At 33.8% G+C, this 230,837-nt stretch overlaps 1 protein-coding gene across 3 annotated transcripts; it reads left to right on the forward strand.

Moving 5' to 3' along the window:
- The first annotated feature begins 40,221 nt into the window (after positions 1 to 40,221).
- Positions 40,222 to 200,298, forward strand: LOC118196402 (cytochrome b5 reductase 4). 3 transcript variants are annotated; one of them, XM_035367853.2, is made up of 17 exons: positions 40,222 to 40,767; positions 52,803 to 52,956; positions 57,822 to 57,986; positions 65,432 to 65,532; positions 74,873 to 74,951; positions 75,034 to 75,105; positions 75,337 to 75,448; positions 82,961 to 83,094; positions 93,329 to 93,361; positions 104,079 to 104,204; positions 104,347 to 104,484; positions 126,115 to 126,258; positions 134,711 to 134,861; positions 148,511 to 148,597; positions 154,673 to 154,837; positions 168,323 to 168,419; positions 199,545 to 200,298. In XM_035367853.2, the coding sequence occupies exons 2-16, from the start codon at positions 52,896 to 52,898 to the stop codon at positions 168,378 to 168,380; spliced, it is 1,626 nt and encodes a 541-aa protein (XP_035223744.1). In that variant the 5' UTR covers positions 40,222 to 40,767; positions 52,803 to 52,895; the 3' UTR covers positions 168,381 to 168,419; positions 199,545 to 200,298. The 3 variants fall into 3 exon arrangements, with proteins under 3 accessions (XP_035223744.1, XP_035223745.1, XP_035223743.1); XM_035367852.2 differs by lacking the exon at positions 199,545 to 200,298 and adding an exon at positions 173,006 to 177,693 and having other exon boundaries at positions 40,223 to 40,767; XM_035367854.2 differs by lacking the exons at positions 93,329 to 93,361; positions 199,545 to 200,298 and adding an exon at positions 173,006 to 177,693.
- Positions 200,299 to 230,837: the final 30,539 nt, after the last annotated feature.

Below are 230,837 nucleotides of genomic sequence, written 5' to 3' on the forward strand. Positions count from 1 at the left end.
CCGGCGAAGCATACGTAAAGATGGGTCTAATAATAGCAGTGTATACATGTCTCTTCCTCAGGAGATCCAGTTTGGAGTATTTCCCTATCAACGGAAATAAATTTTTCATCGTGGAGATAGCTCTGCCTCGAACCTTATTAATGTGGTCGCTCCATGTGAATTTACTGTTAAGAGTGACACCCAAGTAGTTTGTTTTTTGCACTATGGGGGAACATCAACATCGAAAAGTTTAAGTCTGGCACTGGCGGGGGTTCTTTTGGCCTTTTCCTGAATGATTAGAAGCTGAGACTTCTGTGCATTAATAGAGATTCTGCACACTGTGCACTAATGTTCTATCTGTGGAGTAATGCACTGCAATTTATTTACGGCTAGGGCCGTATCATCAGCATAGCAACCTACAAAGCCATTTAAATCATTGAAAACACGCGGAAAATCCGCCACGTAGAAAATATATAAGATTGGACCCAAAATGGACCCCTGAGCTACTCCTGCGTTTAGCCTTTTCTGAACAGAATAATCTTTGCCTATATTTACAAAGAACTTCCGATTTTTGATAAAAGAATAAATGAGTAGCATAATATCTCTGATAAAATCTAAGCAGATTAATTTGAATATCAGCCCCTCATGCCAGACGCGGTCGAAGGCTTTCGCCACGTCTAGCATGAGTAAGGCTAACTTCTGATGATTGTGAAACGCTGATCCAATAAATTCATTAAGGCGGACAAGCTGCTTTGTCGTGGAGAGTGGTTTTCTAAACCCGAACTGTTCGGGTGGTAATTTGGCCAGATAAGGATCTATTTTTCTTAAAATAATTCTTTCGTAGATTTTGCCTAAATCAGGCAAAAGACTAATAGGGCGAAAATCCTCAGGTTTAGTTATATCTTTACCTGGCTTAGGAAGGAGAATGGCTTTAGCGACTTTCCAACTCTTAGGAAAATAGTTATTCACAATGCAGGCATTTACGATTACGATTTTGCGATGGTATTTAAGGGCAGATTTTTGATGGCAATATTCATTATTTCGTCATAACCTGGCGCTTTTCTGTTCTTTAATTTTCTAATAACATTTTTAACTTCATTTAGAGTAGTCAGATCAGGTTTGCTTCTCGGACTTGGACTATTGACTCAGTCATGTATAAAATACCTTATGTCATAGGAAAACGTAAAGTCGCAAGGATCCATGTTTGGCATGAACTGCTTTTCCAGATGGTCTACCACAATATTTACTTTATCTTTATTAGTCACAACAACTGCATTAGCACCGTAAAGTGGCTTATTTACAGTGGGCCTATTCTTTAGATTCCTAGCAAACTACCAAAAGGCATTATTTGGCTCGTTGAAGCTGGCGATTTTATCTTTCCATCTCTCGTTTCTATAGTTATAAGTATTCTTCTTGATTGTCCTATTAAGTTTATTTAACTCTCTTTTGATATTAGTGTCCTATGAGATGCGCCACCTTTTCCTGAGCTTATTTCGATCCTTAATCTGGTTGCGAATAAACCAAGGGAGCCTTTCAGCATTCTGTTCAACAGGGAATTTTTTGTAGCTCTGTTATAAGCTGTGAGAATATTATTCGTAAGCGTCTCTGTGGCTAAATCGCTATCACTGATATTTCTCAGATTTTCGAAGTTCGGAAGGGCGTTATTAAGATGGTAATCATAATAAATTTCCCAATCCGTAAATTTTCTGTATTTGGTGTCATTGCACTGATTCGTTCCTAGCGTGGCAATAATAGGGACATGGTCAGACGTAAGCTCCACTTTAACCTCCAGATACATGGGTATTGATGCGGTGGCTAATATGATATCTAAAATATCTCCTCGTCTAGAGTTATCTGGCAAGTAAGTGTATTCTGTATTCTGCAGGAGCGAAAAAATAGATTGGATAATTATTAATAAAATCATAAAGCTGCAGTCCATTTTTGTTCGATTTTCGACAACCCTATTCGACATTTTTTGCATTTAAATCACCTCCTACTATAGTTTGTTTATCAGTGGGTAGAATTTCAGCAAGTAAGTTCTCATCGAGTGGGTTATTTGGCGGATTATACATGGAACTAAAATCAACTACTCCAAAATGAGGGAGTAGCGCAGAGACTGTGACTATTTCGCAGCCGTTCCTTCTATCTTCGCTGATTAGACAAGCTTTACAAAAATTGCGACCCCCCACCTCTGTAACTCAATCTATCACACCTAAATCATTTATAATTTGGAATGTTCAAGTTATTACTGGGACAGGCATGGGTCTCAGTAATCAGAGCGATGTCGATATCGTAGGTTAGAAGAAAGTTTTGAAGCTCGGGAATTTTATTTAATACGCTGTGCGCATTCCAAATCATGAGCTGAATTGGAGCTTTTAAGATTGTGTTGGCCCATTATTTGAACTATTATTTGTGTTGTTCTCCTGACTAATTTGATTCATTTCTTTGATTTGTTGCTTAAATTGTAAAATGCCTGTGGTTTTTATCACTAACTCTGCTAAGTCACTGAAAATTTTGCGGGCCTCATTAATAGTGTCGAATAAATACCTGTGGAAAGGAATTGGGAGAAAGATTTATCTTCCACAATTCTGCTGGAATAAGTTTGCTGCTTCTCAGCCTTTTTTCTTTGGAAATTTTTCACACACCTTATAACTTGAGGTGTGAGATTGGCCACAGTTCGCATACACTGGTGGTTTCTCCTTATTTCCCCTGTAAGAGCAATCTTAGAAAAAATGCTCTCCTCCGCATCTTACACATTTTGGTTTATAGTGACAGCCTGCCTGGGTGTGACTAAAACTCTGACAGCGGAAACATTGGATAGATTCCTGTCTGCCTTTATACTCGACAACATTTATTCTGAGATCGCAAAGATATTTTTCATAATAAATTGCCTTAGAGGCCTCATTCTTTGGTAACGTAACTAAGTATAAGGAAAGTTTAATAGCTTCACCTTCTCTCCTTCTTGACATGTGTTTAATCTCTAGTACTTTATATTTTAAGTCCTCAAGTTCGCTTTTTATTTCCTCTATTTCAGTGCTGAGAAGCAGTCCTTTCAACACTACTTTGAGATTTTTGTCTTCTGGAAGAATGTATGAGTAGTGCTCAACACCTAATTCTTTTAATAATTTAACAATCCCTCTGTAACTGTCAGAGTTATTCGCAATTACTTTCACACCATCTCTAATATTTATCCCGATAAAGTCAAATTTGTGTTGATGAAATATTTGTTTAAGTTTACTACATGTATATCTCTTTTCTTTAAGAATAATTGGAGGTAATCTGGTGGGTTTGGTAATTCCAGTATTAACTGCAGGAGCAGTATTACCTATGTCCGATTGTACATCCTCACATTGAGTTGTGTCCATGATTACATTATCAGCAACTGCGGCATTATCCTGCGCATTACTAGTGGTTTCATTGATAGTATTACTAGTGTTACTATTTGTCGTGATTATTGGTGAAATAATCTGTGTTTGCGAGGTAAGCTTAACTTTCTTAGCCATCTGGCGGGGAATTTTATTTCGGACTGTCTGATCACCACGTCTACGTTTGGGAATATCATCGTCTGAGCTAATGTCCTTATCTAGCGTGAATTCCTCATCAGCGCTAGCTGTGGTACCTGAGTGTAAATTAATCAGTCTTCTAGCTCTTTTATTTTCAGCATAACTTTGGCTTGTACTAGTAATAGGTGTGACTTGATCCTTTTTAACATCATCCTGCTTAGCATTATTATTTTCAGATTGCTTTTGTAAAGCCTGTATCATTTCTAGTGAGCTTATAAAAAAATTGTAGAATTTTATTTCCACATCAGTGAGTGAACCATTCCTATCCCTGGTGCATTCTAGTTCTGAAATCTGGTTATGATAGTGTTCAACAAGCTTCTCCATTGAGGGGAGGGGCTAAGTGGGATTAAGTAGATACAGTGAGAAATGCTTTGCAGTAAAAGGATCGGGGAATGATAAAAATATGAGAGCCTTAACAACTATTGCACAAATTTTAGTAGGGTGTTAAAAAACTTTTTTAACCATTTTATAGAATTTTTAAGAGTGGAGAAGTATCATCCTAACTACCTATTTAAATGCAATAAGATCGCACCCGGCCTTTTTCTGTTTGAGATATCCTGAATATCATAATTCATGTTAAGAATAGAAACATTATTCACTTTTTCTATGTTCCTAAAGAATTTCTTTGCGATTTTTGCAATGCAAACACTGATTTTTTCTACATCTAATTCTCTGCGTGTGGCCTCGTTCCTAATATACCATTGGCAGTTCGCCATTTGTCTTAACGTCACGTTTTGCATTTGCTGGATTTTCAGCATTCTCGTGTCACAGATGTATCCCCAGACAGGACATGCATATGTTATGATGGGACGCAAAATGAATTTATACACCAAAACTTTATTATCTATAGATAAACCAGAATTTCGGGAAATTAAGGGGTTGAGTAAAGCTTTAACACCCCGAAATTTGCTTAAGATATATGTGACGTGTAGGGCCCAAGTGAGTTTTTGGTCTAAATGATACCAAGGTATTTGACTTGCTTGGTCCAGGGGATACTTTGATTGTACATATTCAGAGTGATGTCCAGGTCGATGTTGACTTTATTGGTGAAATACACCGCTTCTGAATTTTCAACGTTAGTTTTATTTTTCCACTTAACTATCCAGGACTCTAATGCATGGATGTGTTCTTGTAATGCTTGTACAACTGCCGCCATAGACGCGTTTTGGTGAAGGATTGCAGTGTCGTCTGCGTATAATGCTAGTATAGTGAGGGGGTTGTGCGGAATGTCGTTCGTATAAAGTGAAAAAGGGTAGGCGAGAGTAAGCTCCCTTGAGGCAAGCCTGCAAGGATTTCTCTGCGTGTAGAGTATTCTTGTTTATATCGAACGACAAAATATTTTTCGTACAGATAGTAATTAATGATATTTATGATGTGGTCTGGGAATTCCAGAGTGATTAATTTGTATGTGAGACCCTGTAACCATACACACTCGAAAGCTTTTGAAATATTGAGAAAGAGACCTCGAGTGATCCGTCTGTTTTTGAGTCCATTAGCAATTAACTCCGTAACACGGTACAATTGATTGGCGGTGGAATGTTTTTGCCTGAAACCGTATTGCTGTGGGATCAGGATATTGTTTTCCCTCGATGAAGTTTTGTATCCTTTTGAGAATCATCGCTTCTGCTATTTTGCTGAGCGTTGATAATAAGCTTACTGGCCTGTAGGAGGTGGGTAGGGCGGTGTCTTTGCCCGGTTTCAGGATCGGCGCAATTACTGCAGTCTTCCAATTGGTTGGAAAGTGCTGAAACTTCAACATAGCATTTATGATTTTGGTAAACTTACACAGCATTTTTGGTCCCATCTCCTTAATCATTTTATTACTAACTTTGTCCAATCCAGGGTTTTTTTCGATTTTTGCTCTTCTCGTTATAACTACTAACTTCCGATGGCATAATTAAGGGAATGTTGTTAGTGCATGTTCTTGTTTGGTATTGTGTAATGAGGGAGGAAACTAAGTGTTCTGTATGTGGGTGAGAAACGTTGTGAGTGGGAAATTGAGTAGCATAACTGTCTGCAATAGACTCTGCTTTCTCAAAATCAGTGTAAGCAATCCCAGAAGGGCCGTTTAAGGGCGGAATAGTGGTGTTGCGCTTTTTAAACTTAATCACCGCGTTCCACACAGAGTTATCATCTGGTGAAAGCGATTCCAAGTATCTGGCCCAGTCGAGTTGTGCATGTTTTCGAATAAGAGTCTTGACTTCTTGGTTAAGTCGGTTTATGAGGGTTTTATCGGCTGGACATCTGGATCGTTGGGGTTGTTTACGAGCATAGTTCCTTTTTCTGATGAGATCTCGTATTGCACTGTTTTTATATCTTTTGCTCTTCTTAACTTCCTTGCTATTTAACAGTGCGTTGTGTAGTTCATCAGTAAATTCATTTGTAAATGCGTCTAACTCATCTCTCGTACGTATCGTGTTGATCGGGTACTGGGTGTTGTCTAGAGCTTTGGCGTATTCCGCTCAGTTAGTAATAAGGGCTCTTTTGTCTGGTGTACTGTAGGTATTGGTATTGATTTCCATTGTAACTGGGTTATGATCTGAAGAAATCTCAGTTAAGCTTTCGATGTAATCAGGAGAATTGATGTTTTTCAAAATAAAGAAATCAATAACAGATGGTTTACCAATACCACAGTGTGTTGGTTTAACTGGGAATGCTAGGTTGACATTGGCAGCTTGGGCAAATTTGTGTATAATGCGTCCGAGTTGGTTAATATCCCAGCAGTTCCATTCTCGGTGTTGTGCGTTAAAATCTCCACCTATAATGACTCGATTGTAAGTACTTAACAGTGTTCTCAAATCTGTATCTACAGAGTTTGCTGGGGTATGTATGGGAAAATAGGTGGAGATAATAGTGAGTGGTCATGATGTATTGGGAGTGAGTGTAATAGCTAAGGCTTCGATGGCTAAAAGCTGTGGCAATGGTGTGATATGATGAGATATGGAGCGCTTTATTAAAATTAGCAAGTCTCCTCGTGCATTTTCTCTTGGAGCGTATCTGCCTACTGTAGGTCGATCCCATCGATGTGTAACATAGTTACAAGCTCTGAATGAATCTAGTGGACCAAGCATGTGTTTTTGTATGAGAACAATATCGGGACAGAATTCGTGTAAGAATTCCTTAAGCTAGAAGGCTTTAGGAAGCAATCCATTTGCGTTCCATGTAATAAGTGTTAATGATTGGCATTAATTACTCTGATACATTATTTGCAATTTCATTCATAATTTCAAAGAACAAGAACATTTTATCCATAGGTTCAGAAAGTTCGCTTAATTTAAGCATGTATTTTCTAAAAACACTATTCATAACTGTGATATTTTTCATGCCAAACATGTTATTTAAGTTAGAAATATGCTTGATAAAAGTTTCAAATTCAGAAACTTGACTTTTGTCAGAAACATTGGACATAATATTTTTTCTATTATTATTACTTCTGCCATTAGTACTATTCATATGCATATTATCCTGATTCTTATCATAATTATTTACATCACTAAATATTTCTTTTACACTAGTATTCTAGGAATCCAAGTGATTCCTCGTACCGCGATAACACAAGCGCCGGCACCGTTTGTTACGCACGTGACTTATAACATGGCAAAAATGCCTAAACGCCATGATTTAAGCCTGAAAGAAAAGGATAAATTGGTGAAACGTCATTTTACGTTTGCTAAATGCGGCCAAAGAAGCAGCATTTAAAATGGAAAATTTCTGAAACAGCGTTGTGCAATTTATTTAAACAAAGAAGTAAAACTGATAAAGAACTAGAAAAAAAATGCAAATGTTTCAAGGGAGCACAAAAGGTATGGAAAATTGAAAAATGTCTAAACCACACTTATAGAATGATTTCAAGCTATAAAACTGAAAAATGTTTCAATTTGTAAGGCTCTTTTGACTACAAAAACCAAGAGGGCAAACCCTCGTTCGGCTAAGAACTGGATTAAACACTTTTTTAACAAATGAAAGTGGTCTGTTTTACAGAGCATTACTAGAGCATACGTTAATGTTTAAAAGTGAAACAGCAGCTGATTTTAAGAAAGTAGTTACCGATTATTAGCGAGCAGTATGGATGCAACAATTAAGACGCCTTTAGTTATTGAAAAACGTCGAAAACCTCGATCTTAAAAAGGAGTGTAAGAATTTAACTTGCCATAATCACAAGAACTCGTGGATGATAAGCAGTCTTTTTAGTGATTTTCTTTTGAAATATGACAGACGACTTAAAAACGAGAAAATACCTTTACTGTAAGATAATTGTGCTGCACATCCCTTTGTTATCGTTTTGAAGAACATTAAATTAGTATTTCTTTTTGAAAATACGACTTCTATCCTTCAACGTTTAGACTAAGGTATTATAAAAGATTTCCAATATCATTACAGAAAAAATATCCAGAAAAAGATTTGCAAGCTCTTTTTTATATTTCGAACTCCAGTGAGGGAAAATATGAAGATATCTTTTCAGAATACGTTGCAATTTATGCTAACATTGAGAAAGCTTGCGAAAACACTGATACAGAAACACTGAACATGCGAAAACACTGATATTACAGAAAGTGGTTAAGGTATCCGACCTTGTTCGGGTACCATTTTTTAAGAAATAGTTTTTATTTTAACTATAAACGTATTAATTTGAAGATAAGCATACTAATGAGTGAAAACAGCTTAAAAATTAGTGCTAAGTAATTTTAATTTTGAAAAATAATGAAAAAAAGGATAATTTTTGCTTAAATTTTGTCATTACGGCAACAACCACGGTGAACAATGCATACATAAATATACAGTTTTTTTTAATTTGTATTTATGTTTACACTTATTTTGTATTCAATGAAGCAAAATAATTAAGAAATATTCATATGTTCTTGAGATATGTCAAAATATATAGTATTAACTGCGTATTTTCCTATTATTGCATCCAAAATCTAAGAATAAAAAATAACAATTCAACTTCTAATTAATATTTCTAAAATCTTCTGCTTCAGAGCATGCATCAGATTATATGAAACATGCATAGAAAGTATCATTTAGTTTTATTCATAAAATTGTGAGTTATGGCTGTTACCATTGGCAATATTTACTGAAAAACACATTTTTCAGAAAACAAGTTTAAAGTTTCCATAAAACAATTTCTTAGTGAAAAATGCATCCCTGATAATTAAAATCCCCTTGTTTTTAATTGACACCTTGTTTGTTGTTCACAAACATTGCGCTTTTTCTTTCGAACAAAGCGTAATTTTTTTCTTTGGGTTTTTGTAAAACTTGCGGAATGGCGCCAAGAGTCATGATTTTGCACTTTATCAAGTTTTAGAATTCCCTGCTCAGTGTAAACACAGCTAACCTTGAACACACAGCTAACCTTGAAATTGCTTCAAGCAAACCTATAAATCCATCATTAAATAACATTAAATAACAACACTTGTTATTTAATGTTATTTAATGATTGCTCCAAACATTAATGTTCGCGAGGATCAATTTGCAATAAAATGCCATTAAAACGTTCTTTGATATTTTGAGTTTTGCCATGTATGCACTTTTCTAATAAGTCTTGTTTATGCAGTCAACTCCATATATGTAGGTTTAATTAAATTCAAAATATATGTTGATATACCAGAGGGTTTTGGCTGATTTTTTTCTTTTCTGCAATAGCACATTGATAGTTGCACCAACTCGGTGATTGAGAATGGCATTGGCTTCGAAGAAGAGCTACAATGGAACAAGCAGCTAGTACGGCCTGCTGCATCTCAATTAAGTTTCCAACATTACTTCTAATTGCAATCCCTAATTCTGTAGTTTATCAATAAAAGAACCAATCAGTTTACCTTTCCCTTTCAATACAGGAGTGGAGTTTTTTATTTTTCGTAGTGCACTACTAACCCTTTTCTGTACATGTCCAATGCATTCCAGTTTCTTGACCGAATCTTTACCATATATATTTTTCACAATTAAAAACCCCTTAGAATCTCCATCCTCATAATACTCCGTGTACTTCAGCTTTCGTAATTTAATAGATCATTCAAAAAGCGAATAAACACCAACAGCTTCCATACCCGAAGCTGCTTCTTTATAATTTGCAGAATAATTATGTTACGCTATATATATTATGAACTATATGTCGTGCTGAAGATTGCATTCCATTTTGTTTAGTTTGTTGCAAATGATGCAAAAATGTGACATAGCCTTCAAATCAAGACTGTCAACGCTAATAGACAAAGCAGTAACACATCCATTCAACGTCGAATACCCTCTGCGCCAAACTAAATACGAAATTAAGGGAAAAAACTACCGCCAGATTCTTAAAATGTATTATAAAATATCTAAACTTAGTACGATGGTTTATAATTTACAAAATCTTGATGATAAATAAAGTTTCTAAATAAGTATGTCTATTTAAACGCTCACTTCCGGTCCAGAATATTGGAACTTCCGGTTTATTCCGTTACAGAAAAATGCTTATAACTTCAGTTCTAATTAACATATCAACAAGCAAAAACTTGTATTTGATAGCTAAAGATGTATTCTTTAAGATAATGTAATAAAGTAAAAATCGAAATTTTGTCCGAAAATCGTCTTTTGTACGAGGTCGGATACCTTAAAAGAGCTGCAGAAACTGAAATTCCCAGCGAAAGTGATACGAAAAAAATGATTACATGCCAACCTCAGCTGAATCGACAAAAGAGGTGCAAACTCTAAGATCTCTTGAACTGAAAGGTGGACATCAGAAAAGCTCCCAACAGTTTTACGAAATTGAAAGTACAATTGAAAGGCTGTTGACGAGCAATACTGGTAGAACACTTCTTTGTAAAAGTTTAAAATTTCATCAGGTATGTTATTATAAAAAATTTCCCAAATAGTTTAATTTTGGCATTAATTTTTAATTAATAGTTTAGGCATTAATTTTTAGATTAACTGTTAGTTACTATCCTACTAAATAAGTTCAAAGTTAATACCATGATTTCTAATATTCAAATCGCCGTTTATTAAACTCAGCCGCTTAATAAACTCAAATATATTTGGAACGGAAGTGATTTTAATAATCATCGGGTACCAGTGCCCACCGCTTATTCAGTTCACTGGTTTATAAACTCCGCAGCTTATTACGTTCATCTTTTGGAAAGAAAGTAAGTCCATACTAATCAACAGAAAAACCACCTTTATTAAACTTATCTCGGCCACTTATAAAACTCAGATTGGCAAGACAGATTTTTCAGTACCAAAATATCCCATTTGTACCTATCAAAGCTTTTCTTGAGCTTACTTGACCTGCTAAATAAATACAAGCCACATGAAATTTATAATAAAGACAAAACTGAATTGCGTTACAGAACATTAACTGAAATGCATATTAAATGTATAAAAGTGAAATAGCAGCTGCTTTATCAACCTGAAAGAGCGATTTACTGTGATATGGACGTGGAATATGGATCCAACAATTAAGAAAACAGCACTAGTTACTGACAAAAGTAAAAACCTTCGATGTTTGAAAAGAGTCAAGAAGCGGAAGCGGGGCTGCAAGGCTTTCTTCGCAGGCGGGCCCCCACCAAAAGAGCGGCGTCGACCAGCCGACGACACAGAGCTCTTTTGATGTTTTTGTTGTTTTAATGCAAAAGAATCTGCAATAAAAAAATAATGTACCTTGAATGCTATGCAGAACAGGCACCATGGGCGTTTGCGCCCCTCCCCTTTCCTCTCCAGCCCACAAAAGTACCTTGCCACTACACACAGAGACATTGTGCACTACTCAAAATAACCCATCTGCGTACCTAATGATCATTTTCCATGTGTCTAGAAAGCCACGTGTTTTGTATCATCTACACATTCCTTCTTGGTATTTATTGAGTGGTTGGCGGAGAAACAATTCAGCCGATCCCGGGTAGTTTTCCTCGCTCTGTCATACGTGAAGGTTCTTTCAACAAGAATCTCGGTTTTGCTGACTTAATTTTATTCTCTGATTTAGTTGCTAGCACATAAAAGGTTGCTCACCGGTCTTAAGTGACCAAAGAGTTGTAAAAAGGCCTTAGTGCGTTCTACTGAATATCATTCTGAACTGTGACAGCGAGCGTGAAGGTCGCAGGTCGCTCTTTGGATAAGCTCTGTTACTTTGTTTCGAGTTGACCCAGTTCCGCAGGCGGTCAGCGAATAAATACCGTATTTAACGGCATATAAGACGCCCCCTTATTTAGACGGCCACACACAAGGAAAAAAGTTTCAACAGCGTGGTTTCTTTTAGTTTTCACGTTTCGTAAAAGCCAAATAAACAATTATTGAATGCAATTACCTTCACGTATAAGACTGTGTCCTTCACGTATAAGACGCAGGTAAGTTTTTTGAGACCAAATTTAGGAAAAAAGTGCGTCTTATATGCCGTCAAATACGGTAGTTACCCTCAGTATAGTAATCCGTCCTCTGCGACGATTTCACACTTCGATGAGCACAGCCACGTGCTAGGCTTAGTGGATGCTCGGTTCGACTCAACGCTATAGAATTGCTTTTATAACGCCGTTTGCTCTAAAACGCCTGATTGCTTATCAGTGTTGGTTTAGAATTGATTTGTTTTATTTGATTTTTGCTCACTTTGTTACTCCCTAGCTTTCGCAGTCACGCTTTAGTCAGGAGCCTAGTGAGTTTTCCGCTTGCCCATCTGTCTGCCGGGACGCCGTCGAGCGGGCCCGGTTCCAGAGCGCAGGCTTTTATGAGCGTATTTGGGTGCTGCGATCTTCTTTTTCTTTTGGATCATGGACAGAGTAAGGTTAGTTTTTCAGCAGCTTTTAGCTGAATTGGATGAGGTGCGTAGCGTTACTGGTACGCTTGCGAGCGATAAGGAACGCGATTATAAATTTTATCAACAAATGCTAGCATGTATTGATAATTACATTTCAGAATCAGATAGAGACACAAATAGCGTTATTACACATAACACTGATGCAGATAAAGATGACATGAATGCTACACACAGGGACAACGATCGTTCCTGTAGCCCTATAAAGTTGAATGAAAACTCTCCGGTTAATTCCGATCATGAAATAACATTAGATCAAGATGTAAGCTCCGATGAGGAATATTATAGGAAAAGGCGAGGCGATCAAACTGTACGTACTCGTAGTGTTAGGGCAACGGTGAAGAAATCAAAACAAAAGCACAAAGCACTTGATATAAGTGACCTACCTCCCTTAACTAAACCCGATATTGCACCCGCTAAAAGCAACACACAGAGTATGACTAAAAATAAAAATATGACCAAATCTCCTTCTAAGGTTCTAAGGATCTTAAGTTTTACTAACGTTTATTTTATTTTAAATCTTTACTATCACTTTTATTTTCTACTTCCGGCCAGAATTATAAGCGTTAACGTATTTATGCAAAGTTTGTCTGGCGAACGCCAAGTACTTAAGTTGTGGCTTTTTGCCAAGCGAGAGAGAGGAAGCAGTTAGTCGAGGCAGGCCGCTTACCTTAGAAGTTTTACTCAGTTGCTGGTTGCCTTCCAGGCCAGAGGTTTAATCCTCTTGATAACTTTAAACGTATTGTAGTGTTCACAGTTCTCTGTACTACATACGGCTTCCTGTTAATATAAGGCCAATCTTCCACGTTTATTATTTTAAAGTAAAATTAGAGTTTAGTTTTATTTTTATATTTTTACGTTTAGACCACAAGTAGTGGGTCTTTGTATTCCGAAGTACGGAAGTTATTGTAAATAGAGAAAAATAAAGGGTTTTGTTTACCCTTCTTGTGTATCCTGTCTACTTCCCACAGTTATTGAACATAGCTTTAGTAAGCTCTCTGTTCCGAGTCAGGTCCTTGAATGTTCCCGAAGAAAGTAAGACGGAACATTGAACCTGATAGTGGCGCCCAACGAAGAAGAATAACCATGGCCGAGTTTCAAGAAGAACCTGTGCTGCCTGCAGAAGCGGCTCAGAATCCAGAAATGCCAGCTGCCGCCCTGGAAGGTTTTTGGTTACATCGTCCAGACCATGCGCGCTTCGATGAAACCAGAAGCAACAATTAATGGAAACTCACCGGTAACCAGTTTTTTGGAAAAATTGGATGACCACTTCATGCTCTACCCCGTGCACGAATTTCAAAAAGTTACCTTAGCTACCAGCGCTTTGAGGGGCCAAGCGCTTAACTGGTTCAAGTGTATAGGCAGAAGTCTCTTGGGTCAAGCAGGAAGTCCCACCTATACTTACGAGAATTTCAAGACTGCCCTACTAAAAGCCTTCCCTGTTGTAAGGGATCGTGCGAAATTAGAAACGGAACTTTTTATTATATATCAGCAAAGAATCGAAAATCTCTCAAGCTTTATTTTAAGAAAAATTCACGTCTTCAAACTCTTGTATGGAAACCGTCCGGATCCTGAGATAATTCAAGTGATTTTGCCGAGATTACTGCCCCAAGTGCAAGACTTTATTGAATTAAGAAATCCGACTACACTGGAAAAGTTATTTGAGCTAGCAATCCAGTTTGAAAGTAGAAGAATGGCGGACATTGAAAGAAGACTCCAATATCAACAGCGAAACCAATTTGGTGCGCCAAGACTACAGCAAACTCAAGCACACGGCTACGGAAGCAAAGCGAATCAGTGAAGAAGGAAACCCGAGCATTCAAAAACAGCCGGCGAACGTCGACAGTTCAATAGCAATCCAGGAAAAAAGTCTCAAGGCCAGTGGAAAAAGAAGGAAAGCACGGAAATGAAAAATAATTTAAACTAAAACGGATTTCTGCTGACGGGAGGGTGCGGAAATCCGAAGACCACGAAAACCCCTCTTCCTTCAAGTTAAATATAGTAATGGTGAAAAATTTGACTCTTCCGAAGATTGAAGTGTTGGTGAATAATATCCCAGCCACCGCACTCCTGGATACAGGCGCGCAGTGTTCCTGTGTGGCAGGAGATTTTTTTAGGAAGTATTTTCGTAAATATCGTATATATAATTCGGATAATACGACAGTGTTAGCGGCGCAAGGAGAAAAATGTAAGTGTATAGGTAAATTACCGCTGTATGTCCGTATCAAGGACGAACAAGTAAAGGTTATGTTTTTCATAGTAAAGAATCTGCAAGCACATATTATTTTAGGAATAGATTTTCTTTCAGAGGCACAAGCAACGCTGGATTTTAATGAAGCGTCCCTTAAGCTGACGATGAAACCAGTTCGTGGAGAAAAGGCTGAACCGCCGATGTTAAATCTTGACCACCTGCCTAATGACGAGCAACAATGAATCCGACAAGTGGTAAGTGAATTTGTTTCGTTATTTAGTGATATTCCAGGATTTACTCTGGTTACTAACCATAGTATTGACACCGGAGATTCAATGCCAATTCGCCACAAAGCATACCGGTATGATAAGAATAAGGAAAAAATTATAGAATGGCATATCACCGATATGCTACGTAAAAAGATCCTAACGCCCATCTCAAGTAGTTATGCTAGACCGGTGGTTTTATGTAAGAAAAATAATGACTATCCTTTGACACATCCAAAAAGGTGGAGATTCGCAATTGACTACCGTAAATTAAACTCCATAACTAAATATCCTGTATATCCGTTACCTATTATTGAAGAAATTCTAAGGAACATAACATCCACCAAATATATGACGACTTTAGACTTAACGACTGGTTATTTTCAAATAGGGGTTAGACCTGAGGACGTGCCTAAGACTGCTTTTATAACCAAGTCTGGCACTTATGCATTTTTGCGTATGCCGTTTGGCCTTTCAGGGGCAGCGGCAACATTTCAGCGATGTATGGACATTGTGTTAAGGCCTGTTCTTGGAAAGTCCACATTTATCTATTTAGACGATATCATTATTACTAGTGATAATCTCGACCAACATGTACAGGATTTAAGACAGGTGTTTTCTTTATTAAATGAGGCCGGTCTAAAAGTTAATGTCGGAAAGTGCAAATTTGCAGCCCCTGAATTAAAATATTTAGGTTACAAAATATCTCAGAAAGGAATCGGGACAGACGAATCAAAAATAATCGCTGTACAAAAGTATCCGACTCCGAACACGGCAAAGAAGCTCTCTTCTTTTCTAGGACTTTGTTCATATTATAGGTCCTTTATAAAAGATTTTGCAGCTATTGCTGAGCCATTGTTAAAATTAAAAAGGAAAAAGGCAAGATTCTCGTGGACGGCCGAAGCCAATAATGCTTTCGAAAAATTAAAACAAGCATTAACGCAAGCCCCTGTGTTGAAATTTCCTGAAAAGGATGAGAATTTAGAAATTTCAGCGGATGCTTCGGATTATGCGGTAGGAGCGGTACTTTCGCAAAATCAACAGCCCGTGGCATTTTTTAGCCGAACCTTAAATCAAACACAAAGAAACTATTCCGCGACCGAGAGAGAGGCACTTGCAGTTCTGTTAGCAGTGCAAAAGTTCCGAGTCTATTTTGGAAAGGCGCCAATAACAGTGTACTCTGATCATGCGGCGGTAACTAGATTGTACTCAGGGAAATACTTATCCCCAAGGTTAATAAGATGGGCACTCAAGCTACAAGAATATAATCTGGTAATCAAGCATACCCCCGGAAAGGAAAATATCGTAGCAGATGCCCTATCCAGAATTAAAATAGATGAAGAAGGTAATACTGTAAAGGAGCAATGCTCACAGCATGTACAATAAATTTCCGAGAAACTGTAATAACCGAACTGGGTAAGGATCCTGAGTTTGGAAGCATTTATGAGTATTTAAAGGATCCTGAAAATTTTAGCCACCAAGATATTGTGGCGATAAGAAATAGGGCGGCCCATTACGAACTAATAGATGGTCTATTATTTTATACAAAAATTACAAATTCCAACAACGAATTTCGACCTATTATCCCAGCTAGTCTTGGATTAAATATCCTGCAGGAGTTGCATGACAGCCCTTTAGATTCTCATGCTGGTATTCGAAAAACTATCCAACGCGTACGCAAGGCAGTCTATTTTCCTGAACTTGAACTGCAAAAGTTAACAAGGGCATATGCCCAGTCCTGCCCAACATGTCAAGCAGTTAATTATATTAATTTCCGCCCGGCCGGGTTTCTAAATAGTATTAAATCCGAATTTCCAAATGAAATAATTGGCATCGATTTATTGGGCCCTTTCCCAAAAAGTCAGTTAAATAAAAGTCGCTATCTCCTTGTTATGGTTGATCATTTTAGTAAGTGGACCGAAATTGTTCCCTTAAAACGAGCCTCCGCGAAATTAGTTACTGATTCTATTTTAAATAAATATATTTTAAAATACGGGGCGCCCCTAAAAGTTATATCGGATAATGGTCCTCAATTTGTAAGTAATGTATTTGAAGACATGTGCCAAAAACTGGGCATACGTCATTTAAAAATGGTCCCGTATCGGTCGCAATCAAATATAGCGGAACGGGTCAATAGAAATATAGTGAAAATTATCCGTAGTTATGTTAAAAATTTTCATAAAAGCTGGGATAACTATGTCAATGAATTTGCTTTCGCCCTTAGGACCGCAAAACATGATACAACGGGCAAAACTCCTGCTGAGTTATTTTTAGGCAGAAAGATTATAACGCCGTTAGATAAATTATTTTATGTGCAACAAAGAGCCCCAGAATTTAAAATGGGTGATATAGAAAAACTAATTAAAGAAGCAAAAAAGAATACTGAAGTAGCACAGAGAAAACAAAAGCTATATTATGACTTGAAACGACGGGGAGTAACTTATAAAGTAGGGAATGAAGTATTAAAAATTAAGCATTCACTTTCTTCAGCACCAGAAGATAAAACTGCCAAATTTTTTCCACGATTTGAAGGACCATATGTCATAGAAAAAATAACTCACGCTGTAGTAGTGTTAAAAGATAGAAATGGTGAAACCTGCTCCGCAAACATTGATCAAATCAAACCCTACAATGATCGTAATAAAATGCAAATATTTACAGATCTTTTGCAGGATCCGGCACAGCAGACACCGCAGGCACAAGCTCCAGAGGTGGAACAACGAGAAGTACAAGGGCAAGCCATTAAGAGGCAGGAGCAAGTGAAAAGAAAGTTTCCCCGCGGGAAAATTGAAGGTAGCAAGAAAAAGAAGCCGTTCCACCGTCCAGAAAAGAGAGCTCACGAACACCCCCAGAATGAAGAAGGGAGAAGGACGACGTATGCAAAGAGAGCCAGGAGAAATGACGGCAACTATAACCCGGCTCTAAAACGGAAGATCTACTCATCCGACAGGACTCTCCGCAGCAAATGTCGCCGAACTGTGGAAGGGCCACCAGCGGCGGAGGAAAAGTTACAAAGAAATTTTGAACGGCCAGCAACGAGGTCCAAGCAGGAACACGAAAGAAGTTTCCCGGTTCCGCCAAGACCAGCTGCCATCAAACGGCCAAGACCACAGGCAGAGGCGAATAAGAAGGTATTCAAGGGTGACTGAACTGGAAAATAAAGAAAGCTTCTAGAGGAAGGCCTGAAGGGCGAGCCCGCACACGAAGGAGTATAAATCAAACAAGAATCTACGCTACTTTCCAGGACTGGGCTCAGAAAAGAATGTCCGAATATCACAAAGATAAGTAAAATTTTATGTTACTTTGCAAACTTAAGTTAATCTTTCATTCTTACTGCAAGTGGCAGATTTCAAGAAGTTTTACCTCATGCGACGTCTACTTTTATCGCCAAAAGGGCGAGAAATGAGGTGTTACCGATTTTGGTATTATGTTTTTCAATTACTCGCGCGTAAAACTAAAGTTGATGTATAATAGCGATGTGTAAATACTTAAATATTGTAAAAGTTATTGTATAAATTTTATTTAAAACATTCTGGCAAGAAAGAAGTTTTAGTCTGAAAGACTTTTTGAAATGTAGTATTTCAATGTAGAAAGAATTGGCACTTGCTTTGAAAAGAATAGAAGTTAACAATGTACTACTAATGTATGTTGTCAAATGCGTAAAATTAACGGCATGTTAATATGTTCTTATATACAATGTGAACTGTTATTTCAAATGTTAAGAAATACCGTGATATGGTAAAAGTGAAAGTAATGTTAAAAATTTGTTATTCGTGTGACTGTAAAGATTAAATCATGGCGAATATGTGGTAAAGGTTGAATGATGTAGTTAGGCTCTCTGACGCTACACTTTAGAGTTAGCCACTTTTAGAATAGTACCTCAGGGTTTAGAGTTGAAATTAGGGTGTGTTAAGAGGTCTCGTTATGTTGAATTTTAACACGTTAGTGTTTTGATTGTAGGAGGAAGTGTGGCACACGTAGACAGAAACACATTCGTGTTTGGTGTTCTTTTACAACACATGTCAGAGAGCACGGGGAGAGATAATTAAAATAGTCATGAATGAAATAAGAATGTTAAGAGCAGTATAATTCTATATGTTACTTGCCATGACATTGTGTAACATTTCATTAAACTAGTTTTCCTTCCAGATCTCTGGAAGGAACCAGAATTGAATAAAAGCTCCTGGTTAGATGCAGTACAGATGAAAAAAAAGGCTGTTGTATATCCTGGGAGCTGCTATTGTAACAAATTTCTTTCTCTTAAATTTTCTAGTTTCTAACGAAGTTATGTTTGTAAAAGGTTGGCCTCGCGTTAGATTCTAGAGCTAAAAGTTTTCAACAAGGTCGTTTTAGACCTCAGTTTCAAACTAATTAACTCTGGCGGGAAGTATGTAAGGATCTTAAGTTTTACTAACGTTTATTTTATTTTAAATCTTTACTATCACTTCTTATTTTCTACTTCCGGCCAGAATTATAAGCGTGAAGGTTTTTATGCAAAGTTTGTCTGGCGAACGCCAAGTACTTAAGTTGTGGCTTTTTGCCAAGCGAGAGAGAGGAAGCAGTTAGTCGAGGCAGGCCGCTTACCTTAGAAGTTTTACTCAGTTGCTGGTTGCCTTCCAGGCCAGAGGTTTAATCCTCTTGATAACTTTAAACGTATTGTAGTGTTCACAGTTCTCTGTACTACATACGGCTTCCTGTTAATATAAGGCCAATCTTCCACGTTTATTATTTTAAAGTTAAATTAGAGTTTAGTTTTATTTTTATATTTTTACGTTTAGACCACAAGTAGTGGGTCTTTGTATTCCGAAGTACGGAAGTTATTGTAAATAGAGAAAAATAAAGGGTTTTGTATACCCTTCTTGTGTATCCTGTCTACTTCCCACAGTTATTGAACATAGCTTTAGTAAGCTCTCTGTTCCGAGTCAGGTCCTTGCATGTTCCCGAAGAAAGTAAGACGGAACATTGAACCTGATAAGGTGACCAATAATGACGAAAATAAAATGAATAACGCTAAAAATTCTGATATTGAAGAGAATGCAGGAAATGCAAAGACAGCTGATAACGAAATAATGGATACTTCCTCCGCTGCTAAAGAGCAGATTAACACTTCAAAATAGACACTACCACGCAAAATGAAGACTTTGAAGCGGAATTTGTTAAGAAAAGTAGAGTTCCGCCCATTATTATCAGAATTAGTAATAAAAGTTTTCAAAATCTAAGAAACACATTCATTGAGAGAAACATAGATGTCATGAGTAAAAATACGCCTAAGGTATTACAATTTTTGCAAAGTATGCTAATGACTACAAAGTCATTGTTAGACCACTTCGTGCTGCCAATATTAAACACCACTCATTTATACTCCCTCAGGATAGAGACCTAAAGGTTGTAATCCGGGGTTTACTAATTCATACTGAAATCAATGACATACAAGCCGCACTCGAAGCTAAGAACTTTACTGTTAAATATGTTAAACAGATGACCCGTCGGCGTAACGGTGAAGTTATAAAGTTACCATTATTCTTAATTACACTTCTTAAAAAAGATGAATCGGAGGAAATTCATAATATCACTAATTTATGTGGAGTTGGCACCAAAATTGAGGATTACCGCGGTCGAGCTGGGCGTCTGCAATGTTACCGTTGCCAGGGGTTTCATCACACCGAGGCCAGTTGCTACTTTACCCCCAAGTGTGTGAGATGCGCGGAAGAACATTATTCTTATGAATGCCCAAATAAAAGTAAGAAGAAGCCCCCGAAGTGCGCGAACTGTTATTTAGAACACACTTCGAACTTCAGAGGGTGTGAAAAGTTTCCTAAAAAGAAACAAGACAAGGTTAAAACCTTCCCAAGCCGCGTAATCGAAAATAAAACATTTGCTCGGGCTTTATCCGTTGGCCTCTACACGGACACTATCAATGAAGCAAAAAAGGTTTTCGAGGATTTCTTCTTACTTACAAGCATTCAAAACAATTACAACAGGCCAAAAATTTAATTGATGAAACTCTCAAATCCGGCGAACATAATGGCCAGTTACACCATTACTAAGGCTCCGATCAGATTAGTGTATTGGTATGCGCACAGCATTCAAAATAAATTAACGGAGCTAGAAAATTTTCTATTTGATCATGAAGTTGACATCGACCTGATTACGGAGACCTACGCTACTCCGGGTAGAAGCATAAGGATCAACAATTTTCGTGCATATCGTTGTGACAGGCTGAGTCACAGAGGGGGAGATGTTGCGGTATACGTTCGAAACTCTCTTCAGTCATGCTTAATCGCCAAGGATAGAAACAACTCCCATGAGTTAGTTACAGTTTCAGTTTTATTACTCTTTCTGGGTACCATCTACGAGTATTTTAGTACCTTCTACAATCCAAGTGAACAGAACCAGTTTATCTTAGCAGGCGATTTCAATGCTAAGCACAGAGAATGGGGTTGTCATTCTACAAATAAAAACGGAAAAACCCTGTATAACTTTTTGAACAATTACCCAATTACATTGGAAGCGCCTGCAGAATTTACATATCGTCCTGATAATCCTCATCAGGCAGATATCCTCGACCTGCTACTTACTAACACCTCAATTTCGATGTTCACTGAAGTTGTACATGAACTGACTCCTGATCATTTGCCGATCCTCGTTACACTTGGTATGGCCAAAGAAAGAAAATTAATCTTACTGATTGGAACCTTTCCAAAGACATGCTGCACGTGAACCCCCCGAATATTGGAAGTCTAAGGACCAGAAATGATATAGATTCAGCCATTGATATTTTGACAGACAGCATAAACACTGCAGTTAATAACGCCTCTCGTCAGATTAATAAGGAGCAATTTGCCGGTAGGCTGCCGAAGAGCATTAGGGACTTAATTAAAGATAGAAACCGACTAAGGAAAAGATGGAATTTGACTTGGAGTCCTCTGGTTAAGAGAGAGTTTAAATCAATTAAACATGCTCATTAAAAAGAAAATTACTGAGCATAGAAATGAGGTTTGAGAAGAAAGGATCCTTAATTTAAACCCAGAGGACGGTTCGCTATGGAAGTTTATTAAAAACCTTAAAGGTACTGCTACTTGCAACAGGCCTATTTATACTGACAACAACATTGCCACTACTAACAACGCAAAAGCACATGTACTGGCGGAGCACCTAGAACAGCAGTTTATGCCAAACCGCATCCCACGTAATATTGAGTTTACCTACGATGTTTGCTATTATTTACGCCAGTGGTGCGGAAACTAGGGGTCGCCAGAAGTTTTTCGGGGGTCGCCAAATTTTTATGAAATGCATTATGCCTGCATGCTGCATACTATACAGTGTACATATAAAGAGTGAAGCACCTTCACTCACTGTTTAATTGCAATTTCATGCTGTCCGCTCTTTCTTTGACCGTAATGCGTAATGTGTAAAGTGTGAAGACACAAGTTTTTCACTCCGGTAGATAGCTCCCTCTTCGCGGTAATTCGCCAGTTTTACTGAAAAGCGCCTATTTGACTAGACGTTAACCATGGAGGTAGGAAAGGGAGGAGGGGCCAACCCGCGCTAAAAGTGAAGCACTGCTTTGAAGCTTGGGTCACCAGATGGGGTGTTCTTTGTTTACATTCAGAAGCTCGCTTGACAAGATTCTGATAGTATTTCGACACACGACAGTTCCATAGAAATCGAAAAAGGGACACTTTCGCATGAAAGAAACATTCATAGTGTGATGGATAATAGCAATTTGTATAGTTTAGTGACATTTACGCAAAAATCACATCTTGGTTATTTTTCGATAACTAACAAGAGCGATTTTGATTATAAATTTGTTTAATAAAATTCTAAGCTGTTGCACTACAAAAATATAGATTTTAAGAAAAATGTTATGCTTAAAGAATGAAAAATACCTTACGGTACATTTAAACGAAAAATATAGTGAATGCACAGAAATTAAAGATTTGCACATGCCGGAAATGAAAAATAGGAAATATGTATGGGTATTTATGCATGTGCTTGCAAAAAGCATGTATCTGCCTTTGACAAAATACTTAAATATTCATTAAATTATTTATAAATGTATTTGAAATGAAGAATTTATTCACTTATAAACAACTGTGAAAGTACTGTGAAGAAATCTAATTATTAAATGTATCTAATTTATAATGATTATAAATGTTATCTAAATATATAATAAACTTAATATTGAATTGTAAACATAAATCCTGTTGACAAACATCCTGTTGACAAATATAAAACTATTTAAGCAAGAATTGTTCGTATTGGAAAGCAATCTGTTAAAAGGTATTGTAAAGCAAATGCTATGAGATGCGCACATAAGAACGTAATAAAGAGTTTTGGAATATGTATTGTTGAAATGAAGGGTAAAAAAAAAATCTGATAAGTATAATTAAAAGAATTATTCCCCTTACATTTTATAATAACTCAGTTACAAGTTTTAAATAATACTTAAAAAAAAAAAAAAAAAAACTTATTTTATTCCCTTTCAGAAATGTTCAGAGAAAGTCAAGTACTATTTAAATTATTTCGCTAATTCCTAATAATTCTCTAATTTAAAATTAACCGAATAGAGCATTAATTATAAATTGACTTACATTTTTCGATTTAAAAGATGCCTCAGAAGCCAAAAAATCATGTCATATTTAAGAAAGTATTTTAGGAAGAAGCTTTATAAATAGAAAAGAAATAATGCATAATTTTAATATTAATAATACAGTAAACTTTGATCTTAATTTTTGTACCTTTACCGAATAAAATCGAATTACCTTAAATTTTTTTTCCTAATGTAATTAACGAAAACTTGTGAAAATATTTCATTCAAATTAAACCATTCTGAGAAAACTGTCCTCTGAAAAGTATAGCATTTAATTCCGTTCAGAATGAAATGTTGTTTAAAAATATGTTGTTTTCACATACTTAGGACTCTGAAGTGTTGTAGAAAAAGAAAATATATACATTTATATGTATATTTACGACGTAATTACAAAATATTTACATCCGAACGCGTCAAATCCCATAGAACTCAATGGTAAATGACCCAATGTGTTTTCACACAATATGTTGTTTTCACATACTTAGGACTCTGAAGTGTTGTAGAAAAAGAAAATATATACATTTATATGTATATTTACGACGTAATTACAAAATATTTACATCCGAACGCGTCAAATCCCATAGAACTCAATGGTAAATGACCCAATGTTTTGGTCACCACGTAGGGATCGCCGGTGCTTCAAAGCAGGGTACGGGAGAAACTTGTTTAGGGTAAGGCTCCTATATTTAGAGGAGCCTTAGTTTAGGGCGACTCCATCTTACTTCCTACCTCCATGACGTTAACCGCAGGGAAAGCGGAAAAATTCGCTTCCGTGATCAGCCAATCAGATGACGAGGTACGCGGTGTATCTGATAGTCAGAGTGAAGACGTGAAGTGTGCGCATGAAGTTGTAGCATGTAGCAGTTGTCCTGCAATTGTTTTAGTTCATCCTCGAGTTTTATCATGTGACGTTGTGTAATTATGATTTTTTATATTTTTATCGAGCTTTGCTACTCTTTGTTATCAGGTATGTACTATCATTAGAGAAAAATCTCTGTTAATTTTATTGAATTTCTCGAAAAAAAAAAAAAAAAAAAAAAAAAGATAAAATTTTAAATGTTATTTGTTTTAGTTTAAATAATTTAACCCCTATCTTCATAATGGATAAATGGGTAATACGTATACCAGGTACATCTTCAGCTAACAAATGAACAAATACTGATGAGGAGTCGCAAAATACTGAACTAAATGCCCGATCTAAGAAAATGCAATGAGGAATTTATTAAGTATGGTTTTACATTTTGTATTGGTGATGATGAAGAACGCCCGATATGTGTCATTTGCAACGAAAAATTAGCAAATGAGAGCATAAAACCAGCTAAATTAAAAAGGCACTTGGAAACTAAACATAAAGAACTTCAAACTAAACTTTTTTTCAAAGACGAACGGAAAATCTGAAAATTCAAAGTGCGCATTTAAAGAAATTTACGACAATGCCTCAGAAAGCATTACGAGCTTCTTTAGAAGTTTCTTATCTAATAGGTGTGTGTGTATTTAATTATGGCAAAGCACACTAGGGCTATCTGCCTAAGGGGAGGGATGCCTTCGTGGAGGTCTTTCTAATGGAAACTGGCTCGTATATACGTTACACATGGGGAAAACCACGAAAACACCCATGCAGCCAGCCCGTTCGCGGGATTCGAACCTTGGACCGAACTACCAGTGTTCAGCGACTTTACCGCTCGGCCGCACTTATCTAATAGGAAAAACAATGAAACCCCATACAATTGGAGAATCCCTTATCCTTCCTGCAGCAACTAAGATGACAATTGCCATGCCAAAAATTATTCATGGCAATAAATATGGAAATGAACTAAAAACAATACCATTATCAAGAGATACCGTGTCTCGGCGGATTTCCGAAATGTCACGAAATATCGAGTCAGAAGTCATAAAACGCATACAAAATTCATCTGTATTTGCTTTACATCTGGACGAGACTACTGATATAACTAAAATGTCACAACTAATTATTTACGTTAGGTTTATTTTTAATGAAGATATAACAGAAACATTTTTATGTTGCAAAAGTTTGGAAGGAAAAACAACTGGAGAAAAAATATTCGAAGTAATAAATGAATATTTTGAAACAAAGTCCCTTACCTCGGCAACTGTGTTGCGGTTTGTACTGATGGTGCTGCAGCATTAACAGGTTCGAATAAAGGGCTCAGAGGTTTAATTCAGAAGGTGGCGCCTCATATGGTATTTAATCACTGTATGATTCATCGGCAAGCTCTTGTTGCAAAAGATATGGATGAAGAGTTGCACAACATATTACAAGACGCTGTTAGTTCAATTAACTACATTAAATGCAACAGCCACAACAGCCGTCTCTTTTCAATACTTTGCAATGAGATGGGCTCAACGTATGAGAGATTACTGTTACACACCGAAGTCAGATGGCTTTCACGTGGGAAAATACTACGACGGATGTTTGATTTGAGAAATGAAGTGTACATGTTTTTAATCGAAAAGAAACATAGATTGGCAAGTTATTATATAAATGAAGTTTGGCTAGGGAAGCTGAGCTATTTAGTTGATATTTTCGAAAAACTTAACGACTTAAATTTGAGCTTGCAGAGTGAGAATTCAACTATCATAGCTTCAGCCAGTAAAATTCAAGCTTTTAAGAATAAGCTTAGTCTCTGGCAAACTGAACTGAATAAAAACAACACCGACATGTTCCCTTGCTTTAACGATTTTATCATGGAAAATAATATAGATATATTTACATTTAAAAACATCATTTCCAATCACATTGAAAAGTTAAAGGAAAAATTTAAAAATTTTTCGAGAACATTCGAGGATTTTCCTGAAAACGATCTTGGTTGGATTCGTGATCCATTTTCCTTTGACATATGCAGTTCAACTCTTCAAATTAGTGAGAAAGAGCAATTGATAGATCTAATTAGTGATTATACTCTTCAAAATCAATTTAAGACTCAGCCTTGCCAAAAAGTTTGGCTATCCGTGGAAAAACAATACCCCGTTTTATGCAAGAATGCCATCAGAGTGTTAATACAATTTACATGAACGTATTTATGTGAAACTGGATTTAGCAAACTAGTTTCAATAAAAACTAAATACCGTTCGCGTTTAAACCCTGAAGATGATATGCGAATTGCAGTTAGCAACATACATCCAAACATCGATGAGATAATTAGAAACTTACAGCCACATACATCTCATTAAAGGGCAATTTACTGATTTTTGTGTTATATAAAAAGTATTTTCTTAAAATTATAAATAAAATTAATATGAGTCAGATATCATGATGTTTTTATTCGATGAAACGAAAGAAATGCGCGAAATATACATCGTATTTGTGAACACTAATCTCTAGGGATCGCCAAAAATTTTCTCTTTACAAAAGATGTCGCAGTCGAAAAAAGTTTGCGCACCACTGATCTACGCGACCGGCTAAACGCGCCGACAATCAGAAATTTCCCAAAATTTGCATCGCCCTCTGAGGTCCAGGATATTATTAAGAAATTAAAGAGAAGAAAGGCACCTGGCTATGACACGATTAATAACACGGCTATTAGAAATCTGCCCGTCAATTGCATTACGATGTATACTAGCATCATAAATTCAAGTTTAAATTTAAGTTACTTTCCCGTCAAATGGAAGCATGCGAAGGTCATACTTCTTCCAAAGCCCGGCAAAGATAAAACGAAACCTGATGGATACAGGCCTATCAGTTTGCTTTCAAGCTTCGGTAAGATTTACGAAAGAGTTATATTTGACACATTAAAGCCTTATTTAAACATCCTTCCCCCGGAGTAGTTCGGGTTTCGAAGCAAGTTGTCCACCACAAAGCAGTTAGTAAAGCTTACAGAGTTTTGCGGTGACGCACTTCATAAGAAACAGAATGTGGCAATCCTCATGCTAGACGTGGCGAAAGCTTTCGACCGCGTCTGGCATGAAGGATTTATCTACAAATTAATTCATTATAATATATAGAGATAGCTAATTCAGCTCATTGTGTCCTTCATCCAAGATAGAACTTTTACGGTGGCTATTGGAAAAGATAACTCCAGCGTCAGGCCAATAAATGCAGGGGTCCCTCAGGGAACCATTTTAGGTCCAATTTTGTATCTATTATTTGTAGCAGATTTTCCTTATGTCGCAGCTAGATAACAATTTCTTTCTGGGATGTTACGCGGACGACACGGCCTTGGACGTTAAGTCCGCAAATGCAAATTTTGCTATTCGTAAGCTGCAGAACATCATGCCTAGCATTTAGAACTGGTGCACAAATTGGAGAATATCCATAAACTAACTTGCTCATAGTGCGACGAAAACACACCAAGACGCCTGTGCAGGAGAATATTACATTATTTAATAAAGTAGTCCCAAAAGTTCGAAAAGCCACCTATCTTGGTATAGTAATTAATGAACAACTTACCTGGAAGGACCACATCACACATGTTCGCAAAAAGGCGTTCCATGTTATTAATAGCTTTAAGCCCCTTCTAGGGAAATTTTCAAGTCTTGACCTAAGAAGAAAGCGTTTATTTACCTCACTACTATTAGGCCAGTCATCACATATGCATCGCCTGCCTGGTCGATGATACGTAAAAATGATATTAAAAGGATGCAACTAATACAGAATAGAGTGCTTCGTACTATTACTAACGCGCATATGTAACTTAACTCTTCACCATGACTTGCGGCTGGATACACTTGAGGAGCACATACGCAAACTTAATAGGCATTTTTATGATATGCACTTAAGTGTGATCACATGAACATTTTCCAGACTTCAACTACGTCATATTAATGGAGGATAAAGACCTACGTCCATTCGCGGCCCACCTCTGTAACTCAAACTTCCCCACTTGATAAATTTCGTATATATTTGTAGATAGTTTGTATTTCATTATATGACAACGTCTCCACCTCTGTCCATGATCCTTGGCTCTCCTGACCGAATGATGCCGGTCCCCTCTTTTTGCCACTTCCTATTTACTGTATTTACGTGACAATTGACTTACCGTGATGTCGCCATTGTGGCTAGCTTGATAGAGCCGGATACGCAGTTCACAGGACTGCATTGGCGGCAATAACCTGCCAGTCAGTCAGTCAGTCAGATAGTCAGAAAATTTTCAATGTACAAAAACCGTACTACTGTTGAAAACGAAAAATCCATTTGAAGAAGTACGTACTTATTTAATTTTACTCAATACAATTTCTACTTATCCTTATTTAATCGATTTTATTATATTTTTATTTAAAATGTGTACAGTGAAATACGGCTTTTTTTTCTAGAATTTTTTTTGAGGGTGGAAAAGAGGGGAACCGATTAGCCCTTTCTATAGAAGGCAAATTTGTCATTTTCCCATATGTAAGAATGAACACAGGCGCCAACGTTTCATTTTCTTCACGGGAGTTGGAGAGGGGGCACGATTTGCATGGACTAATTAAAAGTCGTAGAGAGGATTTAGTTTCCTCTTTTGTGGGAAAGCGGGTTGCAGGGCTTATAGTCTTAAGTCCAAATTCTCAACTTTTGTACAATTTATTTAATGACTAGATTCCCCAATTAAGCATCTTGGCGTGTTCGCGCACTTGTTTGTACAGAGAGGTAAAAGCTATATAAAAAGCCACTTGAGGAACTTACCCATTAGGCACGTAGGCAAAGAGGCCCGAGGTGAAGAACTGAAGTTTTATATTCAGTTACTTTCGTAAAACGTTAAGAATCTTTATTAGATTTTTAATATTAAGTTGGCTTCTGGGGTTTCGCCCCGTACCCTGGTGGGAAATACTACATCGGATCTTCTGAGGACCTTGACCTTCTCGTTAACGGTTGAAATTTCAAAATTTGATTAATTCCTTCGAGCTAAAAACATAACTGTCTACATTGGTTATTTAAGCTTGGTTTACAACCCACAGTAGAATTCATACCAGTTGTAAACATATATTTTTTGTATATTAGCAAAACATTTTGCACTTTCCTCCTCTGAAATATCTCGATTACGTGCCTGGTACGCATTGTCCAACCACCCTTTCGTTCTTTGGAGAAAATCTGAATCCTCTCAACTAAAAGGCATTCCAAATGTTGAATTTAATTTTAGGGGTATTTTCAATGGTTATTTCTTCAAAATGTAAGAATAGTATTTACGTAGAAAATTGAACTTCAAAATACCACACGAGGGTGGTTCTATCTGTCACTAAGATTTTAGAGGTTGTATTTCTCCATCGGGGGAAATCGAACCGTTTGTTGCCGCCCTTCCGCAGCAACATCTATTGATTCCATTTTTTATGGGAATTTTGGAGAAGTGAAGCTTGACTGTGGACGGTCTATTTTTAGATATTCTCCGTGAATTACATGTCCAAACATCAGCGGTTTTGTCTGCGATGCCTTTTGAAATCTGGCTTTTGTTGACAGGTGATATATTAAAACAAATAACAACAATACAATAAAACATTGGAAACATTTATAAGATTGAGGATAGTAATAAACAAAAATCAACATTAGAATTTCACAATAGTTCAATTATAAAAGGTAATACAATAGTACAGCGCGATATCATAAAGAGAGATATGTACAGGAGAACGACATCTTCACATAAAGCTGCTGAATGTGCTGGGGGGATATTTACATGGGGCATTATTATGTGGTTACGTTCGCCGTGAGCTGGTATCTGTTTTGTTTTCGGTGGTGTCGGGCTGGTGTATAAACGGATTGAGATAAGACTTAGCTGGTGTTTGAGGAGAGAAGTTTCGAGGTCATTGTACACCGGATCCCTTGGCAAGCATTTCCTTATCGTTTGTTAGAAAGATGCTAATTCTTCACCAGCTGCTCTAAAAAGTTATGATAAAGGTTTTTGTTTTAGTTTTTCATTAGCTTCAATTTTTTAAAACTTTTCATCTTTATTTTCTATTTAGCAGATATCATGGTTTCTTTTAAAAGAAAGCTTATATATTTAATATTTAGAATTGAATTTAAATTTAAATTTCAATCTGAAATTTTGATAATATGGAAACAAAGAAGAAACCATCTCGTGCGTAGAATTATAAACGCAAAGCTGAGAAAGGAGAAGCAGGTAGACGCAATATCTCATTTCATAAAGAAGATGAAGACTGCTTCTGACTTAAATGATGTTCACATTGAATCGATTACAAAAGAACAGACATCATCCAGCTAAAGAACATCAGCTACATTGGATGAAGTTATTGAAAGGACTGATGAAACTCCAAAGGAAGGGAATGATGATCCAAGCATGGAATTAAATTAATCGAAAGTTAAAGATTATCCAGATAATTCAATGGAAGAGACTGGCATAAATGAAAATTCCTTCCTTCATATTGATTTTGATGATCCTGCAAAATGGCCAACTCTTAGCTACAAAGTGAGAGTGACTTTGTCTGAAATGGGGGGGGGCTATTCAAAAGAAAGGTTTAATGTATCTGAAAAGTAATAATGGATTAAAATTTAGTGACACAATATTACAACAGAAGAATGGAAAAGGAAAATTAGTCCCCGTACATGGCTATTATTTTCCATGAGTAAAAATTCTGTTGCAAAATATTTTCACCGATTGACACTAGCAGCCTCGTGAAAAGCTATTATATTTGGACAAATGTATCTAAATCCTTGCATAGGCATGAGACTAGTAGAGCACATATGAAATATTTCTTAAAGTACAACCATATGCGCCGTCTTCCCACTATGTGATCTCAGCCGTTTATTAAATGAATACATAAATTACATAATACATAAATAATACATTATACATAAATACATAATTTGGAATGAATACATAAAGATATTATGCTTGACAGAGATATTTGTTTTCGACGGAGTGATCTACATTTAACTTGTTGGATGACATAAATCTTTGTTCCACCAGTTAATGGCTTGTAACTTTTTGGTATGACGTTGTGAAAGATGTGCTTTGCAAGTATCTTCATAAGTTTGTAAGAAGCTATTTGTAAAAGTTATTAAGATCCTCTGTTGTTTCACACGATTGAGGTGTGGTACTATACTGGAGAGGTGTCCTCGTATACTCTCTGTAAATATTTGCATTTTCTTGCCAGGCGACTTATGTCTTTTGATTATTACGGTAGATGAAACTTGTGCGATTTGGAAGGTTATATATTTATGATATGAAAGACTATATTCAGACTATATTCATCAGAGACTGTCCATTTTTGAATATATAGTGCTAAGGATTGATTCGATATTGTTAAGTCAGGCAACCCTATTGCAAAAATATGGTCAAAAGAAGGGGGAGAGTCTGTGCTATTGTGAATTATAAGATTTTTTGAGGCGATATAGTCTTCTAATTAGAGGCCTTTAGTATCTGTTGTATTGTAACCCGAAATGGTATAATGACAATAAGCTGATGAGTTGAAGTTTGAGAACTTAGAATGGAATCTAAAACTTGCATATCTCCATTAAATGAAGCAGTAGGGGATGAGTAGATTGAAATTAGAGCAATTGAAAGCCCAGTTACTTCTAGGAAAATCCTACATATCTTTCTATCTTCAAGATTGACGGGGTCCAGTCAGAGTTACAAATAACTAGGACAGCACGCGGAGGTTGCTCTAAATGAGCTTTTTACTCCATTGCAATGGCAGACCAATTATTATTCCATCTCTAGTAAACGGCTCCTGAAGAAATTTGATATCAACTTGATAATGAAGAACTATGATATCAGCTTGCAACAGGAGAAGCCGTTGTAAATATTCTTTCAAGAGAAACAAACCATAATTTATCAGAATTCAAACCCTTATTTAAACTTCGAGATCGAAATAATACAATTAAATGGATTATCGAATGTACACCTATTACTTTTCATAAATGTATTTCTTTGAAAACAATCCAGTATGGCTGGCATACTTGCTATACCTCCGAATTTATAGGTGCCAGACGATGTGCCAACTGTCAAACTTTTGACCATAAAACGAATAATTGCCCATATCATTGTCATTGCGCTTATTGTGACGAAAATCACAGAGAAGTTGAATATCCTGCCAATAAACCAAATTGTATAAACTGCATCATAAATAATAAATATTCTCGTACGCATTATTATTGTGATCATCCTGCATATGCTCCGCATTGTCCATCTTACCAAGAAGAAGTAACAAAAATCCGTACTAGAACCCAATATCAAAATTAAATAGAATATTTCTCTACCTCTGATTCTACAGGTAACGGCCTAAGCAGTAACAGTAACGGAAATGTTGAAAATGTGGAATATTCCCCTTGATGATATGAGAGGCCAAGGATATGACAACGGCTCAAATATGAAAGGGAAGAAAAATGATCTTAAACATAATGTCTTAAAAATAAATCCTCGTGCATTTCATGTTCCTTGTGCCGCTCATAGTTTCAGTATAATGAATAAAGATGCAGCAAAGGTGAATGTAGACACATTTTTTTTCCTTTTAGCAATTCAAGAGTTATACAATGTATTTTCTTCTTCTTCTAATCAATAGTCAGTTCTTTTGAAAAGCATTTCCTATTTAACCTTAAAACCCCTTTCAAACACTCGATGGAAAAGCAAAATTGAAGCCATTCGGCCTATAAGATATCACCTAGGAGTGATCTATGACGCTCTTTTTGAAATATCCGAAGGTGAATGCTTTTCAGAAGTGCAACATGAAGCACGAAGTCTATGTGCCAAAATCAAAGATTATAAATTTATTTGTTCCTTGATACTTTGGCAGGATTTGCTTAACAGAATTAATCATTCAGCAAAGAACTGCAAGAAAAGGGTTTGAATGTTACACTAGACGTAAAGGCAATAATTAACTTAAAAGCATTCATTGAAGAAGAAGTGAAGTTTGAATATAGAAGTGACATAAATTACAAAAGTAGTCTTCAGAAAGCCAAAGAACTCAGGGAAGAAGCGGATGGCGAGCCACAGTTTAAAACTGTTGAAGAAGTCTAACGAAGGAAAAACAAATGTCACTTCGAACATGTTGATGAATTTCCTCAATCTCCAGAAGAGAAGTTTAGGATAAATGTCTTTTTTAGAATTTTGGATATTGCTTGACATCATTATATGAAAGATTTCATGCAATGAAAAATCACCGCTATAATTTTAGTTTCCTGGGCAATTTAGCAGAAATCGATAATGAAAATTTGAAAATAAAATGCAGTTATTTAGAAAAATTGTTACAGTGGGATGACAATAAAGATATTAACGCATAAGACCTTTATAAGGAAATAGTGGCTTCAAAGGACATTTTTACAGTCGGTATGAATGACCCATTTGACACTCTGAACTTAATTGCACAAACATTGCGTCAAACAATTTATGCTTCCCGAACTTGAAGATCATATTGAGAATACAACTTAGCATTCCTATTAGTGTTGCTAGTAGCGAAAGATCATTCTCCAAATTAAAATTGATCAAGACATATTTACGGTCAAGTATATCGCAGGAAAGACACATAAATCTAGTTCTGATTGCCACTGAAAATGAAATCTGTTAAGAGATAGATGCAAAAGAAATTATAGAAAAATTTGTAAATATGAAATGCAGAAAAATAAATTATTGTCGAAAAACTGTTAAAAAAATCAGTAAATGCTTTTTTCAAAACTTCCTTCTTCTACACAAAAATTTTAAAAAGGCGGGGGGCGTGACTTCAGCTATTTTGCAAGCGGGTGCCGGATAACCTTGTGCCGGCGCTGCACGCACTACTGTGATCTCTTTCTGAAGAACATTAGTGTCCCCTCCTGAAAGTACGATTTCTAACATTCAGCTTTTAGGCCAGGTAAGTATAAAAGCTTAACCCTTAAATGCATGAATTTTTATTTTTTTTATTTTTTTTTTTTTTAATTTAAGTCCAAAATACATTCGATTTGATATCAAATAAAATAGAAAAAATATTTAAAAAAATCTAAACTAAGTTTTCAAAAGGTTTGAAAAAATATTATTGTTGCCAAATGGCTACATTATGCAAATGTGTAATAACAATTTTATGTAGTAATACATATCTTATAAACTTGTTCGGACAATTTTAAAACTTTGAATACATCAAAATAACAATAAACACAAAATCAAAAATTCGTAACGCAAGAATTCTTAAACACACACCCTACACATCAACTCACACCATTAGTGTTACACTAAAAACTTTCAAAACTGTGTAAACAGTATGTATCTAATTGGTTACACTATGCAGTAAGCTAAAATTTATGTTTTAATTTGATTAACAGGACTAAATAGGAGTATGTTGCCATAAGGCAACTACCGGTCGTGGACACTTAGCCGACAGGACACGTAACCGACACCAGTTAGCCGACAAGACATTTAGCCGACAGGGACACTTAGCCGACATGAACACTTAGCCGACACGGACACTTAGCCGACAGGACATTTAGCCGACAGGGACACTTAACCGACAGGACATTTAACCGACACGGACACTTAGCCAACACGGACACTTAGTCGACAGGACATTTAGCCGACACGGACACTTAACCGACAGGTCATTTAGCCGACACGGACAGTTAGCCGACAAGACGCTTAGCCGACAAAGACACTTAGCCGAAAGGACATTAGCTACAGGACATTTTGCTGACACAGCAGAGAGTTAGCCGTCAAAGCTACGGGAAACTAAACTATCAACACATTTAGTCGACAGGACACAAAGCCGACAGTAACGTTTAGCTGACACGTACCCAATAATTATTCAAACTTACTATCAATTACAAAATTTCTCGACTTCTCCGTAAGTTAATATTTATTCACTATCAGTAAAATTCATTTTTCGATTCTTAAAGATCTCATATATACTTTTAATTATTATGTTAATTTATCATTGTTTGAACTGTATCCATGGACCTTATAAGAAATAGATCAACCCAAATTTGTTTTCTCCCTTGCCTTGGCGTATTGCTGGATGTCACCTTGACCACATCCGGAGGAGTAGGGACGACTTGCAGAAACTTAACAATAGTTGGCTACTGCAGCGCGTACAATTTTCAAGAAAAAGCTGGTGATAGCGCCTCATTTCACAAATTAGAATTTTTAGATATTTTTATTTTTGAAACCGAGATTGATTTTTAAAAATTTAGCATGTTTATCAAGCACAATTAATGTTCTAAATAATTATAAAGCTCAATCCATGCTTTCAGGTCTGGATATTTTTTTAGCTTTTACTATGCTGTAAGGAAATTTGTATCTCCTCCTTTTAAAAAATAATATTTTAAATCTGAACTAATAGAAAAATTCAAACAAACAATTTTCTCGCACTGTGAAAAAAACAACAGAATTTAGAACCATCAAATTTTGAATAACGTAATCCTCCACCCGAACATGGGCACCTGGACGGCCTAATTTCGAATTTGTTTTAATCCATTTCATATTTTGTAAGTTTAATGCAGTTTTTATTAAGAAACTCAGCGTTTTCAAAGCAAGCAGTGGCAACCCTGTACAGAAAATAACATTTTTATCTCCAGCGCGGAAATTCTAAAGATATGTCATTTTCAAATATTTTGTGATATTGTTCTTGAATTGAATTTTATGTGGTTTACTTGCGAAGAACATGATGTTTAATAAACAAAGGTAACACGCAAAACGTTACAAAAACGCTCCTTTGGGCGTAATATTAAATTGTATTCCTGAGTGCTTCCAGAGTTTATCTTTTTTTCCCCTCATTACACTCAAAAAAGTGTAGACTCCGAATTTTATGAATTACTAAAATAAATAATCATCTTGTAATGTTAATAATTAATGATCATATAATCAAATAAATGATCGTCTTGTTATATTATAATAATTTTAAGAACTACTGCCTGAAAATGCTCATAAAATCAAAGAAAATTATCAGATCTTGTTTAATTTTACCTTATTTGTTTCAAAGCATCATATGCTATGAGTATTATTTAATTTTACTTTGTTTGTATACAAAAATAAGTTCATAAGTTTTGCGTTTAGAATTTTTACCGTTTTACTAAAGTAAAGGATTGGATTATTTAATTATGGCAAAGCACACGAGGGCTATCTGCCTAAAGGCAGGGATGCCTTCGTGGGGAACTTTCTAAGGGAAACTGGCTCGTATACACGTTACACATGGGGAAAACCACGAAAACGCCCATGCAGCCAGCCCGTTCGCGGGATTCGAACCTCAGACCAAACTACCAGTGTTCAGCGTCTTTACCGCAGACTTTTCTCTCCTTTCACTGAGATACATACTGATAATAAATGAATAAGTCTATATAAAGGAAAAGGAACATGTCGACACATCGCATTAAGAAAAGGAAGAAAGTCTAGATTTGCGGAGATTTTTATATAAAATCCAAGATGTTTTACATACTAATGTTTTAAATTTTTATATAAAATCTGCGCCTATCTAACTTTTTTTTGGATTAATTTAGCAAACTTATAAATAATTGTTTATATTATAAACTGACAGACAAAATAATTGATAAACGTACAGAAAAGATATTACATTAATATATAGTACTCTGTGTTTTATTCAGCTTACGAACATGATTTATGCAATAATATACAAGTAATAAATAAGAACTTTTATTAATGTTAATGACACATTTGTTAAATATAAAACATATTTATCATAAACTCCATAACGAAAACTATTTGAATATACGATTTTTGTAGAAAATATGTAAAGTTTTTTCTGTCTTAAAAATCCTTTTGGTACACCAAACTACTTAAATACATGACTTTTGTAAAAAAATATGAATACTAAAGTTTTTTCCTGTTTCCTTTTAATTTTCTCTCAGCCTGCTGTTCTCTAATTCCCAGCCCCTCAATAAGTGTAATTATAACACTGGTGGCCAAAATTAATCATAAAGAAAAAAATCCTTCTTTATTAAAATTTGCGTCTCCTAACCTTCATTTCCGGAAAATTATTTATCAATACCTGGGCGTCCATTTTCTCAGCCATCTCAGCTTCAACGCTCAATAGCGATAGGTTTAACAACCGATCTTGTATCATAGTGTTTCTTAAATATGTTTATATAATTGAAAATGACGTCTCGCTCGTGGCTGTGATTACAGGTAATGATAAATACAATATAAGTGAATTGCACACTCCCGAATAACTGCTTGTTATGTCATAGTATTTTACCATTGCTAATTCAGCTAAATCCTTAACGGATTTCAAATTTTGGATTTCGGTTCTGAAAGTATTTATAAATAATATAAGTTGTACTTCCAGTGCATTAACAAAGTCTTCTTTATATGTTTTTTGTATTTTTGAAACATTATTAATAATTTCCGTATTTGTTAACGGTGACAGTGTTTTAGATTCCAAAAATGAAAATATCATTGTGATTTTTGTCATTTCTGTTATTCTGTACTTTAACTGAGTATTTAAAATATCGAGAGCAGAATAAAAAAACTGTTACTTTAAAAGGCATTTCGGAATTTTCAAGTCTGTTATCCTCACATAACTCATCAAATTTTTTTGTCTTTATTTTTCTTTTATTTTTCAAACTAAGTTTCTATGCCTCATTTATTTGCAATAAACTCAGCTTCTTTCATAATGTCTTCAAACATTTTTCACATATCTTGCATATCCCTCTGAGTTATGCAGCGGCGACAAAGAATGCAACCAAGGAGACAGGATGTGATTCCAGACATCCAACACTGCCGGTTACAGCAAAACCCAAAGCTGTAACCCCAGCAGTCACATCAGCAGAGAGTGCCGACTCGGACGATATTTTCGCCTCGACTCTAAAATGCTTGATTGACATCTCCCGCGACCCAGTGGTAGATAAGCATATTTTGCTACTTGCTTTCAAAAAAGACCTGTCACAAAAAACTCACTTTCCATTTGCACTTGAAACGCAAACGGTATTTATAAAAAGATCCATGAAGTGAGAGATTTCATTGCAGAGCACGATCTTAATGTACTTTTGGTCCAAGAGACCCATTTTATCCCAGGGCGAACTCCAAAAATTGGGAACTATGACATTTACTTGACTGACAGGGTGTCATATGGCAGACACGCAAGTGGTGGCACCTGTATCTATGTGAAACATTCGATTAAGCATCACATGATACCTCCCCCTGATTTGGAACATTTGGAAGCGACTATAATTAAAATTTTCATGCAAAATTCTCCTCCCCTTACTATTGTTTCGGCATACCTTTCCCCACAAGGAGCTGCTCGTGAGAGGAATGTTTTTCCTGTCAGTGATTTTGATAAACTTTTGGCAATTTCAAACCACCTAATCATTGCTGGCGATCTAAACTCACGCCATACCGCATGGTTTTGTCCTAATAGGAGCAGGTTTGGCATTAATCTAAATTCATCGGCTCAGAGCTCCCATGTGACTGCAGTTCTTCGAAGAACCAATTCCCTGGCTTCCTACTTATAAGTATCTAGGAGTGATACTTGATTCAAAATTAACTTGGCAACTTTACATCCAAAAAACGATTTCCAATGCGAAGGTTGGAAATCGTTTTTTGGATGTAAAGCGGGAAATTGACACTTTTGCCAATATTCCTAATTCTGGTCATGTATGAAAGCATTGTGGAGTCGTGGAACCACGAATTCATTAATTCAAATAAAGGGAGCTTAACAAAGAGATTTTCCCCTTCTATCAAAATGAGATGGTCATGTCATCACTTTTTCACAGACTATAAATTTCTTACTCGCCATGGAAATTTCAAAAGTTATTTGAATAGATTTAAGTTGAGCTCTGAGTCTCTCTGTGATTGTAGCCTCGGTGGAGAGGAGAATGTTGAACATGTGCTTCTTCTATGTCCTAAATATAAGAACGAAAGAAAAGTCTTGAAACTGGAACTGAAAAACTTAAATATTAACTGGCCTCCAGAATTTTATGAATTTATTTCCGAGAGAAGTGCTTTTAACACTTTTTGTCAATTTATTGTGAAACTTTGTAATCATCCTTAATTTTATTTCAGTTTTTTTTCTGTTTATTTTGTATTGTGTTTCATACTTACTTCTGTAAGCCCTATGTGATACTATGTGGTACATGGGGAACTTATTGGGTTTCTTTAATTAAAAAAAAAAAAAAAAAAATTCGAAGGTCGTCAAAACCCAATTACTGCCTTTTTTCGCTAGAAATAGTGACCTGTCCACGAAAAACAGGATTTTTCTCTATAAATCAATGATAAGCCCAATTCTGACCATATGCTAGTCTTGTAGCCACTGCGAGTCTTGTATGAGGCGCAGCAGCAATTACTAACAGGAAACATATCCAAACTTTTCAGAATATTATGCTACGACAAATTTATAAAGCTCCTTGATTTGTTACGACCGAGGACATTCATAATGCAGCCAAAATTCTCCCTGTGAATCGCTTTATACAGCGACTTTCGGCTAATTTTTTTCAAAAGATTCCTTCGATCGGGAACCCCGTACTCCACTGTCTGCCTATTTATCATCTGGGAATTGCATCATCAAGAAAGAGACCCAGAGCTACTTTGGAGAACGCATATAATGCGCTTCCTTTTCCCAAGAGGCGTTGCTATGGAAACGAGGCGCCTCGAAGGTTTCACTACACTCGTTCGCGTGCCCCCCCCGCCTGAGTGAATTCGCTGATCTTTCAGCTTCCCTCAGAGTCACTCTCTCTTTATCCCGTAATCAGGCAATCTTATTTCTTTCAAACGTAAGCGGTTGTCAACTGACTTTAAGCACGCTTTTGTTCCCTTCTTAAAAGGGTTCTAGTGCATTGAGTATTATTTTTATTTAATTTTAACTTAATCTCACTATGAGAATTGATACTATTTTTCATTAGTTGACATAACACTTAAAGCTGAAGTAATCATTTTATATTTATAAAAGTTTCTCCTGAGAGGCATTGCTGGCCGTGTCTCTTTAAATCAAACTCGCCTAACGAGTTCCCGCTTCTCCTCCCCTCCCAGACTTGAAGCACTTGCGACATGAAATTTTTCGCGAGTGTTTCCGCTCTCGTGTTGTTAACACCACATGACCATTTATCAAGGAAACGTCGATGCTTGTCAAAATTCATAATGTAACCCCCTCAAAATTGATTCTGACCCTATTTCGACACAAAAAGTTTACTAAATTAAGTCCTTCAGTGTTTTTACTTTTTTCTTTACTGTGGAAGGCAGTTACTCTTTTGTTAAATTTAACATTTGACACTAAATTTTACCTCTTTGCGGAACCTTCTTTTTGGCGATAAAAATAATTCTTTGATGATGTGAGTATCACAGCTTTGGTGGGGATAAAGGCAATAAGCCTATGTGCCTCGTAATAGAACCCTTCCTTGGTCCTTGGCTAGTGATTGGTTGTGATAAATTAGCGTAAGAAGTTTGGTTTAAAACATGGCGCTGGTTTGTTTAGCTGTGTAAAATGCATTACAGAGAAAACTCTGTCACTCAGGTGTTGTGGAGTATAGCAAGATGAGTCTACGGTTATTTCTTATTTTTTGAATTTATTCTGTTGCATAGTTTGAAGAAATACCATTTCACTTATCGAAAGTAAGTATGTTGTTTAATATTTACTCGGTAATTACTGTAATTTACAATTAAAATTACAAATGTGTATTTTATATGAGATTTAAACGGTTTCGTTTGATTACTTGATTATGGTAAAACACGTGAAGCAAATCATTTTCGGGAAAAATGCCATTGAAGAAGAATTTCTATGTTTATATTTACCTTTCGCATACCGATGGTTGCAACAGTGGCTGAACTCCAGACCTAATCTATCATGCCTTTACAGTGAAGTTGTACTTTCCTATTGATTTGTAAGGAAATGTTGGGTGCTCTGGGATTATCAACTCTCTAGGCAGCCAAGGGTTTGGCCCCTGTATCGAGTAAATGTTAATTTCTTGATTAATCCCAAAACACCCTCCCACTTTGTACCTTAACTACTTCTCCTTTACTCTAACATTTTTTTTTGGTTATATTTCTAGTAAAGTATAACTGTAATTAGAATTTGTTTTATTGAAAACGGGGCCTTTATTAACAAGGTAAATTTTTTTAAACTCTTTTCATTGTAGGTAGCATTATTAATCTTATCAACACCTCTTATGAATAATATCAGTTGAGCAGTATCATTTACATAACTGCTTTCATCCATAGCTATGGAGCAGAATTTAAACTTTCCAATCTTTGATTCTAACTGTGATGCCAGATTTTCGTTGATGGCTTTGATTTTAGAAGTCACTGTTTGGAACTACTCTTATACACACCCTTGGTTGGCGATAAATTTCACCCAAAAGTGTTTGCCTAGAAACTCCAGGGTGCTATATTACTATCTAAATTGTTTGTCTGTATTTCAAACTTTAAGTTTAAAATGTCTGCAAAATGCACAGTAAAAGTATATTTTAGGGTACCCCTTGGCGAAACTTGTCGATTTTTGATGATACATGGATACCAAGTTTGTGCAGTTCTTTGACTTATTATTTTGGCCGCTACACAAAGTCCAAATAACAAGACAAAGAATTGCACAAACTGCGACTAGACGCGTATCCTTCCTACATACAGGACACTTATAATTGCTACTAAGTAAACCTTCATTTACACATCGGTCAATTAACACTCTTTTTCCCTTTCATTCCAAATCGTACAGAAACTTCAAATTAATCTTACTACATTCAGCCATTCTACCGTCTAAACAATAAAACCAACACACACCACAAAAGCGCTTACAAAACATCCCGGTTGATCTTTGGATTATGGTAACTTGGCGATTTTTTAGCGAAAATTTGGCGACCAACTCTCCTACAGCAACCCTCTATTTTTTTTTTCCCGCCGCCATTTTGTCTTCACGAAGTAAAGACATGTTTCTTTTCTTTTTATCTACTGAACACTTCTTCCAACAATCTACTAGCCGAATTACACTTATGCTAGAAATTTTATCTAACAAAACTGCTTAATCATGACAAATATTAACTGCAAAATTGGGAAAAAGTGCACAATCGCAAACTCCTTGCGTGTTTTTCAGAATAGCACATACACATAAACCATTTACACGTCGACTTATTTTTACTTAAAAAAACATCCCAGAATTGCACAAAAATGGCATTGCACACACTCTTAACTTTATCCATCTACACTACTATTTTCTCATAAATTACAAAAATTTGCACGAAAATGCAAAAAAATTCTGTGAATCTTTAAACTCGGTAAAAAGCACATATATGAAATTACCTGATCGTGAAAAAGTATATACCCTTTGCAAGGATGAACATTTCCACGTATAAAATAAATAAAATATCCAAAAACTTTTACCTCTAAATTATCTATTATATTATAAACGTCACCAATGAATTCATACCGCAAACATTACAAATGGTTACAAATACTTAGTGTCAAATATTTAAATTACTTCAATGCACGTTTACTTCAACTGAAACGTATACCAAATTCCTACAAACATAAAATTCACAAAATAACTATCATTTAATTAAAATATCACTAAACCATGTACACGTCGACTTATTTTTACTTAAAAAAACATCCCAGAATTGCACAAAAATGGCATTGCGCACACTCTTCACTATATCCATGTACACTGCTTTTTTCTCATAAATTAGAAAAATTTCACGAAAATGCATGACAATTTTCTGAATCTTTAAACCCGTTAAAAAGAACATATATGAAATTACCTAATAACGAAAAAGTGTGTACCCTTTCCAAATATGAACATTTCCACGTATAAAATAAATAAAATATCCAAAAACTTTTACCTCTAAATTACCTATTATATTATAAACGTTATCAACGAATTCATACAGCAAACATTACAAATACTTAGTGTCAAATATTTAAATTATTTCCATGCACGTTTACTTCAACTAAAATGTATACCAAATTCCTACAAACATAAAATTCACAAAATAAGTATCATTTAATTAAAATGTAATTAAATTCAAAAACACCACTTAAAATATAAAGAAGCACATACATTAAATTATAAAAATTAGCTTACAATCCTAATTACTTTAAACTAAATCATTGCTAATAACAATTTTCCCAATAATACCAAATTACTTTACTTCCACCTTACATTTAGAACAATGCATAAAAATAATATCCTCAAATAATTAAAAATACTAACTTACCTAATCTTCTTGAGAATCTTGATTACGTGTCCGATAAACTTTTCTTATTTCTGTTTCAGGATCTTTAAAATCATGCTTATAGTTCACAGCAAGGTACCAGGTAAAATAAATAACTTAATAAAACATCTTTACTTCTATCTCGCACAACCTTAAACAAACACTTATTACTACCCCTTTCAATCCCACTAAATACCCATTTCGAATTCACTTTAGTTAGGGCCATGGGATCCAAAAATTAACGAACACTGTTTCACACAACACAGAATAAAGCCAAATACAAAATTTCCAGATTTTTTCCCGATTTCCCCCGTTTTCCGATTAAAGAACCGTAATTCGTCCATTAATATCACATGACATATCCCATGATCTCTCAATTCCCTCACACAAAATAATGCGTAATTGGAACTGAGTACTGCTCACATTATTACCAAAGTCCCAGGTACTTTATCGCCTCCAAAATGTTGCCAAACTACCAGTTACCACATTCAAAAGATCAGCCGAAATTTTATGTAACAAAACTGCCTAATCATGACAAATATTAACTGCAAAATTGGGAAAAAGTGCACAATCGCAAACTCCTTGCGCGTTTTTCAGAATAGCACATACACATAAACATTTTACACGTCGACTTATTTTTACTTTGAAAAAAATCCCAGAATCGCACAAAAATGCCATTGCACACACTCTTAACTTTATCCATCTACACTGCTATTTTCTAATAAATTACAAAAATTTGCACGAAAATGCAAAAAAATTCTGTGAATCTTTAAACTCGGTAAAAAGCACATATATGAAATTACCTGATCGTGAAAAAGTATATATCCTTTCCAAGGATGAACATTTCCACGTATAAAATAAATAAAATATCCAAAAACTTTTACCTCTAAATTATCTATTATATTATAAACGTCACCAACGAATTCATACCGCAAACATTACAAATGGTTACAAATACTTAGTGTCAAATATTTAAATTATTTCCATACACGTTTACTTCAACTGAAATGTATACCAAATTCCTACAAACATAAAATTCACAAAATAACTATCATTTAATTAAAATATCACTAAACCATGTACACGTCGACTTATTTTTCCTTAAAAAAAACATCCCAGAATTGCACAAAAGTGGCTGTGTGCACACTCTTCACTATATCCATGTACACTGCTTTTTACTCATAAATTAGAAAAAGTTCATGAAAATGCATGAAAATTTTGTGAATCTTTAAATCCGGTAAAAGGAACATATATGAAATTACCTTATCGCAAAAGTATATACCCTTTCCAAAGATGAACATTTCCAGGTATAAAATAAATAAAATATCCAAAAACTTTTACCTCTAAATTATCTATTATATTATAAACGTCACCAACGAATTCATACCGCAAACATTACAAATGGTTACAAATACTTAGTGTGAAATATTTAAATTACTTCCATGCACGTTTACTTCAAATGAAACGCATACCAAATTCCTACAAACATAAAATTCACAAAATAACTATCATTTAATTAAAATATCACTAAACCATGTACACGTCGACTTATTTTTACTTAAAAAAAAAACCCAGAATTGCACAAAAATGGCATTGCGCACACTCTTCACTATATCCATGTACACTGCTTTTTTCTCATAAATTAGAAAAATTTCACGAAAATGCATGAAAATACTTAACGTATTCTATTGAAACCTATTCCAAAATACTACAAACATATAACTCACAAAATCACGATCATTAAATTAAAATATAATTAAATTAAAAAACACTACTTAAAATATAAATAAGCACATACATTAAATTAATAAAAATTAGATTACAATCCTAATTACTTTAAACTAAATCATTGCTAATAACAATTTTCCAATAATACCATATTAATTTATTTACTCCTTACATTTAGAACAATGCATAAAAATAATCTCCTCAAATGATTAAAAATACTAACTTACCTAATCTTCAGAATCTTCACTACGTGGCACGCACACTTCCACTATTTCACGCAACACACAATGAAGCTTAATACAAAATAATATAGTACTACAGTTTTCCAAATTCCCCCCTTTTTCCGATTAAAGAACTGTAATTCATCCATTAATGTCACATGACATATCTCATGATCTCTCATTTCCCTCACACAAAATAATGCGTAATCGGGACTGAGTACTTCTCACAATATTACCAAAGTCCTAGGTAGTAACCTTTATCGCCTCCAAAATGTCGCCAAACTACCAGTTACCATATTCCAAAGATCAGCCAACATCCCATGATTCAAAATTTCCCAGAATCATGCATCCGATTACAGCACAATAGGGTTTCCATAACATTCAACTACTCAAGCTACCATAAATGAAACAAGAACTTCGCCATAATACAATGGGTGTGCAAAAATCACGTTTTGAACATAAGTTATGCCAAAAAATCTGAAACCAAAAATTTAGATAGCAAAAATGTAAAGTTTCTAACCAAAAATATTTGTTAGGAATCTATGTATACAGTGATCTGTTTTAACTTATGATAACATCAGAGAATTAAACAATCTATTCATCTCAGGAATCTAAGAATTACGCACACTTCACTAAAATAAACTAATATAACAACAAATTTCAAACAAATAACATGCATGCAGCATTCTTTAGCTGATCTTTGGAATATGGTAACTGGTAGTTTGGCGACGTTTTGGAGGCGATAAAGGTTACTACCTAGGACTTTGGTAACAATGTGAGAAGTACTTAGTTCCGATTAAGCATTATTTTGTGTGAGGGAAATGAGAGATCATGAGATATGTCATGTGACATTAATGGACGAATTACAGTTCTTTATTCGGAAAAGGGGGGAATTTGGAAAACTGTAGTACTATATTATTTTGTATTAAGCTTCATTGTGTGTTGTGTGAAATAGTGGAAGTGTGCGTGCCACGTAATGAAGATTCTGAAGATTAGGTAAGTTAGTATTTTTAATCATTTGAGGATATTATTTTTATGCATTGTTCTAAATGTAAGGAGTAAATAAATTAATATTATATTATTGGAAAATTGTTATTAGCAATGATTTAGTTTAAAGTAATTAGGATTGTAATCTAATTTTTATTAATTTAATGTATGTGCTTATTTATATTTTAAGTAGTGTTTTTTAATTTAATTATATTTTAATTTAACGATCGTGATTTTGTGAGTTATATGTTTGTAGTATTTTCGAATACGTTTGAGTAGAATACGTTGAGTATTTTCATGCATTTTCGTGAAATTTTTCTAATTTATGAGAAAAAAGCAGTGTACATGGATATAACTAAGAGTGTGTGCAATGGCATTTTTGTGCGATTCAGGGATTTTTTTTAAGTAAAAATAAGTCTACGTGTAAATGGCTTATGTGTATGTGCTATTTGAAAAACGCACAAGGTGTTTGCGATTGTGCACTTTTTCCCAATTTTGCAGTTAATATTTGTCATGATTAAGCAGTTTTGTTAGATAAAATTTCTAGCATAAGTGTAATTCGGCTAGTAGATTGTTGGAAAAAGTGTTCAGTAAATAAAAAGGAAAGAAACATATCTTTACTTCGTGAAGACAAAATGGTGGCGAAAAAAAAAAGAAATAGAGCTTTGCTGTAGCAGAGTTGGTCGCCAAATTTTCGTCAAAAAATCGCCAAGTTACCATAATCCAAAGATCAACCCTTTCTTTTTTTAACTTAAAAAGACATCAGCGAAGTGCACAATCTAGGCATGCCCACAGGCTCGGCATTGTGCACAAATCAAGGACATAAATTAAAATAAATTAGAAACAATTCAAAAAGCAGTAATAACAACAGAAGATCATATGGGGAAGAAAAAACACATTACAAAATAAGAACAACAATAAAATAAAATTCACCAACCATTCTGAATGCTCTTTAAACAGCAGAAATATCAATTTCAAACATCATCAAACCATCAATTTTCACCACTTTATACTTCCACCCTATCTTCTGATACACAAAGCATACATTCGTGAATAAAATCTGCATAAACACACCCGTGAACAAAAGACTCATTAACATCTCCAGCATCGTACTTTTTACTACTAAATTTACCTTGTATACAATCCAAAATACGCGACTGAAATTTTGCCACCATGTCTTTCATTGCAACATAAGCCATTTCAGAACACCCACCAAATGAACCAATCACTCTAGCAAAATATAGTTTCAACATCAAAAGGTTTGCTATACAAACAACATCACATCAAAACCAAAACTGTGGCCACATCGAATCCCTATAATATTTCAAAAAGTTGATAAGCAAGTTATCGAGGTACTCGCGCTTGAATTAAAAGAGCCTAGTGCTAGCGATTGGCCTTGCCGTGTTGTATACATAACAAATAAGAACAGGAATATACGATTATGTGATGTCTTAGGTTGTTAAATAAATTTACCGTACCAGACACACATCCAGTGAAACATGCAATGGAATTGTTTTATGTGAAAGTGCAATAAATCATCATATTAGACCTTACAAAGGGATTGTTAGATCCCAATTAGAGAAGAAAACAAGCATTTTATAGCATTTGTGATGCAGAAAGCCATTATCAGTGGAGAGTATTACCATTCGAAATGAAAAATATAGGAAGCATATTTAAAAAAGTAATAGAATATTAAGCTGACACAAAAAGTAATGTTGCTCATACATTGATGATTTGGCAGTTTTTTCCAAAGACTGGAAGGAGCATATGAAAGAGATTCAAAACCTTACGAAGAGTATGCCTTACTGTAAACTTAGAAAAATGAGTTTTAGAAAAAAAGAAGTGAAATTTCTTGGCCATGTGATAGATTCAAGAAAGCCTAGATCAACTACAAAAATAGAAGTATGTGATATTTTAGAACTTCTCAACTGCTGTCATGATTATTTTCTGAATTTTTCCACTTTAGTATTACGCTTGACGACACTTGACTTAGAAGAGAGTGCTCGCTAGCAAACATCCCATGGGGGCAATGAAGAAAAAATAGCTTTTCAGAAATTAAAGCAATTTTTTTTTTTTTTTTTTTTCTGATATGCCATCACTTTTCATTCTAATGCTAAATAAGCCTTTCCAACTATATACTGATGCATCAGTGACAGCTCTTGGTGCCTGTCATTCTCAAACAGATGATCAAGGGAAAGAACACCCAGTAGCATTTTTCAACAGAAATCTAACACCTAGTCAAGGTAATATCTGACAGTCTTATGTATCTAATACAAACTCAACCCCACAGAGCCAAGCGTTGGGTATTGGCTTTACGAAGTTATAATGTAAAGATTCCTTACTAAAAGAGGCAAGAGCATTGCTGTATTCAGATTACCCAACAATGACTCGGTGACTGGGTAGCATTGCAAATCAGATTAATAGAATTTCGGTAACTTTTATAGAAATGTATATATTATTGGTAATTATATTTAAAAAGGTTGTTATGTATATATCCTCTTTTATAATTATTATGAATTGCTATGGATAATCACCATGGTAACTAAATGCTACTGACTGTTCCGTATATTAATATTAAATGCTGTTATATGAATTTCTGAAATTTGTCATGTTATTGTATATGTGCTGAATATGTAATGGTTTATGTGTATGTGATCTTGTATACTCTCAATAAATGGCACATTCTAAATAAGGCTTCGCAGGTGTGTGCAGAAGAAAAGAAAAAAAAAAGTTGGGTCTGTTTTAAGAAACTTGCACATCCCTTCTGAAGTTGGGATGTGTAAGTTTTAACTGAACATGCCAAGAGCAAATATTCATCAACTTGTGGAAGCCATGGTGTGAACTGATGACATCAAAAAAGAAAAGTTGAGTTAACGAGGAGTTGGTAGATATGTGTGTAGGGATAGAAGGACAAAATACCTGCTGCTAATTTAATATGTAAAAGTTATTTATGCTTTTGTGTGCTGTGTGTCGTAAATAAAAAACATTCTTGTAAAGTATCAGCTATCTTCCTCCATTACCTTTCTTGCATTTGACCATTTTATGGTTATTTCGAGCTTATGTGACGTAATAGAAATGCCAGCAAATCCAAGTATTCTCATCAGTGATCAATTACATACTGAATTCTTCAAATTTTTATTTCTTCCCTTGGGGAGATTGTCCTTGTGTGTTTTACTGTAAGTCCAATAACCCAATCTTACTTGATATACCACTAAATACGATGATAGTACTTTCTTGTTTATACAAATCTAGAAAGAAGTGTCCTTGAATTTTTTTATATTACTTAAAATGAATAGTAGTTGCATATCTTACAGGGTTGAATGAACTTAAAATGAATAGTAGTTGCATGTCTTACAGGGGTTAATCTACATTTTAGGGTGCCCCATGGATTATCGCCAAGTTGTTTCATTTATCGCCAAATTGTTGTTTCATTTATGGTAACCTGAGTAGTTGAACGTTATAGAAACCCTATTATGATGTGATTGGTTGCTTGGAATTTGACTGATGGGAATGGGAAAATATTTGTAAGGGCTTATTTCTGTGTTGGATGTCAGGTAAGAAGTATATTATTTATTTTGTGCTGTACACTGTAAAATTGCTGTATGTGAAATTAATGTGAATTTTCTGTAGAGTTCGCAATGAGAGGGGAAAAAAGCATTTATTGACTGGTGTGTAAATAAAGGTTTACTTAATAGTCATTATAAGTGTTCTCTTTGTAAGAAGGAAATGCATATGGTCGAACATAAAGATTTTTCAGATGGCTTTGAATTGGTTTCTTGCAAGAAATGCCACCGACAGTCCGGCACTACAGAGGAAATTTTTACTCTTATTTTTGTGAATTAATGTGATAATGGCAGTGTTTTTGATTGCTGATAAGGAATTTTGTGTGTGTTATGTTGCAAACTATAATTATATTAATGTTTGTTTTAAGTTATCATTAGTATTTTTATTTGTACTCATGTATATTTTAATCTATAGGGTAGCCCAGAAGTCAAATAGAAATGCACTTTAGGTCGATCTTTTAGTGGAATGGAAAAACTGTTGAATTGAAAGCATGCTTTCAAGTGAGAGAGTTGGGAACATGAGAAATTTCCTTGATGTTAGGATACAAATAGGTTATTTTAGAAATAAATTTTCATAGTTGGTGAAAGGAGGGAAAATATTTCTGATGCCAGTTAGATGCAAACCAAAATTTATTCAAAAGTTGAAAAGCCCAAAGGGGCTGAAAATCGAAATAAGAGCTTTGAGGTGTATCAAATAATAAAATTGTTTAATGGTGTTTCTCCCTGAACCAAATGATGTATTATAACCTACATTTACAAAAAATAAAAAAGGGCCCGTTACAGGCCTCGAAAATTGAAAGTGTGTGTATGGGGAGGGGCAATTCTTTGTATCATACATGAAGCATGCTCTTTTTTTATATATTATCTAAAGCATAAAATGTAATAACTTTGAAAATGCAACATACTTTTCAGCTGAGTCATAGTGTTTCATTTTTTCAATTTTTAGTTTTCGACTGAGTTATATCTCAATTATTAACATTATATTAGTTCATTATATTATATTATATTAGTAACATTATATTAGTAACATTATATTAGTTCAGTTAACAAACAGCATGATATGGTTTACACATGCAGTGTCATATTTGCTAAATTTTTTCATAAAATAATACTATTGAATTTAAATCAGTTTCGATAGCTTTTTACCCATATTTTACATAAATATATTAGGCTGGGTTGCATCATCTCAAAGTGCATAAAAACATAAATTTTATTTTTTAAATTTTAAAAGTTTGTCTTCAGACTTGCATAACTATATTCAAGCACCCATCTCTATAGACACACATCAAAAGTACATAAAATGAATTTAAGAAACAAAAAGTAACAATTGGCAGCTACCTGGAAAAAAAAAAAATCTCTTACAGGGGCATCGGTATAACGTATATACAGCCTCTCCAAATTCAGGATTTTGCTCTAGATTTTTTAAGTCTCAATTTTGTGTTCTTAGAGTCCATAAGTTACTATTCATGCAAAATTTTACCAAAATGTAAATTATTTTATGTACCGCCTCTCAAAGGGTTAAGTGAAACTAGATCGATGTGTACATGGACAAAGGGAGTGAACAATGCAATTCTCCAATTTTTTTTAAGTGAATATATCGATGTGTACATGGACACTGAGTTTGTGCAATTCTTTGACTTGTTATTTAGGTTTTGTGTAGCAGCCATTTTGAAATTGTGTCTTGCTGGTGAATTTCCAGAAATTGCCAATTTTTGCCAAGGCCCACCCTGAAATATATTTTACAGGCATTGTTTTATAGCTATCAGTTCTTTTGCTGATGTTTGTGATGTGAAGGAATATAGTGTCCTATATTTTTCGTATAACTCTTGTAAGTCGTAGCTGTGCATGGCTCATTTATCTTTTTCTTCAGTGTCAAATTATTTTTATCTAAGTAAGCAAAAGCAGTTCAAATGCACATTTTTTTTTTTTTTTCTAGTTGGTATTGACTTAAAAGTTTTCACTAAATTCATATTCAGAATTTAAAAAATTTTAAATGACAAATGGACGTCATATTTTACTTTAAAAAAATTGCATAACAGGATCAATTTTGCTATAGTAGATACATAATACATCATTCATAAGAATGGTGAAAAACAACTTACACCAATATTTTCAAAACATGGAAGATGAAATGCGTCTTACATTGAAATATTTATTATTCTAGCCTATAAGCATAAGTGTCTGCTTTTGGAATTTTGCATGTTGTCAAAATGATAACTGTAAATCGCAGTTGGTAGATAATGACAATAATTAAAGAAATCCATTTTATTTATTCCAACATCAAAATGGGAGAATGGTTTTCTTCAATAATGCTAATCCGGTTATCTTTTGAAAGCTATATTTTTTGCTTGATTAAAAAATATTGAGCATCATAACAGTACTTTATTGAGGTGTTGTGTATCCATGTATTCTGAATTCTATACCTTCAAAATTATAACAGTATGTTACTTATAAATGGAACAAAACAACCCTTTTAGAAACGGTATGTGCTTGTTAATGCTATTTTTGTTCTTTAAGATGGAAGGATAATAATTAATAGGATCTAATTAATAGGATGCGTTTTCTTCCTTTATTCTGCAGCATCTGTGCTGTGTCTACATGAACTTGATTTAGAATTCTTTAAAATTGATATAAAGGATAAAAAAAATTCAACTGTTTCTTCTTCGTGTATGTAAATTCATTAAAACTCATTTAAAATTATTAAATTCCCAGTGGGGGGTGGAAATGGGAAAAATTCAAAGGCATAAACATGCTTGGGTACTGAAATGCCTCTTACAGATTTTTTTTAGAAGATATATGCATCTATTTTGCCAACAAACTTCTCATTTTGATTAAATAAATGGTTAAATAAACATAGTTTATTCATTTTTTTCATGTTATATATTGTGCTAAAATGTTTTTCTATAATGAATTTCGCTCATAATTTGCTTTATAATTATTTTTTAAAGCTGGGGTGTCTGCATACCAAATTTGGGGTTGATGACTTACCCCATGTTCAGAAGGAAAATTTTCAAGCGAATGAGAAATCCAGATCACCAGCTATGGAGTCCCAGTCATCTAAGCTTTCTGTTCCTATTTCATCATCTCCAGCTAATTCTTCAGGTTAGTATTTTGATCAATATCTTATAATAAACTAACAAAGTGATTTAGATTTTTGGGTAGTACTGTTAAAAATCTATTAAGAGTTAAGATGATCTATCAGAATTAATTGTACAAAAATACAATACTTGTGTGTTTTTTGTTTGTAAGAATGTTAACACTTTTTTCTAACTCAGTCCAGTTTATTCGGTTGCTTCTTTAACTGCAGATTTGGCAGTACCTTTTCCTAGAACTTTCAAAATTTCCTACAGCTAAGAAACATATGCATATCATCTATCTCCTCAAAGTTTATCATTAAATTTTTACAGAAATGAATAGTAGCTGCTGTATCTACTACCCAGTTAAATTGTTGTTACCTCCTTTATCTATAGTTGACACCTAATTTTCTACCAACATTTAACTCTTTATCTATAAACTGCCTATTTTTATTGTCAATTTTAAACTTTTGATTTTTACTTGAATTTTCTTTATACTGAGGGATTAAGTGTTCACTCTTATGACATCTATAACAAGGTCCTATCTTCATATTCCACTTTTTCCTAGATTTAGTTTTACTTTCAACTTGGCTAGTTTTCTCTGGATTTGTGCTAATAGTATTTAAATATGCTTACCTTGCTGTTTTCTAAATCCGCCTGTACCTGGCGAAGTTGACTTTCCAGTTCCTCAGCAATTTTTTCCAACATAAAATCCTCATCCTTCAACATATAAATCAGCTGTATAAACCCTCAGTATTTTTCAGTAGTAATTGCGCAAATTTTGCTACATCTACGTTGCCGTGGAAATAGCGGGATATGCAGCGAGAGTGTTAAGCTTTGTATGCTCTTGTTGAGCTCACAGTTTATCTGTTTGTTCTTAAACTCACTCCTGCACATACAACTTTAAAAAAAAATTTTTTTTTTAATTTTATTGTTAAACATAATTTTCTTCATGCTTATGCCATATAAAATTCAACAGTGAAATCACAAAATATTAAAAAACTGCATACCTTTAGAATTCTTGATACAGTCTTGTTAAGTGTTAGCATACTTTTTTTTTATCCCCAAAGGGCTGTTATTCCAAAACATCACTTTTATTTCACTTTTCAAATACGAGGGTTGGAACTTTAATAGTGGCAACACAGCTGAAAAAATGCTACGCAACAAAACCAAAGAATATTGCGTATACCACACGTCAACTACATACCTACCTTACCTCTCAGCAAAAAGACTCCTCCTGCCTACGTCACACGCATGCGGAGTGACGCGAAGAATGGATCCTTGTATTAGCTCGCGGTCTAAAGTAAGTGTTGTTAGGATGTTTTCAAAACAAGAACAACGATGTTGTATAAAAATTGAATGTGCCAGAGGTCGTACAGCACGACAGTATCATCAAGGGCTTCAAGAGTCTTGCGGGGAATCTGCATTGCCTTACAGAACCGTAGCAAGATGGGTGAAAGCATTCAATGAAGGACGCCAAAACGTCGCAGACATGCTGCGGCCAGACGTGCAAGCTGTTGCCGCACTAATGGACAGTGATCGCCGCCAAACGATTCGTCAGCTGGCTGGACAAACAGGATTAGCGCATACGACTGTGCTGAACATTCTGAAGGAACGCCTATCCATGAGAAAAATTGCTTCACGATGGGTTCCACATCAATTGGCGGAAATGCAGAAATGGCTATGATACGATGCTGCCCGAACCCACCTGGAGTGCTATGAGTGCGAAGGAGATGCTTTTTTACGCCGTATCATTATGCTGGATGAGAATTGGGCCCGATCGTACCAGCCAGAGCTGAAACGCCAATCAAACGAATGGCGTCATCACGGGTCACCACGACGTTCGAAATTTCTTCAGAACCCCAGCAATGTGAAAGTTATGGTGATTCTCGTGTACGACTGTGATGGTGTCATTTTAACGCATACCGTTCCCCCATAGCAGACCGTCTTTGCGCAGTATTACTGCTCATTTTTGGAGCACAATCTCCGACCAGCTTTGAGAAAAAAAAAACGGCAACACTTTCTACCGAACGCTCCTCTCATTTTGCATGACAATGCTCGGCCACATGCAGCGCAAGCTGTGACTGATTTGTTCAAGCGATGGGGCTGGGAAGTGCTTTACCATCCACCATACTCCCCAGATCTAAGCCCTTGTGACTATGACTTAATTCCTAAGATGAAAGAACCACTTCGTGGCACTCGCTTCCAAACTGTTCCTGAGATTCTTGCGGCAGTAGACCGGTCCATTCAAACTATCAACAAAACAGGCGCTGCTACAGGTATTCTGCGACTTCCACATCGTTGGAAACGGGTTGTACACAATGCTGGTGACTATATTGAAGGACTGTAAAACATGGTGACATGAATCACTTTTGTATTCCTTGTAAATAAATAGTTGCCACTATTAAAGTTCCAACCCTCATAATTGGGTGCTTAAAATAATGACTACAAAAAATATGTAATGCATTTAATAAACCCAGCTTTTATTTTGCTAGTCCAGCTTAAAGGAATTAATAAGAGATAGGGAACTGTCTTTATTGCTTTTAAATCGCTTAGTTAGTTAGTTAATAACAAGCAGATTAAAAAGAAAAATTAAATATTGTAAAAAGAAAAATTAAATATTGTACAATTCACAAAATGGCAAAAAATTGGTGTGCAGAAGTTAAAAAATATTTTATATCACCTATCTTTAGAATTCCCAATAAAGTGTTAAATGTTATCATACATTTTTTTATACTCACTATATTATATTTTTAAAAATAATACATGGCAATAATTTTTGGTGGCACCATCCTTTTATTTGTGTTGGCATACATATTTTTATATTCACTGTATTATTTCTTTAAAAATAATGCATAGACATAAAATTTAGTTATAACATTTCTTTGTTTGTGTTGCCATATTTCTTTTATATTTGCTTTATAATTTCTTGAGAAATAATACATGTCTATCTGGGAGGATTGTGATCTGGATATAGGCAGAATTCTGATTTCTTTAATGTATGAAATCTGAATTTGGGAAATGTAGACTCTGTAATCAATAAATCTGTAAAATCAAAATAGTTTTCAAATTTTGTTGTAGAACAAGTATATCACTCAAGATTACATAAATTAAGACCATATAAATTTCAGTGAGTAGTCAAACTTCTTGTCCAAGAAAGCTATTTTTGTCTTACACAAAAAAGTTATTATTATTGTTTGACATATGCAGAAACAGAAAAAACTGACACTGTAAAGTTTTGGGCTGAAGTATTCAGAATAAACTACTTTCAGTATTGACAAGGTTGATTAAATCTTTTTAAACATGCTTCTGTTGACTCATTTTTGAATGTTCATTTATTTATATGAGTGATATTATGTCTGAAGCGTAGATGCTATACAGACCGAAATTTATTCTTATTAGTAGTGCATATGAAACTTTTGGATCATAAAGTCTCTCTAATGACTATTTGGCAAAAGCTTTAAGAATAATTTATTGCATAACTGGGCAACTTACCCATATTCTTCCTATTCTATAAACCTGTTCTATTTTTTCTAGTAGTTTCTCATCTCCAAAACCTTTTGATATGCATATTGCAAGTTCTGATTTAATATATAAGGTGTTAAATTAAAAGCCGTAGTTTGCGTCAAAACGTTTTGCTGATCAGACCGAATTTTCAGTTGTTAGCAAAGAAAAGTATACAGCAATAGTTCCCAGAAAATGACCCTCGCCCTTTCACTGCTCAGGATTAACACAAAGACTTTCTGGCCATAAATATGATCACTGTTAGCATGCATTACTTTTTCTCACCTGCTGCTGCTTGAATAAACCATGTCTCTTGTGTCGTGATCTTTCTTTGTTATCTGAAATGTAAACTGTATATAGAAATTGTGGAGTGCATTTAGCATCTCTATTGGTACCAACTTAAATGTGTTTCTGAAGAATATTTTTCCTGTTCAAAATGAAAATATTTTAATGATCAAGCCAGTTGAGATTTTCCCTCTAGTCATTTGCACAGAAGTTCTTCTTGGCCATGACTTAAGTGAATTGGTTTCATCTTCCGCAAAAACTAAAACATCACGGTAAGTCGGTAGGATATTTAAAACCTATTACTTCTCCACTGGGGTCAGCTGCATAGGTAGTATCCATCAGATACTTCTCCACTGGTTCAGTTCAAAAAGTTCCACAAGTTCAAAAAGTAAATGAGTGAAAGGCAACCCAAAAGTTATTTATCAGCCCAGATGTGTTGATTTCAGTGCATCGTCAAATGATTTCAAAAGGAAAGAATGATTTATAGATCCATTAGGAAGCAATAGCTTTCATACACATTTACTATTGTGTATGTCAAGAAAAATGGGTCAAGATCGGTGTGCAAAAATTTTCAGATGTGTATTGCAACACTGAAGTGTGTCTGCTAAAAGCAAATCTGCTTCATTTTCTCATATAGTAATTTGTGAAATCCCTTGAGTGATAAAAATTGAAAATTGTGTATTCCACTTTAAAGTTGAAAAGCATCAATTATTTGATTTCAGTATGAAGTAATTTTAATGATTCATGATTTTGTTGATAATGTTTTAATGTTGTTTTCTATTTTGAAGTAAAAGGTTTATTGATTTGCACATTTCTAGTGCTAACATATGTGTGGAAGTGCAATTTTGTGTTCGGTTGTATTTAATTAACATAAGTAATTACAGCATTAGGCATTGGCTGCAGCATTAACTTAGCATAATTCTTCTCATTATCCTTTAATTTTATGACCAGTGTATATTCTATTAAATAGGAGAGTATAAAGTTCTTGCTGAACTGATATAGAAGTTTTTGGAAAGCTACAAGGAAACTAGTGTTGCATTGAAGTGGAAATCTTCAATAATGTATCTAGAATAATAATATGATTTCATGTTTTTTTTTTTCTAGGTAGGAGTAAGGTAGCATTAAAACCTGGACATTCATTGATGGATTGGATACGATTTACTCATTCTTGTAAGGATTTGGCTGCAACTGGTGGAAAATGCTTGGATGTATCATCTCGAGAGCTTGCAAAACATAATTCCAAGGAAGATGCGTGGATTGCCTTAAAAGGTTTAAAAGATTATTTTGTAATATTTGTAAACAAATGAGCCTAATCATAAGTTGTTTTATAAAGTGACATTGTTCAGATTAAATAAATTTGATCTGTCAAGACTACTAGTAGCTGAGAGTCTAAACCTGTTCAGTTTCAGTCGGTAATTAGTAAGTTTTGTCTTGGAATTTTTTCTTTTGATAGAATGCAATACCTTCATGTATTTTAACATCAGGAATTTACCCATGGCAGTATTATTAGGAGCATATATCTCTTAGAAATCCTTTTGAAAAAAGTTTTCGAGTGGGTAGATAATCCGTAAGTGCTTGCCATATTAACTAACCACATTTGCTAATCATTCAGAACATGAAGCCTATTTATGCTTCATTAAATTTTAGCATCTTCTAGCAGTGAATAGCAAGTGTTAAGGTTTTGATATACAGGGTTATCCAAATTAAACTTCCCCAACTCAGAGGCCTGTGCAGAGTGTTGTATGGGTCATCATGTGATGCAATTTTAAAAACGGACACTTCAGATCGAGCACTCGAGATTTATTCAGCAAACAAAATTAATACAAGAAGTTGCCGATAGGTGGTGCTGCAGATCAGCAAGACATTCTACAGATGCTCTATATGTGTGCCGTGGTTCTCCACAACTCTTTCCATTCGCAAAGCAGTGTGTTCCACAGCGGAGTGCAGTAAGTCCACATTAATTCCACGAACATGTCGAATAATTGCGTCTTTCAGATGTGCCAAGGTTGCTGGGTGTTCTCGGTAGACCCGATCCTTTAAGAATCCCCATAACCAAAAGTCGCATGGCGTGATATCAGGCGAACGGGGAGGCCAAGCTGTAGGGAAACTGCGGCTGATCACACGTGCATTGGTAAAAGTTGCCCGTAACACCTGTTGAACGCCACGAAGAATATGGGGAGGTCCACCATCCTGCATAAATATCGTGTCCTGGAGGCGGCCACGTTGTTGCAGTTCAGAGATCACAAATGTTGACAACATGTCCTGATACCGTTTTCCTGTGACAGAGCAGGTTTTGAACCCTGTTGGAGTCATCTCTTCAAAAAAATAAGGCTCAATGATGAATGTTGCAGTGAAACCGCACCATACAGTAACCTTTAGAGGGTTCAAGAGCACTTGATGGATTGCGCGCGTTTTCACTTGCCCAAATGCGGCAGTTGTGTGTATTCACTTGACCATTCAGGTGAAAACGGGCCTCATCCATCCAAAGGATGGTCCACGGCCAAGCAGCATCGACTTCCATTCTGACAAGGAACTGCAACGCAAATGTTTCCCGAACTACAGGATCTCCGTCGGACAGCTGATGACAAGTGAGGATTTTGTAAGGAAACTAACCGAGGATTTGACGCATCACACGCCAGATGGTCGTATAGGGTATATCAACAGCACGAGAAACAGTTGGCACACTGACAACAGCATGTGGCGATTGGCTAGTGGGGTCCACGACCGCCAAAGGAACGTCTTCTACGCGTGCAGATTCCACAACCTTCGTCCTCTACCTTGTAAAATTCCCAACTGTCCCGCTCTTTCGAACTTCTTCATCATGTCTCGTAGAGCGCGTCGTGTCATTGGTCCTCGGAGTAAGATCTTCAGCCGATGGAATGCTCTTATCGCAGCACAGGAGTTCTCGTCATTCTGGTAGAAAAGTTTCACTAACAGAGCTTTGTCTTTCAAAGTTGCCATTATGCATCAGCGAGCTGGAAACAACTGCCTGTGCAAGGCCTGTCTTCCACTTTTGTAGGGCTCGTCTTTTGGGTACGTTGCGCAGAAGCTTTATTTCTGCAAATCACGTTGCTGCAATATGCACATTACTAGTGTTACAGCACCACCTATCAGCAACTTTTTGTACTAATTTTTTTGTGTAATAAATCTCGAGCGCATGATCTGAAGTGTCTGTCTGTAAAATTTCATCACATTATGACCCCTACAACACTCTGCACAGGTCTCTGAGTTGGGGAAGTATAATTTGGATAATCCTGTATATAAAATATTTGGATCAGAACTTTCTGAGCCTGTGCTATGTTTGATTTCCTTGCACGTTTCCATCTTTATTAGTATTAATTTTAGCTCTTCAAAATCAGGAAGAAAAAGTTATGTGGTTTATTCCATCTCTTAGAGAAAAGCTTAAGTCTCAAAGAAAGCTTGGGAAAAATAAAGAAAGCAGACTAAAGATGCTTGGAAGCTATATAAGAAAATATACATTCTATATTTTGAAGGAGTCTGTTACAGTTATTGTTTTCAATACTGTTCTTTGTACTTGCACATATTACTATCCATGTGCACCTTGCATTTTGCTACCATAAACCAGAAATTTCTGAATCATATCCTAGAAATAGATTTGATAAAAAAAAAGCATATGCAAGGAGAATTATGTGAATCAATTACAGTATTTTACTTTTGTCAAGATCTGAAAATGCAAAGGATTTATTTGATTCTGAAAAGGACTAGATTGTAGTGTATTTTGGTAACAGCATCTCTGAAACAAAATGCCTGGTAGGCTTTCCATGTAGTGCAATGATTAGTATCCGTAAAAGCTGGTATAAAGCACTGACACTATATTGTTGGCAAAGCATAGATGCTGCATATGTCAGTGGAATGCTTAGGTTGTTTTGTCTTTTCCACAGCCCGAACGCAATATCTGAGGCTAACATTACTTGTAATTTCAGTGATGGTACTGAACTTGTTGTTTGGGAACATATAATTTTATTATTTCTTCTTAGATCTGAGTCTTTATGGCAGCAAACTGAATTATATGTCCATTTGCGCAGTTGCTTATCACACATTAGAAGTGAACATACAATTACTAACACTGGACCGTTGATGATGAGACAGTTCTAATTTTTTATTAGAACATATTAATCAGTGAGTTGGTATATCATGTTTATTCAAGAATGCCCTAAATTACTGTGGAGATATACTTAACCTGATTGAGGGAGTGTAATGATTTTATAAATATTTTTAAGCCTGCCAGCAGCCAAGCAGTAAAATTGCTGAACACTGGTGGTTTGGTCCAGAGTTCAAATCTTGGTGTACAGGCTGTCTGCATGGACATTTTCATAGTTTTTCTCATGTGTAACATGCATATGAACCAGTTTTCCACAGAAAGTCCTTCACGAAGGCATCTCTCCCCTTTAGAGCTTTTGAGTGCTTTGTGATAATTTAATAAACTAAACCAACCGCACAAAGTGTTTGGAACTTTTCTGTCGAGAAATAGCTGTGAAAGCTCATACCCACTTAAAAAGTATTGTATTATGGTGTAATATTGTAAGTTTTGGGTCCTACAATATTATCTGGTGACTCCGTAATAAGTTAAATAATTTAATTAAAATTTCTCACGATTTTTATGCAACTTGGCTTAATACTTTGTTATATGATTTTATAAATATTTTTAAGCCTGCCAGCAGCCAAGCAGTAAAATTGCTGAACACTAGTGGTTTGGTCCAGAGTTCAAATCTTGGTGTACAGGCTGTCTGCATGGACATTTTCATAGTTTTTCTCATGTGTAACATGCATATGAACCAGTTTTCCACAGAAAGTCCTTCACGAAGGCATCTCTCCCCTTTAGAGCTTTTGAGTGCTTTGTGATAAGGCTCAATGATGAATGTTGCAGTGAAACCGCACCATACAGTAACCTTTAGAGGGTTCAAGAGCACTTGATGGATTGCGCGCGTGTTTTCACTTGCCCAAATGCGGCAGTTGTGTGTATTCACTTGACCATTCAGGTGAAAACGGGCCTCATCCATCCAAAGGATGGTCCACGGCCAAGCAACATCGACTTCCATTCTGACAAGGAACTGCAACGCAAGTGTTTCCCGAACTACAGGATCCCCGTTGGACAGCTGATGACAAGTGAGGATTTTGTAAGGAAACTAACCGAGGATTTGACGCATTACATGCCAGATGGTCGTATAGGGTATATCAACAGCACGAGAAACAGTTGGCACACTGACAACAGCATGTGGCGATTGGCTAGTGGGGTCCACGACCGCCAAAGGAACGTCTTCTACGCGTGCAGATTCCACAACCTTCGCCCTCTACCTTGTAAAATTCCCAACTGTCCCGCTCTTTCAAATTTCTTCATCATGTCTCGTAGAGCGCGTGACAAAAAAAAAAAAAAAGTGCTTTTGGATGTCTGAAAGCAATTGAATTTTCTCTACATTATGTCTAAAACAAAACCTCAGATAACTTCTGCTTTATGAGTGAGAGCATTATACGTATCCCAGAAACGTTGTTTTCCAGTTCTCCAATGGGCATATATTAGCCAATGAGGACAAAGCAAATTGTTATTTGGATGTTTTTCAGTTATTTTGTTTATTTTGTTCTGAGTTGTGTGAGTGCATGTGACTTAGGGAAATAGTTTTAGAAATTATCATCTTTTGTTACATCTGCGAGAAAGGTGAAACACTCGTGTACGTTTCAAAAATCGTACACAATTGACTTTCCTTCCATTATTTCCTCAAGGAAATGTAATAAATTTGCGATGTGTACCGCCTGTCGTTGCGATTTTTCGATTTGGCATGGTGGAAGGGCGGATGTTCTCAAACATATGCGTACACAAAAACACAAGGATAACATAAGTTGTTTTTTAAAAAATGAAAAATTAAATTTTTCTTCGGAAACAAAGGACCAAAAAGTTATTAATGCAGAATGTCTGTTCTCTGCTTTTTTACTGGAGCAAAACCTGCCACTGAATGCATCGGATCACGCTGCAGCTTTATTTAGAAAAATATTTTCCGATGGTGAAATCGCTAAGAAATACTCAAGTGCAAGAATCAAAACAGGTGCATTTGTTAAAGAAATGGGTTTGAAAAATAAATCTTCAGTTATTGATTGCATTAAAACAGCTCCGTTCTGCCTCTCTACGGATGGAAGCAATAATACCGATTCAAAACTGTATCCAATTGTTGTTTCTTTTTTTAATCCAGAGTCTTCAGAAATTGAGTGCAGTTTACTTTCTGTCCCCACTTTAGAAGGACATTTGACAGGCTTTAATGTAGCACAGCTAATTATTAAAACTTTAAAAGAAAATGCAGTCTCTCTGGATAATTGCTTAGCGCTTGTTGCCGATAATGCACCAGTATTGGTAGGCTTGAAGACTGGTGGTGCAGGCATCTTAAGAAAGGAAAATTCAGATTTGCAGATTATGAGGTGCACCTGTCACCTCTTAAATTTAACAGCTGAAAAAGGGGCAGCTTCTTTACCAATAAATGTGGATGAACACATTGTTGATATTTATTATTATCTTGAAAGGAGTTCTAAAAGGAAGGAAAAATTGAAACAGTTCCAACAGGTGCATAACAGCAGTTTACAGTTAGAAAACTTGGATGAAGTTATAAAATCAGCTAGGATTGACACCCAGTGGAGTTTAATTGGGAAACTGAAAGGTGCTGATGGAATTTTAAAATATAGTGAACTGTCTAGAATTGTGTTGGCCATCTTGACAGTTTCCCATTTTACCCGTCATTGTCCCCAAGTTTGATAAATCATCATCACTGATTGATAAAATGCTCATCTTTTCTATTGGCAACCTTTTTTTTTTTGGCAATTTTAGGTTCACTCACCTAATTAGTAGCCAAATTTTTCATTTGACATAATAGCTGGGAAGGTATTTTGTCACCCAGTTCTACTTCAGTTAATAGTTTTTGAGTCCTTCAGGTTTCAGTGTCCAAGAAGGTAGAAATGAGCTTGTCTTTAATTATAATGTATTTGCAGTCTTTTGGTGGATTAATCAAAATGTCTGACATTTGTGATAATATTTCAGCTTCAGTGGAGCTGACGACATCATATTTCATTTGATCTGCTGTTATTAGAACATTTTGAAACTGTTCTGCCATATTTTTACATTACAAAAGCCATATACAAAATAGTGGAATTTAACTGCTATCCCTACTGATGACTGATGTTGAAGTATTACTTTTAATTTTATCATTGTTTGTCATTTTCGTTTAATTAAGGCTGGTGTCCAGCTGTCACCAATGAAGAAAATGTAAATTTTTCTTTTTTTAAATTTTCAACTACCTTTTAATCATTTAAATAAAATAAAGATTAGAGAACTTGATAACTGAATGAAAAAGAACATTTTCATTGTTATTATATTTAAGGTCTGAAAAGTAATGAAGTTGCCACTTCACAAAAGATAAATAGTTTTTAGAAACAGTGTAGGAGGCACTGCAACAATGGTGATGACAATGATTTGCTAGTTGTAGCTGATTACACAGATAGCAGTTCCAGCAGTGTTATAGGATTTTAGGTCTAGGGAGTAGTATTGGATAACAGAAAAATCAGGCAAGATTTAGGATAAAGGGAAGTCGAAATGAAGATGTCTTATTAGATATTGTGTAAGAATGTTGTTTCAAAATACATGAGAAGTATCGAATTTTTCTATCCTAATAACGCAAGATCATTTTCAGGTATTTCAAGATTTATTCTTAAAAGTTACACAATTCATTAAAAGCATTTAAAAATTATTAACCTTTTTTTTAGAAAAATTAATTAGAATGAATAGTGTCTAGATGAAAGAAATAAAGCTTGCAAGCAAATTGCAGTGGAAATTAAGGGAATAGTGCCATACATACCTTAACTTCCATTGCAGTTCATTCAGTGAACTTGAGAGTTGAAGGCAGTGCAGCTATCTTGCTAGGTCTGGTGACTGATTGAAGTCCATATCTTTGAGGTAGTTGATTGCAGCTCTGTATAGCCTAGCATTATAATAATTAAAAAAAAATATTACAGTAGCAAATGATCTCATGTTGATCAAGGAGTTCATACTGGTACCTCACAGCATTCAGAAATCTGGCAACAAAAAGGTCACTATAGAATCTTAAACTGGTTATAGCTGTTAGGTAGAGAGTACCTACATTCATATGTGAGCATTATTTTAGCTCCCTTAATCTCTACTTAATGTGGCTTTTTCTCTTGCAGTTGGACTGTCTCTTGTGTAAATGAGTCTGTGGAACTCGCATAAAAAGATCTGGCAAAGAGTTCTTTCACCTCCTTTGGACAGTTCAAGCAGGCATTGAACTTCTCTTTATTGCAAAATGAAAAATGATTGGCAATAAGGTGCATTTGCAGTGTTTTCCTTTTTAGAGACATAATTGCTGTGATGTAAATGCAAAATGTCAGTATCTGCTGCCTTTTTTTGAAAGAGGTTTGTGTGAATGTGAATGTAGTTAAAGGTCCACTATTCTTGAAAATTAAGTAATTGGTTTGACAAATAATTGGTGAATACCTCCGGTACATAACCGTTGTGCTCAGTTGGATGATTATGCTTCTTGTTAGTTACATTTCATATTCTTGTGAATTTTGTTTTGAATGGTGTAGAGGGGGAAAATATCTATTTCATAATTATTGGGGGGCAGTATATTTACAAATGGTAAATTAGGTTAGTGTCAACTTAATTTTTCATACTTTTAATAAAATGTCATGTTTTTTTTTAGGTAAAGTATACAACATAACCCATTATTTGGAATATCACCCTGGAGGCGAAGATGAACTTATGCGTGGAGCAGGAAGAGATGCTACAGATCTGTTCAATCAAGTGAGTACGAGGTAATGTTTTTATGCAATTATCCTAGCATATGTGAAAATCTGTGTATTAGGAAAGTAGTGATCCGGAAAGATTTTTTTTTTAAAGGAAGGAAGTGATATTTTATTGGGACTTCAAGAACTATTTTTAATACATTAATAAAAATAACTAAATGCTATGTATTGATAAATTCTTTATAATACACAACTAAAAACATTTAAAGATATTCAGATTTATGTGTGTAGTAGTCATTCTACAAAACCATGAATATGCTTGCTGTAATTAATATTTTACTTATCAGAGTTGTGTAAGCTATGGCTTATAGGCTAAATAGAACATTCTGTATTTTTCTTTTTGGCCCTGGTGGTTTAAGTTTTAAAGTGTCAAAAAAGGAGGGCCTTTCTAATTTCTTTTGTCAGAAATATAAGCAAGTAATCCAACATAAAATCTCACTTAATAGTGAGAGACTGAGGATATAATTAAAAGCCGAAGAGGGAAATGTTGGTCATTGCAACTGTCTGGTGTATGAAATGCATTCATTCACTTTCTTTGCTATTGAATTAGCAGGAGAAAGATGATTTTATTCCCATGTGCAGTGTATATTTTATTTGTTCCAGTAGTGGCCTTTGAGACTTTATTTCATGTAGAATTTTTTTTTTTTAAATTTCAAATCTTTTCAATTGGGAAATAGGGAAGCTTCTTTTGTTGTTGTGACTTATTTCACTTGATGGAAAATAACTTCACAATAAATCCATGAAACCTTAGTGGAGTGCAATATTGTTGCATTTGTCATTGGCATGGGCATCTCATAGGTGACAGTACAACTTTACTCAGCTGTGCCTTAACGTTTTAGTGGAACATTCTGGCAAGAGGACTTTTGCATGGCTATAGGCTTTAGGTCTCCCCATGCTGCAAAGATGCTATACACTTACAACATCCAACCCTTCTCTGGGATTCAAATCCAGACTTATTGATACAGCAGCCAACATCGCTAACCACTATACTGGCTAAGGCAGCTCTGCTTTAGTTTTAATTTGTAGTATTTAATCTCCAGTGTAATAGCATACTTAAAAGTGTTTGTGTATACTTAAATAATATGTATTTCATATAGAATTCTTACTATTAGCAATTTTAAACAGTTTATGGTATAAAATGTTAAAGAATTAACAATTATACTTTGTTTTGGAGCAGATTTAGGGTATAAAATGAGCAAGGCTTTAAACATCATAAATCCTGGACTGCTTGTTTTAAATTGATATTCAACAGAGACAATTCAGGTTTTATTGAATATTTTTTAATGCAGTTGTGAAATATATTTGTTCAAAGTTTTAAAAGTACTGTTAATTGAAATGGTTCTAAAGTAACTCATTTCCGTTATCAAAAGTAATTTAAAATATTTATCTGTGTTGTGTTAACAACTTTCTCCAAAACTAAGGTTTATTATTAATATTCATAGGGTAAGGTTACTAGTTTATGTATATAGAATTGGCCAGCAGGCAGTTTTTAGACCACTATGCAAGCTAAATCATCGCCACTGTAGCTTTAAAATTTATTATCAATTATTATTATTAATATCTTGATCCCATCCATGGCTGAGTTTTTAAGACAGTTGCAGATGAATTGGCTGCTGCATGGTGGTTTTCGTCGTTTCCCCATGTATAATTTTAAATAGCTGGCCAGACTGCCCCTACAAAACATTTTTTTAAAATTTTACTCATTTCATTTCAATCTCATTTTTAACTTTATTCAATTCATACCAAAATCATAGTGAAACACCTCACAGTTATTAATCTTTTAAACATGTACTCAAGAATTTAAACTCATGACAATTAAACATTAAAAAACATAACTAACCCTTTCTCAACTATTAATTACTCATAGGGAGCTGCCCGGATCCAGTTGAAACAGAAACGGTCAAAACTTCATTGTTGTCAGGGAAACCAATACTGGAGTCTGTTCAAGGCACAACGGGTGTTTTCTCATACTTCCAGCACTACTCTGTCTAGTAGTATTTTAACTCTAAAAATTGGCCTTTGGAATGTTCGTGCCGACGCAGTGGATAAAAGCAGACAAGCAGGCAAGAGGAGATGTCTACAGTCGATAATCTCAGCAATAATCTGCATCTTCTGCGTGAAATATTCGGGATTATACTTGAAAAAAAGCCACTCCTTTTATTCAGTATTATCATCACAAAATCTGTATCTTTGGCGCGAGCAATTCGGTATTATAACGGGAAGAGAAGACACTTCCTTCTTTCCATATTTTCATCAGAAAATCTGTCTCTTTCTACTAAAAACCACTGTGATGAAATCAAGACCATTATGCCGCAGGACAGGAAAAACACTTCACTGCCGTCTATCACGATAAGAGCCCGCACGAGCTCGGACAGGTCTCTGCAGCCAGAACCAAGGGGCTGCGGTAATATCCCTTAACTGCAACCCACGGTTGACCCGTGAAGGGTTGCCGTGTTTCCCTTTTTCTGCGCTCCCACCCAGAAGAGTTGGTAAGAACTCGCACAAAAACTCCGCTATTGTCCACTAATTGGTCCAGCAGCACATCACTGACCGCGGCCAACCCCAAAGGGGCCGTCGTCGAAGATGCCAAACAGCTAAGGCTCCGAAAAATCTACTAAACAAAATCTGCTTCTGCCTCTCGTGCAACGACTTAAGAAAACTTGGTTGGCACTCAAAATGAAACACCTCTAATTCACTATTGGCTTAAGTAACACTAAAATTTAAAATTAGCCAATCTTTAGCAAACTTTGAACTCCCTCTAGCCAACTAGAACAGAGGTAATAAATAACGACAAAAATTCGAAGAAATTCAGAACCCTAACAAAAATGACGTACTCTTCTTTCCTGCGCAACAGAGGAATGTTTTCAATCGTAATTCAGTTAGACTTGCGACAGCTGTGAGTAATAAACACCTTACCCAGTTCTTTACTTCAGAAAAGCCGAAATACTTTCACACCTCCACACCCTAAACATGTGGTCAACCCCTCAAAAAGAGGAAATTGCAGCTGGGCAGTCCGACCCCTGACCTCCCAAAAGAAGCCATCTCGTGAGAACGAAAGTAAGAACCTGCGTTTAGCTGTATCAAACTTTAAGCTTAACTTAAAAGAGCTTTACTATAATCAAACAAAAATTTTAAACGAAACTATATATTAAACATTAAATCTTAAATAAGAACATTACAATTTCTCTATTCACAGTGAATTAATATAATCACTAAGAATTCCCTATTCACAGTAAAATAATATGTAAGAATTGTTCATAACAAAGTAATACATAATAATTTCCGTAACAATTTATAGAAGCACCGAGCAAAAAAATTAAAGGATAAAAATATTTTTAGAATTTAGGGAAAATACTCGAATCCAAAATTTAGGGGCCACAAAAATTTAGAACTTAGTGAGGTGTTTGGTAGCAGAATTTAGGAGCCGTAGAAACTGCATCAGGCAGTAAGATATCTAGCGCTAGCCCTGGATAAGCCTTAAGTATATATGGAATTTTATTTATTCAAGATTCAGATAAGCCTTAAACATGTGCAAGAAACAGACATAAGTATAGTAAATACCTAATACAGCCAGGCCTTTAATTGTCTCAGTGTGCAACAGAAGCACGAGAAAATTTAGCTGAACAACTTGTATTTCGTTCCTAATCTCATGATACACAGCCAATAATGTATAGCAGATGCTATTAAGCTAGGCCGAAAGTATACTTTACTGATTCCAGTGAATTTCAGCCAATATAGCAAGCAGATTGCGCTGTTCCGTAACTTTCTGATTTGACCCAGTTTAAATATTTTTTGCAGGCTGTTTTTATTATAGCAGTTTGATGAAAATTAAAGTTTCAACTTTCGATCATGTCGAAAAGAGTTTCTTATTCTGGAGCTGCAACAGAATCTGCAAAGCAAAAGCATGATTTGATGTCCATTAAACAAAAAGTAGAATTGCTGAAAAAGTTGGATAATGGTGTATCCATCTCAAAATTGTGCGAGGTGTATGGCATTGGAAAGTCAACTGTATATGACATAAGAAAAAAGAAAAGGAACTTTTTGAATTTTTTTTGTATCCCGACATCCCACTCAATAACAGAAACACCCAATAACAGAAAAAGTGTTCGTTATGCTAAAAGTGACGAACATGACAAAGTGATGATTGAATGGGTCAGCTAGCGTCGAAGGGAGGGCTGCCATTGACGGGTCCAATTGCTAATGGCTCAAGCCAAAATATTTCATGAAGAAATAAACTTAAACACTGAGTGCATATACCCAACAGGTTGGTTAAACAAATTAAAAAATCGCCATGGTATAAGATATTTAAAAATTTCAGGCGAAAAAAGCTGAACAATTTGCAGATGAATTCATTGAACTCATTATTAGTGAACAATTACTGTATTTGATGGCATATAAGATGCACTGCCATATAAGACGCACCCTTATTTAGAAGGCCACACACATGTAGATGTAGAAAAGGTTTTGTGTGTCTAGACCTTTATCTGGGCTAAAAATAGCATTCAGTATTGAAAGTTAACCTGTGTCCTTCACGTATAACACGCAGGTAACTTTTTTTGAGACCAAATTTAGGGAAAAAAGTGCGTCTTATATGCTGTCAAATACGGTATCTCCAGAACAAATTTACAATTCTGCTGAAACTAGTCTTTTCTAGCAATATGTACCACCAAATATCTTGGCAACCTCTACAGAAAAGGCTTCAACTGGTATCAAAGATTCCAAAGTGAGACTAACAATTTTAGTATGCACAAATGCTGCAGAAATGCACAAGTGCAAACTTTTCATAGTCAGAAAATACGCACGACCTCCAGCATTTAAAGGAGTAACGATTTTCCCGTTATATATCGTGCAAATAAAAGAGCATGGATGACACAAGCGTTAATGAATGATTGGTTTGAAAATCATTTTATACCCAAGGCTTGGCAACATATGAATTCGGATGATTTACCTGATGACTCAAAAATAGTCCTGATTCCAGACAACTGTTCAGCTCATACTTCACTTAAAATTTTAGTGAAAGGTAATGTATCCATTCTTCCCTCCAAATTGTAAGTCTGTCATTCAGCCTATGGATATTGGAATAGTACGCACACTGAAATCATGGGACGGTAAGTCTCTTCATACTTTAAAAAATGCTTAGCATAATTTATGGCCTGCTAGCATATTTCATGGTGAGGTTGAATATGATAGCCGTGAATGTGAAGGTTTTTGGATATCGCAAACCAAATGTTAAATTTTTCAATTAATGGATTTTTAAAAGAAATGTGGAGAAGCGGTAGTAAATGAAGATGATATAACAAAAGTTTCTCATTGCAATGACAATGCCCCAATTATCAATCATTTAATGGATGATGAAATCTGCAGTATGGTTCTAAATCCAGAAAATACCACTACCGAAAGTGAAGAAAGTGACAGAGAGGTTATTGGAATCTAAAAAATTTCAATTGATAAGTTAGTTGGAATTCTCGACTTGGCAATTACAGGACTAGAACAGTGGAACTTCGTAACTGAATAAGAAATTATGTCTGTCTACAGAATTACAGAGAAAATATTAGCACAAAAAAAAAAAAAAAAAAAAAAAAAAAAAAGTGATTTAAACAACTTACATTGAAAGAAATGTTTACATAAGTAAACAAATAAATATTAAGCGCTTTTTTTTTTTAAATTTTTTTACCCTTTAGATCATAAATTCTTCATTATTTCATAAATCACGATCTCATATTTTGAATTTTATAATTTCTACATGCCATCTTACAAGTTTTAAACTGATGATCTAATATCCGGAATCACCAAAGTCCCGACGAGTCCGGATCTCAGACTTTGTACAGGAAAAATAATACATAAAAATCCAGTACTTTGTAATTACCATCATGCTGAAAAGTATTCACATGGCAATGGATCATTTTGCCAAAATGTATTTATGTGGTAACACAGGTATGTTCACATGGGGCTGACAGTACGCTATGGAAAAGAGACTCTTTGACCTGGGTTATTGAAAACCCTTAACATGGTATTAACCCTCTCAACTGCATACTTTGTTTATCAAAATAGGTTCACAAATTGTGCATTTTTTTATATTTCAAATCTACATATACTTTAGAGTTAAAATATACAAAATTTTTTTGTAAAAGAGTTTTTTTTCAATATAGAATTAGATCATAGAAAAAGATTGTCAGAATATTAAAATTGAAGAATAATGATATAAAAGGAAAATTTTGAAAATTAATATTGGTTAAATTATTTTATAAAATATAAAGGCAAAACATATATACTAATGAAAATAATTGCATAATGTAATATTTTGCATATCAGTTTTGCACCACTGTCGAAAGTTTTCAATAGAAACTGAATTTTCAGATTCATCACTATCTGCAGAGGAACCTGAGAAATTTTCATCACTTTCGCTATATCTATCTTCAATATACTTGAAATCAGAATCAGAACTACTATCAGTGTCAGAAATATCGTCAGGAATATAGGTTATATCACTCACGAAACACTTCTTGCCAGACATCTTTGAACTCTGAAAAGTGCACGGAATGCTACATTATGTATTCTTGTATATTTGGCAGAAATTTTCGGCAGCTAACACAATCTCTTAGCTCACATCTACATAAACAGTTAAACATCAAAGAAAAGCCGAAAGGAAACCTCGAACGGGGAAACCTGTGAAGTTGTGTTTCGTAAACTGTTGAATTTTATTGATCAAAATTTGTGGGCCAATGTTGAATTTATTTAGTTTTCTGATTTATTTTTTAAGCAAAAAGTAATCACTCTGCACATAAGGAAAATATCTGTGTGTGCAGTGACAAATTTGGGCAAATCATTTTTTTAAACTTAAAACAGATTATTGTGTACATATAAAGAATGACAGTGCTGAGTTTTGTAAAATGTGGAGTTCTTGCTTTTTGAAGCTAAAACAAATCTCTTTGTGCATAGGGAGAAAAATACAAAAAGATGTGAATATTTTATTAGAGGTGTTTCTTGCTTTTTAAGTCTTGTTAATTAGTTGCCGTTTTATGTAATACTTAAGTGTATCATTATTTTTGAAAATGGCTGTTGTCTCTTGCATCTTAGGTTGGTGAAAAATAGTTGCCCTCGTGTTGATGACCATTTAGGAACATGGTACAGATAATCAGAAAGCACCAGAATCCTTCAACTGATAATTCTGCAAAAGATGATAAATTCTAAGTACAAATATCAATGTGCCAAAAGCATTTATTTCTGTTAAATTTTCAATTAAAAATAAATTTAGAGCAAGAATGCCAAAATATTTTTAGATTAGTAAAAATTGTTAGTTCTTAAAGCTAAATTTTTTTTAAGTGTGTACAAATTTTATCTGATTTTAAGATATGAAATATTGTTCTTAAAGTATAATTTTATTTTGAGAATGTGTCTTAACATGATAATTTGTCGGATTTTTTTCCCTGAAAATATATCAGATATAAATCATTCAATTAAAAAAATATTCAGTTGATTTTTTAGTGTACAAATGCTGTTTGTTTATCGTGCTGATTCATTCTGATCACAATGTATCAGTATGTGAGTAACTGAACCCCTGATTCTGTGCTAGTTTACCTTAGGATCTGTTTTTGATGTCTGAATGTGCTGGTCATATATGTTTCCTGTCATTTAGTAACTTAACGCAGAAGTCAGTTATAACAAAACAATGCATACTATAGAACAAGTTACACATATTTGCAAGATCAAAGTTTTGAAGCTTAAATAGAACCACTGTCATGAAAATGAAAAACCTGGGACATGTTTACATGTTTTTGTTCCTTTCTCTTGATCGATTAGTTATATAGTATATGTTTAAAAGAAATATTGAACTTTTATGCTGTTTTTTCCCTGTCATCTCCTGCAAATGTGACTTGTGGCACTATAATCCCCTGTAATATTGTGTAGTGTGTTGAGGACCAGGTTCTAAGTGCATTAGAAGAGGCTATATTAGACATCTAGGAGCAAAGTAGATGGAAGTTATTGAACAGTCAAGCGATAGTGCCATAGCTATATCCAGGATATTCAAGGGCATACAAACTAAAGTGAGAGAAACATTTTAGTGCTGTATGTACATTGTGCTTCTCTTTCTCTCAATTTGGCAATTTTTGATGCATGTCGCATTAAAGATATTCATAATTACATAGACATAATAGTAAAATATTTTTGTCTTTTATGAACACTTCAAAATGAAATTGCAGATTTCTTAATTTACTTTCAATTTTATTCACCCATATCATCAGTTAACTGTTCTATGCGAGTCAAGTTCATCGTACTACATGCAGTATTTTTCTTCTTTTCTAATTTATATTCAGAGATTATTATATAAACAGAATTTACTTTCAAAGAAATCAGCGATATTCTTTAGCTTAAACAATATCAATGTTCTGTATCCTAAAAATTCATCAGGCCCACCAGCGGCCGAGCGGTAAAGTCGCTGAACACTGGTAGTTCGATCCAAGGTTCAAATCTTGCAAACGGGCTGGCTGCATGGGCGTTTTCGTGGTTTTCCCCATGTGTAACGTGTATACGAGCCAGTTTTCCTTAGAAAGTCCTCCATGAAGGCATCCCTCCCCTTAGGCAGATAGCCCTAGTGTGCTTTGCCGTAATCTCAATAAATCAAACCAAACCTAAAAATTCATCACCAGAGGTCCGTGGACCGAAACCACACTCTGCTACCAGTTGTTGATGATTTCTAAATCTACTTCAGAAGGAAGCATTGAAAATTAAATGTAAAAAACAGCTCTATTAAAGAACATTTACTATACCAAGAACTACAACATTCTTCAAAACCATAACATTCTTTAATGATGTCAGATACAATGACTTTTTTACAATCTTGAAAATCAATAATGTTGCCAAATATTAAGACTTAAAACTATTTTTGTAAACAAATACTATCATCTGCATAATGCAATTAGATTGTGAGTAATATTATTAAATCAAATTAGTTGTTGTGATCCAAATCCTAAAAACTGCTATTGTGGGCAACATGTTAACTTTATTGTCAAAAGGAGTCTTGTTCTTGAAACATTTGAACAGTGTTTCCTTTTCCGTAAGAAATATGATAAAAGTAAAAAAAAAAAAAAAAAAGTTGTCAACTGAACTTTGACTTAGGGATAATCTGTTTGTTTCGATCATCATTGTTGCTGTCTGAAGAATTTCAAAAAATACCTTTTTGTAATATCAAAATAACTTTTTGCCATATGTCCAAATTTGTTGTTCAGAGTTTAATGTGTGACATTGTGTTGTGAACTGCAGTTCATATAATTTATATGAAAAATATTAAGCTATATATTTATTAAGCATTGTATTATATAGCTTTATTTGCCTTTAAGGTTCATCGATGGGTTAATGCTGAATCCATGCTTCAAAAATGTTTTGTTGGTGTATTGAAGAAATCATGGTCCTTAGATGGTAATTTATTTGATTTGGGTTTGCTTTATTCATTAATTGTTCAGTTCATTTGTACAAAATGTAATTTATTTATTTATTCTAGTTCCTAGGTATTTACCTATTAGTGCTTTGAAATTAAAGTATAAAAGGCCTGCAATTGTGCCTGAGATTTTAGGTAAGAATTCATATATTTCTCATGGCTTCATTGAGTAATGCTTCTCCATCATAAATTTGCATTAATACTTTTTAAGATGTGTAATGTTTTCTTTTCTAAGGACTGTTAAAATGTGTTGCATGTAATGTATTCTGTGGCAGTATCAAAATGTATAAGTAAGAAGTTGCTTTTACTCACTCTTTAACCTACCCTGAATGTCACTTTTTTGCAAATTAATTTTTTTAAAAATAGATACACCTCCTGGTTCTCCTGGTGAAATAGACGAATTGTTTCAACCAACACGTAAAGGGAAATTCGAATGGTCTGTAACTAATGAAGCTAATATAGATGTAAATTTTGTAAGGTTTGTTATTTTTATTTTCATTTCATTCTGAATCCTTGATATCTTTCAAAGCTGTTCAAGTTTCATATTGACAGATTTCATGACTTTTTCTTATTAAGTGTAATAAATTTAATCAATTTATTTGAGAACTGGAATTTTTTTTCTGATTTTTCATCTGCATTGTGATGAATACTATAGTACTGAAGTTGTTCTATTATTTAATTTTTTGTTTGATATAGTAGTTTTTAATTAAAAATTGAGTAATTCTGTTACGTTTTGGGTAGCTTTGTGATTTTGTAGATAATTTTTATAGTAATTAAGAAACATCCTTTTCATATGATATAATTAATTTTATAATTTTTAATGTAAGGATAAATAATGTTATTCTGTGTGATGTCAAAGTATACCTAAATGAAAATTTAAATTTTGCATGATGAATTACTTTGAAGGTGTATATTATACAATCTTTGTTACAAGATTATATTTTTATTTTCATTGGCTGGGGTTTAAAAAATCCTTCTGTGTTTCACGTTGACCATTTTATAATCCCTCCCATTATCTAAAATTTAAATTATACTAGATTTATTAAAAAAGATAGTAGTGAAGCAACCTTTATCTAGAAGTGTATTCCTCTGATAGGGATAGGAAAGCAGCTTACTTTGAATACTGAATGAAAAAAATTTAATTTTTATTATATTTTAGGCTTTTAATGCACAATTTCTTTTCTCATTGCATGAAATTGTATTCTTTTCTCATCCGTGATTGAGTATTTCATTTGTTACAGCTTTTCTCAATAACTTGTGAGTACGGGTGTGGCAATCCCGAGGTACCCTAGCCCTTCAGGGGATCATCTTCTTGGTGAGACGGGTGTCACGATTCTGGAGCCCCAGTGATCTATCCTCTTTTCCGTCTCCTCTCCTCTTGGCTGGAACTTTTTCCCTTCCCTTCTCCCTTGTGGTTTCTCTCTACGGAGTTTGGGGCTCGTCACAAGAGGCTGGAACAGACCTTGTTTCTAGTTTTCGAGTGGCGAGAAAACTGCCCACGTGTTTGCCGTGCGTGGAGACCCGTGTCGCTGGAAAGGAGGGTCCTGGTAGTTGAGGGGCGAGGTACTGTCCCCAACACACTGCTTTGGCCTCTGCTTCAGCTAAACGGGAGGCACCTTAGTCGTCCTCACGGGTGTCAATCGGCTGGTCACTAGTCCTTGTGTCAGTGGCTTGGGGTCAAGCTCTCGGGAGTACCTGCTTTCGGGAAAGCCGACTGTGGGGCTTCAGTTTGCGTATAGGTCCGGCTAGCCCTAACACAGGAATCTGTGTTCCCTTGTTGGGCTCCGTGGTGGGCGGGGCCGTCGGACCCGAATCTTTATTCTTTCACTATGGCTTCTCATATCTACTTAATAAAAGATGTTGAGGTAACTCCAGTCACTCCTGTCACTCAAGTCACTCAAATCACTCCTGTCACTCAACCTAGTTCTGAAACTTCTACTCCTAAACCAGTCACTCAACCTAGTTCTGAAACATCTACTGCTAAACCAGTCATTCAACCTATTTCTGAAACGTCTACTGCTAAACCACTCACTCAACCTAGTTCTGAAAAGTCTACTGCAAAAAAATTACGTACAGATACAAATGAAAAAAATCATAACAATAGTCCCCGTTTCCTAGTCATCTCTAGTCCTTCTGGCGAAATGCATAAGATGTCTACTTTCGTAATAAACAAATACATCCAGTCCTGTATTGGTGAGCCGAGAAATATAAAGCGTCTCTGCTCCGGAGACTTGCTTATTGATACAACCTCAGCCACCCAGTCTGCTTCTTTACTTCAGATAACTAAACTTGGGCAAGCGAATGTCACTGTAACACCACATAAGTCACTCAACTATTGTCGGGGTGTAATCTCAGAATTCGACCTTCTGTATGTTTCTGAAGAAGAGATCACTTCTGAGCTCTCCGAACAAAATGTCTGCGGTGTAAGGCGGGTCAAGATGCGTAAAGAAGGTAAGTTGATAGACACGAAACACGTGATCCTTACCTTCAACACGCCTGATCTGCCTAAGAATATTAAGGCCGGATATCTAAATATTCCTGTAAGACCTTGTATTCCAAACCCTATGCGATGTTTCCAATGCCAGCGTTTCGGCCATTCTAAGACGTCTTGTCGTGGCAACCTCACATGCGCCCGATGCTCACAGATTGGCCACGATTCTGAAAATTGTACCGCTGCGCCTCTTTGTATAAACTGCAAGGGTGAGCACCCAGCATTTTCACGCCTCTGCCCAAAATGGAAATTGGAAAAAGAAGTGCAGACTGCAAAGGTTACGAGGAACATCTCATATGCCGAAGCCAGAAGATTAGTCCAGAGCACACAGCTTCGACCAAATACATCATATGCCAGTGCTGTTAAATCATCTCGTACAGTTGCCACCCAAACATCAATAGGCACACAGACCCTACCAAATAAAACCCAACCGTCTTCATCCAACAAGAAAAAAGAAAATGCAACCCATATAGTACAAAAGAAAGAAACAGTTATTCAAAGTAAGCCAAAAACTAGTACACATAAAATATCCAATAAAAATAGAAGTCACAGCAATAGCTCTTTTGATGAGATGATTTCTGAATCTGCGGATTCAGACTTTATGGAAGTAGAGGAGGGTCTAGAAGTTCCCAGGCATCTACTTCCACGAAAAACAAAAGAACAGCACAGGAAAAACAAAAACCATTCATAATGGCCACCCTCGTGTCATGGAACTGTCGCGGTTTCCACCGAAATTTGCTAGACATCAAATCTATAATTAATGTGTATCATCCTGTATGCCTCGCAATACAGGAAACAAACCTAAAACCAGAACAACAGGCAAAACTTCGGAGGTTTTCTTTCGTCAGGAAGGATAACTTTGCAGGTGAACGCGCCAGTGGAGGTGTAGGTCTCCTCTCCTCACTGGATTATCCCTCAAATGTTCTTTCTTTGACGACATCCCTCCAAGTTGTCGCTACTCAAATAAATTTTGATATTGATGTTTCATTTGTTTCTTTGTATTTGCCTCCAAATGAGCACATTGATCAGAAAGATTTAAATGATCTTTTAGAGCAGCTGCCTGAGCCTTTCATAATAATAGGAGATTTTAACGGCCATAGTCCGCTCTGGGGTAGTAAAGATACAAATTGCCGTGGAAGACAAATTGAGCAGATGATCAAAGATCATAGCCTTTGTCTCCTGAGTAATGGGCAGAATACTTACTTCCATGAGCCTTCAAGGACATTCCACGCTCTTGACCTTGCCATCTGTTCACCATCTCTGTTGCCATTTTGCACTTTTAGTGTGGGAAATGATCTTTACAACAGCGATCACTATCCCATTTTTATATCTCTTGCACGAAGAGGAGCAAACCCCATGTCGAGATCCCCTCGATTCATACTCGATAGGGCAGACTGGGAACTCTTCTCTTCTATTGCAGAGCTCACAGATGAAATGGTAGAAGATGCGCATATCGATGATGCTGTTGAAGCTGTTACAAATACTATTATTGAGGCAGCTATGCTTTCCATTCCTAGAACATCAGGAAAAATACTGAAATATTCGAAACCGTGGTGGAATCGCGATTGTCATGAAGCACTGAAAAAACAGAAAAAAGCATGGGGTATTTTTCGTAGATATCCTACTCTGCGAAACCTCATTGCATTTAAAAGAGCCAAAGCAAACGCACGAAAAGTAAGGAGGCAGAGCCAAAGGAATTCTTGGATTTCCTATGTGTCATCAATTACATCCTCTACGCCTAGTAAGCGGGTTTGGGAAAGAGTTAGAAAAGCATGCGGAATATATAAATAACAATAAAGACCACTCACTTTCCTTTTTGGGAAAAGATGGCCGAGTGATTAGCTCTATAGAAGAAATTGCGAATACTATCGGTGAGACATTTGCTGCCGTTTCTTCCAGCAGAAACTATTCACCTGCATTTCTCTCTATCAAGCAGCACTCTGAAATAAATCCCATTGCATTCAACTCGTCCAAATCTGAGCCTTACAATAGAGCATTTACTATGCTGGAATTAAAGAGAGCTTTATTGCAGACACATAGGTCTTCTCCGGGTCTTGATGGCGTGAATTACGAAATGCTAAAACATCTGTCCTATAAGTCACTGACTGCCCTCCTCACTCTTTACTACAGAGTGTGGAAGGAGCGTATTTTTCCCAGTGCGTGGAGGAGAGCTGTTGTAATTCCTATTGCTAAGCCAGGGAAAGATCCAAGGAATCCATCGAACTATCGGCCAATTGCCCTTACGAGTTGCGTATGCAAACTGTTTGAAAAGATGGTAAACAGCTGCCTAGTCTACTTCTTGGAAAAAAATGATATTATATCGCCTTATCAGAGCGGTTTTCAAAAGGGAAGAACGACTGTAGATAACATGCTCCTCTTAGAGACATCTATTCGAAAAGCATTTGTAAGAAGAAGCCACCTTGTCTCGATATTCTTCGACATTGAAAAAGCTTGTGATAAGGCATGGAGATACGGTATACTTCGGGATCTTCACGAGAGTGGCTTGTGCGGCAACCTACCAATTTTCATTCAGAATTTCTTGAACAGTAGAAGTTTTCAAGTAAGGATTGGCTCTGTTTTTCGGATGTTTTCCAACAGGAAGAGGGTGTGCCTCAAGGCTGTGTGCTTAGTGTAACGCTGTTCAGTTTAAAAATAAATTCTGTATTAAAAGAACTTCCTCCTACCATCTTGGGATCACTATATGTAGATGATTTACAGATTAGCTGTCGAGGAGCAGACATGAGATACATAGAGAGGCAATTGCAGATGGCTCTGAATAAGATCCAAGAATGGTCAGACAAACAGGGATTTACCTTTTCGAAACAGAAAACTGTGTGCGTGCACTTTTGTAGGAAGCGAGGTCTCCATCCTGAACCTGAGTTATATCTAAATGGTACAATTATTCCAGTTGCGCCCGAAGTGAAATTTTTAGGAGTGACGTTCGACCAGAAATTGACTTTCCTTTCTCATGTTTTAAACCTGAGAAAGAAGTGTCTAAAAACACTAAATATTTTAAAAGTGTTGGCGAACACCTCTTGGGGTGCAGAGCGTTGCTCCATGCTTCGCATTTACAGAACGCTTATCCGCTCTAGACTGGACTATGGCTCAGTGGTTTATGGATCTGCTCGCTCATCTGTTTTGTTAAAACTGGATCCTGTTCACCATCAAGGTTTGCGGATTTGTTCAGGAGCTTTCAGGACTTCTCCTGTACAGAGCCTATACGTTGAGTCTAACGAACCATCACTTTATCTGAGGCGTGAGCAATTGTCCCTTTTACAATATTTTAATATCTTATCCCAACCTGAACATCCCAATAAGCTGTGCTTACTTGATAATGAGTGTAACACTTTATTTGAAACACGTCCATCCTGTGTTCCTACCTTTCCTTTAAGACTTCGCCCTATCATTGAGGAACTTTCCCTCTCTGATATGCGCCCCCAAGCAGTACAGAACTTTGAAATCCCACCTTGGGAAAATTCACAGATTCAGCTTCTTGATGTTTTCAAACATCACGTGAAGGCAAGCACTAATGAGATCGTTTATAGACAACTCTTTGCTGAGCACAGGCACAAATATAGCAGTTATTATCCGATATACACAGATGGATCAAAGTCAAATGATCATGTCGGGATGGCTTTTGTATTTGAAAATTACATAGAGGGCAGATGCCTGCACCATGCTCTCTCAGTCCTAACATCTGAACTGACTGCAATATATTATGGTCTTTTGTACATCTCAAAGCTCTGCCACAAAAAGTTCATAGTTTACACAGACTCGTATAGTGCTCTTAAATCCTTGGAAGCTTTTCCCAACACTCAGAATCCTGTGGTAGTGGATGTTCTCAAAATTCATATAAATTTAACGATTCGAGGTTATGAAGTCCTTTACTGCTGGGTTCCTGGACATGCTGGAATAAAGGGAAATGAGCTTGCAGATATCGCAGCGAAATCTGCTGTTGAACTGTCCAGTCGCCTTATCCCTTTTGGAGATATCTGCAATGTCATCAAGGGAAAGGTCCGAAAAAAATGGTAGCAATTTTGGGATGTTCAGCGTCACAACAAGTTGAGAAACGTCAAGCCTAGAATTGAGCATTGGGATTTTGTTGGAAATCGTAAGGAGGACGTTCTTTTGACTCGCCTCAGAATTGGTCACACTCGGAGTCACACATAACTATCTTCTCAAAGCTGAAAATGAGCTTGTTTGTTTTAATTGTAATGTTTGTTTATCTGTTCGTCATATTTTAATTGAGTGTCCATGTTTTAATAGTCTTCGCCAGAAATATTTTAATAGCTGTGACTTACCTCTCGACCGTTTAATCGGAAGAGAGGTGAATTGTAATTTATTTTATTATTTAAAAGAGATTGGCTTTTATTACCAAATGTAATTTGTTTTGAAGACTGTGTCTTGAATTTTAATATGTGCTTTTAACTTGTGTTTATATGACTTCATCCTCTGGATTTGGTACATTTATCTACTTGTTTTTATTGATTGAATTTTAATGTCATCAATTGTAATCATCCCATCTTGTGTTTGGCGCATCATAACCATCTCTGGTTTTTGCGCCATAATCACTCACTCACTCACTCACTCATAATCAACATTTTCATCCCACCATTTCACCATCTTTTTACTTGCCTCCATTTTAAAAGTGTGCTGTTGCTTTAAATTTTTTCTTTTATACTTTCTATGCGAAATACGAATCCTGCGATTGGCGCATATGGCCTATAGAGCTTTGCGCCATAAATCTACCACTACCACTACCACTATCTCAATAACTTGTGCTGCCCAAGAATAGTACAAAGAATTTAGGAACCGCACTATCATGCAGGAATTTTATAATATTTAGTGCTGTGATCTGAAATGAACTGTTTTTGAGTTTTCTCACATGTATGAATTTCCTTTTACCTTAAAGTTTTGCAGCAACAGAATCTTGTTTCCTATGTTACTGGTGGAAAGATTAAGTTTGCCTAATTAAAATTTTTTAAGCATGCACTCTGAAATATGCGCATATTACTGATAAAAGCAGTTCAAATTTTATGACGTAATAAATATATATAATTTTTAAGTATTATACTAAAAATATTTTTTAATATTAGCTCATGACGGAATCAGTAAGCTAAGTTTACACTTGTTGTAAAGAAACTATTTTTGCCACTTATTTTGCTGTGCATGCTGCATTATGTAATTTTCCTAAACTTTTTTACCTTATGTGCACACACATATATAACATATCTAAAAAGAAATTAAACCTTTTTAAATTCGTTAAATGCATTGAAAGTGGCAGCTAGAGAAATTTTTATCTGGAAATCTGCTTTCCATCTGAAGTTTGTGAAGTTTTATTTCAGGCATTATGTTTGAAACCCATGACTAGAAAAACCCGCTATTATCTTATTAATGCATGAAATTAATCTTGTTAAATGTATATAGAATCTATGCACATATATACTATATATGCTTAATTCCCTAAGTATTTAATGTTTTCTTTGTTTTCTTTTCCAGTTATAAAGATGAAAATACTGTCCGGATCGTCATTGACAATTTAAATGTTCTCTTCCCTGAAATCATTACTGATTTAATAAAAAACGTATTATTTATTAAAAAGGATAATTCAGGTCCGCAGCTTCTAAAAATTGGTAAGAGGAATAAATTCTTGAAAATATTTTTTTTAGTAGGAAATATAGACCGCTTTCTATGAGAAACCTTCCATGAACAAATACTTCTTATGTACTTTGCCATATTCAGTTAAAAAAATGGTAACATTAAACGGGAGTGAACCCCATTATCAGCCATACATTGAAAATTGTAATGTAATTTAAGGAAACAATAATGTTGCATTGTTTTATATACAGTCAAAAGTGTTTAATTTGGACATTCATAATCCGGAATGATCTATAATCCAGATCTCAAAGCTTCGAACTTTCTGCACTTGCGTTTTACGCATGCACGTTTAATGTATAACGGACAGTATATGCTAAGCTAAAATTATCTATTTCAGTTAATGTTGCAGATTGCATTGTTCCTTAATCTTCTAATTGGATACAGCTTATTATTTTTTGCAGACTGTTAGAGCAATTTTATAAAAGAAAGATTGAACTTTTGATTATGTCAAAAAGAATTTCCGATTCTGGAGCTGTCAAAGGATCTACAAAGCGAAAGCATGTTTCGATGTCCATCAAACAGAAAGTGGAATTGCTGCAGAAAAGGGATAAAGGCATATGCTTTGTTTCTCTAACCATTCCAAAATCTCTATCAATTTCATGCTGCTCTGCTGGGAGGGGGATGTAGCAGCGCGCAATGAACTGGAAGTTGATCTGTCAGCACTATGCTTATCTTCAGGGCAGATGTTTTTATTTTATTCAGCTTATAATTCCTTACTAAATGTAGTATTTCTTCTTGATTTACTCCATCTTTGATATGATTTAAATAAAATTCCTCGTCATTATAAATATCACGAATACACATCAAATAGTTTTCTGGTTGCAATTTTCTAATTTCGACTATGCATAATGTATGCTTTACGCATGCGTGCGTTGAAAGAAATGTTTAATAAAGTAAACAAATAAATATTAAGCTTTTTTTTTTTGTAAATTTTGATACCCTTTAGATCATAATTGCTCTTTATTTCATAAATTATGGGTTCATATTTTTAATTTTATAATTTCTGCATGCCATCTTACCAGATTTAAACTGATGATCTGTAATCCGGAATCGCTGAAGTCCCAATGAGTCCAGATTAAAGACTTTTGACTGTACTTTCAAATTTGACTGTACTTTATCCCACTCCTACTAAAGTAGATAGGGTGAAGTTTAAAAAAGTGAAACAAATTTGATTTTTTTGCTGTAATTAGGATTAGAGTTTATATTTTAGCAGGAGTTCGAAGTTTTTTGTTGTTATTGATATCATTAAAATATTTATTCCTTTCATAATGAATACAATATAACTCCTACCTGAATCTGAACTTATGTTCTGTTGGTTGGGCTGGAAATGGGCACTGGTGTTTTGCTTCATCTTTTTTGTGATACTGGAAGTTTTCTGTAAGCTGATAATTTTTCTGTAAGAGTTCGTTGTTACCAGACATTTTTTAGCACTATGAAATAAGAATTTATAATGTTTTGAGTGAATTTCAATTTTTATAGAGTCGGCTTTACTCATTCAACTGATATTTATCTCAGGCCTGAATTTGTTAACATTTATTAGCATAATGATATCTTCAGCTCATAGAAATTGTTCCTAGAAAACCTGCAAAGCTACTAATGTATTTCTTAGGAGCTTGAGTAAATGTATGTTACTTTTTTAAATGGGCTGAACATTATTAGATTAGTCTAGAAGGGTGTTCTCACATCAGGTTCGTTATTATAAAAGTAATATAAAATTCACTTACCTCATGCATTTTCATTGTTCATAATGCCAGGTGCTGCAATAAACTTTTCTTCATGATAATAGGCAGACTTGTCTGTACATATACTATTTTATTCAAAGGAAAAACTAAATTACATTGTTTACAAGATTGGTACTAAACATTTTAAGGCAGCTATGTCTTACAGTGACATTTTTAACTGCGTTTCCTAATGGAGAGGTTTTTATATTGATGATACTCAAATGTTCGAATCCAGTCTCATTCTCAGATCTCAGAGAGAAAAAGGAGGATGCCCGCCATTTAGTAGCAAGAATGGGACATTCTCCCACTTTTTGATTTTAGATTAATGATATGGGAAAAACAAAACAAAATCTATTGATAATGAAACATAACTATTCTAAATCTATTGATAATCAAACATCGACTCCTGATTTCTCACCATACTCCTGCCAACCCAGTTTTTAACATATTTCTCCTGACTTTCTGTTATTCTTAAAATTTCTCACAATTTTTATGTAGCTTGACTTAAAGCTTCATTATTTACCCCCCCCAAAAAAAGTATTTTTTGGCATCTGAAAGCGTTTTTCTCTAGGTGCATATAAAAAAAGGGAAGTAGTTTCATCACTGAGATATGGTGCATTTCTGCTTTGAGAACCTGGAACATGCGCCCGAAAAACATTGTGTTACAGTTCTCCAATGAGAACTAAGCACTGCTGCGGGTCATCTGGCTTATATTAACCAATGAGCACAAACCAAGATCGAGATTGTTTATGTCGTTCGTCTTACCAGTGAGCAGCATAAGTTTCATGCGCTTCCCAGAAACAGTTTAAGAAACTGTGATCCTTTGTCTTATTTATGTCTATGACTATTATTTTGTCAAGGAAATGTAATATTGCAATATTTATTGTTTGTCATTGCAATTTTTCAGTATCGCTTGGTGGAAGGGCCAACGTTCTTAAACATGTGCGTACACAAGGGCAATGTGAGTTGTACTGTGAAAAAAATTAAATTTTTCTGTGGAAACATAAGACTAAAAAGTACTTAATGCAGAATACCAGTAGTCTGCCTTTTTACTGGAGCACAACCTGCCACTAAATGCATCAGATCATGCTGCAGCTTTTTTAGAAAAATATTTCCCAGCAGTTAAAATTTCAAAGGAATACTCAAGGACAAAAACAGCTGCAGTTGTACAAGAAATGGGTTAAAAAATTGGTGTGAAAAATGAATCTTCAGTTATTGATCGTATCAAAACAGTTCCATTCTGCCTCTTTACATTTGGGAGCAATAATACTGTGCAAAACTGTATCCAGTTGTTGTTTCTTTTTTTTTTTTTTTTTAACTCTACAGTCTTCAGAAACCGACTGTAGTTTACTTTCTTTTCTGTCTCCACTTTAGAAGAGATTCGACAGGCTTTAATAACAGCACAGTTGATTATTGAAACTTTTAAAGAAAATGCAGTTCTTTAGGATTATTGCTTAGCACTTAGTGCCATACCAGGAATTTTAGGCTTGAAGACTGATGTTGCAAGAATCTTAAGGGGAAAAAAAAAAAGAAAATTCATGTTGCAAATTATAAAATGCACCTGTCGTTTCTTAAATTTAGTAGTGAAAAAGGCTCAGCTTCTATGCCAATAAGTGTGATTGAACATATTGTTCATATTTATTATTATCTTGGAAAGATTGCTAAAAGGAAGGAAAAATTAAAACATTTCCAACAGTTGCATAATATTAAAATAAGAAAAAAAATCAGAAATATGTATGTACACGTTGGTTTTCTTTAGAGAAATGTTTAACTAGAATCATCAACCACTTGCATTTTTTAAGGAAGACCTAAATGCTTCTAGAGTTAAGATAAAAGGCTGTTGAAAGCTATAAAATACCTTGAGTAAATGGAGATGTAGTTATTGCTTCCATTGTTAAAAATAGGTGTGAGAAAAATTAACTAATTTCTCACCTTGTGAGCAATTTAATTGGCAATTCTCAAAATAATACCACAAAATATAAGTGTAAAGCTTTCCCAAGATTAAAAAACAAAATCATTTGACAAAAGACACATTTTCTGATTATTGTAAGTTTATATGTTGAAGAATGAATATTTATGTTTTTGTCTTCGGACTTGAACAAAAGCATTTTGCTTTTTTGTATGCTTCATTTTGCCGTCATTCAGTGTTTTTAACACAATTCCATGGTGCAGAATTACATTATTTTATGTTTTGCAATCAATGATCTGGTTAAAGTATTTAATGATTACCAAAACTGAGTATTTTTCTATTTAAGAAGGTACAAGAAATAAAACTTTTTCTTGCTTTTTTTTTTTTTTTTTTTTTTTTTTTACATAAAAGTATTTTTGCATTATTTGTATTTAAGAAATAATAACTGAACTTTCAGATATTAATTAGTTACAATTTAAAGTTAATTCATTATTAAAAATATATTTACATTCTCCATGCCTTTATTATTTAAAAAATCTTTTTGTTAAAAAAAATTTTCCAGATTTCTTAAAAAAATCTGCTTTTTGAGTGTTGTAGGTTGACAAATATGGGTGTAAAATGATTAAATTGTTAAAAAGCATTGCTTTGCTTGCTATTTGTAAAATCTGTAGTTTTATATGCTTTTGGCTGGCTATTTTAAGTAATTTAACTGTTGAAATGATGTATGAGATTAGCATATAAATAAATGCTTTTAAGTGCTATAATCACATTTAATAACATTTAAAAGCATTTGATGACATATATTTGTTGAATAAATGGGGCACTTTTAAAAAACATAATTATTATTAAATTGAAATATCCATGAATGTTTTGTTTACAGATTTTAGTAAAAATTGTGTTGAATATATTCCTGAACAGTTTGTAAAATTATTTGGTTTAGTCAGCCACCTCCCCCCTTTTTTTTAAATATGTCATAGTTATGTTAGAAAACTACACAAAATATTTGTTGCACATTTGAAGCCAGTAAGCGAATATTTTCGTATATTTATGGGCTTTTGATGTATTTTTTAATAAAACCTTTTTGTTAATATATGTTATGGCTGTCTATTATCATTTAAGAAGTAACACAAAGTACAGTGAATTCTCAATAATGCATTTGCAAGATTGGAGGAAGAGATACCATAATTCACTGAAATTCAACTTGTGATAGAAGGGGCTCAAATTTCATAAAAAAGTTGTTTTTAATAGGTATTGAACTTGCGAAACTTCAAGTTATTGCCATTTGACTGTATATCGGGTGTTTGTGCTCCGGGGAAACCCCGGAATTCTGGGGATTTTGAACTTCGATACCCAGAAATTCCGGGGATCGTCGTTCAAAAGGAAGTAGGAATAATAATGAATTATTTATTTTGATCTGGGTAATTTTGTTTGCTTTGAAAACAGAAAACGCAAGGTCAGTGTGTGTGGTGAAAACTTTTCCTTTCTTCCTTCAAAGGCAGTGATAATGCGTGAAAAGGGAGAAAAAACTTCTTTTTTGTTCTTTCCTTATTGCGAGTTATGACTCATTCCCCCGGTTCTCGGACATTCTCTTCTGGATTCTTTTTGGCAAGTAGGCGCGGCAGAAAAAAAAGGGAGAGACTTCGTTCGACCCGATGTGCGATCACGTGACTCTGGGTTCAAAGGTCTTATCTCTCCTGGCATGGCGCCAATAAGTAGAGAAGGGGGATTAGCTATTTGTCATTGATCGCTTCTCAACTTTTTTTTTCTCCGCTGTGTAAAATTTTCATTTATTGATGCACGTGTAAATTTTTTGTTTCGTTTATTGAAATATTTTTTTATTTATGTGCGCAAGGGAATTTCACTATGAAATTTCTCGATATAAATAGTGATATTATACAATTAGAAGAAGGTGTCCGGAATGCATTTAGGTGGAATTGGATTGAACGGAGAGATGGTAATGGGGATACCATCGGCACATGGTGCAAGAAAATAAATGTTGCTGGACAAGCATATTGTGTTTTTTGTAACTCACTGCTGAAGTATGGTGGGGAAGGATTCAAGGCTTTCACAAATCATTCTAAAACTGTGACGCACATAAAATATTCAAAGTGCATTAGACATTCAATGACTTTAAGTAATTATGCTAATTCAAAAAATACTGATGATTTACTGGAGACTGATGCTCGGCCATTGGATATAGTGACAAGAAAAGCACGCCAAGAGGTATTAATAACTTCGTTTATCGCCGAGAATTCTCTTTCTTTCAATGTAGCTCCCAATTTAATTGAACTCTGCAAACAGTTGAGCCGTGATCAGACGGCACTAAACTTGTTGGAAATGTCTAGGACTACTGCATGTTATAAGATGAAATATGGGCTCTCAAAAACTATTAAGGAAAATATCATTAAAACTTTAAAGGAGACTCTATTTTCTCTAAATTTGGATGAAAGTACTAGCAATGTTCAAGAAAGTATACTGGCAATATTGGTGCAGTTTTATGACAACAATCAAAATGAAGTTGTAGTTCATCATTTTGCATCTCTAAAGATGGAATCTTGCAATTCAGAAGCTGTTTTTAAAGCAGTTGTTAATACTATTGAAGATAATAATATTCCATGGGCAAACTTAATTAGTGTATTAATGGACTCATGTAACACCATGCGTGGAAAAAAAAAAAAAAAAGGGTGTTGAAACCAGACTACGATCAAACAAAGCACCCCACTTTTTAGATATTGATGGTGACACATGTCACACAGCTAATAACTGTGCAAAAAAATTTGCTTCATGTTTTGATAGACACTTAGAAGATTTGTTTGATGACATCTATTTTGATATGAAAAGCTGCAGTAAAAGAGAAAATTTTTTCAAAATCTGTGAATCCCTTGCCATTAAAAAACTTAAGCCCTTGAAGAGACCAGACCATAGGTGGCTGTACATTTTATGTGTTTTAGAAAGAATCGAAGATCTGTGGAATGCTCTTATTGCATTTTATTTTCACTACTTGGATAAAACTGATAAAGGGGATTATTTTTCTTATGTTGAAATTGTATACAATAAAAGAAATATTTCTCCAGCTCAGAAAAAAATTGTTGAAGGGGTGTATTCTTGCTTGCATTCCCAACAACTCACAAAGGATGCTTTAGCTCGAAGAAAAAAAGAATACTAAATGGGTTATTTGTTATGCAAAACAAAACTTTATTGCATATGGCATTATATTCAGCAGCATTACCAGAGTTCAACACATATATTAAATTATTTGAAACAAAAAAACCAATGCTTCATTTAATACATTCCAGTATTTATAAATTGATGGCAAAATTTTTTTCTATTTTTATGAAGCCAGAAAATATAGAGTGCACATCTTATAATGATTTATTAAAGGTTGATGTCACAAATCCAGAATTCCATCTACCTAGCAAAGTAATATTTACTGGTGCAGAAGCTTCCACTCTCCTGAAGAAATTATCAAAAAATCATCCAATAGCAAAAGAATTCCAAATTTCTCTGATGAAAGCTTATACTAATACAGCACAGCATATGAAACAGAAATTACCCCTTAAAAATTCATATCTAATTAGTTTTACAGCATTAGATCCAGAGCTAAGAGGTAAAACCAGTATAATATTAGCTTTTGAAAAATTATCATCTTTTATGTCCCATATTTTTAGTGATAATGAAAAGTCAAAAGTAGAAGCTGAAATAAGGTTATACCAGAGTGATATTGATATCACCAAAGAAATGCTCTACACATCTGATGAAAGTGGAAATCAAGTCAAGTGTACAATTGATAAATATTGGTCTAAAGTTTTTAATATAAAAGATGATTTCACAAATGATTATAAGTATCCTACATTGGCTAAATTGGTCAAAGCCTGCCTTAGCTGCTTCCATGGCCCATTAGTGGAAAGTGCATTCAACTTAATGGATACACTTGTCACTGACTATAGAACCTCTCTTAAGATTGATTCCCTAGATGCAGTGCAGACTATTAAATATGATTTAATGGCTTCTAAAGAAACCTCATGTGAAAAATATGGCTCAAAAAATCCAATGACTGATCCAATTCACAAAGATCTCTTACTGAATATGAACAGAAGTTGGAAAACATATCAAGAGGACTTAAAAACATGTATTTCAGATGAGCCACCTATAAAAGTCTCTGAAAAAACTTCTACATTAGCAGAAAAGCAAACTGCTTCTACCTCTGTATGTGCAGTTCTCGAGGAAATTTCTTGAACTGTAAATGAGGAAAATAAAAGTCAACCTTCCTGCAATTATGAAGTTCACCATAAAAGAAAGACAAGCCCACAAACATCAGAAAATAAAAAAAAGCAGCAGAAATTAGGTAATTTTTTTTTAAAGAATTAATTCAGGTAATTTAAAATATTTACATAAAATGTAGTAGTTTATATGTTTGAAAATTTATGGTTATTAATTTTGCAAAAAAAGTAATTCATTGAACTTTTATAATTATCATTCAATACTTCATAATTGTAATTTTTCATTTCTCTTCCCCCCCTTCTCAAAACTCCAAAATGTCTGTAGTAAGTCCGTAAAAGTTTCAGGGGATTTTTTGTGGTCCCACAAACACACCAGGTATATTCAACTAATGGGTTTGCTGAAATAGACCATATTACAGAAAGATCCTGAAATATTTATTCTTAATCATCTGTTTTCTTTTGCCATCAGTTCTTGTCATTACTACTGACATAGATCATGTTCAAGTAAAGGTCCCTGTGATCTTTCGAGCATCACATTTCAGACTTATGAGTTTAAACAAGTAGCAATTGATGACATAGAGCTACAACTTATGTACAACTGTATCCTGAGTGACTAGTCTTAAAAAAATTATCCTTATGCTCCTGTAAAATCCTTTTGGAACTCTCAGCCTGAGTTATATATACTTAGACTAAATTTATTTGTCATGGACAGTGATTAGTGATCCTAAATCTTGTTGCAAAGACAGCTACATCTAAGCCATAGAAGTATACTTGTAAAATGTCTTGCTCAGCAGTCTCTCTCTGCTGGCTATTACTAACATAAGATTTTGAAAACATGTTAACAAATTGCATCCTGTGCTTACACAACTAAGGTAGAGTACCAAAGTACCACCTGTAAATAAAAAATAATCTGATAGACCTTGAGAAAAGGTTGTTATAGTATTCTTTCATATGTAATATGTGATTTGATTATTAGCTGCTGCTTCTCCCAAAAATACTGAATTGCAACATTTGCATCTCCTGTAATCAATATTCTAAAAACTTGTGTTGCAAGCTTTGATATTCCAAAGGAATTTGTTGCTGACAACAGTCCACCATTTGATTCTGTTGAGTTTTCACCTTTGCAAAAGTTGGATTTTGTTTACAATACTTCAAGTCAGTAACTATACTCACTGTTATAACCAGTTCAAATGGTGTGTTCAGTTTGCAGTCTTAAGTTGCATGCTATAAGAGTGATGTTCAGCTCATTTTGATGGACTACAGGAATGAGTCAGTGGATAGCATGCCTTCATGTATTGAACTGTGATTGCTAGATACATTCACACTTTATTTCCTAATCTACATGCTTGATGTGATTGCAGTGCTATCCAGGAGCATGTAGAATATAAACAGTGGGGCAGCATAAGTATGACTGTCATTCTTATCCATTTCAGCCACTCTATCTTGATGAAAAAATTCTATTCTGGAATTGGCTGAAGTGGCAGAAAGGACACGATTGCTGTAGGACAACAGCTATGGTCTTGCATCATTACAGTGCCGCCCTAATGGTTAATGGCTTTGACTACCGCATTGAAGGGCCCGTGTTCAAATCCCAGAGAAGTCATGAATGAATGTAAATTGTCTTTCCCTTTCATAGGAGCTACACTGCCTATTAGGTGCCTTCATAATAAAATAACCACTGTATCTGGCCTTAATAGTGGCCAGAGCATAAAATGGCTAGTGCCTGCCATTAAAAAATACATAATTACAACAGAGAGTGGCAGATTATAGCATAAAAAAATAATCTACATTTAACCCTTTAAATCTTCACAAGCTGTGAGTACAAGAATGAGAGCAGAAGCCTTGTTTCTGACTCATAGCTTATCAACAAATAGTGCCCTTGTCACTACTCATAATTCCAGTCCATCTGAAACTAATACTTGTTATCATACAAATATTAATTCCATCTGTAATTAGTGCCACTAATGTGATGCACACTGGCAAGACATCCACTGCATTTTAAAGACTGATATCGATAGGTTCTTTATTTTATTATTTTAGTTGAATAATTAGTGTGTTTTAAATTTTAACAATGTATCTTCGTTTTACTTTTTTTAAAGTTCCCAGAATAGGAAGGTGTTATATATGCAATTTAAATTTTATCATCACTTTCTCTAACTGTTGCTGTTATGGGTCCACATGTTTTTGAGTCATTAATATCTTAACGAATAAAATAGTCTTTTATCCCTAAGCATCTAATCTTTTACATCTTTCATATCTGTTAGTTTAACAACATTTTTAATGCAAAGCAGTAATTGCCATATTTCTATTCTTGTATGAATATGTTTTCTGAATTTCAAAAGCAAATGTATGCTTTCAGAACTTCCCAGTGCTGTCCAAGAGGAATATGATGGTTAGTATAAATTTTTGTTTAGAAATGCCTTATTCCCATGCTTATTTGGCTAGTTTTCTGTTTATAGAATAATTATATGCTATTAATATTTTTAAAATACTGATTTGCCCAGTGTGTTAGAAATACAGGGTGTCCGAATCAAATGTACCTATTTTGAATAGTCGATTAAAAACAAAGTTTTAGTGCTACGAGAGCGATATTGGCCACATGTGGGAGCTGAATTCATAGAGTTTGGTGACAATATTTTTTTCTAGTGTCTGACATAGCTGCACTTTTGCTGAGCCGATAAACAGAAAAATGCTATGAAGTTTTAGCAAGACTGACTTCTCTTGCTAAAACTTCATAGCAAGAGAAGTAAAAAATTGTTCTCTAGTATGTGGAACACAAATCTGGAGAACAAAAACCTGTGAAGATCTTCAGGCCTCCATAACCGCGGCTGTTGCTACTTCGACTCCGGAAATGCTGCACCAGACATGGCTGGAACTGGACTACTGGCTAGACATCCTTAGAGCTACTAAGGGAGCTCACGTGGAATTGTACTGATCATTTAATAGAACTTTTGTGAATATTGGTATCTAATTATACAGTTTTCTTATGCTTTATAACTCTCTGTTAAGTAGAACGACCTCTCCAAATTAGGTACATTTGATTCGGACACCCTGTATATCAGGAAATAGAAGTATAGTACTGCATATTATAGTTTATGGTAATGTATCATTTCATTGCTAATAAAAGATTGTTATTCGGAAGTAATTTCAAATCAAAGTAATCTGTTCAACTTAAAAGAATTAAAAAGTTCAGTTAGTGATTTATAATTCCCATTAAATGCATTTAGTGTTATGTTTATTGTGATTGTATGTAATATGCATGTAATTTTAATTAATTTTTTTTTTTTTTTACATTTCATTTGGGAAATGTTTACAAAAAATTCTCTAAGGCAGTTAGTCATATTACCTTGTCATAATGCTGGCAGTATCTCATAGGATGTTATCCTGTGAAAATGTAATGTAAAGTTTACTGTTAAACACCATATGGAGACTGAAAAATGAGTTATCACTACATCTGTGGGAGTATTGCCAAGTCCAACAAACATTTTTTCTTTGTAACTTGAATGAACTTAATAAGACACAACTTGTGGATACAAATCAAACTTCGCCACTTGTGGAGAAAAATGGCTTCTAGTACTGTAGTTAAATCATATGGAACGGTTGCCAACTCATTGTAATTTTATGGCAGTTATTGATTTATTACTGTCTGTCTATGAGAAGAACAGCTACCGCCACAGTCTTGATGGGTGGCAGTCGCTATAGCAACAGGGCTAGTATATTTCAAATAGGGGTGAAACCAAGGACTGCCAGTTCATCTTTGAATGTGCCAAGGCGGCAAACTGAAAAGTAAATCTTCAAGACACCCCTACGGGAAATGGGTCAAGGTTCATTTCTGTGGCAACAGACAGCTGCAGATTAACTGGTGAGAGTTTTTCTTACAATAGACAGACTGTGACAGGATTAATTTTACAAACAAATACATGTTACACTAGTCTTGTTTACTGTGATAACCAAATGGAGCAGAAATTACACTGATGTTTACAGTTGCAAGTGAAACAATAACAGACAACTATTTACAAATGTCACAGCAAAGCTTTTGTTCAAGAAAAATGTGTTTACCACAAGACTTCCAACTATAGCACATTGTATTTCATTGCAATCCAATTTCATAAATATTTTCATTTTTCATATTTCTTGATTTAATATACAAGGTGTTTCAAGAAGAATGACCCGAATCTAAAAAATCATAATTATTCAGATTTTAACCAGTTTTGATTAAATAATGTGTTGGTAGAAAAGGAAAAATCTCAAGTTTCATGCAGTTGTCAACAGGTAGCGCTAATGGTCTTTTTCGCCAGTCACTTCGAGGTTTGTAAGGATGGCGACTGCATAACAGAAATCGTTTTGTCTTCTATGCTTCGTGAAGTGCAAGTGCATGAGAAGATGGTATAAACAGTTCGAATATACAGGTTGCTTGTGTAAAGGAAAATCACCTGGTTGTCCCCGCATATCGGATAAAAATATGGAGCATGTCCGGTAGAGTTCTACACCTAAACAAAATCCACTAGCCAGTTAGGAAGTTAATATTCCTTCAACATCTGTCTGGCATGTTTTGCATTGATATCCGTGTTTTGAACGATACAAGATTCATTTACTGCAAGATCTTCAGGTAAGTGACAAAGGAAAATGTGTGAGTTTTGTGAATTAATTCTTGAGAATTTGTTAGAAGATGACAGTTTTGTAATATGCTTGGTGTTTAATGATGTGGTAACCTTTCATATCAGTGGCATCGTGAGCCACCACAATGTTAGAATATGGAGTATGGAGTTGCCGCATGAAATTGTACAGCATAAAAGAGACTCGCCCAAAGTTGTTTTTGTGCAGTTTCGAGGAAAGTTATATGACCAAACAGAAGATATGCACAACTAGAAACAGGGTTGCCACGCTACCTGGAAAACCGGGAGAACCGAGAAAAGTCAGGGAATTCGAAAATTGACCAAAAAATTCAGGGAAAAGTCAGGGAATTTAAGTATTTTTGTCAAAATCTGGAAAAGTCAGGGAAGTTCATACAATGATCCCGCCAAAAAAAGCGATTTTTGCGCCGACGTCGGAAGAGATAACTTTTTTGGCGAATTGCCTATCACGTGAGTGTCTGCTGGCATAGAGCCAATTTTCGCAGCTCCAATTTGATTGCCTTTTAGAAAGGCAAAGCAAGTTTCCCGCAACTTTTGGTTTCCAGTATTCTCGAGAATCGCATGTGCAGTGCATGAACTAAAGAAAGTACCTGTTCTCGTATAAAACAAAATGGGTTTAATCTTAGTATACGGTACCATGGAGGTTAGAATCAAAGAATATGTATTGTAAAGAAGGAAAACCTCTCTGCAACAGACGTGGCTCCGTTCCATCATAGAGGGAAACAGCTGTGCATACGTGATATATCTGCCGCCAAAGCTGGAAACCGGTGTCGAAGTTCGAAGGTCACGTTATCAAGAGTTCATTAAATGAATATCCTTTAAAATTTCTTTAACCACTTGTGCTAAAAAGACGTGCGTCGAGATGTTTTTGTCTCAAACTGCGAGCGACGTGAACACCACGTCGATAAGCATTTATTGCAAAAATGAAAATAATGTGGTGCACACGTCGCCTAACAACGAGATTGTTTATTTCTCGAGTTACAGCTCTGGATTGCACTCGCAGATGCGGAGCGAGACACTTTACCACTTGCTATATTGTAGCGCACGACACAAGAAAATATTTTTTGGCGTAGTACATGATAATAAGTAAATTAATTCATAGATTAGTAATTTTCAGGGGGGGGAGAACTATGAAAATCCGTTTTTAAAATTATTGCGAAAAATCCAAGAAGAAACGTCCTATGATAAAACGTTTCTTCTTGGATTTTTCGCAATAATTTAAAAACGGATTTTCGTAGCTTTCTTTTTGTCAAAGAACATTTCTTCTTAACACGTTTCTCAATTTCCGGTACACATCGCGGAGAGGGAAATTCTGGCCGCCAGATTCCGTCGCCAAATCCCTTGGCAAATTTTCCCTCCGCATTCTAGCAGCGTTTACTTGTATGGAAAATTTTCTTCTTTACATAGACCAAAGAATTAGAGATTCTTTGCATAGACGTTTTTTGGTTAAAATAATCTCCATGTATGGATTTGGCGACATGATGATGCGCAGTAAACGGGTCATTTTGGTCTTGGCGACAATTTTCAAAATCGTGCCAAAGCCTTACCGTATACTAGAATTTTACCACAAAATCTTTTTAAACTTTTCTTTTTAATAAATACCTTGCCATTTTGCAGTAAAATAAAAAATAGTAATGTGTCATCTAGGCTAACCATGTAATATAGCTATATTCGCTAAAATATCGTTGATTATTCTAATTCAATTTTTAAGTAATTATCTTTAGTTTTGTTATTCGCATAATTTAATGATGCTTCTTCCCTCTAAATTTATTAATTATTAGTAAATAATATTTTTAAATTTCAGGAAATTTTCTCTGGCATAATCTTGAAATTAATTCTAGCAGTATGATGACATACCATCACGAAATTTAATGCACATATTTTTTTCTTATGTATGCTGCGAACTAAATATAAAATACCTCAATTTATTAAAATAGATTTCTTTGTTTCGTTTAGCTGCAGAATGTTTGCAAAAAAAGCCTTATTTTATTCCAGATTGGGAAGATTCTAATCTCAATCTTCAATGGAGAAAACAACAACTATTATAATTATATTTGTGTTTTCAAGTGTTAAGGTGCTTTTTAAGAACATACCTCACACAAATTAAATTTACCTAAAATCTAACCTAACTATTTAGCATTGCGTTGTGATTTATAAGGACCGGATTAGCCTCGTGTTGAACTGGGGATGATCATGAGTAATAATTAAATAAAACATACATTTGTTATCCAATGTATATATCTTAAATTCTATTAAGTTTCTTAAGTGAAAAAGTAAACAAAATTATCAAACAAAGTATACCAAGAATAATTAAGAATAAATTTCCTCTGGGATTTATTGAATAATTAAGTGAATTTGCTACACGATACAAGTAATACCATAATTTACCTCTTAGCGTAGCCAACGTACATTACGCGGATAGACTGGAATTTTCTTGAAACGCACCTGGAAAAGTCAGGGAATTTCATTCTCCTGTTTGAGTGGCAACCCTGTAGAAATATTCTACACTTATAATTTTGGTGAGCAACTCTTCTCTGTCAATACAGTAGTTCTCTCAAATTCTGATAGACATTTGCTTCAATGTCCCATGACACATTTTATTTCATGGGACAAAATAGCACCAACACTCTCATAGATGGCATCCTTACTGAGAATAAATGGTTGACCAAGTTTAGAATACAACAGGATTGTGGCTTATGTTAAAGCCTTCATCATATTGTTAAATGCATCTTCACCTTCTTTCATAAGAACTTTTGTTTGCTCTCTCAGTTTGTGAAAGGGTCTTGCGATGGAAGAAATGTCCTTCACAAACCTATAGTAGGTGCAAAGTCCCAGGAAATTTCTCACCTCATTCTCAGGGACATTTCTGGTGTGTTTCCAATCTTTTAACTGCTGACATTTTTCTGTATCTGTACACACACCTTTGGCAGTGATGATATGTTCGAGGTAAATCACTTCATGTCTGAACAATTTGCATTTGGCAGGATTTAACTTTAGATTGACTTCCTTCAGTTTCTGAAGTAGCTTCCTAATATTTTCTAAATGTTCTTCATAACTTTCCTCTATGATGATTATATCATCCAGACAGGCTTTGTAGTAAAGGCCTCTCAATACGGTCTCCATGAGGCATTCGAATGTTGCCAGTTCATTACAGAATTCGAACAGCATCACCTTTAACTGCCAAAATCATTGTCCAGTAGTAGCTTTAAGCTTTCTTTTCTTCTAATCATTAAGCTTTCTTTTCTTGGTCGTTATGATGTATCTCTGCCTGGCAATATCCACTCTTTAAATTAAGCGTGGAAAACCACTTGCTTCGAGAAAGAGTGTCCAGAATATCATCAGTTTTAGGAAGAGGATAGCTGTCTTTCTTTGTAACGTCATTCAGCTGGCTATCATCAATGCAGAATCTAGTTGAACTGTCTTTCTGACCAGTATTATAGGAGGGGCTCAAGGACTTGCTGAAGGCTCTATAATGTCGCTTTGTTGCATGTGCTTTAGAAGTTTTCCTTCCTGTTTAGCAGTTGGTATATGTCTTGGATGTTGCTTGACTGGCAGATAAATTCCTGTATCATTTCTTTACTGAACCAAACTTGTTCCACCTCCATCAGAAAATGAGTGGGAAAAAGCATCTTGAAATTCTTTAATGATGCATTTTGGAGCACTCCTCTCTTCATCGCTGAAAATGTTCCAAATTCTGGTAACCATGCATGTAACAATTCAGTTTGAACAAGCAGTGCAATCATTTTCCTATAATTATTTTGTGTTTCACTAGAACAAGAGAAACAATAATTGTAAATAGTTTTATTGATTAATTTTCAGGATAAATATTTTAATATATGCGTATAATATTCTTTTTGCAATTGTTTGTCTTCTGTAAAAAATTGCTTAACTTCTTTGAAATAAAAATGTGTTTCTAGAACTAAAACTGAAAACAAATGTTAGAGTAAAAAATAGGAAGTTTTACTTGGAATTACTAACTAAAATAGAACTACATCTTTGGAACAACATCGTTCCAAAATGCAATCAACACTCACTAATGACAACAACACTCAGTGTTGCCACAGCTTAATTAAATTTTATATTACTATTTCCTGTCCCATCTTATCACTAAGAATCTTGGTTTAAATAGAGGTTTAGTCATTATGTCAGCAGTCTGTTTCTCTTTGGTTTGCTGCATAATGATTTACTTTTGTAGAACTTTCTCTTGCATGAAAAAGGGCTTGATATCGATGTGTTTTGTCTGTGATTGAAACCAAAGTTTTTGTGACTGTCTTATTGCAGCAATGTTATCTACTTGAGTTACTGGAACTTCATGTAAGTTGGTAACATCGCTAGTCATTTTAACCAAATTACTTGTCTAGAATATTCAGTAGCTACAATTATCTCTACTGCACTTGTTGAAGTTGCAACAATCAACTGTCTGGCTAATCCGCGATGCTCCACCACTAAATATTACTACTCCACTTGTAGATTTTCCTGTCTCTTTATATCCTCTGAAATCTGCGTCACTATAGCACTCCAGTATTTCTCGTTCATATGTATTCTTGCATGAAACACATTTAGTAAGAGAATCTATGTACCTGAATATACATTTCACTTCAACCCATTCATCCTTCAAAGGACTTTCAAGGTAACATGAAAAAGTGCCGACACAGTACACTAAATCTGGTATCATGCCTAACATAATATACATTAAAGCTCCTACAGCTTCTGTAAAAGGGAAAATTTCTGTGTTTGGCTTATCATTTTCTTTTCACTTAAACTTTCCTTCTGGATAGGAGTTGACACTAGTCTACAATCTTAATCCGAAATTTTTGAATTTTTCTTGCATAAGCTTGTTGACAAGTTTTGATACTTCCATCTTCAAGGTGCTTAATTTCAAATCCAAGAAAGTGTACTGCTGATTTAGTTGCAATTCTGAACCTCAATTTCTGTTTTCTGAGAAATGTTTTAGATTCTTGGAGATCTGTTGATTCTACCAAACCATCGTCAACAAATAAACATATGATTATCTTCTTGTCATTTTTGTTATATGTAAGCATGGATCTGTTTTGCTTGTCTTGAAGGCAAGTTGCAATACAAACTGCTGGAATAAATCTCCATAAAATTTATTCCAACAGCTTGATGCTTTTTTTTAGTCCGTGTAAACTGTGTTTCAGCCTACAGACTTGGTCAGAACCATCACTATACCTTTCTGGCTGTTGCATGTATATGGATTCTTCAAGTGTTCCATATTATATGCTGAACATACATCAAACTGAGAAATGTGCATTGTCTCACTAGCTGCAGTACAGAGAATTGAACAAACAGTTCCTAACATTACTGGACTTAATGTTTGATTGTAATCAACTCCAAAATGTTGAGTAAAGCCTCTGGCAACAAGTCTAGCCTTGAATTTATCAATGGATTCATCAGGATTTTTTTTGATCTCATAAACATATTTGCATGGTATAAGTTTAGCAACTTTTGATGATTTTTCTAATATACATGCTTTATTTTCCATCAGTGATGTCATCTCAGAATCCAATGTTTCTTTCCATCATACACTTTGATTACAGTTCATTGCTTCATCATAAGGAAGCTCTTCATAATCAGCAATTAAGTACCAGGCTCATCAGAATCAGGAATAAAAGTTTCATTTATCATTATAAAAGCTTCAAAATGCATTGGATTTTCAATTAAAGTCTATTTCTTATGGATCTTGACTGTGCATTATTTTGCGAATTAATATCTTCACATTCTTATTCTTCAAAATCTTCTGATATATTGCCAGATATTTCTTCATTGTGTTCTTTTTCTGAATTATCTTCTTCACTGAGAAACGTTTCTAACTTATCTTTTTCAGAATCTTCTTGATACTCAGAGCTAGGAATTAATCTGTGTTGATTTTCAGTAGGCAACTTTACCATTTCTTGACAATTTATGAGCTCCTCATTGGATATAGCATCACATGAACAGATCATACTGTTGGCGTTTTTGATCCATAGGTGGTATCTTTCATCTCCATTATACCTAATTAAATGAGATTTGTAGCTTTATAATCCATTTTCCTTCTTATTTTGCTTAGAAATATGGGCATGACAAACAGATCCTCTCATGAGATGTTTTATTTGAGGTTTCTTATTAATCCATATCTCAGCTTTTTTTGCTCAGAAATGTAAAGTGCTGTTAATTCTTCTGAATGCAAAATTGCATGCATTTTATCATTGTCTAACTCGCCTTCATTGCCACTGAGAAACTCTTAGACTGAATGTTCCAAGGATTTAGCATGTTCAAGCATATACTTAAACATATTTGAAACTTCTGGCTTTTCCTTGATAAAATACCCATAACAAAACTTTGTATAGCTGTCTTTAAATGCAGCTAAGTATTTTTTCTTCTGGAAAGATTCATCAAAAGGTCTACAGTTGTAAGCTGAAATTAATTGACCAGACTTGCTGCTTTCTTTCTTGTGCCAAATGATAAATGGTGTGCTTTGTCAAAAATATATGGTTCATACAGTATTCTTTCAAATGGCACTTTAATTCTTTCTCAAGCATGCTTTTAATATGATGTTTATCTTGATATACTTATCTTTGGTGATATAACTGCAACAAGGATTTGTCTGCTTAAGTTGCATGCACTTCTATAATTTTATCAGGGATAACTGGTTCCATATCTGTCTTGCATAAAGTAACACTGCTGATTCCAAACAGTGCTACTTGACTATTAACTTTCAGCAAGCATTCTGTAGCTCTTGTGTTAAATTTACTGTTTTGATTTATGTCTTAAGCAGCAAGTAAAGAAAATAAATTTCTGTTTATCTCAGATACATACTAAACATCTTTTAGTTAGATTCTTTGGATTTTTTACCGATAGTTGTTTTGACAGAGATTGTGTCTTTCCCAAGAGGAATTTCTAGCAGCACTGATGTTACAGGGACTATGAAATTCACGAAATCAATAAAATATGTGGAACAGTTCATGACATTATAGCTCCACTATAAATCCAAAATGATGTTGGATCAATCTCAGCTGTACTGGCTTCTTCATGAATGGACATCAGTGTCACATTGCTTGTATTTTTTTAATGGCTTTTGTTGAACTAGTCTTGGGTGGTCTTCCATCAGCAGTCTACTGTTTGCACTCTTTTATCCAGTGTCTCTTCTGCTTGCAATAATTGCAGATATTTTCTTTTCTTGCTTTTCTTAATTTGCCTTTTTTTATTGCTTTTTAGATTTTGACATTGCTAATGCCACTTGTTCACTTGTATTGCCTTTCTCATGACGTTTAAATTCTCATTCATGAAAGCAAAGCTATGCTGTTAACTCATCAACCATTCGCTTGTCTTCACACAAAAGTAACGAATATGATTTAAATGAATGGTATTAATTGGGTGAGACATCTTAAATTTTGCAACTGAGTAGTATGTTGGTTAATTTTGATTATTTCTTATCAAATCCTGAATTTAATTCATTCCATAATTTTTTTAATTTGGAAAGATGAGCTGCCATGATATGATGCTTATTCTTCTTGGAAAACTTGCATGCATATGTTGTATAGTTGATTTTCTGACGATGCTTCAAATAGCTTAATGTACTTCCAACTGCATTTCTCTAGCAGTCTGAAATCTTGTAACTTTTTCAAGCATTTCTTCTATCATAGAATTCGTTAATACCATCGTAGCACATATGCATTTTGAAACTTCTTAACAGCTTCATTATCTTTTTCTTGTTGAGTAAACCGAAACATCTACTTGAAGATTTTTCTGCTTTCACTCGAGTTCCTACCACAATCGCTAAAGCACCAGGATGATAGTTTAAAATAAATTTTATCCTGTATTTCCGTATATGCCACTCACTTTCATCTACTAAAGGTTTTATTTCAACCTTGGATAATTCCGTCCTTTCATTTTTATGAAAATGGAACACCTATTAAATTAGACTTAGCAAGTTTCATTCTACTCTTATCAGTTTAAAGCAAGGCAGTGTGGGACCTTCCTTGACCCGTAACCTAGAAACATGTTTCTAGAACTAACACAAAAAACAAATAGCAGAACAAAAAATGGGAAATTTTTATTGGAATTGCTAAGTAAAGTAGAAATACATCTTTGGAACAAGAGCATCGCGAAACACTATCTTCTAATGGCAACACTCACCTGTTGCTAGAACTTACTAACTAAATTATATATTATTATTTCTTTTCTTTTTTTTTAACATACTTTAATATAAAAATCATTTTCTTTTCTGCCGTAAAAATATCTGACTGCACCAAGGCACTAATGTGTTCAATCCCCACATTTTCCGATGCAAATAATAGCTTTGCAGTCTTCTTAGTTTTAACTACTATAGGTATTAGTAAGTAAAGTATCACATTATAAATGCAAATTTTTCTGTAGTATCTAATAAAAACCAAAGATTTAACTTAATTATGCTTACTATGAATTTTATATATTTTCTGAATTTTTTTTGAAGAGCTATATTTGATTTATTTTTAGTAAAAATTTTAGAGGAAGAGAGATTTTTAGAACTTTTGCTTTCAACGACCTCGAAGAAATTATGTTTTACAGACCCATCACTTTGGAAATGCACACCTTGTTATGCAGTTGATACAAAAAATGAATGTATGTATAGTGTATTTCTCTTCTAACTAACATTGTATGTGTGCGTGTACATATGGACAATAAATGAGTATATATGCCATATTTCTGTTGTAGCTAACATCATATTATATATAATGGCTTTTTATTATTCTGACTGTTTTAGTTATTTACTGGTCGTGCAAACTGATTAACAGAACTCCTGTTACCCATGATACATACCTATTTACATTTTTGCTACCTCCTGGAACAAGAATGTGGATTCCAGTTGGGTGTCATGTACATATCAAATGCATTGTTAAAGGTAATCCATTTATTATGCTCTGTAAGAATGACTAAATGTGTATTTAATTTTTACAAGAAATTTTTTTATCTAGAAATTTGAGCCTTAAAATTGGCTGCTGTTGTAAACATGGATCATTGTGTGTTTACATGTAGTTAAATTTCTTTCAGTAGTTTTGTATTGCGATTATTTGTTCTAGAGATGAATATACTTGTTTATAAAGCAAAATACTGTATAAACCAAATTTTTTATCATCTGAAAAAATGATCTCTAGAAAAGAAATATATCTTTAGTGGAAATACGGTATGGAATCTTTTTTCATATTTGGAAATATAAATCTAATTTCTGCTTTTGTGTATTTAATTTAATAATGCATATTTGTTGCATTGTTTGCATTTTATACAAAACCTTTTTATTACCCTTACTTATCCGAATCTAATTAGTGTTCTTAAATTCATGTGCAGTTGCTGAAATTCAATCATTAAATTTATATTATACTCTAGAGGGAATCTACTTTGGAGAGGTACTTTGAGGCAGGCATCAAAATCTTTTATTTTTTTTTATATATTATTTAATTTTTTGGAATTGTAATTTTCAGTAGCTTATAATTTTTTTACTGTTCATTTCTGAATATTTTAGTTTCTGTTGACACTTCTCAAAATCAAGGTGTTTTGGGTTATTCAAGTTTGAAAGGGAAAAATTATAGATGCTTGTGTTCACAGAACTTATTATCTGGCTTTTATTTTTTATGCTGTTGTTTGTAAACATGTATGCATCCAGTTACAAAATTGTTCTAAGTTATGTATATGATGCTTTGACATTTAAAAATTTAAAAAGCCAATTTTGTAAAAATTATGATTACCAATTAATATATTCCTAATGTACCCGCATTTAAGAAAATGTTATATTCATCATAAAACATAAAATATGAAAAGTTTGACTTCCATCACAAAAATTGACCAAGGTAATTAATTTTAATATTTGTGGTTTTTAAGGATTTTACTGCACCAGAAAATTTATCACCCTCTTTGAAGGGTCAATTAAAAGGTAAATTAGGATAAATATAGGGTTTTTTTTCATTTAAGCTCATTCATCAATATTATTTTTAATAAACTATTGTGTAACTTTTCTTACATTTGTAATTTTAATAATTAATAACTGTGTGGTGATGGTTATGAAATGAAATGTTGATGGGGCCATTAATTTTGTAAGTCACTTTAACTGCCAAGAAGTACATATAAATTAAAAATATTTAAATGGACTATTGTCTTAGCTAGAAAATGTCTTTCTGAGAGGTTTTGTCAACTGTATGGTTTCAGCATTATGGTAACATATAAATCTACAGGATCACACAGTTTTTTAAAGATGTACACTGCTCAAAAAAAAAAAAAAAAGACAGTTCTATATCTCCCGCTTTACTGGGCCGATTCACGAAATTCAAATTGTGTTCTTCATGTCTCGAAAGTGCGACTTAGGATATATATTAGATTTATATATAGCACTATTCAAACATAGGTTTTTTTGACACAAAATCGGACTTTTTCTGAAATAACATACCAATTTTTTTACATATTTCGATTCTACGACTCAAATTATGCCTAAATATTAAATTTTGTAAAATTTGGTGCGAAATTTACGGAAAAATTCAACAATTTATGTTGCCGCTCTTTATTCAGCTTGCGCCAAAATTCCTTCTTTCAAATAATGTTCTTTATCTTATATTTTTAATTATAATTGTTATTAATTTTAAGCAATTTTTTTTCTTTTTCAAATTTCATTTTAATTGTTTACGTTGCATAGTTTCTTTCGAATAACTGTTTTAAAAATTTCTATGTACTCATTCGAACTGCGTAGTTTAAATCAAAGGTGTATCGTTTATTTTTTTTTCAAATAATTTTCTTCATACTATATTTTTAGTCATAGTTACTATTTTAGGTAATTTTTAAATTTTTAGATTTTTAGACTTTTATTTTAGTTGTTACTGTTGCATTGTCTCTTCAGATAATAATTTTAAAATTTTCTATTTATTCATTCGAACTGAGCATTTTAAATATATTTATCAATATAAATTTTCCAGAATTTGATTTTATTTATTTGAATTGCGTTTCTTTCGGAAGAATACTTTGTAACTCAGACTATGATGCACTTGAAAACTGCATATATTAAAAGAGAAAATACAGTAAAGCACTCTTAACACGCCTTTCAATGTTCCGTTCAGAAAAGATATATATAAATAAGAGAGCTGTATAACCGACATTTTAACTCAGGACGACTTGCATTACACTGCTTTAAACAGTTTTATCAGTGTGCCCATTGCTTTACACAATTTTATCCTACATTTGGTTTCTTAAAATGTTATTCATATTTTAGTCAAATATTTTATTTTTGAAATCTCAAGAATCAAATATCATAAGATTAAAAAGTTTTAAATTAAAATAAAGTATAAATACTAAGTTTTACGCAAAAATTTATTTTTTCTTCTCTTTTTCTTCAGGCATTTTGCTTCATTCTTGCTCTTTTTCTTTTTCAAATTTTTGCTTACTTTTATCCCTAATTTTCTTCTTTCCCTCTACAGTTATTTTCAGTGCTCGCACAAGAAAATTAAGATTTTTCGATTGCTAGACTTCCATAAATTTTGCATTCTTGTCATTTTTTTTAAAATATCAATTACATGAATTGCATTTCAGCTGAAGGCAGCTTTTCATTTTCTAGTCATTTTAACTATAAATAAAGTTTAAAGTGAACTCCAAAGGATAAATATAATTAAAAGGATAAAAATAATTAAAAGATTTTTTGCTAAATGACAAAGAAATGAAACAGTCCAGCAGTGTTTATTCTGTACCACTGAGTAACCCGATTCTTATATCGGCTGAAACAATCTAAATCATATTAAAGATCATGTTTTTTTATACAATCTATAACGCGGGAGAAAAATGAGCTTCTTAAAACATTTTTTCTAAGAGGATTGATATAAAAATTTATATTTATATATATATTTTTAAAGCTGGGACTTGAACCAAACTGTCAAACTTTTAAAGTTTAATTTACATAGTGGTTATAATTAAAGTTCCACTTTGAAATGGTCATAAAAGGAAAACTACCGGACCAAATGTTATCAAACTTCGGAATCGTGTAAAGGAGGTTATGGGAATTTATTTTCTGCGGGGGGGGGGGGAGAGTTCACAAACTCACCACCAGGGGAAAAATGGCATTGTATGCAATATTGTTAAATGAAATAAGACATGAAAACATTGGTTTAAAATGTGTTTAATCGTCGCCGAAACATGTTACAAAGCATGTTCAATGTAGCGTCCAGTATTTTCCGAAAGCAAGTTAAATCTTACTGCATTCGCAACAGCAGTTCTTAGCATATCACGAGGAATGTTACGGACATGTCGGCGTATAAGATTTTTCATTTCTGCCAAACTTAGATTATCACCATAAACAGTGCTTTTGAGATAACCCCATAGCTAAAAGTCACAGAGATTGAGGTCTGGTGGAAAGAGGGGAAATGTCGGCCTATAAGACGTTCATTCGTGAAATGTTGCCTAAGTAACTGTGCAACACATGTGAGGTGGGGCCCAGCCCTGCATAAAAATCGTAGTATCTAAAATGCCACATTACTGCAGTTCGTGTATCACGGAACATTTTAGCATTGACTCTAAGCGAGCTGCAATCACAGTAGTCCAGCTGTCGACTGCTATTCAGAGAAAAATGGTTATGAAACTAGCTGTTATTCCACAGCAAACGGTGTGGAATGACTGCTATGCAATTGAATGCAGTAGGAGAATGCAATGGAACTAGGTAGATAACATAAAGGATTTCTTTGGCCCAAATTGATTAGAAGCATTTTGAATCAGTATCTTCATGTTTTAGGGCCAAATTCAGGCTTTAAAAATTACAAATTAGCGATCTGTAAGAAAACGATTGCCAGACTGTACGCACTTGTGCGAGTGATTTATGATCTCACATTTTCTAATCGTTAATTCGTTGTTTTCACGGACGAATTTCTCACTTACACGGATGGCGCACTTGACTTTTATCAAATTTAATGCCTTTAAATGGTAATTTGCTTACTTCAAAGTTTCTTAAGGGTATACAACATATTAAACCCGTGTAACAAAAGGTTAAGTTAGATTCCGACCCATATTTCGTTTAACAAATAAATTCCCATGACCTCCTTTACACGGTTACCAAGTTTGATAACATTTGATCCAGTAGTTTTCCTTTTATGACTGTTTTGATGTGGAACTTTAATTATAACCACCCTGTATATTATTAAATTTTAATTTGAAGCTATGCGTTATATGTATACCATGCGTAAGATTTTTGCTTTTATGGAAAAAATAAAGAATCGAAACAAATGTACTTAGGATAATGGACCAAAACTGGAAAAATTTCCCCTTCCTCCAAAAATAAAATATTGAAACTTCAACCTTGAATTTATTGGATTAGCGGAAATATTCAATTTGAGTTATCTTCTAAGTCCTAGTTCCGACAACAATTCCGTCAAAAATTCCGAATTACTGAAGCTGAAGTAAAAGGTTTAGTATATATTCACTGTATGTTAATAAAGTAATCAGAGTGTAATAGAATTTACGCTGATCCAACTTTTTGTCTGAATGCACAACATGTAATGGAAGAGAAGGCTTGTAGAGATCTGTTTTTGAAATGCCTCTAAAAGTAAATGTCATACTCCTTTTGTCTCTTCAATGTCAAAAAACTTTCCTTTGAGAGACAACTTTAGTTTTTGGGAAAGAAAAAAAAATCACAAGAAGACAAATTTGAAGGACATGCAGGATGATTGAGTACACATACTTATTTTCAGAATACAAGCGGTTCTCCGATTAGTTATTGAATAATGAAAAGATGCATTGTCATGCAATACAAAACATTTGGAATATGTTTTTTGACTGAATAACGTAAGATTAAAAGTCATCTTCTTAATTCACAGCCATTTACAAGTCAACTGCTCGGGCAATTGCAGAATTGTTTTGATTCTGAGCTTGTAAGACAAACCTAATATCACTGGATATAACCAAGAACATTCCTTCTTTAGCTCATATTCCAAGAATATTAAGTGAATACAATTATTGCAAAATAAATTGAATATTCATTTGCACTACAGCTTGGTAGTTTACTAACGAGTTAACAAAACTTAAATTCTGCTTTTTGTATCTAAGAATACAATAATATTTTAAATATTTATAAATAAAATATTAAATTGGAGATTTAATTGGAGCCTCACTTGTTGTTGCCTAGCATTTGAAGATTGTTAAATACTAATTGTTTGTTGCGAAGTCTAACCCAGGCTGCATGGTTGGTTTTCGTAGTGTTTTAGGTTCTCTTTTACAAAGTCTCTCTATGAAAACATCTTAACCAAATAGCTCCCATCTTCTTTCTATGTTCAAATAACCAACTAACCTAGTTTAAGTGCAGTTTCCAAGTGAAGTTACTAGCAAAACCCGAATACTCATTAAAAATCATGTAGCTTGCCAATCGGGCGTAACATGAAAGATACGGAACCAATATTTGAATTGCTGTTACGGTACACTGCTTCTAAACTTAGATGATCATTCCTTAATTAAATATAATTTATTTGTAACTTCTACTAGAGCTGACGGTAAGAACTGAAGTGTAAATAAATAATATTGTGTTCAATCTCGATTAATATAAAATTAGAAATATTTGCATTCAGACAGAAAGTTTTTTGAACTATTTGCAATAAATTTATAAGAAGGATTTACTAATAACCGTAATAATTACTTACATTACTGATGATTAGAATTCAGTTCTTGACAATTACATTCTAAATTAGAATTTTAAGGATATAATGAAAATACGATACGCATAAAAATACATTTCAGGATAAAAAAGGAATCGATTTTTTATGTTTAAAAACTTCTTAAATTCATTTAATAAACATCGTACCCTCGTTGTTAATTGAATCCAGAATTTGGGTGTCGTTTACATAATTATTCTTACTTGTCCACAGAACCTGCTGACTTATCCAGCCATTAAGTAGCTGCAGATCATTTCTACATAACCATTGAACTTCCATTAATTCGGTCTCTAGATAGTTGTATGTTTATATCATAATATGACTTTTATAAAAATGATTATTCTAAATCTTATGTTTCTATAAAAACATACTGTGCTTTAAAATATGGATGATAGTATCAGCCGCTCTTTAAGCCACTTCATAAGCAACAGCTTGTTTAGAAATAAATTATGCAGTTAATGTCATAAAATATTTTCGTAAAATTCAAATAAACATCAAATGAAGTTAAAGTAAAGTAGCAGACGATAAAACACCGAAGATAAAAATTTACTCTTACAAATATTTTTTTTAAAAAGGAAGAAAGAGAAATTAAAAAAAAAATAGTTAAAAATTTGAATAATATCATCTATAATTAAAAAAATAGCTTTTCATATAGTATTAATAAATATTTATTATGCGTCATTGAGGGAAAAAATTTCATATAATTAATTCTCTGTAAAATTTTACTTGAAATTTAAGATTAAAAATAGCTGTGGCAATTCACTGAAACAAAAATCCATAAACCACATTTGGCTTTATTATCGCTCAAAAAAAAAAAGATGCCAAATTTCAAAACGCAAAAATATGTGAATTCGTGTATATCTTAGAAAATTTTGAATAAAAATGTCTAATTTTTTGCAGATATGCTTAAAAATACACCTACTTTAAGATGATGGTAAACATTTTATAGGTTATAATTCAAAATTTTTTTCGAAAAATCTATAGAAATTATTTAAAAATAAAAATTTAAAAAATAAAACGCAAAAAATGGGTAAATTTTATTTGGAATGAACCAAAATTTCGAAATGTGAGAGAAAAAATCAAAAAAGTTTAATAAAAAAAGAGATATTAATAAATATTTGCCAAATTCAATTAACATTGAGGAGCTAAAATTTTGAGAGCTAATATTTTAAAAACTATTCGTACGATTTTTACAAAACTTGGTATTCTGGCATAATTTGAGTCGTAGAATCGAAATCTGTAAAAAAATTGGTATGTTATTTCAGAAAAAGTCCGATTTTGTGTCAAAATACCTATGTTAGAATAGTACTATATATAAATCTAATATATATCCTAAGTCGCGCTTTCGAGACATGAAAAACGTAGTTTGAATTTTGTCAATCGCCCCAGTAGAACGGGAGATATAGCACTGTCCCATTTTTTTTTTTTTTTTGAGCAGTGTACATCTTGCACAGAAAAAAAAAAAAAAAAATGGGGTAATTCTATATCTCCCGTTCTACTGGGCGAATTGATGAAATTTAGTTTGCGCTTTCCATGTCTCGAAAGCGCGACTTATTATATACATTAGATTTATAACGTAAATAGCATTGATCTAACATAGGTATTCTAACACAAAATCAGACATTTTCTGAAATGTCATATGCATATTTTTTTCCACATCTCGATTTTACAACTCAAATACTTTCAAAGTGCAAATTTTGTTATAATCGCACTCGTAGTATATAAAAAATTAGCTCCAAAACTAATATATATTTATAAATAAAATAAATTGAATAATATATATTTATAAATCTCTCTTTTTTTATTAAACTTACTTGATTAGTTCTTTCACAATTCGAAATTTATATTCAATCCAAATAAAATATACATTGTTTTTCTGATTTGTGTTTAAAATTTGTATTTTTAGTAATTTTTTTAATTTAAAAAAATTCTTAATTGTAAGCTATGAAATTTTTATCATTATCATAAAGTAGATGCATTTCTGTATTTCTAGGCATACCTGCAAAAAATTAAAAGTTTTTTATTTAACATTTCCCAAGATATACGTTAATTTATATATTAGCGTGTTCTGAAATTTGGCATATAAGTGATAATAACGCCAAACTTTGTTTAAATTATTTGAAAGAATGTATATTAATCACTCTTTTTTCCCGCTCAAGCACAATGAAAGGGAAAGGAAAATAGGTTATCATAAATTAAAAATTTCACTAGGCTAATTTTTGGCGCAAACTAAAAAAAAAAAAAAAAGTGTGGCAAAATAAAATTTTAAATTTTTCGGTTTCTCACCAAAATTTTACAAAATTTAATATTTAGGCATAATTTGGGTTATAGAATCGAAATATGGAAAAAACATCGGTCATCTGTGTTTCATATCAGAAAAAGTCCGATTTTGTGTCAAAATACCTATGTTCGAACAATGCTATATTTAAATAGAATACATATTGTAAACTATGCTTTCGAGACATAAAAAACGCAAATTAAATTTCGTCGGTCGGCCCAGTGGAACGGGAGGTATAGAACTGTCCTCCCCCCCTCTTTATGGTGTGTGTATGCATGCAGAGTGTACATCCTCTGGATAGCTGCTTCATTTTAGTCCACAGTCCTCTAGATAAAATGTATATTAACGAGATCCTCTTAAGTGATCATGCGTACTTTTTGAAAACCGCGTGGGGAATAACGATTTACTTTATCTGATCCTTTTCACTACAGATTACAGACTTTTTGCACCTTAACGCGCCATTTTCGTATAATCATTCCATTACAAAAGTTGCTTATTTCAGTCTCCTCTACCTGCGTTTACATTTCTGCCACATATCATAGAATCACCCTATATATATTCAAAATGCAACTCTATTAGTTTATTTAAGAAAATGTATCAAGAAGTTGCAAACGAACATATTCGGATAGCACATAATGAGTTTCTTAATATTGATCAGCTCATTTTTAATCCCCAAAATTCATTGGAAGATGTTCTCATTCATTTATATAGCTTAGAAATTGAATACATCCCCCTTACTCCGAAATGCTTATATAAACCCTCGACTGCGAAATGTTTAGAGAAATTGTAAGTGTAAATCCAACCAGCAGAGATCCTGCGAATTTTCATAGTTTATTCTGTGACTGCCCCCCGAATTTTGTCTTCTTTCTGGGATAAAATTACTGCCTTATTTTTAAGTAATAATACAATCTCATAACTTTGGTATTCGATACTAACTAGCTCGTGTTCACATTATGCATGAAAACCACATACCACCAGCTGGGTCGCCGGAATCGTATCGGCACAAGCTATCACTGGTCAGCGGTCTTATCTTTTGCCCACTAGGTGGACTACAAGTCTGTTTAAGTCATTTGGGAATAAATCTCTTCATTTGTTATTAATCTTCAGTTTATTCCTATATGGGTACTTCGGTATTACCGCAACCACCTTCTTAGATGTCGCCAAACTGTGTCAACCATACTCATAACATCTCTTTAGATAACCGCGTATCCATAAGTGCAAGTTTAAATAAGCAAACGTCGCCATTTTCATACATGCTGTTTTGGTTGTATTAGATGCTCTAAAGGCAAATTGCGATATTTTTGGTCTTCAGCTGAATTTCGAAATATGCGCTTGTGGGATTTGCCTGCAAACGAAAAACGCTTTGCGAAATTTTGCAGGACGTTTTGGGATATTTTGCCACAAAGGCGGGACTATTCAGATTCGTATCTGATAATGCATTTTGGTGACAACCGTTTTAGAAATACAGCACGAAAATGTGTAACGAATACGTCGGCATTCGAAGCGGTAATTAGTTCCGAAATAGTAGTCTGCCATTTGATACTGCAGTCAGATTTGTATACTGCTGAAGTAAAAAGTTTGCTTGGAAGAGTTAGAAATGACCGATGAGATTGTGATAGACTGGAATTACATGCGGGCGATACCATTTATAAGTAGTTTTATAAATTGTTTTCTGGGATAAATACTGAAATAAAATTAAAATATGTACCTTACAACAGGTATGATATGAAATAAATAACTTTCTCCGATTTGAAATTATCATTCGTTTTCTTCTTTAAAAAATTGCCAAACTGCCGCAATGTGGTTGCAATAATATCAAAATACCGTTGTATGTTTGGGAATACTGTTGTAATCATTTCATAACAGTATGCAGTATTTACAACAGTTTTTCAGCCTCATGTTGGAATAAAAAACGCGCAACCTTATTTACATATCAGCATTTCATTCATAAATAATTCCAAACCACTACTCGAAACGTTTCGGGTATTACAGTATTATTAAAATATTCCAAGGATGCAAATTTCTTTCTTATTAAGCTGAGCATTTTCAATCCTATATTCATAATGAAATTATTTCAGAATATTAAATAACTCAGCATTCTGCTTTGATAAGCTAACGTTCAGAGTGAGTAAGGATAATAACATACTTTTTGGGTTGGATGAAACCAATTCTATCAAGCAGGAAATTAAAACTGTATCAGCAGACACAGCTCTTAAATGAAGATGCTTAATAAAGCTACACGCTCATCAAAGGGTCGCATAACATCAAAGGAACCGTGAATTTATTTAATGGCTGCGTTGTTCTAAATGTAATTTGCATCGCATTAGCAGGAAATCGGTGCTAGACGAAGGCGATATGAAAGAAGTATTAAGTTTCACACGAAGAACTTATCGTGGGTTATTGGTAAAACTGTATTTGCTAATGAATCTTGAAACATCGGTGAACATTTATTTTTATTGAACGAAATTAGTTTTGAAAAACTAATTTCGTTCAATAAAAATAAATGAAAGTTACTCCGAATATCCTATGAATTTCGAAACTTATGAGATTCCAATACAACTTCCTTTATTAGTGATGAGGAATCAAATCTTTGAGACAAAAACTGAGGAAAATAGCACCATAATATAGCTGTTAATATCGGAAGTTTTTTTTTTTTTTTTTTTAAAGGTCCTTCCCCACCAAATTCAGCCTTCGTTCTCTCTACCTCAGTTCGAACCCTAAACCACCTTCAAAGCAACATAAAAATATATAAATTAAGAGAAATGTGAGTAATTTAGAGAAAGAAATGAACAGAACAGTATGTCATAGCGTGAAGTTTAAAGGAATCATGTGTTTCCCCAACTATGAATAAACGTTCTGTAATATTAAAAGATTACTTGGAAATGTCAAAACTGCTGTATTTAAATTTACGTTGCCAGAAGAATCTGTACAGTCATTCGGTTTCCTTTTCTTTTGAAGGAAGAGACGTGAAAATTGTGCAGTGCCCTTGCTGGGACTCGAACCCTGGACCTCTCGAATGCGCGTCGACTATGCTTCCAATTACATCACGAAGGCATGCGGAAAGGAGGGAAAAAATACATGATATACCTTCCCTTTTAAAGGGCGACTGGGGGTGAGGGGACACATTGGCAAAATCCTGGTGGTGACGAATTATCATCCACGACCTTTTAGTTCGGGCGCCACTGTACAGTCATTAGGTTTTTGGTGATGAAGACGTGATTCAGTGCCCTCACCGGGGTTTTGAACTCCGGACTTCCCAAATACGCGTCAAGTGTACTTCTAGTTACACCACGAAGACATGCGGAAAGGAGGGAGAAAATCCTTACAAATATTAAAATATCTTCAGAAGTATGATGTTCTTGCGTGATAAAAACTCTCACTGAATCTCTTGCAAACTGTTTTATTTCAGTATTGAAGTTCTAGAAGCAGAATTTTCAATGAAAACTAACTAGCTGACCGTCACATCCAAGTTAGAGATACATGTTTGAGACGAATAACGGACTTTAGCTCTTAGATGCCCTAATCCTGTTTTTTTACCTCTTGTTCTGGTTTGTTGGAACTGATTCCGTATTAAGAAGATATGCTGTCTAGAAACATTCAATGACCTGGCTTCGTTTGCTGGCCTTGCATCCAAATACTCAAATGCTCTGCACTTAAAATGACATTCTGAAAGATGATGGGATACTGTTATTAGAACACATTGAAATTGAATATTCAGATATAAATCTGCGTTTATAAATAAATAGTTATACATTTCGCTTGCCTTGTAACTGAATGATGCTCTTATTTTCATATTTCTTCAAGGTGTATAATAATTTTGACTGCGTATTAAAAATGAGAGCTAGCCATATATGTTTTTTTTTTTCAAAAATATAATTTTGCTATTTTTTTTGAAAGCATTTATTTCCATACTTTTAATATAATTTTGAACAACGGTGCACTTCTGAAAGTCATTCTCATGAGCTGAACTTTAATCCTATGCATCCTGACTGAATTTCTTAAAAACAAAACTCACAAAAAAAAAAAAAAAAAAGAATTGTTTCTCTCAAGTGTATAATTTTTGTCATCTCTTTAGACTGCTCTCCCCTTCTCTGCAGAGTTTTGTCTCACACCTTGGTAGTGCAACGTGCGTACATTTGAAGACCTGTGTCCGATATAAATTTGCTGCTCACTGAGTGATTCAGTTACCAGTTGTCTGCAATGGCAGCTCTTTATTATATCTTTTACGATAGATGGTGTAAATAACATATATTTATTATTTATAATTTCGAGTTTTCATCTTATCTTATTGTATTTCTTCGCTCACATTTTTTTGGTACTTACATACTATGACCACTACCTGGATATTTCGCCAAAATTGGCGAACCTTGTAGGTTATACAGGTTAACCCTAACATAGGTTATAGAGGGCGCTAAAATAAAGAGTATTGTCCCGCACTTGCTATTACTCCACCTCTTTTTGTTACATTTACGCAGATTATTACGTTTAGGTTAAACAGGTGAAACTTTTTGTGATTATTTTTTTCTCAATGGATATCAACATTTTCCAAATTCTTTCAAATGAAGAAGATAGAATTTTTCAGAGATGCCGGAATTTTACCCAAAGAACGCGTTTGTGAAAACGGCTATGATATGAAGTTTTACAATTCAGGATTTTGTTAAAGATGCAAACATCCTGCAATCAGGATTTCATTGAAGATTCCGACACCAAAATTTTGTTGACAAGTTTTGACATGCAATTTGTTGACATGTCAAAACTTGTCAACAAAAATTTGGTGTCAGAACTGGTACATGGTTTGAAAACAGTCGTATTGAATTTTTAAAAGCTTTAAGATTTATTTATTTTTGGGTATATGAACAGTCGTTCATTAAATGGCCCAAACATCAGTTGGATTTATCCAATAAGACTGTTATTGATTGGAATAATTATATGCGTGAAGTGCGTGTGAAGAATAATCAAAATATTAAAATTGGAGGGCCCGGAATGATTGTCGAAAATGACGAAAGCCTTTTTACATGTCGAAAGAATAATCAAGGTCGTATCTTGCCACAACAGTGGGTTTTCGATGGAATTTTCCGGGAGATAAAAGAAACATTTCTAGTCAGTTCCAGGTTAAGTTATGTTATTTAATTACGGCAAAGCCTCCAGGGCTATCTGCCTAAGGGGAGGATACCTTCGTGGAGGACTTTCTAAGGAAAACTGGCTCATATACACGTTACACAGGGGAAAAACCACGAAAACACCCATGCAGCCAGGCCGTTCGTGGGATTCGAACCTCGGACCGAACTACCAGTGTTCAGCGACTTTACCGCTCGGCCGCTGGTGAGCCAGTCATAGTTCCAGACCGGAAGGCAACAACATTTCTCTGTGGAATGGTGTTTGCTACACCTGGGTGCCTGAGCTCTAGGCTCTACCCCCATGTAGAATAAATTATAAATTTCGAAAGAGGTATAAATTAACCTAACAAATCAGTATAATTTTTTTTTAATATTGTTTTTAGATTTATGCTAGTAGAAAGTTCAAGGCCTAGTAACTAAAAACAACATTAATGCATGAAATCCAAAATAATATTGCTAAAGGCTCAACAATAATGTCAGATTCGTGGCCTGGATATCAAACAGACGAGCTCATTGCTGCCGCTTTTGAACATTTTAAGGTGGATTATCGATACAATTTTGTTCACCTATTTACGCGGACTCATACTCAACACGTTGAAAGGATGTCAGGTTCCACAAAGTGGAGGAACAAGCAACAAAGTGGGACAAGCCGCCATCATTTGGATACCTATTTAGCTGAATTTTATTTGGCGGAAAAAACAGGAAACGCCTTTCGATGCTGTTTTGAAAGCTATTTCCCGCCACTTTCCTCACCATTAACTTCAACGTTTTCTTTTAACCAGTTTTAAGCAAGTTAATTTTAATTTGTTAATTCGTATTTAGTATATAGTTTATATACATATATATATATACACGTTTATTTATAATATGTATATATTTATATATATATTCGGGATTTTTGGTTTTTAAGTTTTTATTGCTTTATAATTAGGGCTTTTATTTTTAAAAGAATTTATAATCATAAACCAAAAAACACCAATGAAGATTTTTATCGGCAAATGTTACCAAGGTAGTCGTCATAGCACGTAAGTACCCATTCTTTTTTTTTTGGTCCACATGTTCTTCTGTAAGTATTTTCTTTAGTAACACTCTAAAATCGAATGCAGAATTTATTCCATACTTCCTACTAGAGCGTAAAAGTTTCTTTATATAATAAGTCCTGAAAAAAGATACAGAACAAGAGTTAAAATTCCTTACTTTTATTTTCGTAATTTTAAATTTCTGAAACACTTTCACTGCCCATCATCACTTTGCACTAGCACATAGTTCATTAATTGCAGTTCATCTGTATTAAACATACTCAGTTTTAAAAATATCTGTAACGCTAGTTCTGAGATATGGAGATATTTACCGGTCAGTTAGCTGTTCGTATTATTGTTCGCTCGTTATCACTCATCTTATCCTTTTTTATGCTATGATTATTTAAGAGAATTTAAATGTAAGATGCTCAGTTGGTTACATGCGAACACATCGCAGACGAAAATGTAGCGGAGATGATAGTGCAAAGGGAAAACATCGTCGTAAAAAACATCATAGGAGAAAAAAAAACATTGCAGTTTTAAAATATCCTAGTAAAACATAAAGCCCCAATACATAATCGCAAACATATATTTTGAGAAAAGTTTTAAATGTCTTATCATGTGAAATATTATTCCCCTGGACACATGTAGTACAATGTAAAATTCAAATCCCAGCGACTGGCCTAGCTGTACCAGAAGTTTCGTAATTTTAAACATGTGTAACGTGAATATGAGGCAGTTTCCTTAGATAGACCTCCATTAAGTCATCGTTCCTCTTAGGGAGATAGGCCTCTTCAGTGGCAGAGTGGTTAAGACCACTGAATACTAGTAATAATGTGCTTTGTCATAATCTATATAATCAATCTCCCCCTGAAACTTTCGCGTCTTTAAATAAATTTTTATTTGCATATGAATTGAGCAATAGATTTAGTTTTTGTTCATTGGAAATATTTCTTTATTATCATCAAAGCGTAGATTGGTTGAAAGCCTTTTTCTTTAGGGTAGAGCAAACGGATGCTACTTGCCTAAGTCGCTGGAGGCTCTTGTTAATGGATAACGGCCCCGTTACTTGGCATTCTGGCATAATTTGAGTTGTAGACTCGAAATATAGAAAAAATTGGTATGTTATTTCAGAAAAGTCCGATTTTGTGTCAAAAAACCTATGTTAGAATAGTGCTATATAAAAATCTAATATATATCCTAAGGCAGGAAAAACGCAGTTTGAATTTTCTCAATCGGCCCAATAGAACGGGAGATATAGCACTGTCCTTTTTTTTTTTTTTTTTTTTTTTTTGAGCAGTGTTCATTTGGAATTAGTAACACTGAATATGGGGGTCCATTGAAATGGCTATCTCAAGCACCTGACTTAAATCCACTAGATTTTCCTCTCCAGGAGTTTTGAAAAACAAAGTTTGTTGTACAGACCTGCTTATGCAATATATTGTGGAAATAATAAAACTACTGCTCAATGAATAATCACATTAAAAAGTATATATGAAAATAATTATTAAGACAGTGCATTGGGGGCCATGATTTTTCAAAGTTTTCCTAAGTTAACCACATATTTTTGTTTGTAGAAAAACGTTTCTACCAAGAAAGCAGCAGTGGAAAGGGAGCAACCAATTAAATGGAATGACTAAATAATTTGACTATTTTTTTTTCAAATGGCCGGACACTTGTTCCTCAAGTATGTGTAATGGCCATTTGTCATTTAGCTGTCTCATCAAAGAGGTGTCCAGGGTGCATTATAGGAGGTGGAACAATATTACACCTTCATAAAGGACCTACATATCAACCAAGTTTTTCTCATGACTTGAATTTGGAGTAGCAGTTAGCTAACAATGGACAGCCACTCTGCTAAAAATTATACTGACCAGGGTGGCTTCATAAGACTACAGGAAATTGAAAACAAAGTTGAATAGTGCCCATTCTTATAACAAATTCAGTTCTTGTGAAAGCAGAATTGTAGAAGCATGTTTCTTATGCATATTTTTAGAATGTAAATAGAACCAAAAAACTGGCCACCCAGGGTGTTCAATCGATTAAACACCACCTTTGTGAGGCAACCAATATAAGTGTTGAGAACTCGCATGATGTCAGAGTTTTGAGTGGATCCACTTATATTTATACAACATTTATTAGACATGCATAATTTCTTTGTTTCTTTGAATTTTGATATAAATTTTGCTCTGTGTAAAGTTACCCTGGGAAAGTAGTTCAGTATATCTAATATCTTTTAAATTATGGTACTTTTAATTAAAAGCATTTGCATTTTTTTAGTATAAAAATATTTATTACTCAATAGCCTCAGAGAATAAACAGGTACAAAGCACTTTGCTATAAAGAAGTTATAATAAAGTGCACAATCAAGTCACGTCTCACAAATTATGGAAGGCATTAAATTAAAATATAGCTATTTGTCTTCAGCATTATTTCTAAGCTAGGTTGTAAACTGTTGAAGTATATACTATTTCAAAATGTACTTTGTTAATGGCCTGGTTTGCACTTAGTGTTACTTGCTGTATTCACAAAAGACAATTTAAAAAACATTTGCTTAAAAAGTAATTGTACCCGTCTGTGCGTTCTGGTTATTTATGGAATTCTAGATCAGTAGTGAATTTCAAAGCACTTACATTTTCATTGTAAAGGATTGGAAGTTGATCACAGTTTTCAGCAGTTGTATTCATATCAGTTCTTTAGGGTCTTCACTGGCATGGACAAATTCTGCTTGATTTGTTGATAATGCAATTGATCTTTGAAGTTGGCATGACAGAAAGACAGTTTCACCAACATAGTTTATAATAATTCCAATAATTAAACACTGAGTGTTAATGTCTTCAGCAGTGGCGGTATAGTAATTGCCTTCAAATTAGATCATTGTTCCTTTGATGAGAGAGACCATGTTTAGCATTACACAGATACTTAATGTTAAATCTGTAATTCTGTCATCATACTATCATTGTACTTCTTGGCAACACTCTTGTAATCTCATGTTTATAATCTATGAATGGGTTTCAGTGGAGTATGTCCCTGTGATTTTGTTATTTTTATTACACTTTAAGCTTAAATGAATTTATTTAAACTAGTACAGTTTATAGATCCACTTTAGTGCAAAATAACAATTTATTGAACGAATGTCTTTCCATTGTATTCTCAGTTTAGAATTCAGGAAACAGAAGTTAGAATGCCTAGTATAAATGTGCCATCTATATACAAATTCAACGAACAAAATTATTCACAATGCAGATTGGAAATTACTTGTGCTCTCAAGGCAAAAGGAGCATTTTATATCACCAACAGAATTATGTTTAAGCCAGAAATTGATGAAGTGGCAATAGCAGAATGGGAAAAAGATGTTGCAATTGCAATATGTACAGTATTGTCTCCAATGGAACTTTCACAAGTCATGTTTATTGAGAATTGTTCTTTATCAAATGTAATGCATAAAAAAATTGGACTTCGTCCTGAAATTGAAATATAACTTTAACGAAATGTTGATGCTCGACAAATTTTATCAGTTGAAAGTGGAATGCAGTGAAACAGTAGTGCAGTACATTGCAGAAATTGAAAATCGTGCTCATCAGATCAAGGACTCTGGCGAAAATATCAGTGATGCAACTATAATTACAAAAATTTCAGGAACATACCTCTGAAATGTAGAAATTTCAGATAAACCTGGTTATCTTATGTTAGTGATAGCAAGCAAAACTGATCTAATCTGACTGCAAGATTCATCAATGAAGAAACTGCTTTACCACAATCAGGGAAAAGGGAGTCTGCATTTTTTGCTTCTAATCACAGTAAATTTAAGCAAAAAAAAAAAAAAAAAAAAAAAAAAAAAAAAAAAGCAATACACATGAGATTCAGGAAGCAAGAATATATTTAAAACTAATAATGGAAGTGTATATAAAAACCCAAACTAAGATGCTATATCTGCTGCAAAAAAGGACATTATGCTCAAGAATGTCATTTTAAGCAATGTGGAAAAGAAACTGGTGTTTCAGAAACTATTACACCAAATTAAGTGCTGCATTTAGCAACAAAAAAGAGAAAACTATAAAAAGAAGTGGTGACCAGCAGATTTTAGACAGTGGTGTATTTGTTTATATGACCTGCAATCATCTCAGGTACTTTGACAGCTTTACTGAGAAAAATGAAAATGAAATTATCCATCATGTCAACAATGTAGAATTAAATGGCAAGAAGGAGAATTATGCAGTGTTCTCTGTATTCCAGATTTAAAGAACAATCTTTGCAGGTGTTATTACAGGTAAAGGTATGCAGGTAATAAAAATGCAAGGCCATGCTAACAAATATAACTGTGTAGATGAGTTAGTTGACTCAGCTGTATACATTCTGCAAACAACTTGTATCACATGCTTTTTAAAACTACAGTTTCTCCTGAAGCAAACATTTCTCATAAGGATAATCTAAGAATGAGATATAAAAGAAAAGGGCACATAAAAATGAGATATAAAAGAAAAGGGCACATAGACGTGAAAACTATATGAACTGAGTTATAAACAACTAACTGGAAAGCAAGATGTCTCAAACAAAGATGAATTCTTTTGGAGGCTGCCAGTACAGTAAACAAGATGGATTGACATTTAGTTAGAAGGAGTATAAGGTTACTGAATGAGCAATTTTAATACAGAATGACATTTGTGATCCTATGTCCACATAGTCAGTAGGTGGAGCATATTATTTCATATTAATGAAATATGATTACTGTGGCTTTAGAATAGTTTCTTTCCTTAGATGCAAATTTGTTAAATGCACTCATATAATTAAATAATGTCAATTCTCTTTAGATTGTTACTAAATCATGAGTTTTAAATAATGATGCAATTATTATTTCAAAAGTAATTACTGTATATACTTAACCTTTATTATTAATTAAAATGAAATGCATGTCAATTTCAAAATTCTCAAATGCCCAAAGCCTTTTTTAGGTCTGATCTGTTATCACATACATGTAGACACAACAAAAGGAAAGTTCATACCTTAGTCACAGAAAATTTACTATCGTTATCTCTTACATACGAATCATACATTGGCACCGATTATAATAATGTTTTTGCTGTTGCAAAATCATTTGTCATTTTCATGAAATAATTTCTGTGAATTCTATTAAATTGTTTATTTTATAATTGGTGCTGATATTTGTGATCTAATAAATTTAAGTGTCATTTCCTGAGGAAGTAATTTTTTAATTGTTGGACATAGCAAGGTGCTGATACCACATTTAATGCTTCAAGACATCTTATCTGAGTCTGTATTTTATCGTGCAAATTGCAAAATCCTTATAAATCAATCACAGTTTTCAATGGATACATGTTCAACAAATTACTCATGTGAGCATTAATAATAATGTCCTTCTTTCCAAAATGATCATATAAGATATTCATTAAAGTACAGTATTTTGTCAATAATGGAAATTTTCAAATGCAACTAGCAGCTGTTCCTTCAAATGTGCTTTAAAATAAGTAAATCTATCTGCTTTGTTAAATGTTTCAGTATTATGGATTAATGATTTAAAACTGTTCCAGAAATTAATCTCTTCACTCACTAATGGCTACATAGACTATGGGAATTGAAAGTTTTGGTAATTTTAGCATTTGGTGCATCTTTAATATTTTGCTGAGTGTTCACTTCCTTTACCAAAACTGCAAAGATCAAGTCATCTTTAAGTTCTTTAGTACATTAAATCTAAATATTCCTAATGTATTTTCTCATTATGTTTTTCTATAATTTTATTTTCATTTTCAAATCCATGTATACTTAAAACTGGTTCTAATTCGGATTCAGTTTTTATTCTGGCTCTGATTTGACACCCGAAAGTGGTTTGGTTGAAGTGTTGATTAAGAAGGTGTTCTAACAATTCTTCAAACTCAGCACATACTTGTGATTTATCTAATTCATACTAGGTTTTCTTAAATAGTTTTGTAATGAGATTGAGACAGTTTTCTTTTTCTAATTTATGTACTTTTATCTCTGCTGATTTTCTTTAATTTAAATATATATATGCAAAATGTATGTTTCAGGAACAAGAATTATCTTTCGCTTTGAAAACAAATTTTTTTCCTTGCTGAATACTTCAAGAAAACAAGAATCAAAAATCAACTTACTTCTGTACATTCGAATGTAGATATTTCGTATTCTGTAATTTTTTTTAAGATCACATTAGTATTGCTGATGCGTACCAGACAATTGTTTTGTCTTCTATCTATATTCTTATATCAAATAAATACTTACCTTTGTTGTAGATCATCAATCTGTGATTCCCAATAAGTGGTATTTAGCATCCACTTCTGAGATTTTATGAACAGTCTTCTATGTTCTTGTTGTGAGTCACAGATAGAATGTACTCTATCATCATGCTTTATACTTTTAATGCAGCAATTTTTTAATGGAGTTATATACATATACGTAACTAATCACATGCTCGAAGATAATTTTTTTTAACATATTGCCATTTACATTTGCATTGCACCCACTCATGCTTTTTTAATATATTCCCATTGCATTTGCATTGCACCCACTCATGCTTCTGACACTACACCCGCTGATGGTAGCTTTCTTTCTGGGCCATCTTTTAACAGAGTAGAGGCATTTTTAATTAAAAGCATCTGCATTATAATTAGAATATAAACATTTATTACTTAGTAATTACAACTCCTAAAAGTAAAAAGTTATGTACAACACAACTGTAAGAAGTTGTATATGTACTACACCATCAACTCAGTTTCAAATTATAATTTAGCTTATTTCAATAATTTTTCAGTGTTGGACATTAGGAACAGTTCATCTTCCAGGGCAATTTCATATTTCACAATAATGCTATGAGTTTTAGAATCGGGCCTGATTTGGAAGTTTTCTAAAATGCTGATCATCATGACTTTAATGATAAATATGTGCACATTAAAAAGGGGGAACATACTATATAGCATTTGGTTCATATAATTAGGTTTGAATATAAAAATTTGTTTCACAAAATGTTTTTTTAAAATTTACCAAATGCTAGTTTATGAATTCTTTGTGTTTATGACTTGTAGTTATAAAGAATCTAGGATGATTAAGAACTTGTGGAACAGGAAATGCTAAATGCTGGCTTTGGTTGGATGTTAGCCATGTTTATTTTTTGGGGATTATATATTTCATTACAACTTTATCTTCATGAGTATCTGGTGTATAATATTACCAAAAGTATATGTGTAATTGTTATTAATTACCAGAAAGTTATATTGCTTAATACTAGTCATTGTGTAAATTCAAAGGTGCTTGTAAGAGCAACAATTAGGAACATTTTCATGTGTAAAGTGACTTGTTTATTGCATGCTTTTACCTAAAGTATTATGTGAGAAACATGTTAAATGGATTCAATTGTTTATAAAATTCTTCTGTTGTAACATGCAAGCATTAATATTATGTGCAATCCATTTTTGTCCTTAATAGGGAAAGAAATTGTAAGAAGCTACACTCCTGTTCTTCCGTCGCTTGATAGGACTCCAAAGCATGCAGATGGACGTCACATAGTTCTTATGATAAAAATATATCCAACTGGAACTTTGACCCCAGTAATTGATAAATGTTTGAAAGGTAAGTTGTGTTTTTAAGCATAAGTAAAGTAATTAAAATAATTACTGTGTTTTCTGAAGAAATATGAAAGAGGGATATATGCTCAGATAATTTCATTATTATTAAAAAGTTATACATAATTGATAGCCAGATTTTTATCTGGAAAACAGTCTTTCATATATCTGCATTAGTTTCATCAACTAGTCATTCTGTACATTTTAATCCCTTAATTAATCAGTCACATTTGCTTTGCGCTTCAGATTGATGAGAGTATTCTTATTGGTTTAATTTTGAGCAATATTTTTGGAACAGTAGTTGTCTCCTACATTGTAGGAAAGGTTTATCTGCAGTCCTTCATACAGCTGCTGTCATTGAATTTTGGAAACAGAAAATGTTGTACGTGGACTTGAAGTTGGATAGTTAACCACAGCCATGCAGAAAATATTTGTCGTCAATCAATGTAATACAGGGGGATCATGGATAATATGTGTTGCCTCGTGACAATGTCACAACTGCAACCCACTGCGGGATTTTTTACTTGTTAAATTCTTTTTTGGCTTACTGCTTCCACATTAGCATCACTGTTGGAGCATTATGTTCAGTGTAAACAGAAGTGTTGCAGGGCAATACCCCCCTTGAAGCTGATAAGTCATCCTTATTGGAACTATAATATGTTTATATTGTACCCTTAAAATCGATAAAGCGTAGACTCTCTTGTATGACAGTTTCCATCTGGCTAATGGTATTGCATTACTTGGCAGGCTTCTCAGTATCTTTATATGGCTCTTACAACTGTTTAGAGGTTACTACTGAGCAGAAGCATGTGCATTCTGTTTGCATTTACAATAAATTTTATTCTATTATGCTTCACAGTGTTGTATTTTTGCTGTTGTAACTGTAAGTGTTAAATGTGTTTATACCTTGGGATCAATTGATTATCTACATTTAAATTAATTTTCCATTTATTTTTTTACACCACACTGGCAACAGTTGTCTTTTTGGTTTCTGAATAATTTTTCGAACTAAGTGTAGGAATACAAATATATTGATCGTTAGTTTGTAGAAGCACAAACATATTAAAAATTCTAATCATATTTAAATATTAATATTTCCATTAATTTATTTTCACACCCAGGAATAAAATCATCAGTAAAGTTTATAACTTCAAAATTCATTTGGCTGAACATAAAAAAGACACAACAATGGGCTTGAGTGTGCATATCCTTCAGAACAAAGTTTCTTGCCGCACAAAATCAGTTTTTGAAAAATATCAGGAACCTACTGAAAGATTATAAGGACTCCATATTGACATAATAGGGCCATTAACCCCATCAAATAGAAAATGTTTATTGCTTGACTTGCATAGATATATGTATAAATTGTGTTAAGTATATATGTTAGCATGTTGAGTATCATGTCAGCCATCTGTGGCTGACACTAGACTTTCCGTTTAAGCCCTGTCGACCGCCGCTGGCTGGCAGCGTGTAACATGATATATAACTATAAAATTTACATTGTTTTATGGAATTACAGAAAATTTATTTACAATTTACTTAATTTGATTCATTACATGACTAATGGATTTCATTGAAACACAGTAAACGTAAAAACGGTTCTCCATTACGGCCATTACAAAATGTGACAACTCTCTTAGTCTTTTTTTCTGGCCATTACTCCTGGCCCTACAATACCAGCACTTTTAAGCGGCGCGTGTGGCCTGAAGGGATTGCCTAAGAAATATGCAAGGTGCTCAATGTGTTAAATAACATACAGGCAGAAACCATCACAAAAGCTTTCTACAACAATTAGGTTTCAAAATTTTAAACATCCTGTAAAATAGTAAGAGATATTGAAGCGCAATATTAGTCTGAAATATTTGAGAACATGACGAGACTCTGGTTTCAAGCTTAATCATACAACAGCTTACCTACCATCCACAGTGCACTGGCAAAATAGAATGACTTCATAAGGTCACTCAGTGCAGTCCAGGCCCATAACTACCTAACCTGGACTAAAACTTACTGCCCTCTTAAGATTGCGATCTGCAATACAAGATACAAATTGTACAATAGCAGAAAGATTTATGAAGAACCTTTAAAACTACCTGATGAGTTCTTCACAGGAAATTCTATTCATATAACACCAGAAGCATTTGTAAGTGATCTTAAAAAACAAATGGAATTCATAATATCATCACATCATAAAAATTCACAAATTTTTCATTATAAGGACTTAAATATGCTCTCATATTTCTGAGAGTAGACAGAGTTAAAAAAGTCACTTGAACCTCCTTATGAAGGGCCATTTTTGGTGACTGAACAAAATCTAGAAGCCAGTGAGATGATTTTTATAATGTTCAGTATTAACAATTGTTTAACAGCTTCGTGATCTGGAGGCAAAATTGCAGGATTTCGAAAATCTAAAGAATCCTTCCTGAAAATGATGTTTGTTCTCAGGCTGAGAAACCCCTTGTTTTCAATATTATTAAGCTCGATTTCTTACTATTGTTTGCTGTAAAACCTTCATGTTTAATGACTTTCACAACTTGCTTCTTAGCTTCTTGGAAATCTTGACATTGTAATTTCACAGTTATATGTAAAGATTTCAGATTTCATCAATTAAAAATACATCTTTTGACCCAAGCTACCATCGTATCAATTTATGATAGTTAAAAAAATAATAATATTACCGTTTCCATTCAGTATGTGGAAGTCGTATTACATACTTCACAAATAGCTATTGATTCAAAGAGCAGGCAACTGATTGACTTATCAGATTCAAAATGACCCTTTTTCTATCTTGTGACATTGCATCTTCATTCCACGTTTGGCAACAAGCCAATCATTTTCACTCTGCTTGAGCCAAGTGGGTCCCTCCCACCATTTACTTTGTGACAGATGATTTGCTGAGCAACTTCTTGAGGGAGGATTGGCTGGATTCAGAACTCCAGAATTTTCCAATTTCCTTATTTTTTTACAGGGTTCTCACGAAAATTGTCCAAGTGTAATTTTTCTGAATCCTACTTGAAACCATGGTTGAGTCAGTCCAGGAGTATTGTTTAACATTATCCCATTGGAGATTTTCTATTACTACCTTATACATTCGATTCTGACCATTGCTGCAAGTCATTCTGTATGAGGAAAGGTAAAAGGTTTCGCTGGAGCCACCCTTCAATTTGCATCTAGAAGTTAGATGTGAACAGCGTCATAACTCTGCTTGATCAAATACAGCTGTGACATGTGCTTAGTTAATGGCATTGCAAAAAGTACGGATACTAATACCATTGATACAGCTTCAGTCTACTGAAAGACAAGGTTTGATGGCTACCTACTTTAGCTAATAAAGTTTCAAAAACCTTTCCAGAAACTCCTCCTTAGTTTCATCTTTGATTTTAGTATTCCTTGTGATTCCAGATTTTTAAATTTCTTGCAGCAACAGTTTTGGTAATAGTAAAACAGGACTCAGGAAGCCTGTGGAGTCGAACACTTTATGTGTGACTGAAAGAATATATCTTTTTGATATAGTTTCAAAATTATAATTTTCTCACCAATCCAAGTGCACTTTAAGCACATAATCTTTATGATTCCACACTAGTCCTTAGATGGATAAAAATTGATCTGGATCTGGGTCTCCTGTATATTGCCATCCTCTCAAATGAAATTTCTTGTCTGCCATTATATAATTGACATCATCAGTAAAAGGTTGGGTTTCACATTCCATATTCAAACTAGTTACCAGATTATCCAAAAGTCTCTTAGAAAGTTTGTTAATAATCTGCTTGTTGTATTTGTGATTTTTTGGATATTTCTATGGATGATCACGAAGCATACCTTCTAATAGAAAAGGGTTACTTTTACAGCAAATAGCACTCTTTTATGATGCGTAATCTTCAACGTAATTGTATCATAACTCTACCACAAAAAACAAAGGTGATCTTGATCTTCAGGTCTCGCACTAATTTGCTGAATAGCCTTTTCAATATCAGCAATAATGCCTAATCATGTTTCCTGAATCTCAAAAGAAGACAAAATCAATTCTGTCAAATTAGGTCCAGATTCTAAAAAGTAATTTAAAGAGGGAGAGTTAATCCGTCTGGCCGGTGCATGAAAATTGAATGTACTCGAATGGTCCCCTGTTGCTTTGTAATAGGTAATGTTCATGAGAGACAACCTTGTCCAGTACTTCTTCAGTGATTCATAGTGAAAGCCATTCCTTGAAAACCTTGTTATTTACTGGAACCAAATTCTCTAACTGAAGTTTTTTAATTGTAGTCACCAACTGTTTCAAAGCTATATCTTGGTTGGTTGAAATAGGAAGATGGTCACCCAACAGCCTTAGAGCCGTTTTATCATGCCCTTTTTCACTGATTTTCACGTTTCTATAGTAATTAGTCTGCAAGATGAAATTCCTCTTTTCATAAAGAGCCTTTCCACCATGCCAGCGCCAATTAGAATATCAGTCGGTCAGTTGACATCAGTTGATGTCAGTGATTTCAATGTCCGTAGATTTCCTCTACCTAAGGTCCATTTCTTGCTGATAGAATAGTATCACATGTTGTCTTGGTCAAGAACATCAAAACTGCAGAAAAATTTAACGTCTAAACTACATAGTTCAATTTTATATACATTATGTGGTTTTTTTTTCACCAATTGTAGCTCCTCTGAAGAGTAACTGAGATAATATTTGCTGATGAAAAGGTTTTAAACCTAAAGTAGAGGCAGTTTCCTTTTTGATATATGATCTTGGAATCCAGATTCAAATAATGCCCTAAAGCATAAAGAAGAAATTTTCCCAATCAAATTTATCTTTAATGTCTGCAACAAAACTTTAGGTGAACTAGAAAAGCTAGCTAGACTAATTGTTTCCATATGATTTATTTGCTTTATCGGATATAGATTTTACTACTGCTGTTTTACTAATAAGCAGTTAAAGATACATCATTAGATTGTGATTCTTGTTATGAAAAGTATATCAAAAAATTTTGACACTTATTTGAATGATACTCTACTTTAAAACATTTGAAGCAGCATCCTTTTTCCTTCAAATTCTTTTGTTTTACTAATGTCATTTGCACTCTGAAACATTTCAATCATATTTGCTGTTGCAAAAAAATACAGACCTTCTTTGAATAAATTTGTGCTAAATTGTCCAGCAATCATATGGAATTTTTTGTACGTTTTTCAAAATTTTTTTTCTTTAATTGAAATTTCATCTCCAAGTTTAATTTAGCCATAGCTAAATTTACCCACCCTTTACCACCTGAACTTTCATTTCAAGATTTCAAGAATTTTACTAAATTATCAATTCAATCTTTCAGATCACTGCCTTGGTCAGTATTTGGGCTTCTTTGCCAAGCTCTAAGAAAGTCTTCCTGCATGCACGATTCAAACAAGTAAAGCAGCAGTGTGTCTGGTAATGCCTAGAAATTCAAGATCTCACATCTGAGTCGTGCATCATAAAGTGTGCATAAATCACGAGAATAATTATATGACAAGGCATTTTACTAAACTGGGTTTAACTGCTGTCTAATAAATACGTATAGCAATAAATCATCTCAAGGAAAACAAAATTTCAAGCTCTCCACAGCTTTTGGGTAATTTTCTCCTATCAGAGGGAAACTTTTAATGAACCAAGAACTTTCAGCTGTAGTTTGTAATAAATATTGAAATTTGTCTGAATCAGTGATACATGAATCTTTGTGTATTTTTTCAAATTGGCTGCAAAATTGCAACTCTAAATGAAACTAAGTAGTTTCAATTTCTGCCCGTTTGAAATTTTACCGCTCAAATTGCCAACAGTATCAGCAAGATTATTGTCTAAATGAATAGAAGTAACACTATTCATATCTCTTTTCCCCCCTTTTCGCTATTAATTTGCTGAGCTTTTGATTTAATTCTTAAAACCCATTTTGTGAAAATCTTCAACAATATCATTTCAAAATCACTTTCTGCTAAAAGTGCAAAAATATCCAGTGAGTTTGTTCCAAATGTTCATTCATCATTTGAAATAGAAACATTTAATTCAGTTTCAAGCACAGAAATATCTACTTCATGTTCATTATTCAGTTTTTCTAATTTATTATAAGCTTTAGTGAAAGCAGAACACTGAGCCGTATGAGCCTCCAAAAGACATTCCATCTCTGAATGCGAAAATGAATTAGGTTTACCTTCACAATCTTTTTGATTTCAAATTATTCACATTGTCCTGCCGAGCATTTTATTAAAAATTATGCTACGCAGAAAATAAAATATGCAACCAGTCACAAACTCGATGAGAAACCTCTAGGAAAAGGAAAAATTTTAAAACATGGAGTTAGTTAAAACTTTAGATGTGTGTTTCTGTAGTTGAGTGACTCAGTTATCCTGATTGAAGTGAATGAAGATTTAATCTCTGGGCAGATTCCACTACAGCTTGAATGGAATATGAAGAAGTATGTTCAGTATTCGTAAGCAATCGGCTGAAAGAAATTGGAAATCTTACAAAACCTGAATGTTGCCAATGTGTCTAGTTAAGTTAATCCAGGTGATTTCCCATCCAGAGGCTGCTCTTTCCAACAGCTAGTGACATCTGGATGGTGGTAGGGTTCTTCATGCTGAAAGGCAATCCATTTAGTTAGCCTTCCAGGGATTCGACTTATGATTTGAAAGCTATGTTGAAAGAAAAAAGTAAAACTAAAATACTTCGACCATCTATTTTTTGAATCAGACCTCTGTATGTAACTGGTGTAATTCTTTGCTAAAAGACAGTGACCATTAATGTCATGGAAGGAAGTGGTACTACAGATACTTTTCATGCTATGGCAGATTAGTTTCAGTGGTTGCCTGGATAAAAAGATTCATCTTTAATTGTGAAACCCCGGGTGCTAATAGAAAATTAAAATCATTGAATGTTTACAAGTCCTCCTTTAAGTACAAAATCGGTACTTTGCAAAGATACTCAAGATTTTAGAAACTGTGTCCTTTTGCCTTTGATCCATTCAACCATGGAGAGACTCATAATGATAGAACATAAAAGAAATGCTCATGCTGGTTAGCATAAGCTGAAATAACGTATTCTGTAAAATAACAGTGAAACTGATTTTTTGATATAGATCATTATGAGTCTTGTCTTAATGTTTACAAGTCCTCCTTTAAGTACAAAATCGTTACATCACAAAGATACTCAAGATTTTAGAAACTGTGTCCTTTTGCATTTGATCCATTCAGCCATGGAGAGACTCATTATGATAGAACATAAAAGAAATGCTCATGCTGGTTAGCAGATTTTATTAAATATCTTAAGAGGAAGAAAAATTTATTTCTGCGGTCCTGTCAAATAAAGAGACTGAAGAGATGTTACCAGAAGTTTTCTCTGATGATGTTTATGAGTTACCAGCTTTGTGCACCAGAACTGGACATATTGTGAAAGTTTCTGATAAATTATATTTGTAACTTTGATTTAAGTGTTTTATTTTAAAAGTTGTATTGCCTTCAAACAACTCAAGTTCGGAGTATGTTTATATTTTGGGTTCAGTTGATTATTTACAGTTAATGAGGTCTCTCATTTTCATTTTATTTTGCGACTCTTGATTGGCAACAGCCACCCTTTTATTTTTGAATAAGTTTTGAAAACAAAATGTTAGAATATTGATGGCTAATTGAAAAAAGTCTCTGTTTTTTATTTAAAGGAACCTGCATTCTTGTAATAATGCTTATCATTAAGGTACGAGATTGTGACATTAAAAGTAGATATAAATGACAGCCAGATTTAAAATAACTCTTTCAGCTTAGTATAAACCAAATTTTTAAAATTTGGAAGCTGCATAGTAAAATTAATTATCAGATTAAACTAGTTAAAAGGTAATTTACTGTGACTTAGCAATTTAATAAAAAACATGCTGCAGACCTAAGGCTTCTAACATATTGTTCATTAACTTTACAAACTTTTTTTTATGAGATCATTGTTCTAGGGAACATGTGAAATGTAGTTTTGTTTGCTTATAAATTTCAAACTAAGAATACTTCTAAAGATTAAACATGCATTTCATTTTACTGGTTGGATATATTTTTAGACATATATATTGATGTATTTTAGACCTTTATATACTTTTCCTGTATAGTACTGTTTCTATCCTGTATCTTTTTATTATTATTATTTATTTTTTTTATTGCCTGGCAAATAAGTAATAGAGCAGTAAAATCTCTGAACCCTGGTCATTCAACAGGTTTAAATTCCAGAGATTAGATTGGCAGCATGGGAATTTTTGTTGTTTTCCTCATGTGTCATGTGACAATGAGCCACTTTCCATTTAGAAATCTACCAAGAAGGCAGATAACCCTGACATGATATACTTCAGTCTAAAACCAATCCCATATTTTGTCAGGAAATTATATTTTTTTATCTACAAATTGCTACAGACTGTTTTGATTGAAACTTAATTATTTTACTTGTCTTAAATTTACTTTTTTCAAACGTTTGAATATTTATTTTATAGGGGGATATATGATGCTAAGCAATTATTCTGGAAACTTTCCCGAAGAATTACTTAAAAATTCAGAATCTATTGTAATGCTTGCAGCTGGAACTGGAATCACCCCAATGATTAAAATAATTCATTGGGTCAGCATTATGCAAGATAAGAAAAGGTTAGTTTTTGATTAATATAACAAATAATGAAGCATGTTATAATTTTCTGAGAAATATAAAATTTTTTCCAAATCTAACATAGAGATTATGTTATTTTAAGCTGAAATAATGTATTCTGTAAAATAACAGTGAAACTGATTTTTTGACATGGAGCAAAGCTGCAACTACAACATTTCATTCTACTAGTCTGGACAGTTTGCCTTTCTCCTGCATAGAGCAAATTTGCCTCAATCATGACTGAGTCATGAGACAATTTTTCTTCTTTATAACATTTTATTTCAAGAAAATTTACACCTTTAAAAGTAAAATATTTTTTTTTAAATACCCAAGCCATATTTATTTCAACTAATCTTTTATCTATATTGGAGTTAAAAACTATGCTTGTAATCTTATTTTTATGCATTGCCTGTGTGTAATTGTTTTATTGTTAATGTTTATAGATTACATACTTGCTGAATATTATATATGAATTAAAAAAATGCCATGTGTTTAAAAAATGATCAAGATTTTTATGTTGGACCATACAGAAAGATCTGTGGTTTTTCAAATCGAGGTTCAGTTTCTTCTAATTCATTTGTTACTGCTAAAAGCAGCTGCCTTGATTGAAATAAATGTTTAATAACTGTCTTTTCTTTTTGCATTACTTAATTCTAACATGTTATGGCATAATTTCTGTTTTAGTTAAGTGTTAAAAATGGAACACCCAAAAGTATATTTTTTGCTATTGTATTTTTCAAAAAAGGAAGAAATGCCAGTGAGGTTGTGTGTAAAATTTGTGCTGTATATTGCAGAAGCACTGTTTTTGATGCCACATTTCGAAGATTGTTTGAGAAATTTAAATGTAAAAATTTCATCTTTGAAAATGATGCTTGCTCTGGATGACTGCCGTTTGTAAACAAGGGCCTATTAAAAAAACTATCACTAAAAATCCATGTTATACAATTTAAGAACTATCAGCAAGCAAAGCATCAGAAAAGCATAATACGTGATAATTTGGAAGAAGACTATATATAAGCTGCTATGATGGATAGGTACCCTACATTTTAAGGTAGCAGAATATGCTTGCTTAAATTTTGTCATGCGATTTTTTGCTGAAAAGAAATAAAGAAGTTCTTTTTTTATATAGCATATTACAATAAATTGCTAGATACCTGTACAATAATGTTACGAGAAAAATTCATGGACCGAGTCAAGAAAACGTTATTTAGTAGCTTCCAGAGGGAGCTGTATCCTCAAAATGCACGGCATGCCTTGTGTATGGTTGGATTGCAAAGGAATAGTTGTAACAAAATCAGGCAATAAATTTTTTAAAAAATTCTGAAATGGCAGTTCTAGCAGAAATTAAAGCAAAGCACATAGGACTGACCAATCATTAAGATACTAACTTTCATAGTGGCAATGTTCAGGTCCCACATTTGAATAAATATCAGACAACTGTTTGGGTGTTTTGTTTCAACCCCCGTACTCACCAGACATTGCTTCTCAGATTTTCTTTCCGTCATGTCACTTTGAAATTCTTTGAATGGTCTGAAGTTCACTTTTGTGAAGACCACCAAATAGCAGCTTAGTAACTTTGTTCTGGATGAACCAAGTGACTTTTTTTAAAACAGACTTTTCCTGCAAAAAGTTAGTGATTAAAGTTATAAAATTCAATGAAATTTTGTTACTTTTACTTTTTCTGCAGCTATATTTGTATTTACTGTAGAAACAACACAGATCTTTCTGGATGAACCAATACATCTTCATACAAGAATGAGATTAAAGCAGAGAATCACAGTTGCTATTTAAAGAAACTTGCAAAATGGAATTAAATGTCTGGCAATGAAGGAAAAAAAAAAGTGACATAAATAAGTGATAAATCTTAAATCCGATAGTTAATATGAAACATTTTCCTGACACCTTTATGTAATATTTTCAGTTTATTTTAATTATGCACTAGTTTGTCTGATTATGAATTAAAATAAAATTCTGATTTGTTTTTCAGTTTCATTAAGATTTTTCACATTTAAGTGATTGTTTTATTATTAAATAAATACCAGAAAAGTAAAATCTGTATTTAATAAACTGAAATGAAAATGCTTGTTGCTTATGAGTATTTACTGATATTGTTTCAACCTGTAAATTTCAAATACAGTGTTAAGTCAAAATGAATACTCCAATTTCATAGGTGCACTATGTGAAATGTAATAATGTATTCACTAAAAATGTGCATACACACAAAGGTAGTGTAAGCAAGTTTTGAATGTACTCTTCACAAATGTTTGATATGCTGTCCTTTTGTTATACGGCATACATTCAAGTCTGAAATGTAATTCTTGCCAAACTTTGTGCAGCATGGCTGTATAGATGCTGATGGTAGCAGCTGTGATATGGGCTTTGACAAATCAGTCATAGTCATTGGACTTGGAGGCACATATACATGATTTTTTATGAACCCCACAGGAAAAATGACATGACATGCGAACTGGGGATCATGGTGGCCAAGACAAGAGTGCATTATCTGTAATGGATACATGACGAATCCACTGTGGTGGTAACATGTTAATGTTACCGTAACAGTGAATTTAAAATTTAAAATGGAGCATAATCAAAAGACAATCAGATTTCAAGCTTCGAGGTTTATTCAGTTCCAATATGCATTCCCTTACTTGCATTGCCAGATCCCAAACAAAAGAACATGCGTCATGAAACATGTGTGCCCTTATAGGCAATTAAATTAGATTTTACAGACAAAATTTCTTACACATTAGGCCCAGCTGAACTGTAGTTCAGAACAATCAATTTTACCAGCGACACATGAATATCTTCGAGAATTTTCAAGAATCATTACACATTTCAATATAAATTCAAGTATTTGTAATCGGGAAAATGTCACATAAACATCAAGAACATGTAAAAACTTACCATACATTTTGGGATTATCAAGCAAATTTTCATTTATCAAGGATTATTGTCATAACATTTCTGTTCAAGTATCAGGAATTTTAATCAAGTATTAAACCCGTAACATTTCAATAATACACCTAAAATACAAGAATTATTACCAGAAACCTGTCCCCCCTTTTTTATTTTCAAAATTGAACTAAATTTTAAATTTAGTTGTACATTTCTCTAATCTTAAAATTTTCTAATATATATATATATTTCAACTTTAAATGTTAAATATGCAATATTTTAAATATTAAATATGAATAGGAACATTAAGCAGTATTAAAATTATGTATTCAGTAAGTAATATTCTATTACACAATATTAATGTTTTTAGCACTAATTCAGTAACTGCACAGGTCTCTTTGTTATGCCTTTTCTCAGTCTTTATTTCACAACTGCAAATTCATCTGTCTCTATCAGTAAAAGATTTCAGAACCTTTCTCCACGTTATGTGGTAAGTGTTCATCATGTATTATCACGAAATCGTTCACTTTCAAATGTTGTTTTACACGGTGATTGTTTGCACAATTTGCATATTTCAGATTCAGCAAATAATCTTTATAGATTTCCCAAATGTTATTTAATAGTTTTTCATGATATAGAGGTGCTTTTGAGAGAATTTTTTTAGTGTTGCACACTTCATCAGTATATTTGACAGCAGGCAAATTAGAAAGTTTCTGTCCTAGCGGAAAATGAGTTTAGACAGTACAGTTTCCAATTCTTTGGGTGTCTATGATGTTCTACCAAGAATTTTTCTTATATTGTTTTGGGCAGGTCGCACAAGTCTCTCATAAAATCTACCCCATCTGGCTCATCTTTCAATGATGTACCTCCACTGAATGCCCTTTGCAACATAATAATTCTGTACACCGGTATATTTAATACCCGCCACATCTTTCTGACCTCTGCGTCCTCTGCCTTGAATTTGAATGTACGAGCATTTTTCTGAGTATATTAAAGAGCACGACCGTCTTGATAAAAATCGGCAGAAAGAAAGTAGGAAAGATTTAGTTGCGAGATCTTTTGTTAGTTGAAGATGAATGCCTCTAGTCGCTGTGCAGGTAAATAATAGGATATAGTACTTCATATTTTTATTTTTAATGAAAAATGTATCTGCATAATCCAATCTTATAACATCAAAGAGATTTGCATTTTGAATTTTAGGTGGAGGTAATGGTGCTACGACTTGTTGCATTAGTTGGGAGTTTTAATGCTGACACAGAACAGTTGCTTATAACCTATTTCACATTTTGTTGGGATCTAATTATCCAGTTTTTTTCGTGGAGGAACATGACAGTATTAGCTACGTCTGTATGAAGAACTCATTCATGTGCATTCATTTACAGAAGATCTGTAAAATGAGATTTTGAAGGAATAATTTTAGGATGCTGTTCATGAAAACTTAAAAGATGATTTATGTATTCTTCCTCCTGCTAACATTATTGTATTCTTCCTCCTGCTAACAAAACTCCTTCCTCACTTAGAAAAGGATTCAGTTCATAAAATTTAGAGTTTTTCAAAATCAGCTGTCCGGACTTTAAACTATTAATTACACCAGGAAAATGTTCATTTTGAACTTTTTTGTCAAATGCAATTCTGCAGTCAAAGGTCCTGTTTTCTTGTCAGTTTTATTTTTCAAATTGTGAATAAATCTAACAATCCATGCAGTAACTCTAATAGCTCTAATTAATTTACTATGTTTTCAAAGAGTCATTGGATGATAAGATTTTTCTGCAAAAGAAAGTAGTATTGTGGTATCATTTATACACTTTTTCTGCTCTAATTCAGCATCAGAAATCTCCATTGTTGCAATAAATTTACTAGGCCAAGCACTCACTGATTCAACTAACCAGTCTGATCTGGAGTGCCATAATTTTGAAGCCAACAAATATTCGATTGAACATCAAGATAAAATGTCTGCTGGATTATGCTTTTCATAACATGTCTCCAGTTACTTGGGTAAGTTAATGATTATATTTCCAATACGTGATTTTTTTTACAAACATTTTCCAATCTTTAGGAGCACTATGGATCCAGTGATCACTGCCATACTGTCAGTCCACAAGCTGGTATTTTCTTCATGAATTGAAAATAGTTCTTTAAAAGTTTTAGCTAGTCTTGCCAATGTTAAAACTTCTAACAGTTCTAGCCTTGGAAGTGTGAGTTTTTGTTTTATTGGTGTATTTCTAGATTTTGCCATAATAAACACTTCCTGCTGTTCCTCAATCGATCTAAAATACTTGACTGAGCAATACTTTTTAATAGATGCAACGCAGAATAAATGCAGTTCAGTATCTTTATTTTAATTCAATTTGCCATTGAGATATTCACGAGAAATTTCAAATTTCTTTAACTTTTTAATTTCACCACATCACTTGGATCACAGCTGCTTACATTCAGTTGGAACCTTGTCAAATTCTAAACCTAACTGCCAAAAGTTTTTTATTTTCAATTTTGCACGTAATACAAATGGCGCCAGGAAACCTACTGGATCGAAAATAGTAGCAGTTACCTCTTTTTGTGGTATTCTTACAACTGCTATGTTTTGCACAAGTTATTTGTGTTCAAAGAGTTTACATCTCTATGCGTATGCCAATTAAGCCCTAACACTTTTAGGCTGAGTTGTAGAGACATTGGGTTATTTCGATGCCAGGAAGATGAAATATATGCAATGCCTTCCCCAGGAATCAAACCGCAGACACCTCAATTACGTGCTGAGCATGCAGACCACTACACCATGAAAAGGGACCTAAGGACCTCTTAGCGACCTTCATGGTCGCTTAAGTCCCTTTTTAAAGGCCGACTGGGCTTTTTAGGGAACGCATTCGATGGAGAATTATCATCCAACATCCTTTTAGTTTGGGTGACACTGTAGAGACATTAGGTTATTCGAGGCCTGAAAGATGAAAAATATGCTATGGCTTTGCTGGGAATTGAACCACGGACCTCTCAATTATGCGCTGAGCATGCAGACCACTACACCACGAAGGCTCGTTAAGAAGCTGGGACAAATACCTTATAGAATTATTTCATTCATTTTCTGACTTAGTTATTATATTATCATCCTAAAGTTTTTTTGAGTTCCTCTGAATTTGTATTAGACAGACTCAAATTCATTCTGGAATCTTTGCACATGCTAATGGCTCCAGTACTCTACTTAAAAGCCTGTTTCACTGAATCTGCCCCATAGAAAACATCATCTAAGTAGATTGAACTATTCAACATCTAAAAAATATCTGGTTTTTCTACTGCTATTTTCCTTCTATGTTTTTTTATAGTGCACACCAGAATGAAAGGGCTACATGATACACCGAAAGGAACATGAGACATTCTGTAATGTTTCGAATTGCCATTATTATCAAAGTATAAAAGGCCGTAACACATCTCTATCAATTTCAGAATCTGATCTGGCGAATGGCCTTTTCAGTATTGGCTGGAAACATGTTTGTGTCGTATGAACCGCAGCATCAAGTCCAAAACAGAAGGATTCAAATTTGGACCAGGCATCAAACAATGATTCAAAAATGCCTCACTATTAACTTCAGAGATGCATCAAACATGATATGGACTTTTATCTCTGCTGCATCTTTCATACTTTATTTCAGCTGCCTCACCATTATGGATTAATTTTAAAATTTCTGATTTTAATATTACCAAAGTGTTTTTTGAGGGAATTTTAATGATTGCTCCAGAAATAGTGTCTGTAACAAAATCTTCAACTGTGATTGAATCATTAGGGCGATGCATACTTTTCAGGGTAATTTGAACAACATTATATTCCATTAGTCCACCTTGGATATACCGAAAGGAATAAATATATAACCTTTCTTTCCTTAGTCTTTAATTTTAGTTCTTTATCTAAATTAGATCTAATAAATGATCTCTGTGTCTGACCATTATTTAGGATTTTACTATTTGACTTCTAGTATTATTTGCATCTGAAGCGTAAACAGTGCAAGTTTGTAAATGTACACCTTTATCAGCAGTTTCAACATCTGTAACTACGTCCCTGGTTTTTTAATATAATTTTTTTTTGTGGTTATTTGCTTCCTTACATTTTCCTGTAACGTATATTTTGATTACAATAGAAACAGTATGGCTTAGTAACTGTGGCTAGTGTTGAAGCAGTAGGAACACTTGCCCCTTTCAAGTAATTATTTTTATTCTGCTTACCACCGTAATTTGTGTTCCTTTTCTTTGATTTATTACTAAATTAGAAGGTTCCCAACTCTCAACTTCTAATCTAATGAATTTGAGAACTTCTGTTATGCTCTACTGTTGTTTAGAGTTTTGGTTTCTATTAAATTCTTAATTCATATCATCCACTAAAAGCTTTAAAATAACCTGTCCTAAAAGATTCCCATAAGCTTCCGACACAGTACTCAAAGAATTTTAAATTCTTATATTAATTTCTCAGGAATCGTAAAGTATTCTTGATGCTTTCACATTGGACGAACTTCTAACAGATTCGAGATTCAGGAAGTTGTTCATGTACAAAGATATAACCAAATCTGATTGTTCAAATCTTTGTTTGATTAAACTTTGAAGAAGCATCATAATTCTTATCAGATAGTGAGAAACCAGATACTGCACTTAAAGCAGGTCCTGCGAGTAAGGATTTAAGATAGGTAAACTTTGTTAATTCATTATTGTTACCAAAAGCATTTGAAAAATAAAACAATCCAAAAATAAACTAGGATCATCCAGTATCAGAATTTTAGGTAACCAAATGCAGAGTTGCCACCTCTCCTGATTTAGGCGGGAGACTCCCGATTTTCGACTGCTCTCCCGCCAACCCGATTTACAATATATTTCTCCCGACTTTTTCTTATTCTTAAAATTTCTCACGATTTTTTGGAACTTGGCTTAATACTTTGTTATATGAACAAAAAAAAAAAAAAAAAAAAAAAAAAACTGATTTTGGATGTCTGAAAGCAATTAAATTTTCTCTGGATTATATCTAAAACAAAACCTTGTGAATCAAATAACTTCTGCTTTGTGAGTGAGAGCATATACGTATCCAGAAACATCGTTCTCCAGTTCTCCAATAGGCATCGAGCTCCACTGCGAGTCATCTGGCATATATTAGCCAATGAGGACAAAGCAAGCTGTTATTTGGATGTTCTTTAGTTATTTCGTTCATTTTGTCCTGAGTTGTGTGAGTACACGTGCCTTCAAGAAATAGTTTTAGAAATTATCATCTTTTGTTATGTCTGCGAGAAAGGTGAAATGCTCGTGTACGTTTCAAAAATCGTACACACTTGATTTTCCTTCCATTATTTCCTCAAGGAAATGTAATAAATTTGCGATGTGTAACGCCTGTCGTTGCGATTTTTCGATTTCGCATGGTGGAAGGGGGATTTTACTCAAACATGTGTGTACACAAAAACACAAGGACAGCATAAGTTGTTTTGAAAAAAAAACGAAAAATTAAATTTTTCTTCGGAAACAAAGGACCAAACCGTTATTAATGCAGAATGTCTGTTCTCTGCCTTTTTACTGGAGCTCAACCTACCACTGAATGCATTGGATCACGCTGCATCTTTAACACTGCTTAGAAAAATGTTCCCCGATAGTGAAATCGCTAAGAAATACTCAAGTGCAAGAACCAAAACAGGTGCAATTATTAAAGAAATGGGTTTGAAAAATAAATCTTCAGTTATTGAGAGAGGCAGAATGGAGCATTAAAACAGCTCCATTCTGCCTCTCTACGGATGGAAGCAATAATACCGATTCAAAACTGTATCCAATTGTTATTTCTTTTTTTAATCCAGAGTCTTCAGGAATTGAGTGCAGTTTACTTTCTGTCCCACTTTAGAAGGACATTTGACTGGCTTTAATATAGCACAGCTAATTATTAAAACTTTAAAAGAAAATGCAGTCCCTCTGGATAATTGCTTAGTACTTGGTGCCGATAATGCACCAGTATTGCTAGGCTTTAAGGCTGGTGTTGCAGGCATCTTAAGAAAGGAAAATTGAAATTTACAGATTATGAGGTGCACCTGTCACCTCTTAAATTTAGCAGCTGAAAAAGGGGCAGCTTCTTTACCAATAAATGTGGATGAACACATTGTTGATATTTATTATTATCTTGAAAGGAGTTCTAAAAGGAAGGAAAAATTGAAACAGTTCCAACAGCTGCATAACAGCAGTTTACAATTAGAAAACTTGGATGAAGTTATAAAATCAACTAGGATTGACACCCAGTGGAGTTTAATTGGAAAACTGAAAAGTGCTGATGGAATTTTAAAATATAGTGAACTGTCTAGAATTATGTTGGCCATCTTGACAGTTTCCCGTAGTAATGCAGAGTTTGAGAGGATTTTCAGTGTTGTTGCGAAACCGAGGACTAAATTTAGATCTAATATTAGTGATGACACATTAGAAAAACTTTTATTAGCGAAAGCAGGCCTACGTGGCAATTGCTGTGAACAAAATTATGAAGTTTCTTTCTTAAAGAAAGCAAAATCTGCCACTGTTTATAACATTTGTACGAAAACTGATTAAAGAGTCTTTTTTTTTGTTTGTTTTTGTTTTGTTTTCTTAAACGATGCAAGTAATAAATATGTTTTTTATATGCAAGGTATTTTTGTGTTGCTTGCATTTAAGAATTAGTTACTATTTAAAGTTAATTCATTATTAAAAACTATATTTTTATCATTTAAAAAGTCTTTTTAACATTGTGAAAAATCTCCTGATTTCTTAAAAAAGATCTCCTAATTTTTGAGTGTCATAGGTTGGCAAGTATGCAAATGTTAGGTTTGTTCGATCTTAATGGCCAGTGGATCACCAGTGGATTGGTTTTCAGTGTTTATAATCTGAGAATTTAAATTTTCTTTTTAGCCCTAAGAAAGCATAAATTTATGTATATTACATTCCTTTTCTAGTTTGGACTTTTCATTTTTAAAACAGTCAAGTATTTTTTCAATAATTTCTTTTAACTCAGATTGTTTAAAAGTAAGTAAAGACAAATTTTCCTGTACGATATTTTTATCCGATGTGTCTTTTTTAATATCAGGTTCTAAAACATTTATTATTTTAGAAATAGCTTGTTTCATAGTTTTTCTAGCAGCTTTTAATTTAACGATATCTTCTGCCATAATAACAAGAAAAATCATTTTATTCGCTTACCTGTTGCAGTCTTTAATGATTTAATCCTAATTTATTAACTCATATTCGAAGAGCAAGCAGTCATAAACATTCTGAATCTGTATGCTTCTTTATGTAAATCGTCCTGTCCCGTTCATTACAAAGGAATAACTTTTCAACATTGCACATGAGTCATCATTTAGGGTTAGTGGCCACTTCTATGATGCATTTTGAAATCTCAAAAAGAATGTTCATGCGCAACTATTGGGTGTCAGAGTTATATTATAAATGATAAAATCTAAAGATTTCATGTGATCATGGTTCAAGAAATACTATTTTAAATTCAAAATAGAGCATAATCAAAAGGAAAAGAATATACATATAAGGTTTCAAGCTTTAAAGTTTATTCTGTTCCAACATGCATTTTCTTACTTGCCTTGCCAGATCCCAAACACAAAAACATGCATCATGAAGCATGTATGCCCTCTATAGGCAATTAAATTAGATTTTCAGACAAAATTTCTTACACTCACATTATGCTTATTTATTAACCCAGAAATGTGAAAAGTTAATTCATCACTGAATACTAACATTTTTGAAAATTTGTCATCCTCCATGTGAGTCAGAAGTGTCTTGCAGAAAGCTAATCGATGTGGCAGATCTTCAGGTTTCAGATGTTGCAGCAACTGCAAACGATACAATTTCCTCAGATGACCAGTATGAACAAATTTCCCCAGATAAATATGAAGAAACCTCACTATCGCAGAAGGCGAACATCATGAAGTCACAATAAGTGCTGTAAAATGCACAACCTGCACATTTGGCTTCCAAAATTTGAATGCTTGTCTCCTTGGCCTGAAAACAAAAGTGTCTCACTCTGCTGGTCAGCAGTCTGCATCAAGCCACGGTCTGTTAAAGATTAACTTTTTCGTCTTTAAGACATTAAGTTTTAGTAAACATGTCCAATAAAGATAAAAAGCAACGTTTAAGAGGAAATTCATTTCTTTAGAAGTACAGATACAAATCGTGGACCGTCTTTTAAAAGGAGAAAAGACACCTCTCATTGGAAAAAGTTTTAATTGGAATGAAGAAACAGCCCAGACTATTAAAAAAATGAAAAAGAAATAAGAAATGCAGTTGCTGCAAGATTTTCGACATCCATAAAACGTGCAGTTTGCCCCTGGGGGCACCAATAATTCAGAAGATGGAAAAGGCACTCAGCATTTGAATTGACGATAGCTGCCAAAAAATAATTTTGTTGGATGGTAATATCATTAAACAAAAAGCACTGAAAATTTTCAAGCACCTCAAAGAACATGGAGAACCCTCTGTCAACCCAGATTTTCTGGTAAGTAAAGGTTGGTTGGAAAATTTCAAAAAACGTTTTTCAGTTCATAGCATAAAAATTCAAGGAGAATCTGCATCGGCTGATTATGAAGCTGCTAGGACATTTCCTGAAAAATTACAAAATATTATAGAACAAGGATACACAGCAGTTCAAGCTTTCGATGCCAACAAAATTGGGCTTTGGTGGAAAAAAAATGCCCAGTAGAATCTTTATATCGAAAAAAGAAAAAACTTCGTCCTGATTTAAGGTGTCTAAAAATTGTCTTAACGCTACTTTTGTGCAGTAGGACTGTGGACCTTATGACAAAACCCTTGTTAGTTTACAGTTTTATCATGTACTTAAAAGCATAAATAAAAACTCCTTACCTGTTATATTGGAAAGCAAATCCAAGAGCTTGGGTAGCTGGGAATATATTTAAAGATTGGTTTTTAAATTGTTTTGTCTGAGACGCTGAACGTTATTTGAGCTTCAAGGCACTTATTACTATTAGATAATGCTCTATGTCACCCACAAGATTTGAATCATTCCAATGCCAAAATGCTGTTCCTACCATCTAACACTACTTCGTTACTCCAACCAACCATTGGATCATAGAAGAAGATATGGCCTTCTTCAGTTGAAATAGGAAACATGCGTGAATCATTAGAAAATGAAATTGGTGGCATATTAGAACTTACTAAATCAATCGGAGGTGAAGGTTTTGTGAACATGGCTATTCACGACGTTCAAGATTTATTAGCGAAAGAAGAAATTGACGAAGATTTGATAGAAATGGCATGTGAAGCTGTAAATCAAATCTATTCTGAGGACCCTACCACTGATGATGATTGTGAAATTAATAATTTAACATTAAAGAAATTAAAAAAAAAAAAAAAAGGCCTACGCTTAGCTGAAAATCTCAAGTTATTTTTCTTGAGTGCAGATCTTTCCACTGAAATAAGCCAAAAATTCAAAAGGGAGCTGCAAAACTATCTAGGTCTATATCGAGAAATTTAAAATGACCCGGTAAGAACTAGTAAGCAAAGTAAAATTACAGATTTTTTTAAAGAGGGAAGAAAATGCCAGAATTTTAAATGAAGAAACAATTTCTGAAAGTGATCTCATTACACACACACACACACACACACACACACACACAAAAAAAAAAAAAAAAAAAAAAAAAGGAGGTTCTCTGTTGATTATATTGAGCAGTGACAACGGAGAAATTTATTTAACTAAAGTTGTGTTAAATTAAAATATGTAATATTTTTTGTTTTGCGTTGTGCATACATGTATATTTTTAATAAAAATTAAGTTTTTTATGTATAATTAAAAAAATTTGTTTTTAATAAGTTTTCGGAATATAACCTCCCTCTTTATACTGGATCTGGGTTTCATACAACATGGTTTCACACAACACAACATTTTCTAGGAACCTATCTACCATGTTATATGACGATTACCTGTATTTATTATGTTTTTCATAGTACACATATGAAATGTAGGCATTCATTTTGACTTGCCTTGTGTATATCCATTCAGAATATTAGGGTTTTTTTAAATGTCATTTTGAACTCTTGCTGCCTTACAGCATTGTGTTATATGAGCTCATTAAGTTTTAATTCAGAATTTATTATGTGTATCTTAGATAATTTGAAAACTAAGCTATTAAGAAACCATTTATTTCATTGTATTTATACATGGACATTGATATTAAACTGTATTACCAATAAAATAAAGAAAGATCATATCTCCCAAAACTGCTATTTATAGAACATCTCAAAAATATATATATAATTTTGTTAAATAATGTGCAATAAAAACATACTTATGATTGCATATACAGAATGGAGAAGGATTAAGGAAGAGCTTTATAAAAGCATTTCAGTGATGCATAGTGTAAAATTACATTTTTATTGTTTTTTATCTCAAGGCATGAGACCATCATTAACACTGAGCATAATCTCGCCCGTAGCACATGTTTAATGACAGTGTGCAAACACATGCATAAATTCATAATTATTAAAGGATTAAAATGTGTTAGTTATGATAACTATAGTTTTTTAGATGCACTGCTGCAAGCAGCTATCTATGTTAAAATCTTCTCTTACTAAGTTTTAAAAATTATGAAATTTATTATTTAAGAGACTGAGACAAATGTTTGAAATTTATTATTTAATAGACTGAGACAAATGTTTATTTACAGTTATGTAACTGTGTACTTTTATCTCTTGATACCTAATCTTTGCTGTACATATTTTGCCTTTTATTACTCCTTCAGGTTTTCTTTCATATTTGCAGGACACTTTTATTATTATTTTTCAACAAAACAGAGCAAGACATCTTGTGGAGGAAGGAACTTGAAACTTTTAGCTTAACACAAGAAAAGTATTTATGATTTTATTAATTTAAAAGCTGTTATAAAATACACATATTTAATATATGTATTATCTTTTTTTTGCATATTTTTACATATATGCATGACTAAATTTTCTACAGATATTATTTTTTTAACCTAAAATATAACTGATGCAGTGGAGCCTAAAATTTTCTCTTGCAAGGAAAGCTGTTGGATTTTTCAGTAACAATCTGCACAAAACTTTCGGCGGGGGTGATTGTGGTCCAGATATAGCTGAAATTCCGATTTTTTTGCTTGTTAAAATGCTCAGTTTTTTTATTTGTGAAATGTAGTCTTGTGTTAAATTTTGTTTTAGAACAAATGTATCACTTAAAGAATGTATACATTTAAAACTTTTAGGTTCTTTCCTTATTTACATAAATAGAAGCAACTTTAGCTGAAATATTCTGCTTTTAAGTCTGCACTTTAGCTGAAATATTCAAGCTGAGAGAAGGTGAAAAACTGAAGCACCTTCTTTGCATTGGCAGAACTTCTTGAATCTATTTTAACTTGTTTGTATGGATCCAATGTTTACATTGAATTTAATTAAATGCATGGTATTATGACAGACTGTGGAACACCCTTGAACACTGGAAGCCTAGATTCTAGTAGACTGTGAAATATTATTTAGTCTCATTAAACAAAAATACATATGAAATTTTTGAGTAAAAAAATCCCTCTTGAGGCTGGATTGGTAAGGGTTTTGGAAGTAATTTTGAATAGCTGAACTGGTTACCAAAATTCTTAATATTCCATGAACTCCCATCTTCTTGCTAGGAGTTCATTTCCAGCACATTATTATTATGCATACTTGAATTTAGGTTAAAATAACACACAGAATAATGATTATTGGAGAAGTTAACAAGAACCAGTGCAGTGTTTGTAAAGTTTGCAGGACTTATGCTATTCTAAACATTACGCTGATTCTTGTTGTTTAACTTCTACAATAATGCATATTTTAGTTTAATTTAATACTCTAATGCAGGGTTTCTCAACCAGTGGTAGTACGCAAAGAAGCAAAGTAATTGTAACTTTTAAATTCAAAAATTTAAACCCCAATATCCTGATTCAGTTGTTTTCTCTAGCACTCGTAAATTTATGCGATCTGAGCTTTGTTCAAGAGTGGTGGTGGTGGTAGTACTTTGTATTAGTGGTACTAAAGATTTTGAATTTTTGTTTAGTTGGTATGCGTTAGTCAAAAAGTTGAGAACCACTGCTATGAGGATTAAATTCAAAGCCATTATTTAAAGCAAAATGTTTTTTTTTTTCTTTCTGATTGTACTACAATTGCTAGCAAAGAAAAATATGAATGCAAAAATTTCAAAACTTGAACCTCCCAAAAAGCTAGCTAAACTTAAGCCATTATTGTTTAAAATATTGAGAAACCAAAAGATAGTGATTTTGTGCAATGACATAAGAAACATGAATATAAATTTATAAAATTATAGATTTGTCTTGGTAATGAAATTGTTTGAACATAGTGTATGCTATGCATGTATCGTGAATATTCTGAATTACTTCAGCTTATATGAGATTTTTATATTTCATGCTCGTTTTAAGGATTTTTTAAATGAGGTTGTTTCAGGAGGAATTAAGCCTGTGAACAAAACAGATGGTTACAGTGTGACAGTTATCCTTAATTTCCAGAAAGAGGTGTTTACAGTGCCAGGTGCACCAGTAGTTATCTGTAGATTATAAGGTTTGTGTATGATAACAGCATTCTTGAAAGGTGCTGTTTGTGTTATTTAGCAGCGATATTCGTTTGAGTAGGGATACTGAGCATCGACGTATTCAACTGCTAATAATTAGTATTGTGGAATAAATAGTATATTATGCAATTAGCCTCAGTGCAATTAGACTTGCAATCCTCATGTTTTGTTGCAAATGCACCCAACAAATACGGCAATTTGAATATATGTTTACAAGAGTTTTGTGCATTAAATTTTTGCCATTACAGAACAACAAAAATCCTCAGCAACATTTGCTTGAAAATATAAAGACAGCACTGAAATATAGAGTGTTGTCACATCTTTTAAGAAGAGAATGTAGTGGAGCACAATGTAACACACATTCACACACACACACACACACATATGTTATGTTTCAGAAGATGCTTAACATGGGATACACAGTTCACTACTGGAAGAAATGAAGAAAGAGAAACTGTTATCCCGGTTTGAAATCAGTCAAATCTCAGTCAACATATTTCTTTAACTATCTCAAATGCTTTTTTTTTTTTTTTTTATCTTGTCATAAACTGTATTCTGTGTGACATGTAATGCTCTTTGTAGTGCCATCATTGCATACTTGTTTCAACTTCACTCACAGTCTGTTTATTCCTCTTCATTACCATACTGTGGAGAGATGTAAGTGACCTCTTGTACTTTATGAGGTATACATAGTCTCTACTAATGGTAAAATGGCCAAAACCTCCCAGACAAATTAAGCTTGCCGGTCTGTGGTTGCAGATATTGTGATCATGTACTCCATACATCTTATCTAGGGGATTGCAAAATGATCAACTTCACAACTGTTGTTTTGTTCTCATACTTGGTCACTTCTAGTGCTTGTCATGAGGAAGTCCATTAGCTTTCCTTGTCAATGCAAATTTTCGTGTCTAATTATTCAATTAATGAATGGAACATTTTATTAAATTACTGTAAAACTACTTTATTGGGTCATCCAGAAAGTTCTACATTTTTTTAATGATAAATACAAATGAAGTATAAACATAAACTTTCATTGAATCACCTAAGCACTGTTTTGTTTTGTGACTTTTTGCTATCTCTCCAGCACCTGAAAAATTCCCTCTAAAAATTAGGTTTTTCGTAAAGAAATTACGAAGGTGCTGTTTGATACTCTCTAAGTAAGTGAACTCCAAGCCATTCAGATAATTTTGAAATGACTTGAAGAGATGAAAATCCGAGGGAGCAATCTATGATGAATATGGAAGAGTGACACAAAACATCCCAGCTTTACTCTGTCAGTCTTTGACTCATTCATCCAAATGTAGGGCCAAGAATTCATGAAAGGCATCTCAACAACTTATTAGTGCTGGGCACTTTGCTTCAATTTCTGTTTTTACAGCTGCCATTTCAGAACAGTGTCTTTCTGAATTTATTGTCTGATTTGGTTTCAACTATTTATAGTATACAATTCCTTTGTAGTTCCATCATAAAACATTACTTTTTTGGGATGCAGCCCTCTTTCGATGTTACTTAGGAGGTTCTTTTGGCTTACCCATGCTGTTTTCATCAACATTATTGTATAGTATGCACCTCTCATCTTTAATAATGAGCCATATTAGAAGAGAAGCTCCTTTATTTCTTTTCAGCAAAGAATCACATGCTGAAACTCGACTGAGCGCATTCTTTTCTGTTAAAATAGAGGGTACCCTTTCATTGTAGTCATGCCTAGTCTTTTTTAAGTGATTGGGTAGTGTGTTTTTTGGAACTCTGACAGTTTTTTTAATTGTTTAATGTGAATTTTTAGTGCTAGCTTCTTTTAATGGAGCCTTGTTTGCAGAGGATGGTAGTCCAGAACAGGTATTATCTTCAAATCTGAAATTTCTACACTTAGACTTCCCAAACTACTTTTGAATTGTGTTATCAGGAACAACACTTTCTCCATATACAGTACAAAATCCGAGATCCGGACTCGTTGGGACTTCTGCAATTCTAATTTGGGATTTTTCTGGATATTAGATCATCAGTTTAAATCTAGTGAGATGGCATGGAGAAATAATAAAATTAAAAATATGAAATTGTGATTTATGAAACAATGAAGCATTTGTGATCTAAAGGTATCAAAATTTAGGGGGGGGAATCGTAATATTTATTTGTTTACTTTATAAAACATTTCTTTCAAAGTTGTTTAAGTTGCTTCGTTTTTTGTGCTAATACTGTCTCTCTGATTCTATGGATGGACATAATTTCTTTTTTCAGTTACAAAGTTCCATTGTTGAAGTTCTGTAATTACTGTGTCTAGAATTCCTACTGACTTGTCAATGGAAATTTTTTCTCTTTCAATAACAGTTATTGAATAACAAGTCAGTTATTCTTAATTTAAATAGCACTAAATGTAATCTTTTGGCCTATAAGGCCAAAAAACAACAAAATTTATTAACAAAATTTATTTTTAGCGTATGTAAAGAAATTGTTAAATTTTTGCTGCCATAATTTCTTAGCACATTAAACTGAAATCTGTAATCATTGCCAAGCATAATGTAAACATAATAGGTTACCATATTCTTTGTTATTGAGTTACTAGTATAAAAAATTTGTTTAGGCATTGCTACATGAGTTGTCATGTGTTGATAAACATGCAGTGATGAAAGCAAAATACAATAAATAATGATTCTCCAGGTTGGCGTCAGGTATATAAAATCATTCTTAGAAATTATCTAGCACGCTGCATATTTTGTCCTCAGATGCTTGAAATTTTCAGTCAAAAGTTTGAAATATTATCTGATTTCTTTAGAATTCTGAAGTTTCCTCATATGAGCCCTTAAGAACCCATGACAGGAAGTGAATAAATTTTCTCTATTAAAAAACTGCCAAATGTTATTTGCTGCTGTTGGTGAAAATTCATCCAGAAATGTTTAGGAGGACTATAGAAACTGAGAATGAGTAACAATATAACTGTACTGGTAGAAAATTCTTAAACTTGCATCATTTAAGAATACATATAATTAGTTAGGTCTTTGGGATGTTTTCATTTCGGGGCAGTCAATATAGCTAGTGAAATACCACCCGTGAGGCTGTAGCCAAATGCAGTATACTGGGGGCACTTTGAAATTTTTGAGATGCAGCTAAATAGTACAAGTTAAAACTTGCTAAATCTTTGCTGTGATAAAAGTTGTTTCCTCGTACATTGGTGCACTTTTTTAGGTGAATTTTCCAAACATTAAATTCTTCAAACCATCCATATAGCTTTGCCAGTTTCATCTGCAGAATGAAAATGGCGGGCACATAAATTTTGTTTAAAAAAATTTTGTTTTTGTAGAAAAATATGAAAGGTCACACATAGTAAGGTCAAGGATAGATATAAGATGGGTGTACTATAACTTGTGTTTCTCCCATCAAGAACTTCAGCTGTCAGTCTTGGTGAAAAAGAAGATGTATATCAAGTTTAAGCATGAATACCTTTACATTCACTTTTTGAAGAATATCTGGAAGACACTTAACAGTATATTAGTTAGCTTTAACTGTGTTCTCTTTCTTTAACTTTATGGCTTTGGCTAGTCCTGTACTTCTGAAAAAACAGCATATGTTACTTTTTTAATTACTTGTTGTCTTTTCACTATTACTGGGAGTCATTTTCAAAAACCCATACTTTGCTTTCTTGATATGTTGGAGCATCAAAAAATAGCATGAATGTTTCATCACCAGTTATAATTTTAGAAATAGTGCAGGGTCCACGATCATTAAGTAATTTTATAATTTCTTTACTGATTCTAACATGCTGTGATTTTTGATTTCTGTTAATGGGGGGACCCAATAATAGACTAATTTTTTCACATGCAATACTTCATTAATAATTTTATGTATAGTTGCGGATCTAATGTTAAATTCTTTCTGTATCATTTGGTAGGCACAGCAGTTACCACTGATTAACATTTTCCGTATGGCTGGCACATTTTCTGGGGCTATAACCGACAAAGGACTTCCCGTATATTTTTCGTTCAGGAAAGAGTTTCAAACTCTGCAATATACTGTAAACTATCTGATACAAAAAAATGGAGCTTCATTTCCATGTGCTGATAGCATTCTTCTTCATTTAACTCCATTTTATAAAATCGTAGTGTGATAATTATCTTGCAACAGCTCCATTTTCCTTTCTTTTAAAAGTGATTTTGTGTTAGATAAATTCCAGTTATGCCACAAATTATCGTTCATAGATATAAGAGTTTAAATTTACATATCTAACAGATATTTCTTTTTTAGTGTATATTGTGTGTCTGAAAAATGTCAGTTACCTATGTATTAAAATGTTAAGGATGAATGTGACTTAATTGCTTATCCAAATGTAATTTATGTATTATATACTCATTCCTTTATTTTTAGTTTTCAAATTATGCATATCTTATCTGATGCAACTGAACACTGGAAAGGGCTCAATGGTAAAATATCTAAAAACATACTTGAAAAGTTGTTACCACTGAAACGTCCTAACAATGCTCTATGTATTTTAATATGTGGACCACTGCCATTTACTGAAACTGCTTTAAGGTAAAACAAATAAGTTTCTTATTTTTTTTAACCTTGTTCTCATTTTTCATACTTATTTAATTGTAGGTCTAAAAGTAGTGCTTAATTAATGAACTTTGTTTTTGAGTTACTGAAGTAAATAAAGAGCATGAAAATAAGAGTTTTAAATTGCAGTATTCTTTCTTTCCCTCCAATTAACTTAAGAGTAGAAGATAATTTCCCCCCCCAAAAAGTATGTATGAATATAAGTGCTGTTATTCTTTGTTAGAGTTTTAATTGCTGCCAATTTCTCAGTAATTTTTGTGATCCTTAGTAATTTCTCTTTTAAAAAAACTGCCAAATGCTATTTTCTGCCGTTGGTGAAAATTCATCCAGAAATGTTTAGGAGGACTATAGAAACTGAAAATGAGTAACGCAATTAAATGTGTAGAATCTGTTTGAGTAAAAAGTAAATAATACATTGTATTAGTTTAATGTTTTGGGGAACCTTTTTCCCCTTAAAAAAAGTTTTTTCATGATTGAGCACAAAATTCATTTTTCTGTTTGATATTGATTAATGTAACTGTATGTTCTAATATAGTAGCCAATTACTTCCAGTTATTTTAGAAGTGCTTCATTATGCACACAACTTGAAATTCTTTCTGCCATTACTATATGGTATGCGATATGCAGACTCAAGTAAAAGCATTGCAGGTGAAAACTTGGAAAAGAATGTTTAAAATAATCCGTTATATGGAAATAAATTTATGCCATATTCTGGAAGAGGATTGACCCAAAGTCAAACTTTTGATCCCATTTTTCAAGACATTAAGTTTGTAAGAGTAATTCTGATTTACATCTTCTTTTGTATTAATTGTTGCAATTGAAAAATTATTGATTTTGACGAGTTGCTGTTAAGCTGAAATATGCATGGAAAGATGAAGTATGAAACACCTGTTGTATATAGAATCCTGGCACATGTTCTTTATATTCAAAGATATTATTGTCTATGTTTCAGAACAAGGTTGTAATTACTAAAATTTCTATCCAGAATATCTAATTATTCTGTGACATCGCACGATTGATCTAAGTCTTCCGGCGACTCTTCACTTTCACTTTCAATAGCTACCATTCGTCGTCTCTTTGGTAGTATAATTTCGGAACCACTACTTGAAGTGTCAGAATTATAATCAACATTGTCTTCCACAATATCTTATAACAGTGAAAAATCAAACACATCTTCGTTATCACTCAACTCTATATTCTCATCACAATAATTATTTTTCTCCATGTTGCTAACCATAAAATGGGGCAAATAATGTTTCAATCGTAACAGTAGCGAGACTGAGTATGTTTCAACTACAGATAACAATTGCCAACGGCGACAATTCCGTAACATCTTTAAGCCTAATCATGCTAAAAACATTGGGCTCCAAAGCGGAGCCTGCGGAGTTATGGAACAAATCTGGAAAACGGACAGCTCCGTAACGGAGTGTCAAGGGTTAAATACCGTAGCATCTTGAATGTTTGATGGTAAGGACCTGTGTAGTCTTGCTTAACTGAAAATTGTGGAAAGTTTCACAGTTTAATATTGCATAGCTGCAAGTTGTCCCTATTTTTTGACACATCTTTTGGTCTACCTCTTGGTTTTAATTTTTAGCCTTTACTAAAGTGTTTTTCAGCAATAAAATTGTACAAATGGCCATGCAGTAAAATTGCTGAACACTGGTAGTTCCGACTTGGTGATTCCAATCAAATGAGCTGTCTGCATGGGCATTTTCATCGTTTTCTGCATGTGTAATGTGTATACAAACCAGTTTTCTTTAGAAAGTCCTCCATGAAGCAATCCTCCCATTAGGCAGATAACACTAATATGCTTTGACATAATCATCTAAAAGCAAAGCAACCTAAAACCTAATGATCTTCAGCATTTATCTTTGTAAATTTTATTTGATCTGGATTGTCTTAATTTATTGTAGACATTTACAGATCTTTAAATGAAGATTTAAGGAATGTTTAACTAGTAAATATTTGTATTTAATTCTATTTTAATCAATATATAAAGTCATTGGGTCCATTTTGGAACAGGAAACATTAAAAATATGCAATCCAGTGGAATTCAAATTCCAGACCTTTTGATTGCTGGACAGATGTTCCTCTAATTACACCACTAAAGCAGTGGTGAGCTTTGGGCCTGGCTGCCAAAATGTCTTCCCCAATACCGGGCACTAGTCGTTTTAGTTGTTGGCCACTATTAAGGCCAAAAACACTGGTCACTTTTTGCACCTAACAAGTGGGCCACCATTGCATCTTATGAAGGGAGTGGTGATTTACATCTGTGCCTTCTCTGGGATTCGAAACTGGGCCCTACAGTACATTAGTCAGATTTACTAACCTCTTTGTGTGCTGTGATGACAAAGTATTGTCCACTGAGGTTTTTTTTTTTTTTTTTTTTTTTTTTTTGGAGACAGGAGATTTCTATAAATGTGCAGTGCCCTAGCTGGAATTAAAACCCTACATCTTCTGATTGCCAACTGAATGTGTTTCCTATTACACTATGATGGTATGTGATAAGCAGAAAAAAGTATCTTACAAATGTATGATAATCACTGAGTTTATCCATACAATATTATGTACATTAATTATTAATTTTATTTTTAGCATTTAAAAGTACTTTGATAAATTGAAGCTTTCTTTCCATGCTCAGAGTTTTCTCAGCATGAAGGTTTTTAAGAAAACTGCAAAATGAAATTAGCCAAAGAACTTAAAATTTAGAATATGTAATGAATGTATTTTTATGCCAGAATCAGAAATAGTTCAATAATATGAATCATGCATGCATTTCAATCAGTGTGGATGCTTTTAAAACGGTGTTGCATGATAGCAGAAAAATCTGCTGGAAACTCCTAGTAATGGTAATGTGAACCTCCCAGTTTTTCATATTTCAAGGTTGGCAGCTGTGATATAGCACATTATCACATGTTAAAGCCACCTTTCTTGCTTTGAATGTGATGTTCATAAATGCAAAGAAATTATAAATACATATACCCTTGCACCAAAAAAAATAGGGGGGATATTTCTATATTTCCCATTCTACTAGGTTGATTGATGAAATTTAGCTTGCGTTTTTCATGTCTGGAAAGTGCGACTTAATATATATATTAGATTTATTTATAGCATTGTTATAACATATGTATTTTGACACAAAATTGGAGTTTTCCTGAAATGAGATACCTATTTTTTTGTCTATATTTCGATTCTATGACTTAAATTGTGCCAAAGTGCCAAGTTTTGTAAAAAAATGCACGAGTAGTTTTTGGAAAATTAGCTCTCAAAATTTTTAATTGAATTTAGTATATATTTATTAATATCTTTTTGTATTAAACTTGCTTGATTCCTCCTTTCATAATTTGAAATTTAAGTTTAATCCAAATAAAATTTGCAGCTATTTTCTTTGTTTTTAAAATTTGTTATTTTTTTAGTAATTTTTATAAATCATTTGGCAAAATTTTTGTATTATAACCTGTAAAATTTTTGCCATCTTCTTCAAGTAGGTGTATTTTTAGGATGCCTCCAAAAAATTAAAATTTTGTATTCAAAATTTCCAAAGATATACGAGAATTTATGTATTGGTGCATTTTCAAATTCATCATATTTGTTATAAATGATAATAACGCCAAATATGTTTTACGCACTTTGATGAGTGATGCACCTTTTATTTCCGCTCATGCACAATGAAAGGGAAAGGAAAATTGGTTACCATAAATTAAGAATTTCTCCAAGGGAATTATTCTTATAAGAAACTGAAAAAGTGCGTGAAGATAAATTTTTAAATTTCTCATTTTCTCCCCAAATTTTATAAAATTTAATATTTAGGCATAATTTGAGTCGTAGACTCGAAATATGGGGGAAAAATATGTTATTCTAGAAAAGTCCGATTTTATGTCAAAATATGTATTTAGAACAATACTTTATATAAATCTAATATGTATCCTAAGTTGTGTTTTCGAGACATGAAAAACACATGTTAAATTTCATAAATCTGCCCAGAAGAACGGGAGATATAGAACTAGCCCATTTGCATTTCTGTGTGAAAGATTTGTCTTAGATGAAATAAAAAATGCAACGATAAAAGTTGCATGCTGTCTGATGTTTGATTACGATCTGGTGTTTGATTGTGATGAAGCAAAGAATATCACGATTAATGTTCTGGAAGAGAATCTGGAATACATTTTAGCAGTTACATCTGAATGCTTTTGTCTTATATGAACGTCTTGCTTTTTTGCTATGATATGCCACAATTATCTTATTATCAAACTGTTGGTAGGTGTAATGTCTTTCTACCGTTCATTTTGCATTTGGTAGTTTTCAAATGAAATTATCTGTCTATATTAAATATCTTGCATAGATTTTATAAGAATATCTAATTAATCACAGCAAAGGTTTTATAAATTGTAAGAAAAGTAAAATGTGTTTAAAAAAAGGGGGGGACAGTTTCAAACTGCATTTTTCATGCCTCGAAAAAGCGACTTAGGCTATATATTAGATGTATATTTAGCATTATATCTAATGCTAAAATAACTACATTAGAACTACTATTATATCTAATGCTATATATAATAGTAGTTCTAATGTAGTTATTTTGACATGAAATCGGACTTTTTCTGAAATAACATATCAAATTTTCCCACATTTTAATTCTGTGACTCAAATTATGCCAAATTGCTAAGTTTTGCAAAAATCGCACGAGTAGTTTTTAAAAAATTAGCTCTCAAAATTTTAGCTCTTCAATGGTAATTGAATTTGATATATATTTATTAATATCTCTTTTTTATATTAAACTTATTTGATTCCTTCTTCCAGAATTTGAAATTTAGGCTTAATCCAAATGTAATTCTCCCATTTTTTGATTTATTTTTAAAATTTGTATTTTTAAATATTTTCTATAAATTTTTCGAAAAATATGTAGTATAACCTATAAAATGTTTAACATCGTTCTATAGTAGATATATTTCTAGGCACACCTGCAAAAATTAGGAGTTTTTATTCAAAATTTTCTACGATATACATGAATGCTTCAATGAATTTAAAAATGCTCCAATATGTATATTGAAGCATTTTGAAATTTGGCTTTTTTTTTTTTTTTTTTTTTGAGCGATGATAATGCCAAATGTGGTTTATGTATTTTGTTAAAATTATTTGAAAGTATGTATGATGACTTTTTTCCACTCTTCTACAATGAAAAAAGGAAAGGAAAATAGGTTGCTATGAATTAAGATCATCAAATGAAAAAAATTTGCCAAGATAAATTTTTGGATTTCTCCGTAAATGTTGCACCAAATTTTAGAAAATTTAATATTTAGGCACAATTTCAGTTGTAGAATCAAAATATGGGGAAAAAATTGCATGTCATTTCAGAAAAAGTCCAATTTTGTGTCAAAATACCTATGCTAGTATGATGCTATATATAAATCTAATATATATCCTAAGTCGCACTTTCGAGACATGGAACACGCAATTTTAATTTCATCAATTGGCCCAGTAGAACAGGAGATATAGAACTGTACCATTTATTTTGGCACAGTATATGTTACATGCGTAGGTTTATTTCATATAAAGCAAATTCACAGTTAATTGAGGCTAAGGTAAGTGAATATCAACTGTTAGCAATTAATTACTTCTTTTATTCAAAAACATTTCCATTCAAACATTAATTTTTAGATACTTGGCTTTATACAGAAACATTACCGTTCCAAACCAAACTGCTGTTCCCAATCGGGAAAATACATTTTAAATAAAATTAATGCATTGCGTTTACATTCGGGCATCCTGACTTAGTTATGACCTCGGAACATTAAGAACTTATACTTAAAAAATTAAATCTGTAATATTAAAGTTTATAGTTCAAAAGTCTTTAACCATCATATAGATTCACCGTCGTTTTCTATTCTTTTTCCGTGTCCTAGTTTTAGTAATACGCGACGTGTTGTTATCGTTATCCCCAGCAACACTAATGTCATCACCATCATCATCGTCTTCTTCTGAGTCAGCTTGACACTGCTATGACTTTAATTGGCTCATATGAGCTGTCGTACTAAAGAAACGTCCTTTCACCTTCTCTTTTAATTGAGTCACTCTATAGGTATCACTTGGTAAAACTTCTGTAACTACCAAAGGTCCTCGATACTTTTGTTGTGTGTTGGTTGCTTCTCCAGTTGATTTAGGTACTCTTCTCATAACTAATATTTCTCCTCGTTCGAATGTTTTGCTTTTCTTGTCATAATTTGCTTTCATTTTCATCTGCATATCTTCAATTCTCTTTCTAGCTTCATTCTGTAAGATTACTGGAATCTTCCATTCATTTGCGTCTTCATCTGTAATCATCCTCATCCATCCATCATTAAATTTTGGTGAATAACCGTGAAGCATTTCGCAAGGAGTCTTATTTTTCATATTGTTTAGATTTCTTTCGCATTTCTTAATCTTTTTGTCCCAGTTTCTCTGATTCGGATTTTCCATACTCGTTTTAATCGTAGCTAAAATTGTTCAATTTGCTCTTTCCACCATTCCATTACCACTTGGTTGTTGAGTTGAATTGAGTGTATAACTGATTCCATTATCTTGACAGTACTCTCGAAATTCCTTCGCTGTGAAACATGTTCCTCTATCGCTGATAATTTTTTCTGGTAACCCAAAATCATCTACAAAACTCTTCAATGCAGCTAACACATACTTGGTTGCAGTACTTTTCATGAGATATAAGTGTGTAAATCTTGTAAAATTGTCAATTATTACAAATAATTCTGTATTTCCTCTTGAACTTTTTATGAATGGTCCTAAATGATCTATATGTATGATAGCAAAAGGTCTTCTACCAGGTCTAATTGGATGCAGTACTCCTTGTTTCTTACCACTCGGCACTTTATTTACTAGGCATTCAAAACACATCGAAATGTGATGCATAACATATCGTTTCATTCCTTTAAACCAGTATGATTCCTTGATTTTGGCAACAGTTCTGTCTGCTGAAAAATGTCCCAAAAGATCGTGAAATTTTACTACAATACCTTTTCTCATCAATTTAGGTATGACATATACCAATTTCTCCTTTTCCTGATCTTTATGAAACAATCGATTATTCTTCAAGACGTAATTTTCAGTTACATATTTCTCTGTATTTGTTCTATCATTTATCTTTTCCTTTTAAATGTCTGTTAATTTGGGTAATTCTGGATCTGAATGCTGAATCATAAGAATTTGTTCATCTGTCGTTAGTGTTAAACAAACTTCCAATTTGTTTTCAATTATAGAGTCTAAAGTTTCTTCTGGCTGATCAACTGGCAATCGACTCAATGCATCTATGTGACTCATTTTTTTTACTTTGTCTGTGCTTCATTTCAAGATTGTATTCCTGGATCAGATTACTCCACTTTGCTATTTGAGGATTTGAAATTTTCTTCGCATTTAAATAAAATAAAGCTTGGCAGTCTGTAATTACCATAAATCGGATTCCAATTAAAAATTGTCGAAGTCGTGTCCAAACTATAGCCATTAGTTCTAATTTGCTTGAATGATAATTCTTTTCTGTTTCTATTGTTCCTTTACTTATAGAATAAACTAAATGCCACTTTTTATCTTCACCTTTTTGCAATAGCATTCCTGCCAGCCCTTTGCTGCTCCTGTCTGTGTGCACTTCAGTCTCTGCTTCTGGATTATATAATGCTAGTACTGGTTCATTAGTTAAATGATCTTTTAAAGTACTGAATGCTTCTTGCTGATCTTCATTCCAACGAAATGTTTCATCTTTCCTCGTCAGTCTTTTTAACGGCTCAGGTTTCTCTGCATATTTTGGTACAAACCTTGTAAAGAAACTTGTAAGACCTAAAAATTGTTTAACTTCATGTTCATTGGTTGGTTTAGGAAAGTTTAATATGGCTCGTACTTTTCTTTGTCCAGGTTGCATACCATTCGATTTTATTAGAAATCCCAAATGCTCAACTTCATCTTTTCCAAATTTGTATTTTGTCAGTTTCAATGTCACCATTGCTTTTCTCAATCTAACAAACACTTTTCTGAGATTTTCCATCATTTCATCCCAAGATTTAGCCAGAATTAATATGTCATCCAACTAGCACAGTACTTCTTTATTAAGCAATAGACCTAAAACTTGATTCATAAGTCTCCGAAATTCTGCAGGAGCATTAGCTAACCCAAAAATCATGCGTTCAAATTGACCAGTATCATCTTGAATAAGTGATGAAAGCTGTTTTCAGTTTTGCTTCTTCAGTTAAAGGAATCTGTAAATATCCATGAGCTAAGTCCAGTGAAAACTTTACACTCATTAAGACATTCAAGAAGATCATCTATCCTAGGGAGTGAAAATTTATCTTTTAACAGTTTGCAAATTCAACTTTCTATAATCTACCACTAATTGTAGTTCACCTGTTTTTTTCCTTACGAGTAAAACTGGACTAGCATCCGGAGATCTTGTTTCAGTAACAATTCCATATTTCTTCCTTTTATTTATTATCTTCTTTATAGAAGCATGCTCTTTGGCATTGGTTTTATATGACTTCACTCAAATAGACTTACTTCCTTCAATTTCTTCAATATCCATTTTTGTTAAATTTGTACACCCTAATTCCTCCATATTTAATGCAAAACAATCTCGATACTCATGTATCAAATATAAAACTTCCTGTTTTCTCTCTGGCATAATATTGTTATTAACTTTAATTTCTTCTAACAGGGTTGCCATGCTACCTGGAAAACCGGAAAAAGTCAGGGAATTCGGAAATTTACCAAAAAATTCAGGGAAAAGTCAGAGACTTTAAGTGTTTTTGTCAAAATCTGGAAAAGTCAGGGAATTTCATACAACGATCCCGCCAAAAATGGCGAGTTTTGCGCTGACGTCGGAAGCTCGAAACCGGTGTCGAAGTTCGAAGGTCACGTTATCAAGAGTTCATAAAATGAATATCGTTTAAAATTTCTTTAAACTCTAAAGGAAAAAAAAATATTTTTTGAAAATCCGTTTTTAAAATTTTTCCGAAAAATCCAAGAAAAAACGTTCTTTGATAAAACGTTTCTTCTTGAATTTTTCGCAGTAATTTAAAAACGCATTTTCGTAGTTTTCTTTTTTGTCAAAGAACGTTTCTTCTTAACATGTGTTTCTCAATTTCCTGTACGCATCGCGGAGAGGGAGATTCTGCCCGCCAGGTTACGTCGCCAAATCCCTTGGCAAATTTCCCCTCTGCTTTCTAGCGGCGTAATCTAGCATTTACGTGTATGAAACCTTTTCTACTTTACATAGAGGTTCTTTGGTTAGAATAATCTCCATGTATGGTACAGTGGGATTTGGCGACATGATGATGAGCAGTAAAGGGCTCATTTTGTTCTTGGCGACAATTTTCAAAATCGTGCGAAGGCCGTAAAAACGTATACTAGGATTTTACCGCAAAATCTTTTTAAACCTTTTTTTCCCCCCTTTTTAATAAATACCTTGTCATTTTGCAGTAAAATAAAAAAAATAATAATCAGTCATCTAGGCTATCCATGTAATATAACTATATTCGCTAAAATATCGTTGATTATTCTAATTCAATTTTTAAGTAATTATTTTTATGTTATTCATATCATTTAATGTTGCTTCTTTCCTCTGAATTTATTTATCATTAGTAAATAATATTTCCAAATTTCAGGAAATTTTCTCTGGCATAATTCTGAAATTGATTCTAGCAGTACGATGACATCACGAAATTTAAAGCACATATTTTTTCCTTGTGTATGCTGCGAAATAAATATAAAATACCTTAGTAAAAAAATATCATTAAATAGATTTCTTTCTTTCATTTAGCTGCAGAATGTCTGCAAAAAAAGCTTTATTTTATTCCAGATTGGGCAGATTCTAATCTCAATCTTCAGTGGAGAAAACAACTCCTATTATAATTATATTTGTGTTTTCAAGTGTTAAGGTGCCTTTTAAGAAGACACCTCACACAAATTAAATTTACCTAAAATCTAACCTAACTTTTAGCATTGCATTGTGATTTATAAGAACCGGATTAGCCTCATGTTGAGCTGGTGATTATCATGAGTAATAATTAAATAAAATGTACAATTGTTATCCAATGTACATATCTTAAATTTTATTAAGTTTCTTAAGTGGAAAAGTAAACAAAGTTATCAAACAAAGTGTACGAAGAATAATTAAGAATAAATGTCTTCTGGGATTTATTGAATAATTAAGTGAATTTGCTACACAGTAGAAGTAATACCATAATTTAATTTACCTCTTAGAACAGCCAACATACATTACGCGGATAGACTGGAATTTTCTCTCGAAACATACCTGGAAAACCTGGAAAAGTCAGGGAATTTCATTCTCCTGTTTGAGTGGCAACCCTGTTCTAAAGTAATCGGTCTTTTAAACTTCTTGATTTAATTTATTATCATTATTTCCTTTTGATTTGAATTTTTAGTTTTTTGATCTGAACTTGGTTCAACTATTTCTGCTACTTCCGCTCTACCGATACATTGATTCTCTTTCAAAATTAATTCTCGATCGCTGTAGTTAGTGACTGGTATCACTGTTTCTCCCTGTATTACTTCCAATAATGAGTCCAACTCATCTTCCGATCCACTTTTTTCATTATTACCATTATTTAGTTCATCAGTTTGAACTTTCATGAAATTAACTATTACTTTCGATTTGAGTTTCTTAGGAAGCCTTCAGTTTAATTTGCGGAGTGTTGCTATCACTTTGCAACTGTGAAAATGGACAATCGTTAGCATAACGTATGTGCAAGGTATTACCTATCTTGGTGTATGCAATATGGGGTAAATCAATCCATGTTCGACCAACTAATAAGTCGCATAGTTGTGTTTCATTCCTACAATTAGAACTGTAATGTCCTTTCCTTCCACCTTATCAATCACTAAGTCAACAGTTACTTTTCCCAATGTTCTAGCAGCTGGTTTACTCTGCTTCCCAAAGCCAAACAATTAATCCACATAAGGTTTTATAATAAGATTCAGTTTCTTAGCCGCAGACTGTTTCAATAAACACAAACTAGAACCCGTATCTATGATTGCAGTAATTTCTTCTCCATTATTGATGCGAGCATACTTTAAATATACAGCTGGTGAAACACCTGAATTCTGGTCCACGGATAAATTATTTTTAACATTTGTCAAGTCTGAACTCTTATACGTACACTTTTTAAAAGTACAACCCTTTTCATTACATTTCCTGCAAATAATTTCTCTTTTAGGTTGAGGACAATCCATTGCTATATGTCCATAATCGTTACATTTGAAGCATATTGGCTCACTCTTTTCATTGCGGATGCCAGAATTATATTCCCTTTTCCTTTCGTCTGTTTTATAAAATTTATCTCTCAGATTGTATTTATTATCAAAACTGTTTTTAAAACCCACTTTGAAATTACCATCTGTCTGCATAGAATTGTTAACATTTCTGGGTCTTGAATACTGATTATAGGATCCTTCATAAAATTTAGAACCAAATTTAGGCTTAGAATTATGCCTAAAAGTTTTATTTTCTACTTGAAGTACTTTTATCCCTGCCCAAACATTTTCATGTTCATCTAGTTTTTCAGCCAACTCTTCAGGATTAATGAATTTAGACCACTCATCAATGAAATGGTCTCGAATAGCAGCGGGGACCCTTTTCTTTAATTGATCCATAATAATAAGTTGTTTTAAAGAGTCAAAATCTGCTACATTAATCCAGCAAGCCACTCTTCAAAATAATTTTTTAATTAAAACGTGAAGTCCTTCCACATATTACGCAACGTCTTAATATGATCAACGAACTTTTGCCGAAACTGTTCAGGGCTTAACTCAAATTTTCTCAGTAGCAGTTGTTTAACGTGCTTATAGTCGTTAGTTTTCTCTTCTAATTCATGGGCAATTAATTGAGTTATTTCATAAGACAATAGACCCAAAACCAGTTTTGTTCTAACCCACTACGTTATGCCTGTCTCTCAAATAAAACTAAATAAAAACTTATATCACCTTCATTCAAATCATACTTATGCATTAATTTACTCATGTCACAAATATTACTTCTACTAACATTAGAAGGAACAGAATCATTTACATTACTACTTCTGATTTCCGCTTCTAATTTCAATTTTTCAAGTTCAAAAGTTCTTTGCTTACCTCTTTCTATAATTTCCATTTCAAGTGTTCTTTGCTTTTCTTTTTTTAAATTTCTAACTTTTACCTGTCTAAATAATCATTTATAATTCTATCTAGCATTTGTGTAGTAAAGTCTTTGTTATAGTTCTTACTATTCAAAATCATATCCCTTAAGCCTACAATTTTAATAATATCAGAAGGGACATTTACATCAAGTTCCAAAGCAAGTTCTTTTAAGTCACATTTCTTGCCTCTTGCCAAATAAGCCATCTTAGACTTCAATTTTCAAATAATAATACAATAATTATACTTAAGTGCTTTCCGTTATCAGACATAACATAAACAGTTTATAAATTCACGTACCTCAGTTTTGGTGAGCTTCTGCATTCAGTTTAGGCTTAACGTACATTAAGGCGATATGTTGTTAAATCCTAGGTAATTATTCTAGTAATCCCACTTCTGAAATGTTAGCAATTAATTACTTCCTTTATTCAAAAACATTTCCGTCAAACATTACTTTTCAAACATTAATTGTTAGATACTTGGCTTTATTCAGAAACATTACCATCAAACATTACAGTTCAAAACATTACCGTTCTAAACCAAACTGTTGTTGCCAATCGGGAAAATACATTTTAAATAAAATTAATGCGTTGCGTTTACATAAATATGGCATCTTTTGAAAAACATGAAAGTTTTTATCATATATAATAATTCCAATTTTTTCCCTAATCTTTTAATAAACTTAAATGACTTGCAAATAATATAAAAAGTTTTCTATAGTAAAGAGACAGAGCTTGCTTTCCTAGGTTCATTCCTAGGTTTATTATAGTTTCTGAAACAGTAAATAGGAAGCACTAAAATTTTTCTGCTGTTTGAAAATTAATCTGTTTAATTATGATGAAGGAAGGGATGGGAGATCTGGCTTTCTAGAAAATTTCTGATGAAAAACTGTTTCGTAATTACTAACACAAAGGTAAGATCATCAAACAGCCAGTTAGTCCGCCTTATTGGAAATGAAAGTCAGATGTTGTGACATTTTATGCATTTGACTGCTAATGGACGTTCAAGGAAAATTGAATAGTTTGTAAGTGAAGAAGTTAAATGGAAATATTATTGATGTGTTTAAACTTCATGAATGATTGTTAGGAAAAATATTGTTTATTGGTTAAGTTTGAATTTATATCTCTTATTGCAGTTTTAAACAAAGCTGTTTTTCGAAAAATGAAATAAAAGATTCTATTCTCCCAGTTGCATGTCAGTTCTCACAGTCCATCAAGTGCTTTTTCAATAACATATTGCTTTTTGAAAAAAAATTTTGTTAAGCTCATTATACAGCATTGCAAATTTGATCTTTTCATTTAGGTGTCTGGAAGGTGCTGACTATGATCAAGGAAGTATTTATGCTTTTACAGGCCAATGATTAAATCATTCTGGGTTACATTTTTAAAGTTTTCATATGGTAAGTGTGTATTTTCTGAACAGAAGAACTAACTAACGTTTTGAGAACATATGACTAACATTTTTGTCTCCCATCTATGCAAAGTGAGAGCAAGTTTCAAGGGCAATGTAACAAAGAGCAGAGGAATAGCCTTTTCATATTAAGCAGTAGATCTTTGTTTCTTAAAGTGCTTTTGTCAAACCTTCAAAAGAAACCTTAAAACTTTTATGCTTTTCGCAGATTATATTTAGTGTGATTCATTGTAATAATGATAATAGACATTTTAAATGTTTTGCAAATGTAATAGCATTTTTGGTAATGATACACAAATTATTAAATATAAGTCAAGAATGTTACAAGTTATAATGAATATTTTTTAATTTCTTTGTACTGGTACGGTTTAACATACTCTGGACAAATTAAGCAAGCATTAAAATTTCTTATAGTGCTTGAAACTTCCATTAGAAAAGGTATCTTTAGCTAATTACTTTTTATCCTTTAATTATTCTTTAAATTTTGCTAAAATTATCCAAGAGACTTTTTGTTGGTCTGTGAGTAAATTAATGATTTGAATTCTAGTATTGTCTCCCTTCTGAGTTTTTAATATGCTTTACCTCATAAATCTGATGTTTGAAATTTGTAATGTGCAGTAAATGGCAGTGATTATTGTGTACCAAACCTTTTCAATATTTTTCTCGTTGAAGAAAAATATTTTTCTCGTTGAAGAAAAAATTTTTAAAATTATACACAGACATTAAGGTAGATAAGAAATTCTGGCACATTTTTTGCTTATTACTTCCACTATGATAGACAAAATATCTCATCTTCTGAAATTATTTGGCATGTGCGAAATTATTCAGCATGCATAACTTGCCCTCTACACAGTGATTTTCTGTGTTGTTGCGGTGTATGTGACGACTTATTTATTAACTTTTCAGCACATTGCAGTCTATGTTTTCAGAAAACTTTTACAGGAGGGTGTTAACTACACAATTTATAGAGCTTTGGCACAGTTTTTGTATCAGCACAACTTATTACATTTGTCGTACATTCTATATACTTTTTAGAAAAGAAAAATGAATAAATTAAAGCTTCTTTCAATTGAGAGGCCAATAAAATATCAAAATTTATCTGACAAAGAGCTTCTTGATGACATGAAATTCAGATAAGGAAAGTAGTTTTAAATGTAGCAACTGTATTTCCGATACAGGCACCAAAGATGAAAGTTATGACGCTGAAGAAATTTCAGCACACAATGTCAAGAGACCAATTCAAACTCTCACTTTAATGAAGATGCCAACAGAAATAGGTTGCACAAATTGCAAAAGATTTATGGTGCTCTCCCGAATAATTTTCACAAAAAATTATGCACCAGGTAAAGTACTTCCGCCTTTCAGTAGATGAGTTTTTTTGGTGAATGTTTTATTTTCTGTCAATATGTTCCATGCAAATGGCATAAGTATGATCTAAAACCTGACATGCCTTGTTGAGCGAAGCAGTTGTGTATGGAATATACTTGTATATTGTGGTACTGTGGATCCTGTCTGGATTAGGTCACATTGAAATGTAGTATTGCTTTGATAAAGAATTGTCGAAACAAAGGGCATGTACTTTGTGCAGATAATTATTACTCAAGTATTCATGTGACAAATAAGCTCCTCTGAAATAAGATTTATGATTATGGAACTTTGTGCTCAAGCAGGAAGTTTCTTGCCAAAGCAGTTGTGAAAACAAAGCTAAAACAATGCTGCATAGAGGAAGCATCAAACAGTCATGATGAAATGGAAAGATAAACATTATGTCCTATTGATTGCAACTAAGCATTCAGTTAAAGTGATGACCTTGAATAAAAAGAATTGAAGAGGCTAATACTTCTTCAATTCCTATTTGTGTTCTAGACTATAATAAATACATGCATGGCATTGATAGAATTGATCAACTTCTTTCTGATTACCCACCACTGCAGAAATCTCTAAAATAGTATCAAAAGGTTGTACTGCGACACTTATATATTGCGGTTTTCATCTCCCATGTTTTTATACCAAAGTTGGTAAAAAGCTACCTCACATCTGGTTGCGAAAGGAAATAATACATTTGCTATGCAAGGATACACCAGTTTGTAGAAATTATTTCTATCACCATAAGCTCCATGTTCTGTTGCTAGCAAATATTTTCTGCATTTAAAACTGTACTACAGATTTCATCATCCATTAGTTAATTGCTAATTGGGGCATTGTCATTGCAATGGAAAACTTCCCCTATGTTGTTTTTATTTATTATTACATTTATACATTTCACAAATTCTATTAATTGGAAAGTTTTGCCTTTTTTAGTGTTTGGAACCTATGGCATATAAGGTTGCCTAATTTTGAAATTAAACTTGCATGAATGCATTTTTTGTTGCGCTAACTGAAAGTAAGTACCAAAATGATTAAAAATCAAGGTCATAGTACCTGTCCATGGCTCACAATCATCCATTGAGTGTTCAAATTAGTAGTTGGTCGAACAGCCTCTGGCGGCAATGGATGCTTGAATTCGTCGAGGCAAGGAGTGGTAGAGGTTCCTAATGTCATTCTGCGGCACATTCTGCCAGGCATTCATTAGTTGTCACTCCAGATCTGTGGTATTTTGTGGTACCTGAATCTGGCAGCCTACTATGCCCCAGACATGTTCGATTGGTGAGAGGTCTGGTGACTTTGCTGGCCAAGGAAGAGTATCAACCGCATGGAGACAATCCAGAGATATACAAGCGGTATGGCCTGGCATTCCGTCACACCAAGGGTTATGTCTGTATGCCTTTGTAAAACAAAGGCTGATTGAGATTGCTTGCCCTGTCCTCTCCAGGCACGAACACAGTCGTCATCTGCTTCAAGAGTGAGTGGGATTCATCGCTGAACACCAGTCTGATGGCAGCCATGATGACCAGCTGTGAAACCACTCCATATGACTCTGCGAATGTTATGAGGTCAAAGGCCTTAAAGGCCTCTGTGAATGTAACCCCGCCTCAGGTAACTGCTGTGAGATTGTGGACCATACCACGGGAGGTATAGATGTGGCTGTAGTAGTGTGTTGAATAGTTGACAATGATACCATTGGGACAATTCAGGCCTGGCAAACAATCATCCTATCTTGCCTCGCATTTGTGCTCCTTGGCCTTCCTGAGCCTTCATTTTGCTGGCAATTTCCTTGTAACAAACATTGCTGCCAACATCTTTGCCCTGCAGTGTTTGTATGCTACAGGTGGCAGCCTATTGCTCGGTATGACCACCCAGCTTCATGCAACCCTGCAATGCGACCGTGCTTGCAGTCATTTAGTTGTCTGTAAGGTCTTCAATATCATTGTAATGGCATCTTTACCTGCTTCTTTTCGGAATTGCAATGGCAGCAAGAAAAAAAAGAGAACTTTACTGCCTCTGTTACTGGTTTTATACTTTGCAAATTGTGCACTAGAAATGCGTGCTATGATTGCAATTCCTGTTCATTTGCCTTGAAACTTTGATCATTTGCATGTTCGATCAAGATGTTTTTGCACACCAAATTTCATCACGATCGCAAAAATCCTTTTTGGTGCTTTGATTTTTTTTTTTTTTTTTTTTTTTGCAAAAGAGTGTATTTTATCCTCTCTATTATCATTAATCGTATCGAAATTACAGTTTTAGTACACAACATGCCCATTTTGCTCTTTTTCCAAAACTGTAAATTTATCAGTGAGCCAATATATATTGGAATTTTACATTCACTGAACTGCAGATCTAATTTAGGTTTTTAAAACCCAATGCAGCAGTAAGACTGTTCAAGAGTTCTAGAAATATTTTATTGTAAAATCAAATGTGGGACATTTCAAGATTATGAGAAGACATGTCTTGGCATGATTTATAGCCAGGTATCAGATTTTATGATTATGATGAAAGCAGTGATTCTGAAGGTATTAGATCATCCTCCAGTAAGAAACGAAATTTTCTTTTTAATGGAATATGAGAAGAAATGCTAAATGAAGGTGATGTAGTTTAAGTCTTGCATTGCAATGACAATGCCTCATTCATCAAACAGTTAATGGCAAGGTAAACTCTAGTATTTTTTTAAATCCAGAAAATATCAATGTTTTGGTTTTGAGTTGGATTTTAATTTCATCAGAATTAAAATGTGACTTCAGTGATTAAGAAAAAATCTTTCTTTATGCAAAATAACTCTTTCGTAAAGAAGCATTAATACAGAATTTATAATTTTATAATTTCTGCATGTCACCTTACTAGACTTAAACTGTTAATCTAAGATCTAGATATTTTCAAAATCTGGAATTGCTAAAGTTGTGATGCTTCTGTATCTCAGGCTTTGTACTGTGTTATTTCATTCATTTGCAAATTACAGTGATCTCAATAATATGTTCTTATAATAGAATTTTCTGCAACTATTCATTTATATGCTTTAAACTGACTGAGATATTTTGTGTAACAGTGTTTTGTTGAGTTCATTACAAAACTATACAACTTTTAATTTTTTTCATTTGTAATTTCTAAGGAATGCTTATTTAAACAGCTGGAAACTTCTGTGAAACAAATATACAATTTTTTTAATAGAGTAATATTTGGTTTCTGCCACTTTTGCAGGTCATTTATTTCACAAGGAAAAACTGGACTAGGATCTAACTAAAAGATGAAGTTGGAAGCATTAAATCAGTTGCCATAGCTTGAATTTGATGGAATATGTTACTCCTGAAAGGGGATCTGTGTCAGTCTCCTTTAAAATGCTTTTTTTTGGGGGGGGGGTAACAAAAGTATCAGTCTGAAGTTGAGTTTTGCATAGTTTTGACTGTAGATTGGGAAACTAATACATTAAAAATTTGATTTACAAACTTTGAGGATTTGCAAAAGTACCATAATATTGTCAAAGTGCATACCAGTACGATTAATGCTATGAATACAACTAGCATCTCTGTCGCTTTCCTTTTGTTTTGGGGGTGGGTCATTATTTTCTAGCTAAAGTCTTGCACATAAGTTTTTTTTTTTTTTTTTTTTTTTTTTTTTTTGTTTAATCCAAAGTGTTTCATATGTAGTCAAACCTCAATAACTCAAAATTGAAGGGAACGAAAAAGAAAATTAAACAGTCAAAAATTCAAATTAACAAACTTTTAACAAACTTGAAAAACACCTTTAATTTTTTGTAAATGTCCATATAAATACATTTAACAAAGCAAGGTTGAAATTATTGCATATATTAATGATGATAATTGATTTGATTCTTAAGAATATTAAAGCATAATTAAACAAAGGAAATTCATATTTTTAAGTGCATGCTGCATTACAAAAGTGCTGCTTATAACAACATAAAATAATCTCATTTTAATGGAGAATTTCTGTCCTCGTCCACTTGAAAACAACTTCATTTGTTAATATTTCTTTTCCACTTCAGGAATATCATTTGCAAACATAAAACATTAAAGTAAACGGAATGGTAAATTGTGTTTTGAAAGAAAAATTATTATTTAAAATATTTAAATGCTAAAATTTATTTTGTTTCTTAAATGTCATCAAATGTCTTTGTCTTTAAACATTTTAAATTATGGACCAAAAATGTTGAATGTCAGGCAGCTGAGTTTTTCTTTATTCCAAATGAAAATCTAGGTTATATTTTTTAAACAAATTTTCCTGGAAAGTATGCTATTAAATGTTCACCACAGCAAGAGTGTAGTTGTTCTGCATATGAGTAAATGACTAACTAAGAGAATGAAAATTATTTAGCATTTGACATTTCATGAAAGGAATTGGAGGCTGTGACTTCTGGTATTTAGTGATAATATTGGACTTCAGTTTATTGAAAAAGAAATGCAAAGTTGTTTCAGAATCCTTCAAAAATAGTTTTACTGATTGATTTAAAGAAATTTATCTTACCGAGGAAAGCTGACCTTAACACATTTTGTCAGTAGAAAAATTCAAATGAAGTATCAAAGTTCTGCAGTAGTTAATTGAAGTAATTAATATTTCTTTTATTGAAGTAATTAATATTTCATGTATATGTTTTATGTGATTTACAACTTTGTATTTACTATATGTATAGCAATTTTTAATATTAATATTTATAATGTACACTTTTTGTAATATTTATATTGGGATTAGTGTTGTAATAATATGAATGCTGTTTTTAGCTAACGCTGGGGGGGGCACACTATGGCCTACAAATGAGTGTGTAAGTGTGGTTTGTATAAAAAGTAGAAACTTCCTGAAGATGCTCTCTTTCTCACTTTTTCTATTTATTGTGCTTCTGTACATGCAAACACATGAAAAAAATCTGCACTGCTGTTGATTGTAGCATTATTGGTATGAATTGGGTTTGTATTAGCAGATACAAATTTTAAATGTTTCTATAATCATCGTTTAAAATAAAACAGCTAGTGACTTCACTTGTAAACAGCCATGGGAGAATTCATCTGCCTTCTGAGCATTGTTTACTGTACTCTTTATGCAAGCTAAGTATTGTGCATATCCTAAAAGGCTAAAGTTTAATATAATTGTATCTCAGATTTGAGTGATGAAGAGAAGAATATAGGAAGTTAACAATGGATGTTGTTATTCAAAGAGCAATAAAATGTTTACTACTTGTTAACTACTAATTAAATCTGATAATAAAGAAGTGCATTTTATTTGCAATAAAACTGCACTGTGTTAAGGAATGGTCTTCAAGGTCATTATGAAACCAAATAGTCTTTTCCAAATTCATAAGCCTCTCAAATGTAGCATAAATTGCAACAGTCCTTATTAAAAAAAGTTGACTTAGAATGAAGCTGCTAGGAAGCAGCCTTTACACAGCATACATGGTAACAAAGTGAGGTAAACTTATTAACAATGGTAATGAGATCTTTTATTATTCAAGCAGTGGAAGAAATATATTCTAAGCATACATTTTAAATAATGTGCAAAGTATAGTACTTGTAATCATATTGTCCCCTAATTAAATGAAAAACTAAATGTTTGGAATGGTTTTCCTTGCAGTAGATAAATTGACTGATAATACCAGTACATCTCGGTAGTTAATATTTATATGAAGAATTGGTAAAAAACATTTGAATTGATTGAGGAGCTTGCTGAAATGTGCTGCATGAATGAAACTGTTGTTAGTTTAGAAATGTCTCATATATATTTAAATGCCTGAGAAATAGAAGTAAAAATGTATCTGATCAGGAAATTGGCTTGTTGGGCAAGTTATGAAGATGTATGAAAATTCGGTAATTCAGCTGATTACTCTTATTTACCAACTTGCACTCTATAAGATATATGAACTTAAAAGCTGTGATGAAATCCATATTTATCATCAGATTTTACTAACCAGTACTCAATCACTGTCAGTTCTTTAGTTTTTCCGAAGAGATAGAAAACAAAGTCAGGGCCTTGCCAAACAGTCATGTTATTCTTGATATTATTTGAACTGGCACATCATGGTGGGAAATCTTTGTTAGGATTCTTGAAAATCAAGGACACAATAGATAAGTTTTTAAATGAAAAGAAGCTTCTCTCTCTGCTGTATGATCTTCAGTGGTTCTAAAAGTTAGCCATTTTTTTCAACTATAATTTAGCATTATAATGTCTTTAGTTTTAGAATATAAGGGGGAAAATACCTCTGCTGTACTTAAAGTCTCATATTTTAAAGCACAGATGCAAAAGTTTTGTTTCTAACTCAAATTAGAAAGGTTTCTTTTAGTAATTTCAGTGCTGCAAGAAATCAGTAAAGAAGCAAAACAACCATTACTGGCAGAATTTGCTATTGATATCATTGATGATCAGATTTAAAGAGAAGTCAAAGGTACTTTTGCTGTTCATGATGCTCATGCAGCACATAAATTTATTTGGAAATTCATTTAGCATAGATTTAGAAAGATACTGTGTGCTATGCAGATAGAAATAATTTCATGCAGTTCTTCAGTGCTCTGAGAAGTAACTATAGTAAAAAAAATTTGCTGCTGTTTTATGAATATTTTCCTCGAGGTAGTTTTTCAAAAATTCCTCAAGCCGTTAGTTTTGTAGTTTAGTATTACATGCACGTGTGAGAAAGCATTTTTAAACCTGAAATATGTGAAATCAAAGTATCTTTCAAATTTAACTGTAGGACACTTGCAATAAATGTTTGTTATTGACTTAATCACTTACAATCAATGTTTATTAAATTAATAGTATTTTAAATCACAAATCTCATAGTTTTTCCTTTTGTTTTTGTTACATGTCAAACAGTGGTACAATATTGTTTTCAGTGTTTAATGTCACTGTATCATCATTTTAAAATGCAATTTAAATAATAAATTATGTGTTTGTAAGGCTACATAATGTCTTTTTTTTACATGAAATATATAACAGATAGATCATAATTTTGTAATTTTCTATGCAGTCCATCTGATATTTTGAAGATTAATATGTGGCCCTTGCTTAAAGAGTTTGGAGATTCCTAGTTTAACTTCTTTTAAAAAAATTATCACAATTTAAAAAAAAGTTATACATTTTATATAGCTTAAATTTCTAGAATATGAATCGTAAAGACTTTTGAATCCTGATTTTCACAAGTCCTTTCCTTCATTTAAAAATAGTAGTAATAAGGATGAAGGGAGACTTTTTAATTTAAAAAAAAAATTGAACTCTGCATTTAATGAAAGACAAATTTAAGGATACTGTTTTTGAAAATGCTTTATATTTATTAAGACACTGCTAATTAAGTTTAATAAAAGAAATTGAGGTTTATTGTCTTAGTGTAATTTGACTAAAAATGTTTAATAGTTAAATTAAAAAGAAAAAATTTGCTAAAGCATTTGACGAAGAGGAATTATTGGAACAATTAACATATTTCCCTGACTATAAAGTCTCAAATCTCTCCAAGAGCCATTACAAGATGACATTTTTGATTCAGGCAAATTGAAATTGTAACAATCCCTTTCTTTTCATAAATGAAAATTCTGCCACTTTATGTGAATAAAACTGTTGTTTTCAAAATTTCTTGTTTAAATGTTCAGTAGATTTTTACATTAGGATTCAAAATTGAAATGGTGAAAGAACTCAAAGATTCAAGTTTTGGATCTCAGTTTTTTGTTTAAAAGATTGTTTGGTCCCTAATTTTATTAATAAAATCTTTTGTATGTAATTGTGCAATAATAAGAATGTTACTCATGAATGTAATGTGAATTGAATGCTGTTCTTCACATGTAAATATTATGTATGACAAAATTTTTTGTCAGTTGTTTTAAACATTATACTGTATTGATGTAAGAAATAGTAAATCAATGTAGAAATGCTGTGGTGAATAAATACGAGAAAGATTATTATTTTTAAGATGTGCGATTATTTGAGCATTTATTTCTAAAGATCATATATCAGGCATGGCCTAATTGCAGCTTATTAGGCCATACCAGGCTCTTTGGCCCCTTAACCCGCGGGAAAGCGCGTGGGGTGTATTTGATTTAAATCATATCAAAGAGGGAGTACATCGAGATTAAATACTACATTTAGTAAGGAATGTAGAAATTCTATTTGACATAATCGAAAGTTCAAGCTTACTTTTATAAAATTGCTCTTACAGTCTGCAAAAAATAATGAGCCGGATCCAATTCGAAGATTAAGGAACAACGCAATCATCAACATTAACTGAAATAGATAATTAGATAATTTTAGCTTATACCGTCCGTTATACATTAAACGCGCACGCGAAAACGTATTCTAATGCAGTAAAATGCAGATGCATATGCGCAGTCGTAAAGGTCTTGTGCGCATGCGTCAATACGGCGCATGCACAGAAAGATTTTAGCTTTGAGGTCTGAATTATAGATCATTCCGGATTATGGGTGTCCAAATTAACGACTTTTGACTGTATATGTTTTTATAATATGACTAAAGGAGCAGTGGATATGGGGGATGAAATGTCAGCCAATTATTCAATTGCCAGAATAACAAGGAGGTGGCCAATGGTAATTTTCTTTCCTGCACTGAATGTTGCTGTAATAAATACTTGAATTATATTACATTCAACTGCGAACCCACCAACCAGAAAAAGAAGTCTGTTTTTGAAGGACTTAGCATTACAATTAATTAAAAAAGTATTGAACAAAGATCGGAGATTAATACTTTACCAAGAAACTGGTGTACTGCATGCAAAACAAAAGCAGAAGTTTCAACAAAGAATTAAAACGAATACATGAAATTCGAGACAACTAAGTATGAAAAATGTGATAAATTTTTTGCCCTCGTGCCAAGGACAGAAGAACGTGAATGCAATGTTTAAAATGTGAAAACGTTCTGTGCCAAGAACACATGAATGTATTTCGTTCAAAGTGTGAAGAAATAAAATAATCATTGTGTATTAGAGATGCAATGGAACTTAGAGGCATGATGTTTATTTTTTATTATTTTCATTTATCTTAATTTTAACTCTTAAGATTATTTTGGAAATTAATTTTTTGAAACCCAATTATTATTCACGTATTTATAATGCACGAGAACAAGAAAAACAGCTTTAAAACTAAATAAAACTAGTTTTATCGTATTTTAAATATTGGGGTATAATATATCCCACGTGCCCACTCTAGTAACTTTTCTTGGTGTGACTTCCGCCAGGTTAAAGTCAAGTCACCTACAACCAGATGAAAGTTTTATTTTTGAAATAGTGGTGTAGTTTGAAGTAGAAATCCTATCAGGATAATATGCCCCTTTATCAGTTAATAATTTGATTTGCCAATTTAATTTATATGCGTAATGGCCATTAGGAAAGCTCAAAAAGAAATATGAAGGTTAATAATCTGCTTCAATGCAGGTTAGTCATAATTTTACCGTGAAAACTATAGTTCAATAAAATCACTCAATATGTGAACACATCAGCACATGCACTAAAACTATAGACAAAATTTATTTACAAAATTTTAACTATTCTAAATTACTCTCAAACGAGAGTTCAAATCATTGTTACCAAGTTGGTTCTTGCTACAGTTCTTCAGAACAGAGTGCAACTACAGGTTTGCCAAAAAATACCAAGTCTAGTTATGCACTTCAGTGCTACCTAACGGCAGTCACAACACACTGCCCCTGGATGAACAACCATTATTGTTCATCACCATTAAAAGAAAATAATTAATTCAAAATACAAAACTAAATTAATCGTTAAGTATTTAACAATTTCAAATTCTTGGATAAAATTAAAATGTACTAAATTGTACTTACATACGGTAGGCAAACAATATTCAAATTCAAAATACAATAAGGCTGGAATCTAAAATAATAAAAATAACACATGAATAAATGAAAACATGCAAAAAATATTTAGGCCTGTCCATTCAAATATTAGTTCATTAAGTCCAGTTCAAATTTATATAGTAGTTGAATGGGTCTCTTTATAATTCCTGTTGGTGTTTGAAGCACGTTCTAAACACAGCTCTTTAATATACATACGCATTTCCAAAGATGCTTCGGTAACTTTTCATCATGGATCAGCACTACGTCACCAACTTTAAATGATGAGATTCTGATGAAGTGATCCGATATGCAGAACAGAGTTCTAATGGGTATTCTTTCCTCCAGCGTTTCCAAAAGTGGTTAATGTCTTACTGTCAATATTTAAATTTTTTGTAAGTATTCTGTTGGATTCAGATCCAGTTATTACAGGCAATCCATGAGGCAATGATGTTAGTCATTTTCCTACTAAGAAATGGGCTGGAGTTAAAGGCTCTGGTTCGGAAGGTTGTTCGTAGATATAACACAACTGGAAAGCTCGGCAGAACACAATGTTCAAGAGTTGATAACTGCCTCAATTTCAGTCAGTGTCGTTTCATTCAAACATAAAAGAGGTCCTTCCAAGGACCTTTTTCAGTGGTGTCTTCACAGTGCAAACCATCCTTTCTCAAAAACCGCCCCACCAAGAGGCTCTAGGCACAATAAATTTCCATGTTATTTTGTTTTTTGAGAAATAATCTAGAACTTTTTCTTTTGAAATGTTCTTCTAAATTTCTTTCAGTACTGAATCAGCTTTAATAAATGTTTTTGCCTTATCGCTGTAAATTATTTTACTAAGTCCTCTTCGTGCAACGAACCTTCAAAGAGCTAGAATGAATGTATCAGTGTTCAAATTTGTTACCAATTCTAGATGTACAGCCCTAATTGCTGCACAAGTAAATAATAAAATATAAGTCTTCTGGACCAGATGATGTTTTGATATCAATTGGTCTAGCAAAATCCAAGCCTGTTGTTTCAAATGGTGGAGTTTCAATAATCCTATCTCTAGGTAGCGGTGCTATTACTTCCTTTCCTGGAGCAGCATTAAATTTTTTACAAATTATGCAAGTTTTTAGAACATGTTTTACACATCTTCTTCCTTTGATGATAAAATATTTCTCTCGAAGATATGATAATGTGGTAGCTACTCCAAAATGATACAATCTCTCATGTGTATCCATAATCAACAGCTTAACAAATTTTGATTTGTCTGAAAGTACCCATGGGTGTTTTTCTCGTTCTTGGAATTCAGAGAACTGTAGTCTACCTTTCAGCACAAGCAATCCATTTTCATCTAATTCGGGATTAAGGTTATACAAATTTGATTCCTTACTGATAGATTTTCCACATTTTAATTGGTTTATTTCAACGTTAAAGGCCGATTCTTGAGTACCATTTGGTCCAATACAGTTCTGCCTTATCCAGTTCTGATGCTGTCAATGGACCGGAGACCTTAGAGAGTTTTTTTTATTCGAATTATGCACAAAACTCTTCTGAGACTGCTAAATTTCTCAACATCTAAAACTGTTTCCGGTATTACGGTTCAACATAATTTAATGAAGTAATTTCTTTTTTCTTGCAGTTAACGCATTTTCGCTTAATTCAGTTACTAATTTTGACGGCCGGGAATGTTCTTGAAGGGATAACCAAAGTGGACCTTGTCACCAGACATTATTTCGTGTTATCAGCTTTTCACCTCGCGTCACTAAATCGCCTGGATTTCCTTTTCCTCTACAATAGTTCCAATTTTCAGGATCTGTAAGGGCTTGAATTTCTCTGACTCTGTTGGAAACAAAGGGCTTCCAATTCATAGCAGATCCTTTTATCCAATGAAGTGTTATTGTTGAGTCTGTCCAAAACTTTTATCTTCGAATTTTGAAAGTCTAGTGCCCTCTTTAAGGTTTTAGACATCTTTGCGGCAGTTACGGCACCCATTTATTCTAATCAGGGAAGCGTAATTCGTTTCACAGGAGATGCTCTACTTTTTGCTCAGATGAAGCTTGTTTTAATTTCATTATTTTTAGTGAAGTACCTAAAATAGGTTACTGCACCAAATGCCTTAGGATTAGCGTCACAGAAAATGTGGATTTGTACCTGATCATTTAAGGAATTCATTCCTTGTTGGGAATATTGTCTAGGTATCTCTAATCTCTTAAGATTCCGTTTCAGAGCACCAACCCTTCCATTCATTTTCTAAATCGAGCGGTAAAGTCGTTGAACACTGGTAGTTCGGTTCGAGGTTCGAATCCCGCGAACGGGCTGGCTGCATGGGTGTTTTCGTGGTTTTCCCCATGTTTAACGTGTATACGAGCCAGTTTCCCTTAGAAAGTCCTTCACGAAGGCATCCCTCCCCTTAGGCAGATAGCCCTCGTGTGCTTTGCCATAATTAATATACACCAATACACCATTTTCTAAGTCTAGGGGTAACTCATCATCACAGGCCACACCTCTTCTCCAAATTTCTTGCAATAAGCTTTTAATTCGTATAGTGAATGGGGATATAGACCCTACGGGATTATAAACCTTCAGCATAGTCTTTAAAACAAACCGATTTGTAGGTTTTACATTCTCTAGGCTATCTATAAGAGGCTGAGCATCCATTTGAAAGGTATCAGAATCGGTATTCCATAATATTCCTAAAACTTTTAAATGGAGATCAGAATATTCGTGTTCGCTGCATAACATAATTTCTTTCTACATTTCTTTTAGCTTCTTAGAATTAAATTTCCGTAAATGCATCCCAGCATCATTAAGAATTTTAGCGGCAGTAGAAGATAAATAGTACGCCTCTTCATCTGAGTTTGAACCGAAAATTAAATCATCAGCATATAGGCATGTGTCTAACATTTCATAAAATTTATAATTGTCTTTCTTATATTTCTGAATATGATATTTGATAGTAGCAGCTAAAAAAAGGGGGCTACAAGTAACACCGCGCGTAAATCTTAGCATTTTGAATGGGTCAACTACCATATAATCAAAGCACAAAAATTTCAGATAATTTTGGTCTTCTGGTGTTAAGCCAATTTGGAGAAAAGTCTTGTCTAGATCTGCACAAAATGCGACTTCATGTTTTGAAAATTGATAATAATATCTAAAATGTTTGGGTTTAAATTTGGCCTTGGCCATAAACAATCATTTAAAGATTTAAATTGATTTTCTTTTGAAGAAAGATCAAAGACCATCCTCACCTTAGTGGTGGATTTGTCCTCCCTCATAACGGGTAGGTGTGGCATAAAATAACCGTTCTCAACGTCATTATCTGAACATTCTTCAACTCCCTTATTTCTCTTTTATTCAGTAACAATATATTGTTGGAGAAGATCGCCATTTTTGGCGAGCTTGCGCTTTAATTCGGAAAAACGATTCTTTGCTATTTTGAAATTTGTCCCTTACCCTTCCTTACTGTCCTTCCACAATAATTTCGCTTCATATGTGTTATTAACGAATTTTAAATCGTTTTCAAATTTATTGATGATTTCTTTATCTATTTTCGAAAATTCATCGTCACTAATACCAATTGCTTCAAGGTCCCACAATTTCTTTAAATCCTCCTCTTCTTCATTCGCAACAGCTAGCTTGAAAACGGAAGCATTTTTATTTTTTCGCTTTTCATCGTTAGTTACCGAACCACAAAGCGACCATCCAAGTAAGCTTTCACACACGAAAAGCGATTTTGTTATTTTTTCTACTGCGCCTGGATTGTTTATTTTGCAGAACTAATCGGCGGCAATCAAAATATATACCTGAGAGCCACATAACATATGTCCAGTTAGAGAACTCGTATTTCTTTAATTCGCTTTCGACATCTGTGTTTGGTCTAGGTGGGTAAATCATCGCGGTAGAAATTGTATCTGTAACTAATGCCTCAATGCATATATTTCACTCAGGAATTTTCCGTTCTGTAATGTTACCTTCACGACGTCATAAATTTTTTGCTTAGCTTTACTAAGCGCGCCGAAAGGGTATACTAATAATTTTTCCTTTCTTACAACTGAGGGTTTTAGATATGATATTAATTCTTTTGTAATAAATGTCCATTGACTACCTCTGTCAAAAAGACATAAAGCAATTTTTGACTTTAAAATCGGATATTTTTATGCAACATGTTTGCAATACGACTTCATTAAATACGTAGCGTATTCGGAAACTAAGTACCGTTTCATTCTAGCGCCATCGCAGCGCTGTGGTAGGCGTCTCGCTCATGCGCACTAGTCTTTCTTGTTCTCTGACTTTCAATTGTCGCCATTTTGGTTGCTCTATGTTGTGTTTTCAGTTTGCTGTGCACATTCAAAATGTTTAAGACAATTAGTTCTCCCGCTGACTGAGAGATTCGTGCCGTGATTAAATTTTTGAACGCGAGGAATGTTAAACCGCCCGAAATTTATCGTCAAGTGACAGAAGTTTACGGTGAATACGCGATAAGTGATGGAATGGTGAGAAAGTGGGCAAGAACGTTTAATACAGGTCGAAGAAATGTCCACGCCGAGCCTCGGAGTGGTCGGCCTTCTGTTGTCACCGATGATTTGGTAAGGAAAGTTGATGAAGCAATTCATGAGAACAGATGCTTCACAATGATAACTCTTTCAGATGCATTTCCACAAATTTCACGTACTGTTTTGTTCGAAATTGTGTCTGACCGCTTGAATTATCGCAAACTGTGTTCCCGATGGGTTCCCAAAATGCTCACTGATGTTCACAAAACAAAGCGACTTGGTAGTGCCCTGATATTTCTCACGCGGTACAATGATGAGGAAGAAAACTTTTTAAACCAAATTGTGACAGGTGATGAAACTTGGGTGTGTTATTTCACACCAGAATCGAAACAACAATCGATGGAGTGGAGACACACTCATTCTCCGAAAAAACAAAAGTTCAAAGTGACAATGTCATCACAAAAAATCATGTGCACTGTCTTCTGGGATAGGAAAGGCGTTTTGCTTACTGAATTTCTTCCCAGAGGTGAAACCATTAATGCGGCACGATATTGTGAGACTTTAACAAAACTAAGGCGTGCCATTCAAAACAAACGAAGAGGAATGCTCAGTAAAGGAATTGTGTTGCTCCATGACAATGCTCGGCCCCATACTGCTGTTGTCACTCAATCGTTAATTCGACAGTTTCATTGGGAGCAGTTCGATCACCCGCCGTACAGCCCGGACTTGGCGCCGTCCGACTATCACTTGTTCCTGCACATGAAGCGCGAGCTTGGTGGCAAGCGCTTTGGATCTGACGATGACACGAAAAATGCTGTGGAGTCGTGGTTATCGAAACTGGCGGGAAGTTTCTTTGACGATGGTATACAAAAACTGGTCACCCGCTATGACAAGTGTTTGATCATTGCCGAAACTATGTTGAAAAATAGTTTAAGACATGTATTTTCATGTAAAAATAAAATTGGATTCGAAAAAATAGTCTTACTATTTTTTTTTTTTTCTTTTCAAAACGGTACTTAGTTTCCGAATACGCCTCGTAAATATGAGTTTTTAATCTCACATTGAGAAACGGAAGTTACTATGGTATCACTTTCGTTTTTAAGAACTTCAGGGGGTCTTTCTTTTGGTTTCTTTGCAGCAATATGGAATTTCCTAAAACATACAAAGCACCTCCCTTCGTTCTTCAGGTTTTTACGCTTCTCAGGAACCGAAAGCGATTCACATAAATTAGTATTATGTTAGGAACTGCTGGGAAAAAAAAAAAAGAAAGAAAGAAAGAAAGAAAAAAAAAACAGTTATTTTTGACACTAGCTGACAAAGCAGATGCTGTAGGAATGTTACGTTTAAAATTTTGGTTTCTATATTTTTCTGGTTTATTATGAGATATCATTACGGAACTATTCAAATGCATCGTAACTCCACGTGCTTCTACTTCTTTAATTAAGGATATCAGTTCATTAATGTCCAAGTCCGAACTTTTGGCGCGTTTTCTATTAAATTAATACAAAGCAATATCTGACAGAATAAATTTAAGTAAAATTGGGCATAATAAATGACCATAACTTCCAGATGCAACCCCTAAAGAGTTTAAATTACGAATCTGAATTTCACAGTTGTCATAGAGCTTCCTCAAAGCTCTTAAGTTAGAAGAATTTTTACCGGATTCAAATTTTTAAAGCTTTTTCATATGGGCGTTAATAACGATATCGGTTCTTTCACAAGGGCGATAGCAGAACTATAATTTTCATTAGTTAATGAAAACCCAGATACAGCATTAGCTGGACTTCCACCTAGCAGTGATTTTAAATAGCAAAATTTTTCAACTGGAGTCAAATTCTCATTACTATCTATAGCATTTGAAAACTGGCTCCAAAACTCAAGCCATAAGCAAGAATCACCATAATATTTTTCGATTGTAAGCTTTGGAAGCCTCATGACATGTCTAGTATTATTACTAGGAACACTATTTTCACTACTTAAAACACTAGAATCATAAGAAATAATTTGAGGGTTAGAGTTCAAATTTTTATCTAAATACCGAGTAATTCTATTTTTCCATTCAATAATTGTTTCATTGTAATCCTCAACAACTTCAATTTCTGATTCAATATCTTCAAGGGTTAAACCACTTTCGATTTCAGAATTAAGTTGTTTAAGACCATCATACTTTTTAATTAACTGGTCTTTAAAAACACTTAACTGATAAATTTTTTGTTCATGAGTCAATTCCGATGTTTTCATTAAAATGGCTTCAATTTTTGTTAACAGTTTTGTAGTAGCGGTACGCACAACTGCGCGTTTCCGCTTCAATTTATCAATTATCAATAAACTATATCAAAATATATCAAGTTATAAATAAGCATGCGCTTGCGTACCTGCTAAATTTTGTATTCCGAACTTTCAATCCTGTCGCATAGGAGCCATAGTAATCCGCTTCAATGCAGGTTATTCAATTTTATCGTGCAAAATATGGTAATATTTTAGTCACTCAACACATCAGCACATGCACTAAACTATATACAAAATTTATTTACAAAATTTTAACTATTCTAAATTACTCTCAAACGAGAGTTCAAATCATTGTTACCGAGTTAGTCGGTTCTTGCTACAATTCTTCAGAACAGAGTGCAACTACAGGGTTGCCAAAAAACACTCTAGTTATGCTTTTCAGCGCGACCTAACGGCAGACACAACAAAGGTCATTTAAAAATAATGCACTTAACATTTCACTTGGGTTTTATTTTATTTTAGGCAGTGTCTTCTTGCAGCCCTTCTAAGTAATCCCTTGGTTCTTGAACAGCAATCCAGTGTCTGAAAGTTTGCTATTTCTTGGAGAGCAATGTCCTCTCACCCAGTCCTTGAATGGCTTGGGTTACTACTGAAAGAACGTCTTTCAGAGAAAAAATGCAGTTCACATTGAGGCTTTTTTAAAATTGTGAACTATTTGAGGTCTGGTGAATATATGTACAGTTTTATGAAGGGTGAGGTAAAAAGTTCTTCACTTACTTGGTCAGCAAATCTATTGTAACCTTCTCATCTGCATCACTAAGCCCCCTAAACAAATCGAGTGATTTTTGAACACTTGCAACTATATATTTACAAATACTCACTGTTTTTACAAACAGTTATAATAATATGTTGCAGTCTCATTTTTCTGAGCAGGATCTTTGGTAATAATTCTTTTGTAATCCTAGGCGGAGATCTTAAATTCCTTCATGTAGTATAACTGTGCCTTTTGGAATTGTGGGAGGAATGAACTTCCTTTTCTGGATTGACTGCCATTTCAACTCTGATTCAAAATCTCTATTCTGTTTCCTCTGATTCAAAATTTGTATTCTGCTTCATCGGATTATTCAATAGCCAAATCTTTAATATTGAATCTTCATTTTAGTAAAGTTGTAGGAATTAGTAAGTCACTAATTCTCGTCATGCAATAATTTCGTTGACTTCATGCATAAACTTTTTCAAAAGTTTCATGCATAAACTTTCGTTTTCTTCAAAGCTTTCCTTAAAATACCGGACACTGATGCTGGTGACTGTTATAGCTTGAGACTTTTCTTCATATAGCCTCTTATACAAGTATCACACTTCCTTCACTTGTTAATACTTTTGGTCTTCATGAACTTTCATTATTTAGATTGCCTGACATGACCTTCCTGAAAGTGGGAATGGAATGCAGTATTATAATCCATGCCTGGTCACCACAAGCTTTGCATTGTAGATTGTGAAATTCTGTTGGGAAACTTGCCATGCAAATTTTCAATTCTGAAATCAAATGATCTTGGATTTCCTATGTTCACAGTAATACAGATGTCTGCAGACTCCATTTAAACACTTGTCACATCAAAATGCATATAAGAGACCAAGTGAGTGCTTGCTTTTGGCTGAAGCCTTCAACTGTAAATAATACAGATGTGTAGAATTTGTCCCTCCATCAGATTAGCAGGATTAAATTAAAATCTTTTATACGGTATATGACGTGTAGCTGATTGGTCGCACCTTCAAATCTGGAACACAATTGGCTCAACATCAAACAGGCTTAAACCAAACAATATACTGTAACTTACGAAAGTACATTGGGGGATTATATATGTTATGCACAAGCAGCAGAAGCTCATTCTTTGTGACATTCACAATATTTAATCATGCTAGGCAGCCTTCTTGTTTTGCCTGTGCTTAAAAATGTATTGGAATAATTAATTGATAGTTCTCCTTGCTCTGATGCGGAGTGGATTTCAGCATAATATTAATAACACCAGTACCTGATTAACAAGATGCACATACACAATTTTTTACACTGATTGACCAAAATATTAGACATCTCCTAGTGATGCATTAACCCATCTTAATCAGACTTGATATTTTTGTGAGCATCCTATGCAGAGTGTGAATTCAAAATGTGTTCATGTCATTCCTTAGAAGTAGTAGCCATTCTAACATAATGCAGCTCTTATTTCATTCAGATTAGATAGTAACATTTCAAACTTTGGAAGAGATCTTCCCTCTTTCTCATAAGTGCTATAGGATTGAGGTCAAAGAGCTGAGATGGCCATGGGAACAGTTTGAATTCTAATTCATGCTTTTCAAACCAATTAGAGATCAATCGTGCACAGTTACAAGGCACGTTGTTCTGCTGTAGACCATCCGCCAGCATTATGGCCATAAATGAGGTGTATGTGGTCAGCAACAATGTTGAGGCAAGCCATGGTGCTGAAAGCTCTTTCAGAGATAACAAAAAATTTGCTGTACTGCAGAGAAGTATTCCCAAGACCATAATTCCATGACCACCGGCTTAGAGGATTGTCATTAGGCAACAGGGTTGATGGATGAGTTTTGTTGCGACCGTACTTTAATCCTATCACACAGAACTTAAGCTGCACCAGAGACTGGCTCCACTGCTTTTTAATTTTTGAGGCAAATCTTATTACTTTTTTTTATTTTGGGGGCAAATTGTAATTTTAATGGGAGCCACAAAATGAGAGCGTTTCAGAAACTTTTTTTTTATGCAACTGAGTCAGCTTCAGCAGAAACGTTTTTGGATAATGAAATTTTACTGTAGTATTAAGTAAGATTTTAACTACTGCATGCATGCCTGTTTTTCCCTGGGAACAAATTCTTGGTTGGAGTTTGAGGTTAGATATTGGAATTTGGATATTGTAAAGCATACTGTTGCTATCTGAATAAGAATATGGATGCCTTCATGGAGGACTTTCTAAGAGATACATGCTTGTCTTCATGTTACTCATAAAGAAAACTAACCGTGCAGCCAGTTAATAAACTTGTATTTGAAACCAAGTCAAACTGCCAGTATTCAACAGACTTAACCGTTCAGCCATTGATGGGATGGTTGAGAGTTAAGACTTTTAAGAAAAGAAAGGCCCCATCTACACGTTAATGACTTATTCTCCTAAAAGTGCAATGAATTTATGATAGAGGGTGAATTTTTTGTTCCCGAAAGTGTCAGAAGTGTTCATCCTGATTGCGTGCATGCCACACTAGTGATTTCCCAGGCAAAAAAGCACTTTCTGACCTTCTTGAACCATGTTAGCCAAAAACGTGTGACAAAAATTGTCATTTGTATAGAACTTTATGTATGTTATACATTTATAGATAAAAAACCAATTTATGGGAAATTTTTCTTCTTTCCAGATTTTGCTTCACAATTAGAATTATATCGACAGGTGATCACAGTCAGAAAATGCGTTCTTCTCTCATTATTTTCATACCAACTCATTCTCTATTTAAATTCCTCTATAGTACGATATTGTATTTATCAATATTTTTGTTTTTATTAGTAACATTTTATCTTTTTTAATTGATGTGCTGGAAGAAATATAGTCTTTGTTTCTATTATCCCTTGAAATATTACATTATACTGTATAGTATCCTGTATACCGCTTAAATTCAGTGGGAATCCAGCTTAGCTATTTTTTAGTTTTTCACTAACATTGTAATTCCAGCCAAAGTTTAAATCAGATGAGGTACATTATTTTATTTTAGTATTTAACCATTTATCAGTAATTTAGTAATGCATTGAGTTTTTATCATTATCTCTTTATATTTATTCAATTTTAATTAGTAATTATTTTTCTATTTTATTAGCTCCACAGGTACTATCAGTCTCAAACCTCATTTTTAGTCCATATCACTTTCACAATTGTCGCCACAAAATTTTATTGTGATGCATTATTTAAAAACAAAACCAAAAAAAAAAAAAAAAAAAAAAAAAAAAAAATTTAATAATGAAGAACCCTGTATGTATGCACGCTCTTTGCATCGTGGAAAAATGACAACACCTGTAGCCACCTAATTTTAGCCACCTAATAATACCGGTACTCCTCCACCTGAACATGGGCAACTCGAAGCCCGAATTTTTAATTTTGAATGTGGCAATTCTTTTCGAAATAAAACATTTTTAGCTTCAGCGTGCCAGACTGTACATTTGACATAATGTAAGATATTTATCTTTAAATTTTAATCCTCAAAATTGAAAGCAATATGTTGCGACTGCCTCAAATGGAATACTTATTATTTCCACGTGACAGCGGGTTGCCGTTTAGTAAAGCATAAGACAATTTAACTTTCAATTTAATCTTCGTGCTACTAATTAGTAAACAGAGTTATTGAAGAACTATAAATGCATTTCCTTAAAAATATTTTTTCTGCTTTTTAATTTCACTGAGGCATTTAAATAATGAGATGCCTAATTAGAAATATTAAATATTTTTATAAATGACACTAGCTGGACTCATTAAAATCATTATATATTTTTTATGGTAATTGTTTTAGGTAGCTGGCTCCTTGAGCAGTTAGATTTGCTAAGAAATACAGCGAATGTAAAAGAATGTATGGCAACCCCCAACTCTATCAATTCCAAAGATATGCTGTTTTTAAATATTTTATGAATTTATGTTGAATTATATGTATCATAAGTGTGAAGAAAATGTTGCTTAAGCTTAATATAAAAGACGAAAAATTGTGTCAAGAGGGAGTCCAAGAGCAGATTCGTAACTTGCAATGTTCAGCCCGAGCAAAGAAAACCTTAACAGATCCTTCTATGCGACGTTAAAATCTGAATTTCTTCAGATTTTCTTTCTTTTTAAATTTACTTTTGTTCCTCATTCGTAACAGCTTTTCTTATGAATCCAGCACTGCTTATTTTAGAAATTAAGTCCTGCATGGAGAAGGAAATGAAATTCATCAGACAAAGCAACACTGCAGTTTTCATAGGTGTAGTTTTGGGGCTTCTGGGCTCTGAGCAGTTGTGATTTTTTGTTTACTAAGGTTAGCACAGGCATCCTCATCTTTGACTTGCTGTTAAAACCCTTATCTTGCTAAGTTTGTTCTGCTTTAGATATGCTTTGTGAAATTTAATTTAATTGAGCTGAAATTTGTGATATTGTTGCCAACTGTTGTTGTGGACGATTCATGCCAGCAACCTTTTCCCTGTTCAGTTTATCAGCATTTTCTCACCAGAATTGTCCTTATTGCCTCAAATGTTTTGCTCTACTCTTTAAGTACCGTACTGCTACTCTTTATGTACCGGAGATATTGTTTCACAAGTAATATTTAGAACATAAGCCACTTCAGAGGTTATACTAAGGCTTGCCTATGCACCAATGAGAAATTTTATTCTCGGTTAAGAACTATTTTACGTTATTGATATAAAAAAGTTATGCGCAGCGTTACATTGCTTTACTCAGGATGAGGATATCGCCCAGGAGCCTGAAATAAGTGATAATTGCACCTAAGTCGTCAGAGGTTATGGAACCCAATTTTCTTGCATCCATTATCTTACCTCATTCTAAGTCACCCAAATCTTTTGTTTAATCCACTTTCACTTGTCCATTCAGTGTATATTAAATCTACTTTAATAGTGCATAAAATGTATTTGATGTCTTTAAATTTTATTCCAATTGCATTACCCACTTTGCAGTATTTTTAGTTTGGGCGCTATTTTAAAATTATCTAAAAATCTTAACATTGTGATGTAGTGATGATGTATCTTAGACTTTTCTGAACAGTATAAGGAATATATTTAGTTTTTAACTTGCGTTAGAAAAAACAGGAAATAAGAGAACTGCTGAATTTCCTTGAATTAGGGTCCACATCTTGAAGCCAGTGGCGTAGCTAGGGTGGGGCAAGGGGGGACATCTGTCCCCGAGCGCAGCATCCAAGGGGCGCCAAATTGATGCAACGAAATTTTTTAATGAAATGTTTTCCATTCTTAGCACACAGGAAGGGGCGCAAATTATTCAATTGTGCCCTGGCGCTGGGAACTCTAGCTACGCCCCTGCTTGAAGCATTGAAGCATTTTTGGATATTGGATCTTTCAAAGCCTTCAGATATTAAGAAGAAAGAGAGAGGGGGAAAAAGCTTTTATTTAACAATAAAATAAAGAACAATTTGAAATTAGCATTTAATTTGAGGTATTACCGAAAAACATTCACCAACCAATGTTGAAAAAAATGTATCTGAAGATGCAAGTGTTTAATTATGTACTTCATTCACTAAATACCCATCTTTAATTATAAGTGTCTTTTTTTAAAATCCATTCTTAAATTTGTGTTTAATGAAACAGAGGAGGGTATTTAATAAACAAAGTGCATATTTAAGCATCTCAAGGTACATATCTTCAACATAGGTCGGTAAACGTTTTTCAGTAACACCTCAAATTTCAACAATCATGGAGGTTAGGTTATTTAGGTTATTTAATTACGGCAAAGCCTCCAGGGCTATCTGCCTAAGGGGAGGGATGCCTTTGTGGAGGACTTTCTAAGGGAAACTGGCTCGTATACACGTTACACATGGGGAAAACCACGAAAACACCCATGCAGCCAGCCCCTTCGCGGGCTTCGAACCTCGGACCGAACTACCAGTGTTCAGCCACTTAACCACTTGTTCCAGTGTTACCGCTTGGCCGCTGGTGGGCTCAACAATCATGGAGAATACTTCACTTGGTATACAAGTGGTCATGCTCGCATTGTAGTGATTTTATACCATGCTATAAGTTGTTCAAAGCATCTGTGGCTTAATAGTAGTAGGTAATCTATTTCCAGAATTACCGAGACGATTAAATATTTCAGAGAATTTTCAGGAAAGCACAATATACCAGTTAGGTATAAATTTTTGCAGATTTCATTTGATGCCATACTCTTATGGCATCAAATGAAATCTGGCACTCAATGTAATCTGGCATCAAATGAAAGACTGGCACTCAGAACCGTCATGAAGTGATATTAGTAATTCAGATACCACTGAAATTGCAACAATCGTTTTTTTCACATCTAAGGATTTGAATAATTATTTAGGGCTAGGTTTGAGCTCAGTATGTTAATTGAATAAGAAAAATCTAAACTGTTCTTTTATGTCAGAGCTTGAAAAAGTTCGCAGCTTACTTTAAAACAACATTCTTTTCTCGAGTAGCATTTGTACTAGCAACTTTGACTTAGAAAGTCCTCCACGAAGACTTACCTCTCCTTACGCAGATTCTTCTCATGCGCTTTGCTGTATTCAAAGAAAGAAATAAACATTTCTTAAATACCAGTTTTTTCGTAGTATGCGCTAACCCATTTGATTTATTTTGTTCTTTCCTGAGAAATAATTTCATTATTCAAATTATTCGCGGTAACGGCAGGCGTGTAGGTCGCATCGAAGTTATCTCTTGAATACGTTCAGTAGTTGCCCCAGTCCCTTAGGCGGGCAGTGAATATTTGCTTTCAATACCTTCGGGTAAGAAAAAATGTCCTTTTTTAGGACACCGGATGACATTTCTGATGATGACGGCTCGGAATCTGACAGATCTAGAATTTCTAAGAAATCGCTACCCTGGAAAAAATCGGACTTTGTTAAATCGCCAAAAAGAAAAGTGAAGAAGCAGAAAAACTCAATCGCAGACAGAGTCGTTAAAAACCCTCAGTTGTTTAATGCTCTCAGCAGCGCAGAGATAAAACATCTAGAAGAAGAAATGGGAAAAACAGCACACGTAAATTGGATGATTGCAAATAAAGACTCACTTGACCCCGGAGCTAGACGTCCGATAGAAAGCACTGAAACTTCGATCTGGCTGTTAGAACTGAGCAAGAATAAAAAGGGATATGCAATTCATTCACTAAACAGTATGTTTAGTCTGAACATAGTTATTGAGAAATACAATCCGGAAAAGAGACCGATACAGTGTTTCAGATGTCAGGAGTGGGGACACTCCCAGTATCTGTGCACTAACCAAAAGTGCTGCAAATGCGGCGAACAATATCGAAGCAACTACTGTCCCATATAAAAAGAAGAGAAACCAACCTGTATCTTTTGTAAAAAGGATCACGTCTGTAGTTTCAGAGGGTCCGAAGTTTATCGTAAAAAATTCGAGAAGAAAAGAACACCTAATAAACCTCCTGCATTTTCTTGGAAAAAAGAAGACTACCCTACGCTTACATCAGAAAAAAGAAATGAAAACCAAAAATCACAAAGACCACCTGCCAACGATAAGTCGCAGATTCAACCCAGAAAAATCCCGGAAGAAATGTCAGAAGCCATGCCTTGGTTAAAAGATGAAAAGATTCAAATACTCAGTAATATCATTAACTGATATCATCGATCACATCGAAAAACTACTCAGTAATATCATCGATCACATCGAAAAAATTAAGAAAGCAAATTCCACAGCAGAAAAACTGGCTGTAGGCTTCAAAGCAGCTATGTTCCTGTTAAAAATCGCAGAAGAATAAACATGAACTTTTATGATACTTTCGCAAAAACGATGGAAAAATGAACTTTATGTTATTTTTCAAAAAAACTTCAAAAATTCCCTCATTTTAAATTTTCCCGTTTCAAGATGCTTCCATCGGGGTCAATACTTGGGTGGGTGACCACTCACGTGACTGGCCTCGACCAATCAATTTTCGACACTCAGAGAGGAGGAATCTATACAGAAGAGAAGAAACGTCTTGCTTGACTTCGAGGCATTTGCCTTCACGACCACGACTCTCTCGCCTGCGGGCGGGGTGCTAAGCGCACCTTTGATTTATTAACTAAAAACGAGCGGCCTTCGGCCTCACCTGATCTATAGGTAAAAACTCATATGTAGTTGACACCTACAGTTGGAAGGACCATTTTCATCTTCATTTCCTGAGAAATATGTGTTATATGAGTTAAAAATTAAAAAAAAAAAATCTATTTTTCAAATACGTGTTTTTTCCTTCACTCAGGTGAAATTTTTTTTTATATTATTGTACTCACAGAGATCTTTTGGATTCCTTCTTTCGATTTCAGTTTACTTCTGCTGAAACCAATCAACAATTACTAATGTGGAGGGAAAAAGAGCAAGAGAAGAAATTGCTTAGTGTTCTGTGTCTGAACAGAACATGTTCTATTGCATTGTACAATAGTTTCAGATTTATATATCCAAGGTACAGACTCTCCTGAATACAGAGTAGGCAAAATAAGTCCGCATTTATATTTATATGTAATTAGTTATATGAAACATGCAAAATTCTCATTAATTTATTTCAAGCATTTCCTTTCATGAAGATGTATTTCGTTACTTTTAAAATTCTGCAAATATGAATTAGTGGGTCACGAAATTTTCTGAATCCTAACATTCGGCTCCTACTGTCATGAAATTTGACTACATTTGTCATAGATGAGTATTTTCCTTTGCTTTTTAAAGGATTTATCTAATAAAATCCATTCAGTGTCCAGTCCATAAGATAAGAAATTTTAAACACATGCAAGCACACGTACTGACTACTTTTGTGTTTTATGTGCTAAATTTTGAAATGTTGTTGCTTCGTGTGCAATGTAATTAAAAATCAAAGTATAGAAAAATTTAAATTATTTTCCTATAAAGGTCTTTTTATACTGAAAATAGATGGAGGATGCATTTAAATTTTAGGTATTATAAATGAAAAAGAAATGAAAGATTTTTTTAATAGCTTGTGTCTTTTAATCGCTCTTGGTTGCTGTTGAAAGTTAGAAAATTCATATGAGAAATTATACCTATGATGCTGTGTTGATTATTCCTATGTGCTTTTTATTTTATGATTGTTACCGTAGTATTATGATTTGTTATCATTATGTGTACTATTTGTAATCGACGAAAATTAAGGCAAGGGAGGAAAATAAAGAACTTTAAAATTCTGTGCCTTACATGTTTTCAGCATCGAATGAACCGAATAGTGTTATCGGGATGGACCGAATTGTGTTATCTTGTGTAAATGCACTAACTCGCATAAGTGAACTGTAAAACTTTTGCCAGTCTTTTTTTTGGAGTGAATTGTCAAGGGTTGATATCATTGATGCAAATTATGTACATGTCATGTGAATTACGTTTTTTGTAAAATATAACCTTATAAACCATGTAAAGTATATTTCATGTAATGTGTAATCTTATAATTCAACATTTTTTATTCCAAGTTGAACAAAAATGTACTTTTCATCTTTTTGTACAGTTTGTTTACATGGTTTGAGTTTAGCATTTGTTGTATGAAACCTAAATTTATGCATATTAAACTCGGCTCTTGTTTTTTCAGAAAGAAACTGAAAAAAAAAAAAAAAAAAAAAGGGGAGGGAAATTCCGAAGACATATGGATTTTACAAATGAACCTTAAAGAAGACGAATGTTTGTCCAAATTAATGCAATTTTATTATTTAACGATTAAGTAATCGAGTACATTACACTAGTCCGAAATACGAATGTGTAATATCCAGAATAATCTAAAATCCAGACCTCCAGAATTTTTTTTTTTTTTTTTTTTTTTGTATTCTCAACGCTTGCACATCTGATATTTTTCAAAATAAAACATGGAGAGTCCCGATTCTTAGTTTCATGTCGGCACTAAATAAAGTACCTTCATATTGAACCAAACAGTCATTTGGCTACGTAACCACCATTTTGTGTGACATACATCTCAAACCAAAATATTTTGACATTGAAACGTCGTTGATTTAACACCTGCTGAATAATTTATATTCCTGGTAAATCATTAATTTGCAAAATGTTTAGAATTTAGGGAGAGCAGTGGGATGCAAAATTTAGGGGTAGCAGAATATAAGACTAGCGGAAACTGCGTGGGGTAGCAAAATGTCTAGCGCCGGCCCTAGATAAGCCATTAGTATAGGTAGGAATGTATTTATCTAAACATGGGCGGGAAATAAGCGTTAAATACGACTAAACTAACACTATAATTCAGGCCTAAGTTCGTCAGTGTACGATAGAAGCGATATAAAATTTACCGGAACAACGTGTCTTCAGACACCAAAACATGTCTTTAGACGCCAATGTCATGATACATCAACAATAGTGTACAGCCAAACAATATGTATTGTTAAGAAAGAAAGCTTCGCCAAAGCGGGAGTGGCTCCATCACATCGTAGAGGGAAACAGCGAAATAGCTGTCGAAGCAAATTCAACCTCAAACCTTCAGCTGCGCATGCACGGAATAGTTGTCTAACCAGTGTCGAAGGTTACATTTGTCAAGATTGCATACATCTGTGGCACCATTTTTTCTATCCCTCTGTATCGATGTAAATCAAATCAGTGATTCACGCTAGTAGATTAAGTAATGGATTATTTATTTGGAGTAAAAGAAATTACGAAAATCTAAGTTTAAATTATCGCGAAACGTTTTGTCAAAGAACGAATCCGATAAGTTCTTTGAATTCGTACCGTATTCCTCAATTTTTTACTGTACACCTGGCAATTTGGCAACGAGAGTTGGCGAAAAGAATTTGTCCCTCGATATAGCGGTGCAGTCGTCAAACTGGTTTACATTACGTCTATGGAAGCTTTCCTTCTTTATATGCATATTCTTTGTTACAGCGGACGCTAGTTAAGCTTTATGATGACAGCCACGAATTTTAAGATCTTCAGATATTGCAAACAAAAAACGAAACTTTCCAGTAATTGGAATTTGTGAAGAAATTTAGAGAAGGGGTAATAAATGATGATGATATAACAAGTTTTTCACTGTGATCGCAATGCCACAATGATGAGTCCGCTAACAGACTGTGAAATCTGTAGTATAGATCTAAATCTAGAAAATATTGCTACTAGCGAAGAAACTGACAGAGTGGTTGTTAAAAATGAAATTTCGATTGACCGTTTAGTGGGAATTCTCGACACAGCAATTGCAGGACTCGAGAAATGGAACTTTGTAACTGAACAAGTTATCACTATCTATAGACTTACAAAAGAAAGTATTAGAACAAAAAATGAAGCAATTTAACTCTGAGAGAAATGTTTAATAAAGAAAACAAATATATACTGAGTTTTTTTTAATGTAAATTTTGATTGTCTTGATGTTATAAATCTTCATTATTTTACAAACTTCTGTTTCATATTTTTGATTTTATAATTTCTACATGCCATCTTACTAGATTTAATGGTAATCTAGTGTTCCGGAATCGCTGAAGTCCCGACGAATCTGCATCTGTGACTTTCTACTGTATATGAATAAATGTAGAATGTATATGAATTCTACATTTATTCATATACAGTAGAAAGTATATGAATAAAAAGCTCATTTTCTTTCAGACATTGAAAAAATAATTTCTTCTGATGGATCTTTCTGTTTTATTTATGTCCTGACCATCTTAAAAACTAATTTTGCAATTGTTTAAAAATTTATCATCTTGAACTTTATAAATCATCCTTTAATAATCTAATTTTAAAAGAAAAATATTGAAATTCCTTTTTTATTCTTTATTGTTCAGTAGTTAATTCTTTTTTAATGCTTCACGCCTCAGTAATCAGTAAATTAAATATGTGGTTTGTCAAGTTGAATAGTATTATACTATATTATTCAGCAAGCAAGTTGATTATTTTAATCGAAAAGTTCAGTTAAAAAAGGGAGTTTATGATATACGAAAGTCTTATGAATAGAGGCTTGGGGCATGTGCTCCATTTGTCTAAGTTAAGGAAATGATGAGCTGTATGAGAGCATTAGATATTTACTAATGGAAATTTGATGGCTGATGATCTGTCACGTAGATGATGACTTGCAGAGATTTGTGGTAACGAGCTGACCAGTTATTATGTGCAGATGATAATGGAGTAAATAAATCTACCTCACATCAAAAGCTGAATGTTAACCTTGGTTATTGAGTAATTTTAAGGAAAATTTTCGAGTTGGGAAAATTATTCAAATCTTGAAAAGATCTGCATTCAATGAAACTAATAAAAGCATTTTTTGGTTCTAAATTTCAGATAAATATTAATAAATTATTAGACACAAATGCACGTCAGATTAGCTTAAAATTAATGATACCCAAATTAAAATTAATTTAATGTGAACTACTGCTGATCTGATAATTTAATATATTCATTTTGGGACAAATTATTCATTTCTTGAAGCTAGGACAACTACCAAAATATGTATGATTGCGTATGAGATTATAGAAAGCAGAAAACGCTCTGAATAAAATATATGATTAATATTGACTTGATATGTAATATAAGATGGTTAATTGAATACATTTTATAGGTGCCTTTAAAACTCCGTGATGTGGAACATTTTCTTTGTGGTCTTGATCTTGGCAGAACAGTTTTTCAAAATGATTGTGTTGCTTTCTTGTAAAAATTTCGTATTCCCGTATAGTATGCTTTCATTTGTTAGTAGCTTTTCTGTCCTAAAAATTGGTATCTATTGCTTTATACATACTTGGTTGTTAAGAGTGTTTTAAAAAAAAATCTTCAATTTTTTCTGGTTTATTTATGTCTTTAACGTTTCCTCTGTTTTTAATCACTTTGATGTTGAATATATCTATAATATTTAAATAAAATTTCTTCAATCACTCATCTGTATTCACAACAGAGTTTTCTGTATAGTTGATCTGCTCTAAATGTAATGCAGTTTTTACTGATTAAATATGTTTGTTAAACTGAGTATAAAAAGCATTAAGTTGGTTTAATTTGACAGCTATTTAATTCATAAATTAGATTGTTTGTGTCTAGTATATTGATGCAGTGTCATAATCGTATTGCTATAATTTTACTGCGTGTAGCTTTATAATGGTATTAGTTGCATTTGAGATCATGTCCTGGTTGTAGTACAAACTAAAGTTTCTGAAAAACATTGTAATATGTAAATATAGATTTCTTATATTAAGTACTATTGTTAAGTTTAGGATTATATATCTTTAGATTGCCAATAGATGGCGGTAGTGTTTGTTTGTAAAAAGAAACTGTGATGTCAATTATGTATATGTATCAGTTCGTCTTTGGTGTTCGTGAATAAATGTTGTGTGGAAGAACGCTCCTCTGTTTATTACTTTAACTGCGATCCAGTCTGATTTATTAGAGATTTACACATATTTTGTTTATGGTGCCTGGAAACCGGGATTATTACGAACCAGAAAATCGACAGACTGAATATTTCGAAAATGGAGGGCGTTCTTGAAAATTTGGAAAAGAAACGATCGGTTGTTAGACAATTAACTACGAAACTGATAACCAAAGTCGAATCGAATTTAGCAAATAATATTCCGCTAAATGAGAAAATTGAGATAATCGAGGATTTATATGAAGAGTTAATTGAGAAAATCAATGAACTGAAAAGTTTAGATTCAGAAATAGAAACGAAAGTAACTTCGGAGGAGATTGAAAATGAAGTTACCTTAAGTCAAGAATACCAGGATAAAACTGTTATATGGAGAGGAAGAATGCAACGATTTTTGAAGAAGAATTCGGAATCTTCTAGAACAGTTCATCAGAACGAAACGGCTAATGTTGCACTTCCAGTTGAAGCGAAAACAGTGAAGTTGCCACGTCTGCAAATCGGAACTTATTACGGAGATTCGTGTAAATGGTTGGACTTCTGGAACCAGTTCGAAAATACAATTCATAATCATAGTGGATTGAGAAAAACTGAAAAATTTGCGTACCTAAAATCCTTACTTGGAGGTAATGCTTTAGCTGCCATTTCCGGTTTCGCTTTAAGTGACCAGAATTATGATTCCGCAGTAGAAATATTGAAAGAACGTTTTGGAAGACAAGATGTTGTTATCACTTCGCATATGAATAAATTATTATCCCTTGAACCAGTGGGAAACATTTCAAATGTTAAAGCACTGCGTAAGCTGTACGATGAATGCGAAGTCAACATTCGAAGTTTAGAATCGTTAAACGTTACTTCTGGAAGTTATGGAAATATTCTCTGTCCTATCATTTTGCAGAAATTTCCAGAGGAATTAAATTTGGAATTTAATCGAAGTCGAAATATGGAAGCAGGATTTGATATAAAGGAACTTATAGAATTCTTAAAAAAGGAAGTTAACTGTCGAGAAGCTGCAACTTTAATGAACTCTGCGAAAACGAATCAGAAACCATACTTTCGTCAAAATGAACAACGCACGAAAGTTTATCCGAATTATAAACCGAAATTTCCGACTGCTTCAGCTTTATCAACAATTGCATACAAATGTATATTTTGTGATAAAGAAGACCATACGAAATATAAATGTACTGAGGTGAACTCTGAAGAGAAACGCAATATTTTGAAACGTACAAGAAAATGTTTTCTGTGTTTTGGATGTAAACATTTAGCTATCAACTGTAAGAACACACAGTTTTCCTGCAAAAAGTGCCGCGGTAAACATCATGAAAGTGTGTGTGTAAATCCCACATCAGCTGTCTCCAGTGTAAAAAATAAGGAAACCGAAACATCGGCGGAAATTGTTCAAAATTCTTCTGCCAAAACTGGATCTAATATTATGCTTCAAACGGTGTATGCTGTGGCTGAGGGCAGAAATAAGAATTGTATTGTGAGATGTCTTCTTGACGGCGGTAGCCAAATCTCTGAAATTCGAGAAGATTTATCAAGAAAATTACAGTTACCAGTGAAAGGAGAAACTGTTTTAAATCTGCATACCTTCGGTGAAAAGAACGGGAAACATTGGCGTCGAAAGAAAGTTGAACTTACGCTCCGAAATATTAATGACCCTGAAAAATCCATAAATCTCGAAGTCATTGAAATACCAGTCATAACAAATGCCGATATACGAGTACCAGATGTAGAAATCAAATCCAAACTCCAAGCATTCGGCGTCACTTTGACAGACTGCGGCGGCGCCGATGGAATGAATCATATTTCCGTTTTAATCGGCGCGGACATAATGTGGAAAATAGCAAGCGAAGAAATAAAAAGGATAAACAGAAATGCCGTAGCGATGAAAACCTTGTTTGGGTGGTCTATACAAGGCAGATTTTCTTCATCAGACTTTGAAATCCATGATGCGTGTTTAAACGTAAGTGCAGAAGAGAAACTTCTAAAAAGCGTCGAATCGTTTTGGGATATTGAATCTATAGGAATTAAAAATATTTCTGACGAAGAACAAAATGAAATGGCCTTGCAAATATTTAACAACTCGATTACACAAAAGAGTGATAGATACGAAGTTAGACTTCCATGGAAAGATCAGAATGTGACTTTAAGAGACAATTTTAAGAATGCTGAAAGACGATTTTTAAAGCTAATCGAACAATTTAAATCAAATTTGAACTTTTATGCGCAATATAAAGAAGTGATTGACTATCAGCTTAAAGACGAAATCGTAGAAAAGGTCGATCTTGGTACTCCATCTGGGAGACGAACTTACTACATACCTCACCGTGCTGTCATCCGTGAAGATCATAATTCTACGAAACTTCGCATTGTTTATGATGCTTCTTCAAAGGAAAAAAATCATGAATCTCTAAATGATAATTTACTACAAGGACCAAATCTTCTTCCTGAACCTTTGAAAGTTTTAATAAATTTTCGACTTCATCGAATTGCATTTACGTCAGATATTGAGAAAGCGTTTTTACAAATTTCTGTTGCACCTGAAGATCGGGATTCAATGCGATTTTTGTGGATTGATGAGAATTCAAGTTTCAGCAATCCGAGAATTCAAGTTTATCGGATGTGTCGTGTAATGTTTGGAGCAAAATCAAGTCCATTTTTGCTGAGCGCTTGCATTAAGCATCATATAAAGAAATTTGAAGACATCCATCCCAGAACTGTAGAAATGTTAGAAAACTTCATGTATGTTGACGATTTTATTTGTGGATCAGATACGGAGGAGGAAGCTATACAGATATATCATGAAGCCAATGATATAATAAAAAAGGCATCAATGACTTTGACTAAATGGAATTCTAATTCGGATACTGTAAAAAACCAGTATAAATCAAGTGACAAAATGAAATGGCCTTGCAAATACAACTTCGTTAGCTTTAAATTGCCTGACTGTGATTCCCCCTCAAAGATTCTTGGACTTCAATGGGATACAATTAAGGATATCTTCTGTTTTAATGCACAAGACGTTATTGATTTCATCCAGTCAAATGACCAAACAAAACGTTGTGTTTTAAAAGCTGCTTCAAAAATCTTCGATCCTGTTGGGTTTCTTGCTCCATATGTTATTCAAGCAAAAGTTCTGTTTCAGGATTTATGGCTGAAAGGTGTTGATTGGGATGAAATTATCCCACCAGAATTGCAAGACAAGTGGAACAAATGGTATAGGCAACTATGTGATCTACCTAATATCCAGATACCTCGGTGGTATTTTCGTGATGTTGATGAAACGCCTGAAACACTGGAACTACATTGTTTTTGTGATTCATCTCAAAGTGCTTACGGAGCAGCAGTGTACGTGAAATTCCGTAGCTTAAAATATTGTGGAACAAGTTTATGATAGCCAAGAGCAGAGTGGCTCCCCTGAAAAAATTATCTTTACCAAGACTCGAGCTCATGGCAGCAGTGTTAGGTGCAAGACTTGTAACTACAGTCCGTGTGCATTTTACTCAAGCTAAGATTCATTTATGGACAGATTCTCTTATTGTGCTTCATTGGATAAAAACTCACCACGGCGATGGAAAACATTCGTACAAAATCGAGTGTATGAAATTCAAGACAAAACATCCCCGAGCATGTGGCATCATTGTCCTGGCTCAGATAATCCAGCCGATAAAATCACACGTGGTGTTAAAGTGAGTGATCTTGTAGTAAATCACGTGTGGTGGCATGGACCTCCATGGCTTCATCAAGATGAAATAAATTGGCCTAAAGTGAACAAGCATTGTAACATAGTAGATAGTGTTGAAGAAAGAGTTGTGACTCAAGTTACTAGCAGTGTTCAACCTTTACAACCTATGTTAAAAATAGAAAACTTTAGTGACTTAGGTAAACTTTTAAGAGTCACGTCATATGCATTTAGATTCATTAATAATTTAAAGTCACAGAATAGAGTGATTGGTCCTGTGACCAAAAATGAAATATGTAATGCTATGTGTTATTGGATTATCTTATCACAAGGTGAGTATTTTTTTGAAGAGTTGAATGATGTTAAATGTAAAAAACCATTGTCTCATAATTTCAAATTGTTTGGGTTAAATCCAGTAATGGATGAAAAGGGTTGTTTAAGAGTTGGAAGTAGATTAGTAAAATCATCATAAGATGTCGATGAAATTCAGCCTATAATATTACCAAATAATTATTTTTCTCGTTTAATTATTTTGAATTGTCATGAAAAGGTACTTCATAGTGGTGTAAATGAAACTTTAGTGCAAGTAAGAGGGAAATTTTGGATTTTAAAAGCTAGACGTTTTGTAAAATCTGTGTTACATGATTGTAGATTTTGTAAAAAATATAATGCTAAAGCTGGACACGAGATATCGGCTCCTCTTCCAGCTGACCGAGTGGAGAAAGCTCAACCATTTGAGGTAAGTGGCATAGATTTCGCTGGCCCTTTGTATTTAAAGGATGGTACAAAAGTGTATATTTCATTGTTTACCTGTGCAGTGACTCGAGGAGTCCATTTAGAATTGTTATCAAATTTAAGTGCAGAGTGTTTCATTCAGGCCTTACGTAGATTTTTTGCACGTAGGGGTATTTGTAGAGTTATATATTCTGATAATGCTAAAACCTTTAAGACTGCTGATCGTGAATTAAAATATTTGTATAAATTATGTAAAGATGAAAAGGTTCTAAATTTCCTTGGTAAAAATGGGTTTGAATGGAAATTTATTGTAGAGGGTACTCCTTGGTGGGGCGGATTCTGGGAACGTTTGGTAAGATCTGTAAAAACTTGTTTAAAACGTATCTTAGGTAAAGCTTCTTTATATTATGAAGAACTGTATACTGTTTTAGTTGAAGTTGAAGCTGTTATTAATTCTAGACCTATAACGTATGCATACAATGAATCAAATGAACCTGATCCTCTTTCACCATCTCATTTTATAACTGGATCTAGATTGACTGTTTTGCCTTCACCTGAATCTAAACTAGAATCTACAAGATCTCAGTTGATTAAAAGATGGAAGCATAGGCAATTAATATTAGAGCATTTTTGGAAAAGGTTTTATAAAGAATATTTGTTAGAATTAAGATCAGTCATGTTTTCAAAAACTCCAAAGAATTCTCCCGTGTTTAAAATGGTTACAGCCGAAAACATCGCGGCAAAAACATCGCGGACGAAAACGTCCCGGAGAAAACAACGCAAGGCAAAAACATCGTGCTACAAAACATCGTGGGAGAAAACATCGCAACGAGAAAACATCGCAGTTCTAAAACATCGTGGTACAAAACATCGTCGTCGAAAATAAAGCGGATCAAAAATTTCGCAGTTTAAAAATATCGTCGTCGAAAATATCGTAGTAAAAAATAAAGTATCTACAAATCATCGCATGACGATAACATCGGAAACATGCTTTTTTCTGGCTTTAATAACTGTAAATGGATATTCCCATAATGATTTGTGAACGCAAGATGGAAAGAAGGATAATTTTTACTTTCATACTTTTTATTAACTAATAAATTTTTGCTGAGAAAATAAGAATGAAACTTAAGCGTAGAAAATTAATGCAACTTATAGCACTTAATAGAATTTTAAACCGACATAGTTAATTAACAAAGGCCATTAATAAATCATTTTTATAAAGTTTTTACTGGTAATTTTTCAGGAAAAGTATAATCTATAATTTGCATTTAATTTTTTATGTTTAAGTTTCCTTCTTACGTTTTCAGCAAACATTTATTAGTTAATAAAATATGTGAAAATAAAAATTATCCTTCTTTATATACTGCGCTCACAAATCATTATGGCAATATCCATTTACAATAATTAAAACCTGAAAAAAGCATGTTTGCGAAGTTATCGTCATGCGATGATTTGTAGATACTTTATTTTTTACCACGATATTTTCGATGACGATGTTTTTAAACTGCGAAGTTTTTGAACCGCTTTATTTTCGACGACGATGTTTTGTAGCACGATGTTTTAGAACTGCGATGTTTTCTCTTTGCGATGTTTTCTCCCACGATATTTTGTAGCACGACATTTTCGCCTTGCGTTGTTTTCTCCGCGACGTTTTCGTCCGCGATGTTTTTGCCGCGATGTTATCGGCGGACACCGTTTAAAATTAATGATGTTGTACTTGTACGAGAAGATAATGTGAAACGCTGTAACTAGAAGATAGGTAGGATTAAGGAATTATTTCATGGAAGAGATGATAGAATTAGATCTTGTGAGATTCAGTTAGATAAGGGTGTTGTTAGAAGACCAATTGAAAGACTTTATAATCTTGAAATCTTGAAGTTCAATAAAATTGATGCATCCGTTTACGGATGCATGGGGGGTGAGTGTAAAGTTTAGGATTATATATCTTTAGATTGCCAATAGATGGCGGTAGTGTTTGTTTGTAAAAAGAAACTGTGATGTCAATTATGTATATGTATCAGTTCGTCTTTGGTGTTCGTGAATAAATGTTGTGTGGAAGAACGCTCCTTTGTTTATTACTTTAACTGCGATCCAGTCTGATTTATTAGAGATTTACACATATTTTGTTTAACTATAAAGTACTTTCAGTCTAGTGTGTTAAGATTGATGATACATTTAATTTCATTGTAACATTCTTTCTTTTATATTTAAGATGAATAATGAATGTATCTTTCAGTCCATATATGAAAAGCATGCAAGAATTATGTTTTCTATGAAACTAATCTGTAATGCAAATTCCGTACCACCATTTCTTTCTATCCGTACAAACAAATCAAGATTAAAATTATCTTGGCCAACCACAGCATAAGATGATTAATATCCAAGTAGATGGAATGATTTCACCTGATTGGCTATTGATTGTTTTTTGATGTTTATAATGTTTAAAATAAAATTTATTATTTGAAGTACTTACTACCTTACTGATCCAACTTTTTTTCACATTGCCTGTTTATTTTCATTCATTACATCTTTCTTCGCCGACTGATGGCGGCTAAATGAAATATCCCATTCTACAATCTCGAGTCTTCTTATCATCCTTTTGTTGTTCCAGACATTCTTTTATCTGATGCAGAGTAAAAGCGCTCTGGCCCGCGCTGTCACTCTCTTTCCATTCGACACAAGTCAAGTTAAAATAAAATTTAGTTTCCTTGAACACTGTGTGGCGTCATAATGTTTTATTGATGTTTCTGTCAGACACAGCGTTACACTTGGGGTATTTTTTATCCTCTTTCTGTGTAGAATGTTTCTTTGGAGAGTTTATGCAATATTTATGAAATTCTTTGTTCATGTTCATATAAAAGCAAACCTGTACAGTTTAAGTTATTTAAAAATGTCTCTTTTATTTTCATTCAGTTCAGTAAATATAGTTGTTATATTGACATTTTCTTCAGTACCCCTCATCTGCACTTTAATCTGTTATCAGCAGACTGATCTTCTGCATTTCTGGTCACATTTTTGAGACTAAATTTTTCATATTTTCTGTTTAATTAGTATGCATTCAAAGCAAGTGTATACAGAGTGATTAAAGTTAGAATTGTTTCTCGGAGCATTTTTTAACTGTAAGTGGTGAGTAAGTTGACATCAAATCTTAAATGTGTACACATACTGCTCGAAAGTTGTGATAGATTTTTTTCAATATCTCTTCTGTTGGGTACTTTATGGTAAATATAGAAAGAGGGATTAGTTAAATAACTAAAACTATAGAAAAGATTTCAGACATTTATTGTAGCATTTTCAAACGTTGTAAATGAAATCAGAAAAAAAAAAAAAAAAAAAAAAAAATATCATCAAGAAAGTCTGCTGAACTTGAATCCCGGATTAATTCAAAAAGCATACAGTTGATTCTTTGTATTAATATGCATACAGTATAAACATACATTCAACTCTGGAATTAACAAGGCCTTGCCAGAAAAGAAGTTTCTTCATTGCAGAGTCATTAGAATAAAGCAAAATTTCTACAGGGAAAGAAAATGCATAGGAATAACAGCAGGCATAGTAGATGGTGTCACAGTGTTTAGGAATGGTCCTAATTCAAAACCCTAATTTAATTATACTAATCTGCAGTGTGTAAAAATTGTTAAATCTTCCGTTAAAAACAAATTAAGTACGCAGCCAATAATCTTTAATACTGCATTGATTCCTATCGAAATGCTAGATTATTCTGTCTGTTTTGAAATTTGTTTTTTGTTATGAATGCTGATTTAATTTGCATAACCAAATGAACTTATTCTCCAAATTAAACTGCTTAAAAACAAACTGTTAATACTTTTATTTTAATTGTGATATGGGTTATTTGTTTTTCTGCCCCACCAGTGTTTGAGAATGCTCAGTATTGGTAATTCGATCCGAGTTCGAACGGGCTGGCTACATGAGAGTTTTTGTGCTTTTCCACACATCTAAACTGAATGGGAGCCAGTTTCGCTTAGAAGTTCATGAAAGCATCCTTAACCATTATGCATGGCATGTTAAACTCGTGGTCCGCATGCAGTCCTCTGTTCACTTTGAGTAAATAACAAAAAGTATATAATTATAATATATTATAAAAAAAATTGGAATTTCACCCACTATTGAGATCTCGAGTGTTAAAAAACAATCTCTTTACAAAATTCTCTTACAAAAATTAATTTCTCCACCGACGTTGAGACAGTGCCAGCCCATTTACAAATGAAATCAAGAAAAATTCAATGCGATTTAATTCTAAAAAATCAAGTTCTCTGAAGTGAGTATCACTGAGTTTTAAAATACTTGCGTTATAATTTGTTTATCGACCTCTGTGTGCGGTGCTTTCACGGTTCCAGAAAGCCACAAATTTGCATGGTATGGGATTTACATGTTCGGTACCTCATATCAGTGTAAACAACTTTCCTTACTTATGAAAAAGAACAAAACCCAAAGGATATCCAGATTAACAAATTATCCAGATTCCAGATGACCTTCATTTTGAGAATAGAGCAGCATATGTCCAGGCATCCGAAAGCTGGTTGCAGGGAAAATATGCTAGATGTGGGGAAAGAAATAACAAGTATTCATCACCTACTACCAGGATTTTGTTATTTCCTCTTATGTTTTAAGGAATTACATTATTAGGTAAAATTTTATGTATTTACTCACTTTTTAAATACATCATGAAGCATAAAAATAGTTTTTTTCCTCTTTTGGCCTGCGCTGTTGTATAGTGATATTATTTGACGCACTAGAGGGACTGAGTTTGACATACCTGCGTTAGGCAGGTAGTCATAATTTGCTTTGTTAAATTCAAATAATCTAACCAGAGATGGAACAAATCTTTGACAAACGTTTGCAAGGTTTATCAGGTAGCTTCCTATTAGAACAGGATCTTTGATGTTCTGCTTTTGATTCTATGAGAGATCTGGTCAGAGGCTGTCAGATGAGGCTATGTGACCTAAATGTTTTAATTCTGGTTCCGAAACTTCAATTTTCTGCTTTTTGAATTCCAACTCATTTTATATGACACTTTGAAACACAATTTAAAATTTTATAATAGTCATCTTTAGCATCACTGTGTATAATTATACCGCCAAAATATGTTTAAACATCAGGCAAATTCTTGAAATGTCTGTTGTCATCTGAAAAATTTCAGGTGCATACTTGAGGCCAGACAACATGACAAAGAAATGATATCACCCAAAAGAAGAAATAAATATGCACATATCAGAACTCTCGTCATACAGCTGAATGTGACAGAAAGCATATTTTGCATCAGTTAAGGAAAAAAATGTGGCTATTAAGATGGCTATCATAATGTATGAGACATTTAAAGAAATATTGACCAAGAACTGGCAAAATATCACCAGTATATATACAAAAATTATTGATGGTGTGTGAAGTAGTGGCTTATCATTTAATTTTTGAAATACAGAAGTGGTAAAATATTTACTTGTGCACCAGTATCCAATTTAAAAGTAATTGGGTATTTATTAACGCTAATTTTTTCTAGTTAATGAAAGAGCATCAATATGAGAAATATTTGGTTGAGTTGAATCAATTGAGGCAATTTGATGGTGTTTTGTTGATGGTTGTTGTTCTCTGGGTTGCCTTAAAACATTTGGAAAATGATTCGTTTTCCACAATTATTACAAGTCTTTTCATAAACTGAGCAATGCCTTGGTTGATGTCTTGATTCACCAATGCGAGGAAGGTCTTTGAGTATGCTGATATCGATAAATGTTTTGATTTTTTGGCTGTACTGCTTGAAGAAATTGTTATTTTAACCTTTTTCATCTCTCTTGTGAATAACAGCATCAACCTGCGCCGATGTAGACGTAGATGATTGTGAGTTAGGTAAAGAATTCGCTTGACACGAAAATTCAATTTGGATTTTCTTCCAGTAAGACAGTAAATAGCCTTAAAGGCTGCATTCCCTTTATAGACAACTTAAATTACATTAATGTTTGTGAAAAGTGCAACACCATGAAGAATTTCTTACAGGAAATGTAAAGTGAGGTAAGATATGTAAATGATTAGAATTACAAAGCGATTGCGCATGCGTGAAATTAGAACAGGCTGCTTGTTCCATATATATAAAGGACTGCAAAGTTGCGTTGTAATTTTTTAATGACATCTGTCTGCGGTGAATTTCGATACATTCGTTATTATGAGAACGATTTTCTGTAATTAGAAATGAAATTTCATGTCGTTTAGCATCAAGTTGACGTTTAGTAGGTGAGTCTCATAGCTTTCCAACTCTTGAAAAGGCAATTCTTTCATTAATGACTTACAAAATATGATTAAGCAGTGAGGTACAAGAAGTCAAGGGAATAATTTTTGAGGGTTGAGTAATAATCTCTTCAGGTTTGTGAGTGAGTAAGAGCATATTTAGTATCTGCGATTGTAAGGATCTTAAGTTTTACTAACGTTTATTTTATTTTAAATCTTTACTATCACTTCTTATTTTCTACTTCCGGCCAGAATTATAAGCGTGAAGGTTTTTATGCAAAGTTTGTCTGGCGAACGCCAAGTATTTAAGTGTGGCCTTTTTGCCAAGCGAATGAGAGGAAGCAGTAAGTCAACGCAGGCCGCTTACCTTAGAAGTTACGCAGTTGCTGTTCGCCTTCCAGGCCAGAGGTTTTAATCCTCTTGATAAATTAAACGTATTGTAGTGTTCACAGTCTCTGTGCTACATACGCTTCCTGTTATTATAAGGCCAATCTTCCACGTGTATTATTCTAAAGTTAAATTAGAGTTTAGTTTTATTTTTATACTTTTTTACGTTAGACCCCGAGTGGAGGGTCAGTGTATTCCGAAGTACGGAAGTTATTGTATATAGAGAAAAATAAAGGGTTTTGTATACCCTTCGTCTGTATCCTGTCTACTTACCACAATTAGTGAACATAGCTTTAGTAAGCTCTCTGTTCCGAGTCAGGTCCTTGTATGTTCCCGAAGAAGGTTAGAAGGAACATTGAACCTGATAGTGGCGCCCAACGAAGAAGAAGAACCATGGCCGAGTTTCAAGAAGAACCTGTGCTGCCTGCAGAAACGGCTCAGAATCCAGAAATGCCAGCTGCCGCCCTGGAAGGATTCGGTTACATCGTCCAGACCATGCGCGCTTCGATGAAACCAGAAGCAACGTTTAATGGAAACTCACCGGTAACCAGTTTTTTGGGAAAATTGGATGACCACTTCATGCTCTACCCCGTGCACGAGTTTCAAAACGTTAGCCTAGCTACCAGCGCTTTGAGGGGCCAAGCGCTTAACTGGTTCAAATGTATCGGCAGAAGTCTCTTGGGTCAAGCAGGAAGTCCCACCTATACTTACGAAAATTTCAAGACTGCCCTACTAAAAGCCTTCCCTGTTGTAAGGGATCGTGCGAAATTAGAAACGGAACTTTTTAGTATATATCAACAAAGAATCGAAAACCTCTCGAGCTTTATTTTAAGAAAAATTCACGTTTTCAAGCTCTTGTATGGAAACCGTCCGGATCCTGAAATAATTCAAGTGATTTTGCCGAGATTACTGCCCCAAGTGCAAGACTTTATTGAATTAAGAAATCCGACTACACTGGAAAAGTTATTTGAGCTAGCAATCCAGTTTGAAAGTAGAAGAACGGCGGACGTCGAAAGAAGACGCCAATATCAACAGCGAAACCAATTTGGTACGCCAAGACTACAGCAAACTCAAGCATACGGCTACGGAGAAAAAGCGAATCAGTGGGCAAGGAAACCCGATCATTCAAAAACAGCCGGCGAACGTCGACAGTTCAATAGAAACCCAGGAAAAAAGTCTCAAGGCCAGGGGAAAAAGAAGGAAAGCATGGAAAGGAAAAATAATTTAAACTAAAACGGATTTCTGCTGACGAGAGGGTGCGGAAATCCGAAGGCCACGAAAACCCCTCTTCCTACAAGATAAATACAGTAATGGTGAAAAATTTGACTCTTCCGAAGACTGAAGTCTTGGTGAATAATATCCCGGCCACCGCACTCCTGGATACCGGCGCGCAGTGTTCCTGTGTGGCAGAGGAGTTTTTTAGAAAGTATTTTCGCAAATACCGCAGATATAATGCGGATAATACAACAGTGTTAGCGGCGCAAGGAGAAAAATGTAAGTGCGTAGGTAAAGTACCTTTGTATATCCGTATCAAGGACGAACAAGTAAAGAAGATGTTTTTTATAGTAAAGAATCTGCAAGCACATTTAATCTTAGGAATAGACTTTCTTTCAGACGCACAAGCTACACTGGATTTTAATGAAGCGTCCCTTAAGCTGACAATGAAACCAGTGCGTGTAGAAAAGGTTGAACCGCCAAGGTTAAATCTTGACCACCTGCCTAATGACGAGCAAGATAGAATCCGACAAGTGGTAAGTGAATTTGCTTCGTTATTTAGTGATATTCCAGGATTTACTCAGGTTACTAACCATAGTATTGACACCGGAGATGCATTGCCAGTTCGTCAAAAACCATACCGGTATGATAAGAATAAGGAAAAAATTATAGAATGGCATATTACCGATATGCTACGTAAAAAGATCATAACGCCCATCTCAAGTAGTTATCCTAGACCGGTGGTTTTATGTAAGAAAAATAATGATTATCCTTTGGAGCATCCAAAAAGGTGGAGATTCGCTATTGATTACCGTAAATTAAATTCCATAACGAAATATCCGGTATATCCGTTGCCGATCACAGAAGAAATTTTAAGGAACATAAAATCAACCAAATTTATGACGACTTTAGACTTAACGACTGGTTATTTTCAAATAGGGGTGAGGCCTGAGGACGTGCCTAAGACTGCTTTTATAACCAAGTCTGGCACTTATGCATTTTTGCGTATGCCGTTTGGCCTTTCAGGGGCCCCAGCAACATTTCAGCGATGCATGGACATTGTGTTAAGACCTGTTCTTGGAAAGTCCACATTTATCTATTTAGACGATATCATTATTACTAGTGATAATCTAGACCAACATGTACAGGATTTAAGACAGGTGTTTTCTTTATTAAATGAGGCCGGTCTAAAAGTTAATGTCGAAAAGTGCAAATTTGCAGCCCCTGAATTAAAATATTTAGGTTACAAAATATCGCAAAAAGGGATCGAGACAGATGAATCAAAAATAATAGCTGTACAAAAGTATCCGACTCCAAACACGGCAAAGAAGCTCTCTTCTTTTCTAGGACTTTGTTCATATTATAGGTCCTTTATAAAAGATTTTGCGGCTATCGCTGAGCCATTGTTAAAATTAAAAAGGAAAAAGGCAAGATTCTCGTGGACGGCCGAAGCCAATAGTGCTTTCGAAAAATTAAAACAAGCATTAACGCAAGCCCCTGTGTTAAAATTTCCTGAAAAGGATGAAAATTTAGAAATTTCAGCGGATGCTTCGGATTATGCGATAGGAGCGGTACTTTCGCAAAATCAGCAGCCCGTGGCATTTTTTAGCCGAACTTTAAATCAAACACAAAGAAACTATTCCGCGACCGAGAGAGAGGCACTTGCAGTTCTGTTAGCAGTGCAAAAGTTCCGAGTCTATTTTGGAAAGGCGCCGATAACAGTATACTCTGATCATGCGGCGGTAACTAGATTGTACTCAGGGAAAAATTTATCCCCAAGGTCAATAAGATGGGCACTCGAGCTGCAAGAATATAATCTGGTAATCAAGCACACCCCCGGAAAGGAAAATATCGTAGCAGATGCCCTATCACGAATTAAATTAGACGAACAGGGTAATACCGTAAAAGTTGCAATGCTTACAGCGTGTACAATAAATTCCCGAGAAACTGTAATAACAGAACTGGGTAAGGATCCTGAGTTTGGAAGTATTTATGAGTATTTGAAGGATCCTGAAAATTTTAGCCACCAAGATATTGTGGCGATAAGAAATAGGGCGGCCCATTACGAACTAATAGATGGTCTATTATTCTACACAAAAACTACGAATTCCAACAACGAATTTCGACCTGTTATCCCAGCTAGTCTTAGATTAAATATCCTGCATGAGCTCCATGACAGCCCTTTAGCTTCTCATGCTGGTATTCGAAAAACTATCCAACGCGTACGCGAGGCAGTCTACTTTCCTGAACTGCAAAAGTTAACAAGGGCGTATGTCCAGTCCTGCCCAACATGTCAAGCCGTTAATTATATTAATTTCCGCCCGGCCGGGTTTCTAAATAGTATTAAATCCGAATTTCCAAATGAAATAATTGGCATCGATTTATTGGGCCCTTTCCCAAAAAGTCAGTTAAATAAAAGTCGCTATCTCCTTGTTATGGTTGATCATTTTAGTAAATGGACCGAAATTGTTCCCTTAAAACGAGCCTCCGCGAAATTAGTTACTGATTCTATTTTAAATAAATATATTTTAAAATACGGGGCGCCCCTAAAAGTTATATCAGATAATGGTCCTCAATTTGTAAGTAATATATTTGAAGACATGTGCCAAAAACTGGGCATACGTCATTTAAAAATGGTCCCGTATCGGCCGCAATCAAATATAGCGGAACGGGTCAACAGAAATATAGTGAAAATTATCCGTAGTTATGTTAAAAATTTTCATAAAAGCTGGGATAACTATGTCAATGAATTTGCTTTCGCCCTTAGGACCGCAAAACATGATACAACGGGAAAAACTCCTGCTGAGTTATTTCTAGGCAGAAAGATTATAACACCGTTAGATAAATTATTTTATGTGCAACAAAGAGCCCCAGAATTTAAAATGGGTGATAGAGAAAAACTAATAAAAGAAGCAAAAAAGAATACGGAAGTAGCACAAAGAAAACAGAAGTTATATTATGATTTGAAACGACGGGGAGTAACTTATAAAGTAGGGGATGAAGTTTTAAAAATTAAGCATTCACTTTCTTCAGAACCAGAAGATAAAACTGCCAAATTTTTTCCACGATTTGAAGGACCATATGTTATAGAAAAAATAACTCACGCGGTTGTAGTGTTAAAAGCCAGAAATGGTGAAACCTGTTCCGCAAACATTGATCAAATTAAGCCCTACTTCGATCGTAATAAATTGCAAATCTTTTCATATCTTTTGCAGGATCCGGCACGGCAGACACCGCAGGTACAAGTTCCAGAGGTGGGAAAACGACAAGTACAAGGGCAAGCCAATGAGAGACAGAAGCAAGTGAAAAGAAAATTGCCCCGCGGAAAAATTGAGGGTAACAAGAAAAAGAAGCCGTTCCACCGTCCAGAAAACAGAGTTCACGAACACCCCCAGAATGAAGAAGGGAGAAGGACGACGTATGTGAAGAGGACCAGGAGAAATGACGGCAACTATAACCCGGCTTTAAAACGGAAGATCTACTCATCCGACAGAACTCTCCGCAGCAAAAGTCGCCGAACTGCGGAAGGGCCATCAGCGGCGGAGGAAAAAGTTCAAGGAAAGTTTGAACGGCCAGCAACGAGGTCCAAGCAAGAACACGGAAGAAATTTCCCGGTTCCGCCAAGACCAGCTGCCATCAAACGGCAAAGACCACAAGCAGAGGAGAAAAGGAAAGTATTCAAGGGTGGCCGTACTGGTGAAAAAAGGAAGCTTCCAGAGGAAAGCACTGAAGGGCGAGCCCGTACAAGAAGGAGGATAAACCAAGCTACTATCTGCAGTACCTTTAAAGACTGGGCCCAGAAAAGGATGTCCGAATATTACAAAGATAAGTAAAATTTTATGTTACTTTGCAAACTTAAGTTAATCTTTCATTCTTACTGCAAGTGGCAGATTTCAAGAAGTTTTACCTCATGCGAGGTCTACCTTTATCGCCAAAAGGGCGAGAAATGAGTTGTGACCGATTTTCTTATTATGTTTTTCAATTACTCGCGCGTAAAACTAAAGTTGATGTATAATAGCGTTGTGTAAAAACTTAAATATTGTAAAAAAAGTTATTGTATAAATTTTATTTAAAACATTCTAGCAAGAGAGAAGTTTTAGTCTGAAAGACTTTTTGAAATGTATTATTTCAATGTAGAAAGAATTGGCACTTGCTTTGAAAAGAATAGAAGTTAACAATGTACTACTAATGTATGTTTTCAAATCTGTAAAATTAACGGCATGTTGATATGTTCTGTTATTTTAAGTGTTAAGAAATACCGGGATATGGTAAAAGTGAAAGTAATGTTAAAAATTTGTTATTCGTGGGACTGTAAAGATTAAATCATGGCGAATATGTGGTAAAGGTTGAATGATGTAGTTAGGCTCTCTGACGCTACACTTTAGAGTTAGCCACTTTTAGAATAGTACCTCAGGGTTTAGAGTTGAAATTAGGGTGTGTTAAGAGGTCTCGTTATGTTGAATTTTAACACGTTAGTGTTTTGATTGTAGGAGGAAGTGTGGCACACGTAGACAGAAACACATTCGTGTTTGGTGTTCTTTTACAACACATGTCAGAGAGCACGGGGAGAGATAATTAAAATAGTCATGAATGAAATAAGAATGTTAAGAGCAGTATAATTCTATATGTTACTTGCCATGTCATTGTGTAACATTTCATTAAACTAGTTTTCCTTCCAGATCTCTGGAAGGAACCAGAATTGAATAAAAGCTCCTGGTTAGATGCAGTACAGATGAAAAAAAAAAGGTTGTTGTATATCCTGGGAGCTGGTATTGTAACAAATCTCTTTCTTTTAAATTTTCTAGTTTCTAACGAAGTTATGTTTGTAAAAGGTTGGCCTCGCGTTAGATTCTAGAGCTAAAAGTTTTCAACAAGGTCGTTTTAGACCTCAGTTTCAAACTAATTAACTCTGGCGGGAAGTATGTAAGGATCTTAAGTTTTACTAACGTTTATTTTATTTTAAATCTTTACTATCACTTCTTATTTTCTACTTCCGGCCAGAATTATAAGCGTGAAGGTTTTTATGCAAAGTTTGTCTGGCGAACGCCAAGTATTTAAGTGTGGCCTTTTTGCCAAGCGAATGAGAGGAAGCAGTAAGTCAACGCAGGCCGCTTACCTTAGAAGTTACGCAGTTGCTGTTCGCCTTCCAGGCCAGAGGTTTTAATCCTCTTGATAAATTAAACGTATTGTAGTGTTCACAGTCTCTGTGCTACATACGCTTCCTGTTATTATAAGGCCAATCTTCCACGTGTATTATTCTAAAGTTAAATTAGAGTTTAGTTTTATTTTTATACTTTTTTACGTTAGACCCCGAGTGGAGGGTCAGTGTATTCCGAAGTACGGAAGTTATTGTATATAGAGAAAAATAAAGGGTTTTGTATACCCTTCGTCTGTATCCTGTCTACTTACCACAATTAGTGAACATAGCTTTAGTAAGCTCTCTGTTCCGAGTCAGGTCCTTGTATGTTCCCGAAGAAGGTTAAAAGGAACATTGAACCTGATACGATATTATGAAGAGAAGTTATTTGTATGAATAATGAAATAAAAGCTTTTTGTACTTCATTCAATTATTTCTTTCGCATTGAGTTCAAGTGGGCAGATACGTGCCATAAATAGTAAATTGAATAAGAAGGTGGTTAGATGATAAAGCATCCTTAACATCCAGGCGAGGAGTTTGTGTAACATTTTTGAGAAGAAGAATGTGAAGAATTTCACCATTGCCGCTAATGTGAAATCTTATAAGAGTTGCAAGACCAATAATTTTGATTCTGTTGTGAATGGCGTGATTTTCCTGAATTCTTCCGTTAGTATTACGGATTCGAGTTCCAGGATCAAATTTTGGCTTTGCAGTCACCAGCAATAGTAGCTGGGAAATGAGAACAGCTAACATTATTAAGACCTTACAAGGTAATTACATTAGATAGAAGATTATAAATTAAAATGCTAAGATACTGTTCTTCAAATTTAGTATAAATAACTGCAGCAGTAGCTTCGAGATTTGAGGTAAATGCTTGTCAATAAGAAGTAAATTTGATAATATCTTAAATGATTACGGCTTTTTCTACACCACGGCTGTGAAATCTGCATTGCGAAAAATATTTTAGCGAAACAGGGTTTATACCCTTAAGAATTGATTCGCGTTTAAAATTACCGTATTTATGCGAATCTAATGCGCCATCAAATCTAATGCGCATCCCCATTTTAAAACTTTAAATAATAAAAAAATTGTTTGTCGGCGAATGTAATGCGCATCAATGATATGAGGAATTTATTGAATCTTATTTTATACAACAATGGATTTGTATATAAACTATAAATTAATGGTATGATAATTTTATTGAAATTTAGATACCATATTTTATACAACAATGGATTTATACATAAAGTAACAGAACATAGAATTAACCTATTAGTGAGCTATTGTCATGTGAAACAATCATTGTTAATTAGCATTACCGTATATACGGTACCTATCGTAAAATATGAACATGAAATAAATCGTAACATTTCTATCTAGCTAACAGTTTCTACAATCAGTGATTAATAGTAAACGTCTTTATTCACTAATGTTTTCATCATTGGAATCCTCGCAGCTCCTTCGTCAGAAGCAGATTCATTTCTTCTTCCCTCATCATCGTCATCGTCATCCTCGGCGTTCCAGAGCACGTCATCGTCACTGCCATTCAATGAATTTGAAAGGCAGCATTTCTTGAAAGATTTCACAATCATTGGTGCTTCGATGCTTTTCCAGGCAGCAGAAACCCAGTGTGCAACAATGTGCGGTGCAGCACGCTTAATTTTTCCTGTCGGGGTCAATACACGGTTTGGCTCACAAAACCATTTTTCGTACTCCGCCTGAAGGTAACCCTTAAAAGGTTTATTTATAATAACGTCCAGGGGTTGTAACACAGACGTCATCCCTCCAGAAATGATAACAAGATCACTGCCTAGGCTGTGCATCTTCTTTTTTACGTCGTCGTTGAGATGACCACGAAATGCGTCCAGACAAAGCATTGATGATGGATTAGAGAGCCCACCGGGACGGCGTTTCCATACATTTCGGAGCCAATCAAGCATTAATGATTCCGTCATCCACCCCTTCTCTTGGTTTCGAATCAGGACATCATCAGGGAACAGCTTTTCATTCTTAGGGGTTTTAGGGCATGTTTTCCGTTTGAAGATTAAGGGGGAAGTTTGCACCCGTCTGCTGTTATTGCCAGCATCACTGTTACGCGTTGTTTTTCACATCCCGAAGTTTTGATCATAACTTCCTTAGTTCCCTTCTCCGTAATGGTGTAGTTACGAGGCATATCAAACCAAATTGCCGTCTCGTCAGCGTTGCCAATTTGCCCCATTGAAAAATTCTTTTCCTTCCGAAGTGTGATGACATACCACTGAAATGTTAGTAGTTTTCCCTCAAAATCTGCAGGAAGCTTTTGGCATATTGTTGTACGGCGTCTTAGAGATAAACCCATCCGCTTCATAAACCGATCCACCCATCCACGGCTAGCCTTAAACTCTTGTTTCGGTATTCCAAGAACTTCAGCCTCCTCTTTTGCTTTATTTCTTATGGTGTCACTAGTCACAGGTTGTCCATTCTTCCTCCTTTCACGTACAAATTCCAAAACATTTTCTTCAATTTTAGGGTGTCTTCCTTTGCGAGGGCCAGTGAATTTCTTTCTACTAGCTTTAGTTGCAAACAGTGCCAATTTCTGTTGCCGCCACAAGCGAACATTGCTCTCAGCTACGTTGAACTCTCTCCCTGCCTTTCTATTGCCATTTTTTTCAGCATAAAGAATTACTTTACGTTTGAAAGTAGCGTCATATTACATTCTTCTCTGTTTGCCCTCCATTTCGTGACTACGTACTCTGCAGTTTGTATCCTCTATGCAATAATGTGTCAACGATAAATGTAACGGTAAATGTAGTCGAGAAATTTGGTTGACGTCATCGGTGAACTTTGCACTCGAATCTAATGCGCACCCCAATTTTGAATACTACATTTGGCCAAAAACGATGCGCATTAGATTCGCGTAAATACGGTATTTATAATGAAATCAATCTCCGTGTCATTTTTAATCTTCTCATTTCATAAGTTTACGTACATTTTTCTCAGCATTTCATTTTAAAAGTTGATTTAAAAGTGAATTTTAAGTTTTATTGGGTACGTAATATTATATTCGTACGTATATTAGAGATTCGTACGTATAATAATATTATATTAGAGAAGAGACTTCATAATAGTCTCTTCTCTAAGACATTAAAAATTTAATATCCAAAAACGCATCTGTTTCAAGGATTTAAAATTTTCTAAGATTATAAAATAAACTCTAAAACAAGAATAATAATCTCTCTCTATATATATTGCAATGTTTTAAGTGTACTTTTCAATGTTTGCTTTGATGAATTTACATATTAGTCTTAGTACACCTTTAAGTTGTTCCGGGTCATGTTTCCCGTGCAATAGAATCAATAATAATTACTTCACCATACTTTTCCTTAAGTAGGATAATTAGGGTTCCTTTCTACACTTGACCTAGAATTAGATTATATTTACCCTTATTTTCCTTGACCTCGACCTCGAAATTGATATATATATATATATATATATTAATTAGATGACATCCTAAAATTTTTCAAGAATTGGCCACATCAAGACGCAAGAGAAACACGCCGACGTGGAAAATAAAGCAGGCAGATCGACAACCTTGTATTCGGCGTAGATTTTGTAAAATCAGAAAATTTTTGACAGAATTATTTGCTCCTTATGAAGGGGGACTCGGTTTCCCCTCGAAATCGATTGGGATTTTACAAAATCTAGCCGAATACAATGTTGTCGATTTGCCTGTTTTAATTGGCCACATTTTATAAGCTTTTATTTATCTCCTCATGATATGGTCAAAGCATTGCTGTCAATTTTTAAATTATTTTCTTGTAAGATAGGGAGCTGTTATTTTGAGACTGTAAAGGATCATACAATGTGATGATGTAATTTTTTTAAAGTTTGATTAAATTTTTTTCGAATTTAATGTTGAAAGCATACAATTTCATTCAATGAACAAAATAAACTCTCAAAAGTTTAGTGTTTACACCAGAAAAAAGTGTCTCTTAAAGGAATTTTATAAGTGATTTTTAATATAATTTCTGGTTTTTTGGCAAAATAGCTAGATTTTTTCGATTATTTGAGGTAACAGCATTGTTGGAAGTAAAAAGGTGATTATTCGTTGCTTAAAAATGATTTCAGAGTTAAGCAATTTGATTGATAAATCTTCATGGAGACCAAAAAGATGAGGAAAAATATAAATAAAAAAACTTAAAAAAATGTTTTTGTAAAATAAGCTTTTATTTAATTACTTTTTGTCACGCAACTATATGATAATTTATTTTTCTGCGCTTTGTTCATTAAATATTTTTTTTAGATTTAAATAGAAGCTTATTTTATAAAAAATTAATTAAAAAAATTGTATATTTAGCTTAATAAGATTAATCCCCCCCGAAAGTAATAACAGCTCTAGGAATCCAGTACTCCACTAAGTACTGAAACCCGTAATATTTTTATTTTCCGTTTTTATTATTTATGTAAAACGAAATACATAACGTACTTCTGGTCAAGTGCAGTTAATACAAGACTTTTTTGTATTGCCGTTGGGGACAGTGGACGATGGTTTTAGCAAAAATCGACCAAAAATTGGGAAATAAAAATTTCATATGATAATATTCTACGGTTTAACTCTATCGTCTACAAAAAACCGCTTGTGTGTAAAATTATTTTTAAAGATGTTATAAGCATTTGAATACTCTTGTTTAACTTTTTTGGAACATTTAAATGTCTGTAAAAAGGTAAGCAAACATTTGAGAATCGTTATTTTAATTTCCGCGACTAATACGTTTTACTATTAGTAAGATATAAATGTGTAAGAAATGAAGACCGCAATTTATGCAAGTTTGTTTCACTGTTGTTTTACGGATGACTCACCCAGACATTATAAATGCCTAATAGGTGTCATATCATGTTTCGTCTTTTCCAGTAAGTAGCATTGCCAAAAATAAGAAACTTAAATCTCATTCAATGATAAAAACCAAACTAAGAGTAGATGTTTTATCCAAAATACTGCCAGTGTATCAAAGACTAGCAAGTAATGAACTTTTAGGAAGATTCATATCTGGAGAAACACAAAACACTAAAGAGAGTTTACATAGTGTCATTTGAAAGAACTACCCCAGAGAATTTGTATCGAAAACAGACTCGAAATAGCTGTTACAGCAATTAGTAACTTCAATTTTGAGTATTTAAATACTTTAGGTATGGAACAGGAAGATATAAATTCATGTTCAATATCTATTGGGCAAAGGCAAGATACACATCGCATAGACCAATGCAAAAAGAGGTATTCGTCTGGATACAAGAAAAGAAGAATTGCCAAAACAAACTGTGAAGTAGCTAAACATAATGAAAATGTAAATAAGAAAGAGGAAACATATGGTGCAGGAAGTTTTTAAAGTGATTCTTAGTTTTTAAAAAAAAGTACTTAGTTGAATTTACTGAAAGTGTTCAAGAAAATTTCTAAAATAATATTAAGTATTTTTTACCATTCTACGATTTTATTAATAGAAAAATTATTTATGCATACGTAAAATAATGTTAAAATAATTTATATTAAATAAAATAATATATTAGGACATACTGAGAAGTAAATATTAAAAATAAGCGTAAAAATATTCTTAAAATGTATTTTCCTCATAATGAAATTTTCGTGATTATTACATTTTCAAAATGCTCCATGCGCTTTAGTTTGTGTTCAAAATGATTGTAATTTGTAACTTAGATTCCTATTTATACATGTAACAAAACTTATTATGCATTTTTGAATGCAAATTCATTAAGGGGATAAATGTCCAATTAAAGTATGAAATTTTGTCCAAAATTTAGGTATATGTGAAAGAAATATTAAGTAAAAACTAACATTTTATGCAATTCACTAATTTACTAAATTGTGTTTGTAATGCATTTTCAATAAAAATAAAGCAAAAATAACTAGGAACAGCAAAAAATTAAATCGCATGGAGCATTTTGAAAAAAAAAAAAAAAAAAATAAATAAATAAATAAATAAATAAATAAAAATAAAAATTAAAACAAAATTTAAAAAAACTAAATTGCAATGAGCCAGAAATTTATTTCAAATATTTTTGATATAACTATAGTAAAATATACATGCATGCAAATTTTCATATCTCTATTACAATAATTAAAAAATGTATTTAAACGTCCACTGCCACCTTGAGTAAAAATATTAACAATATTATATTCACTTCATAAAATTATGTGTTGTATTATTCTTTACATAGTGTAATTTATCACACTGAATGCATACCACTGGGATTATATGTATCTAAAACGTATTTGATAAGAAAACATTCATTACCAGAAACATACTTACCAGATAGTCGGCTAAATTTCAAAGAATAACGTTAGTAATAAATTTAACAGATAGATGGCAGCATAGTCGCAGGGCATCCACTGTAAGTTACAGCCAAAGAGATTCTTTGTTACAGCCAGCGAGATTTAATCCGCTTGCTTTTGAAACGTTCACATCAGGCGGATATCGCATGTGGTACTCGAAGAAGCTCTGGCCAAACATCTGGAAATATAACGTTTATTAAATGTTTTGAGAATCTTGAAGTTAAATGATTTGAATACTGAAACTGAGGCGTTAACTTACCCATATAGAATACTTATAATAGGTGATGTACAGAAACTAGTATTAAAAATTTATACGTGCATTTGAAACTATAAAAAATGAATCAAACAGTAAACTATTTATGAAATATCCTATCAAGAATGAAAATACAACACCAGTCGAAGTCATAATTTGGTTGTGAAAAAAGGGTTGTGAATATTTTTTAGAATTAAAATCTCTTTCGGTAGTTTATTAGGTATAAGTAGATTTGTAGATGTTGATAGGTGGACATTTAAAGAAGCGATAAACATGTATTTAGATGGGAATCTTTTTAGTACTGTTGAATTTTAAGTATCCTGACAAAGTAGGACTGCAGTGTGTTTGGATGTTCGTAAAATGCGAATATTTAGATTGCTTTTTCCTGAGAAGAGTTAGTTGAAATATGCATTAACTAAAAATGTATGTCAGGGATTTTTTCTTCTTTTTTTTCCGTTTATCGTATTTAATTTCAACAAATGTATTACAGTTAAGACCAAATTTCTAAATTCGCAAGTCATTATTTTTAGAGTGAAATCAAATAATGGAATTATCTTTTTATTTGCTTAAACAACCAATCCAGATCTTAAAATTAAACCCCTTATCCCCCCCCAAAAAAAGAAAGGTATTTTCAATTTTTACTTTTATTTCCGTAAAAAACTAAAATGCACTTAAATCAACAAGATATTTCTGGAGAACTGAAATTAATCTAAGACATTTTGTAATAGTGCAATATAAGAAAACTGTATTAATCTTACAGAATTTTACCTCATCTGGTAAAATCTAAGCAGTCCAAAACCCTAACAGACATGAAGGGAATTATCGCTATGTCCGAAAGTAAGTACACAGACTTGGAATGGTTTAAATATACCTTTTTATTCAAACAGAATTTGGAACAAAAGGGCACGTTCTGTGCTTTTCGCAAACGTAAACACAACTCTTGGTGATGCTACTAAAATAACAATCAAATTTCAGTTTAAAACACAGTATATTATTCAAAGAGTGCACATTTAAGTTTTAACCTAAGCTGGCTCAAAAATTCCAAACGGCGTATCAAACTCAAACTTCGGCAGCAGTAACACAAAGCCGAATAATTGCAACCTATCAGAGCTGGCAGAACTAACGTAACGTGCTGGCAAAAGCCAGAAACATGCTCTCTCTTACGATCCTCAAACCTCAGTTTAAGTACCATCTAACTAATTTGCATTCGGTGATTAAACGGAAAGGAGAAGTTATAATAAAAGCTGAATTTATAAATAAGTAGTTAATTTAAATAACAATAACCGTATAACCTCTTAAAGTACGAATTACATTACACTTTACATTAAATAATTCAATATACTGAATAAGTGCAACTCGGATAAAGAAAGAATATCTCAAAAACAAAGTAAGAAACAGGAAGAAAAAATTCGTTTTCATTAGATACTTGTATGACAGTGCATAAGATTTAAATAAGAAGTTGTCTCCATATTATTTATAAATTTAACATACGCATTGCAGTCTTTCTCCAATTATGGTACTTCCAGCTTGATTACTCAATAAAATTTAATCATTTAGTTTCCGAAATTTTCACATTAGTGGCAAAATGTTTCTGTTTTATTTTCGAGTGCAACCATGATGTATGATTTTTTTTGGTTAACTGTTCGAATTTTTAATTTTTGTTTTGGATTTTTACTGCACGCTTTTCTTCTAAGCAGCTTCACAAGAAACAATTGCGCGGATTCAAATCCAGCTGTATTGGAGCCAATAATTTTTGGTTCATTAATCATATTTGCATAAAATTAACTACAAAACATATCGTCTAATATAGCAATATCTCGGCCACTTATTTTCTTAGAAATGTAGTGAAAGGTTTTTGAGTATTGCTTAAAAATGCATTCCTTAATATCGTCTTCACGTGAATACTTTCCGAGTGCATCAATTGATGAATATAGTGACAAGTAGCTTTTAAGTTTTCAGTTATTTTTCACTATATGCTCGGACTGAGCTTCTAGACTATTCAAAGATGCAAAAAGAAAGAATGCCATAGTGAGATACATTCAAAGAGCTTTTATCGACATTTTCAATTAATCCCAGGCCGAAACTGCAGTGGCTTCCAGCTCATACAACTGGAATTGGAAATGCTGATACGTTTGCGAAAAGCACCATTAAATAGAGACACATTAGATGTGCCATTTCCAAGCTCACCCCTTAAAGCCGTGATCAGAAATGAGCTTTTCGAACAGTGTCGTCATTTGTAGATACAGCGGGCAGTTTGGCCGTCGTATCTACAAATATAGTACACAGCTATACAAGCTCAGTCCCAAGTCACACGGATAATCTTCGCAAGGAGATGAAAGTTGAATGAATTTAAATTTTCATCTGAAGGATGAAAATTTAAATTCATGGGCTGAGAATACCTGTAAGAATATATATGCACTCAATAGCATTCGCGAAAGTGTCTCTATCACAAAGAAATATATCTTCCATTTTATGTCGTCAGAATGGCAACACAACGAAATATTTTGTGTGAGATGAATCTCATATTTTGCATTATATTTCTAGTATATAGTATCTTTTCATTTTCTGAGAGAGAAAGGATTTCTATTTGATTTAAAAATGTTTAATAATTTTATTCTAGAAATCTGAATTCAATTTATCTAAAGTTATGAGAGAACCGCTTTATTAATTATCATACATATAGACTTGGATTGAAAAGATAAGCTTGGAAGAATAAATCTTGCCAAAAAAAAATTCCTTTGTAGCTTTTTTGCGAGAAACACAATATTTGAATGAAATACAATATGAATGAAATTTGCTATGAAATACAATATTTTTCGTATATTTCAAATTTTGGTAGTAGTTTTCAGCTATGGACCATTTATGCAGCTGATGTTGGCCATATTTTAATTATGTTCTTCCTTTTAAACCAATATTTAGGATTATTGAATGGAAAAGATATGATAGCAATGTAACTCGAGAGTTTTGATTTGACTAATCTTGGATCTGTGCTTTCCATAACCTAAGTACCCAATACATTTCTTTGTATGATAGATTTAAAAATAATAATTATTTCAAAATTTTCGTCAATATTTATAAAAATTCGTTTCAGACTTGTTTTTGATTGCAAAGTTAATCACAAGGGTTTGTTACAGAGAGAGCGGTGTTTTGCTTTTAGTATAATTTTATATTAAAAGAAATTAAATTTGACTTAATATTTAAACTCATTTTAAGAATACTGCCAGAGTATAAGCATCAGAAAAGAAACGAATGATCATAATTTCATTATCATGAAATATCATAAAGCTAAAGCAGGAAGTCAAAGTTGAATCCGAGTGGAAGAGAATTTAGCAAATGAAACATCCCATTCGAAATATTGAGATAAAAGGCGATTATCTAGATTATTCCTCGGTACCCAGAAGTTAAAATATAATTTTTGAAACATTCAAGATAATATTCGAGAACCAAATAGAAGAACAATACTTTTTATGTGGATTAATCCCACAAATATATGAACCTCTTTTTGCGCAACAAATTCTGCCTTATTTCCCCTCTGGGGCTGTACAATGTAATTGAGCGGGACACGTGGCGCAGGCTGAATTACCGTAAATATCGGCTCAATATGCCTCAGATCTTGTAATGTTAATGTGACTATGCATTCTTATTGAAACATAGGTTTCTTTTAAAGAAATAATTATTGTGATAATTATCAGTAGTTTATTCATGAATAATTTAATTATATTCTTACTGTTACAGCGGTTTCTAATAAATCTTATAAATTAGTGAAGTAATCTTATAATAAGAACTTGCGAATCTAGTTTATTAAGAATAGTTTGAACCTTTCATCCTACGTGGAATGAAGGGAATACAACACTTACACGATAAGGTAATTAACATCAGTTTTTTAAATACTATCGTAAAACATTTTCGAGAATTTAGCCTTGAATGAGTCAGTTTTTTTAATTTGCTATTTTTTGCATAAAGTATAATTTTTCAGGTTTGTTAATGGCTTAAATATGGAGTATATGCACAGCTGGTCATTAAAATTGCAATACCAGGAAGGAATGATCTGACGAACGTCAAAATCACGCGAAAGTAAGAAGAGGTTGGGATATGCAAATGGTTAGTATTTCAGCGCACTTAGACGATGCAGGAGGTGAGAAACGACATCTAAATAAAAGAAAAGTTGAGAAGTAAAATACTGCATAAAAGAAAAGTTGTGTAGTGGATTTATCATTCGGAAAGCGCTTTGTAAGGTCGGAGTTTGCTCAGAATATAATGTTATACTTCGAATAAAATGACGAAATGCTTGCCTCCAAGTATAGGAATTCGATATAGGCATGATCGTTGTCTATCGAGAGTGTGGATTATCGATCCGTGATATCACCTTTCGCAGTGATCGGTATCCAATCACTATCATGCGAATATAGAACCAATGGTTTGGTAAGGGTCATACTGAACGGCCTGTAGGATATCAACGCCCTTCTGATGACCAAACACCGGAGAGAATAGGCATATTGTAAGGTCAGCCCTGCAAAACCGTACAACCACATCACGGTCCATTAGTTAGGAAATGGGCATGTTTGCAGCACGCCCAGTATCACATAACGGTCCATTAGTTAGGAAATAGACATGTTTGCAGCACGCTCAGTATTCCCTAGTACGGTGTGTCGACTTGTGCAGCAGCGTGGACTATCACCACGCCGACCATTTCTTTGGTTTCCTTGACAATACAGCAGAGAGAAAGACGGCTACTCTGGTGTGCCGAACGACAAAGCTGGACACAGGAATGGCACAATGTCATCTTTTTAGACGAGCCTCGGTTCTGCGTGCTTTATTATGATGGTCGTGTACGTGTCTGGAGACTCCGAGGAGTCTGCACGTCGCCTGCTTGAATTCGATATCGGAATAGGGCCCTGCCCCTGGTATGATGGTTTGGGCAGCCATTGGGTACACGACACGCACATCTCTAGTTCCGATCGACGGTAATTTGAATGCTGATTGGTACATTCTGACACCTTACGTCCAGTAGTTGTGGCCTGTCTTCGAGGCCTGCCAAACGCATTCTTCTAAAAAGATAATTCAAGACCACATGTTGCACGTCATGTTCTGACCTTCCTCGATACACAGGGTATTTATTCTATTGCTGCTCTGCTCTGGTCTGCGCGGTCTCCATATCTGTCACCCATTGAAAATATCTGGTCATGGGTTGCTGAGAGACTGGCCCACCACCCCTGTCCAGCTAATACGGATGATGAAATGTGGCATAGACTTGAAGCAGCATTGAATAACTTGCCCGTTTCTGTCATCCAAGCCCACTTCGACCCTATGCCTAACCAGGTAAAGGCCGTTTTATCTGCCAGGAATGGCAGCTGTTTCTATTACTTTCGCACCCCTGTGAACTCCAAAACTGCTTAAAAATGTAATTATTTTATCTTTATGCCATACTATTTACGTACAATAAATATCTTTTTTGTATTTGCTTTCGTTCATCGTGTTGCAATTTTAATGGCCAGCAGTGTATGTTCATTACAAGGCAGTGGACCTTTTTGTGGCAAATTAGATTACTTATAAAAGTGATCAGTTTTTCTGAGAACATATGCAAACATCGGTATAGATCATCATCTCTCTAAGATGACCAAGTCTGCGACAGCTACAAAGCGGCTGGAACTGTGCGTTGCTCCAGGAGAAGGTTCTACATTTCAGATGTGATTTCGACACACATGTTTAGACAGGGTATACGTAAGTAAGGAAAGTTAGCAACATTCTTTCTTTATGAGTAACTCTTCATTTTAGTCTTTACAACTGAAATGAGTTAACTAATGTATTAAATTCTCTTACATTTTCAAATCCTTTAACTTGGCTGTCTTGATCTCCATTTGCAGATAAAAATTACTAGAATGTGCTTTAGACTTTAATAAAATGTACACAGCGTATTGCTATGAAGCAACAACTCTGCTTTCCCGTAGGGCTTTCTAACACCCGTATAGATCTTTCCAAATAACATTTGCAATTTCGTTTCAAGGGAATATCCTGGTTAATAGTTTGATGGCAGGGTTGTTCGGTGATTTCTTGCAAGTATCTCTTAAATTCATTTTTAGTCTACCCTGAAAAGGTAATCTTCGAAAGCAAATAAACCTTAGAATAGTAAATTAAGTACTCTAAGATTTGTAATGCGTGGCAGTCAGCGAAAAATGACGCGTTACACCGCCACACATCCTCTTGTTCTAATTTTATTTTTACGATATAATAGCAACTAACAAAATTTCATATATAATATATCACACACAAAAAAGAAAGCTCCTGTGGTAACCTTAGTTTTGAAATTTATTTAGATTTGAGTTGTAAAAGTTGCATGTTATTTCTAAAGAATAAAAAATGCCCATTGCCTTTTCTTTATTTCTTAGAAGGGAAGTAGAAAGGACATTTGCTTTCATATAGATGGAAATTCTCTTTAGTTTTCCTACTTGTGGAGCTAGACTTAAAAGTTTTAATTTCCCGAGTGCATGCTTAGAGCAGAAAAAAAATGAAGATATTTTTTCTGA

The sequence above is a fragment of the Stegodyphus dumicola genome, chromosome X2 (assembly GCF_044657685.1).
Source record: "Stegodyphus dumicola isolate Sdum_Otavi_A_Nest chromosome X2, ASM4465768v1".
NCBI lineage: Eukaryota > Metazoa > Arthropoda > Arachnida > Araneae > Eresidae > Stegodyphus > Stegodyphus dumicola.

Coding starts and splice junctions, on each gene's coding strand:
- LOC118196402 (XM_035367853.2), top strand. CDS start 52,896: ATGGAGTCCCAGTCATCTAAGCTTTCTGTTCCTATTTCATCATCTCCA. Junction 104,205..104,346: donor AGTTGATACAAAAAATGAAT/GTATGTATAGTG, acceptor TGACTGTTTTAG/TTATTTACTGGTCGTGCAAA. Junction 154,838..168,322: donor TTTACTGAAACTGCTTTAAG/GTAAAACAAATA, acceptor CTTTTCATTTAG/GTGTCTGGAAGGTGCTGACT.